A 231868-nucleotide genomic window follows, 5' to 3' on the forward strand; every position below is an offset into this window, starting at 1 on the left:
TTTTGAACTGTTTTCATTCTGATCTGAGAATGTGGTCTGTATACCAGTCCTTTGAAATTTGCTGAGGCTTTACAACTGGTCCACGTGTGTGGCTAATATTCATAAATGTTCTGTGTGCATTTCAGAAATAAGTATTTTGCATTTATGTGTAATTCCCTATATGTGCCCATTATACCAAGTTGTTAATTGTGTTTTTTGAACCAGTGCTGATATTTTTGGTCTAAGACCTCATTACTGGGTGAGATATGTTGAAGTCTTTGTGATTTGTCTAGTTCTCCTTTTGATTGTGTCCATTTTACTTTATTTTGAGATATTAGATGCCTATGAGTTTTAGAACTTTGCATTTTACTTTTTATATTATAAAGTGGGTATCTAATTTTCTAAAAGTTGACATCTAGTAGTATTTTTTTGCCTTAAGGTCTACCTTGTCACTATGTTTTAGGTGTTTACTTGTAAATAGCATACAGCTGAATTTTGTTTTTACTTTGATATTTTTTGTTCTTACCAGAGCATTTAAGTTACTTAAATTTTGTGTAATTATTATGCATTTGTTATTCACTTATTTCCATCTTATTTGTAATTATTTTTAAAATTTATTTTAATTGGGGGATAATTACAATATTGTGATGGTTTTTGCCACACATCAGCATGAATCAGCCACAGGTATCCATGTGTCCCCCCATGCTGAGTCCCCCCCCACCTTCCTCCTCACCCTGTCCCTCCAGGCCGTCCCGGAGCATTGGCTTTGGGTGCCCCGCCTCACGCATCCAGTTGTACTGGTCGTCTGTTTTACATACGGTAGTATACATGTTTCAGTGCTATTCTCTCAAATCGTCCCACCCTCACCTTCTCCCACTGTGTCCAAAAGTCTGTTCTTTACATCTGTGTCTCCTTTGCTGCCATGCATGTAGGATCATTGTTACTGTCTTTCTAAAAATTCCATATATATGTGTTAATATACAGTATTTTTCTCTTTCTGACTTACTTCACTCTGTATAATGGGCTCCAGTTTCATCCCCCTCATTAGGACTGACTCAAGTGCGTTCCTTTTTATAGCTGAGTAATATTCCATCGTGTATGTGTACCACAACTTCATTATCCATCATCTTCTGACAGACATCTAGGTTGCTTCCATGTCCTAGCTATTGTAAATAGTGCTGCAGTGAACACTGGAGTACATGTCTCTTTCATTTCTGGTTTCCTCAGGGAGGAAATAACAGTGGGTCGTATGGCAGTTCTATTTCCAGTTTTTTAAGGAATCTCCACACTGTTTTCCATAGTGGCCGTACCAGTTTGCATTCCCACCAGTACTGTGAGGGTTCCCTTTTCTCCACCCCCTCTCCAGCATTTATTGTTTATAGACTTTTTGATGATGGGCATTCTGACCAGCATGAGGTGATATCTCATTGTGGTTTTGATTTGCATTTCTCTAATAATGACTGATGTTGAGCATCTTTTCATGTGTTTATTAGTCATCTGTATGTCTTTAGAGAAATGTCTGTCCACTTTTTGATTGGGTTGTTTGTTTTTCTGGTTTTGAGCTGCATGAGCTGCTTGTATATTTTGGAGATATTATTTTCTCCCATTCTGAAGGCTGTCTTTTCACCTTATAGTTTCCTTCATTGTACAAAAGCTTTTAAGTTTAATTAGGTCTCATTTGTTTATTTCTGTTTTTATTTTCATTACTCTGAGAGGTGGGTCATAGAGGACCTTGCTGTCATTTATGTCAGAGAGTGTTCTGCCTATGTTTTCCTTTAAGAGTTTTATAGTTTCTGGGGTCTTGTATTTAGGTCTTTAATCCATTTTGAGTTTATTTTTGTGTATGGTGTTAAAAGTGTTCAATTTCATTCTTTTGAGTGTAGTTGACTGGTTTTTCTAGAACCACTTGTTGAGGAGACTGTGTTTTCTCCATTGTATACTTTTGCCTTCTTTGTCAAAGATAAGGTGTCCATAGGTGCGTGGATTTATCTGTAGACTTTCTATTTTGTTCCATTGATCTATATTTCTGTCTTTGTGCCAGTACCATACTGTCTTGATGACTGTAGCTTTGTAATATAGTCTGAAGTCAGAAAGGTTGATTCCTCCAATTCCATTCTTTTTTTTTCAAGATTACTTTGGCTACTCGAGGTCTTTTGTGTTTCCATACAAATTGTGAAATTATTTCTTCTAGTTCTGTGAAAAATGCCATTGGTAGTTTGATAGGGATTGCACTGAATAATGTATAGATTGTTTTAGGTAGTATACTCATTTTCACTATATTGATTCTTCCATTCCACAAACATGGTATATTTCTCCATATATTTGTGTCATCTTTGATTTCTTTCATCAGTGTTTTATAGTTTTCTACATATAGGTCTTTCGTTTCTTTAGGTAAATTTATTCCTGAGTGTTTTATTCTTTCCATTGCAATGGTGAATGGGATTGTTTCCTTAATTTCTCTTTCTGATTTTTTTCATTGTTAGTGTATAGGAATGCAAGGAGTTTCTGTGTATTAATTTCATATCCTGCAACTTTACCATATTCATTGTTATTCCACCTTATCTGCATTTCTTTTTCCTCTTCTTTGCTTTCGATTAACTGAAAATTTCTTCCCCACATACAATGTGCTTCCTGTATTTTAGAAATGTAATATTCCTATTTTTCTATATGTTTTACATAGTACTTAACTCATCAAAGTCTAACTCTATAAGCCATTTTATATTGTTTTAATAAGATATTTTGTTTACGTCTTTATTTTCCTTTGGTTCCTGAAATATATTTTCACTGGGAATACTAACATTTTCTCCTCTACCTTGGAGCAATCACTTCATTGTTTTCTGGCTTTCTTTGGTGGTCAGAAGAAGGAAACTCTGATCAGTGCTTGTTCAAGGTATCCCCCACCCAAATTTGGGTCCTTTTAAAATCTTGTATTAAAGGTCTTGCAATTTCACTATATTGTATTTAGCTGTGAATGTCTTTTTATTTATTCTGACTGGGATTTGTTGGAATTGACTCTCTGTATTGTATGTTGGTGTTTCTTGTTAAAAAGTTGATCTTTTTAGTCATTAACAAGAGTGCTTCTGTTCTGTTTTGATTAGACACACATGGGACGTTTTCTCTTTATCCTCCGTGTCTCATGTTTTTCACCTCTTTGTGCGTCTGTTATTTTCTGGATACTTTCCACAGATCACACTTCCCTGTCATTAATATTCTCTTCATGTGTAGTCTGCTATAAAATTATTCATTATTTTTGGCAGTTTTTTTAAACTTTTGTAAGTTCTTTAGTATTTTTGAATGCTTTTAACTTCGTTTTCAGGCCACCTGTTCCTAGAAATACATTAAACATGTTTGTTTTATATTGTGTCTTGTTAATTTCACCATACTGAGGAGTTTTGTTATGTCTGATTCTGCTGTTCCTTTTGGAGGCCGTCGCTTCTACCTATCTGTGGTTGCATTTCCTTGTGTGTTTGGAGATGTTAATACTGTGAGCTGCTCGTTTTCCTTGCAGTTTCACGTCTGGGGTTCCATAAGGCTTGGAATGAGGGAGAGAGCCTCTAGGGAGGATTTGCTTCTCTCGTGTGACTGAGGACGTTGCCAGTTTGGGACCATGCCGTATTCTCTACTAGAAGTTTTCTTCGACCATCCTGATAACATGTATTTGGGCTGTGAAGCCAAGTGAGAGTCTGCTCCTTATTATACATCCTTAGATTTTTTTTTCCTGCTCTGCTTATGACTAACCTTTAAGACAAGCAATTTTCCTTGCTTTTGTAAAAATTATTGATTCCCCATCATATTGAAGGTATAGCCCTGTGGGAGCCAAGCTTTAGGAAGAACATCTCCTACTGGATGCCTTATATCAGGCAGGTCATTTGAGGCGGTGAAATCTTAGGTGTCAGTAAATGGCTGTGAGAAGCAGGCTTCAGAGCTCTGATCTCCCCATGTTTCTACACCCACTTAATTCTTGGCCTGAGGATTCCTTATACTTCTTCCAGCTCATGGATACATTTAAGGTGTTTTAAAATTTTACCCAGCATGTCTAGTTTTCTGCAAAGGATTATCCAGGCACCTAGTCTACCATCAAGAAGGAGAAGTCCGTCTTGAACTGGGTTGGTATAATGAATGATTTACAACTAAAAACTTAACGATTTTGCCCCATTCTTGCATTTCTGTGTAAAACCAGCTTGGGCATATGCTTACCAATTTGGAGTATCAGTTTTTTGTATGTAGCTAGCTTTTATGTATGTTGGAGGAGGAGATGGCAGCCCATCCAGTATTCTTGCCTGGAGAAGCCCATGGACAGAGGAGAGCCTGGTGGGCTACAGTCCACGGGGTCTCAAGAGTCAGACACGACCAAGTGACTAAACCACCACCACCAGCTTTTCTGTGCTGTTGTCATATTTGGATATATGAAGATTCTGTTCGTAAAGTCCATTCCCTCTGCTAGCAGATCCTCCTACCCTGCCTCCTGGTCAGGCCCTCCTGGGGTTGCCTCACCCCTGCCCTTCTCTCTAGTGAGAGCTGCCGCTCCAGCAGCCTGGCCAGGACTCACTGGTGCCTGCCCCCCCCACCCCAAGATGGAAAGGAAGGTGCTGTGTGTGGTTGCCAGTCTTGGATCCTCCAGCACTGAGGTGTTGTGATAGATGGCTGGCGCCTGGTTCTGACCCCCGTGACTCCCTCCTCTCACCTGGAAGTGCTGGCAGTGGGAGGACCACCCACTGGGCCAGACCAGCCACCCTTGGGTGGGTCCCAAGAGCTAGTGATCCAAGTTGCTTGGCAGCCTGGGGCAACGAAGTGTCCCAGGTAACGGTTGTCGAGCAACCCTAGAACTCACCAGGGCCAGTGTTCCCGTGGAGAGTGGTGAGGGCCTTGCCTTGGCCCCAGGCCAAACGGTGACTCTCCGCTGGGTGCCGCGTCAGCCCTCTGCAGCCTTCCTCCCCGACCTTGTCCCACTAGGTCTTCTGCCCCCTTGCCCCGTCCAGACCAACCTCCCACTGCCTGCTTCTGGCAGCAAGCAGAATAGAGCCCCACGCTCCTCCCCGTGCCACCTCTGGGCCATCACCTGCTCTCCTGTGTCAGCCTTGTTCCACCCAGTCATGGACAGACAGACGCAGGGACAGGGCCATGGAAAACTCCAAATCCAAGGTTTCTTTATTACTGGTCAGAAGGTGCTCGCTCACAAACAGTTCTGAGAAGAGGAACATTGAACAACTCTGCCACAGTCTGTGTGGGGCTGCCTGCCCACCCTCCAGTGGGCACCCTAAGGCATTTCATACGTTGGTGTTTTCACTTTTGTATTTTTATAAAAACAGAACCAGTCCTGGAGTAGAAAGTAAAACCCTGTGATGAATTTTCAGGATCAAACCAAAGTGTGAAAGGTTGGAATAGGAGTTCTGAGGGGCTGGGGCAGTGGCCACAGTGGGCCAGTCCCATTCCCCGCCCACCCCAGTGGTTGGCAGGAGCCACTGGAAGGGGGTTTGAGGAGAGGGAGGGGCATAGCTGACAGGACGGCCAAACTCAGACAGGAGCGCCCTGTCTTCATCATTTTTTCACTTCTACATACCATAGAAATTTAAGCAAAATAGCTATTTTATATATATTTATATTTCATATATATAAATCAGGCAAATAAAGAGCTCAGGGGCGCTGAGATGGGCTCCCCCAGAGGCGGGACGCTGGGTTCTCGGGCGCCCAGGCCGCCGGCCCAGGCTGAGCCGAGCCTTGGTTCTTATTGCTGACTTGGGCGTGTTCTGTGGCGGAAGCACCTGCAGGCTTGGCCAGGCCCCTCAGGGCTGGGGAGCAGCCCGGGGGGCCGGGGCTCCACATGGTGGCCCCTCAGGGCCTCGTCCCAACCGTGGGTGGGGTTGCAGCTCCAGAGACTTGTGCTCTCCTGGTTCCTTTCTCTGGGGGTCCTGGGCTTCTGGGGGGCCGGCAGCTCAGATACAAACGGCCTTGCTATTTGAGCTGCACAGTGCTCCCGACTAAAAAGGGTCTGTCTGGCTTCCTGATGTCTTAAAGAGAAGGGGCTCTTGCCAGGACACGTGTGTGGCAAGAAAGCACACTTAGGAAGTTGTCCACCAAGTGCTGTACTAAAAAGATTTACTAAACATCTCCGCTGAGAAGAGATGGGAGATAACTTTTTCTAAAAAGGTCGAAAGTGGCTCCCTGGGAGGGGCCGGTTCCTCCCTGGGGGGCTGGTGACTGAGGCAGCCCAGGGCCTGGACCAGCCTGCCTGAGTTGTGGGAACTGGAGGTGGGGGCCCCAGGGGGGCCCGAGTCTATGACGAAGGGGGGGTGGGAGACCCAGGGCACCTGGGGGCTTGAGAGAACCCGGGTCAGCACTTCCTCCTTCCAAGATGAGAGCCCCAAAAAAGTGTTATTAAAAACAGTCGGGAAAGGTGGGATGGGAGGGCCACCGAGTACTACATTGAGTGCGTTAAACAGAAGGTGGACCAGGCCGCGCAGGCGCCTGTATTTGCAGGAGGGGGTGGTGCTCAGAAGATGTTGGGGCACATGTGCCAGTCCTGCTTTTCCTTGGCCTCCCAGTAGCCTCCCTTGTACACGCAGGCCATCTCCCCGGTCAGCGGGTCCAGCTTCTTCTCGAACCACAGTGGCACATACACTTCGGCCTCCTTCTCTGTTGGGCAGCACGGCGGGCGCGGGGGTGGGCGGCCTGCCTCCGACGCTGCACCCGGAAAGCCACTCCCTGTCCCCCTCCCCGCTGCTGGGATGCCCCCGCTTCTCCAGCACCCCTCCTGCCCCCAGCTCCTCCCGGCCCCTGGGAGACCCGTGCCTCTCCCCGCCGGCCCCGCTCTGGGCGGCCTCACCTTCATCCACCCCGCAGCCCCGGGAGCAGGCCTCCAGCCGCCGGCGCCGGTTGACGCGCTGCTTCTCCTCCAGCCGCTGCTTCTCCGTGTTGGCCTCGTCCCAGTGGCCCTTCTCCATGAGCCGCTGGTCCGGCCGCAGGCGGCTGTCTGTGGGCGCCACGCCCTCCTCGTGCTCATTGAGAGTCAGGGCCAGTTCGGAGAAGTAGTACATGTTCTCCGCGTTGTCCCTGCGGGGCCCCGTGGGGTGAGCAGTCGGGACACACTCGGCCCCCTCTGCTTCCCCCCTGCATGTCCACCCACGGAACCCCCACACCCCGCCGGCGTCCACCTCAGCCTCCCTGCATCTTGCAGGCTCCACTGACCTGCATCTGTTGGGCTGCCTTAGGCATCCCGTCTAGTTTCTCCTGTTCGCCGCCTGAAGTGTGTGATAACGTCACGGTTCCTTTAAGGTGTGTGGGGAAGCGCGTCCTCTTTCTCACCTATGACGCTGGTGCTGTGCACCTTCTTTCTGCCCAGTCATGTCAGAGGTGTGTCTGTTTTCTTCCTTGATGGAAGATGAAACTTTGGTGATCCTGTGTTAGGTTTTTCTGCTTTATTGGTTTTGCTTACATAGTCTTCCTTCTACTTTGTTGGGGCTTCTTTGCTTTTCTTTGTCTGACTTCCTGGGATGAGTGCTCAGTTCCTTCTTTTCCTGTGTCTCTTCTTTTCTAACGTGCATTTCAAGGCTCCCACATTTCACTCCGACTACTGCTTTTGCTGCATTCCACTGCTTTTGTAATGTATTATTTTCATTATCATGCAGTTATCTTTTCTAATTTTCATTACACCTTCTTTGTCCTGTGGATTAGTTGAAAGTATGTTTCTTCAGTTTGTAAATGTATGGGAATGTTTCTAGTCATCTGTATTTCTAGCACAATTATTTTGGAGTCAGTATACTTTGTATAATTTTGTCTCATTGAAATTTGTTTCATGGTCCAGTATATGGTCAGTTTTTGCAAACATTCCACATATAATCGAAGAGATTGCATTTTCCACAGTTGTTGAATCCAATGTTCTAGTCCTGAAGGTTCTTTGCAGTACTAAAAGAGGTGTGTTAAAATCTCCCACTTTGGTTATAAACTAGCCCATTTCTCTTTATATTTCTATTAGCTTTTGCTGTTTATATTTTGGGGATGTGTTACTAGGTACAGGTATATTCAAATTTAAAATCTTCCTGGCAAATTGAATCTCATTTTACCCCTCTTTTTGTTTTGATATCTGTTTTGTGATTTATTACAGCTAAAGGCAGCTTTTGTTTGGGTTAGTATTTCTATGTATACATCTTTTTCCATCCTTTTATTCCAGTCTTTATTTTCTTATTTAGATGTATTTCTTCTAAGTTCGATTTTAAAGAATTTGTCTGGAAGCTTACACCTATAACAGGAACACTTGCTGTTGTCACTGATACGTAAACCTACTGTCTTATTTTTCTCCCATACTGCTGCTTTTTTGGACCTCAGGCGCAGAGGTTTGGATTAGTCCTGAGACTTGGTACATTGGTTCTTACATGGCCTGCTTATATTAACGCAACCTTCCCACCTAAACAGAAGGTAGAATCCTGACAAAATCTACATGTAACCATAGGGAAAACTCACCAGTCCACTCCCTTCTCAGGTAGCCATTGGCAGGTCTCCTGGGTTTATCAGTCCTTTGGTTTCCTTTTAGTACAATTTCCTTTTCCTTTTAGTACAATTTTATCGCATCTTTGTGTAGTCTTAAGTGTGTATGTATGTCTCTGTGTGTATTCATATACATATACATGTATCTTAGCTACTTGTTTTTAAGTATAAAAAGAATGTCATGATACATGTAACCTTCTGGGACTTGCTTTTTTAGACTTAATGTTTTATTACTAAGGTTTATCTATATTGTATGATTTTGTATATTGCTGTTTTATGTATATTGCTGTTCATTTGTTTCACCTACTGTAAACATTGCACTATGTGAGTATACTAGTTATTCATCCTGTAAGTTTGGGTTGTTTCAGTTGTTTCCAAGTTTTTGCTTTGGAGTAATCTTATGCATGTTTCTTGTTACACATATATAGGAATTCTTTTGAGTACCTAGAAGTGGGATTTCTGGGCTGCAGTCGGTGATGTCCTTCTTTAGGAGGTAAGGTCACACTGCTTTCCACCGTGGTCCTACCAGCTCACATTCCCACCAGTGATGTATAAGAGATACTGTGGACCCATATCTTAAATACTTGATGTGACCAGACTTTTCATTTCTTCAAGTCAAATGAAGGTAAAACTGTGTATCTCATGTGGCTTTGGTTTGCATTTCCCTGATCACTAGTGATGCTGATAATGTTCACATGCTGACTGGCCATGTTTCTTTTTCTGTGAAATTCTTGTTAGTGACCCTTGCACTTTCTTTGCACATTTTTTTTGCTGTATTAGTTAGAAGTTTTTTAAAAATTGTACTTATTTATTTTTGGCTGTGCTGGGTCTTCGGTGCGGTGAGCAGGGGCCGCCCTCCGGTTGCAGTGCCTGGGCTGCTCACTGCGGTGGCTTCCCTTGCTGTGGAGCGCGGGCTCCAGGGTGTGCGGGCTTCAGGAGCTGCCGTTCCTGGCACTGGAGTGCGGGCCCGGGAGCCGTCGTGCATGGACTTAGTTGCCGCATGGCATGTGGGATCTTCCTGGACCAGGGATTGAACCCATGTCTCCTGCATTGGCAGGAGGATTCTTTACCACTGACTCACCAGGGAAGCCCTAGTTAGAAGTTCTTTATGTACTCTTTTTAAAATTATTTTTAATTGTAATAGAATACTTACGTATTCTTAATACTAATTGTCAGGTGTAAATATTGTGATTTCTTTCTCCAAGTTTATTTATTGTCTTTTTGGTTTCTTTAAATTATCTCTGAATGAGCAAAATTTCTTTTAATGAATGAAAGTTTTTTAATTGAATACATCAATGTTTTTGTCTTACTTAATATGTAGTTCCTTAAGTTTTAGAAGATGCTCACCTATATTTTCTACTTAGAGTTTAACTTATTGTTTAACAGTAAGTCAGACTTAATACTTATTCTAAGTCCTTTACTTGGAGTTGATTTTTGTTGTAATGTGAGGGAGAGAGTCACTTCATCTTTTTCTATATGGATAACCGTTTTCCCTAGATCCTTCTAGTGGATGGTGCCATCTTTCCATGAATAGGATAATGGCACCTTTGTTATGTAGCAAAGATATATACACATCCAGGGTGCTGTTTCCAGGCTCACTATTCTGTTAAACTACAGCTTCAAAATAAGTCCTGGGGTCTAGTAGGGCAAGTCCTCTTTTTTTCTGTTCTTCTTTAGAAATATCCTGGCCCTTTATTCTTTAATATAAATTTGAAAATCATAATATCAAGTTCCATGAATAGTTCAGTATTGGGATTTTGCTTGATTTATCGACTGTGTGTGTGCTAAGTCACTTAAGTTGTATCCAACTCTCTGTGATGGCGTGGACTGTAGCCCGCTAGGCTTCTCTGTCCATGGGATTCTCCAGGCAAGGATAGTGAAGTTGCCACGCCCTCCTCCAGGGTATCTCCCCAACTCAGGGATTGAACCCCTCTCTTATGTCTCCTGCATTGGCAAACCCATTGTCTCTTATGTCTCCTCTTTACCACTGAGCCACCGGGAAAATCACTATTGGAATTTTGATTTACTGATTCTTTAGATCATGGTATTTTTATAAATATTTAGTCTTTCTACCCATGAACATGGTGTCTTTCTCCAGTCATTAAGCTCTTCTTTGATATCTCAGCAGATATCAATTTTATGCTTTTCTCTGTAGAGGTCTTGCATGTATTGTAAGATTTACTAGAAGGTCCCTGGTATTCTTTGGTATGATAATTGGTGTCTTCTCTTAAACTACTGTACCTTCTGGTTGTTTTAGTGTGTAGAAATGCAGCTGACTTTTGCGTATTAATCTTATGTTGAGGCACATAAGATGCTTTTTCTATCTGTTTAGATCTGTTAATGTAACAAATTGATTTTTGGATTTTCTAGTATAAAATCATCCTTGTGTACCCAGGATAAACTCAAAATATGATTGAAGAATGTTTTTGTTTTGTTAATACTGTTGGATTTTCTGATGTGTCATTTTGGAATTGTGCTTATCCATGAGTGAAAAAGGGTTTATTATTCTGTGTTCCTACTACTCTTTTATCCTAATTTGGTACCAGTTATCTTATATTTGCCTCACAGTATAATAAAGTATTTCTTCTTTTTTCTATGGTCTGGAAGATTTTGTATAAAATTGGGATATATTTTTTTTCTTGGAAAACTTGGTAGAATTCCCCTATAAAATGACTTGGGCTTTGTGTTTTCCCTGTAGGAATTTTTAAACCACTGCATCAGTATCTTTAATTATAGGACTATTCATGCTTTTTTATTTCTAGGCTCAGTTCTATAAGAAAAATTGTATTTAGAAAAAATATATTTCTCTAAAAATTTGTCTTTCCAGTCTGAATTTTAATGATCTCTTTATACTTTAAATATCATACTAAACATAATGAAATATATACGTATTTTATATGTTGGAGTAATAAGAAATAATACGTATTTCTATATTCTCTTGATCAATCTTGCCAGTAGGTTTCTGTTTATTTTTTCCCTCAGAGATCTACTTACTTTTTAAACTTTATTATACTTCTACTTTTTAACTATATTTTCTTTTTTCTTTCAGTTTGTATGTTGAACTTTCCCTAATTTCTTAGAATGAAAGAGACTTTATAAACTTACATACCTATTTAAGGCAAAAATTTCCTCTGAAGCATTGCCTTTGGTACATCCAGCCAGTTTTGTTTTCTCAGAAGCATTTAAAACTTCCCATTCTAATTTATTATTTTCCCCATGAGTTACTTAGCAGCTTACATTTTTGTCCAAATATGTGGGGACTTTTTGACATATTGCGTGTAACTTTTGACTGGGCTCATCATAGACTGTGGTCTGTGTGTTGCCCTCTGTACATCTGTTGAGGCTTTCTCTTTAGTGCACAATTGATTTTTGTGTAAATTCCGTGTATGTTTGAGAAAAAGCATGTTGTCTGTTGTAGCCGTAACTATATGTATATCCTGTGGCTTTTCGCTCTCCATTTTGCTGGGTTGTGTTTCCGCATTTAACTCTCAACAAGTGAGAGGAGTGTACTGAAATCTGTCTTCCATTGTGGTGGTGGGTTTGCCCATCTCTCCCTTTAATGTCAGTATGTGCTTTGTGTATTTTTGAGGCCCTTTGACTACATGCGTAATGTTTGTATCATGCATACTGTTTATATCTTCTCAAAGGACTCAACCTTTTGTCATGTAGCAACTCTTCCATTCCTGACAATGCTTTTGCCTGTTTTTACCTGATGATAATATAGCTGTTATAGTTTTTTTGGTTAGTGTTTTCATGATATGTTTATCTTTTACTTTAAATCTTTGCCCATCTTTATACTTTGGATCATTCTTAGAAGGTGCATGCATCTGGATTTTTAAAAATTTAGTCAGTATTTTGCTTTGTAACTAGTGTTTCATCTATATATTATGCTTTCTGTGTTAACTATTTTTATTTGCCTTTCTTAAAAAATATTTTAAGTGATTTAAAAATCTTCTGTTGGTCTCTGCCTTCACAGCTCTCTAAACCCCATTGTATTAACATCATCTACACTCTTTAATTCTGGATTACTGTGGGAATATGTTCTCTTTTTTCCTTTGGTCTTAGTAATTACTTTAAAAAAAACCACACACACAGTCTTTTATTTCATGTAATGTACTGTAGCACCTTCTGGGTTTTTCCCTCCCCCTTTTAAAGTACTATGTCCAATACTGTTTTCTTTGTGGGTTTTTGTGTGCCAGACCTTTGGGGGCTGTTCACCTGAGAATTTTTTTTTTTTTAATCACAGCCTCATATTTGAATGATAGCTCGACTGGACAGAAACTTTTACCTTCTAATTTCATTCCCTTCATTACTTTGAAAATATTACTCCAACATTGGCTGTTAAAAAAATCTGATGTTAATTTGATTTTTCATTCTCTACTGAAATCTTCTCTGTTGGGAAGCTATTAAGAGTTTTCTCCTTGGTACTCTTAGTTTTCAGTATAGTATGATCTAGGTAGTTTTTATTTTTTGTTTCTGGAACTCTAATGGGCCCTTTAAACCCACGGTCTTTCATGTTTTCATTTTTAAATGGGGAAATTTATCTCTATTATTTAACTATTTCTCTCTCCTTTCTGTTTTTCCTTCTTTTCCTTTCCTTCTGGGATTCCAAGTAAACATTAATTTCATGGTCAGTCTAGGAATTACAATATGCATAGTTGACATAGTCAGAAGTTAGTGGGCATCTTGAACCTCCTCTTGGGTAGCAGAAAGGCCTTTGAAAATTTTCCTTCCAGGTAGTCCTTTCCTGGGCTTCCCTGGTGGCAGAGGGTAAAGAATTGGCCTGCAAAGCGGGAGACCTGGGTTTGATCCCTGGGTTGGGAAGATTCCTTGAAGGGAATGGCTACCCACTCCAGTATTCTGACCTGGAGAATTTCATGGACTGAGGAGTGCAGTTGTCTTTAATGTTTAGATTTTGAACTTCACAAGAGGTTCTTATTTCTTCACTGTTCACGTAGGTTTTGTTCATTTCACACAGCTTGGTTTGTCCATCTGGGAGCTCTGTCCTTTAGTGGAGGTCTGCTGGTGGCAAAAGTTGTTGTTTGAAAAATGCCTGTTTCAACTTCAGTCTGTAAAGATGTTCTTGCCAGGTGTGCAACTAATTCTAAGCTGGCAGTGAGTCTTTCTGCACATGGACGATTTCATTTGACTTTTTTCAAGCTTCTGTGATATTGCCAATGAGGAGATGTCTGTCTGTCTTCTGTTCCTTGGAAAGTAAAGTCTTTCAGAAATCTAGCTACTTAATATTTTCTCTGATCTAGTTTCAACATTTCATTGTATAGATTTAGATGTGGAAACTTTTCTGCTGCTTTCTCCTCTGATGGTCTCTTTCTTCTGGACTCTGACCTGCCTGCTGGACCCTTATCTCAAACTTGACATGCACTGCACATCCCCATTGCACCCTCCAGGCTCCAGGGGTGCCCATGAGGCTGCTCCGGGGACTCACTCTGGGGCCCCAAGGTGGCTAGCCTTCTCACTCTAGCTTCTTGTCTTTTTCAGGGTTTCTCTCTTCATCTGAAGATTTGGATTATTTCTTCTGACCTGTAGCCAGTCAGTGGGTTCACTCTATTAAACTTTTCTGTGGAGTTCTCAATTTAAGTTACTTTTTTTTTCTTTTGTAGAATTTCTGTTTCCTTTTCTTTGGAATCGGCTGTGCCATTTTGTATAGTTTCCTGTTTCCTGCACTTTTTTCATGCTTGTGTTCATGCCTTGGACTGTGGGGACCTGTCCGATCAGACTGTTCAGAGTCTCTGTGCAGGACCGGCTGCCACCTGATGGTATCACGCTTGACTCCAGCGGGGTGTCTGCCCCTCACAAGTGCACAGAGCCCTCCCCACACTGCTGCGTGCTTCCTGTCTGGCCGGGCGGGTTGCCTCCCCATCCATGGCCCGCCCACGGCCCACCCACCTCCTCATGCTCCCCCTCTCCTGCCCGTTCTTCGCCCTACAGCCCCACTCACGGCAGCGGGTACTTCTTCCACAGCAGCTTGGCCGGCAGCGTCTGGTACACGGTTTTCTGCTTCCCATCTAAGCTGGGGCTGCTGGGGCTGCTTTGCACAATCTTAGCGCATTCCATCTGTTCGTCCCAGGAGCCTGACAGCACGTAGTGGGCCTTGCCCTGGCTGTCACTCACCACTCCTGTCACCTGTGGGCATTGGCAGGGCCGGTGTGGGCACGTGCCGCGCTCTGGGGCCCCCCAAGACTCGGAGAGGTGGCCGTGCTTACCTTCCGGGCCACCTCTTTGGAGAAATAGCTGTAGGGCAGGAACTTCAGCTGGCACCGGTCCTTTGTCTTATGGTTCACAATCTCAATGTCCCCTGTCTGGAGAGGGAGGGGAGTGGTCAGTGACTGATACCAGCCTGGGCCAGTGGCCCCTCCCCTGGGCACCCCCTGACCTGGTCAATCCAGAGCTTGCCCACAATGATGTTATGCACAGTCGAGGTGCTTTTCCTCCACACGTAGTGGTTCCCACTGGCCTGGAATTCTAAGTGGATAGCACCTGGAAGCCAGACCCGGGGTCAGAGGTCAGAGCCTGCCATGCTGGCTCCCAGCCAACCTGCCCCACCCACCCACCCACCCACCCACCCATGATCTTGGGGTCCTGAGGACCAGAAGCAGCATTTGTATAGGCTGGGGACAGGGCGCAGGCCGGGGTGGGGGGTGGTCCAGGAGGCCTGTGGGGGGACTCGCGTTACCCTCGGAGGCCCCAAGCTGGCTTCGGGGTCAGCAGACCCTCCCCCTCCCTCAGTGCGTCTTTCTGCCCTGCTCACCTAGCGGCATGATGGAGAGGTACTTCCCCCGGAACTTGCTGGCGATGGTGATCTCCTGCCAGAGGCTCCAGCCGTGCCTGGAGAACGCGTAGTGCGCGGCGGATGGCGGGTGGTGGCTCACCTGAGACCAGGCCCACAGCCGTGAGCACCTGCGGACGTGGCCAGGCCCCACCCTAACCAGCTGGGGGACCTGGGCCCCCAGAAAGGAGAGCCACACAGCAAGGGTGTGGCTGTGTGGGCTGCCTGAGTCAGGGGCCTGGGGGTCTCCACACCTGACGTGGGCTGTGGTGCGGGGTGAATAAAGTGAGCGTGATGGGCTCCAGAGGGGCCTTCGGGCCCACTCTCTGGTCACGCTGCGCGTCGTCTGCAGAGGCCTCGTCTGCTGCGCTGTGTTGCACCGAGGAGGCCCAGGCCAGGGAGTCCCCCCAGCCAGCCCGGCTCCTCCCCCAGCCCGATGGTGGTGCCGCCTGCTCAGCCCGCCTGGCACCTCTGCCCCATCCTCTCTCACACTGGGCACCCCGACCATGTCTTGCTGAGGACACCGCATCCTCTGCATCAGCGTTCCCGCACCTGGTCCTTCTCGTCTCTGTGGCTCCCGGGCACAGGGTTGGGGTGAAGCCCCTCCTGGAGCGGTGGCCATAGGCTCAGCCCTCCCCCCAGAAGCTCCTGACACTCCCCACAGGCGGCACCCCCACTTCCTTCCACAGCCCAGACCTGCCAGCCGCTCCTGGGTGACTAGTGAGCTGCCAGGGCCCCCGCTGGAGCCCACCCCCACAAGCTGAGGACGTGACCCCCGCCCTAGAGCTCTGCTCAGCCTCCTCCTCGGGCAGATGACCCTGTCGGTCCAGCACTCACACCAAATGCCTGGCCCCTCTTCTCACGCTCCTCCTCTAATCCTTAGCAAATCCTGGCTGTTCTTCAAAACAGCATCCAGATTCTGCCCTGCCTCCAGCCCCGCTGCTCCACGCTTACACACTGCACTCTCCCCATGGCGGTGGGGGGGGCTCCCCATAAAACGGCCTCCTCTACCTCCAGTGACGCCTCCACACAGAGAAAAGCCAGAGGCCTCCTGCCGCCCGCCCCCTTCTCTCTGACCTCAGCGGCTGTCTCTCCCTCACTCTGTCAGCCAAGCTGCTCCCAGACCACCTCCCTTCCTAAAAGAGCCAGAACCATCCATTCACACAGTATCTATCCCCGCCCCAGCCCATGAGACCCCTCAGCGCAAGCAGCTCCTGGTACATTGTGGGTTCAGCTCAGGAACCCTGGTCATTGCCGCCGCCTTCCCCAGCCCCCTCCTTACAGCCACCCCTCCTGAAGATGCCTGTGCTCGACCTCCAATCTCACCTGGTCTGGCTTTTCACAGGCCCACACGGCAGGCAGAGCACGCCTTTGAGACCCACCACCGGACTGCAGACTGTAGGCTTCCTGAGCTCGTCCCTGGGCCCACGGCCGCGGCCGACAGAGCAGACGCTCCGCAGCAGCCCAGCCCAGCCTGTCCCGACCTGCCTGGGTCCCCCCAGCACGCAGTGGTGTGCCGATGGAACTGCCCTTCTGCAGACGAGGGTCCCAGGGTGGGGCCTGGGGCTCCTCACCCCCCAGCCTCTGCCATCGCTGACCGCAGCCCCATGGGGCGCAGGCTTTCAGCTCAGCAGTGACCCCAGGAGCTCTAGCCCCCCTGGCTCCCTGACGGCACGCTGCAGACACCCCTGCCCCACCGCTCCTGGCCACAAGGGGCATCCTCCCCCCAGCGCTCCTCCCACGCGGCCCCCCTGTCCCTGGAAGCCTGCTCCATGTGTACCCCAGACCTGCCCCCGATGGGAGACCCAGCTGCCTGACCGGACCTTGGCCTGACGGCCCCCAGGGTCAGAGTCCGTGTCCCGTCTGTCTGACCCTGACCCCTGGGCCGCTGGAGCGTGTGTGGGCCTCACCTGCTCGCAGAGGGAGCGCAGGCCCATGTCGTCGAGACGGTCCAGCTCGAAGGTCTCGCCCAGCATGGGGTTGAAGGGCTTGGCGATGCGGTGCACGGTGGTGGAGTAGGAGGACACGGAGAAGGCGGCCACCAGGCACATCTGCTCCACCGCGCTGCCGCAGTGCACCGCCTTGTCCAGCAGGTGGTGGTACTCCAGGTCCTCCGTCAGCCGCTGGAGCATGGACAGGGGCTCGTTGAAGTTGACCTGTGGGCAGGCGGGCGTGGGGTCAGTCCCGGGTCTGCACGGACTGTCCGCTGCTCCCAGCACAGACCTGGGAGCGTCCCCACAGCCTTGCTCTGCTCCCGTCCAGGGGCGTCACTGCTCAGACCACGTCACTGGGCGGCTCCTCTGCCAACCTGCCTTCCCACGGCCCACCTCCGTTTCCTCCAAGTCCACACCACGTTCCGACCTGCCGCACCGGCAGACCTGCCAGGTTTACCTTCAGTCTCCCCTCCCAGGATGTCAGCGCCGCAGCAGTGACGCCTAGGGGTCAGGGACCGAGTGAGTGTGAGTGAATGGACGAAGTGGGTCCACCTTGTATTCTGAGCTGTTGTGCACGCTTTCTGTCCTGGGTCACAGAGCGAAGCGAAGTCTGACCTGGAGCCCCCGCTCCCCTCTGTGGAGAGGCCACGGTGGTCGGCAGCACGGGGACAGCAGCCGCGCCTCAGCCCGTAGTGACCTCGCTGAGGTGGGGACCCGGGGCAGCCCGGCTCAGAGAGGGCAGGCCCACTGCGATCAGCAGAGCCCCTCCCCGGCTCCTTCCCCGAGTCTGAGACCTCTGCCCTGGGGGGACGTCAGCAGCGCCGAAGGACGTGACTCAATAAAGCGTTACATGCTCAAGTGTGCCATTAAGAAAATGACACCCAGGGCTGCGTGCACTTCCCACGGGCCATTGCTTCCCCTCCGGGCACAAGAGCACAGCCTCCCGGGGCCCTCTGCCTGGCCCCTACCGGCATGGGGATCTTTGAGAGCTCCCGGCCGATGCAGTTCTTCATGATGCTCCAGAGGTTAAGGCTGTAGTTGGGCTTGTCGGGGATGCGGACACGCCTCTTGACTTTGGGGGGCCCCTGGGGCACAAGCGAGGCGCCATCTAGCACCTGCCAGAGAAGCGGAGTTCGCCCATCAGCGGAAGCCAGTGCAGGGTGGTGCTGGCGGAAGGGGCAGGCTCTGCCTGGGCTCAGATGAAGGCCCCCAGGGGCCTGAGGCCAAGTGCTGGCCTCCCCACTTCACCCCGCTAGGGGTCCCCTCACTCACATTGTCTGTGGTCCATTCCACGGAGCCTGTAGTCCCTCCCTCAGCTTTTCTGTGGGAAACACAAATGAGAAAGCAAGTTATTTACAAATCCCAAGGCCTCCTGGGGACCTGACCCCCTTCTATCCACCTCCCTGGGAAGCCAAAATTTTAAAAACTTTGTTTTAAACATTATTGGGAAACGGAAGATGACTCTGAGTTGGAAATACACTGCCGATCCGACTAGAAATTCCCTAAGGGGCAAGAGGCCTTCAAACCAGGCCTTTCCCGGGAAGAAACCAGGACAGGGAGGTGGTGAGACGCCCTGGTCCACGAAGGCGAAAGAGCAGCCGCCACAGGTTTTCACGGGCCCCCTCCTGCCTGGCTGGGTTTCGAGGGGCCATGGACAGCCACATGGGGTGGGGGCAGTGGCACAGGCATGGGTCTGAGGCTGCGGGAAGCCTGACGCGCCTCGGGACAGGCAGGGAGCACGCAGCAGGGAGGGGGCCGTGTGGCTGCTGCGGGCAGTTCTGTGAGCGTCCCAGGGATTTGGAGAGGCAGCTCCCCCCAGGTTGAGGTCGGGGCCACCATGCCAAACAACGCAGCTCCCCGCCTCCTGGCCCCTTCGGTGTCAGGACCTAGGCACCCTGACGAGAGTGAGTGACCCTGCGCCCTAATCCTGTGAAGCCTGGGCTCCGGCCCCACCTGCTCCCCTCCCTCCACGTGCGTCCTGCCAGCTCGGGCCGCATGCCCGGGTGCGTCCTGAGGGCCCCGAGACTGGCAGCATGGCTGTCAGCTGTCCCGGTTACTACTAACGTGTATTTAGAAAGATCCTTTCTGAAAGAGCTGGCTTTTACGAGAAATGAAACAAAAGCTTCGAGATAGAAAATGAGAGGCTTCCTGTCTGCCGTCCGGTCTGGAATGCTGACACAACAGAGCCCGGGACCCTGTGTGGCTCTGCGGCAGGGCAGCGCCCTGTTCTCCGTTTAAAATGAAACCCCCGTACGCACGCTGCCTGGGTATTTTTGATTTAAGGAAGAACAGAACCTAGTCTAAGCAAAACCAGCATCTGGAGCACGACTTAAAGGAACCCCGAGCACAGAGAGCCGGGGGCACGTGAGAAGAGCGAGCCGGCAGGGCAGCAGCCCGCGCCCACCTGTCCTCACTGGGCTCCGTGATCACGGTGATGAAGGACGTGGAGTCTTCCATGGCATCGAAGTACTCGGTATCCTCATCTTCCTCACTGTCCTCGCCTTTGTTGGTTAAGAGGCTTCCTAGAGACACACACAGCCGCTGCCTCAGTTGGCAGCGTCAGCAGTCTCGCCTGCCCCCCGCCCCCCGGGGCAGTCCAGAGCCCCCATCACCCTTCCCTGGAATGCACTTTCCTCTCAGCCTCCTGCTCAGGGAGCCTCCCTCCTTCCGGAAGCTTCACCCAATCTCCAAATGTGCTGGTCAGTGGCCCAGCTTCCCCACGGGGCTCGTCTTTGGAGACTGTGCCTGTCACGGGGGGTGCAGGGGCACACGGGCGGGCACCAGGTGTGGACACGAAGGGTGCGTGTCCTGGGGGGCCGCGGAAGCTGAGCCTGCTGGCAGAGGGGATGGGCGCCCGCTCACCCTCGCTGAAGCTTTTGGTGGGGTTGGCGGCCCGGCCGGGGGCGCTGCGGAAGGCGCGCTCGAGGCTGTTATGCTGCTTGGCCAGCTGCTCGATGGTCTCCTCCAGGTGGACGCGCTGCTCCTGCTCATACTGCAGGGCTCGCTGCCATTTCCGGCTGTGCGTCTCCGCGAGTTCCAGGAAGTCCCTGCAGGCCTGGGGGTGGGGGGGCGGCCCGTGAGCAGAGAGGGAGGCCCTGGGGGTCCCATCCCCAAAGGGCTCAGAAACACCCAGGCTGCCTGCCTATGTGTCATGGGGTCAGAGCCAGCCTGGCGTCCGCCCTGGTTGGCAGCCTGCCCTCGAGATGCCCTTCCCCTTTGAGAGCAGCAGACCTGGTGCTGCCAGCAGCAGCCAGTGTGCTGGGTGTTTCTCAGGGCAGGGCCCCAGCTCTCAGCTGCCACAGCTTGTGTGTGTGCTGGGCCTGAGGTTTGTCACAATCCCCGTCCCCACTGGAACCAGCGCACTCCTGGCAGCTCGGGCCAGACCCTGACTTAGGTGCAGACGGTAGGAAAGCCACCTGCTTTCTGCTGCACTGACTGGACCAGAGCTAAAGGGGCTTGTCTGGCAAAGGAATAGTGAAGTCGCTCAGTTGTGTCCAACTGTCTGTGACCCCATGGACTGTAGCCCGCCAGGCTCCTCCATCCATGGGATTTTCCAGACAAGAATACTGGAGTGGGTTGCTATTTCCTTCTCCAGGGGATCTTCCCGACCCAGGGATGGAACCCGGGTCTCCCGTACGCAGGCAGACTCTTTTACCGTCTGAGCCGCCAGGGAAGCCCCCAGGTCCAGCAAAGGAACTGGGCCTCAGAACTTTCTACCGAGTTAACCACAGTCTGTCACCCATCAGCTCTGCTTCTGAGGTTCCCTTCAGACTTGTGGCCCACTATGACATCCAGATTCTGTGCAGCCTCCTGGGTCCACAGGTGGTTCCGGCACCCGCTGAGGAAGAGGGGATGGTCATGGTGCCCCCGTCACCACAGTGGAGAGGAGGGCCTGGCCCTCTGTTGTCCCTGGAGGGCAGAGAGCTCCAAGCTGGACACCTCTGGACTTGTCCTTTCTGGATCCTTCTAACGTGGTCAGAAGGGACACTGGCTCCCAGCCCAAGCTGCATTGGTGGTCTCAGGCCACCACCCCCACCAGCCACTGGGCTCCATGAACATCGCACGTGGCCCCTCCCCAAGACCTGCAGGGAGAAAGCCACAGGGACCGTGCAGCACGACCTGAAGGGCCGCTGGGAGGAGCCGGGGGGTGATGTGGCGCTCAGGGCCAGGGAGCACTTGATGGACACCCTCTTCGTCAAGGCCGGCCCCGAGCACGTGCCTGCACCCTGCTGGGGCTCAGCCGGCTCTCCCGCCCCACAGGAGCCGTGCCCTCAGCGGGGGCAGCCTGGCTGGTGGAAGGGGCCCTGGCCTGGGGCTCCCGAGGACCAGCTGCTCAGCTGGCCCTGCACATCGCCCCTTAACAAGCCCTTCCCAGGCAGCTTCCCTCCATCACCCCATCTCCTCTCACCCCCCCGCAGCACGCAGTGGGCAGGGCTCCCCTCAAGGAAACCAGAGAAGGGTGAGAGGTCAGAGTGGGAACGGCCGGTTCCTGCATGGGCCACTCAGCTTCTCCGAGCGCACGTCCTGTCCATGAACCCCAACAGGAATGCCCCGCAGACCCCGCGCTCGTGAGCCCCTGTCCCCGCTCACCCAGCAGAGTCCTCAAGGTGGGAGGAGAGGGACCGTCCCTATCTGACAAAAGAGGAAACAGGCTCAGCCCCCAGCAGCCTCCCTGCAAGGCTCTGGGGAAGGGATGTGTTCAGGGGCCCCCGCCATCCCCGGCAGGTCTGATCCCTGCCCGGCCACGCCTCAGCCACTGTAAGTCGCTCCTCCAGTGAGGCAGGGATTGTGACAGGTGTCCCTACATGGGCTGGGGGAGGGAGAGACTCGCGGGGAAGGGAAGAAAGCTGCTTATGCGCTCAGCAGGCTCTGGAGGTGAGAGGCTGCAGCCCGGCCCTTGCAGGCTTGGGGCTAGGGGGGCTCTGTGAGGCTCACCCCCTGGAGTGGAGCTGCCATCATGGACTACCACACGACCTGGGGGCCCCGAGGTGGGTCTGGGGAGGCCCTACTCCAGGCCCAACTCTCCTGCTCCTGGGTTTGTGACCTGGAGCCAAGCCTTCCCACCCTGAGTCCCACAGTGGCCCCCAGCTTCACCACTGTCCTGCCCTTCCTCACCTCGGGCTGGGGGCCCTGACAGCAGCCGCTGACCAGCCACATCAGTGGCCAGACCGGAAGGCACCTCTCTCCTGGGTCTGCCCTGGCAGGTTAAGGGGTGGGAGGGCCAAGTATCCCTCAGAAACGGCCCACACGCTTACAGGAGCCCCAGGACCCCAGCTCCTGAACCCAGAGCTCAGCCCACCCCGGCCCAGCTGCCAGCCTTCAGCGACCTGAGTGCCCATCATCCTTCCTCTGCTGACCCCAAACGCAGCCCCAGTGCCCAGTCAGGCTAGTCTGGACTCCGGCCACCTGTTTGCCACCCGAGGAGGAGCGCTGACTGCAGGCGCACTGGGCCACTCCGCTGCTGGCCTGGGCAGCTCGGGCCACTGAGCTGTGTGTGGCGGTGTCAGAAGCTCACCCCAGAGGCCTGGCGTTGGCGGAAGGGGTGTGCCCTCATCTTCTTGGGCCCACCGCTTCAGGGAGGACCCTTGCTAGGTGCTCCTGTGCCCCCAAAACTGAGGCCCAGGGAGGAGGGGCTGCCTGGGTCAGCAAGGGGAGAGCAGGACAGGATGCCAGGGCCCCTGGTCTACCCGTCTTGGGTAGGGCGTGAAGGGACCAGGGCTGAGCCATGCGTGGAGCCCTGTTACGGCTGACACACGTGATGGGTGCTCATGGTTTTCTGGTTCTTAGGGTCTGTGGGTGCCCTGCCCGGTGGCACTTTGCCTGACCCATCGGACTGGCTTGGCAGCAGCTCGAGGGCCTGTGCCCTCGCATCTGCTTAAGCACTACTCCGTGGCACCTGCTGCCATCACTCCTCAGCAACCCTGCACAGTTCCTGCAGTCACCCCTCGAGTTTTAACATAGGTGGATGCTTTGCTTTTATATAACTCACAGCATTTAAAACAAGACTTGTGAAAGAGCCACAAACAACAGTATAAAATAGCCAAAGGTCAGGCTGCATAATTCACACAGACTCACAGAAGCCCACATGGCCTCAGCTCCCTACCAGCAAAAGCAAAGAGGGGAAGGGAACTAACAAGGACTACCCACAGCACAGGGAACTATACTCAGTATCCTGTAACGACTTACAAGGGAAAAGAACCGAAGAATGAATGAACCACTGAGTCATTCTGCTGCACCCCTCGAGTTAACACAACAGTGTGAATCAGTTTTAAAAAGGGACTTCTCTGGAAGTCCAGCGGCTAAAATTTCACACTCCCAATGCAGGGGCCCCAAGTTTGATCTCTGGTCAGGGAAACAGCTCCTGCATGCTACAACTAAATATCCTTTGTGCTGCAGCTAAGACCCAGCACAGCCAAATAGATACTTCAAAAATAAAAAAAATGACAAAGGCAAGGAGGGAAAGATGATTGTGGTATGAAGATGAATTAGGCTCCCTTCCTCCTCCTCTTGATGTTCACGAGGCTCTTTCTTGACAGCTCCTCACAAACCTGGTCCCAGGCCCCTCCACACTCATCTCCTGGGCCCCGTCCTTCCCCACGCTCCCCTCCCACGTGGCCCCGTGGCTTCCCTTCAGCCCCACCACCCTCAGGCCCCCCACAAGCACCGAGGAACCATTACAAGTGTGATGCAGAGGACGTGCGGCTCAGGGAGGCCGAGGGACCTGCTCCAGACTGCAGGTTGCGCTTGTGGGGCCAAGGTCCGAGTCTCCCAGGGCGTGGAGCCAGCGCTGTCACTGCCTCGTCAAGCTGGATCCTTACGCCTGTCTGGGCGCCCCTTGGGCTGCCCTGCCCTCCAGGGCCTTCATGCAGTGGAGCTGGGCTCCTCGGGACACTGCCCTGCCTGGGCCCTGCAGCCAAGGCTGTTGCCCACACAGCCAGGGCTGCCCACCGAAAACCCGGGGGCCCCCCACCTCACTGCCTCTGAAGGACAGGCCAATGTAGAGCAGCAGAGGCACAGGGAGTCTAGGGCCGCCTCTGGACCGCGCGTGGCCGGGGTGGGCCATTCCCACCGACTCCAGGGGTCAGCGGTGGGGGTCATCTACAGGTGATGGGAGTGCACGCCATCGCTGCCCCGAGCTGCCTACCTGTGTCTGTCCCCAGAGGCAGCGGTTTCCTCTGAGGCTGCTGCCCTTCCCCAGGCCCCATCCCGGCCGGCACAGAGGGAGGCAGGTGCTGGCCTGGCCCCGCCATCCAGAATGCTGAGCTGTACTCGCTAAGCTGGATTAGGCCTGGGGCCCAGCGATGGGCAGGCAGCCGGGGGTGGCTCCCGGAAGCCCTGGCTGACCCTGGCCTTGAGCACGGTCACATCTCATATGCCTGAGGCCCCGTCCTGTCTCCCAGACCTCACGCCCCGCCCTGTACAGGAGCAGCGCCTCGGGCCGCTGCAGAGCCCCGCGCCCACACCGCCCTGGGCCCGCACCTGGGCCCCTCATGGCATCGCCTCGCCGCCCACCCGGGGGCAAGCCTGTGAAGGGGGCTGAGAGCTGCCCACCTGGGGAGCCCGTTGGGGCCCAAGGGAAGTGGCTGCCGGTCACCCCAACAGGTGTCCTGTGGGGCAGACGCCGACGGTCTGGGCTGCGTCCCTGGCCCAGCTGCACCCGGCAGGAGGAGGATGGGCACTAATCGCTTTTGTCCCCCCTAATCCTAATCCTCATCGCAACCACAGCCTCCCTGCTCCTCACACGTGGGCGGGCGAGCAGGGTGTCAAGTGCCCGCCTGGGTCTCTGTCCCCCTCTCCTCGTGGCCTAGGGAGCCTCCCAAGGCCTAGGAGGGTCTGCAGAGCTGGGACCCCTGCTCGGGTCCGGCCTTCCAAGTGGCTGCTCAGAAACCATCGGTCTCCTGCCTGGTCACAGGCATCCTGGCTGGGCCACGAGGAGGGTGCCCGGGGAGTCTGTGGGTGTCAAGTGGGTGGCCCTCGGAGCCACAGAGGAAGTGGGCTCAAGGGCCAAATGCCCAGGATCAGGCTGGGCAGGTGCCCTGGGCCACAGGGCCAGCTCGGAAATGGTCTCCAGCCCTCAACACCCAGCAGGTTCCAGTCACCCAGCTCGTAGGGAGGATGCAGGGAGACGGGCCACGCTTCCCTCTGCAGCAGCCAGGCCCCGCCCGGGGCGGATGGCCCTGTGGTTGGCGCTCAGCCTCGGGCTCCCAAGTTGGCGGGAGACCGGGGCTGCTCCACCAGCTACCTTGCCACATCGACCCTCCTGTGGCCAGCATCGCTGTGGACCCGCCCCCACTGGTCTGTGGTACTAAAGGGAGCGAATGGGGGAAAATTCTGCGGAGTCACAGGTTCCGTGGGCCCCTCTGCGTGGCCAGCAGCTCACGCCAGGTCCAGGGAGCCACCTTCCCCTCCCACCCAGGAGCGGCAGGCTGGCCTCCGCGCTCGCCTCCTGATGGTGTGAAGGGACTGCCTGGGTCACAGGTGGCCACCTGGGAAGCAGCACAGCCGTCTCGGGCTCTGAGACTGAGAACAAGGGCCCCCCGGGAGCCACAGCGGTGCCAGGCTCTCAGGGGGCCCCTCTGGCTCAGGACCAGCCATGTGGCCACACTGCACGCCCACCAGCCTCGCCACCCCTCCGGGCTGAGCGGCTCCTGGGGCCAGGCCCCCTCCTCCTGTGGGCTTGGCTCAGCCTGGCTGCCGCGCACACGGGCCAGCCCTCCCTGGACGTGGAGGGCACTTGCTCACGGCCCTGCAGGGGCGGCTTCTCACTTCTGTCCACATTTTAAAGTGGCTCCTTTCAGGCTCAATATAGTTCACCCTCGTGCGCAGGAGCCGGCCCCATCTGGACGCCAGCTCACCGACCAATTTTAGACCGTCCTGGAATCTATTTTTACTCCTCTCCCCAGGCCCTGAGTGAGCAAGCTGTTGGGAGCCAAGCAGTGGTCGGCTGAACGGGAGCCTGCCCGCGGGCCCTGGAAGCACCGGGAGGGGTGTGAGGAGCCCCCTGTGCTCTCCAGATGGGGCTCAGAGCAGCCCCAGAGGGCCTCCAGCAGGAAAGGGCCCCTTCTGACCTGGTCTGTTCCTCTGATGCCCCACACGCGAGGCCCCGGCCCAGTGCCCGGAGTTGCTGCCTCTCTCTCCACGTACCTGTCCTCACCTGTGCCCACCTGCCTGTCCTGCCGCGGCAGTTTCCCACTCTTGCCGTCCGCCTCCCCAGCACCCAGCACATCTGCTCACCCCACGTTTGCTCTCACAGCTCCCCCTGCTGGAGCTGGGGCCCCCCTCAGGTCCAGCTCTGCTGGGCTTTCGCGTCCTGTGCCCCTGCCGTCAGGGTCTGCAGCCCACCCTGCGGGCAGCAGGACGTGTCCCTTGTGGGCTGCTCCCTTCCCTGGTAAACAGAGGGGCCCAGTATACAGGTTCTGACCTACTGGGCCCTTATCGGGGGACTTGGTGGCCACCACTCTTGGTGGGCCAGCACCTGGCCCCCACCGCCCCCAGCTTCCTGCACCTCAACTGTCTTTGGTCTTTTGTGGGGCACACCCACCCCCCAGCTCTGCTCACCTGTCGGCTGCCCTCACCCTGTTCCTGCCCAGCTCGGAGGGGCCACGTCAGGAGGGGGCCCGGCACCTCCACACTGGGGCTGCCCTTGCTCTGGGCCTCGGGGTAGCGCCTGAACGATACGAAGGACAGTGACAAGGAAGCTGTAAGGACACCAACCTCATGTGGCCGTTGAGGGGAGCAAACAAGATTCCAGGAAGGAACCGAGGCGTCCCGGGCGCCTGCTGTCACCGCCACCCAGAGGCCGGCCCCAAACCAGGGCATCTGCTTCACCACAAAGACAAGCTCGTGGGAAGGAGGCGGGAGTGCGTTCTTTGACCCTGTGGAAACTAACACGCAAAGCATGCACTGGTGGCGTGTGTGAATTCTGCCCTTCTCCACCTCAGACCCCGTGATGCAGCCACCGCGTAAGACGAGGTGTGTCCTGGCCTCCACACCCAGGCCAGGATTGGGGGTGCCCTGCACACACGTTGAGGCTCAGCCTAGGAGCCACGGTCATTCACGGCGCTGTGAGGCTCCTCGTAAGTGGCAGTGATGCACAGTTACCCAGTCGGCGATGCCAGCATGGGCCTGCTGGGCTGCCTTTGATCAGTCTCATGGACTCACTCACTAGGGAATCCTGCCAGATGCTGAGCGGGTCACGCGGTCACTCCTGCTTCTTTCACAGCCCTCTGCCCCACCCCACTGTCTTTCTCTCTCGTTCACTGATGCTCCCACATGCCAGACTCTGTGCCACGCCTGGAAGTTACAGGGCTTCCGGAGCACAAGGGAGCCATGTCCAATCCCTACAGGCGCCCAGCTCAGCGGGGAGGATGGGCACGACGCTGGGGTAGAAAAGCCCGTGAGACAGCGAGGTCCTACTGCGCCAGCACCTGGATAAGCCTCAGTGGAGGAGAGGACGAAAGAAGGTGGACACGCGGGACTGAGGCGCTGTGCTGTACGGGAGAAACCAACGCCACGTTCTAAGTCAACTATACTGCAATTAAATTAAAAAAAAGCCCCAGAGACGCGTGGACCTGCCGACAGGGCAGAGCGGGGCAGGCGGGGATGTGGGGCTGCAGGTGGGGTGAGGTGGGCAGAGGAGGGGTTCCTGACCCTCCTGCCCCCTAGGAGGCCACAGGCTGGAGTAGGGGGCTCTGAAGCCACAAGACCTGGGCTCTTATCCTTAGCAGCTGCCTGTTTCCCCACCATACACTGCTGAGTGAGCCAGGGGAGGGGGCGCATGCGGAACGCCTCGTCGGCAGCGTGACCACGGGAAGTTGGCTCCGTCTGTCTGGCTCCCTGTGGCCAGTGCTCCATCCCAGCCCCTGGCACCCAGGGCTGAGCCAGCCAAGCGGACTGTGAGACGGGCCCTGGGAGGAGCTGTTGGGCTTGTGGGTGGGCTCAGCGTGACCTTCGCGTGAGAAAGACGTATCTACGATCTGACGGCATAAAGCCCTATTCCTATTTCTCCACAAGCAGGCCGGGTCTCTGCAAGGCCAGGTGACCGGGCTGGTTCTGCACCTTGCTCTGGGCCTGGCCTGGGGGCAGAGCCTGCACTTTCTTACCGACACGGCAGCTGAGGAAATGGGACTAGGATGACTTTATAGCAGGTTAGTGAGATGTGGGCCACTTGGAACCGTGCAGCGCACCCCCCTCCCTGCCCTGCCGGGAGCTCGAGATCTAAAGGCTGAGAACAGCGCTGCCTCCTCGCAGATCTGAAAGCCGCTTCTCTCCTGAAGGCTGGTCCACCCCGGACGCCTGAGGAAAAGTGAAGGTGCAGCAGCCGCCTCCCCGTGGGGTGTGCTGCCTGCCCGGGGCCCTCCCGAGGAGGTGACTGCCTGACCAGCTGGCCCCCGTTTCCTGCTCCCCTGCCACGACCCAGGCTCAACTGGAGCCTTGAGGTGGAGAACCCACAGCTGTTCACCATCCACGGGAGGTGGGAGGAGAGGTCCCCAGGTTCCCAAGGAGGAGTCCCCCTGGTCGGGGCGGGGGGGCCGGGTGGGAGTGGGTGGGAGGAGGGGGCCCCAGGTTCCCAAGGAGGGCTCCCCTCGGTCAGAGCAGGGAGCTGGGAGGGGGTAGTGGAGAGGCAGGGGCGCCCAGCGGTGGGAGATCCGGCTTCCTCCTCCTCTTGTGAGACCTGGGGGACCTAGGGGACAGCTGGGGCAGCTTCCGCCCATCCTGGGTCCTCACCATTGCAGGAAAGACCCCGGTGAGGCTGCAGCCCAAAGGTAAGAGGTACATAAGGGTCTCAGCGTCTGAGATGCGGCTTTGGCCTGGGCAGAGGCCACCTTCCCTGTGTTGACCTCAGAGTAGGAGGGACCTCTGTGGCCCTTGGGGGTCTCACCCCAATCGTCACGAGGACTGTCACTCCCCCCGCAGGCTGCATAGACCTGGGCTTGTGTCCAGCTTGGCCACTAGCAGCTGGTGGCCCCGGGCAGCTCTCCACGTGGGTATTAACGGTACTAGCGAGGCCATGGGGAGGGTAAGGGGTCCTGGGCCAGGGGTGCGGACGCTTCGCCTGTGTGGCCCTTCTGCACACGGTGGGGGTTTGGGCACTCAGTGACTGTCAGCCACGCAGACCGCCCTCCCAGAGCCAAGCCGACTCCCATCGGGTGAGGAGCAGCTGAAGGGAAGGGTCCCCGGAAGGAATGGGGCCTCTGCTCAAGCCTGGCCTCTCAGCACCTCACTTCTCTGCCCCTCACGGGAGCCAGACGGGGAGGGGCCCTCCTCAGGGTCACGTTTGTGTCGGGCAGAGCGCAGGCTCCGCCACGCGCACCGCGTCTCCTGTTGCCAGCGCCGCCCGCAGGCTTCCTCCCCACCACACAATTCATTACATGCTCAGGTGGTGAGCCGTCTTGACGGCTTCGTAAACACAGACGAGCCTCTGATGCCCGATAAGTTCTTTTGCCTAGAGACGCCAACTGAGCAGCTCATTATCTGGGAGAAACCAGAACGGCCCGTGGAGATGATGTGGCTCCAGGCTCGGCAGCCGGGGAGGCCGGGCCACGGGAGCCGCAGGGAACCGCGAGTGCGTTCTCAGTCCTTATGTGCCAGACCTGGGGCCTGTCACTGGGAGACGTGTGCTGACCCAGGCCCCTGGAGTCTGGGGGCTGGAAGAGGCCAGAGGACCAAGAGAGTGGGTGCGGGCGAAGCAGGGAGCAGACCAACCACGGGGCCAAATCGCAGGGCGGCTGCAGAGCTGCGGTCCAGCAGGCCCTTGGCACGTGGGCGCTGCCACACCGGAGACCAAGCCCATGCCCGCGGGCACCTGGGTGCATTTCCCTGGAGTCTGGGGATGGGGTGCAGGGGCCGTCCCACTGCCCTCAGCTCCCCTGGTGCTGGATGGACGGCCCAGCCTCCACTCAGGCCCCTCGCTGCAGGGCCCGAGTCCCCAGCCGGGAACTGCCTGCTACTGCTGTGGCCAGCCTGACACCTGCCCCAGCCTCATCGTCTGCACCCGCCTCCACTCCCCACACCTGGCCCCGGCTCCCAGCGCCGCCATCCCGGCCGGGGTGTACCCTCCTGGGGGGCTCACCTGGAGGGGAGGCTGTGGCCAGCAGGCCTGTGTCCAGAGCACTCATCAGGCTGAGAGAGGGAGAGCCCTGTGGCCTGGCTCCGCCTTGTCCTCCACCACCACGGAAACACCCTCCAGGTTCCTGGTCACGTTCCGTGTGGCTCCCAGGACCCGTGCAGAGGGTGACCCCTGGGGCTGAGCCCTCAGTCCACACACGGGGCCCCTCGTTCAGCCCCTTACTCTCAAGTGGGCAAGACCGCGGCGGCCTCAGCTGGCAAGCTCTGCTGGCCGAGGGACCCCCAATGCCAGCACCCCCCACCCCACATGCACGAGCCCCCCAGGTCACGGGTCCCGGACACGCTGCGTCTGGGCTGGGCACTCGAGAACGGGGTGGGGGCAACAGCTGTGGCGGGACAGTGTGGCAGCCACGTCCCTGCTGTGGGCACAGAGCTAGCCACTCCGCTCGGCCTCCCGTGCCCAGGCCCGAAGTGCCCGCCAGGCCCCACGCCCAGCTCCGGGCTCCACCCGACAGCGAGGGCCAGCAACCTGGCCCGGCCACGGGGCATGGATGGGATGACGCGGAGGAGCAGGAGAGCAGGGGGAGGGAGCGGCCCCTCCCCGGGGGCCCCAGCACTCACGTTGATCATAGCATTGGACGTGATGCGGAAGAGGGTGGCCCGCTCGTTGACCACCTTCAGCTTCTCGCCGCTCTCAGCCGGGATCCGGAGACCATCCAGCTCATTCAGGGAGCGCTGCAGCGCCGCGCCGTGCTTGGCCACGAGCTCATTGCAGGTGCTCAGGTCGTCCAGCTTCAGCGAGAGGTTCTTGATGGTGCCGTGGAGCTCGCTCTTGTCGGTTGGGGAGGGGGTCCCGCCCTCGTCGTCCCCAGAGTCATCTGTGGAGAGACGCAGTGTGGTTCTCAGGGCCCGGGCACGCCAAAGGCCCTGGGGGATGGGATGGAGAGGGGACCAGCTTGAATGACAGGGCCTGGCTGAGCTCTGCGGGGTGCAGGCAGGAGTAGGCAGCTCCTGTCCCAGATCCGCAGAGGCCACCGGATGAAGCAGAGTCCCCGAGTCACAGGCTGAGCCCGACGGACCCTGCCTCCCGCCCCCACCTCACCAAGCTGCCCGCTCCCTGCAGACACAGCACTTGTGCCTCCAGGCTTCCCCTCTGTGTCCCTGGCCCAACACCGGCCCGCCTTCAGCGCCCTCCTGAAGACCCCCCAGGCCACAGTCACAGCCCCTCCTGGCTGCCGCCCGGGGCCCCTCCCGCAGGGCTCCCCCAAGGAGCAAGGCCACGCTCGCCTGTGGGGTCTTCCGCGTGGAGACACCGGCCGTGGCCTCTCAATGGCCTTGTCAGGCAGGGACTGTACCATCCCCAGGGGACAGACAGGCGACGGGGCTCGGGGAGGCAAAGTCCTGCCCCGTGCTCCCCCCACCCCCCACCGCGGGCTCGTCTGTCTGCCTCCGGAGCACCCCACTCACACCCAGTTGCGGAGGCCCCTGCAAGGGGCCGGGCAGGCGCTCACTCCCCTCCTGCCACCCCCTCACCTCTTCCAGGGCCCCAGGTGCCCTCCCCTCAGCGCCCAATCCTGGGAGCCGGGGGTACCTTGGCGCCTGGCCCCTCGCCGGCCCAGCGTTTGTTCGAGGGGGGCTCAGCGGCGAGAGTGGCAAGGTGGACGGCTGGCCTGGGCCTGTGAGTACCAGAGCCTGTGACTGCCCAGGGTTTCTAAGATGCCTTGTTTCAGAAATAATCAGCAGGAAACTTTTATCTATTTTTTTTTGGTGATGAAAATCTGTAACCCAAGATACAGATTTTTGAAAAAAGTACAGTGTGAGGGAAGACTTCCTCCCATGGCAGGCAGGGTGCGTGGGGGCGGCCGTGGCTGAGTCACCGCTGCGCATGCCCTGAGGTGGGGGCAATGCTTGACCAGCTGTGGAGGGCACCCCCACCCCAAGCAAGGAGGCGGTGGGGGGCAGCTGGGCTGGGGACAGGGCTCACCCCACCCATCCAGCCCCGAAACAACCCGGTGTCTGGAGACTGCATGTGCCTGGCCAGGTCCTGACCCCTCGCCTGACTAACGAGAATGCTGAGCCTCAAGGTGGCCAGCAGACAGCGACTGTTTCCACTCTGCAGCTCCTGACATGGAATCGCGGGTTTAGGGCCCTGCCGGTAGGGGGCAGAGCTGGATCTGAATCCAGGTGGTCTGCATGGAGGCGATTCCTCCTGGATCACCTGAGAAAAGCTCGAATGGCTGGGGCCTATCTTGCCATCCTGGGTGCTGGGCCCTGGGCAAGGCGCTGCCTTGGTGAGTGCCCGCTGATGACCCGGTGAGGTAGGTCTGCGGGGCAGGAGATGCTCTGAGGTCACCCAGGGCCACAGTTGCAGGAATTCTGCAGCCTCCAGGCCTGCCAGCTTCAGAGCTGGGGCTCTGAGTTACAATGCAACCTCCTCTTGCTTCCCGGATTCAACATGTCTAATAACCAGAATGGCCACTGACTGGTCTGCGTGGCTGCCGCTGGGCACCGGGAGGGGCATGGGGGGGCACGCTGGCTGTGGTCAGCCTGAACATGAGCCCCTGTACTCCGAGCAAGAACTGACCACCCTAGCTCTGAGCATCTTCCTGCGGGACGGCCGGGAGTTGGGGTTGGGGGGAGGTCATTGCACCTCAGCAAGCAGCTCTCGGGGTGCAGGTCAGGTCCAGCTCCCCAGGACACGGGGAACGGCTTGCTCTGCTCCCAGGGCGCTGGCTGGGTGTTTGGGGGCGGGATGGGAAGGCACTAGGTCAGCAACTGCTGAGCAGCACAGTCTGTCCTGTGGGGAAGGGCAGCCAGTGCCTCCCAGAGAGACGGTGAGGACAGGAGGAGGCAGGGAGGGGAGTGAGCGGATGACTGATCTAGGGTGCATCCCAGGAGGCCTGCACAGAGGCGGCAGTCACACACAGGAGGGCAGGGTCCGGAGAAGGGGCACAGAGCCACAAGCTGGAGCGGGCCTCCATCCCGGGGCAAAACAGACTGTGTGGGCATTTGAGCAGAGGTCCACGGAAAAGAAGAGGCTCTGGTGGCAGAGTGCAGGGAGGAGCTGAACAAGGAAGGGGACCCTGGCCCCCAAATGGTGCACTCTGGCTGTGCCAAGTCCCAGGTCTCAGTTCAGGGGTCTCTGCAAGCAGCAAATCCACACTGGACACACAGATACAGCTCAATATCAAAGACGCAAATGAAACCACTCGATGTGACAGTGCTCAAGCTGGCAGAAAGGACGGGTGGCATTGACTCCACCCATGCTTTCTGAAAGATGGACCGGCAGATTCCTCACGTGCATGAACAGGGCGCCTTGCTCCAGCCCCCCACCGCCACCCCAACTTAGAAGGGAGTTCTGCTGGCAGGCATGTCGTCCGAGGAAGGAAGACGCTCACGTGTGCAAAGTGGTTTAGGCTGCAGTTCTCGAGTGGGTGGCCTTGGAGGTTCTCAGGCTTTTCTGACCCCACATGTCCTCTGTGTCCCCACTTCCACTGGGATTGAAACTCAGGGACAATGAGCTTGTGAGAGGAACAAAGTAACTACCCACATCTCAACAACACGGCAGACACTGAACTATCCACAGATTCAAAACCCTACAGAAATGCTGCAACTGCAAGAGCAGCAGCACCTGAATTCCGGGGCCACGTCGAAGCCATGCTCCAGGCCACAAGGGAGCCCTGGCTGGTGGCAGAGCCCATGTGAAGGCCAGGACTCGGCACAGTGCAGCCGTGGGGAGGGCCTGCCAGGCTGCCCCGGGGGCGGGAACATGAAGGGGTCGGAGAGCAGAGGCTTGATTCGAGGGGGCTGAACAGAGTGTCTGTGACGGAGGAAGGATGGGAGAGCTGGGGGGGATGGCGAGGAGGAGGCTGGGGCAGGAGGAAGCAGCTCTGCCCGCCCGTCCTCCTGCCTCCCGGCCCGGCCGCCTCCGTGCTGAACCCCTGCTGCCTGCCTGCACACTGCTGCTCCTGGAGCTTCTGACGTTCAGATCAAACCTGCACACAGGACTTCCCTGGTGGTCCAGTGGTTAAGAATCCGCCTACCGATGCAGGGGACACAGGTTCGATCCCTGGTCCAGGAAGATTCCCCGTGCTGCGGGGCAGCTAAGCCCGTGAACCACAACTGCTGAGCCTTGCTGCTTTGCGAAAAGAGAAGCCACCACAAGACTGAGCACTGCAACTGGAGAGTAGCCCCTGCTCGCTGCAACCAGAGAAAGCCCGTGTGTAGCAACGGAGACCCAGCAAGGCTAAAAATAAATTAATTAAAAAGAAATTTTTTTTTTTTTTAACTTCACAGAAAAGCAACTAAGCAGGAGCCCAGCGAGCTGCTCCACTAGCTGCAAAGGCCACGACTCCTGAGCACCGGCTCTGCCCTTCCTCCCCGGGGAATTCTGGGCCAATGCTCTGGCACCTGCTAAGAACGATGTTCCTCAGCCAGGGGTGCCCGGAGCCTCCCTGGCTCAAGTGACAACAGCAAATGGCAGCTCCAGGCTGTGGAGCATGGAAAGAACCCCCAGTCTGGCCCACGGGCCGAGGCGGGGGTGATGGGGCGTGGTCAGGGTAAGTGCCGGCGGCTCTGGGACGACAGGATCACGTGCTGCAACAGCCTGTGGAATCAAGGGCTCCAGCCTGTTCTCCCGACACCACTGTTTCTAGAAAAGCACTGGCTCCCAAAATACCCACTAGATTTCACCGGCTAAATGCAAGAACGAATCCTCCATTTTTTTGCTAGAAGAGAACAAATCCAGGACCTTCAGGTTACTGATGCATTCCCAAGGCAGCAGTCGCAGCTTCTCCATCCGCCCCGACCAGGCCAGCAGAGCGAGGCAGTCCACGGCCAGTGCAGGAGTTTCCAACCCTTGAGTGCTGCCCTGGGTTGGCTAGTGTGTCCCCCCCCCCAAATTCGTGTCCTTCCTGGAACTTCAGAATGTGACCACAGGACCTCCCTGGTGGCACAGTCGATTGGAGTCCACCTGCCCACGCAGGGGACAGGGCTTTGATCCCTGGTCCGGGCAGATCCCACGTGCCACAACCCGTGGAGCTGAGAGCCGCAACTACTGAAACCCAGGCGCCCAGAGCCTGGGCTTCTAACACGAGAAGCCACCGCGACGAGAAGCTGCACCTGGAGAACAGCCTCGCCTGCCCTAGCTAGAGAAAGCCTGCAATGAAGACCCAGCGCAGCCAAAAATGAGTAAAAATTTAAAAAGAATGTGACCTCCTTTGGGCTGCTGCAGGTGCCATAAGTTAGGATAATACTGGAGTAGGGCCGGTCCTTGACCTGCTGTGACGGATCTACGGGGAGAGAAGCAAAGACACAGAATACACGTGTGCTGAGAGAGACTGGAGTGAAGCATTTACAAGCCAAGGGTTGCCAGCGACGCCACAGCGGAGACAGGCCCAGGACACAGTCTCCCTGGGCCGTCAGAGAGCCCCGCTGACACCTTGATTTTGGACTTGTGGGCTCCAGGGCCGTGAGAAGGTAAGATTCCGTGGCGTGAAGCCGTGGGTTTGTGGAGACTTGTTACAGCAGCCCTGGGAAACGGTTCCTGCGGCTTCAAGTGACACAGACTTACTTTCCTACAGCCGTGGAGGGCGGAGGCCCTAAAGTTCAGGCTTGGGGCGAGGCTGCGCTCCGCTGAGGGCTCCGGGGGAGGATGTTTCCTCCTTTTTCCTGGTTCATAGAGGCTGCTCTCCTTCCTTGGCTCCTGCTTCCCTCTTATAAGGACTCTGTGATTATCCAAGGTTATCCAGGTGGGCCCCGCATAACCTCCCCAGCTCAGGGTCCTCAACCTCGTGGGCACAATCCCTCTGCCACGGCAGGTAACACGTTCACAGGTTCTGGGAATCAGGACGCAGACACCTTGGGGGCCGTCACCGAGGGTCGGTGGCTGAGCGGGGCCCGAGGCTGCGTTCTCACCTGTCCTGGTCAGTTCCTCTGACTTACTGCCTGGGGGAGGGGGGATGCTCTCCACTTAAGCGCTGAGAATGCTTCCCGGGCTCAGAGACCTCACAGGTCCCTCTGAGCTCCCCGCCAGCCTGGCACACACACCTCCCTGACCACTTGGGGGGTCTCCTAAAGCCTCCACTGGCCGGCTGTGACTAAGGAGCCCCCGGGCACTGCTGGGACCCTCTTTCACCTGGAACTCCTGGGAAGGAGAGGGTTGCCACCGAAACAGCCAGCAGAGCAGAGCCAGGTGGGCTATTTTTAGAAGCAGACCCCCCATCTTTGAGGAAAATGGATCAAGTTTCTGGGTGGGCAAGCCCTGTCAGGGGGCAGCTTTTTTGAAACCAAGGCTGCAAAGGCTGGTCTGGAAGGTGGGGGAGGTGACACGGTGGGGACGGGGGAGTCGGGCGCCCCCGGGGCCGCCCCATCTTGCACTGTTTCTCCCTTGCTTCTCTGGGGAACCTGGCTTTGCCCTCACCTGCCCGCGAGCTCCTCCAGGTCCAGGCACTGGGTGAAGAGGACCCTCTCCCCTCAGCCACTGTGGCTGGAGATGAGAGCTGCCCCGAACCCACCAGCTCCCTCCTCAGGGCTGGGCCGGGACCTGCCTCCATGATGGGAGGAACACCCGAAAGTGTGAAAAGAAGCTGGGGGCTTCTCAGAGCTCAAGGCTCAACACTTGCTAGCCAGGCACTAGGTCACAGACCAGGCAGGGGCCCAGAGCAGGCAGGGCCATAAGAGAAGCCTCGTCCCGCTCCCCAAGGAGGCGACCGTGTGTGGCGACCCACAGCCGTTCGGGGAGGGCAGCACCAGGCAGGAGGAGGCCAGCAGACCGTCAAGGAGAGCCACTGGCTGGCGGGGGAAGGCCAGGGGTCAGGATATGGGCCGAGTGCGCACCCCGGCCGGCCCCCTGCCACTGCACAGAAGAGAGGGTGGCAAGGACCCCTGCTCCCTGCTGCACCGCGGCAGGGGGTGCCTGGGGCCCAAGATCCAGCTCAGAGCAGCAGCTGAGGGTGCTACGGCAGGTGCTCCCAGACCCAGCAGCTCAGCTAGTGGGTCAGTGGGGGCAGGCACCCTTCCCTCTCTGCCCCCCTCCACAGGACGCGGAGGGGCCTGACCCCCAGCCCTGCAGCCTTCCAGCCGTGGCCTTGGTCCCTGAGTGGCCACTCCTCCCCGGGGCCCCTGGGACCCCTCCTGAGCACCAAGCACTTGGAGCAGGGAGGGCTTCCTACAGTCCAGCTGTGCAGAGACCCCCCCGAAGGGCCTCTGAGGAGACAAACAGCGTCACGGGGCCCTGCACTCTTGGCAGAAAACAGCCACTTCCAATCTGCAATGGGTAGCGCCTTAAAAATTCCATTACAGCAGGTTTAGCTATGGTTATTTAGCTTTCAGGAGCTGTGTTAAGCTGCCCAGATTCGATCGCAGAATCCAATTAGCCAGATGCTGACAACAGAGGCCTTGAGGCGGGCCCACAACGTCAAGCGACTTTGTGGCCCTGAGACCCCAGGGCCCCGTGGCTCAGTGACGGCCTGCCCTGCGCTTCCCCGGGCTGTGTCATCGCTTCGTGTGACACAGTTGGCTATGAGAGTCACGTGCAAGAGAGAGGAAAGGGCGGCGTGGAGAGCTAAGGATCGTGCCCAAGACCCCAGGGATCCTGGATGGTGGAGCTGGAGCTGGCAGAGCCGTGTTTACAGAGTCTGGTGGCTCCTGCCTCCCCCAGGGCCCCGAGGCTGAGAGACTGCGGCAGCTGGCCTGCACCAACCAGGGCCCTCCACCTGGCCTGGGAGGGTGGGAAGGCAAGCCCTGCCTGGGGGTGGCGCTGGTCCTCCGGTCCCCCACCCTGGAGGACCCCACCCAGGCAACAGGGAGAGGGAGGCTGGGGAGCTCCTGGTCTGCACAGAGAAGGGCTCAGACAGGAGCCCCGGGGTGGGGCCCCGAAAGGCCTTGGGAGGAGGGGGCTGCCTTACAGGTGTGCCCCGTGGGAGGGTGGCATGGTGACAGGTGACATGGAGGAGGGGCCGCCCCAGGGAGGGTAGCAGGAACACTGGGCCGCAGGTGGACGACCAGAGGCTGGAGGATGCGCACCCCTGAGGTGCGGCCCCCGAGGCAGGTCAGGGGCCTCAGCGCTGGACAGTGAGGCAGGGGGACGCCGACGGCCCCTGGGAACGGGACTGCCCTCCACCAAGACACCATCAGACCTTCCTGACTCAGGAACCCAGAAGGAAAGCAGGGCTGTCTCCCCAAGGCAGAGTCTGTGGGCCATTAGTCCTGCAGGGGGCTCTGCAGAAAAAGGAACCAGTGATTAAAAAAAAAAACCAAAAAAAACCCACTTTTGAAAACAGGATGAATGACATCCCTTCCCCCGAAGCAGGCAGGTAACGGAAAGCTCCCAGCAGCTCAGCCTTGAGGCCCCTGGAGGGCACGCTGGGATCTGGTGGAAACATCAGATAACAGTTAACGATAAACCAGGAAGCCCTGGCGGGCAGGTGGGAGACAGGCCAGAGCACCTGACTCCGCTCCGCCCTCTGTTGGTCGGGTGTGCTGAGGGCAGGTTCCTCTGCAGCGGGGTGCAGGGGGGGCCCCTGACCGAGACAGCTGTAGACGAGGCTGAGGGGGCTGCCACGGATGGGCGCCCTGGGTTTTGCTCCGCTTCCACCAGAGATGTGGAGACACAAACCGTACCCCACAAACATGAATCTGGAGGCTGTTACCCCTGTGACTCTGCTCTTCCCACAGGAAAACACCCCTGGGGAACTTGTGCTGGCTGGAGAGGCCAGCGGGAAGGCGGGGCGGAAATCTCAGAAAGCAAAGAAACACGCCCCCTCTTTCCTCTCCCTGGAGGGGCTGGGGCCCAGGGTCAGAGCCACGAGTCACGACGATGAGTGAAAGACGTATGCAGGGGGCGCCTCCCTCCTCGGCAGAGCCCGGGGCCTGGGGCCACGCAGCATCCTCGGCTCTGGCCGCAGGGCCCCCCTCCGGGGAAGCAAACACTGGTGCAGAGATGGAGCATAAAGAGAGGCGCAGTTGCAACTGCGGCATCTGCTGCGACGCTGAAGGCAACCTGCCACCCACAGCCCCCGCCCACTGGCAGAGCGCCCTGCCCAGCCAGTGCTTCCGCCCTCGCCAGGCCTCCGGACTCACTCATCTGCCTTGTCCTGGTCTGCGTCTCGCCCAGGGTCCCGAGAGGCGGAGGTGGGGCTGCCCCTCAGCCAACCTGAGGCGGGGCGTGAGGGCACGACTCCACGCCGGCCAGGTGTAGGCAGAGACACTGCAGCCCAACCCCCCCGCGGTGCGAGCCCTCGTTAAGAGGCACGGACGCCCCCCTCCCTCTGACCTGCTGATGTCGGGACACGAGCCCACCTGTGTCCCAGCACGTGGACCCGCCCCGAGGCGCCCGCCCCACCCAGACACCAGTGAGCCTCCTGATGGGGGGGAACTGCTGTGCTCCCCTGGCCTCCACCGCAGGCCCCCAAACTCCACCCCACCGACCGCTGGCCCCTGGCTCACAGAAAGCCCTGCAGGCCCACCCTCCTTGGGAAGGGCCTCAATATTTTTGGAAAAGTGTCTCCAGGAGGGTTTACACCGCAGCCGGGTGAGAACTGCGAGGCGTCCCCAGCTGTGTTGCCTCGATGCTCTCTGTCCCCCGCACCCCAGCTTGGGTGTTGCCCCCCCAGCTCTGCAAACAGACAGCAGGGCTGAGGGGCTCCCGCGGACCCCAGGCGGCTCCAGGAGGCTGCCGGGCCAGCGGGGCCTCAGCTTAGGTGTTGGTTTGGCCTCCAGTAGGCTGTGTGACTTTGAGCCGGTCTCTACCTTCTCTGGGCCCCAGAGTTTGCTCCTGAAAGGAGGGGTCTACCGGGCAGACCCACACTGCTCCAGGGGAAGAATTCACCCGCTATGGTTAATACAGACGTTATTGCAGACGTGCACTTGACCCTGGGCCGGGGGGCGCCTCTGCTAGTTGTGCTCTGGGAGGGGGAGGAAATGACCCTGTGACCAAGCAAGCCCCAGAGATATGGACCCGGGGGCTCCATATCTCTGGGGCCCTATGCTGCCTTCTGAGTAACCAAAGAAGATGAAAGAAAGTTCTATCGTCTTGGCAGCTCAGGAAATCACACAAAATTTCCATGCTGAAATCCAGCCTTTGTCCACACAACCCAAAGGCAGCTTGGGTATCGGTGTCTCACCTTTGGTCCAGGGGCCTTTTCTCCACGACGTCATCACCATTTAGCAGCCACCCGGGTCCCGCGGCGCTATGAGCTGCGGCCCCTGTGGGCCGGGGCCGTGGTGGGAACGCCAGGAGGGCTTCTTTCTGCCCCCGTCAGCCCAACGCACCTCCCGCTGCTCCCCGCCAGGCGAGGACGCCCAGCCCTCCGCTGCCTGTAGTGGGCCCAGCGCCCCGGATCAGGCAGAGCATCCTGGGATGGATAACAAGGAGCCCCACCTGTGGGAGTGGCTGCTTTTAGCTCAGCACGCACACCAGTCTCGAGTTCAGAGTGAGTGGGGCTAAAAGCGAGGTCTGCGGCCTGCACGAGAAACCGCTGCGCTGGTCACTGGAGACTGCCGGCTGATGTTTCCCCGGCCTGACGACGGCCACGCTGCTTATCCTTGGAAAAAACCGGACGTCCGCGAGATCACACGGGAGCTTTCCACGTGGGGCTGCCTCTAGGCCTCGATGACCGAGAGTGACTGAGGCGGGGGACCACCACCTCGGAGCCAAGGGGCCCTGGGCGGGCAGAGGCCGAGGCAGCCGCTTGTCTCCAATGGCAACCCCAGGAGAGGAAACCTGGCAGAGTGTGTTCAAAGTGACGTGGCTCAGAGTGAGGCTGAGAGAGAGGGGCAGGGGTAGGGGTGTTTTGGGAGGCTGTTCGGCTCCTCCAAAGGCCCTTTTATTTCTCTCCTTGTTCTGGGTCCCCGTCCACGCAGCTGGGAGCCTGGCCAGGCCGTGTGTTTGCAGGCCTCTGAACATCCCTCCCGGAGGACACGAAGGACAGTGGACAGTCCTTATCGTGACCCACAACTGACCGGGGAGGCCGGGGGTGGGGGTCAGCGCGGCCGGGGAAGGCATTCCTGTGCCTGGACGACACCGAGGCTTCCCACTGCCCAGTCCAGCCTCCGCTGTCTGTCTCCTATGTTCCCAGTCACTAGGGAGGCTGCCGGGCCAGCGGGGCCTCAGCTTAGGTGTTGGTTTGGCCTCCAGTAGGCTGTGTGACTTTGAGCCGGTCTCTACCTTCTCTGGGCCCCAGAGTTTGCTCCTGAAAGGAGGGGTCTACCGGGCAGACCCACACTGCTCCAGGGGAAGAATTCACCTGCTATGGTTAATACAGACGTTAATGCAGACGTGCACTTGACCCTGGGCCGGGGGGTGCCTCTGCTAGTTGTGCTCTGGGAGGGGGAGGAAATGACCCTGTGACCAAGCAAGCAACCCCACCGCACCCTGGTTTGCTGGCTCAGCAGAACCGGTTGTTTCTGAAGAAGCCCTGGGAGCCAGGCCAGAGGCCAGGATCCACGGAGGCCGGGCCACCGTGAGACGGAGAGGAACACCGACTGTGAGAGGAACGGCGTCCCAGCAGAGCAGGCAGAGATCTGCCACCTGGGAGTCGGGACTGGGGCTCAGACCCAGAGCTGGGAGAAGGAGGCGAGGCTGGGGGAGGCCTGCGGGGGGAGAGGCTCGAGGGAACCGGCCGCCAGCCCCCACCTCTGCACGGTTCCTTCCCCATCACCTCCCCAGCCCGTCTCCCCTGTACCCACACCTGCTGGACTGGGGGGCAGGCAGCCACCCATAGCTCAGAGGGCCCTACCAGCAGGACACGTGCAGACACCACCGCGGGCAGGGGGCTTCCAAGGCTTGGCTGGGGAAAAAGCTACTGGAGGTGTGATGGCTAAGGAGGAAAATCAATCTGAAAACAGTGAGACCTCAGAAAAGTCCACATTCGGGAAGGAAGCTGCTTTTGAGGAGCTTGGCCAAAGATGAACGAGGCAGGACTTTGCTGGCCCTTCGCTCCTGAGAAAGGGGATCAAGGCGTGTGACCCCGGAGGCCTGATGGCCCCTGGCTCTGCTCGCCCAGCCTCGGTCGGAAAACGGTTTCTACTGGGCCAGGGAGCGTCATTCTCAGGTTCTTGGCTGTTACATTTCTCACTGTAAATCAAGAGGTTGGTTTTCTGTTTTCTAGGAAGAAACGGAAATTGGAAATTCCAACGTGTGATGGTGTTTGTGAAGACACTGACTGTCCCTAAAAAACTGAAGGGGGCTGTTGGCAACCGCCAAGTCTTGGTGACCAGGAGCTGGTGCCCAGGGGGGCAATATGGCCATGGGGAACCGTGGGGGAGGGGGGCGTGGTGGAAGTGACAGCCTCCGTGAGGCCAGGGAAGGGGAAAGCCAGCAGAGACAGGGAAGAGGGGCGGGAGCGGGGAGGGAAGGACCTTGTCTCGTAGAGGAGGGCCACCCGCCCACCTGGGGCTGTGCCAGCGGGCTCCCTGCCCAGTCCTGGGGACCCCTGCTCAGCAGCTGCTCCCCGAGCCCCCAGGGAGGCTCCTCAGCCCAACCTGAGGTCCTCTGAGCCTGTCTGGGAGCTTCCCCTCAACTGCAGAGCCCAGGGGGGGTCTCACTGTGGCGGCGGGGCTGAGGGAGAAACCTGGACTTTTGGAAAGAAAGATACACACAGCACATGCATGCATTGGAAGACAGCCCAGCACGGTCTGGAACCCCACAGCCTGGCAGGCTTGATTTACAGCTCCTAGGTCTGCAGAGACCCAACATCTCTGGGCCAAGTTTCCATCCGAGACCCGTCTCCGATTGGCTCCACAGTGGCCTGGGGGGGCTCCCCTTAAATAGGTCAACTTTCTGCGGTCCTGGTCCCAGGCCCCCCTGGGCAGGAAGGGGAGGGTCTGATGGAACAGGTGGTGGGGGACCTCTGGGGGGCTGTGCTGAGGGATTTCCAAGGGCATTTAGGACTGGAGGACCTCGGGGCCGTGGGGTGGCTGTGTGCTACAAAAGGCCCCTTTCCTGGAGCTGGCAAGGCTGGGGCAGAGACGCAGGTGACGACAGAGGGTCCCTGCCTGCTGACAGCACAGTTACCCTGCGGTTCGTGGAGCACTCTGCCGCCTCCCAGCCGGGTCACCACACCCCGCTGCTGTGGGCTCCACTTCCAGCCCCCTTCAGTGCCAGGGGTGCTGCAGAGGTCCTGCCTGGTCACCCAGGGGGCAGCTTGACTCCGGGATCTGGATGCCGGGGCCCTGAAAGCGGACGTGCCTGGACGACGGGCATGTAAGCCAGAAGACAGGGAAGGAACGGCTTCCTTACAGAGCAGGGAGAAAGGACCCTGGCACTTTATAGTTCATAAAAATGTCCTTCTAAAGTAAAGGTGGAAGAAAGAGATGTTCGGATAAATAAAACCTGAGAGAATTTGTGGCTCCCTGACCTACAGTAAACGTGAAAGTTTTGTCAAGCCGAGAGGAAGTGATTCCAAATGGCAACTCAGATCCACCCAGAGGAGTGAAGAGGGCTAGAAATGGCGGCGGGCAGGACCCTGCAGGGTCTCTCGGGTACAAACGCCCCTCTGGGTCTGGTTTGTAGGATGAAGGCTTTAGTCCCCAAGGCCTCCCCTGGGTTCCAAAGAGCAGGCACAACCAGTTACTAGTCAGGGAGGAGGGGGAATGCGGGAACGAAGGAGGAGCGGTCAAGGGAGAAAGCATGAAGCAGAGTCCCGGTTCCTCCGCAGGGCATTCACACGCCAGTCGGACGTGCGTCTTTGGGCTCTGCGGGATGGTGACCCTCACGCAGGTGGAAGATGCAGACTGTACGCTGAGCACGGGCACACAGACCCCAGACTGGTCGGAACCAGAAGGCTGATGATTCTGATTCTGGAAACATCACCTGTTACCACCCACCAGTCAGAAGAAGGCCAGGCACGCTATAGACCTCACCCCAAATGTTGCCTTTAAATTCAGACCTTCCCTGAGAGCCATCAGAGTTTGGGTCCTTTGAGCAGGAGCCTTCTGCTTGCTTGGCGCCCTGCAAATAAGCAGTGAACTTCCCTTCGCCACAGACTGTCAGCAGATCGGCTTTGCTGAGAGCGCTGAGAGGACCCAAGTCCGGTTCGGTAACAGAAAAGATAAATGTGTGAGTAAACATAAAAGAGGCTGGTTTTTCTTCCTTTTAAATTTTGTTTAAAGATAACTTATATAGCAAGTTAAAAAGGTGTGCTGTATCTTCAAAAGCAAAGCAGGACACAGCAGAAAGAGGGGGAGGGACCGTGGACTGCTGGACAGTGTACTGCTGTTAGGCTCTTACATGGAGCTGAACTGGTATATGATTAGAAGGAAGGCTGTGATAAGTCAAAGATGCCTAACGTAAACCCTACAGCAACCACCGAGAAGAGAGATATACAGTAATGAGCCAATAAAGGGGGAAAAATGGATGCTAAAAATATCACAGATGGCATGAAAAGAGAAAAAAGATCAAAACAGATGAGACCAAGCAAACAGCAAAATAGTAGATATAAACCCAAACACGTCAATAACTGTTGCTGTTTAGTTGCTGAGTCGTGTCTGACTTTTGCTACCCCGTGGACTGTAGCCCGTCAGGCTCCTCTGCCCATGGAATTCTCCAGGCAAGAATACTGGAGTGGGTTGCCATTTCCTCCTCCAGGGGATCTTCCCAACCCAGGGATCAAACCCGAGTCTCTTGCATCACAGGCAGATTCTTTACCACCAAGCCACCTGGGCTTCCCGTATCAATAATTACATTAAATTAAAATGTTCTCAACACTCTAAAAGTCAGAGCCTTTATCAGACTGGATTAAAAAGCAAGACCCATTATAGGCTATCTTCAATAAAACCCCTTTAAATATTAGAGCATAGATAAAATAACCAACCGTATGCTTTCTACAAGAAACACACTTTAAATATAAAGACATTGATGGGCTTTACTTTTAAGTAAAATACTAGGAAAGGAACACCAGGCATGTGGCAATTACAAGGAAGCTGAAGGACCTTAATAACATCTCAAAAGAGGCTTCAGGACAAGATAAAGAGGGAAGTTCCATAATGACAAAAGAAGTCGGTTCATTAAGAAGACAAGCTCCGGGTTGGGCATGCACGTCCTAAGAGAGTCTGAAAGGAGATGAAGCAAAACCAGAAGTGAAACCTACAGTTACAGTCAGAGATTTCAGTACCACTCTCTTAGCAATTGCTAGAAGGTATAGACAGAAGAGAGATTTAGAAGATGTGAATCTTCAAGTATCCTCTATCCATCAACTTAAGTTAAGTGACGTTTATAGCACACCACGCCCTACAATGGTAGAATACCCATTTTTTTTCAACAATATGTGAAGTATTCACCAAGACAGAGCAGTGCTAGCCCATATATCAAATCTCAAACTTAAAGTGGTAAGACGTATGTTCTGTGGCTACTACAGAATTAAATTAGAAAACAATAACAAAAATAAACCTGGAAAATACCGTAATATATGAAAATTAAATGACACACTTCTGAATGACTAATGGGTCAGATAAAAACCACAAGGAAAATTAGAGAATATTTGTAATTGAATGATAAAGAAAGTACAACATATCAAAATTTATGGGATGCAGCCAAAGCAGTGCTTGGATGAAAATGCATGGTTTGAATAGCTTCTTCCAAAAAAGAAGAGAGGTTTAAAATGAGTGATCTAAGCTTCCACATCAAGAAACTAGAGAGACTTCCCTGGTGGTCCAGCGGCTAAGACTCCATGCTCCCAATGCAGGGGGCCCAGGTTCAATCCCTGTTCAGAGAACTAGATCCCACACGCCACAGCCAAGAGTTGGCATGCCACGAGAACGATCCCGCATCTCACAACAAGGATCGAAGATGCCCAGTGCTGCAGTTAATACCCGGCCCAGCCAAATAAATACATGTTTCTTAAAATAAAATATGATACAAATGAACTTATTCACAAAACAGAAACAGACTCGCAGACATAGAAAATAAACTTACGATTACCAAAAGGGGAAGGGGGCGGGGAGGATACACATTAGGAGTTTGAGGTTAGCAGACACACACTGCTGTACATAAAACAGAGAACGAGGCCCTACTGTGTAGCACAGGGAACTGTATTCAACCTCCTAATAAGCTACAATGGAAAAGAATTTATGTGTGTGTATAACTGAATCCCTGTGCTGTACGTGAGAAAGTAATATAACACTGTATTAATAAATCAAATGTACTGCAGTTGTTTTTGTTTTTTTTTAAAAAAGGAGCTCGGCTGTCAGATTCAACCAAACATTTAAGGAAAAAACAATACGTATTCTACACAAACTCGGTAAGAAAACTAGAGGAGGGAACACTTCCCAATTCACTTGGTGATGCCAGTATTACCTGATAACAGAACCAGACAAGGACATTACAAAAAAACAAACAACCACAGAAACTACAGCCCAGTAATATCCTTCACGAAGAGAAACATAAAAATCCACAGCAAGGTGTTAACAAACGTAATCCAGCAACACATAAGCAGGGCACTACATCTTGACTAAGGGAAGTTTGTCCCGGAAATGCAAGGTTGGCTCAGCGTTTATATATCAGTGAAAGGCAGCCCAATTAACAATGGAATTTGAATAAACATTCCTCCAAAGAGGATATACAGATGGTCAATAAACACATGAAGAAATAGGACGCAGCTGCCTTGGAAGTCGGTTCAGTAGTAATAACCCGGCAATCCCCTTCTGGGTATCCACCCAGGAAAAATGAGAACTGTGTCCACGGGGAACCTTACACACGAGTGTCCACAGCGCAGCAGCACTCCTGGCGGCCCCAACGTGAAGGCAACTCAAACGTCCATCGGCTGATGGACGGATAAAAGTGGCACATCCACGCAGTGGAATACTTATTTGATAACTTTTAAGGAATAGGTGTCAATCCTAAATGAAATCAACCCTGAATATTCACTGGAAGGATGGATGCTCAAGCTGAAGCTCCACCACTGTGGCCGCCTGACGTGCAGAGCCGATTCGTTGGAAAAGATCCCGACGCTGGGAAAGGTTGAAGGCAAAAGAAGGGGGTGGCAGAGGGTGAGATGGTCAGACAGCATCACCAACTCAATGGACATGAATTTAAGCAAACTCCGGTTGACAGTGAAGGACAGAGGAGTCTGGCGTGTTGCAGTCCATGAGGTCACAAAGAGTCGGACACGAATGAACACACACACACACACACACACACACACACACACACACACACATGCTATAACATCTGGGAACTTGTTAGAAATGCAAATCTTCAGGCCCTATCCTGGACCTTCCAAATCCGAAGAATCTGGGGTTGGCAGAAGGGCCAAAATATAAGAAGCCAATATAACTCATCATTTTTACAGACTGGAAAAAAAAAAATCCAAGAAAAGTATTCGACAAAATTCAACATCCATTCATTATAAAATCTCTCAGCAAACTAGGACTGAAAGGGAATTTCTGCAACACGATAAGAAATGGGCAGGGACTTCCTTGGTGGTCCAGTGGCTACTCTGCACTCCCAATGCAGGGGGCCCAGGTTTGACCCCTCATCAGGAAAGTAGATCGCACACGCCACAACTAATAGTCGCATGTGCCCCAACTAAAAGGAGAAGAAAAGATTTCACCGAACATCCCATGTGCCACAACTGACACCTAGCGCAGCCAAATAAGTAAATAAATACATAAATATCAGATAATTTTTTAAAAGGGCTGCAAAAACCTAATGTACATCAAAATATTTTTGTGGGTTTGTGCATTTTTACTTCCTCATGTTCTGCTGTATTTTTCAGTTATCCTACAGAGGGGAGTCAGGCCAGCTTCTTCTCCTTTACGTGGTCACATTCCCCAGGGAGCCCTGACACTGGAGCAGACGCGGGAAGAGAGAGAGGCACGTCTCGCCTTTCACACTCCTTGTGCCACAACCGAGGGCTGCTCTGAGTGCTTCGGCTCCACGGGAGGCTGTTCCAGGACCGTCTCAGCTGGCCAGCTTGGTGCCCCTGAGGGGTGCTGACAAGCTCCGGATGCTGGGAGGTGGGCTCTACCAGTCACTCCAATACGGCCCGGGAGGCCACCTCTCTAGTTTCAGCTTTCTTATATGTAAAATGGGAATAACTCAACAGCACACACCCTGAGATAAGCCGGGGACTTAAACTACAAGATGTCAAAATGTCTATAAAGTACTTAAGGCAGGGTGATACTACATGAGGGGGAAAAAAACCTGACCTAAACGTTCATGGCAGTTCAAGGCTATCATTCATAATTGCCGAAAAAGGAGAACTAACTCTGCTACAATACCAAGTGTTGCAGAGGATGATAAAGGGAATTCATCTACTGCCAGTGGAGGGTAAAAATAATACTGGGTTGGCCAAAAAGTTTGTTTGTGTTTTTCATAAGATGATACGGAAAAACCCAAATGAATTTTGGGGTCAACCCAATACAACCACTTTGGAAAATGACGTGGCCATTATTTTTCAAAGCTCATCATTCACATATTACACAACCAGAAATGGCCCTCGTGGGTATACCCTTGACAAACTTCTGTACACATGTGCCTGGAGATGTGTCCAATAATGTTGTCAGCAGCAATGTTCATTTTGCTAAGCATCAGAAACATATCCCATGTCCATCAACAGAAATAGCGTAAATGAACTGTGATGGAGTCAGCATTTCCCCTCCTGGGTATTTATCCAAGAGAAATGAAAGCAAATGTCAGCAAAAAGGCTTGCATGAAAATGTCCATAGCAGCTTTGTCTGTAACAACCTGAAAACTGAGAAGAGGTCAAGTGGCCATCAACGGGAGAATGGATCAACTGTGCTACATTCATACAGTAAAGTAAGTACTAAGCAACGAAAAAGCAAACTTTGATCGCGTGACAGCATGGATGAACCTCAAAAAACATTAAGCTGAGGACTTGCCAGGTGGTCCAGTGGCTAAGACTGAGTTCCCCAAGCAGGGGGCAGGGGTTCAACTCCTGGTTGGGGAACTAAGATCCCGCATCCCACATGCCGCATGGCATGGCCAAAAGAAAGAATAGATACGTTTTCATTTTTTAAAAAAGAATGAGATGCCATTTCTAACGCTCAGCAGGTGGTGTGTATGTGTGTGTTGTGCTCAGTCGTGTCCGATTCTGTGTGACCTCGTGGACGGTAGCCCGCCAGGCTCCTGTGTCCATGGGGTTCTCCAGGCAAGAATACTGGAGTGGATCGCATTTCCTCCCCAGGGAATCTCCCCAGCCCAGGGATCGAGCCCACAGCTCTTACATCTCCTGCAATGGTAGGTGGATTCTTTACCACCAGCGCCACCTGAGAAGCCCCAGCCGGTTTCAAAATGCTACTGAATGCGGATGCGGGTGTATGGCAAGATCAGCTCCGGGTTTGAGCATTTACTAAGGCTGTTGTTGTTGTTCAGTAGTTGAGTCGTGTCCAACTCTTTGCCACCCCATGGACTGTAGCATGCCAGGCTTCCCTGTCCTTCCCTATCTCCCAGACTTTGGTCAATTCTTGTCCTGAGTCGGTGACACTATCCAACCATCTCATCCTCCGCTGCCCTCTTCTCCTTTTGCCTTCAGTCTTTCCCAGCATCAGTGTCTTCTCCAATCAGTGGGCCCTCTGCATGAGGTGGCCAATGTATTGGAACTTCAGCTTCAGCATCAGTCCTTCCAATGAATATTCAGGGTAGATTTCCTTTAGGATGGACTGACTTGACCTCCTTGCTCTCCAAGAGACTCTCAAGCATCTTTGCCAGCACCACAGTTCAAAAGCATCAATTCTTTGGTGCTCAGCCTTCTTTATGGTCCAACTCTCACATCCATACATGACTTCTGGGAAAACCATAGCTTTGACTATGTGGACCTATGTCGGCAAAGTGATGTCTCTGCTTTTTAGTACACTGTCTAGGTTTGTCATAGCTTTCCTTCCAAGGAGCAGGCGTCTTTTAATTTCATGGCTGCAGTCACCATCCGCAGTGATTTTGGAACCCAAGAAAATAAAATCTGTGACTGTTTCCACTTTCTCCCCTTCTGTTTGCCATGAAGTGATGGACCAGATGCCATGATCTTAGTTTTTTGAATGTTGAACTTAGTTTTTTGGGTGTTTAAGCCAGCTTTTTCACTCTCCTCTTTCACCCTCATCAAGAGGCTCTTTAGCTCCTCTTCACCTTCTGTCATTAGAGTGGTATCACCTGCATATCTGAGGTTATTGATATTTCTCCCTTCAATCTTGATTATACCTTGTGATTCATCCCGGCCAGCGTTTCACATGGTGTACTTCATATAGAAGTTAAATAAGCAGGGTGAAAATATACAGTCTTGACATATTCCTTTCCCAATTTCAAACCAGTCTGTTGTTCCAGACTCCGTGTCTGGTTCTAATTGCTGCTTCTTGACCTGCATACTCTCAGGAGACAGGTAAGGTAGTCTGGTATTCCCAGCTCTAAGAATTTTCCATAGTTTTCTGTGATCCACACAAAGGCTTCTGTGTAGTCAATGAAGCAGATGTTTTTCTGGAATTCTCTTGCTTTCTCTATGATCCAGTGAGTGTTGACAATTTGATCTCTGGTTCCTCTGCCTTTTCTAAATCCAGCTTGAACATCTGGAAGTTCTCGGTTCACGTACTGTTGAAGCCTAGCTTGAAGAATTTGGAGCATTACCTTGCTAGCATGTGAATTGAGCACAACTGTACAGTAGTTTGAACATTCCTTGGCATTGCCAATTCTTTGAGACTAGAATGACCTTTTCCAGTCCTGTGGCCACTGCTGAGTTTTCCAAATTTGCTGACATATTGAGTGCAGCACTTTAACAGCAACATCTTTAAGGATTTGGAATAGCTCAGCTGGAATTCCATCACCTCCACTAGCTTTGTTCATAGTAATGCTGTTTGAAAGTGAAAGTTGCTCAGTTGTGTCCGACTCTTTACGATCCCATGGACTACACAGTTCATGGAATTCTCCAGGCCAGAATACCGGAGTGAGTAGCCTTTCCCTTCTCCAGGGGATCTTCTCAACCCAGAGATGGAACCCAGGTCTCCTGCATTACAGGCAGATTCTTTACCAGCTGAGCCACAAGGCAAGCCCAAGAATACTGGAGTGGGTAGCCTATCCCTTCTCCAGGGGATTTTCCCGACCCAGGAATCGAACTGGGGTCTCCTGCATTGCAGGCAGATTCTTTACCAACTGAGCTATCAGGGAAGCCCATATCAGGAAGTAATGCTGTTATTGGGGGTTATTTCTGTGCAATGGAATTATAGGCACTTTTAATTTTCTTCTAAATGCTTTACTAAATTTTCTACAATGAAACTGAATTATCTTTGCAATCTGGAAAAAAACGTCAAAAATTATTTTAACCACCAAATGGCAATCATCCCACTCCACTCTGACAGTCAAGGATTCTGTGGCTACTGGTTTTCCTTTGTGTGGATAACTGAACACTTCTCAGCCCAGTGTGAGAACTCTCACATTGACACCTTCCTGATTCAATCTTTGAAAAATGTGGAAAAACCCCCACAAGTATGAGGCTGCATTTCCCATGAGAGTAAGAGCTAAACCAAGCCAGAGGCCATTTAAGAAAGCTCCAAACTCTATGCAGTTCATGGGGAGAAACTCCCGGAGTGATGCTCCAGCTGCTGCAGTCAGCCTAGGTCCCGTCCCTCGAGGAATGCCACTTCCCAGATGACACACAGGGTCATCGTCCCCCTTCTTTGGAGGCCCAGAGTCCCCTGCAGAGTTAACACCTGCCGAGGAACCGCTGCTGTTTAGGAGAGAGCCTGGGGACTGAGATCTGGGGGCGAGTCTGGCATCTCTGATTAACAGCAAGTGCGACCAGCCTCCCTGATGATCTGCAGTTATCTGCAGCCACTGGGATTACCAACTTCTGGCTATGTGAGTAGCAGTTCCTCCTAGCCCCAGGCCGGCAAGGAGAAGGCTCTGGAGGGGAGGGAAGGGATAAGTGGGTGAGGCAAAAGTGAAAGCTCCAGCTGGAGAAACAGCACAACATGCTAAAATATCCTGGCTGGAGAGCTGGCCAAAGCAGGCAAAGATGAGCCAAGGGCCAGCTCTCCACCAGAAAGAGCCGCCGGGGGTCAGGGTGAGGTGACAGTGGGCACAGAAATGGCCACAGAGAAAAGGACAACTACCTCCAGGGCTGAGGAGATGGGGACGGGGGTGGGAGGGTGGGGGGTGCGCGGCTAGTGTCACTCAGGAGCAGGGGCTGCGGGCGGCCACAGGCGGCCCCACGTCACAAGCCCACCCACGCCTGGATCTGTGTCTGAAGAGACCCTTGGGAAATCAGGTGGATTCGGCCCCGAACAAGCAAGCCACTTCCAAACTCAGTCCACTCCCAGCTGCGTGAGTGCACGGCATGGGGCGGGGCGGCGGCCACAGGCGTGTGACCTGTGTGCAGTCTCACTAAGGCCCCCCCCCAATCAGAAGGCTCCCTCCCTTTGTTTAATGCTTAGCGGCCTCTGTCTTGAAACCTAATGCTTTTTGAACAAGGGGCTCCATAGGTTACACAGCAGAGCCCGCTAGAGGAAGACTAGGTCCAGGGGCCCCTGCTCTGAATCCCACCCGCTGAACAGTCGAGCAGTGCCAGCGTCTCCAGAAGTCCTGTCTGGCTTGTCCGACATAAACCAGCAAGATATTCGACACCTCCCTTTGGGTTTCTACACAAGGGCAGGAGAAGTTTCAGCTGAGGAGCCACACGGGGTAAACACAAAAAATAACCACACTTAGAGGGGTGGGAATTCATCTTTCTTTGTTTAGTCAGTTGCAAGTTAAAAGCCTAACAGCACAATTTTATGCCTAGTCAAAACACACTCTCAGAAAACTACCAATGCAGGAGAAGGAGAAGCAGACCTTCACACACAGCCCCTAGAGCATCGTGGATCAGAACCCTTTGGCCGAGGGCGATGGGGTGCCAGGCGGAAGCAGTCACTCCCCTTGACTCAGAGTCTGCACTCTTGGGAGTGTGTCCCAGGACGAGACAGCAGAGAAAAATTTCACATGCCGCAAAGACACTCAGGTGGCAGTTTGGCTCTGGAGACGATCAGGGAGGAAGGGAAATGTCTAACAGAAGGAAAAGGCATTCCGCAGCCATTCAGTGGACGCACATTAGGGCTGTGATAACATAAGAAAGTGCTTATGATGTACAGCTGTGTGACAATGGTGACGTTCTTGTATCTCAGTGATGTGAACAGGATGTTCACAGAAAAGAAAAACGTTAATACAAAGACCTAAAAACAGTGGCATGAGGGGTAATGAAGATACGGAAATACCATGACCTTGAACATCTGATACTGCTGCCTTCATGGCAAATTACCCTTAGTGAGTGAGTGAACGTCGCTCAGTCGTGTCCGACTCTTTGTGACCCCATGGACTATACAGTCCATGGAATTCTCCAGGCCAGAATACTGGAGTAGGTAGCCTTTCCCTTCTTCAGGAGATCTTCCCAACCCAGGGATGGAACCCAGGTCTCCTGCATAGTAGGTGGATTCTTCACCAGCTGAGCCCAGGGAAGCCCAAATAACCCTTAAAAATACTGAATGTACAGGGTGGGGACTGGCTCAGATGAAACTCAGAGTCGGACCATGAACAAACTGTGTGTGTGTGTGTGCGTGTGTGCGTGTGTGTGTGTGTGTACAGGGTTGGGGCGGGGATTTCATCAGGCAGGTAGAGCAGTTGCCAGATGGTTAACGTGCTGATAAGAGCCAAGCTCCGGGGGCCCATCCTGTACAAACTGCAACTGCACTGCTTCTAATGTAAAAACATCCCAGGCTGAGGGATGTACCCGGGGGCTTGGCCGGCTGTCATTTCTAGCCTCTCCGGAAAAACACGTGTCCTCTGACCAGCTCCCACAAGGACCACAAGGACGCAGAGCAGGCCAGGCCAGCACGCGGAGAGCTGCCGGGGGTGGGGTGGGTCCGTCCTTCAGCCTCGCCACACCGCCCAGGCTGAGCAGCTACTATTCCTGAAGATGTGCGTCAGGCCTGACAACACACACGTCAGAGGGAAACGGGACATAAAAGGAAATTTATCTTGGCAGCCCGAGGGCCATAACGTCATCTTTATTCACATTGCTCATCTATTTGATCAGATGCTGCTGCCGGCCGGTCTGAGCCGAGTGGTGTTTTACAGGAAGACCGGGTGTCGGGGTGGGGGTTACTGACTCGTGTCTGCAGCGGTGAGTGCTGGGAGCTGTAGAATGCCCTGGATGAGGTCAGGGGATGATGAACCCAGAGCTGACCTCTCAGTCCCGGGTAGAAGGGGCCTCCGGGCTCAAGCCTGACCGCACGCAGCCAGTATCAGGCTGCCCCTCGCTCCACAGTGACTTGAAGGCCCCTCCCCACCCAGCTTCCCGGGACCACCCCAACCCTGGCTCCCACTTTGACCTCCTCCAGACCCCATGCAGGGTCACCTGGCTTGGCCTGGCACTTGGGGAATCCATTCACTCTCTCTTTGCCTGGAGGTGATAGAGGGTACTGTGTTATCCTCAGGACCAGCCAAACGTTGCTCCTAATCCACGTTTATATAAAAAGAGCTGTTGTGTATGGTTGAGCAGGTTGTGCATTGCACAACTCCAGGAGGCACCATTCACCACAGACACTGGGAACTTGTTTCTATTATAACACACATCCAGCAAATTTAAAAAAGAGTATTGCTCTGACAAACCAGAATATGACAACAAATCAGAATATGACAACAGTCTCAGGACACGAGGAAGCAAGGAATCTTGAGGAAGGGGTGTGTTTTCCTAGAGATGGGCACCAAGTGGGCCATCTCAGCCCTGCACGTCCACCCGTGAATGAGAAATGAACCAGCTCCCCGGAAAGAGCGCATCATCCCCGTTTCCGTGAGGTCACCGATGATGACAGAACCCCAGCCGCGGCAGCCCGGGACCTGTCACGGTCTTGTCACCTCACACTGCCAGTCCCCTCCTCTGCTGTCAGCCTGCTACCCGAGGGGACGGCCCGAGTGCATGACCGGGCCCTGTTCTCTGCTGCCCCTGAGGCAGAGATCATGACCCTCTTCCCTCCAGAGCCCTCACGACCCGGCACACCCTTCCCCACCCTCCCTCTCCTCCCCTCCTCCTGCCCTTAGCTCCCTGTCAGCCTGCCCCCCAATACAGTGCCACCCGCAGGCTGTTCCCCCACCCAGGACAAGCCTGCACGCAGCCCACCCCTCAGCTTCCTGCCCACAGAGGGCCCTCCGTGCTGGTGCCCTGCCCACCTCTCTGCCCCTCGGAGACCAAGGACCCCTGTGCCCTCAGGCTGCATGAACACACTCAGACGCGGCATCCGGGCACCTCCCGTGCCCCGAGCTTGGCCAGCCAGAGCTGTTCCCCATCACCTGTCTCTTCCCAGTGGGGACACGGGTGTGGAGGGGGAGAAGGACGCTGGCTGGCCCAGCACGCCCGGCCCCTCGGGGCTCAGCTCCGCCACCCCCGGCTGTGGACACCGTGGGTCCCACACAGCTGCTGGGCCACGTTCTCACACAGCGTGCAAGACTGGCCAGATTTTCTGCTAAACGGAAAAGATACCATTCACTGCTCTTCGCTCTGACTCAAAAACATCCACATACTTTGAGGCTTCTCCTGGTATTCAGCCTCTTCCAAGAAGGAATTCCCCCAAGTCACCATGTTCTACAATCGGCAGGTTCTGCCCCAGATATTGGACCCCTGGCCCCTCTCACTGAGGCTCTGCTCAGGCCAGGCTCCCCGGGAATCCAGCGGATTCTCGGTCTGTAGTACCTGGCACTTAGCCCCGTCCCCTCTTGCTTCCCTGACACATCACCCAGTCTTTGCCAAGCTCAGTTCAACTCTCTGCAAAAAGTGTGGCCAATCAGAAGGTGAAGGCTGGCTGGTGGGCACCCAGATGAGAAAGTGGCCCCCTCAGCAGTGCCACGCACAGGGCCGCCCAAGGCCCCCTGGCCCTGACCCCTGGTAAGTCTACCTCGTCAGGGTGAGGACTCTCTATATTCTGCACTGTCATGGCTTTGTGTTCTGGCCAGAAAAGATGCAGAAATCCTCCACACGCCTGTGCGCACACACAGAAGAAAGGAGGGAGCTGCCTAGGGATGGATTCAGAGGTTACCAGTGACCCTGAAAGGGCACTTCCGCATTTGAGGCACCTGGCTCTGTCTGAAGCACAGAGAAAGACGCAGATAAACAGACAGATTGATTAGTAGGTATGCTACTGCTGCTGCTAAGTCGTGTCTGACTCTGTGTAACCCCACAGACGGCAGCCCATCTGGCTTTTCCATCCCTGGGATTCTCCTGGCAAGAATACTGGAGTGGGTTGCCATTACCTTCTCCAGATTAGTAGGTACAGACATGGATTATCTCATTTCAACCTCCTGGCCACCTTGTCAGGTAAGTCGGTGCCATCCGACTTAATGCCGCCCTTTAAACAAGGAAATTAAAAATCAAGACGGCTCAGGGGACTTCCCTGGTGGTCCAGGGGTTAAGAATTTGCCCTCCAATGCAGGGGACACAGGTTGGGTCCCTGGTTAGGGACTTGCAAAGAGTCGGACACGGCTGAGCGACTGAACTGAGACTGAAGGGAACTAGGATCCCATGTGCCTCAGAGGAACTAAGCCAGCAGGCCACACTGCTGAGCGCACAGGCCACGCTGCTGAGCGCGCACGCCACGCTGCTGAGCGCGCAGGCCACGCTGCTGAGCGCGCACGCCGCACTGCTGAGCGCGCAGGCCAGCGTGCGCGCGCACGCCACACTGCTGAGCGCGCACGCCACACTGCTGAGCGCGCAGGCCACACCGCTGAGCGCGCACGCCGCACCGCTGAGCGCACAGGCCACACCGCTGAGCGCGCACGCCACACCGCTGAGCGCGCACGCCACACCGCTGAGCGCGCACGCCACACCGCTGAGCGCGCACGCCACAACCAGAGAAAGTCTGTGTGCCACAGCGAAGACCCAGCTCAGTGAAAATTTTAAAAATTAATAATAATCTTAAAAAAAAAAAGGCTCAGAAGCTAGTTGAAGGTCAGGCAAGTGGTGGGATTTGAACACGCCACTGCCCACTGATGAGCTGCCTCCTGTGCCTGGGTCCTTGTCAACCCACTCCTGCCCTCGCTGACAGGGTTGGGGGCAACTATGGCCCACCGAGGAGCAGACACTTGCCCGTGGCCACACGGCCCAGCAGCAGAGTCAGGACGATAACTTAGGACCCCTGGCCCCCCGCCTACATTGCACGGACCCTAGAGCCCCAGCCCCTGTGAAAAGCCTCCACGAGCCCAGACGCTGTCCTGCCACTGAATCAGTCACTGCCTGAACTCAAGGCCTAGTCCCCCGGGGCAGGAGGCAAGCCCAGGTCCCCTCCAGCCTGCACAAAGCTGGGCAATTTCACTGGGACCCTGTTCTAAGGGGAAATTTGTCTGGGGCGACCTCTCGAGTCTGAAAGGAGACGTGAGGCCAGTCTTACCGGGACTGCAAGCTGGGGACTCGTCCCACAGGCCCCTGCCTGTGTCTGGCACGTCCAGGGGGTGAGGGGCCAGGAAGCTTGCACCTCCTGCCCCATGGAGCTGACAGCTATCCAGGCCTCCCACAGCCCCCAGCTCTGCCTCATGCGCCTCTCCCTTTGGCCAGCAAGGTTCATCAGGCATTATCTTGCCCGTAGACATACTGTTTGACCTTGAAGAGTGTTTTCAAAATGTTTTTTTGGCCAACCTTTAAAAACTGAGAGATCTCCAGTTTCTCCTGAAAACTCCTCCGTTCTGGCCTTCCTCAGCCCACTTGACACAGGCTGTCCTGGCGCCGTGTGGGCTCCGGGGCCTCCTCTGGACAGACACACCACGTCCTGAGTTCCTCGTTCCCAGACCCACGGTGCAGAGTGGATCCGAGAGGGGAAGGAAGGCAGGCCTGGCCTGCTGGGCTCTGCCAACCAAAGAGGCTATCATCTCTCCACTCTCCAAGTACAGCTGCCCTGGCCACCTGAGCTTCTGGACAAAGCTGGGTGTCCCTCCCACAACCAAGCAAAAAGCAAGTGCATACCAGGCCCAGCGCACACGTTAGCAGCGAATCTTCTGGCGAATGGCAACCGAGAAAATCGTCAGCTAGGCCGTAGATGAAAAACAATTTTAACGCTTAACTGATATGAACTTTACCTTTTTTTTTCCCCAGGCTCTAAAATTCATCCTCAGAATAAATCCACCCAAATTGATAACAGGAACATCATTTAAACTTCACATAAAGAACAAAGCTGCATTAGAAATGACACTACATCCAGAATAAAAACTAGAAATTAAGACCAATCTTCTAAAACCAGAGAAGGCAATATTTTGGACAAAATTCACTTGCAAATTTCTTTAAAGGATTCGCAAGACAGAGTTGTGGTTATTAGTTCCCTATGAAATAAATTTAAAATGTGTACAATTACAAACATCCTAAGACTTCAGATGGTGTTTTCAGGTGAGTTTGCAAGATTAAACATGGCTCTGGGAATGAGGCTTGGGAACTGGCTCCGGGAATGAGGTCTGTGCTAGGCCTGGGCCTTCGGAAACCGTGAGTGTGGTCAGTCAAGTAGGCGAAGTTAATTACAAGGTTTATTACAGATCAGAGGGTGTTAATTCCTAAAAGGAGCCAGTTTCTAATAAATTTGTGTTAAGTGAAATTAACTCCCTGTGTCTTTCAGGTCTACATGGTCAAAAAAATCCCAATTTTCCCCCAGTTTCAAATGATAACATAAACATTAAGGAAACATTCATTAAGGAAGACACTGCAAGTTTCACTCATGCAAAATCTCCAATAATGAAGGCTTTGAGCGTCAGAAATGGCAATAAGGAACTTAAGAAGTTTGCAAGGCTTTAACCTTAAGACAATTAGAAATTTTTACCCCCACTGCTGACAGAGGGCTCTCAGGACACTATGCCTGCACTGTCATTCAGGACCACCGTGCCTGGGGGACAGCACCCTCAGGGCTCACTCAAACCCAGGCGGCCACTTACAGTGACTCTCCTGGTCTGTAGCAGCTCGCTCAGAGGGCAAACGTGGAGGGAGAGGGTCATGCGCTGAGCACAGCCAACACGCAAGGTGGCCCTCGGGAGCCAAGAAGCCCTTCCGGGCAGAGTAGGAATTGTGCCACAGCACGCGGAGGCCCCCAAGCAGACTCTGGAGCAGGAGAGCTAAGTGGGTGGATTGAACAAGGCCGCCACTTCCCCTCTTCTTTCCAGAAAGCTCTGGACTGTATTTCAGTTCCCTTTTGCAGAGGTTAATAACGGACACATCTCTAGCCTAAGCCCCCTCTCCAAAATACCCAGTGCGGAAAGCGAGTTCGGAGCTCACGCCGGCAGGGAACCGGGACAGGGGTTCCCCGAGTCTCCCCGCGCTCCCCGCGCCGCGAGGGAGAGACATCAGAGGCTCGCCGGGGACTGATCATGCAGCAAGCCGGGCGCCCCGGCGGGCGTGCGCGGGGGGCCGGGCCTCCGGGTGGAAGCCGGGCAGCACTAACCCTTCTTAAATTTATTCAGGCAGCCGGAGCTGCAGAAGGAGCGCACAGAGGCCGCCTCCCAGCAGCCGCGTCCCTTCATCCCCGCGGCGGGGCGGCCTCCGAGCGGCCGGGCGCTACATGGCGCCGCGCCCTGGGGGGCTCGCAGGGACGCGCGCGCAGCTCGGCGGGCCGCCCGGCGGAGGCGGCGGGCACTCGCGGGTCCCGGCGCCGCGTGACCACAATGCACCACTGCCGCCCGCCGGCCGCCCGCCGCCCGGTGCACGAGCCCGCTGAGCCCGTTAACCCCGTCGGCGCCGCGGGGGCCGGGCGCAGCGCGAGCACTGCACCCCCCCCCCCGCCCCCGGAGCGTGTGCGGTGTCGGCCGGCGCGCCGCCTGCTCGCCCGCGTGGCCGTCCCAGGGCAGCTGAGACCTAGGCGCCTGGCAGGCCCCCCCATTTAAACGTCATATTCTAATATGAAAACCCGAGCGAAAGTGCCGCTCCCTGCAGCAGCCGCTAAGCGCTGCTTTATTTCAAAAGTAAAGATGCCCTTGAAAGACAAGGGGCATGTGGGAAATGGGGATTGCCCGTCCCACCCACCCCCACCGAGGGTGGAGGGTGCGGGGAGCCTGATGGTGATTCCAGGAAATCGGGGTCACTTCTGAGACTTGCTGGTGGCTCAGACAGTAAAGAATCTACTTGCAATGCAGGAGACCTGGGTTCGATCCCTGGGTCGGGAAGATCCCCTGGAGGAGGAAATGGCAACCCACTCCAGTACTCTTGCCTGGAGAATCCCATGGACAGAGGAGCCTGGTGGGCTACAGTCCGTGGGGTCTGCAAAGAGTCAGACACGACTGAGCAACTAACTCTCTGAGACTTGCTGGGGAGGCTGGTGTACCTGTGTCCCGCCACCTGCAGCCACCTGTCTACTGTCTGGGAGGAAGGCACCATGCGGGAGCCCAGGGAGCCCGCCTCCCTTGGCGCTGCCACCAAAGGGCCGTGGGCATCTGGGCATCAGCGCTGTGGGCACCCAGACCTCTCTGAACACAACGCTCCTGGCCAGCTGCCTGCAGGACCTCTCCGTGGGATGTCTGACCGGGCATCATAAACCCAACTGCCCACATCTGAGCTCCCCATGGCACCCCTAGACCCGTGCCCCCACCCTTCCCCACCTCAGCTAGTGGCAGCACCATCCTCCTCCTAGCTGCTCATGCGTAGACAGACACCGTGGAGTCGTCCTTGACTCTTCTGTCCCTTAGACCCACCTCCACGTGGTCAGCACATCCCCACAGCTGTGCCCTTGGATGGCAGCTAGGATCCGGTCCCTTGTCACCACCACCGCTGCTGCCACCTGGGCTGAACTCCCCCTCGTCTTGCCTTTGGACTCTTCCAGAGCCACCCAGCATGTCTCTGGCTTCACAACATCCCGAAAGCACCTGTTCCAACATATTCCAGATTCTATCACTTTCCCCGCTCAGAGGTCTCCAAGTCTCTGAGCAGGCCCCTCCTGTCCCCACCCCCCAGCTCCGGCCATACTGCCATCTCAGCGTGAACGCAGTCATCACAAAGCAGTCCGAGCCGGGCCAGCCCCACTCGCTGGCCTCAGCCCCCACCTCACCCCGCCCCACGTCTTGTCGTTCCCACGATCCAGCCCTGGGAATGCCTTCTGGCCTCTGCGCCCTCCCCAAACAAGACCTCCTCAACACCACCACCTCGTGGGAGCTCCGTCCATGCAATTTATTGAAGCTGAATCAATTTTCACCAATTTAAAGGTTTTCAGATAGTTCCTGTTGTAACATGTAATAGACTCAGGGAAGGTGGTGCTGGGTCAACACTTCCCTTCTGGGCCTTTGAAGCAACTGCTACTTCTCCTACCTAAAGAATGAATCTTTAGTGATCGTGTCAGGTTCACTGGTCCGGAGGGTTAAGGCATTCAGCCACTGTGGGCCTTGGTGTTGGGGTTACATAACTGTGATGCAAATGACCACCAGTGATGGAGCGCTGACCCAGTGCTGAGTGCTGGGCTGTGAGCTTTGCCTGCATTCCCTGAGTTTCCGCATTTAATCCCCAAGGGTGGATTCCTCAACACCTTTTTTACAGATGGGGAAACTAAGGCTCTGACGTACAGGATCAACGTGCTTGGAGCCGGCATGCTCTGGCTGACCTCGGAGGCCACACCCTGCACCGTGCTCTGTGGGGTTGAAGCAGACGGCTGCTCCCTGGGCCCCCAGGCGCCTCACGAGGAAAGATGAGGTGAGACGGGAGCAGGGTCCTGGATGCTCTGGGACACGTTCATGAACACACAGGAGACTTTCACAGGATGTGTGTGCGCAGTGGACCCAGGATATTGAACCAGACACTCCGAGGGTCATGGACTTGAAGCGGGAAGAATCTTCTGAATGCAGAGCCGTGCCCCCCGGCTCAGCGCTGAGAAAGGGGAGACAGAGGGGCTGAGGGCCTGGCGCTGTTGTCACAGCCAGTGAGCCCTGGGCTCGCTGACCATCCGTCCCCACCCAAAGCCACACCTGGCCAACAGAAGGCAGTGGACAGAGCACATCCAGGGAGGAAACTAAAAGAGTGAAGGTGAATTCAGAAGGAAATCATGTGGTCCTACTGAAGCAAACACAGTCGCTATTTCTTCTATTAATACATAGCTCTTTTGGGATTCCCTGGTGGCACAGCGGTAAAGAACCTGCCTGCCAAGGCAGGAGACGTGGGTTCGATCCCTGAGTGGCGAAGATCCCCCTGGAGGAGGAAGTGGCAACCCACTCCAGTATTCTTGTCTGAGAAATTCCATGGACAGAGGAGGCTGGTGGGCTGCAGTCTATGGGGTTGCAAAGAGTCGAGCACGACTGAGCACGCACACACACAGTTCTTTTACATTATAAATCATATCAACAATGATCAGATTCTGTTCATGTCAAATACTTAAAAATCTACGACCTAGCTTCTCAAGTACTCAGAAGAGTGCCAATTTGTCCTCAAAGAAGGAAATACAGGGATTTCCCTGGTTGTCCAGTGGCTTAACAGTGCAGGGGGCCCCAAGTTCCATCCCTGGTCAGGGAACTAGATCCCACAGGTCTTGACCAAGACCCAGCACAACCAAATAAATAAATTTCTTCTTTAAAGAAAGAAGGAAATACATTAGCTGAAAAGTCTTAGTTGGCCCAACAGTGAGAAGGCCAAGAGACCAAGCAAATGATGACGGGTGGCTAATGCCATCCATTCTGCCGGCCACCCATCCAAGTTTGCCTCCTAACCTCGCGTGGGTGAGGCTGAACCCCAGCCCTGCTCCCGCCCCCGTCTGCATTCCCACATCGAGGGCATCTCCTGAACAGCTCCATGGAATGGCCCCCAACACTCTAAATGTGACTTTCTAAGACCAAGGCATTAACTCTGTGCCCTTCCTGAGGGCCACTCACCCCCAAACATCCCGTGCTGGCAACCCTGGAGGCAGCTGTAACCTCCCCTCTAAGCTGTCTCCGACCTCCCATCAAGACGGGTTGATCTGCTCATCTCAGCGTCTTTGGCTTGCTCTCACCTTGACGGTGACCGATCGATCACCTTGTCGCGTCCCACTTGGGTGGCAGTGGCTTCAAGTCTCCCTAGAGGCAGGCCTCCCAGCTTCCACTTGCTACCGGAACACTGCTCATCAGATTCTGGTTCTGACATGTTCCCTGAATTTGCTCAACAATATGATACGCACACCCACACAACTAAAATCTGTACACACGTATCCGTGTGTGTCGGTGGGTGGGTGAATCTGTTGCTCATCCCAGTACTGGAGGCAACAGAGAAACAGGTGCCCGGAAACTGGTGTGAGGCGTCGCGGGGGCGGGCATGTGGTCCTGCTGTACAAAAACCATAACCACGTCCACACCCTCCCACCCAGTGTGAACAAGGGGAAAGGAGGGCAAGGCTCTGCAGCCAATGCCAGGTGTTGCAAAGCCCTAGAAGCAGCCAAGGAGCCTAACAGCAGGTGAATGCTTATTTCATCAACTTCATGGAATATCATGGAACCATTTAGAAGTGTGTATGTGATGACTCTGTAGAAATAAGAAACTGCACTGAAACACAAATTGCTGAGAGGAAAAAGGCAAATCATGCAATATAGCTATGATTGTGTGAAAGCCATGTATGCATGGAAATGTTAAAAATAATATGATCACAGGGAATTTTCTCAAGTCTGGGCTCCCAGAACGCCCGGGGGCTTCTTTCCTTCCTGGGACCTGGCATGCCCTGCTGTGGGTTCCTGCTTCCTTGTCTGTCTCCCACACCAGACTGTGAACTAAGGAGGGCAGAGACTCTGGTCTTTTCTTATTGCTCTCAGCCTCCAGCGGGGCTCAGCACATGGTAGGTGTGCACTGAATGAGTGAGCCCAGGAATAAACACATCAATCAGCTGATTAATGAATCAATGGATGAAAGCAACTTTATCACTCACAGGAGCCCTATTTGGCTCAGTCTCCACACCCACACTGCCTTTTGGCCTCACCAAGTCTTCCGCCACTGACCCCATAGCTGACTCCGCTCCCTGACCCGGCACAGGGCATTTCTAACGCACATCATCATGCAGGCCCTGCCCCTCTGCCCTTGTCTGGACCTTGACTGGACCTCGAAAAGGGGAGTGCAGGCTTGGGAGTCCCACAGGGGCAAGCTCTGACTCAAGTGGGCCACAACTTTCAACCACTGTGGGGCTCGGGGACCACTGGATCCCCTCGGGCCCCGGCCTCACTACTGCTGAGGGGCTCGGCCTGCAGAAGAGAAGTACTGATCTTCTCTGTGTTGTCCGGAGGACCAAGTTCTCTGAGAGTCTGTCTAGCACACACACTCCTTGTGGGGATGTCTTAAGAATGAAGCCCTTTAAAATAGCAGTGTTCTAACAATAGCCATGCATAGATGCTGACTGCCACCATCATTAATAAAGGATTCCACACTGAAGCCAGAGAATTAACTTGAGAGCACTTTATGACAATGTGTTGCTAGGCAATTAAAATAAACTTCCGAGGGGGAAAATTTTTCTCAATTTATCGTTGATTATTTTAGATCAGAAAAATGGAATAGGAGAAGAGCGCACCATTTAAGTCAGTTTGAAAGAAGGTAGACATGAGACAGACTCCACCAGGGACAGCGCCTGGGCCTGACTCTGCTCACACATGCCCTCCGCTTGGAGAGGCGGCCAGAGAGGGGGCCAGAGGCAGGGAGCTGAGTCCGCCAGGCTTTGCCCTGGGGTGAGCAGAGGCTACGGGAAGGGGTGGCTGGCTTGAGGGCCAGCTGGAGAATCAGGATCAGGTCCCACCAGGTCACTCTGAGACGTGGCCTCTTCTCAGCCCCTTCTGCTCCCGGGGATGACCGGCCCACTGGCCCCACTCCACTGCTTCTGTTCGTTATTGACCAAGAGGCCCTTCCTCCCAAACTCAAAGTACTACTTTTGGCAACAAATTCCTCTAGACAACCAAAGAAGAGCTGGGATTCCCAAGGGATTCATATCCATCTGTCTAGTCTCCAATTCTTCTTCTTTTTTTTTTTTTTTAAAGATAGTGACGACAGGAACTTCCCTGGTGGTCCAGTGGCTAAGACTCCACGCTCCCAATGCAGGGAGACTAGGTTCGATCTCTGGTCAGGGAACTAGATCCCACGTGCTGCAGCTAAGAGTCTGCATGCCTCAAATAAAGATGCTGCAAGCCACAATCAAGACCTGGCACAGCCAAATAAATAAATAAAAATAAATATTTTTAAAAAGAAAGTGACAACAAATAGAGTTGAAAATACAAATCTATTGCAGAATGTTCCTCCTTCTTTGTTGCCTATTAAGGGAATACAAATTAAAGCCACCTTGAGGCAGGTCCCCTTTTAAGTATATTAAAATGGTCAGAAACGTATTTAATTAACACCTAATGCCAGTGGGAATACAGTGAAGCTGGTATGCTCACTCATCGTTGGCGGCACAGAGCATTGCAGGCTCCTTCCATAAAGAGACATCCTAGCTCATCAAGGCCTATGATGATGTCGCTGCCCTTAATTCAGTAATCTGACTCCTGGGAATTTTCCCTCAGGAAACAATCCAAGAGAAGCAAAAAGTACAAAGACATCCATTACATTGTCTATAACAGTGCAAATGGGAAACTCAAATGCTCAACAACTGGAGGAAGATTCAAACCATTAGAGTACTCCCACTCAGTGGAATATTACACAGCCATTAAAGCCATTGTTATAAAGACGGGGAAACTGTTAGTGATCATGTGGCATGAGGAGGGCAGAGCATGAAGGGCCCTGTTTAAGGTGATACCGAAGCTGTGAAACATGACTGTATGTGCTGAGGGGCGAAGGGAAGGGGATGTGCAAAAATCAAGAACAGTTTTGTGAGGGTGTGAGGTTACCAGGGAGTTTCCTGTATTCCAGATGCTCTTTATCTTACTGTGCGATCTTTCCCCACAAGAACAAAAGTTGAACAAGCTACAGTCAAAAAAGTGAATTCTTATATGAAATCCTTTCTTGAGGGGACAAAGGTGATGCAGAGTCGGCTGGGAGCAGCTACCCTGCTCAGGGAGTGTGAGTTATGAGGCCGCAGGATGGCGGGGACAGAGGCCGGTGACCAGTGGGCAGGACGCCAGGGCAGAGGAGCCAAGACAGTCTTCACAGCAGTCAGGCTCCCCCGGGGAGGCACGGGCTTGGGGGGTCAGATGCACGGGTCTGAGCTGGGATCTGCAGCCCGCTCCCTGGGTGACTGGAAACAAGTGTGGGAGCCCCAGCTCCCTGATGCTCATCCAGACCCGAGGCTGTCTTCCTGTTTTGTGCTGAATTGTGCTCCCAAGTTCACTTGTTGAAATTCAAATCTGCCAGACCTCAGAATGTGAGTCTGTTTGGAGATGCGGCCTTTAAAGAGGTGATTAAGGTACAACAAGGTCATATCCTGGGCCCTGATCCAACATGACCGGTGTCCTTATAAAACGAAGAGATTGGGACACAGACCAAGGGATGACCATGTGAGGAGACGAGGAGAAGGCGGCCACCAACAAGCCAAGGAGAGAGGCCTCAGGATGAAGCCAGCCCTGCCGACACCTTGACCTTGGACTCTGGCTTCCAGAATGGTGAGGAAATTCATTTCTGCGGTTTAAGGCCCCCGGTCTGCGGTATCTGGCTATGGCAGCCTGAGCAAACGAACACAGGTCCTTTGCAGAGTCATGAGGTGACATCACCAGCATCGGGCAGGCACTCAAGAGACACCTGGGAAGGGACTCCCCTGCTCGTCCAGTGGCTAAGACTCTGTGTCCCCAGTGCAGGGGGCTCGGGTTCCAGCCCTGCTCAGGGAACTAAATGCCACGTGCCCCAGCTAAGATTCTACACGCTGCAGCTAAAAGATCCTGCATGCCACAACTAAGACCTGGCACATCTAAATAAACAAATAATAAGTGTTGAACAACAACAACAACACCTGGGAAAAGTCAGAGGCAGGGTCCTGGCACCCTGAAGACCACTGACGCAGATGAGGCCTGTATCAGAAGACTGGCTGTCAACGTCCATCAACACACCGGTTTAACTGAAGTTCAGAATGGCCGTGAAGCCCGGAGACAGCTGATCTCGTGGTCCTCATGGCAGGGGGCAGGGCCGGGGAGGCTGGGAAGGATAGACAGCGCTGTGACACGGCCGGCAAAATGGAAGTTTAGTGATGTTGGGGGTTTTGTTCAAAGTCGAAGAGCAAGCACAGACCACAGAAGGGTTGAGAATGTGACATTTTAAACCTCCAAGTTCCTTCCCCCTGCTCCCCATACTAGAAACAAGCCTCTGACTGATAGATCATACAACATAAACGGTTAGAAATTCCATAGCACCACAGCCACCATAAACAGATAAGCAAAGAAGAGAAAATACTTGCAAAATATATAACCAGCAAAGGAGAAATAACCATGACTTAAAACAAGCTCCTACATATCAGCATCAAAAAAAAAAAAAAAAAAATACACACATCGAAACAGTAAAATGGCCATGAATATGAATATACAAGTCACAAAATGCATATGACTGGTCAATAAACAGAAAAAAAAAGTGAATTCAGTCTCGCTGGTAATAATAGAAATGCAAAACAGCAAGGAAATGCCTTTTCATTCGCCCATTAGAGTAACAAAGAGTAAAAAGAAGGATGGGGTAGATTTTGTTGACAACTCACACTGTTGGGAGATATAAATCTATGCATTTTGGGGAGGCTGACTATTTAATAGTATCTGTTGATATTTATCATGGCGATGCCCTTGCAACCTAGCGATTCCACTCCTAGGAATCTATGCTTTGAAAAATTGGCATGTGTGCACAAAGATGTATGGACAAGCAGAAGGTTCACTAGTGGACTCCCTGAAATAGTACTTAAAAAAGAACACAACTGTCTGAGAGGAGGAAAAAGACTGAACAAATTATGACACATGACAGAGGATAAGATGGTTGGATAGCATCACTGACTCAACGGACATGAATTTGAGCAAACTCCGAGAGATACTGAAGGACAGGGAAGCCTGGCATGCTGCAGCTCGTGGGGTCGCAAAGGGTTGGACGTGACTTAGTGACTGAAAAACAACAACAACAAAATCCCATGCTGTTACTGTTTTATTTTTTAGCTAGAAATTATAGATTTATTTTTTTATTTTTAAAGATAATAAAAGCAAAAATAAAACAAAAAACAACCGTATATATCAATAATTGTGACATGTGACATAAAAAGTATATGTATATATATATTCATATGTGTATTATGAAATTTCATGAAGAAAAAGCTTAGTAAGATGTTTGAAACCAAGGATGATGATGCTGTTTAGTCGCTCAGTCGTGTCTGACTCTTTGCGACCCCGTGGACTGTAGCCCGCCAGGCTCCGCTGTCCATGGGATTTCTCAGGCAAGAATACTGGAGTGGGTTGCCATTTTCTCCTCCCATGCTATTATTTTAAAAATGAGATACCCCTGGTATTTCCCTGGTGGTTCGATGGTTAAGACTTCGCCTTCCAACGTGAGGGGTGCGGGTTTGATTCCTGGCTGGGGAGCTAAGATCTCACATGCCTCACAGCCAAAAAACCAAAGCATAAAAACAGAAACAGTATTGAAACAAATTCAATAAAGACTTCAAAAATGGTCCACCCACACACAAAAAATCTTTAAAAAAAGTGAGATATGCCTACTTGTATTGACATGTAGAGATCTCCAAAACATATTGGTAAGGGAAAAAGCAAGCTGCTTGTCAATATGCGTGATATGACCTCACATATATACACGCAAGTATGTCTGCGTGGGTGCCTGTGGACTCACATGGCTTTGTAAAATGCATGGGGAGAGCTGAGAAAGGACCACTGCTGAAAAAAAAAAAGATGGGTGTATCTCTTTAGCAGGGCGTGAGGCGTAGGGAGGTAATGATGGATGCCTAAATTTTGTTAAGTAGAGTTAGCCAAAAAGTTCATTCAGGTTTGCCATATGGGGAAACCCAAACAAACTTTTTGGCCAAGACAATATATTCAGGAATCATTTAAACACTTTACAGTCTTGCGTTTCCTAGCCTAAAGCAATCTCTCCGCCAGTCATCGCTGGAAAGAGAGCATCAGAATCATCTCCCGCTCGTGTTGAAACAGGAGCCTCTCTCACAGTGGAAGGTCAGGCACAGAGTGGCCACAGGAGGAGCGAGCGGGTTTGGGAGCAGGAGGGCCCGGGAGTCGCGTCAGCAAAGCCACCACACCAGTGAACACGGACCAACCTGGCAGGCAGCAATCAGAGAGGGGCTGGAGCATCTGCCGCACCCGTGGCACAATCCCCATGAGGCGGAGCGGCAGAGCCGCCCATGGCGATGGGCCCTGCAAAGAACGGACACGGCTGCAGCCGGGCGTGGGGGGCAGTGGGCTTGGGCACCTGTCATCCGGCCCGGCGGCAGGCCTCGCCACCCCCGCCCCCAGCGACCTGGCAGCCACAAGCGCCCGTGGCGGGACTCAGAGAGGAGGCCACCACGTGGGGTCCAGGCGTCCTCTGCGCTCCCCTCGCCAGGCTTGCTCTGGGAGAGCTGGTCCGGAGAGGTGCCAGAGGGGGAGGGAGGGTGTGGTCGGCAGTGCCGACAGAGATGCAGGGAAGGGAATGAGAGACGGAAACCCTGCTGCTCAGAAGAGTCCCCCCGAGCGAGCGCAGCCCTCCTGATGCCCAGTCTGATGCCCTCCTGGGGCCCTTCCTGTGGCCGGCCCCGGGTCACACCAGCCACCCCCTGCTTCCTGGCCCATTGCCACACACCAGTTGTCCTCCAGCCTCCTCTGCCCCAGCTCCCAGGCAGGAGTCAGTCCTCGCCCTGTCCTCTTCCTGCTCCATGCTGGGCCTGAGGGGTGGTGTCCACGGCCAGGGCGCCAAGTCCCATCTCCCTGTTCGTGCTTCCCCACCTGGACCTTCAGAAGAGTCCTCCCCTCCCAGCGCCAGTCCTCCACAGCCACCTGAATGTCCCCCAGCTGAGCCCAGCACCTCTCCTCCGCTCCCTCAGTGCAGACAATTCTCTCTCTGTCCTCAGGCACCAAGCTGGAGACCTGAGGGTCAGCTCCCAGGGTCTCTCCCTCGCCCTGAGCCCCTACATTTGAAGGGTCACCGGGTCCTGATGATATTAAATCCAGCACCGTTTGCAAATCTATACACCTTTTCACCAGCCCCTGGCTCACCTCCAAGGTCTCAGCTTCTTTTACCCCTTCTGATCCATCCTTCCTGCCGTGAAATCATTTACTGCAAATACCATCTGCTCCCCGTCACCTCCTTTCTGTGGTTTCCTGACACCCACAGCACCAAGTTTAAGTTCCAACTCCTTAGCCAACCTCAGCCCACCAGGATCGAAGCCCTGTGCGCCTCAGCGGCCCCCAGCTCCCCGCTCCCCACCTCACCTGGCTGCCCTTCCCTCTCAAGCCTCTGCTCACCTGGCCTGGGATGCCCTCCCTTTCCCCCGCTTGGCTGGCTCCTGTCATCTCTGGACACTGGGGTGTGGCCTCCCCGAGGGAGCCTTACTGACCGCTGTCCACCTGGAGAGGAGATGGAGCGCTGCTCGGGGGAGGGCCCTTCCTCGGGGTTCCCCTCGCAGGTGTGCCTCTCTGTGCACTCATTACACGCACTCAAAAGGATGCCATCTGTCCCCCTGCAAACAGCCAGCACCTCTCGGGCCGAGAAGGGCTGGCACTCACTGTATTCGTTTTCTACCGAGTGGCTTCAAAGAACGGAAATGTATTCTCCCACAATTCTGGAGCCTAGAAGCCCACAGCCAAGCTGTTGGTAGGGCCACGCCCCACCCCAGGGCTGCAGGGAAGGACCCCCCCACCTTGGCTCTTCGGGCCTCTGGGAGCCCCTGCCCTGCGGCAGCATAACTCCAGTCTCTGCCTCCTTCTTCACGTGGCAGTCCCCTGTGTCTGTCCGCACATGACCTTCCCCTGTGTGTGTGTGTGTGTGTGTGTGTGAGAGTCCAAATTTCCCCTTCTGTAAGGACACCAGTCATACTGTATTAGGGAACACCCTCTTGACCTCATGTTGATTATACCTGCTAAGATTCTATTTCCAAATAAAGTCACATCCACAGGTACTGGGGATCAGGACTTCAAAATATCTTTTGGTTGGGGGGCAGTGCACAGTACAACCCACGGCCCGCTTGCTTTGGCAACCCTTGTGCCCAGCACTGAATCTGACCCTAAGCGAAGCTCTGCTGATTGCTGTGATTGAACGGATGATGGAGCCAGTGTGTTCTGGGTCCAGGCACGGGAGGGAAAGTCAGAGAGGGAGGACAGCTTGGAGGAGGAAACTCTGAGGCTGGGCCTGGAGAAGGTGGGGGCGAGAAGGGAAGGGTCCAGGCGTCAGGAGGACCACTGCCCGGGAGAGGAGGAGGGCCGGGCTGCACGAGAGGCCTTGTCTCTGCGCTGTGCAGTGCAGGGAGATGGGCTGGCCTGAGGCATCGGCCCTCATGCTGGAGGCAGGAAGGGGCCAAGGAACATCTGTCGGGAGAGCGGTGGCAAGAGCAGAACCGGTGTTCCTGAAAGATGAGTCTGCCAGAAGCACACTGGGGCGTGTCTACCAGGGACTGCCCGAAGCAGGGAGGCAGCTGGTCAAAGGCTCCAGCAGAAAGTCAGCAGATAATGAGGAGTTGAATCAGAGCAGCGGCAGCATGGCCGGAGGGGACGGATCGAAGCCGGAGGAAGTGTGGTAGGAAAATGGACAGAGCGCGGCCTGAGGAGGTAAGAGAGGAGGAGTCGAGGCCCACGGGGGCTGAGGTTCAAGGCTGGAGACTTTAGAGGTCAGGAGCCAGCGACTGCCAATAATGGCAGCCCCGGAAGAGCAGTGTGCTCGCAGGGACTGCCGTGAGTTTAGCCTCATGAAATGCCATTCAATTAAAAAAGCAAGCTCATGGGTACACTCGTTAAGGCACCGTTGAGACGGGGCATGTGTGCAAAGCAGCTCTAAGAAACCCACACACTTTGTCAATAATTCGAGTTTATGGGCAACAAGCACGTCTTTCTGTATCAATGCCTAGTGCCCAGGCTGTTAGCACGCGTCTTCAGAGGAAGGCCTCAAGCCAGGAGAACTAACAAACTCAACTGAATAACCTTTAAATTACCTCATCACCCGGAAAATGGAAATCGGTGCAGTCTGCAAATGCACCCATGTGCCGGCAGAGGCCAGATGGAGCGGCTTCCTGGGCCGGGCAGCCGGGCCCGAGGGAGCTGCCCACTCAGGTCATCTCTGGGATCGTAGAGGCCCCTGGGCCTTAGGGAGCCCTTTCTGACAGAGCCACCAGCAAACCCCAGGCTCCCCAGAGAGGTCAGTTAGGAGGGCTTTTACCCTGGGAAATGGAGTCAAGACCCTCCTCCCAAGGATGAGTCAGTCCCTCTCAGCGCCTCAGGCTCTTCGTATCCTGGGAGGTCAGTCTTGCTGATTTCCAAGGACACTTCCGCTGCTGTCCCAGCCCTGCCCTGGCGTGAGGATGAGCCGATCCCACGGGCTGGGAAGGGAAGGTCTCAGACACTGACCCCTCCCCTGCTGGGCGTCTGTGGGGCCCGCCCTGACCCCTGCTCCTCCTCCCTCCTCCTGCCAGCATGGCGCTGCCAGCGCGGCGTGAGGAGGGAGCACTGACTGTGAGCCTGGTGAGGACGGCCCTTCCCGCGCCATCGGCTCCTCGTGCTGCAGAGCCGGGGGCCGCGGTCCGACCTCGGGTGCCTGTGATCGAACCTCTCCGGGCCTCAGTCTCCTCATTTGTACCCCAGGCGTGGTAACGGTTCTCACGGGGCTGTCATGAGGGTGGAGGGCGGACAGGAAAGCCTGGCCTGAAGTGAGCTCCCACCTAGGGTTAGCTGCTGTGACCACGCGGCACGTGGGACAGAGGTGGGAGGAGAAGACACAGCATTGTTGGAGAAAAACCCTGTCTCAGAGAGAAGAGAACCTCCGGGAACAGCAGCAGCCACAAACCCTCTCCTGGAAGGGGCTTCTCTGAACAGAGACCCCCTCGTAGCTTTTGGCGTTTGGGGAGAACAGTCCTTTTATCTGAGCGCCACCACCGGGCAGCCAGTGTCCCCAGACCTAGGGACAGTCGTCACCTTGAACACCACCTCCAGGGTGGGACCAGGCTACCCGAAGGCAAACTGCAGAGTCCTGTCGTGGCCCGCACGGTTCGAGACTGGACACCACCATGTGGAGATTTTGTCTCAACACACTTTCTCCTATTAACCGGTGGCAGGGACTTCTCTGGCAGTCCAGTGGTTAAGACCCCCTGCTTCCAAGGCAGAGTGCATGGGTTCGATTCATGGTCGGGGGACTAAGGTCCTACATGGTGCATGGTGCAGCCAAGACATAAAACAAACAAACAAACAAACAAACGGTGGTGGTAGACTATGGCGAGAAGTATTCAGGATAACACTGAGCACATACAGCCCTGTGCGAAGTTTACATACCAGGCAGCTGTAACTTTCTCTATTTTACAAATGGTAAAACAGAGGCTGAGAGAGGCTACATCGTGGCATACCATAAATAAAAGGTAAAAATGGGAGCTTGAACCCTGGTCTCTCAGCCTACAAAGCTGGGCCTCTTTTCATTCCCCTATATGACACAGCTGTTATGCCATCCCTGACGCCATTCCACCAGGAAACCAAGATCAACTGCTTTCATCAAGATAAAATGTCATCGTTATATCTTTACTTTCTGCCTTGGCCTTGAGAAATCCCCTCAGAAAGGTTCCTTTCCTACTTTTCATACCCATTTGACAAATGTGCATAGATGCAGGCTTGCACATGATACAACCAAGTGCAGGACTTCTGAGCAGAGACTGAGAGGTGGGTCTAAGACTGCGCACCATCAAGTCAACCCGCCAGTGTTACCTTCTTCAGTTACAGAGAACTTGAGCCCACCTTAATTATTGAGGGGGTTTTAAGTTGCTCAGACTGTGAATAAAAATAGGTAGCCTGATTGCATTACAGGTGTGGAGTATGCTAAAAATATACACACACCTCAATTTGATCTAGATATGGAAAACTTTGGGGCTATAAATGTATTTTCAAAACAAACAACACATGAAGCTCAAATACCCTGTTTCCCCAAAGCAGAAGCAATGGCCTGCTGCTTAGCTGACCTGCCATTATATACTTTCAACTTCGTATTCTAATGAAACAAGGATGTCAACAAGGATGTCAAAGCACAGTTATGTGTCAGTCATCCTTCCAGACAATTATGCTAGATCTAAAGAAGTTTATTCATCTGGCCAAAATACAAAGTGTTTATGTGATAGGAAAAAAACTTACCTACCAAAAATAAAAGTGCTTTGGGGTGGAAAAAAAACAATAAAAAATAATGTAAATTGAGTATATGCCAGAGGTGACCTTTCCTCTTACAGAATATTGGTCAGGGATAAATGGTACCTGGCTACCAGTGTTCTGCTTTATGCAAGTAACGCTAGCACATCCTTGGCATGCATTTCTGTCAACACTGCAGCTCCACTGCAGCTCACACTGACCCTAAAATTAGCACATCATTTCACACACCTTTTCCACTTCTCTGTCATCGGCACTGTCACACACCCCATGATCTAAGAAAGCTGCCCACCAGAGTTGTTTCTGATGCCCACAGCCTAGGCTAGACAGACGGAACAAAACATAGAACTCGGTCCTCCAGCGCGAGCCTGTCGAGATTTAGAAGCTTCATTTACATCCATCGGGGTAGAACGAGCACCTCACACAGCTTGGAATCTGGCACAACTAGACTTCTCCCCATGGTCCTTTCCCTTCCAGCCCTTCACCTCCCCAATACACCCAAAGTCCTCTCTTGAGGCAGGAAAGTCCCCCCCAACAGCCCGCCCAGGAGGAATCAAGAGGTCTCTCTGTCTGACCTTGCCAGGTGATGGAGATGGGAACGGAATGCTGGTGAGATCCAAGGCAGAGGTGACCCATCAAGTTTAAACACATCTCCCCCTCCAGAGGATGGCGAAGGCAGGAGGGGGGGCAGCTTTAGGGACGGAGGAAGCCCAGGGCTCCTCTGACTGGGTAGCTGACCAGCGTGACTTCAGACTGCTTACTCAGAGGCACAGGCCGGCTGGAGAAGGGCTTTTCCTGTGGCAGGCACCACCAGAGTTTAAAATCCCCTTTGCGTGCTGGGAAAATAGACACACATACACACACACACTCTCTCTAGCAGGGAGTGCCTGCCCAGTATCCACTCCAGAGCTCCTCTGCCTGAGTCCAGCCCACTGACAACGACCAGGTGCGCTGTGACCCTTGCCCCTGAAGCCGTGGTCATAGCAGCTCAGGTGTCTGAAGAGACTGGGGGAAGGCAGGGAAAGGTCTTTACCTGTCGCTTGCAGCCCCAGTGAAGGCTCAAGCCTGTTTTCCCTGCTAAAAGATGGCTGGCCTCTGTCTGGGCTGAATTCCAGTGACCAGGCTGCCCAGAGCCATCTCCCTGGGGACAGAGAGGGGAAGGTGCTGCCCTTCTGACAACAGCCTGGACAAACAGCCCTTCCCAGTGTCATGCAGTGAGCTGCACCCAGGGTTGGGAGGAGCACATGCCTTGTGACCGTCCTTAGACTTCTGGCTGAACCCTTTGTCCCCTGGCTGGTGAGGGCAGAGGGGCCTGCCCTCTATCCCAGAGCTGGGGAAGTACCAGGGCAGAGATCTGAGCCCTTAGCCCTGTAGGCTACTCAAGATCAGGGCTGGAAGAAATTTACAATGGGGAAGGGAAATTTTAAAGCCCAAGAGATCCCCGTGCTCCAAGACTCGTCCGCCCCAACCTGGCTGCGTCTGCCCCTTACTCACCCCAGGGAGGGGCTCCTGGGTGTGGAAGCGGGTCGGGCCCCGAGGCTGCGGGGGCTCCTGCAGCCGCCGCCGCCGCCGCCGCCGCCGCCGCCTTTCCGTCGCCGCGCTCTCAGTCCATCTCGGTGCAGTGCCGGCTTCCACCGCCGCGTCGAGCACGGGAGGAGGAGGGCGGTCCCCGGATTGGGTGTGTGCTGCCCGGCGGCCCCGCGCCAGCCTCCCCGCCTCGGCCGCCCCTTCAGCACCGCGGACAGCGGCCAGCCCGCGCGCTCCGAGCGCAACCGAGCCGAGAGGAGCCGCGCGCCCCGCTCCGCCCGCCGGTCGGTCAGCCTGTTGGCGGCAGGGGCGCGGCGCGGCGCGTCCTCATTCCTCCTGCTCCTCCCCACCAGCCTTATGAGGCCACCTCTGCCCCCCAGGGCCCCGCTCTCCAAGAGCGAAGGGCTCCTCGCGAGGCCACTCACCAGTCCCCGGAGGACTGGACACGCCTCTTCCAGCCCGGTCCCAAGCAGGGACTAGCTCTCCTTCAGCCCAGCAGGCTAGACAAAGGCTAGCTCTCTCCGTGGCGGGACGAGGACGGCGCGGCTCAGCCTCTTAAAAGGTGCGAGCAGGGCCGGGAACCTGACCCGGCATAAGGGTGCTACCCAGCCCCATGGAGGCCAAAGAAGGCTGGCCCTTCACCAGAAACCCAGAGAGGGAGGGGCCCTTGGGTGGCCCTTGGCTCAAGCCCTCATTTCCCCACTGTCATACACCCTGGGGATACAAGGAGTTAACCAATTAAGAGTTCCTTTCAGAACCCAGGGGAGGAGGGCTGTTGGGGGTCCCCTCCTCACCTGGAATCCAATTCCCTCCCTCATATCCTTGGTGCCAGCGTATCAATCAACCAACAGATGGGGCTGCTCGGGGCCTGGTGACGTCACGCAGAATTGCTTCCACGTTTCTTCATTTCTGCTCAAATCCCTCCCACTGCTCCTCACCCCCCGCCAGGAAAGTCCCAGACTTTGATGGGGGAGCCCTGGCTCTGACTCGGCCTCTGCCACAGACCAGAAACACGGCTACCACGTGGCCACCCTCACATCTGCCCTCAGCGAGGCTCAGCTTCCCTATGGGGCATGGAGACGGTGGGCAGGGGGTGGGGGGGCTCCCTCTGGTTGCAAGTCTGGGAAAACCAAGCCTGTCTGGCCAAGCAGAGGGGACTCCACAGACTGGACAGACACCCAGAACCCGCCTGCTTCATGACCTCCCTCAAGCCTTTCTGGAGTCCAGGACGAGGAGACCCTTCCCTTCACTGGCCTAAACTGGCCACTCCTGCCTTAACTCTCTTTAGAACAACAACTTCAATGCCTCATTAATTCAGATCCAAAGACAGCTTCATTTTTACCATTTGGTAGGGGCTCCAGTTTGAAGGGGGAAAACCAAATGGAATGACTTCAAGTCAAGGTTGATAAATGCTGTCCAAGCAGGCATGAGGGACTCTGCTCAAGCATTCATACACCGTGGCAGCTACGCAGAGGGCACAGAGCCGACCACTCACAAAGGGCGAAGGAGTGGGCATCGGCCATGCGGGAAAGAGGCAGGAAGGAAAGGGTGGGGGGAGAGGGGCTCCTTCCGTTTTCACATCAAGCAGGAAGAACCACAAGCCACACGTGGTACCTTAAAAATAAGCAAAACCACGACCTCAACAATCTTTTAACTTATCTTCTTTTTCTCCTTTGAAAACTACTTCCAAGAGCTTAAGGTAGCATAGCATCAAAACCCAAAGATAAGAAACAAGTCATTGGGCTCTCCTGGTGGTCTAGGGGTTAAGAACCCACCTCCCAACACTGGCGATGCGGGTATGATCCCTGGTGGGGGAACTAAGATCCCACAATGCCTCAGAGACCCTGCATGCCGCAACTAAGACCCAGCCAAATAAATAGATGAGTATTAATAAATAAATAAATAAATACACTATCTTACAGAAAAAGACACAAGTCAGGCTCCAGGAGCACGGGGTTGTGTGGGCTTCCTGCTTCAATGGTCACAGGCATCGGATGAGGGGGATGGGGTACCTCCCAGCTGCCTTCCAAACACCCAACGACTGCCAAGTAGACATACTGACACTTCCGAGGAGAGTTTCAAATCTTGGTCCATTTCCTCACTTGGAATGGACTTTCTTGAGCATTTTGTAACAAATGATTCCTTCGGTTTAATTTCTTTGTCTAATGGATGGCATATCCAGCAATCACCAGCATGTCTGCATCCTCACCATCCCAGAGGCCAATGAGAGACCAAGGGAAATCCATTTCTACACACACACACACACACACCACTAGCAAAAAGCCCAGAATTTCTACTGACATGACATGCCGCATTTATACTGAAGACCCCCAAATATTCAAGATTTGGAACTAACAGAAACAATCCAAGTCATACAGCAAGATTTTAAATTTCTGTTATTTTCTAGGTTCTGGAAAAGCCTAAAGAACTGGAACACAGGCCGTGGATTCTCGTCCACGAAAGCAGGAAGACACTTCTACCCCCAGGATGCCTTCCCCACTCTGCCCCGAGGCTCAGGCCTTGCGCTTTGACCTTCTCACAACACACTGTCCTCCTGGTGGGTAGACTGACTGCCACTGCTGCTGACAACTAGTAAACCCCTCCTGACCTGCCAGGAAGGCCACCTTTATTACTGGTGTGGCTGTTAAACCCCAGCCAGGCCCGCCCTCTGCTCTCCTAGCCCAGCCGTGCCCTGCTGGGCCCTGAAAGCCCAAGCACTTGCATGGTGCAGCCCCTCCTCCCCGCCCATGAGCAGCCTGCCTCAGCTCCACCAGCCCTTGGCCCATCCTTTCCTCCTGACCCTGTGGGGGACCTGGACCTAGCCCTCCTCCTCTGTGCTGGCCCGCCATGGCAGCCTGCCGCCTGGGCTCTGCCTCCTCTCTGGCCGCTTGACTCTAAGACATTGGCAGAGACTGTCATTGCCCCTGTATGAGCCTGAAATGCCATCACCCTGCTTCTGACCAAGTAGGGTTCAACTTTCAAGCCAAGGGGCTCTCAGTTAGGTGGCTCTGAACCGAGACAACTGAAGCAGATAACCTCCGTAACTCTGGAGGCTCATGCCCTCACAACTCCTGGGAAGTCCTCAGAAATTTAGTGTTCTCCCTGCATGGAGCACATGGGCAGTTAGGGAAACCAAAAATGAGGAATGTAGACTTTCAGAAATACAGATGGCTGAAATGTCAAGAGCCAGTGAGGAGAGCCACTTGGCAGGTCGAGTGGGTCCTAAGCAGCTTGACTGGCAAGAAGTTAACTTCAAAATAACGATGATTGATAAGTCAAATAAAAAAGAGGAACGGACAAGATGGGTACATAGATGGAGCATTTCAATAGAATTGGAAGTCTATAAAAATAATCAAATGGATATTCTAGGATTTAAAAATACAGTATCTGAAATTAAGAGTTTGTTGACTTGGGCTTCCTGGTGGCTCAGGTGGTAAAGAATCTAGATGTCTGCAATGTAGGAAACCTGGGTTTGATCCTTGGGTTGGGAAGATCCCCTGGAGTAGGAAATGGGAACCCACTCCAGTATTCTTGTCTGGAGAATGAGGGACAGAGGAGCCTGGTGGGCTACAGTCCATGGGGGTCACAAAAGGTTGGACACAACTGAGCAACTAACACTTTCACTTTTTCAACTTCAAAATAACAATGGTTAGTAAGTCAAATAAAAAAGAGAAAAGGAAAAGATGGGTACATAGATGGAGTATTTCAATAGAACTGAAAATTTATAAAAATAGTCACAGGGATATTCTAGGATTTAAAAATACAGGATCTGAAATTAAGAGTTCGTTGACTAAGCTCCATAGCAGAAGGGGTAAAAGCAGAAAGTAGGGTTAATGAGCTCAAAGCTTGGTTAGTCAAAAATATCCAGAGAATAAAGACGGAAAAGACAGAACGAAGCACAGAAGACACGTGGCAGATGGTCAAAGGGTCTGAAATACGTGTATTTCGCGTCCCACAAAAGGACGAGCAGGGAGGACAGCTCAGAAGCAATCAGAGAAGAAATAATGGCCGTGAAATTTCCCGAATTGGGTGAAAGATTTTTAATCACTTTTTCAAATCATCCTTGTAGCTGAAATACAACCTCAGTCACTCTTACCCTCAGCTTTCAGATAACACGGTAGGCTGAACAGAGCAGAGAACTTGCAGACAGCCAGACCTGGGTCCAAAAGCCCGGCTCGGCCACGTACTCGCTCAGTGACTGTGGGCAAGTTACTTGAAGGATGACGCATAAAGCATGTAGAAATGCCAGGCACATGGCAGGCGCGCATGGCCGTGATTATTAATGGTACTCTCACGAGCTCCAGGCGCCTCTCTGATGTCAGGTGGGCTGGGGAGTGTTAGAGACTCTGGGTTCTCAACGTGCCGTGAGGAACATAATTGAGGGGACTTCCCTGGTGGTCAGGTAGCTAAGACTCCTTGCTCCCAATGCAGGGGGCCTGGGTTCAACCCCTGGTCAGGAAACTAGATCCCACTTGTGGCAACAGAGATCAAAGATCCCGAGTGCCACAACTAAGACCCAGTGCAGCCAAAATAAACAAATTCTTTTAAAAAGAGAAACAAGATACTTGAGGCTTGTGTGTTGTTTTTTTCCCCACAGACAAGAACCCAAACCAAAACTTGCAACAGCTGCCAATAATCAACTTTTATCTCTATAAGACATGTTGTCAACCAATGATATTGGCCAAAGAGCATTTCACATTCTGCTGGAAAATACTGTTTCTATTCATCTGAGTTTAACTGCCATGCGCTAGTGGAAAACCCAGATTATGAATGATTCATACACAGCCACAATGACTAATTAAACCCTGGAGAGATGATTCATTAAAAAATACAAATGCAAACTTTTGTCCGTGGGCTTGCAAGTAGATGTCTGCAGGAAGCAACTGCAGGAAGGTTTATAACCTCAGTTTCTTCAGTAAACGAGACTGCAGATGGTGGATGAAAAAATACTTGTATTCATAAATGATTTCTTATCATGCAAACCCTGGTGATTGAAGCTTCTGTGCATGGTTCTTAAATACTGAGTTTCTTGCTGCTTTGATAAATGCTTACAGATTTTTTTTTTTTAAATCATCAGCCCTCTGACTATTGCTGACTTTGGTGATACGTACCCACTAGGGACAGAGAGGGAGGCCAGCTGGGTTCTGAAACAAGTCATCCACTGCAAAGTCTTCTATAACCCCCACTGGCCTGTGCCCAGCCCTGGGAGACGACCGTGACCATCTCTGTCTTGCCAATCTGAGTTAGCTAAGGCACTCTGCCATTCCATACACTTTCCTCTATCCACAAAGTATAATTAAGATCGACAAATATTTCACAAGACAGGACTGGGGCACAGATATCATAAAGAAGCAGGATTGACTGTGTCTAGGATCTCCCAGTATATGTAAGATCTCACAACAGGGTAAGGGCAGTGTTTGGATCAGTGATCATATTGGCCCTGACTGTCAAAGTTCTTTCAAGCAACTGACTTTAAAAACCAATTATCAGGCACTTCCCTGTGGTCCGTAGGCTGAGGCTCCGCACTCCCAAAAAAGGGAGCCCAGGCTGGACCCCTGGTCAGGGAACTAGATTCCACATGCCACAACTAAGACTCGGCACAGCCAAATCAATTAATTTAAAAAATATATATAATAGGAAAATGATTCAAGAGGAATATTTCTCTGATATGAGCTGAGTCTCTCAAACATGTGTAGAGAAAAGAAAATAATCTATTTTAATGAACAGCAGCTCATTTACCAGCAAAGATCAAAGTCCTGCATGCCACACTAAGACCGGCCGCAGCCAAATAATTAATTTTAAAACTCTGATTATCAGCTCTTAGTCCCCTTAGTTTCAGGGCAGCCATCTTATGCATCGAGGCAAGCACAGAGATAACAGAAGAAAAACCCCTTAACTGATTTTTGGCCACCAGGAAGCCCAAGTCAACGAACTCTTAATTTCAGATACTGTATTTTTAAATCCTAGAATATCCATTTGATTATTTTTATAGACTTCCAATTCTATTGAAATGCTCCATCTATGTACCCATCTTGTCCGTTCCTCTTTTTTATTTGACTTATCAATCATCGTTATTTTGAAGTTAACTTCTTGCCAGTCAAGCTGCTTAGGACCCACTCGACGTGCCAAGTGGCTCTCCTCACCGGCTCTTGACCCAAAAGCTTGCTGGTCTCGAAAAGACCCTTAACCTCATTTGCCAGTGGAGCCTCAGAAAGTTACATCTCAAACCAAAAAACAAACAAATGACCAACAGCCTATCAAGTCTTCCCCCAGTTCTCTCCCTCTCTCTTTAGTAAAGTGCACTCGCCGCATTCCTTTAGGGTTGGACTTTGCGTTTTGCTGACAGTCTTGCTATTTTATATGACCTGAAAGCTACCAGCACATAAGCTACAAGAGTAAGCAGCTGTGGAAACGGGAGGGAACCCTCACACACACACACACATGCTCCAGATCCAGCTCCCTAAGGCGGACTATGAAGCCTCAGGACTAACGAGGGCACTCCGGCTTTCTTGCCTGCCTCCCCCAGATCCATCATAGATCACGTATGTGTGCAAACTAGACAAGCAGCTTAAACTTCTACAGAATGGGTGATGCCGTTTCAGGCTGTCCAGTCTTTCCCATCCCTTCTTTCTCTCTCTCCCTAAAAACTGGGGCTCAACAGCAGCGTCATGTGGGGCTACATATCCAGCGTCTTTCCTGACCTGGGAATGCCCGCAGGCTGAGGCTCAAACCACAATAAGCCCTGTGTGTCATCCAGCCAGCTTCGCCTCCAGCCCACGGAGCCCACCACGTATGGACACCTACAACCAAACGTTCTGCGTCTGAAACCCTAGGAGCCCACGTCGTTTTCCTGCAGCCCATCCGCCTTGGGCCAGGGGCATGGAGTCACCCTCACCACCTCTGTTTCTTTTGGACGGCTGCCAATGTTGCGTGTGTGGAGAAGGGCACAAGATTCACATCCCTCCCACCCTCAAACAACATGCACAAAATCAAATTAAGCTACACTCTAAAACGGGAACAGAGTTTCCACTGGAGGAGGAGGCAAAGCTGTTACAGAGAAAGAATCTCAAGTAAAGGAAATCTTGCTGTACGCTGTATTCTTGGGGTTAGTACTGAGGTCTGTCCATCAGAATTCCAGTCCCTGGGGCTGCCTTCCGGAAGGGCTACACCCAAACCACCTCCAACCAAATGTTTCTCTCCCCTTAGGGTTCTCCAGGGGACTGCGGAGCGCAAGCAAATGCCTGTTCTAAGTGTTGAACCCCTCAGAATGGCACCAGCTTGTCCCAGGGGCTCTTCTGTGCTCCGTTTTTTTCCTGATACTGGCGGGCTCTGTAGGTTGATCTTTTCTCTCTGCAGCATCTGACCTGAGTTGGTGGGGTCAATGGGAAGGAAACCTGGCCCATGTGTGCTGGCTACCGGCCCCCGGAAAAAGCAGGAGATGTGCAGTCTGGAAAGAAGTGGGCCAGGTCGCTTCTAAGAGAGGGCTGATCGCACAGCCCAGAAATCCTGGCTTTTGCATCTGCCGAGGACGCGGTCCCCACGTGCTTGGCAGACTCAGGGCCTCCCCTCTGGTCAGCGCTGGGCTTCCTTTCAGAACCTCTCCCTGAGGCCTCCAGGGTGCACCTCAGAGATGACGCAGTGAACCCTCCAGGAGCCTCCCTTCAGGCTGCCGCTCGCTCAAGAGGCTGCCACGGTGCGAAGCTGACGCACTCCCAGCCAACCCCCGGGCACACCTTCGCATTCACCCTTCCCTCATGGTGTGGACTCCGAGGCAGCCGGCAGAGTTCGATAACCGCAGCCAGCAGAGTTCGATAACCGTAAACGAGCTGGTGTCGAGGCATTTTTTTTTTCACCCTTTTATGATATTTCATGTAAATTTGTACAAAGCTATTAAAATTAATTACTCACCCCCTCCCCAAGAAGCCTTGAATCAAAAGTCAACGTTTACAACTTATTAATTACCACGGTCCCCGGCATTAGAGACTCATTATGCTGGAGCCACGGGGCTAATCTAATTTTACATGAAAAGGGATGTGTCATTGCATGAGCTCTGCAAGCCTGAGCCTGCAGACTCGTTTTATGCTCCTCTTGGAGTCTGTCAGAGTCAATCACACCAAAGGCCTTGGCTGGTCTGTCAGCCCCCCGAGAGCACATTCGGCCTTTGGAAAGAGGACGCTGAGCGCCTACAGCTCGGGGCCCGCTCTGAGCACACGACCACCACTTGCTCGCCAGGCGGCAGAGGCCCGGGGGCTCCCTGCTGAAGGTTATCCTTGCAGGACGAGGACCCCTGGGAACCACGTGGGATTCTGCATCCTGTGCCCCGGCAGCGATTCCAGAGGGACTGACGGGACATCAGGGCAACGGGAGACCCCAGGGGCCAGCAGGACGCCTTCCCCTCCGCTTTCCTGACCCGCAGGACACTCTGCAGCCGATCAAACTGTCCCCACCACCATCGCCACCACTGACACCTGTACTGGTACCACGTGGGCCAAGCAGTGCTGACACTTTACACGTCCTCACAAGAGCCTGATTCTTCAAACAAAGGAAAGGGCTGAGCGGGGACGGAGTGCTGCTGCTTAGTCTCTCAGTGTCCTCCTCTCTGCGGCCTCAGAGACTATAGCCCGCCAGGCTCCTCCGTCCGTGCAGTTTTCCAGGCAAGAGTACTGGAGCGGGGTGCCATCTCCTCCTCTGGGGGGGATGGGTTATGACACAGCCAGGATCCCAGTTCAGTTGGGTTCTGGCACTTCAGACACCGTGAGACAGGACATGAGCCCGGCTCTGCCCCCGGGCTCTCTGCTCCTTCCCCACGGCCACCACCCCCGGCTGGCACCACCTGCCACCTGGATCCACTGGCCCCTCTGCCACCCGCCGTCCAGCCTCACTCTGACGCATTCTCCACCTGCCGCCGGAGGAGCAGAGCTGAGAGCGCCAGGCTCCGGCCGGCAGCCCTTGGGGTCCAGAGGGGAATCTGGCTGGGAAGGCCTTTCACAACCCAGGATCTGGTCTGGGCTGGTCTCTCCAGCCCCATCTTGGGATGTCCTCACGTCCTCACTCCTCCCTTCTCCTGCCGGCCCCCACCCCCCACACACCGAGAACTGTCTTCAGCTCAGGACAGCCATGCTCTCTGCCCCCTCTGAGTCTCACTTTCACTGCGCTCCACTCACCATCAGCCCTCTGGGTCTTGGCTTATGCATCACCTCCTCTAGGGAGCCTTCCCTGACCATCCAGACTGGGTTAGGTGCCTTTCACTGTGTTTGCTTTGCCCTGGCCAAGCGTCAGACACAATCCACCGTGACTGTGGCTCTGTCTGCCTGCTCCCAGCAGGCACTGAGGTCTCTGGCTGCACAGGCTGGTTTTGTTTTCCACTCAATCTTTATCTCCTAACACTGTCTGGCACAGAGAGATGTGCAGTAAGCATTTGTTGTGTAATAACTTAAAATATACTGATCTCCATAAAATTTAGCAAGAAAGCAAGTTTTCTAACTCAGAAGGCACTGCCTGCTCCAGATCTATGATTAAAACTTGTCAAAGGACAAACATAGTCTGCAAAAACTGCTGTTTCTGAGGCCTCTTCGTAGGAGGAAGCAGTCATTCTGCAGCTCTCACGTCCTAGGGATCACTTTCCCTTGGCACAGTCCTGAGTGACCACCCTCATTTCTCAGACAGAGCGGCCCACTCCAGCACTGCCTGGCTAACCTAAGTCGCAGGGCTCTGGGAAGCTTCTGGGTCCCAGGGAGAGAGAGGGTCGGCAAGGAACATCAGGTTGAGAAAAGGCATGTTTTGCATCAAGGTGCCATTGTTTTTCTATTTCCAAAAATAATGAATCTCCATGAATCGCATTCTCGCTCAAACATTCCCTAAGGCAAAGATTTTACACCATCAGTCATCTTTCGGGAGCGACAGTATTAGCGGTATTGCAGAGCTATTTGTTTACTTTAGATGGAAATATGATCTCTGAACAAGCCTCGCTGCCACTGAGATGTGGTGTTTCAGGCCCCAGGGGAAAGAAAAGAGGCACAGTCTGTATCTACAATGACCTTCCTGATCCTCCTCCACACTAGGGGTCCCAATGAATGTGACCTGTGCACAGGCCCCTTGTTCTCTGAAGCAAAGAGGACATATAAAATGCTGTAATGCCTGAGAAAATGTCCAATCATTTTTAAAAGGCAAAATGAAGGCTTCCCTGGTGATCCAGTGGTTAAGAATCCGCCTGCCAATGAAGGGGACATGGGTCTGATCCCTGGTGCAGGAAGATTCCACCACATGCCGCAGAGCAACTAAGCTCTTGTGCCCCAATTACGGAGCCCAAATGCCTAGAGCATGCGCTCCACAACCAGAGAAGCCCCCGCACTGCAGTGAAGGGTAGCCCCATTCACTGCACTAGAGAAAGACTGTACGTAGCAACGAAGACCCAGGACAGCCAAAAATAAATACATAAATCTTTTAAAAATAACTTTAAAAAATGGTGAAATGAGTGTGTTCATCAAGAAAATCTGACTTCAACACTTCCTCAGGTTTTCCTGGGTAGGCTGACTGGGTCTCCCCGAGCCTGGACTCCCCTACACTGCTGGTGGGGGTGTAAAATCGCAGAACCACTTTAGAAGACAATTTGGCAACTGCTTAGAGAGTTAAACATCTATCTACCCTCTGACCCAGGCATGCCACCCCTGGGTATTTACTCAAGAGAAAGGAAGGCACATGTCCACGCAAATGCTTGGTCATAGCGGCTCCACCTGCCAAAACCTGGCAACACCCTGAGGCAGGAGGCAATGGATAAGCCATGGCACATCCCCAGTAGAATCCACGAAAGGGAAAAATCAGTGACACATGCACAGCGTAACTGGATTTCAAAACAGTTATACTGGGTGGAAGAGGCCAAATGGAGAGAAAGAGGAGACTTACTGTACAAGTCCACTTGCGCACAATTCCAGAAAATGCAAACGTTACTGTGCCTGGAAGCAGGTCAGTGTGGCCTGGGGAGGTGGGAGGGGCTGGACACAGGGTGATTTGGGGGTGGTGGACATGTCCCTAATCTTGACTGTGGTGGTGGTTTCATAGGTATGTACTTACATCAAACTTACCAAATTGTACAGTTTAAATATAGGCAGTTATGCTCAGAGCCTCAGTCATGTCTGATTCTCTTCAATTCCATGGACTGTGGCCCACCAGGTTCCCCTGTCCATGGAATTCTCCAGGCAAGAATACTGGAGTGGGTTGCCATTTCCTTCTCCAGGGGATCTTCCTGATCCAGGAATTGAACCTGGATCTTTTATGTCTCCTGCATTGGCAGGCAGATTCTTTACCACTAGCGTGACCTGGGAAGCCCATAGGTAGTTATGGTATGCCTATGTTTCCAGCAGTCATGTACAGATGTGAGAGTTGAACTATAAAGAAAGCTGAGCACCAAAGAATTGATGCTTTTGAACTGTGGTGTTGGAGAAGACTCTTTGAGAACCCCTTGGACTGCAAGGAGATCCAACCAGTCCATCCTAATGGAAATCAGTCCTGAATATTCATTGGAAGGACTGATGTTGAAGCTGAAACTCCAATACTTTGGCCACCTGATGCAAAGAACTGACTCATTTGAAAAGACCCTGATGCTGGGAAAGATTGAAGGCAGGAGGAGAAGAGAACAACAGAGGATGAGATGGTTGAATGGCATCACCGACTCGATGGACAGGAGTGTGAGCAAGCTCCGGGAGTTGGTGATGGACAGGGAGGCCTGGCGTGCTGCAGTCCATGGGGTCGAGTTGGACACGACTGAGCGACTGAACTGAACTGATTATGCTCAGTAACAGCATTAAACACGTATTGAAGACCAAAGAGAATGGCTGTCCATCAAATCGTGATGCTGTACACCTTAAACTTACACAGTGCTGGATGTCAAAGATATCAATGAAACTGGAAGAAGAAAATGAAATACACAAATGTGTCAAATCAACGCACTGTACCGCTTAAACTTACACGAGGTTGTACGTCAATTATATCTCAATTTTGGGGACTTCCCTGGTGCTCCAGCGGCTAAGAATTTGTGGGACTTGGGTTCAATCCCTGGTCAGAGAATTGGGATCCCATATCCTGGCCTGCGCGCAAGACCATTGAGCCTGCACGCCACAACTAGAGAGTCCGTGCGCCACAACAAAAGATCCTGCGTGCAGCAACCGAGACCAGATGCAGACAAATAAAAATTAATAAATATTTTTTAAAAAATAGTACCTCAATTTTAAAAAAGGAAAACTAACTTTTAAAAAAGAGAGAGAGGAAAAAAAAAAGAAAAAAAAAATAGAAAAAAAAAAAAAGAGAGAGAGAAAGGCTGTCCACTGAGAAACCCTGTGCTCCACACCCTCCAGCTGGGGCAGCTGCTGCAAGCCACCAAGGCCACAAGGCCCAGCACCTTCGTGTGGTCAGACCTCCCATGTGGCCCTGCTGAAGGCCCAAGTGTCCCCTGGGAAGGCCCCACTTTCCCTCACTGAGAAGACCCTACCCGCGCCCCCACCATCAGCCCACATGAGGCCACCAAACCGGCCATGATGCTTGGGACCACCATTCAGGTGCCCCGGGGCATCCCCGCCCTAACCGGCCAGGACTGACTGTTGCATGAGGCAGAGGTGTTCTTCAGACAGAATTCAATTTGTGATTACAGATTATCTTCTTTAGCTGCTTTTAGGCAAAAGGACACCAGCACAACGGCCAATGAAAATCCCACTCCATGTCCTGTTTCCCTCTCCTCGAGGCTCAATGCAATGGAACAGAGGTGATCCCAAGAAAGCGGGAGCGTGCCTGGGCTCTGGGGAGGCCGTAGTGACTCCTTCAAGCTCCAGGGCCAGCGTCTAAGCAGAGCTCCCTGTTTCCGGGCTCCCCCACCAGGCAGCAAGCAAAATGACGTTTTCTGCTCCTGCTCTTCGCTGGGTCCTCATCTAGTCCTCATCTAGGGAATGCAGCCAAGCACAGCTTCTACATCGGGATTTCAGCACCGCTGCTCACACATTCATTCAAATCCTGGGCACCTACTATGTGGCAGGCGCTGTGCACTGCACGCTCCTGGGAGCCAGCAGTCTAGCTGAGTGGACAGATGTTGGTCAAAGCATCCCCACTTCCTAACAGAGATCTCGGGCAAGGCGCTGAGGTCGCTCCTGTGAACAGGGATAAAGCACTTTCCTCTCAGCAGACCGTTCATGACTCACTGAGCCGCTGCCCCAGCCCTGCCTGCACCAGACCCAGCACTGCCCGGGGTCAGCCCCGGCGGCAGGGTGCAGGGAGAAGAAACGGGCCGTGCTCCTTAATGGGTCTCTCTCCCTCCAATCGGCCCCAGGACAGAATGCTCCGGCCCACCTGCAGTCAGCTTACACACAGAGACACCAAGAGGCAGCGCGTGTCTGAGGAGCGCAGGCTCCCGTGGAGAGGTGGGTAGCCCGGCCAGGAGACCCCCAAGACCGGCCTCTCCACACCCACAACTCAAGTTGGGGTCTGAGCCCAAGGACAAATGATTCAGTGTGTGGTGGGGACCATGACGCAGGAATGATGGAAGGCTGGGGGCAGGGGCCGCTGCTTTCCACTGTGAACGCGACTTTCACTACTCCTTCCCCGTGTGTGTGTATTAGTGGGACAAGAAAGGTCCATTTTTAATATTAAAATAAAACTGGTACACGGCATTTACTTTTGGGTTGCTTGAACGCAGTGGTGTGACAGAAGTCAGATCCACAAATGCCAAGGGGATTAAATCAAAAGGGTTTAACGGTATTTCAGTGGCCTGAGTGCACTGCAGCGGGGCTGGAAAACGGCAGAGTCACAAACTTGTGGCGTTTGTCCCCACGTCACAAGTGACGAGCCGTGACTCCGTAGGGGCTGAGCCGAGGACAACGCACTGCTCAGAGTTTTAGCCGCTCCGCCGCTCACTGGTGACCGAATGTGCCCTGGGACCCGCTCTGGACAATCGCTTGGCCGTTTTCTGAGAGGAGACGGATCACTGTGGCACATTTACTGCAAAAGGACTGGCGCTGGAAACGAGGAAAACGACACTGGACGACTCGCAGTTTCTAAAATAACACTAAATAACCGTGCCTTTCTGCTGGCTGGGGCCTGGAGCCCCACGAGGACCGAGCGCCCAGCCCGAGCGATCGTGCAGTTCAGGCACCTTCACTTGGTTTTAGATAGACTACGGACAGGTTAAGGGTTTACGCTTCGTATTAAATGAGAATCTGACTGGCACACATGAAATACGTATGTAAGAGGGGAAATAATGAGCCGAGGAAAACTGAAGCGCGGGAAGAGCGTCTGAAGCAAAGGGAACGGGCTGGTTTCTGTGTAACAGAAGAGCTGGATGGGGTGTGAGGGGAGGAGGAGCAAAGGGCAGGGCTGGGCAGGGGGCGTCGGGCGGGGCACCCATCACCAAAGGTGCCCCATCACCCAAGCTCGAGCCTGAGCCCTCCTCTGTCCCTTTGGCTCTATGCTACTTCATTCTGGAAAGAAACTGGACATGCTTTTCTTTTTTTTAAAAAAAGTGCTTCTTGGGACTTCTGAGATGATCCAGTGGTTAAGACTTCACCTTCCAATGCAGGGACTACAGGTTTGATCATGGATCAGGGATGGAAGATCCTACATGCCTCGCAACCAAGAAGCCAAAAAAAAGAAGTGTTGTAACAAATTCAATAAAGATTTTTAAAATGGTCCACCTTAAAAAAAAAAAAGCTTAGAAAGTGCTTCCTGGACTTCCCTGGTGGTCCAGTGGATAAGAATCCGTCTGCCAATACATGGGACACGGGTTCAAACCTTGGTCCAGGAAGATCCCACACGCCTTGGGGCAACTAAGCCCGTGCACCACAACTATTGAGCCTGTGTGCTCTGGAGCCCGGGAGCCACACAAGAGAAGCCACTGCGGTGAGGCGCCCGAGCACCGCAGCAGAGAGTAGCCCTCACTCACCGCAACTCCAGAAAGCCCACTCGTAGCAACAAAGACCCAGCGCCACCAAAAATAATTAATTAACTAATTTTATCATTTTTTAAAGTGCTTCCTGTTTTTTCTGGATCTCTTTCAGGGAAGGGCAGGTGTGGTCCCTGTTACTCAAGAGTCTCATCTGTGCAGCTCCCAAAGCTGCAAGAGCAGCCCTGGAGGCGCAGGGAGGCACAGACGGCAGAGGCTGGAAGGGGGCAGAGCTGCCTGGGGCCCCCTTTCGGAAGCCCCTGTCAAACGTCTGTAGGATGCGCTGACTGCAGGCACAGAGAGGGAGTAGAAGGTCGTGTGTGCCCAGTCACATCAGTCGTGTCCGACTCTTTGCTACCCCATGAACTGCAGCCCACCAGGCTCCTCTGTCCACAGGACTATCCAGGCAAGAATACTGGAGTGAGTTGCCATTCCCTCCCTCCAGGGGATCTTCCTGACCCAGGAATCGAACCCATATCTCCTGCGTCTCCTGTATTGCAGGCAGGTTCTTTACCCACTGAGCCACCTGGGAAGCCCCACAGAAGGTCGTACTGGTCCTCAAAGAACCCACAGGCCACACCGCCAAGCTGTTAGGGTCATGTATTCCATGCGAGAAAAGGTGTGATCACGCGGCCACAATACATAGGCATTTCTAGATGATACATACGCACGTCATGCTACTCGACTTACGCTTGACGACCCTGTGCTCTCTGGGTCAGCAGAACTCATATCCTTCTTGGAAATTAGGCCAGAGGAAAGTGGAGTCAAGACCCAAAACACCATCACAGCCCTACCCAGCACAACGTTTCCTAGGGAGGCATCAGCAAAGAGAGGGAGCGACAGGGTGCGTGCAGCTGGAGCTGTAAGATGCCCGAGCGTCCAGCCAAAGGACGGCAGGGTGAGGAAACTAGGGACCGGGCTCTGCACAGAACAGAAGCCCGGCATGAAAAGGGACAGGCGAGGCTGCGGAACACTGGCCCGGAACAAGGATGCTGCAACGCTGAATGGAGGAGAGCTCTCGGCTCGTCGTGCGGGGAGCCGGGAGGGAGCGGCGATGGCTGGATCATGGCAGTGTTTTCATTGCTTCTTTCAAATTGCCTTTCCTGTCATGGTTTAATGGCACAGAGAGCCAAGTTTAAGCAACAGCGGAGGATGATTTTTCTTGCTGGTTCCCCCCTTCCTTCCTCTTCTCCACAGGAGAGTGTGGATTTCCTCCCAGTGTCCCCGGCTTCCAGACCGACGGGCGTGTTTGCGAACCAGCCTGTCTCTGCCCCCCGGGCCTCCTGAATTCATCCCTCTCCGGGACAGCCCCTGCCTCCCTCTGCGGACGGGCTGCGTGGGCTGTTGCCGCAGGTGCGCCGTGGCAGTTTTCTCCTGAGTGTGGTTATCAGCTGATGGTCATGAGCTGTGATCACATCTGGGAGACCCTGAGCCTGGTGCAACGGGGGCGTTTCCATACAAATGGATGAGCACGGGCACTTCTGGATAAGTTATGATGGCCAAGGCTCACGGGAGGGTATTTGTGGGTTTACCTTCCCTTAGCCACGCTGCGCACTTTCTGCTGAGGCTGTGTTCGCTGGAACAACCTTTATAACTTGCCAAGTATCAAAATGGAAAGTGTGCACTCAACCCAGTAATCCTTTCTCTAAGAATTTACCCTTAGGAAATAATCACACCACAGCCAAAGAAAAGAGAAAGTGAGCACAGAAATGCTTGTCCCGGTGCTTTTTTGGATAATAAGGAAACACAGCAAGCAACTCGAATGGCTAAGAAAATGTTTGGTTAAATTGTGCTATATCCACCCAATGGATATCATGCATTAATCAAAAATGACATCACAGGGACTTCCCTGGTGGCCCAGTGGTTATGACTCCGCCTTCCAATGCAGGGGCGCAGGTTCGATCCCTGGTCAGGGAACTAAGACCCCACGTGTCACAGGGTGCAGCCAAAGAAAGAAAAAAGACATTATAATTAGATACCTAAACAGGTGATAACATTAAAGAACTGTTTCAGGTGTGACAGTGGTCTCGAATTGATGCTTTTAAGAGTCCTTGTATTTTTATTATTCATTTACTTGTTGGCCACACTGCGAAGCATGTGGGGATCTTAGTTCCCCGACCAGGGATTGAACCTTCGTCCCCTGCAGTGGAAGTTCGGAGTCTTAACCACTGGATTGCCAGGGAAGCCCTGAGTCCTTAGATTTTAGAGATACATGTAAAATATTTGCAGATGGGGTTTGGTTTAAAATAATAGTGGGAAAGCAGATTACTGGTTCCCAGGAGCAGAGGGGAGGGGGGAAACGGGGTGAGTGCTAATGGGCATGGGGCTTCCCCTTGGGGATGATGAAAGTGTTCTGGAATTAGAGGTGACGGCTGCACGATGCTGTGAGTGGGCTAAATGTCACTAATGGTGAATTTTATGTCATGTGTATCTATCACAATAAAAAATAATAATAATGGAGGGTGACCAGAAGATGGGATGAGGTGAAATACGACTAGCCATGAATTGATAATTGTTGGAAGGTGAGTGATAAGAACATGGGACTATGTATGGTATAAGTGTGTTAGATATACGTGCATGAAACATATTGGATAGCTTCCATAATAAAAAGTGATGCATATTTTTTTGGCCCAGAACTTCTGCAACGTGTTGAATTTAATGAACCAGTTACAATATTGAATATTGTGAATTTTCCCAGTGGTGTGAAATTACATATAAAAATGCATCTGTATGCATAAATTAATGTTTGTGATGCTATTCAGTAAAGATTTAACTGTGATCATTTCTAGGTTAGCAGACTTGAGATTTTTCTCCCGTTTGTTCATTTCCCAGTATGGTCTGCACTCTTCTTTTTTCCATTCAATCTTTTTACAAAACCATAAAGGTTTTCATCTTAAAAAGCAGAAATGTTTAGGAACACCCTTTTTATCTCGGGCAGACTCACAGAATGGTCCTGGGAAAATGGCAGATTCCCAACAAGTGCCCCCTGGCTAGCTCGACACCTGGGCGCCTGGTGGCACCGGCCTCCGCAGTGGCTGTCTTCACTGCTGGATGCCCCTGCCAATGATCATTCCTTACCCTCACAACTACCTGAAGACACAGGCAATGATCCTTTCTTTGAGGAGCAAAGAAATGAAGGCTTAGTGAGGTTAAGGGCCTCGTCAAAAGTGACTCGATGGAAGGGACTTCCCTGGTGGTCCATTGGTTAAGAATTAGCCTTGCAGTGCAAGGGACACGGGTTCAAACCCTGGTCAGGGAACTGAAATCCCACAGGCCGCGGAGCCCGAGTGCCATAACCTGGGCGTCTGTGTACCTCAACAAACGATCACACAACTTAAGAGCCCGTGCACCTCAACAAAAGATCACACACGATGCCATGGAGGTCCCACGGGCGGCAACTAAGACCCTGTGCGGTCAAGTAAGTGTTTTAAAAAAGTTACACAACGGAAAAGACAAAAACTAATTCAAAAAGGTACGTGCACCCCAATGTTCACAGCAGTACTAGTTACAACATCCAAGACATAGAAGCAACCTAAGTGTCCATCAACAGAGGAATGGGTAAAGAAGATAAGGAATATATATATGTAGTGGAGTATGACTCAGCCACAAAAAAGAGTGAATGAAGCCATTTGCAACACATGCGTGGACCTAGAGATTATCATACTAAGTGAAGTAAGACAAAGACAAATAAAAAGTGACATCACTTATTGGTGGAATCTAAAAAAAATGAACTTATTTACAAAACAGAAACAGCCTCACAACCAATATAGAAAATAGTATTATGGTTAGCAAAGGGGAAAGTGTGTGTGGGGGAACAGGGATAAATTAGGAGTTTAGGATTAGCGAATACACACTACTATTACTAGGTAAGTAATAAGTTTCCTGTACAGGACAGGGAACTACATTCAATATCTGTAATATCTATAATGGAGAGGAATCTGGAAAAGAATACATATACATACATATATATATATAACTGAATTACTTTGCTGTACTCCTGAAACTAACATAACATTGTAAATCAACTTTCAAAATTTGTTTTTAAGTTACACAATGACTCAAAGCAAAACTAGGATCCCAAATCTTGTGCCCCCTTTACTAAGCCACACCCCTGCACGCCGTCATGCAAATGAGACTCAGCTATGCCCCCTGGTGGGGTGAGGAAGACGCCCGCCTGCTGGTTCCACAGCCCCGAATACCTAGCCTTGAGCTTTGTAAGTTTCTCTCCAAAGCAAAGCTCAAGCTGGCAAAGTCGAGTGCAGAAGGAACCCAGGAAGATGTCCCATCCCAGCTCACCTTGGGTTCAGGTCATGTATTTTGCCACTAGCGACGAAACAAGCTGTCAACCCCACCCAGGTCAGAGACTGGCGCTCATGCCCACAGATCCACGAGTAGGTTACCATCTAAACGGCAACAAAGCCTCAATCTGATAATTTCAAAGGTAACTGCTATTATGCCCTTTAGTTACAAAGGAAGCAATTAATATCAGGATAATTGCCCTGGTGGGAAAATGAGCTTAAAGCATCTTAATGGTGAGAATGCAGACAAGTGACTCTTTAGTTTACCTTTCTGGTCAAACGACTCTGACCTACTATCCTCTTACGAAGTCCACCTCCAATACAAACATTTCAGAATGCTTCTTTTTCTACTGAAATAAGGGGGACACCTCTGGGCCGTGGGCTCTTGGGCTGCGCCAGCTGGCAGAAGGTCTGTGGAAGAGTCGGAACAAACACTACCCTCACTTTTTCTCCCTGAGAACTGAGCTGTCAACCTGCTTGCATTCTGCGCGTACATTCCAACTCGCTGGTGAGTGACCCAGTTACCCTGAGCCTCTTCCGCCAGCACCGACTTACGTGAGTCCCTCGGGGGTAAGCGGCTGCCATCTGTATGGGCACAGGGTCACATCTGAATCCAAACTGTCGACACCTCTTACACAACAGAACACTATCGCTCTGCTGAGTTCCCTCCTGGTGGCTCTCGCCTTTGCTAATGAGGATGCTTGAGAACTGACTCCAACTCACATCCCTTCCCCACCCTGCAGGCCCCCTGGCGAGGCCGAGCCCTCAGAGGTCTCTGTCCTTCCAGGAAGCCCTGCCCTGTGCCAAGTCCAGCTTCTTCCGGAAGGGCCAGAATTCTCTCCCAGAGACACTAACTTTCCCCTTGGTTTCTTCAGACTCTGAAGAAAGCCCAGCCTTCTCTGCTGGAAGCACATGTGTGTCCCGCTTTCTCAGGCCCTGACCCCCTTTTCTAGTTCCCTCCCAACCTCTGAATCACCAGGGAGAGTAAAGTTCCTTTAAAAAAAACGCCTCAGTGCACTGCATTGGTAACTTTTCAGATATGACAACGATACCTTGAAAATATTAAACTTTTTTAAAAAGCATCCTTATCTTTTAGAGACACACCCTGAAATATTGACAAATATTCAAAATGATGCAGGATTAGGGAAGAGGGCAGAGGCGCAGAAATAAGATCAAGTTGATAACTGGTAACAAGTATGGGCTGGTTCCTGAGACTTCTGTCTGCTTCTGTTTGCCATAAGTTTTCCATAACAACAACAAAACTTTTGAAAAGTCCCATCGCCTGGGTTCTGCAGCATCCTTGAGTCCACCTGCACCCTCCTGAGGCTTTTATGCCTCTTTCAATTGATGTGTTTACTGAGCAACGACTCCACACAAGGTGCTGCTGCAGATGCAAAGTAAGAGCGCCTGGCCTCCTGCAACGAGCCCTCAGGATGAGGAGGCTGGTCCTCAATTTTGACAAAACCCCCAGGCCCTCATTTCTCAAACAGGGCACAGATTTTTCTTTCCCCAGACACCAGGGCGGGCATGTGGAGGGGAGTGGTGTGAGCTCAGCTTCCTGTCCTGGCATCGTTGAGGGGAAATCTTAACTGCACCCACCCCGCACCTCCCTTGGTCTTACTGGATGAAGTGGCCCAGATGTGAGTCAGGGCAGAGACGAGTTTGAGGGAGAGAGAGGCTGGCTCATCCATGTTTCAGAGGGTTTGGGGGGGGCTCAGCCCCTCTGTCCTGCAACCTGCGAGCCAAGGACTCCAGGCCAGGACACGGCCTGCCTCTCACCTGGGCTGCAAGCTTGGAGGGAAGTGCTGAGACCACAAGGGGCTTCGAGGCCTGAACACCTGAACGCTGGACACCGCCCAATCCAAAGGGCTAGAAACCAGAAACAGACTTCACCCTCCCCAAACTAGACACAGACCTGTTTATCTGCGCAGAGGGCCATGTGGCATTCTGGGGGCCCTGGATCCACAGCCAGAGCAACCAGAGAATTCCCACCTCGAGCCGCTGACCTACCGATGGGCGGTGGCTGCCCACGCCCCTGCCCCCGGTACAAATGAACGTTCATCCTGGGGCCACCGGAGAAATGCAAGCCGAACCCTCTGGTCAGCACCGCCTTTCTTGCTGCTATCAGCTTCAGTGGCCAACAGTTGACACCCACGTCCCACCCTCTCGGTCCAGGTGAGGACCGTGGAGCAAGAGTCTTCACGGCAAAGGGTGTAGCATTCCCAGTACAGACACAGGCCCCCTTCACAGGTGGAGAGAAGGCCATGCTTACACCTGGAGGACAGCAGCCAAGGGAACTCCCCACACCACCCCTGCCGTCTCTCGGCAGCCCGTTCATTAAAAGAAACAAAACATGGTAGCAAAACAGAATTAAACCCTCATTCCACGGAAACTGCAATTTGGAAACGGGGGAAGCAAGACGGCTGCAGCAAGCCATCCAGGAAGCCTGAGTAGACCGTGTTTCTCAAGACGAGATCCATGGGGGCTGACAGGAGCACTGCAATGAGGAGCCCGCGTGCAGCAATGAAGACTCGGGGCAACCAAAAATTTAGGGAAAAAAAAAAAAGAGTTCACACGCTGAAACTAAAGACCCCACATGCCACAACGAAGCTTGAAGACCCCAGTCACCACAACTAAGGCCTGGAGCAGCCAAGATAAATTTAAAAAAGTATTTTTTAAAACAGAAATATACCCATTTAAAATGGGAGCTCCTGAGCACCTCGTCGGAATCTCGGTGGGCCTCCGCGAAGGATTTAATGTGTTCGCCCCAGTGGCCTTTGTGTCCCGCTAAGTTACAGAGGTTTTCAGGGTGTGTGTGTGTGTATGTGTGTGTGTGTGTGTGTGTGTGTTGTTGCAGTTGTTTCATCCATGCCAGTCAATATTTTACTACCTTAGTGAGCTCACAAAAGACTTCATTAAACCTTCTGCCCACCTCAGCGGATGAGGCTTCTCCTTCTCGGGACCGAGGAATCTGAGGGTTAACAGCTTGAATGTGGCCATGTTTTCCGTCTGTCCTGAGACGAGCGCACCCTGTCCCCGCTCAGCCTCTGGGGGGTGGCCCCGGTTGAAGCCATGGCTCAGTACTTGCAGGCATTCGCCCAGCACTAAGGAACAGCTCCTCCCACCCACTCAACAAGTCAGAAACCCCACATTTCAGGAAGCCATTCCTTCGAATGGGAAGAGTGCTGAGTGGACCAGGGCGAGACCACCATCTCTCCAGGCCACGTGCAAGCCGAGGCACAAAGGCAGCAGGCTTTCCAGGGGCTCCTTCCAGAGCCCAGACACCCCCCTCCGCACTCCCCAGGATTTATGTTCACCTCGAGGGATCACGGCCAACAGGGACAGCAGGAAAGCCTTCCAGGTCCTACCTTTAGAGGATGCTCATCTTGAAGCACTAGGACGGCAGGCTGCCCAGGTGTTCTTTAGGCTCAGCCCCCCAGGGCCACCGGCCAGCCACTCCCCTGGAGCCCCTGCCCAAACGCCCACCTTGGTTGCTCTAAGGGCAGAATCTGGGCTGCCCGGGGTAATTCCAAGTGCTGGGCTGTGATATCAGAATAGGGCTATGACATCAATGTGGGGGCAGGTCAGCCTGGGGGAGCAGGGCAGGAGAGAGGGAGCCCTCAAGGGGCCAGATTAGCCACCCCCGACCCCGCAGTGGGAGCAAGGCGAGAGAGAGAGACAGAGAGAGAGAGAGGTGTCCGGCTGTGGCTTCACTTCTCACAGCCTCCTGGGGCACCCACTGGGAGGCGGGCCTGAAGATCTGAAAATGATTCACACGTCTGGAAAGGTAGGTGGCAAGCCAGCCAAGCGGCTGGCGCTTCGGGAACTGATTCAGGCACTGATTCAGGAACAAGGAAAGCAAATGAACCGTCTTCTAGCGCCCCCCTGTGTCAAGTGAAAGGACACGCTCGAGAAGCTCCCAAGTGGGCTGAGCCTCACCGTCCCCTCTAGATGCAGCTAAATGCAGGCAGATGAAAGGCAAAAGACGCTTTACATCTGAATAACAATAAATCAACTGCAGTATAAGTATGTCCCAACCATTGTATGGGACACATTTACACTAAAACATTATTTGTTGTGTGTTTGAAGTTCAAATGAAACTCGGTGGCCTGTATTTGTATTTACGAAAACCTGGCTATCTTATCCAGGGAGATTTTTTTTAATGCAAGTGCCCTCTGCCCACCCCATTCCCAACACTGCCCCATTCATTCAGATTTATCACTGCCCAGTGACCTGGGAATCTGTGTTACTTTAAAGCTGCCAAGGTGACTATTATCAGTAACTACAGCTGATTTCCCTTGAGCATTTGCCAAGCCATGTGCCAGGTTCATTTCACTCACTATGTCAGCCCTCACCGCACCTCCAAGGGGTGGTTCTATGATTAACCCCACTTCACAGAGGAGAGAATGAGGCAACAGAACGCAGTACCTTGACCAAGGTCATACAGCTACAAAGGGAGCCACAGTTTGAACCCAGGTGGACTGGATCCCTTTGACTTAGAAATCTCTGAATTGGAAGGATGCTGGGAGGCACACAATTGGGTCGAGGGGGAACCCCTTGCCAAGTTCAGCATCACTGCTGACACAGTCAAACACCAGAGTGTGGACCCCAAGGGAAAGTGTCATCATGGGGCGGGGAGACTAAAAGAGAAGGTCAGACCAATAGTCAGTGACCTTCCACGTGCACTGAGAGGCTAGTGCTGGGGAGACCCCTGTGCACTGTTGTAAAAACAAGGAAGAAGCTTTTCGTGTGCTCACAGGAAAAAGTTCCAAGATCTACTATCGCTAAATAGAAAAAGAAAAGAAAAGAAAACAGCAAAGTAGGGGACTGCAGTTTTTCAAAATAAGTACTTATTTGTGGGACTTCCCCTGTAGTCCAGTAGTTAAGACTGCCTTCCAATGCAGGGGGTATGGGTTCAATCTCCAGTCAGGGAATTAAGATCCCCCAGGTTGCACAGTGCAGCCAAAAAAATGTACTTATTTGAATATACACATGTAAAGACATAAGATCCCAGAAGCTCAGTGGCCCCTGCGTGGGAGAACAGGGTGGGCAGCGGGCAGAAGAGTCAAAGGCAGACTTCATGGCATGTGCTTTTGAAACCATTGGTTTATGAATCTTATAAAGATATTACATGTTAAAAAAAGTGTATGAAAGTAAAAAATGTCTTGCTTAGGACCTCTGAGCCGACCTTCCACCTGGGCGAAGGCAGCAGCTCTGGCTAAATGGTTTTCAGTCTCCGAAGTGGGCCTCGGAGAAAGTCTGGCCTGAGGCCCAAGCCCACCACCCTGGTCTCCCGCCCCGCCTCCTGCCTCTGGAGCTGACCCACCAAAGCATCCGAAGGCTCTGCCGAAGCCCAGGAACCAGGGTTGACCCAAGAAAGGCACACCGAGCCCCGCCCACCACGAGCATGCCCACCCCGAGAACAGCCAGCCGCGCCTGCCACCTGGCCGCTGAGGGCGCGCAGAGCTGAGCGGGCAGGGCGAGGTGGGTCTGCCGGTCACCACCATCCCCCAACACTCCCAGCTCCCACAGTCTCCAGGGCCTCGACCCTGCACGCGCTCCCGCCACGCCGAGCCCACACTACCTGACTGGTTGCTCATCATGCGCACGGCCTTGGCCTTGGCCAGCTCCAGGGCGGTGATCCACTGCTGCCGCTCCACCTCCGAGCCGGCCTTGAGGTGGTAGGTCCTGCCTCCGCTGGTCAGCACGATACCACAAGAGTCCTCGGTGTCAAAGTGCGCGGTGAACAGGTTGATGGTGCCACGGCAGGTGTGGGCCATCTCCCCCTGATTTCTGCGGGATGCGAGAGGAGGGATGGGGTGAGGCTCCCAGACTCGGTGGTTCTAGACCAAGGGTCCTCAACCTCCGGGATCTAATGCCTGACGATCCGAGGTGGAGCTGATGTAACAATAATGCCGATAAAGTGCATATAAATGTAACGCACTTGAATCATCCCAAACCATCCCCCGCCCCCGGGTCTGTGGAAAAGCCGTCTTCCACGAAACCGGTCCCTGCTGCTGAAGAGGTTGGGAACCTCTGTTCTAGACTAAAAAAGAGACCTTAAGGCCCACCCCTGGAATCTCAGACCCTTGGAGCTGGCAGAGGCCCTGACATCAGTGCTAAGAGATAACGTCTCTCAGGACTGACTGGTAGAGGCTCGGCGTTGGGGACCGGGGGCTGTCAGTGGGGAGAGGGGCAGAGGGAGCAGGGCCCACGTCAGTGAAGGGCACGCTGGCTGTGCTCTGAGCCCTTGCAGACACCAGGAAATGGAGAGGGGAGACTGCCAGGGCCCTGCCAGGCAGCGTAGACTTCTGACTCCACCCCAGGCTCTTTCCACTGAGTTTCAGAACCACAGAGGTGGAGCAGGGTGGGAACCCTCTGCTAAAACTGTGATTAGAAACCCAGAACCCCAGGGGGTGGACTTGGAGGCCCCACCTCCAACCCCTCCCTTTGCCGGGAATGACCTGGGAACTGAGATCTGAACAGCAAGGAAATCACCGTTCTCTTCTGGCCCCAGGAGATGAGGGCAATGGCTGGGCTGACCCAGTACCCCCGGAGACAAGGGACTGACTCTGTGCTGGTTACAAGATCACGGAGCTAATGGTACCAAAGTATGGAGAACACGTATATGTATCACTGAGACCCTTTGCTGTCCCCCTGAAATATCACAGCATTGTTAATTGGCTACACTCCAATATAAAATAAAAAGCTGAAAAAAAAAATAAGTAAGGAGAAGCAGAGGTGACTAAAGCCTGGGCCATTTCCAACTGTGATCAATGTCGGAAAAAAGATCCAACTACCTTGACTAGATCTAGTTAACTCACTCCTTCAGAGACACTCCCTGGAAATTCAGACACCAGTCCTCCTCCCCACGACAAACCAAAGCTCTGTCCACAGAGGCGGTGGGGAAAAGGAAGGGCAACCAGTCAGCACGCAGCCCTGCGGGTGCCAGAGTCCCTGTGGCAATTCTGCGGCTCCTCAGTACTCACTGACTTTCCCTGGCTGTTCATCACCTGTTACTTTCTCGACTCTTCTACCAGCTCTAGAGTCAAATGACAACAAGACGTTCATCTTTCACTGCAACAGCTGCTGCCGTTTCTGATTCTCTCCTGCCTTGGTTACATTCCTTACAGAAGATGATGTGTGGTTGACCTTGAACGACATTGGGGGTGAGAAGCACCCAACCCCCTGTGCAGCTGAAGTCTGCTGTGTGCTGGCGGAGGGTGCAGAGGACCGAGAATGGCCAGGGCGGGGAAGAGGGTGAACGCCGACGACAGCGTGGGGACCGGCCCCAGCAGCACCAGACAGAGGAGCCTGCCCCACAGCCTTCTTGCGTCAGTCTCCCAGGCGAACCCAGCAGGCCACCAGGACGAGGACCCTGTCACTGACCGGACTTGCTATGTTCCCTCCCAGGGAATGGGTCGAGGTGTCTTTGGAGGATGGTGTTCCCCCTATCGCAGTTCAGTTCAGTCTCTCAGTCGTGTGCAACTCTTTGCGACCCCATGAACCGCAGCACGCCAGGCCTCTGTCCATCACCAACTCCCGGAGTTTACCCAAACTCATGTCCATTGAGTTGGTGATGCCAACCAGCCATCTCATCCTCTGTGGTCCCCTTCTCCTCGTGCCCTCAATCTTTCCCAGAATCAGGGTCTTTTCCAATGAGTCAGCTCTTCGCATGAGGTGGCCAAAGTATTGGAGTTTCAGCTTCAACATCAGTCCTTCCAATGAACACCCAGGACTGATCTCCTTTAGGAGGGACTGGTTGGATCTCCTTGCAGTCCAAGGGGCTCTCAAGAGTCTTCTCCAACACCACAGTTCAAAAGCATCGATTCTTCGGCACTCAGCTTTCTTCACCGTCCAACTCTCACATCCATACGTGACCACTGGAAAAACCATAGCCTTGACTAAACGGACCTTTGTTGGCAAAGTAATGTCTCTGCTTTTTAATATGCTGTCTAGGTTGGTCATAACTTTCCTTTCAAGGAGTAAGCATCTTTTAATTTCATGGCTGCAATCACCGTCTGCAGTGATTTTGGAGCCCCCAAAAATAGTCAGCCACTGTTTCCACTGTTTCCCCATCTATTTGCCATGAAGTGATGGGACTGGATGCCATGATCTTAGTTTTCTGAATGTTGAGCTTTAAGCCAACTTTTTCACTCTCTTCTTTCACTTTCATCAAGAGACTCTTTAGCTCTTCTTCACTTTCTGCCATAAGGGTGGTGTCATCTGCATATCTGAGGTGATTGATATTTCTCCCGGCAATCTTGATTCCAGCTTGTGTTTCATCCAGCCCAGCATTTCTCAAGATGTACTCTGCATATAAGTTAAATAAGCAGGGTGACAATATACAGCCTTGACGTACTCCTTTTCCTATGTGGAACCAGTCTGTTGTTCCATGTCCAGTTCTAACTGTTGCTTCCTGACCTGCATACAGGTTTCTCAAGAGGCAGGTCAGGTGGTCTGGTATTCCTATCTCTTGAAGAATTTTCCACAGTTTATTGTGATCCACACAGTGAAAGGCTTTGGCACAGTCAATGAAGCAGAAATAGATGTTCTTCTGGAACTCTCTTGCTTTTTCGATGACTCAGTGGATGTTGGCAACTTGATCCCTATGGCAGAGGGAGGGCTCATACCATTGGAAGCATGAGTGGACCAGGGTAGTGGAAGGTATGGAGCGTCCTGGACACAGACCTTGTGCATTTTCTCCAGTTCCCCTGACCACCTCCTCCTCTGTCTCTGGGTTGGTGCTTGCTTCCTGTCCAGCTGTCCCTCTGCTTATGGACTTTCATAAAATGACAACGGGAATGGGGAAATAGGGGCGAATGGGGCAGATACAACCCCCCTCCACTTGTCCCTCTGCAGACTGCTTGGTGGCGTATTTTCTCCTCACATATATTCTGGAGAGTCCGTGCGCCAGGCCCACTGTATCTCTGCCACTCAAGGTGAAGCGACATCCAGCAACGGAAGCATCACTTCTGTCCTTCCACGCCCCGATTCTGTTTCACTGCCCTGTGATCGCACCTCTCAAAGTGTTGACTCTTTAGTCTTTCTTGCCTTGGACTATGCTTTCTGGGGGATTTTCACAAAAAAATGTCCACAGGCACCAAAAAAAAAAAAAAGGACAGGCAGCAAGTTTCAACCCAGACATATAGAAAGACAAAAACTGGGACATCCCTGGTGGTCCAGTGGTTAAGAATCCACCTTGCAATGCATGGGACATGGGTTCCAGCCCCGGTCAGGAAACTAAGATCCCACATGTCTCAGAGCTACTAAGCCTGGGTGCCACAATTACTGAGCCCATGTGCCACAACTAGAGAGTCTGCGTGCCACTAGGAAAGATCCCCCATGATGCAATAAGGATCCCAGGTGCTGTAACTAAGACCCAACGCAGCCAAATAAATAAATACATATTTTTTAAAATAAATAAAAAGTAGGTAAGATAAAAAGATTCCTCTTACCCAAAGCCAGGACAACTTGAGCATCAAAATAAATGATAATGGTAGATATTAACCCATTGGATAAGCTAGAAATCCATGAGTTCACTCTGACATAAATAAGTGAATAGGTAAAAGCTCTTTTTAAAGAGCAACCATCAAAGTTATAACTGATTCAAGCAAGAATCGCCAAAGGGTGTTTAACACCAGTGGGGAGACTGGGTGAGGAACAGTTATAGATAGCCTCAAGGTGTCTCTCCATAAAAATATTTTCTAATTCATTAATTAATATTATAAAAGTAACTTCACAGTTGGAAAAACCTGGCAAACACCACCTTAATGAAATGATGGACACCACGTCATTAGCAGTAGGACAAATCAACATGGCGTGCCTCCTGGGACTTCCCTGGTGGTCCAGTGGTTAAGATTCTGAGCTTCCCATGCAGGGGGTACGGGTCTGATTCCTCGTTGAGGAACTAAGATTCCACATGCCAGAAACAAACAAAAAAAACATCGTATGCCTCCTGATATGGAGCACGGTGGAGGACACAGTATGCATCCTATGGTGTTCCTGCCTCAAACGCAGGACCTGCATCTAAACATAAGGGAACTCCAGGCAATCCCATACGAGGCATACTGCACAAAGTAACTAGCCTAGATTTATCAAAAACACTCAAGCCATGAAAGACAAGGAAAAATGGAAAATTGTTCTAGACTGAAACTAAAGTGACAAGACAGGACAACCAAATGCAATCTATGGTCCTGGAGTGGATCTTCTTCCCTGAAAGGACATGATTGGAACAACTGGCAAAATACAAACGGGGTCCACATGTTGGATGTTAGCACAGTATCAGTGTTTACACTGTGCACATGTCAGAGAATGTTCTGGTTTAAGGAATGCACGCCGATGTATTATGTGATCACAGGCATCGTGTCTGATACTTATTCTTAAAGAGTCAAAAAAATAATAATACAAATATATTGCCATGCTAAGTTGCTTCAGTCGTGCCCAATTATGTGACCCCATGGACTATATAGCCCAGCAGGCTCCTCTGTCCACGGGATTTTCCAGGCAAGAATCCTGGTGTGGGCTGTAAACGCAGTACATAACAGTTAGGGGAGGGACTTCCCTCGTGTTCCAGTGGCTGGGACGCTGTGCTCCCAACGCAGGGGGCCCGGGTTTGATCCCTGGTCAGGGAGCTGGAGCCCTCGTGCCATAACTAAGATCAAAGACCCTGTGTGCTGCTACTGGGACTGAAAGTCAAAGTGTTAGCTGCTCAGTCGTGCCCAGCTCTTTATTAGCCCGTGGCCTGTAGCCCCGTCGGGTTCCTCTGTCCATGGGACTCTCCCTGGAGTGGGCTGCCATTCCCTTCTCCAGGGGATCTTCCCAACCCAGGGATCCAATCCAAGCCTCCCACACTGCAGGTGGATTCTTTACCATCTGAAGCATGCTTGCTCCTGGGACTAGGGGCAGCCAAATAAATGAATATAAACATTAAGAAAAATAATTGAGGGATCTGAGGGGTGGGCATTCTTGGTACTATTCTTGTAATTTTGAAATTATTTTGAAACAAAAAGTTTATTTTAAAAAATCTGAGAAGTAGCAACAATTATACTGAATGGCCTCTATTTGGATCCTGATTTCTGGAAACTGTAAAAAAATAATTTGTAATCAATGGGGAAAATTTATTATAGGATTATATGAAATCACGTGTGTGAACCTTGTGAAAATTGTAAAGAACCATAGAATTTAAAGAAACTTTCATTCAATAAATATCCATTGAGTGCTTATAACGTTTTTAATTAAAAAAAAAATCAATGGGGAAATTTTAATATTGGATATTTGATAATATTAAGGAATTATTGTTAAATTTTTAGGCATTTTAATGCCATTTAGATGAATTTTTAAGAAACCTTCATCTCTAAAGAGATACATAATATTTACAAATATTCACTATTATTAAAATTATTTTTTAACTTAATTCCTGTAATTAGTAAAAGATGTCTGGGATTTACTTCAAATTAAAAAAATTTTTTATGTGGACCATTTTTAAAAGTCTTCACTGAATTTGTTACAATACTGCTTCTGTTGTTTATGTTCTGGTTTTGGGCAGAGAGGCATGAGAGATCTTAGCTGCCCCATGAGGGGTCGACTGTGCTGGAAGGTGAAGCCCCACCCACTGGACCACCAGGGAAGCCTCCATGGGACTTACTTCAAATCAAGCGAGGGCGGGGAGGCCTTATGGTGAGACTCAATGACACTAGCTGATGGGGTGTCATCTACTTTTATGTGTCTGAAAATTTCCATAGTAAATAAAATCCACTTAAAATCTATCACATTTTAAGTTTGTCCCTCCTGTGTATACTGATGGCCAACAGCACCGTTGAAGGACTTTGGGGAAGGGTCCCTGTGAGCCAGCACAGGATGCGGCTGTGCGCTCACGTGTCTCTGGAGCGAGATGACGGGTCCCTAGGGCACAGGACAGGATCTATTTTGAGCTCAGTCATGATCCTACACAGAACAATTCAGGGTACTTGAACAGATTTAATTTTTTAAATCATCACACAATCCATGTAGCTGCAGTCACGATCTACAGGATGTCCCAGCAACCTAGATTCTTCCTTTAACAAGCAATCTCTGAGCTTAAGAATTCAGCAGCACTAAAGCATACTCCCCCAAATGCCACATCAAGTGAAAGTGAAAGTCACGTCTGACTCTTTGCGACCCCATGGACTATACAGTCCAGGGAATTCTCCAGGTCGGAATACTGGAGTGGGTAGCCGTTCCCTTCTCCAGGGGATCTTCCCAACCCAGGGATCAAACCCAGGTCTGCAACATTGCAGGCAGATTCTTTACCAGCTGAGCCACAAGGGAAGCCCACAGCAAGCAAAGGAAGCTCTAGAAAAGAAAACCAGTTACCAAGACATGAGGAAGACTATAACGTCAGGATTAAGAGGTCACTTAAGGAGAAATCGGAATTTAACACACTATGACAAATCTTGACAGTGTATTAAAAAGCAGAGATATCATTTTGCCAACAAAGGTCCGTATAGTCAAAGCTATAGTTTTTCCAGGAGTCATGTATGGATATGAGAGTTGGACCTTAAAGGGGGCTAAGTGCCGAAGAATTGATGCTTTTGAACTCTGATGTTGAAGAAGATTCTTGAGAGTCCCTTGGACTGCAAAGAGATCAAACCAGTCAAACCTAATGGAAATCAGTCCTGAATATTCACTGGAAGGACTGACGATGAAGCTGAAGCTCCAATACTTTGGCCACCTGATTGGAAGAGCGGACTCATTGGAAAAGAACCTGATGCTGGGAAAGACTGAGGGCAGGAGAAGGGGGTGAAAGGATGAGTTGGTTGGACGGCATCACTGACTCAGTGGTCATAAGTCTGAGCAAACTCCAGGAGATAGTGAAGAACAGGGAAGCCTGGCGTGCTGCAGTCTATGGGGTCAAAAGTCGGACGTGACTGAGCAACTGAACAACAACAACAAAGGACACTTACAAATTTAAGTGTAGATTATGAGTTTACTGATGGTGAGACATGTAATTTATTCAAGAATTCTACTTCTTCCCCTCATGGCCTCTGTATTATAGGCACTGACATTAATAGTACATGAAATAATCTTACATAAAAGTTGACTCCCACCCAACTTCAACGGAAGCAGAAACAGCAGCCCAATTCCTGTCAAACCATGACAGCAGCCTGCAAAATCGAAGCTCCTGCACCATGGTCATGGACTCCCACACAGAGGCTGAGTTCAAAACAACCATCACCGCTGTGCACGGCCATTCTTTCCTTCAGTCAACACGGCAGGCCAGGCCCCGGGGTCCGGTCGGTGAGTAAGACAGATGCAGTTAGGGTCTCTGCAGGACAGTCTCTCTCTCCTGGGCCCCCACAGCATCCAGCAAGAGCGTGGGGCCTTCTGGGACTTCCTGGGTGGTCCAGCAGCTAAGACCTCGCACTCCCAATGCAGAGGGCCCGGATCTGATCCTTGGTCAGGGAACTAGATCCTTCCCACAGGCCACAACTAAGAGCTCAAATGTCACAGCTAAAGGTCCCACAGGCCGCAATGAAGATGAAAGGTCCTGTGTGCCACAACTGAGACCTGGAATGGCCAAATCAATCAAGAGTCAAAGGAAAAAAAAGAGCATGTGGCCTTCTGTCTCTCCCCCGACATCTGGACTGAGCGAGGGAAGGAAGGGTCCTGCCAGCAGAGAGGGGTCTCTCCACGACAGTTCTTCGGCCCCAGAAGGATAGTCCACAGCGTGGCTACCCCCAAGAGAGACCTCAGGTACGTCTTCTTCATCCTCTGGCAAATCCAGCCCGCCTTCCTCGACCGGACCAGTTAAACAGGAGTGTGGGGTTACAAGGAGGCTCTCACTCGTGAAGCATTCACCGCTCGCAAAACTCTTCCATTCAGAACGTCCCCTTCACTATGAAAGAGCTTACCAAGTGCTTCCTCCTGCGTGCTCACTCCTGGATCACACCCCCTGGGGAAAGCCAGCAGCCGTGCTGTGAGGACACTTCGGATGGGTCCGTGGAGCTAGGAGCGCAGGCCTCCTGTCCACAGCCAGCACCGCTCGGCCAGGCGGGTGGAGGGAGTGGCCTTGGGAGCGCATCCTCCAGCCCCGGCTTCAGGTGACTGTCGCCCTCTGGAGACCATCCCCGGCCAGAGCTCCTCCAGCCAACCGCCTGCTCCTGACCCTCCACGGAAACAGTGAGGTGTTTATTATTGTTTTATGCCACTGAATGTTGTGTGACTGTCGTGAAACAACAGAGAAAACACAGGACACTAAGTCAGTCTCTCTGAAGATGAACAGTGGGGCCACATGGAAGGGGTAAGTCCAGCCATACAGGACAGAGAAACACCCCCAGCAAGGAGAGATGCTGTCTGCAAACCCATCTCAGATCAATGGAGGAAGGATGCTCTAACAGAGTTATCTTGGGAGGTGGTTTATTCTCTGTCACCTGAGAGATTTGCTCAAGGCTGGTGCTGAGGGGGCAGAAATGCTACCGGAAGAAGTCAGTGTATACATGCGACCAAGTGTAAAACAGACAGCTAGTGGGAAGTTGCCGTACGGCACAGGGAGCTCAACTCGGTGCTCTGTGATGACCTAGAGGGTGGGATGGGCGTTGGAGTTCAAGAGGGAGGCGATATACGCATACTTAAGAGCTGATTCACTTTGTTGTACAGCAGAAACTAACACAACATTGTAAAGCAACTGTACACTAATAAAAAATGATACATGAAAAATAAAGAAGTCAACGAACAGACAGATGGTTGGACAAGATGACCTTCACCTTCCTTTTCTACCTAGACATTCTCCCTCCACCAGCTTCCCAGGCCCCGATGGCAGGTCTGTGCAACGCGTGGCCAGCTAAGTTACTGAACACTGATCTAACGTGTGATGGGCCTTCTGGGAGGAAACAGAGGAAATATGATCTACGGTCCTGGCCTTGAGCAGGTGCATGTGCACACAGATGACACGCCGCCACTGTGTACAAACTAGGACCGAAGTGGGAGGGGGAGCAGGTGTGCTGCAGGCTTGCTGGGCTAGAAGGCCCCAACGGCAGGTCGTGAAGCTGACTCGGCTGGGAGAGGAGGCACCATGGGAGTCTGCTCAGAGGCTGAGAATGTTGTAATCCCATGTCCAGGAGGCACGGACTCGGTAAACTGACAGGCCAAATAAGTTCAAGTTTAGGACAACTGTGGAACTCAGATGAAGAAAATCGCTCTGTGCCTGCATCTGGCAAAATAATTTAATTTTTCTAAAAGCGGAAAATTCAGGGGCAGTGCCTTCCTTGTCCCCACCCAGCCTGCTCACAAGTCTCCCCAGACTAGGGCCTGGAAATGCCATTAGCCCTATTCCCATGCTCCCCTGGGCTCAGGGCAGGGGCCTCCGCTGCCCCCGGACCAAATCCAGTATCAACAGTAGGAATAAAAGGAGACGAGCACCTGGATGCTGCTGCTGCAGCCCCAGAGAGCTCGCACGGGTCCGAGCCGGAGCAGGGGGGCCAGGGAACACGGGGGGCCCAGCAGAAGCATCTCTCTGTCCTCCTCTGCCAGCTCAGCCACCAGCTCCCGGCTGCCTGGACTCGGACCCCCAAGCCACTGAGTCAACAGACCTGCACCCCTCGATGTGCCAAGCTCAGCGCCAGGCATAAATCATTTCTGATAGCTCATCTCCCTTTCTTCCAGTTGGTTGACCCATCAAATTCTCAGGAGGCTGGGGCTGGAAGGAACCCCGGAGCTCACGTTACAAATGAAGAGCGTGATAGCTGAAAGGAAGGTTGGAGGTTGGGATAAACTGTTGGTTGACCCATCAAATTCTCAGGAGGCTGGGGCTGGAAGGAACCCCGGAGCTCACGTTACAAATGAAGAGCGTGATAGCTGAAAGGAAGGTTGGAGGTTGGGATAAACTGAAGCGTTTTTTTTTTTTTCTCAATTCTTAAAATCCTCCTTGAATTACACTTACATGCCCACGTCCTTTGCCACGGGGCTTTGCACGATCACCCACTGGAGTGGGAAGTGGGTAAGTTCCCATACCACCGATACTGGGTGGGGTTATGTGCTTGGACTCGGCCAGTGAAGTGTGGACAGGAAGGAGGGCAGAGGAGGGAGCAGGGTGTCACTGTCAGAGGCAGAGCTGGGGCAGATACGCAAACAAAAATAACTGCCTCCCTTGCTTTATATATTTTAATATTTTTTAAACTGATTTTTATTTATTTGGCTGCACCAGGTCTTAGTTGTAGCATGTGAACTCTTAGTTGCAGCACGTGGGAGCTAGTTCCCTGACCAGGGATGGAACCCAGGCCCCTTGTATTGGGAGTGCCCAGTCTTAGCCACTGGACCACCAGGGAAGTCCCAATCCCCTCCTCGCTTTAAGCCTCTGGGTTTGGGGCTGGTCTGCTTTGGGGATGCCTGATCCAGGAGGAAAGTGAGCTGAGGACCCAGCTCTAACTCCCTCTCCTGTCAGGATGGTCAGAGCCGGTTGTTACTAGAGTGTGACCGTGGAGGACGAGGTCAGATGACCCTGGAGAGGCAGAGCTAAGGCTGGTCCTGAGGGTGAACAGGCTGCACAGGTACAGGAGGAAGGGAAGGTGGAGAAGGAGTCTCCAGCGTGGAAAAGCAGGCGCCTGTCAGCAGCCTCTGTGGGCAACCTCGGGGTCTGCTCCTGATCTCCGCCCACCTCCTCTTAGGCTTCCGCAAGCACTCTGTGTGAGGAGAGGGCTCTGCAGCTCGTCACAGTGGTCTCAAGAAGGGAGATGCAACTGCAGAGGTCCGTCTTCTTGGACTTCACTCCCCACGGCCCCTGAGGACAGAGCCGCAGCTGGACCTTGAGGATGACAGGTCGTCCTGTTCAGTGAGTGTCCGCATTTTCCAAAAGGCTTTGGTTTCCACCTTCACATATGTGGTCAAATGATCTTTGACAGGGGTGCCAAGACCACTCAACGGGGAAAGGACAGTTCTCTTCAACAAATTTGTTGTCGTGTGCGTGCTTAGTCATGTCCAACTCTTTGTGTGACCCCATGGACGGCAGCCCGCCAGGTTCCTCTGTCCATGGGCTTTTCCAGGCAAGAATACTGGAGTGGGTTGCCATTTCCTCCTCCAGGAGATCTTCCCGACTTAGGGATCGAACCTGCATCTCCTGCATCGAGGGGTGGATTCGTTACCACCGAGCACCTGGGAAGCCCCCTTCAACAAATGGTGCTGGGAAAACTGGATACTGTATCCACATGCAAATAAATGAAATTGGACTCTCAACTTACACCATATACAAAAATTAACTCAGACTGGATTAAGGATCTAAGACAACTCTGGGTCCAGTGATCAAAGCAGTACTGCTGAAAATGCAGTCTCCTGATCAGGTCTGGCCTGTGCCTGTCTGCCCCGCTCTCTTGGGACGCTCCATCTGAGGGAAGCAGCCCCGAGGGAAGCAGCCTGTCTGTCCTGAAGCCACTTGTGCAGTAGCCCAAACCAGCCGTGTGAACAGAGCACAAGGAGAAGCTCTGAGACCCTGTGGATTGAGAGAGATGCTCAGCCAGCCTCCAGATGCTCCAGAACCTGCCATCCCAACCCCAGCCACCAGCTGACTGCAGTCCCACTCGAGGGCCTGAGCCAGAACTGTCCAGCCAAGCCCTTTCTGAATTCCCACCCAACAGAAAACTGTGGGCAATAATAAAACCATTGTTGTTGTTTTAAGCCTCAGAGGTCCGTGGCAGTGGATAACGGGTAAGCCTAGTGCACGTAGGCAGCTGACCTTGCCAATGGTTTCGGTGTATAGCAAAGACCTGATGACAAAAGGTCCTGCTAAAAAAAAGGGGGGCGGCTGCTGTGGGGTCTCATGCGGGGACTGACCCTGAAGACAGGCAAGCCAGGGTATCTCCTGAACAAAAGGAACTGGTGGGAACTGAGAGGAGACAAAGGACCCTGACCATCTCTTCATGGGGGAGGCTGCCCACCTGCGGTCTCCCAAGTGGGACCCGAAAGTATCTACACCAGCGAGATCTGGAGGGACAGCTTGTTTGAGTGGGAAGACAGAGCTTCCAACGCTAAGAGGACAGGCTCCGGTGGTGGAATTCCAGAAAGTGCTGGGTTTAGATCAGCCACCCACTAAGCAATGCCAATGCAGTGGGACAAACCCTGACTTTCTCAGTTGTTACCAGGACATAATGACAACCTTTCTCCCTGGGTTTGTCATCAGATGGGATGACATATGCATAAGCACCTTATACACCACTAGTGACAGTTGCTCAGGCGTGTCCAACTCTTTGCGACCCCACGGACTATACAGTCCATGGAGTTCTCCAGACCAAAATACTGGAGTGGGTAGCCTTTCCCTTCTCCAGGGGATCTTCCCAACCCAGGGCTCAAACCCAGGTCTTCTGCATTGCACGCAGATTCTTCACCAACTGAGCCACCACGGAAGCCCTATACAGCACTAATCACTGTTCAAATACAGTCATTAGTGGAATCTAAGATAGAACAGGGTAAAAATACAGGGTACTGTCTCCATCACAATTTTTGTGTCATGCGTTGAAGTTTTCTTTGATGACTCAAAAACCTTAAATACAGCTAGAACAGCCTCTGCCCAGCTCATGAAGACATTGGGCAAACAGAACATTGAGGTTTGTACCTCTGCCTCAGTTCCTTTTAAAGATTCCTGCAAGTCAAAGCAGCCTGGTGTCAAGGCCGTTTCCTGTTTTCACATGACTCATCCTAGCACCTGCCAGCCTCCCAGATGGAGTATAGTCAGAAACGGCTGACTCCAGGGCTGGGCCAAGAAAAGGACAAGAAGAGCCTGGAATATCTTTTCAAGCCGGACATGGGACGCTATCAACACCATTAGGGTCCTTTCCAGAGGACTCCAGAACCAACCGAACAGGCTGCACTAGGCAAAGAGAAGGCTGGATGATATGAGTATCAGTAAGGACTATGCGGCAGTGGGTTGACACAGCATTTATTCTGCCTTTCCTGTGTGAACTGTATCCTTGAGTAACCCAAGCTGCTGCTGCTAAGTCGCTTCAGTCGTGTCCGACTCTGTGCGACCCCATAGACGGCAGCCCACCAGGCTCCACCGTCCCTGGGATTCTCCAGGCAAGAATACTGGAATGGGTTGCCATTTCCTTCTCCAGCGCATGAAAGGGAAAAGTGAAAGTGAAGTCGCTCAGTCGTATCCGACTCTTAGCGACCCCATGGACTGTAGCCTACCAGGCTCCTCCGTCCGTGGGATTTTCCAGGCAAGAGTACTGGAGTGGGATGCCATTGCTTTCTCCGGTAACCCGAGCAGATGAGGGTAAATTACTCTTTATAGAAGTATTCCTGCTAATAGGTGAGGAAGAATGATAGAATTGGGTTAATCTAAGACTGACTGCTACCACCTGCTAACGTCAAACACCGAGAAGTCACCAGACATCATGAGCTCCTGATGGAAGAACACGTCACCAGCTGATCAAGTTTCTAGCTCCATCTACCAAGTTGGGGAACTACAGAGGACATAGGAACATGTTAACCTACAGCAAGAGGAGGCAATCAGCAAAACCGGAGGGACTTTCTCTTTTTTAACTTTTAAGAAACTAATTAATATAGTTGGCTGTGTCGGGTCTTAGTCACAAGCACTCTGGATATTCACTGTGGCACGTAGGCTTCTCTCTAGCTTTGGTGAGCGGGCTTCAGAGCACATGGCCTCAGTTTCCCCGTGGCTTGTGGGATCTCAGTTCCCCGAACAGGGATCAAACCCACATCCCCTGCATTGGAAGGCAGATTCTTAACCACTGGACCACCGGGGAAGTCCCACAGACTGTGGGACATCCTATAGGCAGACCTTATTTGGGTCCTGATACAAACAAATGTATCCAAAAACCACTTATGAAAAAAACATTTATGGCATTTGACACCACTGAAACTTTGCACACTGACTTGATATTTGATGATAATAAGGAATTATTATTGCTAATTTTAGCTGTAACAATGGTGCTGTGGATATGTTTTTTAAAAATCCTTATCCTTTAAAGATACTTACTGAAATATTTACAGGTGATGTATGATATTTGAAGTTCACTTCAAAATGGTGTGGGGTAAGAGCGCTGAGATGAAATAAGATTGGCCAGGAAGTTAATAATTGTTGAAACATCTACTCTTTTAGATGTTTTAAATTCTTTATAAGAAAGAGTTTTAAATGTAAGTGAATATAGTGAGCTCTCAATATCATCACATAGCCTTGTCTTAGGATAAGCCTCCGAACTGAGAAGCTGAGAAGCTGGGCCATGTGCAGCTTCTGCGGGGAAAAAAAAAAATTTCACCGGCATTCGGGAATTGACAAGTACAAGGCACTATGCCCAGCACCCGGGAGGCACCACAGAGACACAGCCCCACGGTCCCGCGGGGAGGAGACGGGCCCGCGGTCCGCTGACGGGAGTGCACGGCCAACGACACAGCACAAAGGGCCATCAGAGAAAGGGTGGTTCCGCCAGCCCAGTCACTGCAGGGGAATCCAGGCAGGTTCAGGCTGAGATGACCTGGAATTCGACTGCCCGGCTAGGCTGCCTGCAGCGGTGGGGAGGGTTGTACTTGCTGGGAGGTGGTAGGTGCCGAGCTCTGAAAGGAAGAGTGAAAGGCATGTGGCTGGCAGAAGGGCAGTAAGGTCAGCTGGGCAGAAGAAGAGCTGAAGACAGAGGAAGGAGGGTGGGGGGGCCTGACTGGGAAGGGCAGTGAGAGGCGAGTCCAGGGAAGCCACGAACTGTAAGTTATATTTAGGAGGACAACACCGACTGCCGCTTCAGAGGATAACACGATCTGGTTCCGAGCAAGCTCAGCAAGGCCATCTGCCCTCTTCTTGGTTTAGGCGATGGCCCAGCAACGCGGATCAAATGGTGTGAGTCAAGATCGTTAAACTGGCATTCGAGGCACACAGCTGTGGCTGAGAACGTGACAAGGGGCCAAGAGGAGTGAAGCCGAGTGATCAGAACACTGAGAACTTTTAAAAGCGGAAACACACAGGAAAAGAGTCGCTCGTAAAAGAAGAAAAGCGCACAGTACCCAGTGTGACCCTAAAACTCGCTGACAGTTTGCTTCGTGTGTGCAATTACCACGGGAACCTCTTAAAGCCACATCTGTGTGGTGACACCTGCTACGTGACTCAACACACAGCAAGCCGCCAATGTCAGTTTAGTTCAGGGGCACCTCTCCTTATCTCCTCTCCGCATGTCAGCATCCAGAGTAGTTGTCCAGGAAACAGGCCCATTTCCTCCGTATTTTGTTCCCTCCTGTGATAAACAGATATTGATCTTGGTTTAAGGAACCTCACATCCTTTTCACAAGCCTGTCTTTCTTTATTGGCATCTTTTGCCAACTGCATCCCAGAAGACTACAGGAGGTGTGAAAGCCATATAGGCTTGAATATCCAGCCCCCCGGGAAGCCCCACAGCACTTTGCCTGAACCCGCCGGCCTCTTACTGACTGGCCAGGGTAGATGCAGAGATTGGCCATGAAGTTGGTTACTGCTGAAACTGGAGAATGGGTCCCTCCCCCGCCACCCTGTGGTTTCACGATGTACGTCTGCTTGTCTCCCACGCTGCCTTGTACATTGTTGGCCCTCAATAAGAGATACACCCAAAGCTGCTGTACGTTCGCTGTCACCATGTTCCAGACTGTGTGCTGGCTCTGATCTTAGATTAACAGACCCTCCCTGAAGAAGGTACAAGGGTCTGCAGCAGCTGAAGAACTCACACCAGACACCTCACCACAGGTGCAATAGGGAAGGTCCTGTGGAGGAAGGAGGTCCACGTGGTGAATGTACCCTCATCCTGGGCAAACCCAAGTCACCAAAGGGCTTCGGGGAAGGTCTAGGTCAGAAAAGTGCCTGAGATGAGACTTCCCTGGTGGTCCAGTGGCTAGGATTCTGCACTCCCAATGCAGGGAGTCCAGGTTCGATTCCTGGTTGGGGAACTAAGATCCCACGTGACACATGCAGCCTCCCCCCCAAAATTTTTTCATTAAAAAAAAAGGAAGATGCCAGACTTGGTCACAGTGTCCCTTTGGCACAAAGCTGTCTGCAGAGCTGCCCATACAGCAACTGTATAAACTCCCAAAGGAGAAAGATGTGGTCCTTAGGTCAGTCTGGGGCCATTATGGATATTTCAAATGCGAAAAACCCACAGTAAGCAACTGCTAACACAGGGGATGGAACTGCTGAAAGAAATTCCTGGAGAAGACAGGCAAATATAGGGCCGTTGGGGTGGGCAGGTGGCGCCACACCAGCCCCCCCCCACCCCGGGCCCAGTCCAGGGCAGAAGCTTGAGGCTGGGACACCAGCTCAGCAGAAGGCAGACCTGAGCCATGATGTGGCACCAGCAGCGGGGAGGAGGGGTGGACGAGGGGAAGGAGACAGGCAGGGCTTGGCAGTTCCATCTGATGTAGGGTGAGGGCGAGCAGGAAGCAGCAAGCGTGACTCAGGTTTTCAGCTATTTATAGGAAGAGGAAGGTCAGGAGGAGGAGCGGGTTGTGTGGGGAAATTATAATTTGTGTCACTACACCTCGGGAAAAGATGCCTTCTCCTTGGAAGGAAAGCTATGACAAACCTAGACAACAAATTGGAAAGCAGAGACATCACTTTGCCCACAAAGGTCTGTATAGTCACAGCTATGGTTTTCCCAGTAGTCATGTATGGATGTGAGTGTCAGATCATAAAGAAGGCTGCGCGCCGAAGAATTGATGTTTTCAAATTGTGACGCTGGAGAAGACTCTTGAGAGTCCCATGGATGCAAGGAGATCCAACCAGTCAATCCCAAAGGAAATCAACTCTGAATATTCATCGGAAGGACTGTAGCTGAAGCTGAAAATCCAATACTTTGGCTACCTGATGTGAAGAGCCGACTTGCTAGAAAAGATCCTGGTGCTGGGAAAGATTGAAGGCAACAGGGGAAGGAAGCGGGAGAGAATGAGATGGTTAGACAGCGTCACCAACTCAGTGGACATGAATGTGAGCAAACTCCAGGAGGTAGTGGAGGACGGAGGAGCCTGGTATGCTGAAGTCCACGGGGTCCCAAAGAGTCGGACACGACTTAGCAACTGAACAACAACAACACCTTGCTAAGAACACTGACGTGCACTGTCTCTTCCCAAACATACTGCCAGTCCTCTGTAGGCTCTTTGCAACACCTTCGTGCTAAACATTAAAGAAATGTGTACACATTCTCAACCTGCGCATTCCTTCCCAGCTTCCTTGTGGTCTCATAATATTAAACACTGGATGATATTTCAAATTAAAGCTGAATCCAATATAATAAGGCCACCATCTGGGGTGAACTGAAGTGGCTTAACCCGAAGACTTACACTTTCAACTTCACGTTTTTGGGGACATTTTGCCACTGGATGGTCTTTTCCAGTTCCATCCTTTAAGCATCACCTAAACTGACATCAAAAAGACTGTCTCAGGGGATTAAGATAAGACTGCCCTTTCACTGTGCAGTCATGTATAAGACTCTGCTTTCACTGGTGAGCACAAGAGTTCAATCCCTGGTCAGGGAACTAAGAGCCCACAAAACTTGCAGTGCTGCCAAAAAAAAAAAAAAGAAGAAGAAGCCATAGCCAAAATGAATGGGCATGATTGTGTCCCAATAAAACTTTATTTAAAAAAAAAATACTAGGCTTCCCTGATGGCTCAGTGGTAAAGAATCTGCCTGGCAATGCAAGAGACGCGGGTTAGATCTCTGATGCCGGGAGATCCCACACGTCGATGAACGACTAAGCCCGTGCACCACAGCCACTGAGCCTGTGCCCTAGAGCCCGTGCTCTGCCACGAGAGGAGCCACCACAGTGAGAGGCCTGCGCACTGCGGCTGCGGAGCAGCACTGCTCACAGCTAGAGGGAAAGCCCGAGCAGAGGCCCAGCGCAGCCGAAACACTGAATAGACAATACAACCATATGCATATAAAAACTACTGTCTTTTGCTTCTGAGATCTGGCCTCACTGGAGGAGTACTCAGTCTGTCCTACAGGCAAAAATGTCGTGGCCGGCACCCTAAAGTGGGCCCAGCCCACCGTGTGTTCAGTGGGCTTCCTCAGCCGGAGGACTTTCAAAACTTGCATCCAGTTGACTGGAGCCGTCTTTCTTATAGATCCAGACTAATTTCGTTGGTCCCTTTCTTGATAACTGGCTTCGCCATTCCTACCCACAGATTAGTCTGAACAATAATAAGTTAAAACATTTTGGGTGGACTTCCCTGGTGGTCCAGTCGTTAAGAACTGGCCTTGCAATGCCAGGAATGCGGGGTCGATCCCTGGCTGAGCAGCTAAGTCCACTCGGCACAACAACTGAGTCCACGTGCTCTGGAGACCATGTGCTACAACTAGGAAGTCTGTGCACCAGTGAAACACCCCACACGATGCAACGAAGATCCCAAGTGCCACAACCAAGACCTGATGCAGCCGAACAAATATTTTTAAAAAGTTTTTGTTTCATGATTTGCTTGAAATCATTTCCTGGGAAGCAAATTTCATTTCTAATGTTGCCAAGCAGGCAACTTGTATAGAACAAAAGAGAATTTTGTTTAAGCAAATCAATTGTGTCATTAATGTGGATAAAGCTTATGTTTGAAACACTCTCGCTGTAAGGACTTGTTGGGGCTAATACCTTTGAAAAGTGAAAGTTGCTCAGTCATGTTCGACTCTTTACGACCCGACTCCAAGTCCAAGGAATTCTCCAGACCAGACTACTGGAGTGGGTAGCCGTTCCCTTCTCCAGGGGATCTTCCCAACCCAGGGATAGAACCCAGGTCTCCCGAATTGCATGCAGATTCTTAACCAGCTGAGCCACCAGGGAAGCCCATACCTTTGAAAATTCTGTATTATTTATGAATTCTTCCCTAATTTCAGGTAGTTACACATTCCCTGTGAGACGAGAACTGGGGATGAAATTTTTTAAATGGAAACTAACAGCCAAAAAAAGAGCACAAAACCACATTTCCTTCACTGGTATTCAAATATTCAAACAGATACGTGATTAAGTGTACCGGGCAATAGAATAACCTTGCCTCCTGTATTTATATTCCTAGCACATTGTTGGAAAGAAGTAAAAACCTGCCAACAAGTACCCAGACCTCCCAGAAATGCTTTCAGTATGTGACAATATTTACAAAGAGCATCTTATTATTCCCAATAATATGAATGTTACTAAGCCCAGCTGTTGGCACTGTGTACTTTCTCCCTTGGAACAAACTTGACACTGAATGAGCTTTTCCAGCAAAATCTAGGACAGAAGCACTCGAGGAAGCCACACTTAATGAAGAAATTCTAATCCAATCCCCCGCTGATTTTCTATCAAAGTGAAAATAACAGGGACTGAAATGCAGGTCAAGACTACAATGCAATACTCATTTAATTGGCAAAATCAACGTTAACAATACCAAGAGCTGCAAAGGACAGAGATCCACAAAAAGCTCTTCTTTGTTCCCAGTGGGACTATAAACTGGCACAATTGCTCTGGAAAAGAGCTTGGCGTTCACATTCTCCACAACCCCGTGATTTCACCTTCGAGGACTCCCTCACGCATTCAAGTGTTTCTGTAGTCACTCATCAAGAGGAGAGGGCTTCCCAGGTGATTCAGTGGTAACGAATCCACCTGCAATGCAGGAGACACAAGAGATGCGGGAACCCACTCCAGTATTCTTGCCTGGGAAATTCCACAGACAGACGAGCCTGGCAGGCTACAGTCCATGGGGCTGCAGAGAGTCAGATACTACTGAGCATGCAGGCACTAACAAGAGGAGCACACACAGGTAAGAGGTACACTTTCAACCCGGCTGTCACAAAGCACCCAAAACTAGTCCCCCCAAATCATATGTTGTACAAGATTCCTTTTCACAAAGTTAAAAATGGTTGAGGGACTTCCCTGCTGGTCCAGTGGCTAAGACTCCACGCTCCCAATTGCAGAGGGCCCGGATTTGATCCCTGGTCAAGGAACTAGATCCCACATGCCGAAAGTAATACCTGGTGCAACCAAATAAATAAATATTTTAAAATAAAATAAAACAAGATTTTTAAAAATAAAATAAAAATGGTAGAAATGAAAAACTTTTCTTTTTAATTGCATGTAGATGTTCGAGTGCTTAGTCACTCAGTCATGACCAACTCTTTGTGACCCCACGGACTGCAGCCCATCAGGCTCCTCTGTCCATGGGATTTTCCCAGGCAAGAATACTGGAGTGGGTTGCCATTTCCTCCTCCAGCATATAGATGAGATAAAACTAAATCAAAAAAAAGAAAGTGGATGTTGATCAGGATTTGGAATGATAGTTATCCTGGAGAGAGGCAGGCTGGAGCATAGGATCAGGCAAGGAACACAAGAAATGTCCAAACCAGGCTTTGCTGAGTTTCAAAACAAACAAACAAACAAAATTTAGTTTTTCCAAAAGGGAAGCTACCAAGAGAAGCGGCTCCGGTTCCTTCCCCAGCAGCCATGTCACCCAGCACTAACGCTGACTCTACCAGGCCGCTAAGGGAAAGATCATGAAGAAACGGTAACTTTGGGGATTCCCCTGGTGGTCCAGCGTCTAAGACTCCATGCTCCCAATGCAGGGGGCCTGGGTTCGAACCCTGGTCAGGGAACTTAGATCCCACACGCTGCAACTAAGAGTTCGCATGCTGAAACTAAAAAGAAAGAAAGGAGATCATGAAAAAAGCATTCTCTCGATCTGTTTGCAACTCACAAGCACCAGAATTTGCCTCTATTCCAGCCACACACACTTAGAGAACCAAGGACCTGGGACACTCGGTGCAGACAGAGGCCTGGATAACCCACCCTGAGCTGTCAAGGCTGTGAGCGGCAGGCCTGGAGGGTGCTCAGCCCTTGAGCCCAGCAGGCAGGACGGCCAGGCCTGGTCTGGAAGGAAGGATTCAGACCACAAGCAGGGACAGCAGACTGGTGTCAAACACCTGAAGCGCTGGGAGGCCTGAAGAGAAGCACAGTGTCTTCCAGAAGGCAGAACTGGAGTGCAAGGGAGAAGTGAGGTGTGACTCCACTGCAGAAGGGCCTTTTCTGCACTCAGAGACTAACTCAGCTTCTGTGGCACTGGAGACACTGCCTACAGGCCGGGCACCTCGGGATACACCCCTGAAGCTCACTATTCAGCCTCAGTTTCCCTTCCTGTAAAATGGGACTGAGAACATCTTTGAGGCGGGCTCATATGGGGCTAAAGGAGGGAGAAAGCTGTATAAACGTCAAGGATCGTTCATCCCACCCAAGCGACTGGAGCAACAACTTGGCCCACCTTGAAATCTAGAAGCATCCACAAATCAAACTACAGAGCTGGACTGTGCAAACACACATACAAGAAAACTTGTTCCCACCCCTTTCTCTCCCCTAAACCAGTATTTGTCCCCACAACCTAATCAGCAAGCAAGAAGAATTTTTCTTCACTACCCAGATTATCTAGACATTTTAAGTTACCTGGAAAGGCCAACTGTCTATACATAGTTATTAATATCCTAAAAAAAAAGGGACATTTTTGCTCTACTGATTAAAACAAAACAAAAACACATGAGGTCAGGTTTTCCACTACAGCTAGGCCTTCCTGCCACGGTGGGACCCTAGAGTCATAAACATTACCTTGACCCCAACTACCGACCTGGGAAGATACAGATAACTCAGAAATGCTGAACTCAAGTTTGAACTGGCATCAGCCCTCACATCTGGGACAGGCACAGATTTTGGAGCGCAAAGGGCCCAGGTCAGACTCTCTCTCCACTGCCTACCTGGTCCGGTGGCTCTGGACAAGACACGTTCCTCTGGTAAACCTCAGAACTCCTCATTTGTACAAGAAGACAATCCCGGAACCCACCTCACAGTGTGATTTCAGGTATGAAATAAATGAACAGAAGACAGAGAGTGTGGTCCACAGTCAACGTACCCTATGTGTTACGTCCCTTGCCTGTAAGAAGACAGGGTGACACTTCTTTATAGCGAATCATTGATGACCTCTATCACTGCACGTGTAGGTGAATGCTTACACACCAGACAGGGCAGGGATAAAAACATCATTTGGAAAAGGATCTCGTTTTGCTCAGCTGCCTATCTCTGAGAACACTCTGTCCTGTGATGTGTATGGTGTAGCCGAGTGGGCCGAGGGGCATCACAACACCGCATGAGACGGTCGCGTGAGAAACACAGGTCAGTTTTCCCCCCTGCCGGGAAGTAAAGACAGCGATCCTCACTTTGAGGAGGAACCATTGCTTAAGGTCAGTGGAGGTCCCAAATAATCGAGGGCATCCCAGATTCAACTATCCTCTAGAAGTTGTGTTCCAAAAAGCCTAGGAAGGACCACATGAATGCTCCAGCGGGTAACCTGAAGAGACTGCCCAGCTGAGTAAAGCAAGCAAAGCGACCTGAGTTTCAGAAAGGCAGGGCCCTCCTGTTTGCAATGACAATGAAGCCCTGCTTCTCAGACTGTGGTCCTGAGCAACATCACCTGGAAACTTGTTAGAGAAGCTGACTCTCGGGGTCCCTCCTAGATGCGCTGCAGCAGAACCTCAGCAGGATGGAGGAGCAATGTTTCAACAAGCCCTTCAGCGAATTTCAACACTTGCTCAGGTTTGAGAATCTATTATGGTAGAGAGTGATCTAAGATCTCAAAGTTTAAATCGTCCATCCCCAGGAAACATACCAAGGCAGCCTTTAGGATCTTTCTCCCTTTCAACACGTTTCAGTGGAATACAGTGTTCACTATCTCACCACTAGACTTCAGTTCTGAACCCCACGCTGCTTCAAGAATAAGAAAGGCCACGGTGGGATGCTTCTTGATTCTCTATTGAATGTCAAGATGGGCTCCTGAAGTGTCTGATGCGGCTGAGTCTGTTGTTCCCCCAGGCCAAGGCCCCCAAACAGCAGACACTAGGGAAGGTGGGAAACAGTCTGACTCACTGAGGAGGGACGAAGAGCCTTGCGCACATGTGGGTCCTAATGGACGAACAAGGCTACTGTTCAAGGCTACGAACATGTCCCCCTCAGCCCCTAACACGGTGATTTTAGCTTCTGAACCAGAAAGCTCTTGATTCAAAGACGTTGGGGGTTCCGACTCTGGATAGCTGCCTCAGGTCCCACAACCACCAGGGCCAGGGGTTGCCCTGGCCCCAAATCACTCCCTCACTCCAACCTCCCTGCTCACTCCCCAGACCCAAGCTTGCCAGAGGTCATGTCCACAGGTCCTCTGCCAGAGATGAAGGTTGGCCAGAGGCATTATTTCTCCTGCTGGAGTGCCTGCTCCCAAACATCCTGGGCCAGTGGTCACACCCTCCAACCCTGGATGCCCTCCGTCACCATGATGGCAGCATCACCACCCTTCAAACTCAGCCCCCACCCTGACACCTTCATACCTGTAGTAAGACAGGAGGCCATTGCTGAGCACGAACCAGCGGCGCTGGTAGCCCTTCAGGTAGTTGGTCCACTTGAGAAGCCAGCCCTTGAAGCTGTCCAGAGGAAGTGAGACCACGGGGACAACGCCCGGCAAGCCGCTCCCGGGCACTGCCATCCCAAGGTGTGTCTTCACCTGCCCCGGGCGCGGGGCCTTTGATGCCGGCAACAACCCTGACTCCGGTTTGATCAGGGGCACTGCTGGCCCCAGCGCCGGCACCTGCTCGAAAGGGGCCTTGGTGGGGGGCCCAGGCCCCGCCGGGTTTGAGCCCCACTCTTCCCGGGGCCCCGACCCGGTCCCCAGCGCCGGCAGCAGTTCCAGTTCCTGTCTGAACTCTGGCCTGGGCTCAGACATCTTCTTGGGCTCAGGCTCCGATCCTGGCGCCCGCTCAGAAACTGGCTCCGACACCTGTTCCGACACCAGCTCCCGCTGAGGCTGGGGCACCGGCTGCGGCTGAGGCTTGGGCTCCGGTCCGGAGCCGGGCGTGGGAGCGTTCATGCTCGGCGCCGCCGTGTGGCAGGACAGGCAGGGGACAACCGTGAAGAGCGACGACAGCCCGCGGGAGCGGCCGCCGCAGCCGCCGCCTCGGCACAGAGCGGCCGCTTTCCCCATGGAGCCCGCGGACCCGAGCGCGGCCGAGCCGGGGGGAGGGGGGACGCGGGAGGCGGAGGCCTGGGGCGGGGCCGGGGGCGCCGTCACGAGCGCGCGGCGGGGGCGCGCGCGGGTCCCTCCGCGGCACGTGCGCCTCGCGCCACCCTCACCGGCCCTCCGTGGTCCTCGCGGCGCGCAACCGGCTGGACTTGAACCCCCGTCCTTTCCTTGAGTCGCCAGCTCCCGGCTCCCGGACTGGCCCTCGGAAGGCGCCCAGGAAACACCTGTGGGGCGAGAGCTCGGCGAACGGGCGACACAGAAGGGCCGGCACGCTTTGGGTCACCAACCCGTGCCAGGCGCTAGGGGAACAATGATGAATGCGGAGCCCGCCGGCTCCCAGCGCAGCTCTGGCCGCGGCCCCGCGCCGGCTCTCCCCGCCTCCGACCCGGGGTGGGGTCGGGGGCGGGGCGGGGGTTCGCTCCACAAAACCCAGAAAATGCGCGCACAGCACAGGAGGGGCCCAGCCGGATGACGCTAAAAGCTGAGGAGGACGCCCACCGCCGCCCCCCCCACCCCGGGGCGGCTGTTACCTGTCTAGGGGTCCCTCTCCCTGCGACCAGGCTCGGGGCCAAAGCCACCGCGCCCCCACCTTCTGGGCCAGCTAGCCTCGACTTCATCCACGGCACTTCGCTGCAAGTGGCAACAAAGTTCAGACTCTAAAGGAACAGACAGAATTTAGTGAGCCGAGCGGTGTAGTACAACAAGGACCACCTCCAGAAGAGAAGTTCCGGACTCAGAGCTCCTGGACACCCTGGGGAATCTCGGCTGGCCTCTGTGAAGCTTAGCCTGTGGAGTTTAACGTGTCTGTGCATTTCTCTAGAGAGAAGGTCCCTAGTTTTCATGGGCTTCCCAAAGGAGTCTGTGATCCCAGAAAGGTTAAGGACAACTGATTTTAAAGAATCTGTCCCAAAGGGAAGATCATGGTTGCCACAAACAAGGGGAAATACAGCTTGAAAGGTTGGGTATTGGCTTCTGTGCAGGCTCCCCTCTGCTGGTCCTTATGCACCCCTCACTCACTGTACATTTCTGATCTTGTGATAAAACCACCTGTGCAGGGACCAGCCCCCTACTCAAAGTGATGGCAGAAGCTGAGCAGACTGGAAGGTCCTAGAAACAGAAGATGCCGACATGCACCCAAGCATAGGTCCTACCATCTGTACTGGTGACTCTGAGACCCCTTCCTGGGGCACCTGCCCCTGAAGGACTGATGGCCTTGCTGCAGCTTCTTGTGAGCTCTAGGGTACAGAAACCTGCCCATCTTGGTATGTCCCACAAATACTAAGATGGGCCTCAAACCTCAATGTGCCGAGTCAAGGAAAAGTGATTGCCTCTTGGGGACAGCGGGTAGAGGAGAAGTGTGCAAGCAGGGAAGGCAGTGGGGGGCTCTCTTTGCATTTACACCATTTTGAACCTCTTGAATATTTTAACCGAGTGTCTATTTCACCTGTTCAAAAATAATGTTTCAAATCTCTCCAGGGAAGCTTACTATAAATTCAGTTTTCCATCCCCATCTCCCTGGGACTCTGAATCAGTAGGTCTGAGGTGGAATTCAGGAGCATGAATTTTAGTTTTTAGTTATTTATTTTTGACCTCACCATGCGGTATGCAGGATCTTAGGTCCCCAACCAGGGATTGAACCCATGCCCCTGGCAGTCGAAGTGGGAGTCTTAACCATTGGACCACAGGGGAAGTGCCTGGGAGCATGCATTTTAGAGTTCCCCAGAGGTTTCTGAGTGGGTGAATCTTGGACCACAGTTGTTTTAAAGGTTTTTTTTGAATGTGGCCCATTTTTAAAGTCTTTATTGAATTTGTTACAATATTGCTTCTGTTTTATGTTTTGGTTTTTTTGGCCACCAGGCATGTGGGGTCTTAGCTGCTCGATCAGGGATCAAATCCACACCTGCATTGGAAGGTGAAGTCTTAACCACTGGACCACCAGGGAAGTTCCCATCATGGACCACATCTTGATGGACAGTGATGTGGAGGGGAAATCTTGGGCTTTGGGAGTCAGAGCCACTGAAGAAATCCCAGCCCAACCACTCTCATAGCTGTGGGACCTTCAGCCACCTCACTGAGCTTCCTCTTACTCATCGGTGAAATGAAAATGAGGAAAATAATCCCTACCTCACAGGCTGACAGTAATAGAATCATGTATGTAAAGCTCATTTAACATAGTAGTTCAGTTCAGTCGCTCAGTCATGTCCAACTCTTTGTGACCCCATAGACCGCAGCATGCCAGGCATGCCTGTCCATCACCAGCTCCCGGAGTTTACTCAAACTCTTGTCCATTGAGTCGGTGATGCCATCCAACCATCCCATCCTCTGTCGTCCCCTTCTCCTCCTGCCTTCAATCTTTCCCAGCATCAGGGTCTTTTCAAATGAGTCAGCTCTTCGCATCAGGTGGCCAAAAGTATTGGAGTTGCAGCTTCAACATCAGCCTTTCCAATGAATATTCAGGACTGATTTCTTTTAGGATGGACTGGTTGGATCTCCTTGCAGTCCAAGGGACTCTCAAGAGTCTTCCCCAACACCAGGTGCTCAGTAAATATTCTCTATTTAACTAAAGAGGGTTCTGTGAAATGTTTAGTGAAATAAATAAAACAGGCCAGTGAAGTTTGATGAACATCATGCTTTTCGTGCCACTAAGCATCTTGGGGTGGAGTGTGCAAGCTCCAAGCCACCACAGCTCCCACCGCTGCCTATGGTCCTAAAGCCACGTGCACTGACCTCCCTGGCCCCTAGAGATATGTAAGTTTGTGATTGCCCCAAGGGATTAGAACATAAGTTCCTTTAAAATATTTAACTAATTTCTTCAACTTTGAAATCGTAATGCTTGCATGATACAGAACTGAAGTATACACATTATACTGTGAAAGAAGAACTCCCTTCTTCCTCCTCTCTGGGGCTACCATATTGATAGTTTCTTTTTTTTTTTTAATATATATGTTTAGTCATTTGCACTTTTATTTGTTTGGATACATCCTTCATCTAGTTTTTGATTGAGGTGTTTCTCTTTTTCTTTTTTTGGCTGTGCCACATGGCATGTGGGATCTTTAGTTCCCAGACCAGGGATCGAACTCATGCTCCCTGCAGTGGAAGTGTGGAGTCTTAACCACTGAACCTTGGGAAGTTCCAAGTGTTTCTACACATCTCTCCAGAAGAGAACAGGTCCTTAAGATAAAATGTAGAGTTTTCGTAAATTACATGTAAATTTTAAATGTAAGTTCCAATTTGTGGTAGGTTTCATCATGATCTTAAAGGGGTCCATGATCCCTTCACATTGAGAACCACTGACACAGACTTTTAGCTCAGGGTATTTAATAAGAACCCATGGCACCCCACTCCAGTACTCTTGCCTGGAAAATCCCATGGACAGAGGATTTTCCGTCCATGGGGTCACTAAGAGTCGGACACGACTGAGCAACTTCACTTTCACTTTTCCCTTTCATGCACTGGAGAAGGAAATGGCAACCCACTCCAGTGTTCTTGCCTGGAGAATCCCAGGGACGGGGGAGCCTGGTGGGCTTCCATCTATGGGGTCGCACAGAGTTGGACACGACTGAAGTGACTTAGCAGCAGCAGCAGCAGCATGTTTGCCTCTCATCTTTACTGAGATCCAAAGAGACCCCACTGAAACAAAAGTGGGAAAGATTGCCAAAGTACTAAGCGTTTACCAACAAACAGAACTAGAAAGAAGACTTTATTTAACAAACGTTCATTGAATTCATATCATAGCCAAGTCTTCTAGGCCCTGATGATGGAGCATTGAAAGAAACTTGACAGGGACTTCCCTGGTGGTCTAGTGGTTAAGAGTCTGACCTTCCAATGCAAGGGCACAGGTTCGATCCCTGGTCAGGGAACCAAGATCCTACATGCCATGCGGGAGGGCCAAAAACCAAAAATAAATAAAATAAGAGTAATAAAATATAAAAAAAAAAAAACTCTGACAAAAATCCCTGTCATTCTGGAGCTTACATTCTAATAAAAGGAGACAGAAATACGCCAATTAAATCATTTAGAAGGTGACAGATGCCATGTGGCAAAAGAAAACAGTTAAGAAGGCTTGGGAAGGCCATGTTACAATTTCAAAGATGGATCACTAAGGAAATTCCCTGGGGGTCCAGTAGTTAGGACTCAGCGTTTCCACTGCTGGGGGCTATGAGTTCGACTCCTGGTCAGGGAACTAAGATCTCACGTGGCATGGCCAGAAAGAAAGAAAGGTCACTGATGAATGAGAGATTTCAACAAATGCTTGGAATATGGAAAGAGGATGCGAGCTCTTATGAGGGCAACAGGTGGAAGCAGCAGCTGAGAACATTCTCTCAGCCAGAAAGGGGCGGGGGGAGGCAGCTGACTTGAGAGAACCCAGGGAGGCTTCAGGCTCAAAGTCAACAGGTTATGGTGGAGCGTAGGAGCAAGAACAGGGGAGTGAAATGGGGGATTTTATTCCCAACTCGGTGGATATGAGTTTGAGCAAACTCCGGGAGACAGTGAAGAATAGGGAAGCCTGGCATGCTACAGTCCATGGGGTCACAAAGAGTTGGACACAACTGAATGACCGAACAACAAATTCCTCAAACTAGTTTGTGAGCTCACAGGCATTTTGTGTTGATATTATTTGTATGCCGTACACATATTTTCTAGTATCCTTTTGTATCTGCTCAGTTTATAATAAACATAGACTCACATACGACCTTGAGCAGGGGTTGGGGAATAACTGCTCCACTGCCCTACCCCTCTCTATACTGAAGGTTGCAAAGTGAAGGCAACACTTCTCCCAGGCAGAAAACAATATGTCTCTTCTCTAAAGAAACTGAATGAAACATCTGAGGTCAGCAAGGGCTGGTGGACTGGATGTCGGCATCACAGAACAGAGCCCTCCTGACTCTGCTATTTCTGACTCTGCCCTACGCAAATCTTCCAGTCAGATATTCTCATTCGGCAAAGAGACCAGAGGTAAGCCAGACCTAACTGCATAATGGCAGAGGAAATGTACACTGGCTTGATTATACAGGGCACTTGCTAAGGGACATAAAGCTGGGAAAGCAGCTGACTTAGGATTTGAACTGAGGCCTTCCTTCCAAATGTGTGCTCCTAGCCACATGCTGTCCTGCCTCCCTCTTAGCCTGTACATCTCTTTTCCTGGGTAAATGGGACACAAACCAGCATATATACCTTTGTGTCTGTGGCCACAAGCTGACCTGGATTTTTCTGGCTCTGCTCAGGGCAGGAGTTGCTCAGCAGATATTTATGGAGCATCATGTGTGCAAAGCTCTGTGCCACATCTCAGGCTTGAGAACGGAAGTGAAGAGATCAGCCACCTGCACCAGCCCCCCTCGGAACAGTTGCAGGCGAGAGAGCTGAAGCCCAGATGAAGGTTACTGGGGACACCGGGGGTCCCAGCCAAAGCCTGCTCCCAGCTTGGCCCCTCAGCCCTCAGAGCCCTGCAGAGCCAGCAGCTGGACCAGGCTCTGAATTGTAATACCCAAGTAATACTTCCCGCTTCAACAGCGGGCTGGGCTGGGATGCGGCCATCGTCTTGTTTGTGCTAGGGGTCCCCAGGAATGAAATGAACCAGACCCTGGCTCACAGGTTAAGTGCCTTCCAGCAGATCCCAGCTGAGTGCACGAGCCTCTGCTGACCCCTTGTGGTCACCATGGGATCTGCACTGGCCCGGCAGCAGGGGCCTTGCTTGCACCTCTGGGACTTTCTGCCCTGGTGACCTCATTTCTCACGTCACTTTCCTACCACTTATCTTGTGGGGTCCCCCCTACAATCCCGGGAGGTGAGAGAAGCCAGGATTCCCATTCCCACTTTACAAACGAGTGGCAGCCCCCTGGGATATAGTCCCAGATCCACCAGTAGTTCCTTATCTGACCTTGGCAAGTCAATTCCCCACGCTGCCTCAGTTACCTGTTGATGAAATAAGAGAAGTGGCCTGTTCAAGGCAGCTCTGACGTTTTTCCAGTTCCCCAGACTCTCGGCACAGAGAAGTGGCTTGCTCAAGGTCAGAGTGAATCAGGCGGAGGCACTCCCAGCGGGCAGGTCACCCCAAATCCCCACAGCGGTGGGGAGCAGTGAGTGTCACGGCAAACAAGACAATCAGCTTCTCCACATTCGTGTTCTGACTGTGGGCTGAAGCGCCACATGGACAGATGGATAAGTGAGTGATGGGTGGATGGATGGGAGGATAGACGGATGGGACGGATATGTAAGAACTGTGGGATCACTCTTAGCTGCGGCTGCCTCCCCTGCTCCCCAGCTAGCTGCCCCTACAGTTATCTGCTGAGGCCCCTGGAAGGCTGCCCCACACCCCCTTGCTGGTATCTGATGCCACTGCCCTTGCCTGACACCCTGGAGCTGGGACCTGCCATGACGTCCCAGCATCCTCACCCAAGACTTCCTCCCTGCTGTGTTGCCCACCACATGGGTGGTAGCCTCGGAGGAAAGTCTAGGGCCAGGGCTATGTATGGGCATCCATCACAGAGCAGTTCCTGCACTGACAATGACTAAAATTGAGGATGGTGCTGGAAATGAAGCTGAGCATCACTGGGGCAGCCGGGTGGCAAAGAAAGAGCACGCCTTATGCATCTCACAGCCTGGTTCAAACCGAGGGACTCTGAGCAAGTTTCTTAGCTTCTCTGTGCTTCAATTTCCTCATCTTAAAAGTGGACATGGGTCTTCCCAGGTGGTCCAGTGGTTAAGAATCCACCTTCCAATGTAGAGGGCACCAGTTTGATCCCTCGTCTGGGAGGATCCTACATGTCCTGGGAGAGCTAAAGCCCACGTGCCCACAACTACTTAAGCCTGTGTGCCCTAGAGCCCATGCTCCACAGCAGGAGCCACCACAATGAGAAGCCCGTGCACCACAACTAGAGAGGAGCCCCCACTCTCCGCAACTAGAGAAAGCCCGGGCCCAGCAATGAAGACCCAGAGCAGCCAAAAATAATTTTTTTTTAAAGTGGGCGTGATATCTGAAGAGTACTCTTGTGAATACTGAGTGAGGTAGGATATAAGATGTCTTGCGTGTAACAAGTGCTTGGTAAACAGAAGTTCCCTCCTTTTGTCCCAGGTCATGGAGAAAATCTAGAGAAGGAACCCACTGTGCACCCAGCAAGATTTTTGAACTGGGAAGGTTTTTCCAAGTGCCCTAAAGCAGTGATGTGTATCTGGTGAAAGGGGAGGAGGGAAGGAAACGCCCTCAGCGAGAACTAGAGTACACCCAAAACACTCGATCCCGCTTAAAGACTATCATTCATCTGTCCCCTGCCATCAGCATGGTTCACCAGACACAAAGGATGTTCCACAAAGGTTTCCTGAGGACCAAACTGAAGACATCTTTTCGTAGCTAATGGGCAATGGTCAGGACTCCCGTGTCCTGTTCTTCCACTTCCTGGGTGGGCATGTGCCTCATCCATAACTCTCCCTCACAGCCTGTCCAGCCCAGAATGGGTGACAAGTTCCCCTTAGCCACCTGGTAGAAGGGAGACCTAGAGTTCAGTCCAGTTCTCTGTGAAACAGCCAGTCTCAGGTAACTAACCTCACAGCTGAGGTCCCACAACATCATCTGTGAACTCACGCTGCCGAGGTCCCCGCCTCCATTTCTGACTACAGTGATGAAGACTGGGGCTTATCACATGCCATTTAGGAGATGCTCTTCACATGAGACAGGCTGAAGGTAGACTGTCACTAGCTGCCCTGCCGGAGTCCCGCTCCAGCTGGTCCAGGGGTCCCCAAGGGATGAACGGCGTCGGCGAAAGGAAAAGAAAGGAGACAGAGAGTTTTTGCTTTAGTCTCTATTTATATAGCACATGATCTTCTATGTAATGATTCTTACAGTATTTTTCCATTCAGATCAACATCCCCTGATTCTAAGATGTGTTAAAAGTTTTTTCTTAGTCTATTGTCACATTTTGGTTACATATTTACCCCGAAACCTATTTTTATTTTACTAAAACATAATCTATAAATCATATTATTCCATCTGCTTATTTTGTACAGCCTGCTACTACAGCGAGTACAGCATCTTGCTTCAATGACTAAAAACTATAGCGGTGGCTAAGGGCAAAGTTTTTTCTAGTACAGCCATTGTCAGTGGTGGCTTGTTTACCATCTACCCACATACCACAAAACTATTTCTGGCAGGGGGAAGTCTTTTGCAGTTTACCTAGAAACTATTGACAATACAATTTATATATATCTTTTCCGTTTATACTAAGATTCTGAGGGGAAAAGACAATTGGCTTAGTTTCTGTAACTTTCCCTGATATATGACCCAAGTTTTCCAGTCATCAATAACAATTTCCTCATGAGGCCAGGTCACAGTAGGCTTAGGGCTTGTTTTCCAAATGATCATGGCCTTATTCCCTGGCTGAATGTTAGGGACCCACCAGTCAGGGGCCTCAGTAGGTTTTTGGAATGTTTCTCTGGGGCAAGGGATCATTTTTCTTTTTACTGGACTCTCATGACCTCATCACGGAAGCCCCTACAACTGCAGCCATCAAAGAATGAAACAGAGTTAGCCACAACAAAAGCATAGAAACAGGAAGGAGGGAAGGTCCCGATCCTGGAGAGAAACTGCTTTGCAGTTTCTTCTTGAGTGGTGCCGTGACTTTGTCACCCGGCAGTAGTTCCAGAACGGCTCCCAACACTGCCCAAACTTAGGCAGGATTCTGGCTCTCTGAGCCTCAACATCTCATCTATAAAGCAGGCTGATAAAATTACCTACTTTGTTGTTGGGAGGATTCAATGACTCATGTTTGAAAAGAGCTGAGCTCTGTGCCTGAAATATGAATGCTCAATAAATGTGAATATGTCAAAGATTTTAGTTACTGGAATGGGATGCCAAGGGAGACTTCATTTAAACTAGGAGTTCCACTTGTGTATGTGTGTCCACTGGACTAAAGAATCCCTAAGGCCCTCCTTAGCTTCAGGATTCTATTCCTCGAATATCTTCCTATCCAATACTCCTCCATTTCTCTCATTGATTTTCCTTCGCTTTCCTTTTTTCCTCTCTCCACAATTTGGCCGTCTCACGCCCACAGGTTCGGCTGGTTTTCTGGGTGACCCCACCCACCCTCTGCACCCACCAGGCTTGGGGATGCCATCTTGTTCTTGCTTTAAGTCAGGAGTCACAAACGACGCTTTTTTTTTAATTAAGAAAAAAAAAAAACCCACAGCTCCACCCTCACACCCACCAGGAGCATCTGCATTGCTGTTCCCTTCTCTCCTTCACTGCTGCTAATGACAATATGATGACTTTCTCTACTACTTGAAAACTATTTTTATGTAGTTAATGTATGCTTGCTTGCTTATAAATGCCTAATTTAAAACGAAAAAAGAGCTTGGCATATTTCTCTTATTAAAAAAAATTAGGGGTCTCTGCAGAATTTCATTACTTCTTTTCCTTACTTAAATGCAAAATCCTCTGATTTTTAATGCAAATATGGGAAGACTAAGTCCACCTGTGAGTTAGTGGTTTATAAAGTGACTTACTAGGTAGACATCCCAACTCTCCCACCCATCCCACTCCCAGGGTTCCCCCAGTCTGCTGGGCCACAGCCTAAGACTGCAAAGACCCTCTGCCAAGGCCAGCCATCCAGAGGAGAGGAGAAGGGTGGGTGTGGCTGAAAGCTAGATAGGGGTGAGGCTTAGAGAGGCTATGTTAGGGAAGATTTAGGAGGGGCAGAGTTCTCTGGAGAAAAGAGGAGCTTGGGTGGCTTGGTGGGCCCTCTGAAGACACCAGGATCCTTGAAGCCTTTTTTTCCGCTTTCTAGGTACAGTGCCAGGGAAAAAGACTGTTGTTGAAATCAAACGAATACTCAAAATATAAGAAACACATCAAAATGCTAGCAGTGGTTGATCTAATGGACGAGTTTTTGTTTTTGGCAGATGTGGTCATATTGCTTGTATAATAAAACTTTAAGTTTTAAAGTCAATTATTCCAATCAGTTGTGCTTAGCCAAGAAAACAGACAAAAACCTAGAAAAATAAGGTTTTGGCTCCCACTGAAAAGTAGCGTATTCTCAAAGGAAGACCATTAAAAGGGAAAACAGAAGCATCGTGGACATCTGGCTCCCCATCCCTGGATGAGGACACATGAAGAGGACTTCCAAAAGGCTCCATGAGGACTGAGGTCCTTACCTAGCAGGTGCGGTGATGTAGAACGACCACTCCCCAGCAGTCAGGAAACCTGCTTCTAGTTCTCTGCCACTAACTTGCTGTGTGACCTTGGGCAAGTCAAGCCACCTCTCTGGGCCTGTTTCCTCATCTGTAAAGTGAGGGGACCTGGTTAACTTTAAAAAATATGGACCGTGCCCTTACTCTGGGCACTGTGCTGAAGCTGTAACTAAACAAAAGAATAATCACTTAGAAAGCACTGAGTGACTGCTCAGTGTTACTGGGCATTGTGGTTACAGAGATGAACAAACGAGTAACACAGCCATCGACACATTCCCAATATGGTCAGGAAGACAGAGCAAACAAGAGATGGCCAACCGCATGCTCAGGGCAACCAGACGTGTCAGCACACGAAGGGGAGGCCTTTTCTGGTGGGGGGGAGTGGCACGGAAGAGGCCTGAACTGAACCTTGGGGATCCCTGGCTCCTACTTTCAAAGGCTGTATAGTCTGATCTAAGGCTGGGACAAATATCCAAACATCTACCACGAAAGGTGGAGTGAAACCACCACAGGTAAGCCAAGTTCGGAGAGAGGGGAACCCATGCGGCTTGGGCTGGGTTGTGGAGGGGCAGGCAGGAAGCAGATCAGAGAAGCTTGTGAGGGGTTGGTGGGGAAATGGCACTGAGATAAGCCTTGGAGGGTGAAGAGAGCTTCCTCAGAGCCCTGAAGAATCATTCTAGATGAGGAGCTTGCAGGTGTGGTTGGGGCAGCGGGCAGGCCAGGGTGGCAGGACTGGCAAGGCTGGAAGCTAGCTGAAGGCACTGTCGTGAGAGCTGATGAAAATGATGGGCCCTGGGCCAAGTGTTCCATATCCTCATGCCAGTTCTTGGAGGTAGGTTCCCTCACTGCTATCTCGTTTTTTCACATAAGCAGAGGCTCAGAAAGGTTATAAAGACTCACAGCTGATGGCTGGCAGAAACAGCCCTTAACCCAGGTCTGCCTGATGCCCCCACCTTGACTCACCACTGGAATGCCAGGCAGTGGCATTACCAAGCCCTTCCCATCCAAGGTACCACTGTCCCAGCGCACCTGCCTGGCATTGCACCAGACACTTGGGTACCAGAGGTCAATCTCTGCCTTAACCTTGGAGGCCGGCTTGATTCAGTCCTTTCCACTTGTGCAGCTACAGAACTATCAGGATTGCCTTCACCAGAAAATGGGGGATGGGACTGGGCAAGAAATAGTAGCATTGCCGAGGGGCTTTGTGCTCCACTGTCCACTGGTCTCATTTATTGCTGTTCTACAATGATGTAGGCTGGCTCACTTCCAGCTTGTCTCCGGTCAGCCTAGCATCCCCATGGCCGCAGGTTGGACCACTCTGCCTTGACTAGGGTGGCTGATCTTTCTTGTTAGGCTGAGCTTTTAATGGGACCTTGTTCCCTCGGATGCTATCCAGGTACTGCCGGATGTTCGTGGATTCCCGTTGCCAGCGCCCCAACTTTCTGAGCTGGTCTGTCATGAATTTCTTTTTCAGGTGATCATACAAGTGGCCCATCTTTTTCTTGGTCTTGTCTGAAGCTCTTATCTTACAAAAAGCAGAGGTGAAGTTACTTCACAGTAAGAGAGGCATCTGTGCTGCTGCTACGAGGTGGAAAAAGAGCCAGATGAACTCAATATTCCATCAATAACTTGGCTCACAGGGAGCTCTATTTCCCCGTTTGTAAAATGAGGGCCTCGATCTAGCTCACTCCTGTGGTACCTTCTGACAGTCTGCAGCCTCAGAGCCTAACATCTCTGTTTGGAGAGTGGTCAGGAGAGAAGAGAAAAGGTGCATCTTATAACCTCCCTTCCTTCACTCTTTATCACTCAGTCCCTATCACTCACTTGGTGCCCCCTGCATATTGTCGGTGACACCCCCTATGTCACATTGAACTGGACTTGATTCTTTTTGGCCACACCACACAGCTTGTGGGATTCTAGCTCCTGGATGTGAATTGAACCTGCACCCTCAACAGTGAAAGCACAGAGACCTAACCACTGGACCACCAGGGAATTCCCTACTTATTTCTTCTATTACAATATATTGCCAAAGTCCCCACAGGGCATAGCCATCCCAGCTGAGAACCACGGCCACATGTGCAGGGATATCAGCCATTATCCACTGTTCTCAGAGCATTGTTCAGAAGTTTCTCAACACACTGGATATTCACTGCCCTCCTGGAGGCCCTGAGAAATCAATGGCTGGCCAAAGCCGTCTCCTCCCCTAATGGGAGAACTTTGTGGGGGAGAAACACTGCTCTAATTCCACTACACCGTGCCACTGGAAGTTTAGCAGAAACACTCACACCTCTATTCTTCTTCTGGTCTCGGTGACACTTAAGATCTGCCACCATCTCTTAAACCTTTCCCACTGTTTTCAATGTCAGAATCTCACGGGTCCTTCCAGATTTAGTCCTGGAACATGGAGAGGGGCTCAAAAAAGTCAAGAAGGGTAGAGTAGCTTAACTCTGGCCTGCCTGCTCTGGTGGAAGAAACGAGCATGTTCTGAGAGTCCATTGTGTTCACTAGTCTCTTCCTTTGGAGAAGGCAATGGCACCCCACTCCGGTACTCTTGCCTGGAAAATCCCACGGACGGAGGAGCCTGGTAGGCTACAGTCCATGGGGTCGCTAAGAGTCGGACACGACTGAGCGACTTCACTTTCACTTTTCCCTTTCATGCACCTGAGAAGGAAATGGCAATCCACTCCAGTATTCTTGCCTGGAGAATCCCAGGGACGGCGGAACCTGGTGGGCTGCTGTCTATGGGGTCGCATAGAGTCGGACACGACTGAAGTGATTTAGCAGCAGTCTCTTCCTCATGCCCCAAACACTGCCTGTCCCAAGTGAGCCCTGAAGATGCATTTAATGAATTAATCAGTCAGGGTCTGTGGGATGATGACACTGTGGTTTCCCGCTTCTTCTGAGGGTTTTTGGGTAAGCAGGTCAAACCTTTCTTGTCCATAAGCAAAAAGTAGAAAAGTCTCAGTTCTCACGTGATAAAGTGGGAGATAACCCCTGAAGGAAAAAAAAAATGACCAAATGGTGTCAATGCCACTTCAAGCTCTAGAAGCCACGACTTCTTTTTATAGGAGATTGTGGGAATCCACTCAGGGGCTCCCTAAATATAAAGGGATTGTGTTTTGAGGGAAAAAATGCCACAGGAACCAAGAGATGTGGAATCTTCCTTGGCTCCTTCAAAAAAGGAATACCTATGACAGTTTGGGTAAATCAGTAACCCGGAGCCTCAACTGTCTCGTCTGTAAAAGAGGCTTGCATTAGAGCACCTTGATGGCCTCCTACACCTCAAGATCTGAGAGCTCCCTCCAAGGTTTCCCGGAGAGTGAAATGAACCTAGATCAAGCCACTAACGCCCTCTAGTGGAAAAGCTTGTGATGACTTTACCTCCATCTCATAGATTCGCTGTGCACTGAGGTTGTCACGTATTATCACCCGAGATAAGTGGCTCTTGGGTAAAAAATTTTTCACTGCTGCTTCACTGGAATTCATTAAGCTGGAGAGGGAGGAGAAGGTGGTACAGGCTTGATGGCTGGGGTCAGGACTAGAACACAACCTGATCTGATGGGATCCTGGGGTAGTGGCTGAGCCTTCCTGAAGTTTCTTGGGAGAGGCACTGCCCTGTCATAACTGTCAGAGCAGCAAGGGAGTAGGCTTAGGTTTCTTTCTGTGGAATATGTGTGCCTAAGGGGTGTTTCTTGGATGCTGAGAGGAAAAAAAAATCCTGAGTAGGATGTACAAAGGTCAGAGTAATCCACAAGAGAAGTGTCAACAGGGACTTACAAGTGTCCAAAGGAGCAGTCATCTGAAGAAAATGCAGGATGAAATGGGAGGCAAAGGTCTTAGAGGAAAGAAGCAGTCAGAGAGACAAATTTGAGGGGGGTTGGGGGGGAGGGCACTGCTTGAGCCTAGGTCTAAGGGAGATCCGGGTGGGGAAGGTCAAAGGAATCAGGAAAAAAGAGAATAAAATGCTTGGACACAGGTTATGTTGGTTAATTGGGAAATTCTAAGGGAAAAGGGTTTGAAAAAGTCTAGAAAAGTAAAGAAAGTCTGAAGTGGACAAACACTTGATGAGACTCTGGAGGGTGAGAAGCAGAAGTTGGGATGGGATGGGGTGTGGTAGAATGAAGCCAGGTGCTCCGGGCCAAACTAGAGATAACAATTTGGTTAAAATGAGGAACTGGTCAAAAATGGGTAATACCAGGCATTGAGTTTTCACTTTTGATAATTTGGTGACACCATGAAGTGGTTTTGCATATATATATATATATATATTGCCTACTTAAAAATAATTATTCGTAATATTTTCTTTTGAAAATTTGGAAATTATCTAAATATACAATAAGGAAGCAACTGAATAAACTGTGATTAGGGCATACAATAAAATACTAAGCAGCTATGGATAAAACAGACATCCACAGTGTATGGAGGGACAAGTTTACAAAATAGCAAACTTTTTTGTGACATATTCCCTCCCTACCACTAAAAAAAAAAAAAAGTATAAGCATGTTGCAGTACATATTTATGAATAGATCTAAAACAATATACACCAAAATGGTAACAGTGATTGTCTCTAGCCATTCATTATGCTTGTCTGATTTTTCTATAATAAGTGTATATTATTTTGACAGGACAATAGGACACTTTTTAAAGGATAAAACATTTTGAAGGATTAAAAAATTTTTCCCCTAATTCATTTTCGGCCAGTTTGGAACTGTGCTTTTCTGAATGTTTTTACATCTACAAACAAGTAGAAACAAACACCCTTTATCTCCCATTTACAATTTTTTTCTGACAGAAAAGACATGAAGGGATAGAAAAGACTCCTTTAGAGGTCAAGAGGCTCACAATTAAAAGTCCCCCGAATTCTGCCGGGGGAAAAAAAGCGTAAAATACCTAAAGATACACCAAACAGTTCACCCACTCAGTGGTGCACCAAATTACCAATACTTCCTGGGAAGAGAGGGAAAAGGCCATGACTGGAAATAACTCCCTTTCAAGTCATAATGATCATTTTGAACCATAATGCTGCCAGAGCAAGGCCTCTGTGGGAGCCTGGGCAGGGGTGAGGGGTGCGGGGGGGGGGGTCGTACTCTGAGGGAGTGTGAAATGGAGGAGGCGAAGGGAAGCTGAGGTCTGTGGGGACGGGGCCACGGCTGAGGAAACTAAGGGCTTTGCCTGGGTCGCTGCGGAAAGGAGACTGAGGGAAGCGTCAGGCCTGAGGAAGTTCGGCTCGCCCCATGGGGCGCTAGGAAACTTCTGGACAGACGACGTCAAGCCTGGGAGACTAGAGGCCGGGCGTTCGGAGGATACATGGGTTGAGGTGGGAATCTCAGCCTCCTTCAGAGTCCGGGCTGAGGGCGTTCGGGCTCCGGAGAGGGTGAAGACCTGGATTGGGACATGCAGACTCTCCTGGGGTCTAAGAAAAGTCCGGGCTCTGAGGCGCCCAAGGTTCTCGAGAGCCAGGACCAAGATCCCCCCGGCTGCCTGAGGGAGCAGAAGTCTGAGGGAGTTCGGCTTCCCCGGGGGTCCGGGCTCTGACGAACGCTCTGGGCACCCGGGCCGCACCTGAAGAGAACCAGCGGCTGCGCGGCCCGCGGCCGCAGGAAGCAAATCTTCGGCTGGCTCCCTAAGCGAATGTCCGGGCGGTTACCGAGCCTACTGTGCCGGAAGAAGGCCGACGCCGGGTAGGCGCCAGAACTGGTGGTCGCCTGAGGGGCGACTGCACCGGCAATGGACGAGCCTAGGTTCCATGTGACCGAGGGTCGGGGCTGCTGGCCAACCGCTAAGTTTTCGTCTTCCGCTTTGGCGAGCACCTCGGGAACCGGAGCCTGGTCGAGGTCCATGCTCTTATGAGCGCGCGCAGACGCGGAGTGAGCGCCTGCGCAGACGCGGTGCGCGAGCAAGGCCCGTTGCCCGGGAGACGCGCAACGAAGGCGGGACCAGGGCGTGGGGTGGGGTGGGGTGGGGTGGGGCGGGCCGTGTGGGCGAAGCCCGGAAGCCTGCGGATGAGGCCGGATTGTCCCTTGGCGACTGCCGTGGCGCCGCCCGGCGCGTTGCCATGGAGATGGGCTGGGCGAGAACTAGTGGGCTGCGGCGGGCGGAGCCCGGACCCTACTTCTCGACTAGGACTGCTGGGGTTCCCGTGTGATCGCAGGGCGGTGGCCGGTGAGTCCGGGCCCGGCAGCTCCAGGACGGGGAAAACGAGGCCGGGGTTTCTCCGGAGACCCGGCACGGCCCATCCCTTTCCGCGACAAGGGACCATTGCTATGGAAACCGGAGCCCCGGGCCGGCGGGGACGGTGGCTCCTGGGTCGTAACCGATCTTCTCTCACCCGGAGACGCTCGCCCAAGGTTGCTTCCTGAATGCACTTGCCCTCCCGCCCGCGAGAGAGAGGTAAGACCCCGAGGTCTTGACACAGAGGGCGAATAAGCCCATTCCAACCCCAACTCCCCGGGAAATCTACCTGACTCACCCCTGGAAGTGGCGCCTTTCTCCCGTCAACCCCTGGACTATGTTTCACGTTTTATAACCCACTATTAACGAAAGCCGCATGGTGTTTGCCCACTTTTCCCTCTAGAAAGATCGGCTGTTTTGAGCCTTGCTTTGTGACCCTCAGTTCAGTTCGGTCGCTCAGTCGTGTCTGACTCTTTGCAACCCCATGAATCGCAGCACGCCAGGCCTCCCTGTCCATCACCAACTCCCAGAGTCTACCCAAACTCATGTCCATCGAGTCGGTGATGCCATCCAGCCATCTCATCCTCTGTCGTCCCCTTCTCCTCCTGCCCCCAATCCTTCCCAGCATTAGGGTCTTTTCCAATCAGTCAGCTCTTCGCATGAGGTGGCCAAAGTATTGGAGTTTGAGCTTCAACATCAGTCCTTCCAATGAACACCCAGGACTGATCTCCTTTAGGATGGACTGGTTGGATCTCCTTGCAGCCCAGGGGACTCTCAAGAGTCTTCTCCAACACCACAGTTCAAAAGCATCAATTCTGTGGCTCTCAGCTTTCTTCACAGTCCAACTCTCACATCCGTACGTGACTACTGGAAAAACCATAGCCTTGACTAGATGGACCTTTGTTGGCAAAGTAATGTCTCTGCTTTTAAATATGCTGTCTAGGTTGGTCATAACTTTCCTTCCAAGGAGTAAGCGTCTTTTAATTTCATGGCTGCAATCACCATCTGCAGTGATTTTGGAGCCCAAAAAAATAAAGTCTGACACTGTTTCCACTGTTTCCCCATCTATTTCCCATGAAGTGATGGGACCAGATGCCATGATCTTAGTTTTCTGAATGTTGAGCTTTAAGCCAACTTTTTCACTCTCCTCTCGCACTTTCATCAAGAGGCTCTTTAGTTCTTCTTCATTTTCTGCCATAAGGGTGGTGTCATCTGCATATCTGAGGTTATTGATATTTCTCCCGGCAATCTTGATTCCAGGTTGTACTTCCTCCAGCCCAGCGTTTCTCATGATGTACTCTACATATAAGTTAAATAAGCAGGGTGACAATATGCAGACTTGACGTACTCCTTTTCCTATTTGGAACCAGTCTGTTGTTCCATGTCCAGTTCTAACTGTTGCTTCCTGACCTGCAAACAGGTTTCTCAAGAGGCAGGTCAGGTGGTCTGGTATTCGCATCTCTTTCAGAATTTTCCACAGTTTATTGTGATCCACACAGTCAAAGGCTTTGGCATAGTCAATAAAGCAGAAATAGATGTTCTTCTGGAACTCTCTTGCTTTTTCAATGATCCAGTGGATGTTGGCGATTTGATCTCTGGTTCCTCTGCCTTTTCTAAAACCAGCTTCAACATCTGGAAGTTCACAGTTCATGTATTGCTGAACCTAGGATCTTTGTGACCCTAGACAGGTCCTTTTCCCCCACTCTGCCTCACTTTCCCCATGTGTAAAATGGAGACATTAACTCCAGACACTGGCTTGCTATGCTGTTTTGGAGATCAAACCAGAGGCTTTGTAGGCTGTAAAATGATGACATTGAGAGGCCGCCGAGTCGCTCTTTCTCCCGCTCTCTCCCCCTCAAATTAAAAGTTCTTCGGATCTTTGGGTCATTTCTTAAGGCGATCTTTGCAACTCTGTCGCCCCAGCCTGAAGTAATTCTGTTTACTCTTCGTTCTCATAATGCCCTAGATTTTAACTTCCCTAACAACAGCAACAGTAGTTAATTATGTGCCAGGCCCTGTGTTAAACACTTTACATGGATTACCTCATTTAATCCTCACATGATTCTTTTTTTTTTTGTTTTTGAAATGTCACATTTAATGTTTTCACCACTGTACTTCAGATCTACATTGTACAAAGTGACCAGTAAGTATGCCACAGTAATTGACCAGCCTCTGAGATTGTACTTTCACACCAGTGTCTCGGGCTCTTTTGATACTAAACATGTTTCTTATTCAATTGAATTGAAATGCTGCAGTTGGGTTCTCAGGAGCCTTGTGAAAAAAAAAAACAAAAAACCCAAGCATACCGCACCATCTTTGTTTAGTAAAAGTCAGTATTTGTTTCTTCCACAACAAACATTTACTTCATTGAAGTGAAACTTCCAAACATAACTTTTTAATAGTCCTCAGGTTCAGCTCAGATCACTCAAGATGCAAATTCTCTGCTAAATCCAGATAACTTAACAATAATTTTAGCAGTTAATTGTCCATAACACACACCAAGGTTTTTCCTAGACCAGTTTTAGGTATTCCTTGTACAGGTGAAAAATGATCTTCAATTTTCTTTCTTTAATCTAAGAGTTGGAAGGTAAAAGATTTTTTAGGATAGGCACTATTATCCCTATTTCTCAACTCTGTTGCACCCCTAATTGCCTATTTAATGTCTGTCTTTCCTGTGAGACTTTGAGTTCTGTGAGGGAGGGGGCCATGGCTGTCTTGTACGTTTCAGTATCCCCAGTACCTACCACAGTGCCTGATAAGTATTTCTTGATTAGCATGAAAATGACTTTCCTCTCATCACTGCCCTCACCTCCCAGAGCAGTGTCTTCTCACCACACTTTTTGTCCCTGTAATGAACGGCAGTCTCCCCTAATTCCTGTTGCCCAGTAGGCACTAGTTTTGGGGGCCCTCTGTCCGCTTCTGAGTTTTCAGGTGATGAGGATCCAGAACAGCCCTTAGCATTTGGGCTTCCAGCTGGTTGAGGGTGGGGCTTTTTCCCTGCTCCTGGTAGCTCAGACAGTAAAGAATCTGCTTTCAGTGCAGGAGATCCAGTTCGATCCCTGGGTAGGGAAGATCCCCTAGAGAAGGGAATGGCTACCCACTCCAGTAATCTTGCCTGGGCTCATAGACAGGGGTGCCTGGTGGGCTACAGTCCATGGGGGTCTCAAAGACTGAGTGACTTTCACTTTCACTTCACGTAAGACTTTTAGAACAAACCAGTCCCATCTGCCCTACTTACCTGGGGTGAGCCTACTGCACTGGACTCTGAGGGTACTGGCAGGTAGGATTTGTCTAGGCAGCCTTTGACCTTCCTCTCCAGCAGCCTAAGAACCACCGTCACCTCCAGCCAGCTCCTCCCCCGAATTCTAGAGAAACATGGCCAGAGATCCCATCTTTTCCTGAAAACCTCTCGGGAGACAGACTCCTGGTTGTTGGAGTCATTTCTTCATTCAGCAAATATTTTCAAGCACCTGCTTGTGGGAACATGCAGCGTGGCACTGGCAATATAGTAGGAACGAAGGCAGAAACAGTGATAAACCAAGAGAACTCACAGCCAGGGCATGGCACAAGCACATCTTCAGGAAATGTTAGGAAGGAGGGCACCTGGGGCCTGCCTAGAGCTGCTACTTGATCACGTGTAGGGGAGGGGTATAGTCCCAGAAAGTTTCCCTCCGAAAGCGGCCCTTGGCCAAGATCCCAGTGCTCAACAGTTCTCTGCTGAATGGGACAGACTAGGACTTGACAGGCTTGTAAGGAAAGGGGGTTCTGGACTGAGAGCAGGAAGGGCCCTGGGCCAGAGAGGACCAGTGTCCATGCGGAACAGAACATGACTCAGCCCAGCCCAGGCCCTTCAGGACATGAGAAAGGTTAAAAGCGGGGTGGAGAGATGGGCAGGGGCCAGGCCACAAGTGACCTTGACAGCCAAGCTGAGGGGCCCCGCTGAGTTATGTGAAGCAGGGGGCCCTGAACTGTGGCTCCTCATTTGTCTCCTCTCCCTCCTTGCAGTTTTCCATGGACACAGCCTAGCAGGAAGAGGCCGCCTTTATGTCTTGCGGGCCGCTGACCCACCGGCCCGATGACAGCATCCCCGTGTGCCTTCCCCGTTCAGTTCCGGCAGCCTGGGGTCAGTGGCCTCTCGCAGATCACCAGCAGCCTGTATCTCAGCAGCGGGGCGGCCGCCAACAACAGGCTCATGCTCTCCAGCAGCCACATCAGCACGGTCATCAACGTCTCCGTGGAGGTGGTGAACACCGTGTACGAGGACATCCACTACATGCAGGTGCCTGTGGCCGACACGCCCAGCTCGCGGCTCTGTGACTTCTTCGACCCCGTTGCAGACCACATCCACAGCGTGGAGATGAAGCAGGGCCGCACCCTGCTGCACTGTGCCGCCGGCGTGAGCCGCTCGGCTGCCCTCTGCCTCGCCTATCTCATGAAGTACCACACCATGTCCCTGCTGGACGCCCACACATGGACCAAGTCCTGCCGGCCCATCATCCGGCCCAACAACGGCTTCTGGGAGCAGCTCATCCACTATGAGTTCCAGCTATTTGGCAGGAACACCGTGCGCATGGTCAGCTCCCCCGTGGGCATGATCCCTGACATCTACGAGGAGGAGGTCCGTCTGATGATTCCACTCTGAGTCATTCCGCCAGCACGTGCCCCAGGGTCACTGACATTCCACCAAGATCTGTGCTCAGATACCCTCCTTTTGTCAATACAGGAAAACCAGGTGACGCCTTTTCAAGGGCAAGGAAAAAGGAAGGGTGCTGTAAGCTCTTAATCTTATCATTCACATCTTTAAAGAGTCAGCTTTCTACATGTAAGATGGTGAAGATAAGTTTTCTCCCCAGTGAGTGACAGGTCATGGCTGCTGACCAGAGGGGAGGGTGAACCAGGCGGTGCCCAGGTCCGGTGGACCAGCGCCCAACGCACGTGGCAAGCCTGGAATCCTGCAGTCTTCCCCATGACTGACTAACCTAGGAATGAGTCTTTCACAATCCCACCTCATTCTTTCAAACCCAAAGCCAGCCTTAAGCATCATGGCACCTCCTGTGCTTCTCACAGTTTAAGTGCCAACCTACTGGATGAGTAGCCTTCAAGCAGTGTTTCAGAAACGCTGAGAGCCCCAAGGCAAGCCTGCTTTCACCTTCAGCCACCGTTGCCCAACTCTGGTTTTCTGCATTGATTGGACTTACCCATAAGATAGTTTTCAAAGTAAGCATTCTGTTGTATAAAATTTTTTTAAAACTTTTTTTTTTTTTGAGCACTGCTCTACATGGCAAGTGCTTCTCCAGCTTTTGATGAAAGGTGGCATTGGTCTCTATCTCGGGGCACGTGTGGAGAGCAGGCCTGACATCGGGCCTCAGAGGTTCTTTGCACAGTCCTCAGCCCAGAAGGCTGGAGCTGTGAACCGAAACACAGCCTCGTCACCTCCTGCTCGTGTGACCTGTGGCCTCTTGGAGCCTGAGTTTCCTCATCCCGGTGATGACAGCCCTTGCTTCCTAGGGTTGTCGTGAGGATCAACGCTTCTAACGCAGTGCCTCAGCACGTGGTAGGTGCTTGGGGTGACCAGCCACTCTCCGCACGAATGATGCCCTGGCCCCGCTGGCCCGGGTCTGAGAGTCACCCTCACAACAGCGGCTCCCTCTGTCTGCGCACAGCCCCTTATTGCTCAGAAAGTGCTCTTTCCAAAAGTTGTCCTGCATGGGGGGAAAAAAGGTTTCAGTCTTGGCGCACTCCTGCCTTGCAGGAAGCCTAGATCTCAGAGCCTTTTCGGGTTTCCCACTGTGTTTACCCCCTGTGTCACCTGGGAGTCCTACAGCAAGGAGCACACAGCCAGCTCCCCCAGAGGGCCGTGTTTAGATCACCGACCACGAGGGCCAGCCCTGGCCTACTGGCCGCTGGGGTCCCCTGGGGCGTGTGCCAAAGCAGTGGATGAGTGAGCCCCACCCAAAGGCCCTGAAATCCAGGATTGTTCCAAGGTGTGCAAGGGTCTGGGTCCAGACCAGCTGTTCCAACCCAGAGGTTTTCAGACCAAAGGACAACTACTCCATGTGGGTCCAGAGCCCAGTGGAGGCCAAACACACCTTCTCTCCACACCCACCCCTCCCCTGCTTTCACAAAGAGCCTGCCCACGGGTGTCAATTTAGGGTCAGGGAGACTGGTCTCATTTTCTCGATGAATAAACAGACCTACAAACACCAGGGCTGGTGTGGCAAGGCCCCCAAAAAGCAGAAGAAACCCATCTGAAAGAAACCCAGGTGGAAAATTTCTTTGAAAGCATTTTTTTTTTTTTTAAGAGAAGTTTATTTGGATATATTTTGTTTCAGGTTCTAAAATGTTTAAATTAACATACCATAAAAGTAACTGTCTCCCATGTAAGGTTCTATGTGTTTTAACACATTTGTGTAACTACCTCCACGATCAGGACACAGCGCAGTTCCGTCCCCTCAAAATTCCCTTATACTGCCCCTTTGCCCCACCCCAGCCTCTGGCAGACTCGTCTCTGTTCTCCATCCGTATAGATTCGCCTTTTCCAGAAGGTTGCATGCATAGATCTTAGCGGGTGTAGCCTCTGGAGACTGGCTTCCCTCAGTGTGTCTGAGGTTCACACGTGATGATTTTCACGGCCATGTGCTAGTCCGTTGTGTGGATGTGCCACACTTTGTTTTACTTTCACTCACTGAAGGATATTTGGGTTGTTTCCAGTTTTTGGCAGTTTTGAATAAAACTGCTACAAATATTTGTGTTTAGGTTTCTATATGAACAGAGAATTATCTAAGGTATGTACCTAGGAGTAAGATTGCTCAGTCATATAGTAAAGGTTTAACTTTAAAAAAAAAAACACCAAATTTCCAGAATGTCTCTACTTTTTTGCCTTCCACTACAAGAGATGCAGTTTCTCTCCAGTATTTGGAACTGCCAATATTTTTTATTTTAGCCATTCTGATAGGTGTGTGGTGTTAGCTCTTTGTGATTTTGATTTGTACTTCCCATATGCTTAATGATGTTAAGCCTGTTTTTGTGTGTTTAATTGCCTTCCATGTTCCCTCTTTGGTGAAGTGTCTATTCAATGATTTTACCCATTTTTAAATTGAGTTGCTTTCTCACCATTGAATGTTGAGAAATTCTTTGCATATTCTTGATTGTTATTGTTCAGTCACTAAGTTGAGGCTGACTCTTTGCGACCCCATGGACTGCAGCACGCCAGGCTTCCTCCTGAAGTTTGCTCAAATTCATATCCATTGAGTTGGTGATGCCATCCAGCCATCTCATCCTCTGTCACCCTCTTCTCCTCCTGCCCTCAGTCTTTCCCAGCATCGGGGTCTTTTCCAAGAGAGTCGTCTGTTCACATCAGGTGACCAAAGCATTGAAGCTTCAGCTTCAGCATCAGCCCTTTCAGTGAATATTCAGGGTTGATTTCCTTTAGGATTGACTGGTTTGATCTTGCAGTCCAAGGGGCTCTCAAGAGTCTTCTGGATATAAGCCCCTTATCAGATATGGATCTGTAAGTATTTACCCCCCAATCTAGCCTGTCTTTTCATGCTCTTTAAAGTGTCTCCTGCAGAGCAGAAGTGTTATATTTGGATGAAGTGCTACTTTCCAGGTTTTCCTTTTATGGATTGTTGTTTTGGTGCGACATCTAAGAACTCTGCCTAACCTCCGATGACAAAGATTCTCTCTAGTGTTGGAGAGTTTGAATTTTCTCCTTATTTCCATGATCCTTGTGTATAAAGTGTGAGGTTTAGTTTGAGGTCGTATTTTCTCATACGGACGTTTGATGGTTTCAGCTCTGTTTGTTGAAGGCTGTCCTTTCTCCGCTGAGCTGCCTCTACCCCTTCGCACGGGTCTGTTTTTATGCTCTTCATTCAGTCTGATATATGTGTCTCTCTCTCGTTACCAATACCACATCATCTTGATGATTGTAACTTTTAGAGTAAGTCCTACGGTATTCCTACTCTTAGAGAAGTGTTCATTCTTTTGCCATTAACTATGATGTTAGTTTAGCTATAGGCATTTTTGTAGTTGCCCTTTATTAGATCAAAGAACAGTTGCAAAGTATTCTCTTCTGTTTTCTGGAAGAGATATATGGATTGGTGTTTCTCCTTCTTTAAATGTGTGGTAGGCTTCTGCAGTGAAACTGTTTGGGCCTATAGATTTTTTTTTTTTTTTTCAAAAGGATTAACAATGAATTCAATTCCATTATAGTTAAAGGATTAATCAAATTGTCTGTTTCATCTTTGGTGAGTTTTGGTAGTTTGTGATTTTCAAGGAATAGATCCATTTCATCTAATGGATCCAGTTTATGCGCGTGGAGTTGTTTACAGTATTCCCTTAATATCCTTAGTGTCTGCAGGGTGACATCACATTTTCATTCTCCAAACTGATAATTTGTCTTCTCTATTTCTTTGTTAGTCTAGCTCGATGTTTATCAATTTAAAGAATCTTTTTAAAGAATAACCTACCTTGTGTCTAATTTTCTCTATTGTTTTTCCCTTTTCTATTTCACTGATTTCTGTTATTTGTTATTTTCATAGTTCTTCTTACTTTGAGTTTATTTTTCTCTTTTTCCTAATTTCCTAAGGTGGAAAATTATATTATGGATTCGAGAGCTGCATCCCACAGTTTTATATGCTGCATTTTCATTTTTGCTCATTTCAAAACATTACTTAGTTTTCCTTGCAGTGTCCTCCTTAACCTGGGTATTATTTAGACGTGTGTAGTTTAACTTGTACGTATTTGGAAATTTTACCACCATCTCTTTGTTGTTGGTTTCTAATTTTAAATCCCATCTAGGTCAGCGAACATAATGTTGTATGCTTTCCTTCCTTCTAAATTTGTTAAATTTACTCAACAGTGTGGGATGTGGTCTGTCTTGGTGAATGTCTCCTATGCCCTTGGAGCGGGGGAGATGGTTGTTTGGGATTGAGGACCCACTGGTGGATGGTGGTTTTCTGTTTACTCGTTGTATTGATTACTGAGAGAGGAATGTTGACATATCCAACTAAGATCGTGGGTTTGTGCACATCTCCTTTCAATTCTATTAGTTTCTGTTTCATGTATTTGAAGTTTTGTTGTCAGGTGCACACACACTTAGGTTTGTTACATCTTCATGGTGAACTGACCCTTGTATCAACATGCAGTGTCTCTTTTCCTTCTTAATTTTCTCAAGTCTATTGTCTGACATTAATATAACTGTTGCAGGAAGGGGAGCCCCTTCCAGGGTCCCACAGTGGGCTCTTGTCTAACACTTGGAAATGAGTTGTCTGAGGAGACACGTGGGCTGACAAAGCAAGGGATTTTATTGGGCAAGGGCACCCGAGTGGAGAGCAGCAGGGTAAGGAGCCCAGGAGAACAGCTCTGCCGCATGGCTCACAGTCTCGGGTTTTATGGTGATGGGATTCGTTTCCAGGTTGTCTTTGGCCAATCATTCTAATTCAGAGTCTTTCCTGGTGGCGGCCGCATGGCTCAGCCAAGATGGATGCTAGCAAGAGGGATTCTGGGAAGTGGACGGACATGCGGTGTCTCCTTTTGACCTTTCCCGAACTCTTCTGGTTGGTGGTGGCTTATTGGTTCTGTATTCCTTAACAGGATCTCCTGTCATAAAACATCTCATGCGAATGGTTACTATGGTGCCTGGCCAGGGTGGGCGGTTTCAATCAGTGTGCTTCCCTAACATAAGCACTCCAGCTTTAAGTGGTATTTGCATTATATCTTCTCATGTCCTTTTACTTTTAACCTGAAGTGTATTTCCTTTTTTTTTTTTTTTTTAACCTCTGCCCATCCCCCTGAAGTGTATTTCCTGTAGACAGCATTTGGCTGGGTCTTTTTTTAAATTTTTATCTTCAATTTGTCTCTTAATTGGTGTGTTTAGGCTCAAATTATTGATATTTGGATTTAGGTCTACCATTTTATTGTTTTCTGTTTATCCTTTCTGTTTTTTTATTCCTCTATTTCCCTTTTCATGCTTTCTTTTGGATTACTAGTATTTTTAAATTATTCCACTTTAATTTTGTATAGTTTTTTCCAGAGGTTGCACTAGAGATTTTAACATACATACTTCACTTTTTGTAATCTACCTAAATTAGTGTCTTACTGCTTCTCACTGGTATTCACATTGGATAGTGTATTAGTTTTCTCTTGCCACCATAACAAATTACCACAAATTTCGTGGCTAAAAACGATACCTATTTATTACTTCACAATTGGTGTAGGTCACAAGCCTGGTTGGGCTTCACTGAGTCTCCTGCGTGCGCGTGTGCTCAGCCGTGCCACCCCAATGGTCTGCAGCCCTCCATGCTCCTCTGTCCATGGGACTTCCGAGGCAAGAATACGGAAAGGTTGTTACTGAAACACAAAAGACGCCAGGATGCTTGGCCTCCGGAGGAGAAGAATTCAATCCAGGGCCAGAGAGGAGGCTTGATTGCTCAGAGCTTTTGTGTTACAAAGTTTTATTAAAGTATAAAAGAAATAGAGAAAGCTTCTGACATAGACATCAGAAGGGGGCAGAAAGAATACCCCCCTGCTAGTCTTTAGCTGGATGTTATATAGCTACTAGCCGTCTGCTGATTAAAAACAGGAAGTGTCTCCAAGCTCAGAGAATGGCACCAGGCCCCTCACCCACAAGATGCATTTTGAGATGATCTTGGCACCAGGTGAGTCATCCCGGCCATAAAACGATTGACATGATTCTTGAAGAAAGGCAGATTCCCATACAAACATACAGTTTTATTAGCAGATTAGGAGAACAATGTATGAGTATAACATACTGGTTTGTCAAGTCCGTTCTGAGCCTTTAGGCGGAACGACTTGAAGACAGAGTCTGGGGTAAATGCATAGCACATTAACACAGCTTAAGACAAACATTTCCGTAAGAAAAATGCATTGGTTAGCTCGAGGTTTGAGAAAAGTTAAGTCCAGGTGGAGCCAGGTGTCATTATGGCAACACAGAATTTTAAGAGAAACCTCTTTTTAAATTTGTATAGAGTAGGGGGAAAAATGTAACACTAGTTTGTTTCCTCCTGCCGCTTGAGAGAGAAATGTCTGGCACTTGCAGCCTATTTCCTCCGTTTGGAGACCCCTGGCCTTCCTTCCTGTTACCCTCTCAATACTAGAGTGGGTTGCCGTTTCTTCCTCTAGGAGATCTTCCCAACCCAGGGACTGAATCTGCGCCTCCTGCCCTACAGGTAGATTCTTTACCCTGAGCCACTGGGGAAGCTGGAGTCTTCTGCTTCGGGTCTCACAAGGCCAAAATCAAGGTGTTTTGTCAGGCTGAAACCACGTGTTTTGTTTTTTTAACTGGAGGCTCTGGGGAAAGATTCTGCTTCCCAGCTTATTGAGACTGTTGACTGAATTCAGTTCCTTGTGGTTGAAAACGACCCCATTTCCTTACTATCAGCTGGGAGCTGCTCTGCTGGAAGCTGCCCGCATTCCTTTCAGCCCTTTCCTCACGGCCCCCTCCAACAGTAGGAGGATTGTTGAATCCCCCTCAGGCTTTGAACACCTATGACTTGTCCTCCTGCCCATCTCCAAATCCAGTCAGACAAAAATCTCTGCTTTTAAGGATTCATGTGATTAGGCTAGGCCCACTCAATAATCCAGACAGTCCTGATTTTAAAGTCTATAACCTTAATTACATCTGCAGAATCTCCTCTATCATGTAACGTTCACATTTTCCAGGCAACAGGTCGTTTGGCAGAGGTGGATATCCTGTTTATTGTAGCTCATTTTCTACTGACCTGTCTTCAAGTTCACAGATTTTCCTCTGTTGTTCTGCTACTAGGACCATCTAGTATATTTTCAAATTTTGATTGATATATTGTCTTAGTTGAAAATTTTTTAATTGGTGATTTTCTATATCTCCTATTTCTCTGCTGAGACTTTCTGTCTTTTTATTTCTAAGGCCCTTTTCTGGTAAGTCCAACATTGGGGTCATCTCAGTGTTTAGACTCTCTTGGTTCTTCGTATGTAGAGTAACTTTGGTTTGTGTCCTGGGCATTTTGAATATTACACATTATGAGACTCTAGGTCTTTGTTAAATCCTATGGAAAATGTTGATTGTTTTAGGAGGCAGTTGATCCATTTAGGATCAGTTCCAGTCTGCCTCGTGTGGGCCATTAAAAACAAGAGAACAGGCCCCAAGTGGGGTCACTTAATGCTAAAACCCACGTCACCAAACCGAGACTTAGCTACAGTTTCAGCTCTTCCAGAAATGGAATATTAAACCAGTCAATCAGGAATCACCTGATCAGCACGACTTAGGTCATCGGCCTGATAGACTCTGGCCATCCCCTAAGAAAAGTAGACTTGCGATAACCAAAGCCATTTTCTGCCTGGAATAGCTTCCTTGTGCCTGCTCCCTCCTGCCCCTAAAAGTCCCTCAGAAAGGGCCTTGGGACCCCTTCTGTTTGCTAGATGGATGCTTCTCAATTCATCAATCATTGAATAAAGCCAACAAGATTTTAAAAACTTACTCAGCTGAATTTTTTTTTTTAACAGTGGCTGACCTGAGTTCAATGGTCGGTTTTCTGAACTTCTGCAACGTTAGGTCAAATCTGTCCTAAGCTAGTGCTGCCCAGGGGCCAGCCTGAAATCTGACTGGTCTGCCCCGTAGTGTCACTGGAATACTGTTTGGGGTCAGATCCACACACGTGAGCCTGTGGGATCCATTTCTCAAGCTTCCCGCTCTCCGTGATTTCTTCCATGCTCTCCAGTTTTCAAGGCCGCCCTTTCCCTGGTCCTCCAGCTAGAAACTGGGGTTTTTAGTCTCCCTGCCCTGCTGCATGCATCCTGTGACCGCGTCTCTGCTCTGGGGCCAGGTGACAGGATGAAGAGAGGGGAAAAAGCAAGGGAACTCCTCCCCACCACACATACCTTTCAGACCACAGTTCTCTGGGTCAGAAGGAGTTCCTCTGAGCTTGAAGTGTTTTCCTGGCTTCCACTACTACTGCTGCCGCCCGGTTTCCACTTCATATGAGGCTTGCCCCGGGGACGGGACTATACAAGGACAAAAAAAAGGACAAAAAAGGGGATTTCTGCCCTGAAGAGTCCTCCCTCCCTACTCCTCAGACCAGGAAGACAAGGCTGCTCTTGGAGGCCTTTCTTTCCATGTCCACTGCACAGTCCCAGGATTCATGCTGTCTTAGAGACCAGGCCAGCAGATACCAGGGCAAAAAGCAAAACAGGAGACTCGTCATCAGATCTTTATACCCCAAACTCTGGTTTCCTCTCCTAGTCCACCTGCTACCACTTCTTTCTCAGAGTCCTCAGAGAGCTGCTTCCTGCATTCCGTCCTGGGTTGTTAGTTGCATTCGGGGGAAAGACAGACTATATTTACTCAGTCTTAGAACTGGAACCCTCAGAAATGTGTTTTTAAACATAAAGGCTCATTTGTGGAAAAAGGAAAATAAATATAGTGCATCTACAATATGATCTTCAAGTCAGCACTTTGGTATTGTGGTGTATTTCCTTCTTTCTATATAATTTTGTTCATCATTGAGAAGATACGATTTTGGAACCTCCTTTTTAAGTTATTCTTTTAATATTCAGGATGGGATATGGCAGGAGGGATTTCACATCCTAAGTGGGAGACGTTGGGGTTGAGAGGTCCTGAGAGGGTCCAAGCCCACAAATCTTTCTAGACTTCCTTTGGCAAAATATCGGTAATGCCTTTTCCCCGAAGAAAAAAATGTTTTGCTGACGGACTTGGGGAACAACCAGCAGACACCCCATGTGAATTGGGCAGACCCCACACACCCCTATAACCTCACGCCCTGGCTCTGTGGTTCACAGCAGAGTGGGGAGCAAGGAGTGGCAGAACCCTAAGAATTAGGAGGCGAAGACCTCACCCTGCTCTTCCATCTTTGTGCAAGACGGTTGCTATAACCTGAATGTGTCTTCCTAAAATTCACATGTTGACGATGGGAGGTGGGGCCTTTGGGGGGTAATTAAGCAATGAGGTCATGAGAGTGGAGCCCTGGTGAATGGGATTATTACCTTTATAAATGAAGTCTGTGACCCAGAAGCAGGCCCTCACCCAACCATGCTGACACCCTGGTCTCAGACTTCCAGCCTCCAAAACTGGGAGCAATACATTTCTGTTGTTCACAAGCCACTTGTCTATGGCATTTTGTTACAGCAGCTGGACAGACTACGGCCATCTCTTTGGGCTTCCGTTTTCTGTATGTGTAAGGGTTGAACTAGATCACCTGGGAAAGTTGGCAGAGGTGTGAGGGTTCCTGGTTCATCTACTGGCAAGCTTGCTTCAGCTGATTGGATGTTGGGCTACAGCGTAAGAAGCACGGAAAAGGGTCCTTCCGCCAAAGAAAGTTTCAGCGTGTAAAGAGAGGTGCCCAGCCCAGGCAACAAGAACTGCCTGGTGGTGTCCAGAGGAGGCAGGAGGCCCATGGTGGCCGTGGCGGTCAGGAGGACGCAGATGGAACCTGAGATACCGGGAGGCCATTATCAGAAGTGTTCGCTGTTCCGTCGTGGGCCTTGCCCGATGGAAACCTCCCATGGCGTGCCGCATGTTCTGTGTCATCCTGGCAGCATTTGGCACTGAGCAGGAGCACTGTGATGATGGTCGGTTCCTGGCATCCCTGAGCTGATTCGGGAGCAGAGTAGGGAGCAAGAGTCCTCGTTTGCCCTGGCCCCCTGGAACGACGATCCGAGGCCCCCCTGGGGAGGATGGGCGGGGGCCGCCTGGCAGCTGGGGCTGAGACAAGGCAGCAGCTTTGTTCTGAATCCACAATGGCAGGATGCCCAGCACAGAGCCAGCTTCCTCCGAGGCAGGGCAAGGGGGTGGGCCGAGGGCATGCCCTGGGGCCCTGGGTGAGCAGGGGACGCCTGCGGGGCGGGAGCACAGCTCGAGAAGCCTTGGGAGAGAAACTGGGAGCATCTGGAGTGAGCTAGTCTGCTCACATGGCTCAAGGACCTAGTAGGTTTGTGAAATAAAATTCACGCCTATGGCAAGACAGGAAGCGGCTAAACACGGTAAACTCTTCTCTGCCTTTTTGACCTCCCCTCTCCCCGCACTGTGCATTGTGCATCTGCATGTACGCATCAACCAGAACACCCCATCGGCAGGAATATCTGCTCAGCCGCATAGAGCAGCATTTCTCCCAGCATCAAGACAACTCCTCAAAAGATAACGCTCCTTCCTGAAACTTGTAAGGGGTCACATGATCCACCACGGCGACTCTTAGACCCAGATTATGTAAACTGTCCATAATATGTCATTTGGTGTACAGCCCTCCGTCTCAAAAATACTTACATAACTGTTCCCTGACTTCTAACGGGCAGAACAGTTCTCAGCTTTCTGAGATTCTCTTCCCAAGTTACAGTCTTCAAACTCAGTGCAAATAAAATTTTTCATTTCTCTCTTAGATCGACTGGTTCATTTTTCATCCAGTCTCAGGCACTATCGCTAAGCTGCTGCTGCTGCTGCTGCTAAGTCGCTTCAGTCATGTCCGACTCTGTGCGACCCCATAGACGGCAGCTAAGCACTCGCCCCATATTAGCCCCTGCAGCCTCCCAGAGCCAGACAGGCTCGTGAGGCTCTGCCCCCGCCCCACCCCCCCACCCTTAACACACAAGAGACACAGGAGGGGAAAATCCCTGCCCAGGGTCACACAGCTCAGACATGCCAGGGCTGGGGTTCGAACCCAGGTCCGACCCCTGCTTTTGGCTGGTGTTATCTCCTTCCTACTCCATCCACGCCAGGTTATGTGCTGGTGCTGGGGAGACGGCGGTGAGCAGACAGCTCGGTGACAAGCCAGTTCTGAGAGCAGGATGTGCTGGGGGCCCCTGCCTGGAGAGGTGCAGGGAGCTGGGGTGACCTTCAACTGTGGCTGTCAACCCAGACTGGCGTGGGGTGGGGAGGGGTGGGGTAGGGAACCGCCCCCAAGGAAGGTGGCATCTGTCATCCCGAGAAGGCTTCTCAGCCAGACTAGGTACAAAGAGGGAGGCTGGGGAGGCCAAGTGACTCACCAGAGGCAACAGGACAAGCGAGAAGCGGAGCCCAGAGGGCTGTCCATGGAAATCACCTCCTAAGCCCCTCACTGTGAGGTCCTCTGTGAAGCCAGGGGAAACCAAACAGGTCAGACAGCGAGAAGGGAGACCAGGACACCCCCCCCGGCCAGCGTTCACGGTGCCCACTCCAGCAGGGAGTGATTAGGAGGGGTGTACCTCTGACTTGGAGGGAAACACCTCAATGCTGGGTGGTCCCCAGGTCAAGCACGGCTCCAACTCCCCCCTGCCCCACCCCCACCCCCACCAGGGGCTGGCTTTGATCAGACAGGAGGCTCACTCTGAAGCCAAGCATTCCCTGGGGCCCAGGGCGCTGCAGGAGGCGCCTTGAAAGGGGAAGGGTCCTGAGGACCAGGGGGGCCCACCCACTGGAAACCATCCATCCTCTGTCCCGTCCTCTGTCCCATCTGACCAAGCCTCATGGTGGAGCCTGAAGGTATCCAGGCTGCACCAGGACAGGGCTGGGCTGGTGGCTTCTCTGACTCACACAGGGTGGGTGTTGAGTGACTCAGCCTAGGCCCACTTCCCCTCCGAAAGACCCGCCTGCATAGAGGCCAGGGCAGGCAACCCTGCACCAGTTCTGCCTGTGCCAGGTGCTCCCCAGGCCCTCGCTGCCCCCACCCCAGCCTGGGGCCAACCCTCTGCGTAGCCCTGACCACGAATTGCGGCCACTTGAAGGAAGGAGTGAGTCTTCTCTGAGTCCCAGACACCCTAGACCCCAGCCCCAGCCTGGCCAAGCTCCCATCCTCCCATTTTCTAGATGAGCCTAGAGCCTCAGAGAGAAAGTGGGTGACTAGCTCACGCTAGGGACCAAGCCCACTGGCCCCATCGTCCCCTCTCCACCCCTGGCCCTGCCCACCCGGTCCTCACTGGAAATCTCTCCCTGGGGATCATCAGCCCATTTTGCAGATCTGGAAACTGAGGCTCAGAGAGGGGCGGTACCTGCCCAGGCAGTGAGGCAGGCAGAGCAGGATTATGTCCCCAGTCTCTCTAACTCAGGCAGGGACCTTATGGTTTTTAACAGGCAGACTGCAGTGGAGACAGGTGGGTGGCTGGAGTTAAATGCCTACAGCCAGGGGAAGGATGGGAAGTGAGGCAACTGGGTCAGGCCAGCTCCCTAGATGCTCCACCCCCGCCCCAGTGCTCCTCCTTCCATGGAACCACCCCATTCCTTGCCCTCTGCGCCCACAGCCCTGGGCACAGCCCCTCACCCAGGCCTTTCCTTTCTCAGGCTTCTTTTCTGGTTTTTCTTTTAGAGGAGAGTTGTACAGTTTGGGTTTTCACCCCCAGGCAAGGGTTTAGCCATGAGAAGGGAGAAGCTGATGTAGGAAGAGGACCACAGACCGGGGACCAGCATGTGCGGAGACGCCAGTGGGTGGCTGGGCGTCACGGGGGACCTGATGGAAGCAGGTGTGGATTGAAGGTGGTGCTGATGCTGGGAAAGATTGAGGGCAGGAGGAGAAGGGGTCAACAGAGGATGAGATGGTTGGATGGCATCATCAACACAATGGGCATTAAGTTTGAGCAAGCTCCGGGAGATGGTGGAGGTCAGAGGAGCCTGGCTTGCTGCAGTCCACGGGGTCGCAAAGAGTCAGACTCGACCTAGCAACTGAACAATGACAACAAAAGAGAGGAGAGGCCACAGGGCCATGCCTGACCTTGTCCCACGAGCAGCGAGGAGCCACAGAAACCACGTGTTTTAAGAGATCCCCCTTGAGACTGTGGGAAGATGGTGTGAGGGGTCAGAGCAGAGGTCTGGGCAGATGGCGGGGCTGGCCAGGCCCCCATGAGGGAGGGAGGAAGTCCTTGTTCCTGGGTGGGCGGCTGGTGTGCCTGTGTTTCCTTGGCCGCTACCCTGAGGAATGACACAGGGGTACAAGCAAAAATAGTTTATTTGAGGACGGAGACCCGATGTTGGGGGGCCCAGGGCTGAGGCCACAGCAGCTGCCTGGAGTTGGCACAGACAACCCCAGCTCCCTAGGGAAGCCCAGTAGCAAAGATGCCCTTCCCTGGGCCCCCTAGCTGCCTCCCCCACTTCCTGGAGGAAGGATTGTGCGACCGCCAAGAATCATCACCATCATCGCCATCATCACCACCATCACCGTCAGAACGTGGTGAGGTTTTCCAAGCTTAGCCAGCAATTTTCAGTGCAGTACTTGACCCTAATTGTCATAATTACTCTGACAAGCACAGTGACTGTGCCTGGACCCACCATCCAGTGGTGAGTGGGGTCTGTGATGAGGAGAGGCAGGCAGGGACAGGAGCCGGGGCTCTCTAGGAGACCCCATTCCAGCCTCCATGGTGACCCCGCAGGAAGACCCGTCTTCCCCACAGGAAGACCCCAACGGCCCAAGTGGCTGCCCGCTCTCCTGTGGCCAAGGGCCAAGGCTGGATTCGGGCCAGGGCGGTCCTGGATGGTCCCTGTGCTCCCTCAGGTCTCAGAGACCCTTGCCAGGCTGGTCCCTCCACCGGAAGCCCCGGCGGGTAGCCCAGGAGGCCACGAACTCGCAGTTGTGGTAAAGGAACATTCCTGAAAGGGTGAGCGCCACGCCCACGTAGCTGAGGGTGCTGAGGCGGCTGCCGAACAGCAGCCGGGACAGGACGAGGTTGCCCACGACGGTGAGGTTGCCCAGGACGTGCACCGTGAGGGCCGAGGTGAGGGCCAGCAGGGAGAAGCTGGCCAGGTTGTAGAGCACGGACAGGAGGCAGCTGAGCAGGACACAGACCCAGAGGCGGGAGTCGGTGGGGGCAGGCGGCGGCGCCACGCCGGCCTCCAGCACCAGGGCAGCGCCGGCCAGTAGGCAGAAGCTGGGCAGCGAGGTGGCGTACAGCAGGGTCACTGCGTCCAGCCTCTCTTCCTGCAGCAGGGCACCTGCAACCAGGGCAATAGCTGTCAGCACCGGGTGCCAGACAACCCCTCGCGAGGCCAGCCTACCACGACCTCCAAGAAGCCTGCCCCAGCCCCTCCGGCAGAACGAGGGGCTCCCGCTCTGTAACGGAAAGTCAGGCCACCTGGATGGTGACCCAGTCCGCTCCTGGCCAGCTGTGACCTGGCCCTTAACCTCTGGAGGCCTAGGTTTCCTCACCTGCAGAGTCAGAGGATAATAAAACCTTGTGCATGATATGTCGCTTCAGTCGTGTCCGACTCTGCAACCCCATGGACTGTAGCCCACCGGGCTCCTCTGTCCATGGGATTCTCCAGGCAAGAAGACTGGAGTGGGTCACCGTGCCCTTCTCCAGGGGATTCTCCCGACCCAGGGAACAAACCCAAGTCTCCCGTGTCTCCTGCATCGGCAGTCGGGTTCTTTACCACTAGCGCCACCTGGGAAGCCCCCATAAAACCTTAAATATGCAGATTAAAATAATGAACATAAAGCCCTTATCAGGTAAGCCAAGGTCAGTAAATGTAAAAAGACAAGAGAAATAAGCCCGTTATCACTGACTCCTCCCACAAGCTGAAACAATCATCTGTGATATCCCACTGATCAATAAACATGAAAAATCTTCAGGGGCTCCCCAGGCCCTGGAGAAAAACATCCTGGACTCGCAACCAGCTCTGAAGTTGCTAAGCCACGGGGCTCAGCTTTCTGGGCTTCGGCCATTCTCGCACCCCCGGCCCTACAGTGTGGCTCCCACCTTGCTCCCTCCAGCGCTCCCAGCTCTGCCGCGGACTAGCTGTGTGGGCCTTTACGTTACAAGAGAGGGCGTTTGAAAATAATCGAAGCCGTTTGAGTGACACGTTCAATCACTTGTGACCACTGGGATGACGGACACAACAAGGAACTCATTGTGCTCAGTTGTCACTCACTGTGTGTTGTGTGTGTGTTGTTTTTTTAAGATTTTTTTTTTTAATGTGGACCATTTTAAAAGTCTTTATTGAATTTGCTACAATATTGCTTCTGTTTTATGTTTCGATTTTTTGGCCAAGAGGCACCTGGGATCATAGTTCCCTGACCAGGGATCGAACCTGCGCTCCCTGCATTGGAAGGTGAAGTCTTAACCGCGGGACCACCAGGGAAAGTCCCTGTCATTCACGGTTTACTGCAGAGAGTTAGCACCTTTAGCTACGGATGCTGGAGCTTGTCAAGACAAATCCAGGACACAGAGAAACCCGGGGCTTTGCAAGGAAAGAGGGCACCCTAGCATCTCGCACATGCGTGCCTGTGTGTGTGTGTACACAGGTTACCACCCAGTTGGTTCACAAAGGAAGCAAGGCCCGTCATAAAATCTCACATGGCTGAGCTGAAATGACAGTACTTGCAAAGAGGCAACGGCGGTTTTGTGCCTTCTCCAAGTTTTCGTGGAGAGAGATGAGTAAGGTCTCCCCGCGCCCTCCCAGGGCTCTCTCAGCCTCTTTGCGTTTTCTGACACACACTTTCCAAAGAACCACAGAGGCGCTTACTCATAGGCTATGCTTAGAATAGGAAATCTTGTTTCTCTCTCGATTTCATTTTGATGTTTTGGCTTTGTTCTCTAGGCAACAGTCCTTCTGTCAAGCATTTCTAGAAACGGGCAGATAACTGGAATGCCTCCTGTTCGGCTGCTCCAAATTTAGCACCATTACGAGCTGCCTGTGGCCTGAGTGTTCAAGGTGCCATCGCTGGAAGGTGATTAGGATTGCAGGTGAACTTGAAGTTCACCTTTGGCAAATTTCACTCTCTGAGAGGCAGGCAGGCAGGTCCTAACTTCCCTGCTCTGCCCCGTGCACCTGTTCTGTAATCCGTCCAGCCCTCCTCCTCCCCCGGCCCCTACACTGCCCCCTCCAGCCCAGGAAAAGAACCAGTTACCCCACCAACCTGTCATCCACCCTCCTCAGCGACCCCTCCCTTGCCTGCTTACCCCAAACCCTGCATTTCAACCTCTCCTCCTCCAAAGGCATCTCCATTTCAGCATCTGAACACACCACACTTCAGCCACATGCAGACTATCACCCTCTGGACGCCGTTCTGCTGGCTTCTGGCTTACCCCACCTCTGCTCCATCACGAGCTGTTTGATATCACACAGGTCACCCTCTCTCTATGCCTGTCCCCTTGCGGGAGCACAGGCAAAATGACAACATGCCTTCATGGAGGTGTGTGAGGTGCTAAGCGCAGGATCTGTGCCCAGGGGCAACTGCTGCCCATGGCGGCTGTCATGACCCCCTACGTGCAACCCCGCTGGCTGACACCTGCGCCCTGGCAGGGCTTGCATCCTGCTCCCAGAATGCCCTTTTCTGCTCTGGCCATGTGAAGAGCTGGGCACGGCATGGGCCCACAGTCAGGGCTTGGCCGTCACCATCACTGCCTGCCTCCTCCCCCAGGCAGCCTTCTCTTGTCTCCCCAAGAAGTAGCCATCCCAATCACAGATGTGCCCACCTTGGCTCTCACACCTCTTCCCTGCTTTGTGATCGCTCCTTCTGAGGGCGTCTCCCCACCAGCCTGAGAGCTCAGCGGCTGGGAATGGGGTCAGCCTGATGCAGGTGGGTGTAGCTGAGGACAAGTCTCAGCATGCTGGCACCCCATCTCCCAGCCTTTCTGTGAGTGGAGAGGTAGCATCACTCCTCTCCACGTATGGTCCCCTCAGGCCGGCAACTGGCCCAGGAAGGAGGGAAGCTGCTGGGCACTCCTCTTCCTGGACTTTCATCCTCTGCTCCTTTGGAGTCTGCCATCAGGAAAGGAGCTGGTGTCAGTCACTCACATTCTAGTCTAAATTTGGCCCTGGTGACTTTCCTGGAAAGTTTGTAAGTTGTGACCTCCTCTTGTCCAAAACCCACCTCATCCCTTGCCTCCAGTCTGTTCCAACCCACCTCTGTGCTGGGCTCCCATCTCTGTTGGTGGGGCCTCAGCCTCCTAAGCTCTCTCCTTAGCATCCTGAGCCAAGTAGCTTAAGCAGCCTGCCAATTCTTCCATCACACCATTAATAAATTCACCACTTAAGTGGTACCTTACCTGCACCAGGCCCCAAGTCAAGTGCTGGGGACATGGAGCTGCCCCAAAGCTAGGCCATGCCCTCTTGGAGCTCCTGCCTGGTGGAAGGCAGACACGTAACCAGGTGACTATAATATCAATACAAGGCATGTGGAGTCCTGATGGGGGATGCAGAGGGCCCTGTGGGAGCCTGGAGCAAACATCCAATCTGCCTCAGGGGCAGGCAGGAGACAAGGAAGGAGCTGGCAGAGCCAAAGAGCAGCCTGATGCCAGGCACCTGCCAGCCCCTGTCCGTGTGCCCGAGGCCTGGCTGGCCACAGTCTGTCCTGCTAGCTGGGGCTCCTCTGGGGTGAGGAGGCTGTGCCTCAGCAGGTGTGGTGTGGGTCTTGAGGTTGAGGCCTTCCCAGCCTTCTGGCTCTGCCCAGGGCGGGGCACAAGGTCAAGTTTCCCACTGACTCACACCCAGAGCTCAGGCCCCAGCTCTCAAGTAACCCGAAGGCAAAAATAGAACTGGGCTTTGGCCCTGCCTCAGGGCCCTGGAAGATGGGGACAGGGCCTCTGGGTCCTGATTCCAGGGCAGATCTGAGCTCTGACTTCAACCTTTCCTGGCTGCAGGCTGCCCTAACCCCAACCCAGTGCCCTTGGAGCAACCCCTTCCCTCTTCCAGGCCTGGGTCATAGGATCTCAGAGCCGCAAGGGAGGGAGAGCAAGAAAGCCCTGGGACTCTATCAACTCTGACCTCCTCCACCGAACAGATGGGGAGATTGAGGCCCAGACAAGATCCAGATCCGCCCCAGGTCGCCCAGGAAGTACGAGCCCACACGTGGCTGGAACGCAGGCCTCCCTACCCTGAGCAGGCGCAGAGACGGGGTGAGGGCTGTAACTCCAAGAACCCTCAGTAGGACAGACAGGAAAGTGATCTCTACCCTCTAGCCGAGTGACTCCGTAGGGTCTGCGTTTGGAGTCTCCGCCCTACTCTCTGCCCAGAGCCCCCAACCCCCTTCCATCAGAGCTGAGGTACAGAGTCACATGGACCAGGATTCCGGTCCTTTGGAGCTGTGTGACTGTGGGCAAATCATGAATTTCTCTGGGTTCCACCATCTGTAAAGTGGGGATGAAAGTAGTGGTTGCCATGACAACTCAAAGTCAACAGCTAGCATAGGGCCTGTTTCACTGCAGCTCCCAGGAGATACCCCCCCTTCCCAGACAGCATCCCCACCCTCCGCCCCATTTCCGAATCCTGGTTTACCATCTTGCCCTCTTTCTCTCCCGCCAGTTCCCACTGTCAAGCCTTCCTCTGGGTCCACAGTCTTGTGCCACATCACTAGGACAGCCTGGACTCTGCCTGAGTGAAGTGAAAGGCGCTCAGCTGTGCCCGACTCTTTGGAATCCCCATGGACTGTAGCCTGCCAGGCTCCTCTGTCCATGGGATTCTCCAAGCAAGAATACTAGAGTGGGTTGCCATGCCCTTCTCCAGGGGATCTTCCTGACTCAGGGATCAGACCTGGGTCTCCTGCTTTGGAGGCAGAGTCTTTACAGTTTGACTGGGTTCAAATCTCGCCTCCACTGCTTTCATGGCCCAGAGCAAGCCCCTCTACATGTCAAATGGGGATAAAGCCGGTTGGGCCTCCAGAGCCTAAGTTTGGGGCCTGGAAATCACTGAGCAGTTGGCCCTTTCTGAGCCTCAGTTTCTGACTCTTCCAAAGCCATGTGCCTCAGTTTGGTCATCAGTAAAATGGGATAGCGGCCATACCCCCTCACAGGGTTCCCCAGCCCACACTCCCACACTCCCACCCGGGTTCCCACCTCCTCAACCAGTGACTTAGGTTACTCACTCTGCTGAATGGACTTGAGGCCACGGAGGCAAGTGGCCGCCAGCAGGAAACCGCAGCCAGCCGGGGGCGTCCGGAGCTCTCCAGCCAGGCTGCAGGCGGCCCCCAGGCAGAGCGGGCCCATGGCCGCAAACTGCAGCGGGTGGTGGCGGCGGCCAAGCAGCAGCGCGGACAGGGCCAGCGTGATGAGCGGCGTGGTGGTGGTAGCCAGCTGTGCCAGGTCGAGGGGTACGGCGCTCAGCCCCACGTTGCCGCAAGCCATCGAGACGCCGAAGGTGAGGCTGAGCAGCAGCACCTGACGGCGGGTCTGGCCCGGCAAGGCGCGCCGCGCCCCCCGGTGGCAGGCCAGCGCGGCCGCCAGCATGTGCAGCGCCGACAGCAGCAGGGGCCGCCCGAAGCCGTGCACCGTGAAAATCCACTTGTTGAGGCTCGACATGCTGGCTCCCGCCAGCAGCCACACCAGTGCGGCCAGGGCCACCCGGGCCCGGCCAGGCCTGCGAAGGGCCTGCGGGGTGTCAGGGGGCCACTCGGCGGACCCGGCCCACCGAGCGCCGCCAGCCACCACCTCTGCCTCGGCAGAGGTCATCCTGCCGTCATGGTGCTCCGGCGGGCAGCGGCACATGGGTATCAGTGAGGCCGCGGCAGGAGGCCGGCTCCCCGGTGACCAGCTCTGGGCCACCAGAGAGCCCCACCTGGGACCAGCCCCGTCTCAGGCAGGTGCGGGCACAGCCTCTGGCGCCCAGCCTGCGGCAGCGGAGGTCCAGGAGCTATGCGGTGTCCTCGGCTCAGGGAGGCCAGAGCCCAGGTCGCTTCAGCTGGGATGCCAGGCTCTCTGGTGCTCGAGCCTGGCCTAGTAAGCGCCGGGCACCTCTGCCCGTGCCAGGCGAGGTCTCCACTCTCCTCCCGCCCGAGTGCCCACGCTACGCCTAGACGGAATCCTCCATCCCTTTTCTCTTCGGTCCTGTCCCCGGGTCCTCCGGCTTGTTCACGCCAGGCCTGGTGGGGGGCGATCCGGGCTCCCGCGCCGGGTTGGGGCCGGTGGGTCCGGCTCGCTGCGTCCGACCCTGCCCAGGCCCAGCAGCGGGCAGACGCGCGGGCCCCGCGCTCCGGCCAGTGTCAGGCGGCGAGTTCGGCTCAGCTCGGCTCCGGCAGGGCCTGCGCTGTGGCTCCGGCTCCCGGCGGCTCCGGCAGCGGCGGCGGCTCCCGCCAGGCTCGGGCGGGGAGCGAGGCTCCGCACTCTAGGCCCCGCCTCCGCGGCCGCCCCACGCGCCCCACCCGGAAAACTGGGCCGAGCCCGGGGGCGCCACCTCGGGTCAGGCCCCGCCCCCGGAGCCGGGAGGGCCGTCTCGCCCCGCCCCCGCGCCGCCCGCTCGGGGCTCCTCCTCTGTCCGCAGACCACCCCCCAGCCGGAGTGGTCAGCCTGTCTGTCCTCCTCCCCGCATCAGTGGGGGATCAGGCCCCGCCCCCCCAGCGCCAAGGCAAGCCCCCCCATAGAGACGAACACAGAGCGGGAAGACCCTGAGGTACCTTCCTGATGAAAAACCTAACCTCTCAGAAGATTCCATCTTCAAGGACAGCCCCCCCCACCCCAGAAGACTTCAGCCTAGGCCCAGTCTCAGGACCACCTAATCTCTGGCCACAGTTATCCCGTGGGACCTCAGCATCCAGAAGAATTGGCCCACAGGGCCTCTTAATGCCCCTCCCTCGCCCCTCCCTAACGCCAACCCCTCCTCCGTCTCCCAGCCCAGGGGGTGGGGTGGGGGGCCCTCCAGGCAGGCAGAGGGAAGCTGAATCACCACGGCCACCCGCAGCTGCGGAAGCAGGGTCCCGCCGGCAGCTCTATCCCTCGCCAGCAGCCCCGGTCCCATCCCCTGGGCACTCAGAGCTGACTCATAGCTGAACCTTCCTGGGGTCCACCCTCTGCCCCCGCTGGCAGGACAGAGAGCTCTAGGTGGGCCGGGAGCCAGAGCAGCTGCCACTAAACTTTTGCCCCTGCCTGGGTCTTGGCTTTCCCATCGGAGCAGGGCCGGGTAAACAGCAGACCCCAGAAGCAGGACAGACTGATCGGAATTCCAAGCTGGGAACTCCTCTCTGAGCTCTGGAGTCCAAGTGTGCAAGGATCACAGGTGCCCATGGCCCGCTGTGAGTGAGCCCCTTTGCTGACAGCTTCCTCCTCTGTGGAAGCTCTGCCCGCTGGGGCACGGTTCACCCCTAGCCTTGTTTGACCAGCAAGCCCTTGATGACAGCAACCTGTCTGGAGGAACGAGACCGCCAAGGGGGAGCGCTTAGCTCGGTCCATGGCGCCCTCTGGTGGTCAGAGTGCAGAATGGCTGCAGGTGTCCCCTAATCCCCATAGCAACCCTTGGACTGGAGTTAAAAACCCCCAGACCCCGGGTTGATTCATACCAGCTGAATCAGATACCCTCTGCTGTGTCCAGGAATGTGTTTTTTTCATTTGCCTTTGGTGATTCTGAGACTCGCAAGAGCCTGCAAATAGTCCAAATTGTAGGGCAGGAGATTTCCAGAGAAAGGACCAAAATATACAGGAATTAATATTTAGACAGGGTTTCTCCAGGAGAGGTTATGAGAGGGAAACTGAGGCAGCCAAGGGGGCAGCTCCCCTCCCCTCACATTTCCTGAAGAGGAGGAATCAGGGCCCCTATGGGTTAGATTATTTTTGAGATTTTGTCAGTTTTCCATTAAGCTTCCTTTAATTTAAAAAAAACCAAAACAGCAATGAATTAAATGCAGGAGACGCGGTTTCGGTCCCTGGGTCGGGAAGATCCCCTGGAGAAGGATATGACTGAGCAACTTTCACTTTAGTACTTTTTAATTCATTCCACCCATTCATCCAATTGCTCAGTTGTGTCTGACTCTTTGCGACCCCATAGACTGTAGCCCGCCAGGCTCCTCTGTCCATGGGGATTCTCCTGGCAAGAATACTAGAGTGGGTAGCCTTTCCCTTCTCCGGGGGATCTCCCCAACCCAGGGATGGAACCCAGATCTCCCGCATTGCAGGTGGATTCTTTACCAGCTGAGCCACAAGGAAAGCCCAAGAATGCTGGAGTGGGTAGCCTATCCCTTCTCGAGCGGATCTTCCTGACCCAGGAATCAAACTGGGGTCTCCTGAATTGCAGAAGGATTCTTTACCAACTGAGCTATCAGGGAAGCCCTCAAAAATACTAACCCTCGCCCCCCATCTTCTCAGAGCTGAGCCAGTGGAGAGTGGTAGGCAGTGACACTCTCCAAGACTGCCACAAAGCCCTTTGACCTGCCCTGCCTGGTGAGAGGTGAGCTCTGAGGAAAGAGGGTTGGCCAAGACACGGCCTGGGTAGGCCTTGGTGGGAGGGAGAGAGCGGTACACCCTGGGGTGGGGTGGGGGCAGGGGGAGGGGCTCGTGCGGCTGGGGTGGTGGGGGTGGATTCAGCCCAGGTCTGTTCCGCTCCTGAGCCCTAGTTTTTAACCTGCTTTGACCTGCAGGCAGCAAGGCTCTCTACAGGATATTCCCCTTGTGGAAGAAGGAGGGGGTGTGCCTAGCTTCACAGAGCGCAGCAGGGGCTCCTTTGCACTCCTTGGCCCCCCCAAAACCCAGACCAGCCCTGAGGAGCCTGCCCCACCCACAGGCTCCCAGATCCCTCAGGTCTGAGTACTGCCCTTGGGGTGCCCACCCCCTAACCCCCATCTCTTAACCTCCCACCCCCTCTCAGGGTCCCTGCGGATGGAGCCAGAGTAGACACTTGACCCAGTGCCCAGAGGTCGGCTGTGCCGGTCGGACCCCTCCCCAAGCTTTGGGACACAGGCTGAGAAAATAAAAGGGGCTGGCAAACTGACCACGCTCAGAGGAAGCTGACCAAGGGGGAGGCCGAGGAAAGGGCCTGAGCGGGTGCGGGGCAAGGAGCCAAGCTTCCCAACTTCCATTGCCCTGCCCCCACGTCTGCAGCCCTCGACTAGGTGGGCTGAGCCTTTTCAGCAAACATCCTTTGATTTGAACAGGATTCAATAGCTTCCTGCTTCTTAGAGCCAAACACACCCAGACTAAGACAGTCCCTCGGGAGGGAGGACCACACCCAGACCGTGGACCACTGAGGGGCCAGGGCGAGGGTCCTTCCTTTACATCAACCCCTCAGCCCATAGCCTGGCCTGGGACCTGCCCCAGCTGGTACCCCCCAGATGGGAGGGGCCCTGGCTTCCTGGGGTGGGGTGGGGGGCAGCGAGGCGGTGCAGGGGCAAGGGCTGGGGTCAGTGGGTGAGGATCTTGGCTCTGACACCCCCAGGCTGTGTGACCTGAGGCAAGCTGCAGACCTCTCTGAGCCTTCACCTTTCTGTGAAGGGGTCACAGGGCTGGTCCGGAATCCTTCCCTGGAGCACCCTTGGCCTAGATCAAGGCAGGACAGGGGAACCAGCACTCTGGGGGGCTGGGCGTGGACATTTCACCTTAAACACAGAGGTCCTGTTTTCATTTGGCTTTCAGATCCTTTGACGTTTGTCTCAATATCAAAGCAGTTTCTATTTTTTAAAGATATTTTTCTGATATGGACTATTTTTAAGTCTTTATTGCATCTGTTACAATGTTGCTTCTCTTTTATGATTTGGTTTTTTGGCTACAAGGCATGTGGGATCTTAGTTACCCGGTCAGGGATCAAACCTGTACCCCCTGCATTGGAAGGCGAAGTCCTAACCATTGGACCACCAGGGACGTCTCTTCAGAGCAGTTTTTAAATTGCCTACTTCCCTCACCTGCCCAGAGCCTAGATACTGGAGGAAGAGGCACGTGTTCAATCTGTGGTGTTGCCGACTCCATAAGAGTCACGGTAAAACCTGCCGTGCTGTCAGAGGGCCCCTCCCAGGGCAGACCTCCTTCCTAACTTTGGTGTGAGGGGGCTGGTGGGGTGCCTCCCTGGCCTGAATCCCACTTTCCAGAGAGGAACCCAGAACCCAGCCCCTCCCACTGACAGGCAGGGTCGCCACCCCACTGGCAGCTGAGGCCCAGAGGGGCGCACTGACCGTCTTCTGAGGAAATGCTCGGGGGTCCTGGGCCTCCAGTTGAATTTGGACTCTGCCATGTAACCCCAGCCGTTGCCAACTAAAAAGTGTCACTTATCATCTGCCTCCACAAGGATTAAGTCACCACCCACTGCAGGCACCAACCTTCAACACACCCTGAAAGGAGTTCAAGGTGGAGATTGGGAATGAGGTACTCTGTGCTCTGGGAAAAACTGGAAGAACTGGCCACCAGGTAGATGCTTTCAGGAGATTCTAGGAGCCTCATGTTGCGTCTTCTCGTATCTAGAAAAGCGCTAAGATCATTAATGGAGCCATCTGCTCCTTGTGGCTAGCAGTAACCTTCATGAGATGAGCAGGAAGCTTCTCCCAAAATGTGTGCTTGACTGCACGTACCCCCTTCAATAAAATTATACACACACACACACACACACACACACACACACACACACACACACACACACATATACACACACACATATATACACACACACACATATACACACACATATACACACACACACACATATATACACACACACATATATATATACGCATACATATATATATACGCACATATATATGGCCCCCTACTCTTCAGAGCAGTTTCTCAGAGCTATCTAAAATTCTGCCTCCCAGGCCATAGTCTTCATTTTGCTGCAAATAAAACTTAACTCCCTACTCTCCTGTTACACTTTTTTTTTAAGTCAACACAATCATTGAGGGCCCCGGTTTTCAGTGTTTGAGTGGAACAGCCTAGAGGCCTCCCCAGATCTGTCTGTCTCCTAAACCATCACCCCACACCCCAGCCCTGGGCCACTTCGGGCAAGTCATTCTCCCTCTCTGAGCACCGGTTTCCTCATCTGAAAGCAGAGAGGAAAAGGGAAACATCCAACCTCAGAGTTGTGCAAGAAAGCATCTAGCAAGTACGCAGCCCTAAACAGTAATCAGCATCACCACCGCCGCCTCCGTCCCCCAGGACCCAGAAGGACGCTCACTGCCCCTCCTCTGCTGCCCAGGGGGCTGTCTCCCCTCCTCTGCACTAACTCCGAGCTCAAGGCATCAGGACGCTGGGCCACATGCACAATCAACTCTTTAATCATTTTCGAGGTGGGCTGAGAGCTCTGCAGAGACTCTCACCAGCCGCCACAACGCGGCCGGCTCTGGGGCGGCAGCCTCGACGCCAGAGTGGAGAGCTGGGGTCAGGGCCGCAGGGCTGTCCTCGAGGGACCCCCATCCCAGAGTGAGTGGTACTCACGAGGCCAGTGGCCGGGGAGGAGTCTGAGATGTTTACGCCTCCGGCCTGTGAGTGACCTTCACAGACACCCGCGGGGCCAGATGGGATCGGACCCAGGCAGACAGACCTCCTGGGGGAGGTGCTGGACTCCCTGCTCCAGGTGGGCGGTGGTTTAGGACCCCCACAAGGCTGGTGGCTGTGGGACCCAGGGACAAGTGTGCAAGAGAAGGCAGCAGGATCAGGCGTGTGCCCATTACCGAGGTGTCTGGAGGGAGGGCGGAAGACAGGAAGTGTGGGAGGCAGCGGGGTGGGTGAGCCCCGGGGGGCTACCAGCCAACCAGCCTCAGCTCGATGGTCTCTCCATCCTTGGGTCTGTAGTCAGCAATACCTGCAGAAATAGGTTCGGGGGGAGGGGTGGTTAACAGGGCGGAGTGTATCCCATCCCGACCTCACCTTCTAGACCCCTGCCCTGTAAAATGGGCTCAGGGCTCAGTGGTGGGAAACCCAGGTTCTGTGCAGAGCCAGTCTGGAAACTCTGAACTCAGTGTGACTTCGGGGTCGCTGAGACCCACAGGCTCACTTTGCAATGGGAAACCCCCTCCAGGGGGGTGGGAGGGCATGAGATGGCACCCTAATAGCCACCACGGGGCCAAAGGAACCAGAGACCCTGACAACACTGATGGGCGGGGTCACTGTCTTCACGGTCTCCCTGAGGGGACACCTGGAAGAGGGACCTGCTCGGGGAGGTCAGGGGAGAAGCAGGACCACGAGTGAAGTCAGCCTTCACTCACGGGGCACCATCCAGGCCCCCGCACGACTCCCGGGTTCAAGCCCCAGCTCTGCACTCAGGGCTGTGAGTCTGCGCAGGTTATGTAACCTCTCCGAGCACTGGTGCTCCCATTTCTAAAATGGGGGTAGTAATGATACCAACAACCCGGCCCTCCTTTTTTCCCCAGGGGAGTGAGCTTTGGTGGACGGGGGGCCGGGTGGGGGAGGTAGAGGACACCACCGCCCACATCTGCCTCGTGGCTGAGTCCATCAGGCTCTCCCCTTCGGCTACCTCCTCCGTCCAGCCTTTATCAGTAATAGAGGCCAGATCCCCTCTCTCCATCTGTAGCCTCTTGGTTTTATTTCTCAATTTGTCCAGAAGCCAGGCAGGGAAAAAGATTGCTTTTTACTGGGCTCCCTCAGTAAGTCCCACCTTCTGTAAAGCACTTGGCCCAATCCCCTGGCACATGGCAAGCGCCCACTAGAAGGCCGAGATAGCAGGAGCGGGGACAGATGATCCTTAAGAGTTTGTCCAGAGATGGGGCTGATGCTCAGGGATGCTATGACAGCATGGGGCATAAGAGTTAAAACTGGAGACCCGCTAAAGGCCCAACGGGAGTTGATAAGCTGTGGTCCACCCATCCCACTCCACACTGGGGCTGGGCCCTGACTGGCCTAAGCCAGGCTTGTGATGGTCCCTTCTTTTTAGCCAGTGATGGGCGCAGAGGGGCATCTCCTAGTAACAGGGATGGGTCCAGGAACGTGCCTGTACCCCAAGTCCGCCTTCAAGATGCCAGGAGACGTGTGCTGGGCAATTCACAGACAAGTTTCCTGACTCATAAAAGGGAGCAGCCCCGGGAAGACACAGAGCAGCCTCTCTGGAGGAGGAAGCCAGCAAAGAGAGGAGCAGGGTCACGGGGAGGTGGGGCTGGGGCTGAAATCCTTACTCCCACTGGAATCTGCTCACAGGAGCCAAGAGATGAGCCAATGAAAGTTGCATCATGGAAGCTAGTTTGTGTTACATTACTGTTGCTTGCAGTCCAAACAACCCTGCTGGATGATATATTCTATGTGGCTATTACAAAGAAGAGGGAAGATCTACATATACCCACGTAGAAAGATGGCTGCCATATGTTAAGGATGAAAAAGATAAACTGCAAACCCGTATATAGAGTTGTGCCATGCAATATGCCAGCCATTAGCCACACGTGTCTATTGAGCACTTGAAAGGTACCAAAAAAAGATGCAAAATATGTCATCAATAATTTTGCATTGATTACATCTTGGAATGATATTTTGGATGTACTGGATTAAATAAGATATATCATTAATGCTAGTTTCATCAACTGCAGAATTTAGGATTACATGTGATGAGGCTCACATTTTATTTCTATGGGACAGCGCTGCTATAGAGTATGGCTTCATTTATATGAAAAAATAAGCATACATATTTTTTAAATTACCTGGAAGAAAATACACCAGAAGTTAAAAAGAAAATTTAATCTCTGGGTAATGGATTGTGGGCAATTTTAAGTTTCTTCTTTTTTGCCTATCTGCTTTCCCAGAGTTGCCACAGTGACATACACAAAAATTCTTAAGAATACAGTTAAACGTATTATATGTAAACTTGAGCGTCAGCGGTGACCTGAGGCTGAGCCCCAGGAAGGTTCTGGGAGAAAGCTGGGGTGAGCTGACGAAGCCTGGGTGCTGGGGACACGTCCGCAGAGGGCTGGGCTGGGGCCGCGTCCGCAGAGGGCTGGGCTGGGGCCGCGTCCGCAGAGGGCTGGGCTGGGGCCGCGTCCGCAGAGGGCTGGGCTGGGGCCGCGTCCGCAGAGGGCTGGGCTGGGGCCGCGTCCGCAGAGGGCTGGGCTGGGGCCGCGTCCGCAGAGGGCTGGGCTGGGGCCGCGTCCGCAGAGGGCTGGGCTGGGGGCGCGTCCGCAGAGGGCTGGGCTGGGGCCGCGTCCGCAGAGGGCTGGGCTGGGGCCGCGTCCGCAGAGGGCTGGGCTGGGGCCGCGTCCGCAGAGGGCTGGGCTGGGGCCGCGTCCGCAGAGGGCTGGGCTGGGGCCGCGTCCGCAGAGGGCTGGGCTGGGGCCGCGTCCGCAGAGGGCTGGGCTGGGGCCGCGTCCGCAGAGGGCTGGGCTGGGGGCGCGTCCGCAGAGGGCTGGGCTGGGGCCGCGTCCGCAGAGGGCTGGGCTGGGGCCGCGTCCGCAGAGGGCTGGGCTGGGGGCGCGTCCGCCAGACTCACCTTGCTGCAAGGGGGTGTCAGGAGCTTGGAGAACCTGCCAGAACTCACGTTCCCCCGCCTTTTTCCCCAGCACGGAGGTCAGGAAGGGGCCTGACAGGGAGGCCTGTGTTCTATACCTACCAAAGGGACAGACGAAGAGGAAGAAAAGGTGACTTTTGCTCCCGTTGACCCAAGGGCAGAAGTAGAACCACTCACACAAAGCAAATCCCGCCCTCACTTTCAGGGCAGCGCTAGCCAAGCCCTTCCTGGGCCGCCTCACCAGGGGCCCTTCCTCCATGCCTCCTCTCCAGCCCCCCAGACACCTCCCACTCTGGGGGCTGACCTGGCAGCGGGGTGAGAATCAGAAGCTGCCGACGCCCCGAGTGAGGCTAGCATGAGGAAGGAGAACAGGTGAGACAGAGGCAGAGACACCTGGTGCTGTTTCTGTGGCTCAGTCGTTGTTTAGTCACTAGGTCGTGTCCGGCTCTTTTGGGACTCCATGGACTGTAACTCGCAAGGCCCCTCTGTCCATGGGATTTCCCAGGCAAGAATACCGGAGTGGGTGGCCATTTCCTCCTCCAGGGGATCTTCCCGACCCAGAGATCAAACCTGAGTCTCCTGCATTGGCAGGCGGGTTCTTTACCACTGAGCCCACCAGGGAAGCCCCTCTGTGACTCAGGGGCACCCCCCTTCTCTCAGCTGAGTTGCTCAGTCTTCCCTGCGAGTCTACACACCCCGCGCTGCCTGCTACCAGAAAGGCTTGCATTAGATTCCTGGCCTTTGCAACCAAGACACTCCTTCACACCACCCCTCCCTGAGCACTGGACACGGCTGCCAAAAATGACTCTCTTAAAACGCCGTGGCCGTGTCAATCCTCTCTCCTGATCAGTGGCATTGGTCTTGGAGAGGGAGGGTTTTCATAGTTTTTGGAAACAGAAATGCCCTCAGGGTGACCTGGTCAGAGAGAAGGTTTTAGGGAGCAGCCCATCCCCAGTCCTCAGGGGCCACGTGGCTGCCCGGAGCGCTGCTGGCCTGTCTCTCTCCATTGCTCTCTCCCCTCTTTCTGTCTCTTTTTCACCATCTGTCTCTCTTCCTCTCTCTCCTTCCAGGGTCCAGCTTTCTCTGCCGTGCACTCACGTGCCTCAAACATGCCTCCCTTCTGGCCCCTGAACCTGGCTCAGGCACCCTCTCCACCACCAAGAGAATCATTTCTCAGATTGGTACCCCTGACATTTTCTCAGAGGTGCTGGAGTTCTGAATAAAACTGCCCAAATTGGGACTTCCCTGGTGGTCCGTGGTTAAGACTCTGCGCTTATACTGCAAGGGAGTGTGGGTTCGACTCTGCTATGGAAACTAAGATCCAACATGCTGTGGTGTGGCCAAAAAAAAAAGTTCAAATTTTTTTTTCCATTTTGATGACAATGTCCAAACATGACGTTGGTAATCCCAGGTGGCTCAGTGATAAGGAATCTGCCTGTCTATTGCAGGAGATGTAAGAGATTCGGGTTCGATCCTTGTGTTGGGAAGATCCCCTGGAGAAGGAAATGGCAACCCACTCCAGTGTTCTTGCCTGGGAAATCCCATGGACAGAGGAGCCTGGCGGGCTACAGTCCACCGGGTCGCAAAAGAGTCGGACACAACTGAGCGACTGAGTATGCACGTCTGCTAGGCAATCCCAGTGCCTGCCAAGGGCACCGGGTGCGTGGGGGCCCAGCGGTGCGGCCATCAACGCACTGCAGGCCGTGGGGTCCTCTGGGAGGTCCTCGTCCTCTGGGCCGGATCCCCACTGGGGACCCCTCCCATCCTATTCAGGTGCGGACACGGCAGGGCCCAGAGCAGTGCTCTGGAAATGCTCATCCTCAGATCCATCACATCTCAGGGTGAGAAGCAAGTTAAAGGCCATTGTCCCACTGTGCTGTGCACAAGGCTTGGCCAGGTGACTCCTTCGTCACAGGGATCGGACCAGGATCGTTCGATACTAAAAATTCTCATCCTTCTGAAAGCTAACCTGTATTGAGCGCTTACTAAGTGCGTGACCCTGTGCACAAAAAGCATGTCTTAATACCATGTCCTGTCTGTGCCCTCATGCCCTAGCTCCTGAACGGGCCCTGGCGGGTGAGGGGGTGAGGGGGCACAATGCCGTCCTCATGAGCTGCAGGGAAGGTATCTGGCCTGGTCCCCAGCTGGAGAGCGCGGAGCTGGGATTCCAGGGTCTGCCTTGAGAGCCTGCTCTCCCAACCCTGATGCCTGTTCCCACCACACTATGGGGGAAGTCGGGGCAGAGCAGGTGGAAGAAAGCCTGGGCCTCTCCCTAGGGAACCCTCTCTCCATCCCCTGCCTCATCCGCGTCCTGTTTTGGGAGATGCCGGGTCGGGTCAGATGAGGGAGGTGGGGAGGTCTCACCTGAATCTTCCACGCTCCTGGGCGTTCTTCAGGACGTCTTCCAGGGAGGAGCCGGCGGGGACAGAGACAGAGTGTCTGTATGAAGGGAAGATGCCGGAGACTTTCAGCATGACGTTAATGAACTCTGGGACTTCGGTCTGTGGCAGGATCTCCATAGCTGGTTCCAACAGGGCTATGCCAGGGAGAGGGGAAGGGGCAGCCGGTCTGAGGGTAGGGGGCCAGGCCTTAGTCCTCCTTTCTTCCCAGGAAGACACTGCAGCCCATTGGGACCTCCTCCTTCCCCTGGGTCCCCTCCCGGTCAATACCACCACTGCCACCACCTAGCTGCTCTCCCAGCCTCCCCAGTCCCTCAGCTCCCACATCCCCCACCACCCGAGCTCAGGCCCCTCACTGGTTTCTCTGCTCCAGTGTCCTCCGCCCACCATCTGCCCCCACGGCAGCCCAGAGGGGTCTTACTAGAACATACATTTGTTCATGTCGTCCTCCGTTACCTCTGAGGGAGCCCCTCCTTCTCACCCTCCTGCCTTCCTGCCACTCCAGCTCAGCCTCCCAGACCCCACGCTGCAGTGAGACCCTCCCCCCAATTCCAGACGGTACGCCCCTGAGCCGTTGCCCTTGACGCCCCCTCCCCACTCTGCCTTGGCCCTCTCTTCTCCGCTGGCAAAACCCACCCACCGACTCCAGTCCCTCCCCCAGATGAAGTCCTGATTCAGGCAGCTAACTTCATAATTCAGGGAGTCATTACGAGGTATGGGAGCTAACCAAAAAGTGTCTCTCCCCATTCATTCATCCATCCATCCATCCATCCATCCTTCCATACAGTCATTCATCCATCCATTCATTCATTCAAACATTTCTGTACTGGGCATCACACAAGGGGCTGGAGAGTCACAGCAAGCCCAGAGCTCACCGTTTAGGGTCTCCCTCCTCATACTGAGCTGCTAGAATCTGTGAAGGCATCTTAGCTGCAGGTGTGTTCCACGCACACCTGTAACCCCCCGCTGATTCAGCAAATCAAGATGGAGCAAGATCCCCATCCGCCCACTGGGACAAGGCGACTTCAATGCAGATTGAAAAGAGGGGGGCTTCTGTGAAAAGCCGGCTACCTCTTGGCGCCTGGCAGTCTGGGGAGATGAGATCCACATAGCTCTTCTGGTTCAGGACGGGCAGCAGCTGAGAGATCATGAGAGGGTTCTGAAAGGTCTTGTGCTGTAGGCTGGCCTGAAGAGCAGCCTTGGCCTTGAGGCAGGCCGTGCCCAGCTCCACCGTGGGCCTGAGGGAGCCCATCAGCAACTGGGGACAGAATGGGAACGAGAAGGAGGGGCCGGGTCAGCCAGCAGGGAGGGGCCGGGTCTGCCAGTCCCGGGCTGGTCCACTTCCCCCAGCCACTAGGGCAGAGCATGGCCCCGGCATCTCTTCCCCACCTGCAAAGCCAGAGGGGTGCTGTAGACATTCCCGAAGTAGCCCTCTGGGGTCTGGGCCTTCAGGATCTTCTCTTGCACTCTCCTGAGGGCCAGGCTGATCCGGTTTCTCTGATTGGGGTTGAGGTTGGACAGCTCCAGACAGGAGAAGGCCATGCCTGCCATGGCCATGGTGTCTGCAGGGGACAAAGTGATGTCTTTGCTTTTTCATACACTGCCTAGGTTGGTCATAGTTTTTCTTCCAAGCAGCAAGCATCTTTTAATTTGGTGGTTGGGGAAACTAAGATTCCAAAAGCTGTGCGGTATGGCCCCCTCACTCCCAAAACACAAAAAACAACAAATGAACAAATAAAAAAACTCCCCTGGTGATTCTAAAGTGCAGGCAGGTTTGCAAATGAGTGGTGTACAATCAAGTCCTCTTGCCCCTCCCTCCTCCAATCTCTCTCATTAACTTCTATACGGTGACCGACCATCCCAGTTTGCCATCCTGGAAACTGGGCAGACTGGGCTGAGTTGCTCCCCCTAGCTGGCGGAAACTTTCTAAAATGCTGCTCTGACACAGTTGCTCCCCTTCCTCCAGCCCTCCCGTGGCTGCTCATCGCCCCGAGGTCCTTCCCTGGGCTGACCCTGCTTAGCTCTGCCCCCTGTTAGTGGGAGATGCACCAGGACAAGCGAGGGCCCTGGAGACGCACGTCACACAAGAAGGAAGCAGATCCAGAATCCAGGTCTCAGGCCTCCTGGTTCATTTTTGGGTTTGTTTGTTGTTGCTGTTTTTTGGCCCCGCCTCAGGGCATGTGGATCAAATGCCGATCCGTGCTGCCGTGCTGTTTGCCTGGCCAGGGATCAAACCTCTGCATTGGAAGCACAGAGTCTTAACCACTGGACCGCCAGGGGAGTCCCTCCCCAGCTTGTTGGATGAGAACGTCTTAGCTGTGTATCCAGCACTTTCTCCACGCCGGGCACCATGCTATGTCCTTTATTTACAAGACATCTCCTTGCCTGAGACAGGGCACTCAGGGCCGGTGCACTGGGACGACCCTGAGGGATGGGTTGGGGAGGGAGGTGGGAGGGGGGTTCAGGATGCCGGACACATACACACCCATGGCGGATTCGTGTCAATGTATGGCAAAAACCACTACAATGTTGTAAAGTAATTACCCTCTAATTAAAATAAATAAATTAATTTAAAAAAAAAGACATCTCTTACTGCGATGCTGCTGGGGGGGTTATTTCACCAGAGAAGCTGAGCTCGAAAGGCCAGCTGACCTGTCCGGGGTGAACTACAGTAAGAGTGTGGTGGACGGGGAGGAGCGTTGACTCACAGCCCCTGCACCACAATGAGCCCTCACCGTTCCGCCTCCTAATGAACCCGAGAGGAGGGTTCCCAAGGAAAGGTGAGCCTGGGACCAGGGGCTGCCGGGGCGCCAGTCTGACCTTCAGGGTGCGGCCCACTCACCCACAGAGACGTGGTCCCGCAGGACATGCTGCTCGTGTTCCACGGCGTACAGGAGCTTGCCCACCACACTGTCATGGACTCGCTTCTGGTGGACACACAGGGCCAGGATGCCCAGGCCATACTGGTAGTAGCTGGTGCGGGGGTGGCCCTGGTGGTTGTGCCCTGGGAGGGAGAGAACCACGGGGTGAGGGTGTCACGCTTGCCGCCTCCCAGCACCCAATGCACCGCCAGCACCAGACCCGTTGCCTACCCTTCCCGACAACCTCCTTTGGGTGGTGAAAGTGAAAGTCGCTCAGTCGTGTCTGACTCTTTGCGACCCCATGGATTATACCGTCTATGGAATTCTCCAGGCCAGAATACTGGAATGAGTAGCCTTTCCCTTCTCCAGGGGATCCTCCCAACCCAGGAATCGAACCAGGGTTTCCTGCATTGCAGGCACATTCTTTATCAACTGAGCTATCAGGGACCCTTCTTTTATTCATCCCCTTGACTCATACTTGCTGAGACCCCGCTGAGTGTCAGGCGCTGTGTCCGGAGGTATGAACAGCAATGACAGGCCAGGCACAGCGCAGCCAAAGACAGCTGAGGACTCGATCAAACCCAGCCCAGGCAGCGACATGTCAGGATGCGGCTGGCTGTTCTCACTTTTTTTTTGAACAAAAGTTTGCCTTCTCCCTGGGCCCCCAGAGGCAGAGGAATAACAAGTCTGGGTGAGATCGACTGCTGCTTCCTTAGGGAAGAAACCAGCCTGTGCTGTTTATCAAGCCACTTTAACCTTTTTGGGTGTCCAAGTGGAAATCTGGTGTGGCGGTTTTTCTTAGAAGCCACAGGAAAGCAGATTTCCCTGGGGGTTGTGGTGGTTTCTTTAAAGAAAGCTGAGCGCCGAAGAATTAATGCTTTTGAACTGTGGTGTTGGAGAAGACCCTTGGACTGCAAGGAGATCCGATCACTCCTTCCTAAAGGAGATCAGTCCTGAATATTCACTGGAAGGACTGATGCTGAACTGAAACTCCAATACTTTGGCCACCTGATGCGAAGAACTGACTCATTTGAAAAGACCCTGATGCTGGGAAAGCTTGAAGGCGGGAGGAGAAGGGGAGGACAGAGGATGAGATGGCTGGATGGCATCACCGACTCAGTGGACATGAGTTTGGGTGGACTCCGGGAGTTGGTGATGGACAGGGAGGCCTGGCGTGCTGCAGTCCATGGGGTCGCAGAGAGGCGGACCCCACTGAGCGACTGAGCTGAGCTGAACTGCGGTGGGGCGGGGCCTGCGGGGGGAGGGGAATGCCGAGTGCTGCCCTCTGCTGGTGGTGTGTGGGCACAGCCGCGCCTCTGCCTCGGCCGGGCAGTTGCTCTCCCACCTGAATTCTCTCTGTGAATTCGGAGCTCCTGAGAGGGCTGGCGGCCACGCTCGCGAGACCATGATTACAGCTGAATTGCGGACCAAGGTCCCAGGGCCGAATAACAGAGGTCTCTGACTCGCTGGGGAGTCGGGGCAGGGTTCTCTGAGGCTGTGACCCAGAGGATGGAGGGAGGAAAGGTGGAGTCCTTTTTATTCCTGGGATAAACCCCTTGGCATAATTTATTATGATTTTTATAATTCCTGTATTTAGCTTCATAATGATTTGCTATGATTTCTACATCTATGTTTAAGAATGAGATAAGTCTATAGTCTTCCTCTTTTGTGCTATCACTGCTAGGTTTGGTATCATGATTATACTGTTGCGTAAAGTGAGCTAAAAAGGCTTTCTTTGTCTTCTTTAGGTTATTGTCATCATCATTATTTTTATTCTACTGTGTCTATGTAACATTAAAATTATTTTTTTCTTGACTGTTTCATAGAATTTACTGTTCAAACCATCCAAAATTTTTCTGTCTGATGGTATTTATTTACTAATTTTAGTTCTTTTATGGTCATATGACTAATCAGGTAGTTTATTTTTGTACATCTTCTAAATTTTTAAGTTAATGTCATGTATTTATTTATATATACTTTTATTACCTCTTCCAATATATGTATTTTTGATTTTCAAACACATTCTTTAACTATGTCTCAGTAAAATGAACTTAATGAGTACCTGCTTCATATGATTATCATTAAAAATGAATAATTTAGTATGTGCCTAAAATGCAGGAGACCTAGGTTTGATCCCTGGGTAGGGAAGATCCCCTGGAGAAGGAAATGGCAACCCATTCCAGCATTCTTGCCTGGAAAATTCCAAGGACAGAGTAGCCTGGCAGCCTGGCAGTCCATGGGGTCGCAAAGAGTCAGACATGACTGAGCGACTAACACAGACAAGACAGAATAGGAGTGAGCTAGAAGCGGAAGGAAACCTTCCAGATAGGGGCTTCCCTGGATCTGGCAAGACCCTGGTTTGTGAGGTGAGACATGGCCAGGGTGACCGGAGCCCACGGAGGGGCCCACGGAGGGGCTGACGGGTGGATGGGCAGGGTCTGCAGAGGAGAAATGGTCAGACAGACTGGGCCTGAGGGCTGCAAGCACAGCAGTGAGCAGCTCCTGCAGGGTTTAAGCAGCGTTAACAGGATCAAATGTATATTTATTTTATTAAAACAATTTTTTTTTTGGCTGCACCTCATGGTATGTGAGACCTTAGCTCCTCAACCAGGGATCAAATTCATGCCTCCTTTATTGAAAAGTGGCGTTTTAACCGCTGGGCTGCTGGGGCAGTCCCTAGCTTTATACTTTAAATGCTCACTCTGTGTGGGCCAGGAGGCAGGAGGCAGGAAAGGAAGCAGAGGGAGGCGAAGGAGTAAGGAGACTGGGCAGTTGTCCAGAGGAGGATAATCAGACCAAGCTTGATGGCTGAGCAGCAGGAGTTGCCAACAGAATGCATGCGGGATGCAAGAAAGGCTTGATTCAGGATGCCTCCTGGAGCAGGCCCAAGCCTTCTCGATGAATATCAAGACAGGCAGGGCGGAGGGCAGGAAAGAGGCATGAGGAGAAAACCCAAAGCTCTGATGTGGACGTTCCACGATGCTGTCCGATGCGCCCTCCCCGCCCCGGCAGCCCGCGCCTCCTCACCGATGGCCCCCTTCTCGTCCTCCAGGAACCGCTTCAGCTGGGAGACCAGCCTGTCCCCCTTGCGGCCTCCGACGAACTCGCAGTTGGCCCGCAGAGCCAGCAGGTAGAGGGCTAGCTGGCCCATGGAGGGCTTGGCCTCGGAGTCATTGCTGTCCTTTCTGGAGGCGGGCCTAGGACAAAGCCAGGTAACAACACTTTCGTGAGAAAGGGCCTTCCTGGTAAGCCTGCTTCGGGGCGCTCTCCCTGCCAATATGACAAACTGGAAAAAAATCCTAGCAGTTGGAAAGTTTCTGAAACCTGCCAGAAGCAGATGTAGTCAACGATGTAAGTTGTGAGGTGTACACCACACATATTTCATAAAGATGACAAGTCGAACTCAGGGACAAACTCTGAGAGTTCTTGAGTCCAAATGACCTGTTTGCCCCGCCTTTGTGGTCATGCTTCACCCCACATCCTCCTCCTTTCCTTCCTCTGCCCGCCCTGCATCCACTTCCCAAGAGGGAGTCCAAGCAGGAGATGCTCTCTGGTGGTCCTGACCCTTTGCCCCTCATTCAAACTCCCAGGCTGGACCTAGGACAAGCCCCCCCCGCCCCCGTTCAATAACCTCCAGAAAGGGAGCACAGATAGTCCGATGCTGCCGCTGGGCTCAGTGTGAAAGAGTGCAGCCATGGATTAGTGATGTCTGCCTCAGTCAGGCAGAGGCCGCACAAGGGCCCTGGATTGGCATCTCCAATCCGGTCAGACCAACCCCACTCCACAGATGGAGAGAGGCCCAGAGGAGGTGAAACTCGCCCTAAGGTCTCCCAACAAAGCAGCGACAGGCCCAAACCAGAGCGCAGGTCTCCCGCCTCCTAGGATGAGGGGCTGCCCCGGAGAAAGGAGGAGAGAGCATGGCGGACCTCAGGAGGCTCTGCTGGTAGCTGAGCTTGAGGCTGTGCAGGTAGTGGGCCTCCTTGGCCCCAGCCTGCAGGCTCGAGAGGCGCAGGCCCACGTAGATACTGGGGTTCAGCTGCTCCGGGGAGAGCCGGTCCATCCAGGGCAAGAGGCGCTGGCCCAGCCTCTCCACCAGCGTGCTGTCCAGCTCGGTTATCTCTTAGGAAAGAGAAGAGGCCAAGTGAGGGGGCAGGGCCAGGCCACCTGCAGCACCTCATCAAGGTCTTTTCCAGGGAATAAACATCCCCACCCTTATGGCCACCGGCCACACACCCGACTCGTATGGGGAAATCTGGTTGTAACGAGAGGCAGCCAGTATCCTGAAAGAGTGGCTGGCGTGGGCCAGGAAAGAGGTGGTGGGCCCAGGGCAGACAAAGCGGGTACCAGGCAGCCACTCTGCCCATCAGAGACTGGCCAAGCAACGAGTGGTGCCCCAGGCACCGCGCCCCACCCCCCTTGGTCCTCACGCCAGCCCTGCCTGCAATGTAGGTGCTGGGAGCATCGCTTGGCACAAAAGAGGAAACAGAAGTTCAAAGCTGCGGGCGTGTTCCACCCATTTACAAAAGCTTCAGCCCACGTGGGAACAGGTTACAGATCCAGCTTTAAAATATAAATAGACTCACAGATGTAGAAAACAAAACTACGGTTACCGTGGCAGTAAAGGGTAGAGAGGGATAAACTGGAAGATTGGGACTGACATGTACACACTGAAAAAGTGAAAATGTTAGTCACTCGGTCGTATCCGATTCTTTGCGACCCCACGGACTGTAGCCCGCCAGGCTCCTCTGTCCCTGGGATTCTCCAGGCAAGAATACTGGAGTGGGTTGCCACTCCCTTCTCTAGGGGATCTTCCGACCCAGGGATCTCACCCAGGTCTTGTGCTTTGCAGGCAGATTCTTTACCATCTAAGCCACCAGGGAAGCCCATGTACATACTACGCTCTCTATATATACAAAGTGAAAAGAAAGTGAAGTCGCTCAGTCGTGTCCGACTCTTTGCGACCCCATGGGCTGTAGCCTACCAAGCTCCTCCGTCCATGGGATTTTCCAGGCAGAAGTACTGGAGTGGGTTGCCATTTCCTTCTCCAGAGGATCTTTCCGACCCAGGGATCAAACCTCGGTCTCCTGCATTGTAGGCAGACGCTTTACCGTCTGAGCCACCAGGGAAATTATAAAATAGATAACTAAATAAAGACTTCCTGTATGGAACAGGGAACTTAACTCAATGCTCTGTAATGATCTATATGGGAAAAAAAATCTTTTTAAAAAGTGGACATATGGGGATTCCAGCTGCTGGGCAGCTACCCCCCCACCCACCCCCGAGAATGGAGCAAAGGAACTTGGGGGAAAGGTGCTTCTCTTTCCCCTTCTCTTTCTCTGGGGCTGTCTGTGTGTCCACCTCCATTTCTACAGGAATTTCTCTCTCTCTCTCTGGATCTGTCTCATTCTTTCCGTTTCTCAGCCAGTCTCTCTGCTTATCCGTCCTTCCACAGTTCTCTTTTCCTCTCGCTCTTCTTCAAACCAGAGAGGGAGCCCCTGCTCCCACCCAGGGCTCCGACCTCCAGCGGGTGAGTCAGCTCTGGGATAGGAGAGATGGGAAGAGGAGCTGGTGCTCTAAAGAGAGGCAGATAAACCCGATTCAGTCTCAGCAGGAAGGAGCCGGGCAGATTCCCCCGGGGTAATAAAAGTGAGCCTGGGCCAGCACGCTGCCCTCTGGGCCAGCTCTGCCAGCCGAGGACTGGCTCTGACAATGGGAGTGCCGTGCAGGAGCTGGTGCGGGCATCCTTGTCATGTTCACAACCACACGGGGCTTGCAGCTGGCAGAGCAGAAGTGCTTGCGTCACACCAAGAGGAAGGCCGGGGAGCATTCTCAACCCCTTTTACAAGTGAGGGAATAAGACTAAATGGCCCGGCAGCAGTGGGCTGTACCCCCAGACCCAGCCCAGAACTGTTAAGAAGTCAAGCCTGTGGACTAATTGTTGAAAGGCTCACACCCAACGGAGGGTCCTAGGTCGACCCTGGGGACTGTCTGGACGGGAACCAAGAGCCAAGGGCTTGAGGGGTCAGAGACTCCTGGTGCCCGGGGAAGACCCTGACGTGGACTTCCGAGAACCGAGTTCCAGCAAAGTCCTGGAAAGCCATGGTGCCTTGGGCAGGCAGGTTACCCGGTCCCTTTGACCCTTGACTGCTTCATCTGTCACCTGGACACAATTGAGCCTGCCTCTTGGTTTCTCCAGGGGTCACATGAGATCCTGCTGGTGGGTGCCTCCCTTCCTGCCTCTGTTTCCTGTGGGGCTCCAGGGCGTCGGCGGCCCTGAGCCTGTGTGCTTCGACTCCCAGGCAGGCCCCCGGGGAACAGGCAGGCCCTTGGATGCGGAGTGCAAAGCTAATGCCTTGCCATCCTCACACCCCGGGTCTCCATCCGCTCACTTTCCCTCTGTCTGGGATGCCCATCCCCCCCACCCCGCCCCCTCCCCCACTCCTCTCCTCACCACCAGTGCCTTTTCCTCCTTTGGGTCTCAGTTCCTGCATTGCCTCCTGGTCCTCGGAAATCCCACCCTTTCTCCGTGAACTGGCAGCCCCCAGCTCTCTCCCTCCAGGCCGGGGGCTTCCTTTGGCCACAGCCCCCAAGCCCAGCACTGACTTGCCTCTTGACCACTGTCCCTTTCACTAGAACGGAAGCTTTATCTAGCTGGGGCAGGGCTGGGACCCGTTTCTTACTCCCTGTTTTTTCCCCAAAGCCTAGTCCCGCACCTGGCATAGCAAAGGCTCGGTCAACATGTCCTGAATGAATAAATCAACAAATGACAGATTGCATGGAGGTGATCTTGTCTGGTCGCAAGTCAGACATACGCGTCATCTCAACACAGCGCGATAAATGCACTGAGGTTCAGGGAAGTCGAAACCGCTGTGGGAGCCCCGAGGGGCAGCTAAGTCACCCCCCGACACACATCCAAGCCTCGGTTTCCCCCGTTGTATAAGGAGGGGCTGGGACAAGATGGTCCACTCTCCAGGTTAGATCCAGTTACTCACCGCAGATATGGGCGAGCGCTCCCAGGCCACCCAGCAGGAAGAGGAGGGCCCCGAGGCCACCCATGGCAGGAGCAGGGGTGGACAGCAGGCAGGGAGTGGGACAGACTCCTAGCGCTGGCCTGGTAGAGGCTCTCCTGACCACAGCGGTCACTGCGCCGAAAGAGGCAGCTTCCTGTCACTGATTAATCCCTCCACTGCTAAGTCAGCGGAGGGAAAAGGGAAAAGGTCTGTAGCTGAGGGGAAAGGGAGGCCAAAGAACAGGGGAAGGAAGGGCAGAGCAGCACAGGCCTTCCTGGAGGCGGGGGCGGGGAGCGCGCGGCCAGCCGCACTTTCCCCGCCGCCCGAAGAGCCGGTGCAGGACGTCTGACTGCGGATCTGCTCAAGTCTGTCCAGCCACACCTGTCTGTATGCCCCCGGCCGTTCGCGTGGTAGACAGGTGCGGCTGGAGTGCCTACCTGGTACCCCTCCCAGAAGGAGCCCCTGAAACTGCCCACCCTGGCCTGGGACAGGGGGACGGGACTGGGAGCTGGGACAGTCACGTGAGCAGTCAGCTGTTCTCTGCCCGCCTGCTCAGAGGGGGCGCGGCCGCTGGACCCGGACCAGACCGCCCAGTTTTCTCAACCAACCGGAAAGATGGGAGCCTCCTGGGAGACAACACAAAGCAATGTAAGGAGCGAGATTTAATCATTAGACACGTGAAGCCATGGTTAGCAGGGCCACTTGCAAGAACTAGGAAAGTCACCTAGAAACAATCTCTGCAAGAAGAGAGAAGAAAGGCTTTTTCCCCATCCACCAAGCCCCACAGAAGAAGCGGTGTCCAAGAGTTAGCTCCGGAGGTGCTGTGTTACCTTGGCCTCTCTGAGTCTGAAACAGTTTCTCTTGTGTGAGCCAAAAGGGTTGGAGAAGATCATTCTAATTAAGCTCCCTTCCAGCTCAACTTGTGAAGATGTTTAGACCTTAAAACATCTTTAATCACTTACAAATAACAATTTTTTCTGCAATCATTTTATTAATTGCCACGGTTCATCCTTTCAAGATAATCTGGTTTTGTGCCTCACTTCTCACAAGCCGATAAATACAAAAATAAATACAGAGCTGTGCATCTGTTTACGGAAGTACTTTACAAATATAGAATTAGATTGTCTAGTGCAAGGAGGCTGGGTGTGGCCCATCAGGGTGAAGTCCTTCTGCAGATCCTTGGGTTCAGACTTCCAGGGGGACCTTGGAACTCTGTGGGCAATGGAGCCGTCATGGTCTGGGACAGGGCTGCCCGGCTCCCCAACCCGCGGCAGTGATTCTGTGTCCTGACGTCTCCAGGACAGCAGCCTCCGTGAGAAGCAGCTTCCTGGGGAGAGTCACCACCTCCCATCCCTGAGGACTTGAAGGTGCCGTGGTGACTAGTGGGGGAGGAGGTGCATCACTGTAGATATTAGAAGTAGACTGACTCACTGGGGGTGGAATGTTTTAGGTAATGTGGTCAGGAGAAGTGAAAGAGAAAATGATAATCATTTGGTTCGGGACTTCCGTTTGGGGGTCTGGAGCTGGGAAAGTGGCTTCCCAGGGGGCTCAAGGGTAAATAATCCACCTGCCAATGCAGGAGACATGAGTTCGATCCCTGGGTAAGGAAGATCCCCTGGAGAAGGGCATGGCAACCCAGTCCAGTATTCTTGCCTGGAGAATCCCACGGACAAAAGGAGCCTGGCGGGCTACGTGCCATGAGGTTGCAAAAGAGTTGGATGCAACCGAGTGACTAAAAACAGCAACAAGCCGGGAAGGTAAACGCTGGCTTGGAATGGGCAGGTAAAACTCTGCGTGTCTGGGCATCAGGGCAGGCACAGACAAAGCCAGCTGCGACGTAAACAAGAAACATGATTTCTCCCAAGGTCACATTACAGCTGTAAAGTGTCCCAACAACCATGCCGTTTGTGTGTTGTGTGTGTGTTAGTCACTCAGTTGTGTTCAACTCTTTGAGACCCCACGGACTGTAGCCTGCGGACTGTAGCTTTGTCCGTGGAATTCTCCAGGCAAGAACACTGGAGTGGATTGCCATTCCCTTCTCCAGAGGAACTTCCCAACCCAGGGATCGAGCCCTGGTCTCCTGCATCGCAGGCAGACTCTTTACCATTTGAGCTACAGGGAAATCTTCATTTATCAATATACTTTTTATGAAAAATGAAATTCAACATATTGATACAATGCATAATGTAGTCAAAGATCTGAAATGCTGTTTGAGTGACTATTACTATTTTTACTGGGGTTTCTTTTTTCCGCTAAAATCACAAACCATCAGTAATTTGCTGTTTGAAATTGTTAGTAAGAAAGAAACTGTCTTGGAAGCGCCAAGTCACTTTGACGAGGGAAGCCGCTCCAGTATGTATTTTCCGGACTCAACGTTCCCTGCCTGTCCTGACTTTGTAGTTTCCAGGTAAACAGGATACTTTGCTGTCCAGACCTCAAGCTGACCCTTCTCATGCAGCCCTGCGCTGTGTTAAGCCCACCTACTTGGTTGGGACTTCCCTGGCAGTCCAGTGGTTAAGACTCCTCGTTTGGGGTGCGGGTTCCATCCGTGGTTAGGCAACTAAGATCCCTCATGTGGTGTGGCCAAAACAATGAAAAATAAAGATACTGTTTGGTTTACATTTTACCTAACCCAACCCTTCACCCAAATCCTATAATAACCTTTCTCTTTGTGTGGTCAGACCCCCACAGTTCCCCCCGCCTCATTTCAGTGCATCAACTGAGCTGATTCTGTTAGGCTAAAGGTTTGTTCTTAGTGGTCTCAGAATGACTGAGGGAGGACACAGCCTAAGAAGGAATCCAACAGGGAAAGAAAATTAAATTGCATATATGAACCAGGATATATTGCTCAGCACAGGGAATATAGCCAATATTTTATCAGAACTAAACATGGAGTATAACCTTTAAAACGTTTGAATCACTGTGTTGTACACCTGAAACTGATACAACATTGTGCATCAACTATACTTCAATTTTAAAAAAAAATGGTGAAAAAATGTATGCATGAAGGTGGAATAAACTGAATGAATATAACAAATGCATGGCTGTATGGTTACATACAGGATATCCATTCTCTTAATTAAAAATGGGTTGGGAAGATCCCCTGGAGAAGGGACTGGCTACCCACTCCAGTACTCTTGCCTAGAGACTCTATGGACAGAGGAGCCTGGTGGGCTACAGTCCATGGGTCGCAGAATCAGACACAACTGAGCAACTAACACCCTCACCTTCACATTAAAATCTTAGTTCCCATTTAATGTAGAAAGATGTTCATAATTAATCTTAAATTATAAAAATGATGTAAGTAACACATGTGGGTTGCACAAAAATTAGAAAACATATTAAGGGAGAAGAAGGAGATAGAGGAGGCAGTCCAGTGGCTAAGACCCTGCTCCCAATGCAGGAGGCACAGGTCTCATTCTTGGTCAGGGAACTAGATCCCACATGTCACAACTAGGAGTTTCCATGCTGCAACTAAAAATCCTGATCACCACAATGAAGATCAAAGACGCCCTGTGCCCCAACTAAGACCTGGCACGGCCAAATAAATTAGTAAATATTTAAAAAAGAGTGGGGGAAGGGTGCTGACTTCAGAAACTTCTATAATGAGTGAGGTCTGTAAGAATAAAGGTAAAAGGACATGCACATAGGCACTACATCATGAGGGTAAGAGTTGATAATTCTGATGCTAATAAACATTGTTGTTGCTGTTGTTCAGTAAGTAGCTCAGCCGTGTCCGACTCTTTGCGACCCTGTGGACTGAGGCACCCAGGCTTCCCTGTCCTTCACCATCTCCCAGAGTTTGCTCAAACTCATGTCCATCAAGTCGCTGATGCCATTCAACCATCTCATCCTCTGTCGTCCCCTTCTCCTCCTGCTTTCAATCTTTCCCAGCATCAGGGTCTTTTCCAATGAGTCAGTTCTTCGCATCAGGTGGCCAAAGGATTGGAGTTTCAGCTTCAGCATCAGTCCTTCCAACGAATATTCAGGATCGATTTCCATTAGGATTGACTGGTTTGATCTCCTTGCAGTCCAAGGGGCTCTTGAGAGTCTTCTCCAACACCACAGTTCAAAAGCATCAGTTCTTTGCCGCTCAGCTTTCTTTATGGTCCAAATCTCACATCCATTCATGACTGCTGGAAAAACCATAGGTTTGACTAGATGGACCTTTGTTGGCAAAGTAATGTCTCTGCTTTTTAATATGCTGTCTAGGTTGGTCCTAACTTTTCTTCCAAGGAGCAAGCGTCTTTTAGTTTCGGGGCTGCATCACCATCTGCAGTGATTTTGGAGCCCAAGAAAATAAAGTCTCTCACAGTTTCCATTGTTTCCCCATCTATTTGCCATGAAGTGATGGGATGGGATGCTGTGATCTTTGTTTTTTGAATGTTGAGTTTTAAGCCAGCTTTTTCACTCTCCTCTTTCACTTTCATTGAGAGACTCTTTAGTTCCTCTTCACTTTCTGCCATAAGGGTGATGTCATCTGGATATCTGAGGTTATTGATGTTTCTCCCAGCAATCTTGATTTCACCTTGTGCTTCTTCCAGCCCAGTATTTTGCATGATGTGCTCTGCATATAAGTTAGATAAGTAGGGTGACAATATATAGCCTTGATGTACTCCTTTCCCAATTTGGAGCCAGTCCGTTGTTCCATGTCCAGTTCGAACTGTTGCTTCTTGACCTGCATACAGGTTTCTCAGGAGGCTAGTAGACATATGTACTAGAATTGAACAATTAAATGGATGGCAGAAAAAAAAAAAAAAAAAAGAAATAAATGGATGGCAGACTGCAGACAGAGGGCAGGTTTTTCACTGTTGGAGAGGGGTTTACAGAAAGCACAGGGAGGAGGCTGGAATGATCTGTGTGGTGATGGGTTAGAGGTGGATACATCAAAATAAGTTCAAGGTTAGCTTAATACAGACATAGATGGTTGCATCCAGAACTAGTGACAAGTATGTGTGTACACAGCAGAATAGTATACACAAACATACGTTTTGCTCTGTCAGCTGAGAGGGTCTGGCAGCAAAGATACCACAGTAGCAATAAGATTACCAAGTTCCTAGGTTTTGGTTTATAATAACCATTCTCCAATTAAAGGAACCAGGTTCCCCTAGTATATAAAAGGAACCAGGCTGATTCCCTGATAGCTCAGCTGGTAAAGAATCCACCTGCAATGAGGGAGACCTGGGTTCGATCCCTGGGTTGGGAAGAACCCCTGGAGAAGGGAAAGGCTACCCACTCCGGTATTCTGGCCTGGAGAATTCCATGGACTGTATAGTCCCTAGAGTCGCAAAGAGTTGGAACGACTGAGCGACTTTCACTCACTTTAACTTTCACTTCCCCTAGTATGGCTGACACCAGGACTAGGACAAGGAATATGCAAGATGAGTCTGGTGCATCTTATAAGGCCACAAGGTAAGGAAGTGCACACACACACACATACACACACGGACACGGAGAGAGTATGTGAAAAAGATGCAAAAGCAAACTGAAAGGGCCCCCTAGTGGCCAAAGAATATTGGACTATTTTGAGCAATAAAATAAAGTGGTGTTAGACTATAACCTGGAGAAGGGAATGGCAACCCACTCCAGTATTCTTACCTAGAGAATCCTGTGGACAGAGGACCCTCGTGAGCTGCCGTCCATAGAGTCGCACAGAATCGGACACGACTGAAGAGACTTAGCATGCGTGCATGCATTGGAGAAGGAAATGGCGGCCTACTCCAGTATTCTTGCCTGGAGAATCCCAGGGAGGGAGGAGCCTGGTGGGCTGCCGTCTATGGGGTCGCACAGAGTCAGACACAACTGAAGCGACTTAGCAGCAGTAGCAGCAGACTATAACCAGGTCTTCCCTGATAGCTCAGTTGGTAAAGAATCCGCCTGCAATGCAGGAGACCTCGGTTGGATTCCTGGGTAGGGAAGATCCCCCAGAGAAGGGATGGGCTACCCACTCCAGTATTCTTGGGCTTCCCTTGTGGCTCAACTGGTAAAGAATCTACCTGCAATGTGGGAGATCTGGGTTCGATCCCTGGGTTGGGAAGATCCCCTGGAGAAGGGAAAGGCTACCCACTCTAGTATTCTGGCCCGGAGAATTTCATGGATTGTATAGTTCATGGGGTCCCAAAGAGTTGGACATGACTGAGCGATTTTCACTTTCAGACTATAACTTGAGCTTCTCAGGTGGCACCAGTAGTAAAGAAACCGCCCGCCAATGCAGAAGACATAAAGAGACGCAGTTTCTATCCTTGGATGGGGAAGATCCCCTGGAGGAGGAAATGACAACCCTTTCCAGTATTCTTGCCTGGGGAAGCCCATGGACAGAGGAGACTTGCGGGCTACAGTCCATAGGGTTGCAAAGAGTCAGACACGACTGAAGCAACTTAGCAGACACGCATGCAGACTATAACCCAAAGTAAAAAATAAATAGCCATGAGTACATACCGATATAAATAAATGATTCAGTAAATAAATACTGACATACACTGAATGTTTGCATGTCCCCCACCCCCTGCAATTCATGTGTTGAAAATTAATCATGGGTTTTGGAGGTGGGGCCTTTGGGAGGTAATCAGGAACCATCATGAAAGGGATTAGAGCCCTTATAAAAGAGATCCCAGTAAATAAACAACAAGGACCCATTGTATAGCACAGGGAACTATACTCAATATCTTGTAATAACCTACAATGGAAGAGGATGTTAAAAAGAATATATTAAAAAAGAATGCATAAATATAATAACTATATATATATTTTACATATATATGTAAAGCAACTAGGGTCTTCCCGCAGGTGGCTCAGTGGGAAAGAATCTGCCTGCAAATGCAAGAGCCACAGGAGACAAGGGTTTGATCTCTGGGTCAGGAAGATCCCCAAGAGGAGGAAACAGCAACCCACTCTAGTCTTCTTGCCTGGAGAATCTCACGGACAGAGGAGCCTGGTGGGCTACAGTCTATGGGGTCGCAGAAAGTCAGACATGACTGAGCACATGCGTAAGATATAACTGAATCACTTTATTACACACCTGAAACTAAATACATTGTAAAACAACTATATTTCGATTAGATTTTTTTTTTTAAAAAAAGAGACAGCCCTCATTCCTTTAGCCCTGTGAGGACACGGTGAAAAGATGGCTATCTATAAACCAGAAAGCTGGCCTTCTCCAGACACCAAATCTGTCCGCCCCTTGGTCGTGGACTTTCTAGCCTCCAGAATTGTGAAAAGTAAACTTTTGTTGTCTATAAGCTACTTATGGGATTTTGTTATACCCGTTGGACAGACTAAGACAAATGGATGAGAGACAAATCTCTCACGCAGAACAATTTCCAGTAATGAACATAGATACTCTGCCTTCAAGGAGGGGAAGCGTAACTCGCAGTTCTTAAGTGTGGGCTGTTCCGAGTGACTACCTTCCAAAAATTACAGTATGAAAAAGGGGTGGGAGGAAGAGCATCTTTACAGAGGAGAAACTTGACAAGCACTGCCTTGACCAAATGACCAAAGCCAACATGAACAGCGATAAGTCATGTTGACAGCATACACCGTTGACAGGATGTAATGAAAACAGCACTTAGCCTCTGTGGTCCTCCTCCAACCCACAGTTTAACCATGAGTTTAAAAACAAAACAAAACAAATTCCAAAGAAGGCACATTCTACAAAATACCTGACCAGGACTCCTTAAAACTGTCAAGGTCATAACAAACAAAGATCTTAGAAATTGTCACAGCCAAGAGGAGCCTAAGGAGATATGACAACTAAATGTAACATGATGTCTTGGAATAGAAGGGAAAAAAAAGATAATAGGTTAGAAAATAAGGAAATCTGAATAATGTATGTTAATAATAAAGTATTGATATTGGTTCATTAATTGTAACAAATATACCATACTGTTAGATGTTAACATTAAGAGATTCTATGCTCTCGCTGCTGCTGCCGTCAAGGACCCAGGTTCAGTTCCTGGTCAGGGAACTAACATCCCACAAGTTTATAAAAATAATAATAACAATAAGAGAAACTGACTGTGGGGTACATGGGAACTCTTTGTACTATCTACTCAATTTTTATCAAAAGCTAAAGCTGTTCTAGGTCTTCACTGGTGGTTCAGTGGTACAAGAATCCACCTGCCAATGCAGGAGACGCAGTTTCGATCCCTGGGTCTGGAAGATCCCCTGGAGAAGGAAATGGCAACCCACTTCAGTATTCTTGCTGGGGAAATCCCATGGACAGAAGAGCCTGGCAGGCTACAGTCCAAGGGGTCACAAAGGAGTCAGACACGACTTAGTGACTAGACAACAACAAAGTTGTTCTAAAAAAATAAAGTCTATTTTTTTAAAGGAGGAATTTCTTTAAAATGATCATCTCATCACTTTTGTGGACTTTGCAGGTACTTTTGCTGCTGCTAAGTCACCTCAGTCATGTCCGACTCTGTGCGACCCCACAGACGGCAGCCCACCAGGCTCCCCCGTCCCTGGGATTCTCCAGGCAAGAACACTGGAGTGGGTTGCCATTTCCTTCTCCAATGCATGAAAGTGAAAAGTGAAAGTGAAGTCGCTCAGTCGTGTCCGACTTGTAGCGACCCCATGGACTGCAGCCTACGAGGCTCCTCCGTCCATGGGATTCTCCAGGCAAGGGTACCGGAGTGGGTGCCACTGCCTTCTCCTAGTGCTCTTAAATAAGTCATTCCATGCTCTGGAGGGTCTACTGATTTTAAGCCACTTGGGGGTCTTCTGGGAGACCAGGTTAAAAGTGAAGCTATTTAACCGTTGCTCAAAGACTCTCATATCTTAATTTTAATTGTTCTTAGTAGAAACCAAAATCTTAGTATCATCTTTTTGAAAGTTTATCAGATATCATAGTTGATTGGTTTCAATTTTGTCTCAACCAGCCCTTTCACACTAATTTTATGCTTCATTTTGCAAGTTTAAGTTGGCCTCTGCTGGATCCGTTTACTTTTATTCCTTGGTCCAAAATAACCAAACTCATATTTGGCAGTTCTGCACTTGGTCCCCAAAACCCAACTGTTCTCTACCAGGGCCCAGTGACAAGCCAGGAGGGCTTTCTTCAACGGTGTATGCGTCTCTGCAGCAGATGGCATGACCTGCCTGAGAATTCCAGAGTTCTGCCTTGTGATTCACGCACTGGGGCTTGCCATACGCTCCATACTGCATCTTTCCCTCCACTGACTCCACCAACATCACAGTGTCAGCTGGATCGGATGGTCCAAGTGGGGCACTGTTTGCTCTGCAGGCAGGACCTGTTTCAGAGCCCTATCTTTACTTACCCTGCCTGATCAGCATGATATCAATATAACAGATCAGTGTAACGTCTGTGGGCTGTTCCCATGGTCCAGATCTTTTCAGACTAATATTATGACAGAAAGCAGGACAGTTAACATAGCCCCAACATAAAACTAGATGAATATTACTGTCAGTTCCATGAGAATGAGAACTGTTTCTGATCCTCTTTTTTTTTTTTTTTTAGCCTCGAGGCATGCAGGGTCTTAGTTCCCCAACCTGGGATCAACCTGCCTCCTGCAGTGGAAGCATGGAGTCTTAACCCCTGGACTGCCAGGGAAGTCTCTGATCCTCTTTTCTAAGTGGATAGAAAAGAATGCACTTGCTTAATCAATTTCAGGAAACCATATACCTAGGACTTCCTGGTGGCTCAGTCAGTAAAGAATCCACCTGCCAATGCAGGAGACCCAGGTTTGATCCCTGTATTGGGGAAGATCCCCTGGAGAAGGGAATGGCAACCCGCTCCAGTATTCTTGCTAATTTGCTCTAGCAATGAAACAATTTCAAGCACAGCAATTGTGATCAGGGCTATTACTTGGTTGTGTACACAGTAATCTACAGTCATTCTCTGTAATCAATTCAGTTTCTGCAAATATCAGACTGATGAATTAAACAGAGATGTGATAGAGACCGGGCTTCCCTGATAGCTCAGTGGATAAAGAATCCGCTTGCAATGCAGGAGACAGGTTTAATTCCTGGGTAGGGAAGATCCCTTGGAGGAGGGCATGGCAATCCACTCCAGTAGTCTTACCTGGAGAATCCCATGGACAGAGGAGCCTGGTGGGCTATAATCTAAAGGGTCGAAAAGGGTTGGACATGACTGAGCAACTAACACACGCTTGTGCTAGAGACCACCACCTCTGCACCCTTTAGATCCTTCATGGTGGTACCAATCTCTGCCATTCTTCCCTCTCTCTTGCCCCCTTTCTGAAACATTCCTCAGTCTGCTGTGAGCACCACATCACTCTGGTTTTCCTCACACCTGTCTGGCAAGTTCCTGCAAAGTCTTTGAGTCACCTTCCCCTATCCGGTTTTCATTCATTTTTTGTTGTTTGTAGAATAACTAGATTTTTACTTTATTTTAGTTTTAATTAAAAGTATATATTAGGGTTTCCCTGGTGGCTTAGTGGTAAGGAACCACCTGCCAACGCAGGAGACATGGGTTCTATCCCTGATCCTGGAAGATCCCACATGCTGCAAAACAACTAAGCCCATGCACCACAACTATTGAGCCTGTGCTCTAGAGCCTGGAGACACAACTATGGACGCCCAGGAGGCCCTAGGGCCCATGCTCCACAAGAGAAGCCATGGAAATGAGAAGCCCATGCACCACAATGAGGGAGTAGCCCCCACTCACCACAACTAGAGAAAAGCCCATGCAGCAATGAAGATAGAGCACAACCAAAAATAAATAAATAAAATTATATTTTTAAAAAGGTACATGATAGAGGATTTCCCTGGTGGCCCAGTAGTTAAGACTCCAGGCTCCTAATGCAGGGGACACAGGTTCGAATCCTGGTCTGGAACTAATATCCCATGTGCCTCGAGGCAACTAAATCTATGGCACCACAACTAGAGAGAGATTACAAGCGACAGCTAAGACCCAATGCAGCCCAAAGTAAATAAATATATACTAATAAAAAAGAAAAAAAGTACATAATAAAACACACAATTTTCAAAACAAGCACTGGCCCATGCTTAATGTCTGTATTTACCTTTAAAGGGTGAGTTCTACCACCACGATGGTGCAGTGATAAAGAATCCGCCTGCCAGTGCAGGAGATGCACGAGATGTGGGTTGGACCCCTGGGTCAGGAAGATCCCCTGAAGGAGGAAATGGCAAGCCACTCCAGTATTGCCTGGAAAATTCCATGGGCAGAGGAGCCTGGTGGGCTACAGTCTATGGGGTTGCAAACAGTTGGACCGATTGAGCATCTATAACCACGACCTTGGGCCACGTCACATTCACAGGGCCTCAAATTTAAAATTTTCAGGCAAAATCCAAATGGAGTTTAGAGGCTTGAAGGAAGAAAACATCAAATTTTACAAATTTTATTTCCCAGATCACACCACTTGGTGTATTTGTATAAATCTTGTAAGTATCCTGTGAGAACACAATACGAAATTTGTGTATATATATTAAAACTTCAAACGTGTTAAATGTGCGTTTTATTTTTATTTTATTTTTTGGTGGCACCCCGTGGCATACGGGATCTTAGCTCCTCGACCAGGGATCGAACCCGCGTCCGGTGCTGAGGAATTGTGGAGTCTTAACAACTGGACCGCCAGGGAAGTCCCTAAATGGACATTTAAAATATACAGAACACGAGTTCTGTAACTCTGCTTGGTATTTCGTTACTTTTCAAGGCTAAGGCTCAGAAAGTATAAGCGGCTTCTCCGATCTCTCCCCCTCTGTGAGGAAAAAAGCCGGCTTGGGTTAACAGCCAATGGACACAAGGCAAAGCCAATGGCCAATAGCGAAGAGAGAGCAGCCTCACTTACCGCCCAGACGGCCTCTCAGGCGACCGAGACTAGTTCCGACGACGCCCAGCAACCGTTACCGTAACAACGCAACCCGCTCCCGCCCCACGGAAAGCGGTTCCCCTCCGCATCCCAGAAGGCGCTGCGCCGCCTCTAAGCCTTCCGCCCCCTTCCATCCCAACGTGCAACGGGGCCCTAAGCGGCAAGCGCGCGTCATCAGGATGATTATAAAAATGCCCGAATATCCGCCTTTGCTTAAACGTTAAAAATGCCTGTAAGAGGCTCATAGATGGGAAAGAGCCCGAAAGAGGAGTCTTAGCGATTTCGTCAGGCGGTTTAATTGTAAATCTCAGGAGAAATGTCCCATCATTCCCTAGATTCGCTCAGGCACCTCGTTGGGCAGCCCGCGCAGGCCGGCGGCGTGGGGGCCTCGGGGCCCTACTCCGGGCACGTGTGGAAGGAAGTGGCGGTGTGTGTCCGCGCGGCGCCTGTAGACCAGCCAGCGTGGAGCCATGGGAGGCCTGGAGAAGAAGAAGGTGATGGGCGAGAGGCAGGGGCAGGGGGCTGGGACTGCCCCAGGAGGTGGGAGACGGGAGCGATGGAGCCTGGGGATTCCCCGGCCTTGGACCTTCGTGGGTGCAGAAGCGGCTGGGATGAACACGACAGGAGATAGCAGCCAGAAGGGATCTAATGATGGGCCAGGACGGCAGTACTCGCTGTGAAATCTGAAAAAGAAACCTGGGGTAGAGCTGTGAAAGGGAATTGAGGTTACCAGGCAAAGCTCCACCCCAAAACAGGCCGAGCTGGAGGACAACTCATTACTGAAAGTGATGAGCTTTATGTAGAGCTCACCATTTTGTCGAGTTCATCGTCTCTAAGACTAGTGACTCCCTTTTCTGTTGAATTAGACCTTGTTGTAGACATCGGGGATGGAGACATAAACAACCAGATGTGGTCCCTGCATTCCCAGAGCTCAGTTTCTTGTGGAGAAGTTGGACACTAAAGTAAACAACCAAATAAGATGGTCACAAACAAGCCTGGCAGGGGAAATCTTAAGTGCCAAGGTCCTTAGGTGGAAAGGGCTTATTGTGTGCAAGAAATCAAATTATATCAGGATGGCCGAGGAATAAGTTAAACCAAAGGAAGAGTGGCATCTGGTAAAGTTGGGGTTGGACAGGGACTGGGTCATGCAAGGTTGTCAGGCACAGTGAGAAAACTGGATTTTATTTCAAAGTGCAGTAAGAATCAACTTAAGGGAGAGAATGTGATTCATTTTTCAAGGAGTTGTTTTGTTGCTGTATGGAGAATCGTCTTGGTGGTAGGAAGAAATTAGAGAGGGGATGTGGAAGATATAGTTGCCTCAATTGTTTCTTTCAGCTGGAAAGTTTCTACTGCTGATTTGTTGTTTGTTTGTTTGACTGCACCTGGTCTCAGTCGCAGCTTGAGGAATCTTCTTTATGGGAGGTGGTATCTTTAGTTGCAGCATGTGAACTCTTGGTTGCATGTGAAATCTCATCCCCTGACCAGGGATTGAAACTGGAGCCCCTGCATTGGAAGCGTGGAGCCTTAACCACTGGACCACCCAGGCAGGTCCTGACTGCCAATTTGTTTTTAACCCAGCAGGCTATTGAGCACCCAGAAAGTGCTTGTAATTGGAGCTATAAAGATACTAGATAGCAAACCTGAGCTTGAGACACAGATGCAGACTTGTCAGTGGATCGTGACAGTTTTTAAAGCTGGGTTTCACAACCATTTTGAGCCAGATAACTGTTGTGGGGAGGGTTATGCTGTGTGTGTGGGATGTTTAGCAGCGCTCCCGATCTCTCACCCACTGGGTGCCAGTAGCACGTAACTGCCTCAAGTGCAGAATCCATTCCCTGGACGCCTGGGGAGCAAAGTCACCCCAGTTATCTTTGATTATCTCCTTAAGATTTGAAAGGAGAAGAATTGTGACAGTGTGGCATAGGGCAGTGGAAACAATTTTAACACAAGCAGAAAGTCATCTTGTGTCCCCAGGATTTGGCATGGGCCTGATCCCCAGTAGACAGGTAATAAATGTCTGAAGGTTATGAATGAAGGCGGGGCATGTTTTGCGACTATCGGGTTGTTCATAACATACTCCTCAGGAGGCTACCTGGGCCTGCCCATGGAGGCCTGTGGGAAGGATGTGCTTGGTTACATTGCAGGCAGCTGGTACAGTGTTCTGCTGCTCTATCGGGATTCAGAGCTGTGATTGTGAGGCAACATCTAGCACTGCACGCATCCAGGTGGTTGCACAAGACCATATGGTCCTTGGGGGCAGGTAGAGACCAGGTCTTTTGTCTTTTATTACCCTCCTAGCATCTAGCTAAACTCTTGAAACATAATAGAGGTTTTGTGATTGTTTGCTGAATGAATGAATGATTGGGGAAGCAGAGAGGCTGTGTGGCGTAGAGTGCATTTTCAACCAGACGGTGTCATCTCCAAGGGAACAGAAATTGATTGGGGGACATCTTAGACACTACAGTGATGTGTGCCCCTCTAAAGGACCACGTCACAGAAAGAGAGCTGTCAGACGCCTGTGGTGTTAACATTTTGGGAGGCTGTGAGAGAGGGTGATGAAAAGGGAGAAAAGGCCTATCAAGGCCTCCAGTGGTGGAAAGGGTGGTTATAATGAAGAAGAAGTTGAGAACCCTGGCTTAGTGGATGAGGCACTCAGGCTCTGGACTTGGACCTAGATCTGAATGCAGCCCAGCTCTTAGAAAGCTGTGTGACCCGGGCGGGTTATTTTTCTGAGCCTGTTTTCCTCCTCCTTGTGAAATGAGAACTTTAATGGCATCCACCTCACAGTGTGGTGGGGATTAAATGAAGTAATGTGTGCAAGTCAGTAATCATCGTGGTTGATACTTAGAGCTACTGCTAAGGGCTTGGCATAGCACCTGATCCACAGCAACCTCACGATGCCCGCATCACACAGATGTGTGTGCCCTCCATGCTGACCGCTGTAAAGACCGTGCAGGCACGCTCCCTCCCCACGGCCTCTTGGCCACGAATCCAGAGCAGTCATTGCCTTGTGCGTGAGGAATGTCCAGAAGTGGCTGTCTGTCACTGCAGCCATTGCTAATGGAGAATTGATTTTCCTCCCCAAGTATGAACGAGGTTCTGCCACCAACTACATTACCCGAAACAAAGCCCGGAAGAAGCTGCAGCTGAGCCTGGCCGACTTCAGGTGAGCAGTGAGACTGCTTTGCTTTCTTATCGTTCCAGCGTTCACTGGAGTAGCTCTTCGAATTTCCCTCAAGGGCTTTTCTTTTGCATTCACAACTTGAGTGACTGTGGTGTAAGAAGCCTAGCTTTCCACCTGTTTCAGGTTTCAACACCCCTTTCTCCCTCAGCTTAGTCATTTCTAGCTTTTGATTTAAAGTGAGAGATGTGGGACTCTTCCTTCTAAACACTTAGAGGCCATTGTAGGATTATTTATTGACCTGATATCAATGTTGTGTCCCAGGGAGTAGGGAGGTCTGGGCAGTAGCCGGTCGGGTGGAGCAGTCAGAGCACACAGCGTTTATTGATTAAGTTAATCATCTTAGACCAGTGTGATGTGTGGTGCCCTAAAATTGATTGTAATAGCATCATCAAAGATTACTAACCACAGATCACCATAGCAAATACAGTAATGAGGAAAAGGTTTGAAATATTGTGAGAATTAGCAAAATGTTTCCGAGGCACAAAGTGAGCAGATGTCGGCCCCGATAGACTTGCTGAATGCAGGGCGCTCGAACCTCCAGTCTGTAAAAGAGAAAAAGGCAAAGCTATGTATGTGAAGTGCAGTAAACGAAACACGGTACAAGGTATACCTGTATGTGGCTGAAACACTGACTTCTCAGCAAGGCCTTTCCCGAGTCCTTTGCTAAAAGAGGTGCCTACAGTTGGTGCCTGTCGATATTCCTGCTTGTCTCCTTTCTGGTGCTTGGGACATTCTGCACGTGTTTCTCAGGAACTCGGGATGGTCAGGCTCCTACCTGAGGATGTGAGCTTTCCCAAGGGCAGGGTTCCCGTGTTCTCTGTTCACTGCGGTTTTCCAGGCCCAGCATGGCCAGTGCTCAGCACATTTGCTGATTGAAGGAATGGCATTTGTCTTCCAGGCGGCTGTGCATCCTGAAAGGCATTTATCCCCATGAACCCAAACACAAGAAGAAGGTTAACAAGGGCTCCACTGCGGCCCGAACCTTTTACCTCATCAAAGATATCAAGTTCCTCCTCCACGAACCCATCGTCAACAAGTTCCGGGAGTACAAGGTGAGTCTGGGCTCCGGGGCCTGCAGGGGGCCCTACCCAGCTCTATGGAGACCTGCTAACACTGAACTCAGGCAGGTTGTTTGACCTCTGTGAGCAAGTCTCTACAAAGGGAGAGGTAATTCTACCTCAAAATTGTGTCGGGCGAATTGACTGAGCTCTTTCTGTGTGGAAATCATTTACACAGAACCTGGCCAATGATTAACACTTTACTTGTCATAGCTTTCCCCTAGTTCTTTTGGGAAAAAGTAAATTAATTGCCTGATTAATTGTAGTCTTTCAGGGTCTCTCTGGTCTATTTGCTGCCCAAAGAACCCCATCTGTTTCGGGTTCTTTCTGAAATTGCTCCCAGGAGATCAGGCTTTTCATTCCACAAATAGAAACCATTAAATGCTTAAATACCATAGGGAAAGTAGAGATCTAATTATACCAAGTGCAAACAATTGAAAGTGGACTGCTGGCACTGTGGCCTTTGCTGAGCGACGGGGCCAGGCTGAGGGGTGCAGCTGCTGGTGGCCCTCTCCCCAGAGCCTCCCAAGGTGCTGCTGGGGTTTGCGGCCTCCTGAGTTCACGACAGTGGGCCCCTCGTGGGGCTGGTCCCCGCTCACGACCACAGTGGAGGGGGCCTCCGAGCATCTGGGAGCACAGAGGACAGGCCCGCCCCGAAGTGCTCGGAGGGCGGCAGCTGGTCAGTTAAGAGGACTTTCGGGGCCACCATTGGTCTCCACTGTGTTTTCTCCTGTGGCCCCGCCCCACACGTGGGCCCATGGCTTGTGTTCACGGACACACAGGCTGGTGTTTCTGGCCTAACCTCCTGGCCCTGACCTGCCTCTCTTCTCCATTGGAAAATAGGGCTGAAACTGTTAAACTTTTGTGTAAACACATGGAGTCAGCACGTCTGAGTGCTTATCCCTGTTCACCCATCAACAGTGTGGTGGGCTGGGTTGGGTTCACTGCTCCGTGGAGGTGGCCGAGGGGGCAGATGGTGCCGGCAGACAGCTGTGGTCGGCCTCTGGAAGCCTCGGGAGTCCCCCCAAAGCCGAGCATCCCTCCCGCACAGAAGGGGTGCCCAGGAACCGCTGGCCCCGCATCCGCGGTCTCCTCCTCCTCCCCCAGGTGTTCGTCCGGAAGCTGCGGAAGGCCTATGGGAAGAGTGAGTGGAACACGGTGGAGCGTCTGAAGGACAACAAGCCCAACTACAAGCTCGACCACATCGTCAAGGAGCGGTGAGCTGGGGGCTGTGACCCGGCGCTGGGGGTGCAGTGGGGAACGCGGCCGAGACCCCACCCACAGAGCTGGCCTCCTCTTGGAGGAAGCAGACCAGGAAACAACTGGCTCATTGTTCTGATGGTTTCAACTCCGCACGAGTGCCGCGAGGGATGCTCTCCGTGAAGGGAACCAGAGGGGACACGTGAGCTACAGGCTGGTCAGAGGAGGTGTCTGGGGGCAGACCTTTGAGACAGCCAGGGGCAGTGTGGTTCAGGAACAGCAAGCAGCGAAGGCAAAGGCCCCGTGGTGAGCGAGAGCCAGGGTCCTGGGGGTGCACAGGTGTGCACGGAAGTCCTGGAAGCGTGGCTCGACACCTCTGACGTCAGCCGTTTCTTGCCCATGCTTCTCCAGTGTCCCCCCTCCGTCACTGACTAAATCGAGGGGACGCTTGGTAGTGTCTGGAGACACTTCCGGTTCTCATGACTAGGATGGCAGGGGGGTCTCCTAGTATTTAGGGGCCACAGATGCTGCCCAGCCCCCTGTGGCACGGGACAGCCCCCACCGCCCAGAACAACCTGGCCCAAAGTGGCAGCAGTGGTGAGATGCAGAAACCCGGGGCTCCCTGAACATCTGTCTTTCTCTTGGGGGCTGTTGGTCCAGGAGCACTCAGCTCCGGGCCGGATGGACTTGGTCTCGTTAGTCGGGCCACCCCCGCCCTGCGGCTGCACGCTGGGCGGCCCAGGAAGAGCTCCTGCGTGTGGGTCCTCTGCTGACAGAGAGCCGGTGAGTGTGGCGTGGCTGTCCTGCGGGAGGAATGGAAGAAAAGGTGCAGAGAAAGAAGCCGGCATCTGGGTTCGCACACCAGGCGGCAGTGTGACGGCACCCCGGTCCGCGTCTCCCTCCTCAGCCGTTGCCCAGGAATGAATGGCCGGTGGTGTTTCTAGGAGGGGCTCAGTCGTTGGGTTGGTCTGTGGGTGGAGAGCGAGGAGACTTGGAAACATCCGAGGGGCCTGACTGAGGCTCCGGCCTCTGAACCAGGAAGCCGAGCGCCTCTCCTGTGGTCTCATGAGAGGCCCCTGCAGGCCTTTCCTCTGTCTCGCGCTGTGTCTGAAGACCCGGCCGCTCCTCCTGACCCTCGGGGCTCAGCGGGCTCGTCCTGGTGCCGCAATTCCTCTCAAGGCCACGGGGAAGCCGGGTGCCTGCCCCCAGGGCGTTGCCCGGCTCCCTGCCCAGGAGATGGTGGTGGCCTGGCTGGGCCCGGTGTGGGCAACGGGGCCTCTGGGGTGGCTGGCGGGTGGGGGCAGAGGAGTTGGAGGCCCCCGGGAGCCCGGGCGGAGTGGACTCGTGAGCGCCGCCCCCCTGGCCGCGCAGGTACCCCACGTTCATCGACGCGCTGCGGGACCTGGATGACGCCCTGTCCATGTGCTTCCTCTTCTCCACCTTCCCACGGACGGGCAAGTGCCACGTGGACACCATCCAGCTGTGCCGCCGGCTGGCCGTGGAGTTCATGCACTACGTCATCGCCGCCCGCGCCCTGCGCAAGGTGAGCCCGGGGCCGCCCACAGGGCCCTGCCCCCCCCCGCCCGCCCCCCGCCACTGCCCCGGGTCCTCACCGCGCTGTCCCTGCTCCTCCGCAGGTCTTCCTGTCCATCAAAGGCATCTACTACCAGGCCGAGGTGCTGGGCCAGCCGATCGTGTGGATCACGCCCTACACTTTCTCGCATGACGTGAGTGTGCCCCCGGGGAGGGGTTGGGCAGGGTTGGCCCCCGCTCCGGTTCCTAGATGGAGATGAGGGGATCGTCCCGTCCTGCAAAACCAGCTGGGGTTCTGAGTGCCAGCCCGGTGGGGTGGCGAGGGTTGGGGGAGTGTGTGGTAACAGGAGCCTGAGCCAGCCTGGCTGCTGTACCTGCTGGCTGGTTGGCCTTGGACACGTTCCCCTACCTCTCTGTGCCGCATTTAATAAGGGGCCTGCACGTCTAAGCCTTTGTCGTGAGGATTTGAGGGAGAAGAGCTTTCACAGTGCCTGGTCCTCGGGTCGCAGAAAGAAGAGTGAGCAGCGGCCAGGCCGAGTGCGTCTGTGTGCACGGCCTTACGCAGAGGCCAGCCTGCCTCCGACCCGCTGGGTCCTCAGCCTGCTTTCTCTGTCTTTAGACTGTGGGGGTAGGGGGTGGGATCCATGAAGAGAAATGCTGACTTGGCCTCCAGATGGGGCCTGTCACCCCCACAGGGTCACAGCTGCTTTCTTGTGCGGTGGGCCTGCGTCGGGCCCCGCTTCTTGCTCACCCTGAGCGGAAACTGCGGCCTTCAGCAGAGACCTAGCTAGATGGCAGGTTTGCTGGCCGGGGAGCGGGCGCTCCAGCCTGAGCTCATAGTCTGGGTCCGCTGGGCCCCTCCCTGCTCCTTACTCTGGGCTGGGCTGGGGGGCTGTGGGCCGGAACCCCTCTGAGGCCTAGCAGTGGGGATGGGCAGCAGCCTCCGTGGCTGAAGGTGCTTGGCCCGCAGCAGCCCCTGTGCCTGCTCCGGGGCCCGCGTGGGCGCATCCGTGCTCGTCCCTGTTTGTTCCCTGCCCCGTCCCTCCTCTCCGCCGTCCTTCCTGCCCGCCCTCCTTCCTTCTCCAGCCCTCCCTCTCCTTCCTGTTCTCTGATGTCCCACCCACGCGCTGCTCAGACTGGCCTTTGTCTGTCCTGCGGCGGTGAATAGGGCCCTATGGTGGCTGGCCTCCACATGGCTGGCGCAGGAGGCACGGAGGAGGGTACGGGCCGCCCCTTCCTCCTTCCTCTGGCCAGCTCACCGCCGCCGCCTCCTCCCAGCAGGAGGATGGGGGACCCGGGCTGGGTCAGGGCTGGGGCCTTCATGTGCCCCCCTCCCGCCCCTGCACAGCCAGTGCTGGCTCCCGGCAGCAGGACCCAGGCAGGTAGTGGGATTCGGGGGGCCGCTGGGCCGTGGGGGAGTCGCTGCTCACGTGCTCCCAGGCCTCTGGAAGGACCGAGGCGGGGACAGGTGGGACTGTGCTCTGTTTCTGCCCAGGCGGGCAGCATTTCTCAAGAGCGCCCTGAGGCTGGGCCAGGCGGCCGCCCGGCCTGTCCTGGGTCCTCGGGCTGTGCCTTTGTCTCTGGTTTGGGCCTGAGGCAGGGTCGTCAGATTCTGAGTATTGGTCCCAAGGGTCCCACCAGGGCTTGTGGGTACAGTGTGCCATCCACCCGCTGTCCCAACTTCCCCCACCGAGGCAGGTGGGCTGTTCCCAGGGCCGGCTCGCCCAACCAGGCCCCCAGGTGCTCACGGGCCAGCCTCAGAGAAGACAGTAAATGAAAATTGTGAGCTGAGCGGTGGAGCAGGCGTGGGCAGCCTCTGCAGGGACCGTGTAGAGTGAAGGGGCGGGGGGCACCAGCCAGTCCTGGGCACCTCGTGACAAAAGCTTCCCTTTTCTCACCACTAGCGGGGATCTGGCTCTGGCCTCCAGGACAACCCTTGGGACCCTTGTCCAGAGCCTCACTGGTACCCAGGATGCTCCTGGACTCTGCCCAAGGGACCGAGCTCTGAAGGCAGGGCGGCCCCGAGAGCCCTTCTGGTCCTTGGGCAGCCGGGTCCCCCGCCCCAGGTGCTGTCAGTGTGCTTCTTGCCCTGACCCTGCCTCCACGCCTGCTGTGTCCACAGCACCCAACAGATGTGGACTACAGGGTCATGGCCACGTTCACCGAGTTCTACACCACCCTGCTGGGCTTCGTCAACTTCCGCCTCTACCAGTCTCTCAACCTGCACTACCCACCCAAGGTAGGCCCTGCCCACACCTTCTCCCTGCCGGGCGGCGGACACAGCCTCTCTGCCCGCAGGGAGGTGGGGGCTGGGGCCTCCCCTTCCTCTGACCGTTCCCCCCCACCTCCCAGCTCGAGAGTCAGGTCCACACGGAAGTGAAGACCAGCGAGGACACCTACGCGCTGGACTCTGAGAGCTCTCTGGAGGTGAGAGGGGCTTCCAGCGCTAGCCCTGCGTCCCCCAGAACCCAAACCCACTGACAGCCGCCCCAGAGCCAGCAGTGCTCTCCCTCCCCCACGCTGCCCCCACCCCCTCCTGCAAGCAGCATCTCTGCAGTCCTGCTTCTTTCCACAGAAACTGGCTGCCCTCAGTGCCAGTCTGGCCCGCGTGGTGGTGCCCACGGAGGAGGAGGAAGCTGAAGTGGACGAGTTTCCTGCTGATGGGGTGAGCACTGTGCGGCCTTCTGGAGGTGGGCCGGGGGGCCTGAGGGGCTTAGGAGGAAGCTGAGGAGGGGCTCGTCTCCAGCCTCTGCCTCCCGGCAGGGTGCGGGCGGGCCCGACACGTGAGCAGTCCCTCTTCCCGGCAGGAGATGGTGGCGCAGGAGGAGGACCGCAGGAAGGAGCTGGAGGCACAGGAAAAGCACAAGAAGCTCTTCGAGGGCCTGAAGTTCTTCCTGAACCGTGAGGTGCCCCGCGAGGCCCTGGCCTTCATCATCAGGTGGGGGGCCTGACGCGCCAGCTCTGCTGGATGGGGGACCCTGGGGGAGGGAACAGGTGTGTCCTGGGAGGGTGAGCTTGTGTCTGAGGACCCTCGTGGGCTCCCTCTGTGCCTGTAGGAGTTTCGGGGGGATCGTGTCCTGGGACAAATCTCTGTGCATCGGGGCCACCTATGACGTCACAGACCCTGGCATCACCCACCAGATTGTCGACCGGCCTGGGCAGCAGACCCCGGTCATCGGCAGGTAGGCCCCCAAGGCCCTCTTCTTCCTCCACGTGTTTGGGTTTCTGGGCACGGAGGTCTGTGTCCAGGGCCCTGCAGATGCAGCCGGGTCCTCGGGGGGCCCCGTGACTCTCCGCTGTCGCCCTGCACCAGGTACTACGTGCAGCCTCAGTGGGTGTTTGACTCAGTGAATGCCCAGCTCCTCCTCCCAGTGGCAGACTACTTCCCCGGGGTGCAGCTGCCCCCACACCTCTCGCCCTTCGTGACAGAGAAGGAAGGCGACTATGTGCCCCCGGAGAAACTGAAGCTACTGGCCCTGCAGCGGGGCGAGCACCCAGGTGCGTGGAGGAGGCTGGACCAGGCCGGGTGGGCAGGCTCCTCCGGGCTGGCCTCGGCTCCCGGGGCTCAGCTGGCCGTTTCCCTGGTTGGCTATGGAGGTGGCACATTGCAGAGAGCTGGGCAGTCAGTGGGGACACAAAACCCTGTAAGCCCTCCTTGGGGCAACACAGCTTAGGAGGAGATGTTTGTGTCCTGGGGTCTCGTGTCACTTGATGTCCAGGGTAACTGAGCAGAGTGGTCTGGAAGTTTCCATGGAGGCAGCAGAGCTGAGGGGTGGGGGGCCTGGAGTTTGCTCTGAAGGCAGCCGGGCCGGGGGGAGGTGCTGGGGGGCTGTGGCTGAGCCAGCCCTGCTCTGCCCTTGGAATGTCTGCATGGGCACAGAGGGTGGCGCCCGGCACCGGTTCTCACACCACAAAGGGAAGAGCAGGCCCCCGGGGTGCAGAATTCTCGGTTCTTTGTAGGAAACTTGAATGAATCTGAGGAGGAGGACGAGGAGGAAGATGACGAAGGTGATGGTGAGGAAGAGGGAGAAAAAGAAGAGGAGGAGGAGGAAGATGTGGAGGCTGATTCAGAGAAGGAGGAGGAGGCCCGGCTGACCGCCCTGGAGGAGCAGAGGCTGGAGGGGAAGACGGAGGCCCGACTGACCGCCCCGGAGGAGCCGAGGCTGGAGGGGAAGGTACCGGGGCGTGGACCAGGGTCGCAGCCCGCCCTCCCCGCAGCCATCTTGGTGCCAGAAGGGCAGGAGCCAGACGAGCCTGGACGTGGAGGGTGGTGTCAGCCTGTCCCCACCAGCGTCCTCCCTGTGTCCCCAGAAGCCCAGGGTGATGGCTGGCACGGTGAAGCTGGAGGACAAGCAGCGGCTGGCCCAGGAGGAGGAGAGCGAGGCCAAGCGCCTGGCCATCATGATGATGAAGAAGCGGGAGAAGTACCTCTACAACAAGATCATGTTTGGCAAGAGGCGCAAAATCCGCGAGGTGAGTCTCCCTGCACCGCCCCCCCGCCACCTGGGGCTCCAGATGGGGCCTCACAGCTGAGCTTCCAGGCCTGTCGGCCCTCCTGGGCAGACTCCGGGCCAAAAAAAAGTTAAGAGGGCACTGTATACACCAGAACTTGAATGGATGGGAAGGTGGCTCACACCTCATTGCCACTGAGGTGATCTGTAGTAACAGCCCCCCAGTTTTGTGCATGTAATAACACGAGTGTTATTTGGGGGGACGTATTCTTGCCTGGAGAATCCCAGGGACAGCGGAGCCTGGTGGGCTGCCATCTATGGGGTCGCACAGAGTCAGACACGACCGAAGCAACTTAGCAGCAGCATGCTGTACAACCTGGAGGAGGGCATGGAAACCCACTCCAGTAATCTTGCCTGGAGAATCCCATGGACAGAGGAGCCTAGCAGGCTACAGTCCATGGGGTCACTAAGTCGGACACAACTGAAGCGACTTCGCGCACACACACGTGCTATACATACAGCACTTTGCTTTATCACGCTTCACAGATGCAGTGTTTGTTAAAAAGGAAGGTTTGTGGCAGCTCTATGTGGAGCAGGTCTGTTTAGCACCATTTTCCCAGCATTTTCTCGTTTCATGTCTCTCCATCACCAGTGACCTTGGTAATTCTCACAATATTTCAGACTTTTTCATTATTATTTGTTGTTGTAGTAATGTGTGATCAGTGTTCTTTGATGTTACCATCGCTAAGAAAAGACTACCGTTCATTGAAGGCTCAGATGGTGGTTAGTATTTTTTTAGCAATGAAGTCTTTTTTAATGAATGCGTATGGATGGTGTTTGTGGACATGATGCTACTACACACTATTTAATAGACAACAGCATGGCGTAAACAGAACTTTTTTGTGCACTGGGAAACCAAAAAGCTCTTGGGACTCTCTTTATTGTAATGCTTACTTTTTGGGGATGGTGGGTGGACTCAAACCCACAGTATCTCCAGGGTCTGCCTGAAGGTCATTCTGTTACGTTTGTCATTTAGCGTGAGCTGTCCATGGCATCATACAGTGCCTGCTGACAGGATTAGACTGTCTCCCTTTTCTAGTCATTCTCAGAAAACACTCTTAAGCACCTCTCTGCCTTACTTCCAAGTATCTGTCTGCAGGGTAAATTCTTAGGTGTGTAATTGCCAGGTGGAAAGGCCTACCTGTTTTGGAAAGAGATCATGCCAAGTGGTTCCAGGCTGACCCCTCCAGCAGCTCCTGGTGAAGGTTTGAAAGGCCCCAGCTTTGCCAGGCGAAGTGGGTCAATGGGGCAGTGGCCTCCAGCCCTGGGAGCCTGCGGTCCTCCTGACTTGCTGACGGCCCATGAAATAATAAGAGTCATAAAGGCAGAGTGAAGACCCAGTTCCTCACCTGAGGCTCTTTGGATCGTTTGCTTTTTCCCCATGGCAATTTGCCCGTTAGATATTCTGGAAGCTCTGCTTTTAAGGGGTGGCCTTGAGTAGGAGAAGGGGGAGTCCCCTTCCTGCCCTCCTCCCGCCCATCACAGTTTAATCATCCCCTTCCTCCTCACAGGCCAACAAACTGGCGGAGAAGCGGAAAGCCCACGACGAGGCTGTGAGATCGGAGAAGAAGGCCAAGAAGGTGCGGGCGTTATGAGCGGCAGCAGCTTCTCATCAGGCGAGGCCAGCTCACAGCAGCGGGACTGGCCACAGGCGCCGGAGGGCCTGGGCTTGGTGAACTTGGACCCCTTGTTGTCGCCCCCTCTCCCCCCTCTGCCGGCCCTGGCCTCTGCTCACACTCTCCGGCTGGGCCCATGGGCAGCCCCGGCCTCCCTTGGATGGAGCTCCCTGCGGGTGGCTGTGCAGAGGAGAGGCCTCTGTGCCTGGCCAGACATCAGGCTCCCAGGAGTCAAGTGACACGGGATGGTGGGGAGGGGGCCCGAGCTGCCCCTCCCTGACGGCTCCCATTTACCCTGGCTTTTTGCACCTCCTCCCCCACACTCAGACCCATGTGTGATGGGCAGAGGGTGGGGAAACATTTGTTAATAAACAGCTGAAGTTTTGCAGCCAATTGAATCCTGTGTTCACGAGCTTTCCTGGGGTTGGAGAAGGGCCACCTTGTACCCTGTGCTCCAGGGTACACTGTGCTGAGGGCTGTGCTCCAGCCCTCAGTCACTGCCCAGAGCCCTCTGGATGTCCGTGGACCCCACATTCCAGCCTGGAGACCTTTCCTCTGTGAAATGCTTCCTCACATGTCAGCTGAGAGTAGAAATTCTGGTGCCTTCGTCCCAGGCATGTGTGGTGGGTTCAGCGACAACGTTTCAGAGACTCACTAGTGTCGGGTGTCTGGTAGGCAAAACGCTCAGCAAACACCCAGTGTGATTGTCATTTCCTGCTGGCGTCTGCCCAGGAGGTGAAAGCCAGTGTCTTAAGCATCTGTGGGGCCTGAGTGGAGGGACCACGGCTTTACCTGGTGGGCTTGTGGGCAGAGCTGCCGGGGACCCCTGGCGAGGCTCTGCCAGCAGCCTGGCTTATAACCTGGGCCGGGCCATCCGTACGGCTTCCACGGTGCCTCATGGCAGAGCCAGGGTCAGAATCGGGGGGCATGGGATGGTCACTCAATCCCTCCCAGGTCAGGCAGGGAGATTCTGAACCACTGCCTGCCCCAGGCCCGCTCTGTCCACTATGGGCTGTGTGCTGTCAGGAGCAGGGCCAGGGTGGGGAAGTGGGGGTTTGGAACTGGGCTGCTTGCCCAAATCCAGGTGCCTGAGGGCCTTGGCCTTCTGCCCTTCACTCTGTAGAACCGCCCGGGCTCTACAGAAGTCTTCAGGACAGTGTCTTCAGACCCAGCCCGTGCAGGGGGAGGCAGGAGCTTGGGCAGGCTCTCTGGCTGAGGCCTCGCTGGGCCTCGCTGTGGGTGTCCAAAGAGAGCCATTCCACTGACATGTTTCAAGGGGCGGGGGGAGGTCTTCTGCGGTCAGGGCCTCTGGAACCAGTCTGCAGCCCAAGGGAATACCTTGGGCGTGCTTGGATGAGTGTGCACCCCAGCGCCGTGGAGGCTGGAGAGCGAGCGGGCCCATCAGATACGGAAAAGTTCCTGGCAGTCATGCTGATGTGGAATTTTCCCCATTCCAGAGTCGCCCAGTAATGGCGGGGGCAGTGGGGCTCTGACGCGGCTTATGCCCCACGGGGTGACCGGCTGGTTTCGCACTGCCCACAGCTGGAGCTGAGCCTTCCCAGCTCCAGGCGGGCAGTAGTCCCCTTCCTTGGGCCTGAGCCTCCGGGGTGAAGGAGGGAAGCCTAGGACTGGGAAATGTCAGATCCTGAATGGGGTGCCCGCATCCTGATGCACTGTGCCCTGCTGGGCACCTGGGGGAGGTGGGGTCAGCCCCGACTCCTCTCATCCACGTTTCAGATGCCAAAAAAAAATGTGTCCCCAGTTTGCTCTGACTCTGGAGCCAGAGGCCATACCTTCCATTGAAGATAAGTTAAGCAACTAGAGTAGCCGCCTCCTTCCTCCTCCCCGGAGCTGGGCTGCCCTCACCATCACCACTCCACCCCGTTCCCCAGGCACCCTCGAATCCCCTCCGGGGCCGGGAGCTCGGCCGAGCCTCAGGGTCCGGCGGCGGGACAATGGCTCCGTTGGCGCATCCGAGACAAACGCGCCTTGTTGGGCCCGCGGCGGGGGCGCGACGCTGCGCCCCGGCGCGCTGAATGCGGCTTCTGTGCGCCTGGGGCGGGCGCGGAGGGCCGGGGAGGGGGCTGGGGCCCGGGGCACCCATTGGCCGCGGCGCCGGGGGGGCCGGGCCAGGCTGGCGGCCGCACCTGGCCGGAGCGGGTGCGGCGGCGGCGGCGGCGGCGGCGGCGGGGGCGGGAGCATGGTCCAGGCCCGGCCGAGCGGGGGGACCCGGCGGGTACGCCCCGCCGCCTTAGTAAGCGCCCGGGCGGCGCGGCCCGTGGCCGAACCTGCTCGCCAAGCCCGAGAAGGACCGGGACAAGGTATGTCCTGGGGGCCCGGCACCCACCACCAGCTTGCGACCTGCCTCAGTCTACCCCCTGGGGCCCCGGCCCGCGCTGCTCCACGCCCCGGAACTGGGGCAGCGCGCGCCGGACTCTAGACGCGAGAGGTACTCGACCGCTCCAGGGTCCGTGCGCCCTTCCCGGCTGACAGAGGGTGGAAAGAGTGGAGCCTGATGGGGAGCAGGTTGGTGCTCACCCGGCCCTTGATTCTTCCCCGGCTCCTGTTTCCAGGGTTTACCCAGTTCCTGACTTGGGGTGGGTGGGGCGGGAGCTGGGCTGGAGCTGGGTGTTCATTAATCATTAATCCTGGACCCGGTGCCAGAGCCCTGGGGGAGGAGAGGCCGGGATGTTCCCTCTTCCCACCAGCCCTCCCCAGAAGAGGGGCGGTCAGAGCAGGGGCTGGGCCTCAGGATAAAGCCTGGATCCCCCCTGCCTCCTCTACCACTTAGCGGGCAAGGCCACCCAGGAAAGACTCGGGGGACTGGGACAATCTCTGGTGTCCGGGAAGCGTCCCCTAGCTAACCCAGCAATTCCCGTGTTTCCTGGACCAATGCTCAGAAAGGGGTCCAGCTTGGTCTGCCCGCCTTGGTACCAAGCCAGTGCTTTGGTAACAGCACAGAGAAAGGCTGCAGTCCCTTCCCAACGGGGGCCCCCTTCCCACCCGCACAGAGCAGGAGAGGTGATGGGCACACATCTGACTGCAGTAACCAGGGCAGTGGGAGGGAAGGTGAAAGGGCAACTGGCCCGACACCTGATCACCTGGGTTGCCCAGGTGACAGGTGCCATGGAAATCCTCAGGAGGACGGTCCAGATGGTAGAATCCAACCTCTCCCTTTACGAAGAGGGTGACTGACCTAAGGCCCAGAGGGCAAGGCCATGGGCAGGGCTGAGCCCAAGCAGCCGCTGTGCAGCTGCACTGTACCTTACCCCTCGGAGGAGCCATCATTACTAACCCCGTGATCCCAGTGGGGACACTGAACTTCAGGGAGATTCGGGGACTTGCTCAGGGTCACAGAGTTCAGATGTGGCTAAACGGACTCCAAATTCAGAGACGTGCCCGAGCTCCCGTTTCAGGACCCCAGACTTGCTCAAGATCTCTCTCTCCTCTGCCCTTTTTTGGGGCCCTAGCCTCTTCGAGCTGCCATGGCTGCCCCCAGCCCCCAGCTCAGGACCCCTCCCCCGCGTGTCCCCCTAGCTCCCAGCTCTGCCTGACACTCGGGGGGTGGGCAGGCTGCTACCCCGGGAGCACAGACAACAGAGCCCTGTCCCCAGCTGCCACCTTGGGCCGCTTCCTCCCTGCTTCTCAATCGGGCAGAGCCCAGCCTGAAGGAAGCGCCCTGCGGACAAAGAAGGTGCACGCCTCTGGTGCATCCCTCGTCTGATGGGCGGGGTCTGATACTGGACGGCGTGGGTCCAATCCAGCAGGGGAGGGGTGTGTCCCTCCCTCTGGGCTCCAAGGGACTTGATGGTGTCACCCCGGTGAAAGCGGCAATGATTAACCTGGGAGAAGGATATACAGATGTCGGGATTCCAGGCACGGCAGCAGGCTTGTGAAGGGTTTTATGTACCCCTCGGACTGAGCGAGGAAGACAGACCATCCCCGTTTAGGAGCCGTACCCCACTCCAGGCAGGGGAGGGCATGAGGGAGCAGAGCGCCCACAGGGGTCAGCGGGCTGGGATCGGGGGATCGCCCGGTGAGGAATGATGGTTCAGAGGAAGTGGGGGTCCAGAGGAAACCTCTCTCCTGCCCTCCAGCCCCAGGGCAGCGATGAGGTATGGCTTGGGCACCCCTAGTAATACTGATCCCAGTAATGCCCAGACTTGCCATGGGACCCCAGGCAAGTCCTTCCTTCTCTGTGCCTTGGTTTTCTCAGATGTGAAATCTGGGACTTGGGGACCTTGGCTCTGGAGCACGGGAGGTGTGTGGGTGCTGGGGTGGGGAGGGCGGCCCTCCAGGAGACCACACTGGCGGGTGCTGCCTCTCCTGCCTGGTAGGTCTAGAAGAGTCACGATGATAATCCGAGGTGTGTGCGAAGGGCTCCGCATGCCCCATCCCGTTTGAGCCTCACGGAAGGTCGTGATATCCTCATTTGGTAGAAAACCTAGGTTCAGAGAGGGGAGGTCACCTGCCCAAGGTTGCCCAGCTGGGGAGTGGTGGAGCCAGATTTCTAGCCAAACCTCTCCAGGATTAGTGAGGCAGGCGGGCAGATCCAGGGCACTGTGCCTAGCAACTGCTCAGCTCCTTTTGAAAAACCTTTTATTTTACATATTGTTATGCAAATAAGTGCACGACATCCCTATTTAAAAAAAAAAAAACGTTTCAGTCACGCTAGTAGGTACAGAGGATGATGGTACTACCAATGCCTACATACTCACCTCCGGAGTTCTCAGGAGTTCTGAAGCTGATATAGAAGGGACTGACCGCTGGGTTAACCTGTGTTTTCCCACTCTTCAGTTAGGGCTGTTTTGGGGTGATTCAAATCTGTCATCAGGAGGGCTGGTGATCTTGTTTGGACAACGTAGGAAGACCTGTGGGCGGAGCCTCGCGTCCCCGATGTCACAAAGCTAGCAGGTGACACCAAAGGTTATCTGTTGAGGTTGCAGGTGTGGTTGCCTTTAGGAGTCATGGAAACAGGTGACTGACTCTGCAAGATAAGAAAATCTTCTGAGTCATCAAAGTACACTGACCTCTTCTTAATCAGCTACCAGACCCCATACCTAGCTGCAGCCATCCCCCCAGCCAGGCGGGGGCGGTAGGAGCAAGACGTCAGGGCTCCTTGACTCGTTCGGAGCTGGTTCTGCAAGTTGAAGTGTCTCTCTGGCAATCTTCCCCTTCTCTACTCCAGCACTCCACTGCAGAGGGTCTCAGAGAGGAAGCTTCCAGATTCTTGCAAGTCAGTCCCCTAGCGCTCCTGGATGGAGAGCCAACCTCTCCATCTGGCCCTTCAACTATGTGGCTTACACTTTCCAGCTTCTTCTCTGCCCCACACCCTTGCTGCCTCTCCCCTGCTTTTGGACACTGAAGTTCAGAGAGGGCGGCCTGCCTACCAAGGTCACACAGCGAGGTGGGGCATGGTTCAGACCAGCCACGGTTCCCTCCTCCTCCAGCCAGACGGCAGTTTTTCAAAATGGAAATATCGTTATTTTTAATTTTTTTCCAGAGTAATACAGGCTCTTTATAAAAACAAAATAATATGTGTATGAATATGTTTGTGTGTGGGGATGTGTACATATACGTGTGTAGATAAGTATTTTTTTCCCACTTCATTATATGTTACAGACATCATTTTCATGAATACATATTGGATCATTGGATGCATGTCACATAATACATTCTGTAAAATATTTATTCATTTAGGTGGTGGCGAGTCTTAGTTGTGACACGCAGGATCTTTGCTGCAGTGTGTGGGCTTCTCTCGACTTGTGGCACACAGGCTCTGGAGCACGAGGGCTCAGAGCCTGTGTGCTTAACTTCCCTGCGGCATGTGGGATCTTAGTTCCCCGGCCAGGGATCAAACCCGCATTCCCTGTATTGTAAGGCAGGCTCTTAACCAGTAGACCACCAGGGAAGTCCCTGTCACACAGTATTTTCAACCATCCCCACTTGTTGGAGACTTAGGTTGTTTCTGTTTTGCTCCTTCGCTAAATACTACTACAAGGGCCATCTTTGTGCTCTGTCTCAGATCTCTCGTTTTTCCTCTTTGAACAAACCCCCATAGGTAGAAGTATTACAGAATATGGAATATAGTTCCCTGTGCTATATAGCAGGATGTTCATCCATTCTATACATAACAGCTCTCATCTTCTAATCCCAAACATCTCTCACTTTAGAAAATGCTTTTATTCATGTCTTTTCTTCACACTTCCCCAAACTGCTTACCAGTTCAGTTCAGTTGCTCAGTCGTGTCCGACTCTTTGCGACCCCATGGACTGCAGCACACCAGGCCTCCCTGTCCATCACCAACTCCCGGAGTTTACTCAAACTCATGTCCATTTGAGTCAGTGATGCCATCCAACCATCTCATCCTCTGTCATCCCCTTCTCCTCCCGCCTTCAATCTTTCCCAGCATCAGGGTCTTTTCAAATGAGTCAGTTCTTCACATCAGGTGGCCAAAGTATTGGCATTTCAGCTTCAACATCAGTCCTTCCAATGAATATTCAGGACTGATTTCCTTTAGGATAGGCTGGTTGGATCTCCTTGCAGTCCAAGGGACTCTCCAGAGTCTTCTCCAACACCACAGTTCAAAAGCATCAATTCTTCGGTGCTCAGCTTTCTTCACTGTCCAATTCTCACATCCATACATGACTACTGGAAAAACCATAGCCTGGACTAGATGGACCTTTGCTGGCAAAGTAATGTCTCTGCTTTTTAATATGCTGTCTAGCATATCTGCTTATCTAGCATATCTGCTTATCTAGCATATCTGATTTTTAATATGTTAACTGCTTACCAAATATATCACAAATCAGAGTAATGTTTTATATCGTAGTTTTTGATAAAAGCAATAACAAGATCCAAAGTGCTTGAGATATCTTTCAAACCACAGCCATGGAGACATATTTCTTAATTACTACATCAAGATGCTATTGTTTTATTGAGTTGCCCTTGTCTCAAATGTTAAACTCTCTTGACCTGTTATTGTGTTGTAATTTAAAGAGGAATTTGCTTTGAATCAGCACTCATTGGTTTTTCGATATCCTATACCATGGCTCAGTGGGTAAAGAATCTGCCTGCAATGCAGCAGAAACAAAAGATGTGGGTTTGATCCCTGGGTTGGGAAGATCCCCTAGAGAAGGAAATGGCAACCCACTGCAGTATTCTTGCCTGAAAAGTCCCATGGACAGAGGAGCCTGGCAGGCTAAAGTCTGGAGGGTCGCAAAGAGTCGGACACAACTGAGTGACTAAAAATGTCCACACATACCATTTACACTTTACGAAGCCTTAATAAAACCAGTAGCATATAGGAAGCTGTTCAGACTGTTATGTCTCTATTGTAGTGAGTTTTAAGTTATGGGTCACTCATCAACTGAAAAACTGGTTACTAGTAACTTGTTTTCATGTCCAGCCTCTAGACTAATTTTATGGGAGAGGAAAATGTACATTTCTGGGACCAAAACTGCATACAAACTGAATTGGTGTTGACAACAGGATTAGAGTATTAGCATGCGTTTGCATCTTCAGAATTTCATCTGTTTTTCTGGATATAAATGAATATATAATAAAAAAGTAAAAGTCTAGGTTATACTACACTGAAATTTCCCTCTATCTTTGCCAATTTATTTTATGTTCTGTTCCCTTGAGCATCACTGGATCAAAAGGTTCCTTAGGCATCTTCTATCATTCCTCAAATAATTCCTAACAAAATTCTTATTGGGTGATCACTCACCATTCTAAAATGAAGTTTTTGTATGGTCAGTGCTTGTGGACGTCAAACCCCAGCTAAAGGCCAGCTAATAAAGAACAGTATGAAAATTAGTTGAATCAAATTAATTGAATAAAATTATACAATGCACTGTATACACTGGCTACTAGAGCAGGGTTGTTGTCAAACAGAAAATGAAGTGATCAAATTCCAAGTAGAAATATTAAGAGCAGAAGCAATGAATAGATTTTCCCTTTATGGTTGGCCTCAATCCACTATGACAAGAACGATATTTAGAAATATGAAAATTTCAGGTTTAAAAAAAAAGTTTATTTGGCTGCACCAGGTCTTCATTGTGGCATATGGGATCTTCGGTTGCAGCATGTGGGATCTAGTTCCCTGACCAGGGGTCGAACCTGGGCCCCCTGCACTGGGAGTATAACCTCTTTGCCGCTGGACCACCAGGGAAGTTCCCAAACTTTCAGCGTTTAATTTTTCCAAAACTCTTATGTTACTGATACATGTGTGTGTAAATGAAATATTTACGTGGCTCTTCTTCCTGGGTTCCCACTCCTCTCAATTTCACTTCTTGCTCAAAAGCTTGTGCCTCCACTCCCACCTGGACGAGGATCTTACATCTTCCCCTGCCACCCCCCAACTCTGGGCTTGTCACTTCCTCTCCTTGCACCTCAGCTTTCTCGTCTACAATGAAGTGGGGGATAAAGAGGGCTCCCTGCAAAGGTTATGAGGGTGCATGATGCATGGCAAATCCTGAGCACAGGACTAGACTCTGGTCCAGAGTCCACGCTCATAAATCTCTGTGTCTGCTATTTGATGCCAGCCCTGGACCTGGCTCAGCCCCCAGGGAGAGGAGGACTCGGGGCTTCCCTGTGCTCCGTGGATGCTGGGTGGGGCCCTGGGGGAAAGAACGTCAAGAGCGCAGGGTCAGATGCCTGCTGCTCCTTCGGGGGCACTGGCAGCTGCTCGGTTTATGCAAGTGCTCGCTGTGGCATCACTGACTATCACAGTAGTGATTACTATCAATTGATGGTGATACTTGGGTCCCTAGAGCCCCATGCATGGGCCATGGTGGGGGCTCTGGGCATCAGTGCTGAAGGAAGGATTTGGCGTGGTGTTGGGGGACCCTCTGTCCATGAGCAACGATGAGCAAGGACGAGAGAGTCCAGTGCCTGGGCTGAGCCTGAGGACCCCTAGACCTACCTCTTCCTACAGAGACTTTGGGAAGGATCAGCATCTCTGATCAGCCCAAATCCCTGGAGGCTGATCCAGGGGTGTCCCGTGCCACCACCTCACCTGGGTTGGAGGCAGGAGAGGCAGCATTTCTGTATCTTTCTGATGAAGAACCTGGAGCTCAGAGAGGTGAAGTCTCATCAGACTCGTCCTCCCAGCCCTGCTCAAGTACTTTGCCTCCAGAGGACCGTCCAGGTTGAGGTTCTGGCTCTCTCGGCTCTCCCAGCTTTTAGACAAACCTTGGTCTCAGGTTGTGCCTTGGGCATCTTTAAGCCCTAGAGTTTGGTTAAGTCCGTGTTTTGACCCTGGTTCTGTCTGCTCATGGCTAATTGTGTGACCTTGGACAGGTGAATTTACCTCTCTGAGCCTGGGTATCTTTACCTGGGGAGTGGCTAACGATTGTACCTGACTCAGAGGGCAGCTATGAGATTTACATGAGATGTGATTGGGGAAGCAATTAGCTTCCCTACTCACCTGCCTTCGTGTCCCTCCCATGGCCTTCAAGCCAGTCCCAGGCTCTCTGCAGGGCTCTGCGGCTACTTGTGTCCTTGGGCCAAGGACGCTGGGGACCTTGCTGAGCCCTTGGATAGAGGAGCTGCCCAGCTGCTGAGGTCCAGAGAGGGTCGGGGACCACCCAGGGGGCAGAGGGCCAGGGCAGCACCCGCAGTGTACAGGGACATGCCACCTGCTCTCCCCAGGGAGGGAACTCATGAATATTCACAGCCGCTGGAGCAAGAGGGAACCAGCCAGCACACTCCTGGGTGTCATTGGAGCGTTCCCGTTTCCCAGTGACCGCAGAGGCAGCCTGGGACTCAGACGTGGCTCAGGCAGGGAGAGGGAAGGGGCAGCCAGACCTGGCCCCAGGTGAGTGCATGTTCCTCTGCCCTGTGCACGGCCCCTGGGGGAGCAGGACGCCCTGGGATGGAGGCCTGCCTGGTGGTGACGCCCTAGGCTGGAAGGCTCACCATCCTGGGCTTGGCGTCCCTGTGTGGACGCTGCAGAGGATGAGCCCCGTTTCCCTTCGTTCCCTGGAGTGTGCTGGTCCAGCTGAACAGGAGGACTGCTGGGTCTGTCTGGGAGCCAGCTGTCGGCACAGATGGAGGACGATCTGGCCGGGGTAACCCAGAAGGACAGGAATCAAGGGGGCAGGGTGGGGAGGGGGACGGTCTGCCCTGAGTGCCCAGGACTGTCCCACCATAGCTGAGAAGGGAGACTCGCGTTCTAGTCTTGTCTTTGCTACTGCTGTGCCGTGTGGCCTTGATGGGGGCTCTGCCCTCTCTGAGCCTCAGCCTTCTGGAGGCACCGTTTTCCAGGCTGAAGGCCAGGAGGCTTGGGCCACGCTGCGATTGTCCTTGGTACACCGTGGCCTTAGGCTTCCCTGATGGTTCAGTGGTAAAGAATCTACCTGCCAGGAAACACGGGTTCAATCCCTGGGTGGTGAAGATGCCCTAGAGGAGGAAATGGCAACCCACTCCAGTATTCTTGCCTGGAAAATGCCACGGACAGAGGAGCCTGGCGGGCTACAGTCCACGGAGTCGCAAAGAGCTGACACGACTTAGCAACTAAACCACCACTACCTCATGGCCTCAGACTTGGGACCATTGGCTGCCTGCAAGCCTTGGCCTTCTGTGATGTCCAGCTGTGCACACCCTCTCCCCACGGGCTGGGGCTGGGCCTGCGGCACGCCGGGCAATGGCTGCCATGGACAGCCGGGAAGATGCACATTGCAAGCCAACAGATCAGAGCTCGAATCCCAGTTCTGCCCCCTGCTTTGCAACCCAGAGCCTCAGCTTCCCCATCTGCAAGATAGGGGTGACAGTAGGGTCTGCCTCCGAGGGTAGCTGGGTGGAGTCAGTAAGACGCTCTGGAGAAGCCCCCATCCCAGGGTCTGGCTCCTAGAGGGGCTCAGAAGTGAAGCCAGAGGGTGGCAAGGGCCCCAGGGCCCAGCATCTGGCAGGGCAGGGCCCGGCTGGTTTTGAGGAAGCCAGAGTGGGAAATGAAGAAATGAATGAGGGAAGCCCTGATAGGGGTCAGGGGGCGGGCCTTGGCAGGGCCAGGCAGAGCCTGATTGGTGGTCCTGGGAGGCTGGTCTGCCCCCTGCTGCCTGACCTCACCCAGAGCCTCACCAGCAGCCTCCCTGAGTTCTGGAAGGTACCCTGGTGAGTGGGCTCCTGAGACAGGGGTGGGCCCTGGGGGGAGTGGTTCAGAGGGCAGCAATCCGAACCCCTCCATATTTTAAAGTCATAGAAACTGGGGCCCAGGGCCCCACTCAGGGCTTGGGCTTGAGTCTGAGGTTCTGGCCCAGCCCAGGACTGCCCTGTGGGACACCGAGGAACAGGAGGCCAGTGGGGGCGCTTGAGGTGGGGGGCAGATTTGCGCTTGGTTGGCAGGGGGTAGCCTTTGTCCAGGGGGACCCACCCCGAGGATGATGAGGACAGGACTTTGGAGCAGGTTCCCGCACTCTTTGAGCGATAACTATGTGCTAGTCACTTTGCCTGCCCCATCTCTGGGGGGTGGGGGTGGGAGAGAGCTAGCACGGCCAGCTTTCTCATTTTACAGATGAGAAAGTGAGGCTCCAAGGGGTTCCTGTGATTGAAACCCGGGCCCAGGGCTTCTGGGTCAGCACCTCCCTCTCCTGAGGCCTCTCTGTGACCAGACCATCGCGAGCTGACTTTCCCCACCTTGCAAGCTTTATCTATTCTTTAAATATAGTAAATACATGTTATTGCCTTTTTCTGATTAAAAAGCAATATATGCTCTTTAATAAAGAAATGCAACCCTTACAGAAATGCAAAATATAGAAGAGTATTTCCTCATATACCCCTTCCCTAGCTATGCAGAGGATACTACTGTTAAAACCTAGACTACGCCCCTCCAGGGGTTTCTTTCTGGGCCTGCGTATATTTACTATCACCCATATGGATTTGGGGGTACAGTGTCCCAGAACTTTCTTTTTCCACGTTAGTAGGTCATGGTGTTTTTGAGCCAGTCCATTCAGCGCTACCTTTTCTTTTTTTTCTGTTAAAGTGGGTACAGATGCCTCCATCTGGGAATGGGCTTTGGTGTGTGCAGTGAATTCCCTGATGGACAATGAGGTGGTTTCTTTTTTCTGTCCAAACTGCCATGAACACCTTTACTTGGGTGACTTTGCCCAAGTCTTTCTGAAGAAGAGTTAGAACTGGGAGGGTTTCTACAGTCTTCCTTTGAAAGGAAAACCCTCCAGAAACACTCTCCTTCCCTCGCGACCCTGTCCACTTTGCCCACCTAACAGTGGACAGAGATATGTCCTTGTCACCAGGGAAGCCAGGTTCCCTCTGGCTAGTTTTTTTCCTCTGCAAATTGCTTCTTCATGTCCTTTCCTGTGAGAGAATTTTCTAGATGATCAGCGGGGGACTCAGGGACTGGTCAGGTAGGCCTGGAGTGCCCCTTCTCTGGAAAAGTCTGTGGGTGCCTCCGGTCACTCTCCCAGGGGTTCTCCTCCAGGCTGGCTGGCTGGCCTCTGGCCCCAGGGTCAGTGGTGACGTGCCAGGTGTGTGATCATGGGCAGCATGGGTGACCTCTCACGGCCTCCAGCTCCCGGGGCCCAGTGCAGCACAGAATGGAAAGTTTGGGACCTTGGCTTTGCAGCTAAGAGGCCGTGAGAAGGTCCCTGAGTCCCAGCTCTGTCCTGGACCCCACGGCTCGGCCTGAAAAGCCCCCATTTCAGCTCAGGCCTCAGCCCCCTGCTGACGGGGTCGGACACAGTCAGACCTAAAACCTAGCCCCCAAACGAAAATCCAGGAAAATGAAAAGTGAAAGTGAAGTCTCTCAGTCGTATCCGACTCTTTGCGACCCCATGGACTGTATGTTGCCTACCAGGCTCCTTCGTCCATGGGATTTTCCAGGCAAGGGTACTGGAGTGGGTTGCCATTTCCTTCTCCAAGGGATCTTCCCAACCCAGGGATCAAACCCGGGTCTCCCGCATTGCAGGCAGACACTTTACCATCTGAGCCACCAGAGACTGAAAAGTAAGACCAGGCTGCTGCTGAAAAAGGCTGTGACCGAGGGAGAATTTCAGGGTGAATGGACCGCTCCAGCTCCTGGGCTGACTGCTACTCAGCCTGAGGTCACAGACTGGTCTCAAGGCGCACAGGTGTCCCTGTAGACACAGTCCAGCAGTTCCCTGCTGAGGACTGGAGCACTCATCCGGCCACTGGACATCTAGTTAAATCTGATACTCAGAGCAATACTGAATAATTTTTAGTATAGGTATATCCTAGGCATTATTTGGGACACACAGATAACTAAAAAAAATTGTATTTGTTGTTCATCTGCAATTCAGACTTAACTTGGTTGACTCAGCCTGCCAGCAGCTGGACAAGAGGCAGAAATGTAGGCAGAGGCCTGTGTGATCTGAGTCCTCTCCTTCCTCACTCTGAGCCTCAGTTTCTCCATCTGGCTCCCCGACAGACCCCATGGGCACGGGGACCAGTGTGGAGAGATGAGGAGCTCAGCCGCTCACTGGATGGCTGGGAAGGGTGGCCGGGAGGCCAGGCAGGCTGGCTGAGCCCTCAGAAAGGTGAGGGCCCCAGGCCCCAGGGCCCTCTCTGTAGACACCCCTGGCCCAGACCTGGGGATACAGGGCGCCAGGAAAGGGTCTTCTTTCCCTTGTTTTATTTAGATGATTTCATTATGAAGCCCAGAAAGGTATACAAAAAAATAAACTAATAACACCCATATACCCACCGCTCAGCTCACAAATGGAAACTGACCCGGGCAGCAGAACCTCCCCCCTGCCACTCACCCCCATCTTTCTTGGCACTGGCTTTGTCCACCACGTCCATCTGCAGCCCAGTGTCTTTCTGTCCTTATCTGGACTGCTGGGGGGGCCACAGAGCTGGCAAAGGCAGGTCCCAATGTTGAAAGGCCAGCCAGGCCTGGGATGGTGCTGAGGGCTCCCTGGGGCCAGCCTCCTGACACATGCCCTATTCTGCAACCCCCACCCACCCCCTGCAGGTGTCTGAGATGCCGCTGCCGCAGAAGAAGCGCTGGGAGTCCATGGCTAAGGGGCTGGTGCTGGGAGCACTCTTCACCAGCTTCCTGCTACTGCTGTACTCCTATGCCGTCCCCCCGCTGTACACTGGCCTGGCTTCCACGTGAGTGGCTCTGCTGGGTGGCCGAGGGCTGGGGGTAGCGGAGGGTTGGCTCCCACTCCAATGACCAGGGCTACCTCCTGGGTGGCCACCCTGTGCTCTGCATCATGCTATGTGGGGCAGAAGTCCTACTGAAGGCAGGGGAACTCACTGTGGAATCCTGAGCCTCAGTGTCCTCATCTGTGAAGTGGGTGTGCTAACAGAGCCGGATATGGAGCATAAGAATCAAATATCACCATCTGCATGGTGGGCTCCAGGGGGGCCAGGAGGTGGGGATGACCAGTCCAAGAGCACTCGCCTGGCACAGGCCTGGATTCAAATGGGTCTGCCTGCCTCCAAGCCTGGCTCCTAACCATGAGGTCATCCTGCCTCCCCACAGGGCTGATCACCTACCCAAGCCTGTGCCCTTAGTTGGAGGTATTAAGTCAGACTAGAGGAAATGCCCATTTTTGCATACAGGGTTTCATGTGGTCCAGCCTAATACGAATTCATGATAAATGTACATCACAGTGGCCACGAATGAGACTTGTTCTTGTCCTCACACCAACACCACAAAGAGGGTTACTGTCCCCATTTCACAGATGAGGAAAGTAAAGCCAGACAGGCCAAACCACTGACCTAAGCCTTGCAGCCTGGAACGCAGGTCCATCTGGTCCCCGGGCTCCCCGACCATGGGGAGTCCCCAGGGAAGCCCCCCACCCCCAGCCATCTGCTCTGTAGACTCGGGGTGGAGGGGCCGGCAGGCCGAATCCTGAGGCTCTGCCACCCTTCCATCCCCAGCAGGACCCCCGAGGGCGCGGCACCTTGCTCCCCGGCCCCGAGTGAGCCAGAGGCGCCCACCCCGGCCAACGGCTCGGCGGGAGGCTGCCAGCCGCGGCGGGACATCGTGTTCATGAAGACGCACAAGACAGCCAGCAGCACGCTGCTCAACATCCTGTTCCGCTTCGGCCAGAAGCACGGGCTCAAGTTCGCCTTCCCCAACGGCCGCAACGACTTCGACTACCCCGCCTTCTTCGCGCGCAGCCTGGTGCAGGACTACCGGCCCGGGGCCTGCTTCAACATCATCTGCAACCACATGCGCTTCCACTACGACGAGGTGCGGGGCCTGGTGGCGCCCAACGCCACCTTCATCACCGTGCTCCGCGACCCTGCCCGCCTCTTCGAGTCCTCCTTCCACTACTTCGGCTCCGTGGTGCCCTTCACGTGGAAGCTCTCGGGCCGCGACAAGCTGGCCGAGTTCCTGCAGGACCCCGACCGCTACTACGACCCCCGCGGCTACAACGCCCACTACCTCCGCAACCTGCTTTTCTTCGACCTGGGCTACGACAGCGACCTGGACCCCGGCAGCCCGCAGGTGCAGGAGCACATCCTGGAGGTCGAGCGCCGCTTCCACCTGGTGCTGCTGCAGGAGTACTTCGACGAGTCGCTCGTGCTGCTCAAGGACCTGCTGTGCTGGGAGCTGGAGGACGTACTCTACTTCAAGCTCAACGCCCGCCGCGCCTCGGCTGTGCCGCGCCTCTCGGGCGAGCTGTACCGGCGCGCCACGGCCTGGAACGTGCTGGACGCGCGCCTCTACCGCCACTTCAACGCCAGCTTCTGGCGTAAAGTGGAGGCCTTCGGGCGCGAGCGCATGGCCCGCGAGGTGGCCGCCCTGCGGCGCGCCAACGAGCGCATGCGCCGCATCTGCATTGACGGCGGCCACGCGGTGGACGCCGCGGCCATTCAGGACTCGGCCATGCAGCCCTGGCAGCCGCTGGGCGCCAAGTCCATCCTGGGCTACAACCTCAAGAAGAGCATCGGGCAGCGGCACGCGCAGCTCTGCCGGCGCATGCTCACGCCGGAGATCCAGTACCTGATGGACCTGGGCGTCAACCTGTGGATCACCAAGCTCTGGAAGTTCATCCGAGACTTCCTGCGGTGGTGACGCCGGCCCCCCGCCGGCCTTCCCCCTGCGGCCCCTCCTGGTGCCACCCCAGTCCCTGGGGTGAGGTGGGGCCGTGCGCAGGGGTGCGACCAGCCAAGGACTGGGCCCACCGCACACAGGGCCTAACTGAGATCAGTATTTGACTAATTAGAGTTTTTTTTTTTAATTAAATCCCCCTACCCTCCCCTCCAAAAAGAATGTTCTATTTTCTGGCTCCCCTTAAGGGGGAGACTTCAGAAGTAAAAGAATTTGATGCGTTTTTGTTAATCAGCCTCAGTGGTGCTGACTGGCGCGGCCCTGGTGTGTGTGTCGGGGGTGGGTGACTGGTGGGGACTGGGGGATCCCAAGGGAGCGCAGTGGGACCCTGTGGACAGAGCCCAGGGGTTCAGAGCCCAGGCGTGGGGCAGAGTTTGGTGTGTATCTGTCACATGCTGAAGCCCTTTGTGGTTGAAGGACTCCCATGAGGTCCCGAGACCTAGAAGATCGAGTGTGAGTATGTGTGTGTGCGCATGAGAGTGACAGGGAGGTGGCGAGCACTTAGCAGGCCCTGGATCCAGGCTAAGGGTTCCTCGTGCAATCCCATTGGTCTTCACAGTAACCCTTTGAGATAGGCACAGTCGCCATCCCATATACACATGTGGGACTGACATTCTGAGAACAGAAGGGAATTGCTTGAGATTTACATTGCAGGATGAACCAGACCGGGTACTAAACCATCTCCCCAGGACCGAACCCTTTCCGCAGCCAATGTCTGTTCACCCTGTCCCTGCCAGCTCCCTCTCCCCCACTGACCTCTCCAGGCTGCCTCATCCTCTGCTTATGCTCCAGCCCTCCCTCAGTCCTGGATTTCCCCCTCCCATCCTAGGGTTCAGTTTAATTATCCAAAAAAATGGTATTTATTAGCTGTCGGTTGTGCACCCCAGCCTTGAGCTGGTCCTGAGCAGACAGCAGTCAGCAAGATGGCCCAGGCCCTGCTGGAGCTCACGTCCAGAGAGCAGCCATGCACGTCAAGTATGACCAATCAGGGTGGGGATGTGTCAGCTCCAACCACCTGCCTCCCTCAGCCTCCCCAGGGGGACAAAGGCCCTTCCTTAGGTCTCTAACCAGGAGCCAGCAGCCAGATGTGAAAGGCAGAAATTGCAGCCAGGAGACTCTTGGAGACCTGTTTGTGCCAGGCTCCAAACCAAGTGCTTATATATTTTATCAGAATATGTACAGCATCCTAGCTTTAGAGACCAAAGTTCAGAGAGGTTAAGTGACCTACCCAAGGTCACACAACTAATTAGTGCCAGGGTCAGAATTCAAAGCCAGATAAGTCAGCCCAATCGATCAGTCAGCCTCCCTGGGCTTGAGTCAATCTTCCTCCCGGAGTGAGCTTCTGGTCCAAGCAGGGTAGGAAGGAGTGAGGGTGACCGACTATTTCTGTTTCCTGGCATCAACCGGGTTTTAGCTCTGAAAGCTCCCATACTGCAAGAAACTCCTCAATCCTAGGCAACCAGGACTTCTCGTCAGTATGGGACTGGTTTGACCAAACCAACCCTCTGGGGCTACTGCCTGCCCCCTCAGAGTCTTCCTTGTAGCAATAAATTAGCACACCCTCAGAGTCTTTATTTTATTCATAGGGAGAGAAATAAGCGAAAATAAATAAAACTGACAATAGCTAAGTCTATTTGCAAGAAATGCTGTAACTGACTCCACACTTATTAGAGAATTTTCCCTCCTTTTATTAATCAGAGAGAGATGTGACTTAGTGCAATATTGTAACTTTCTGGTTCGTAGAACCCCGTTATTCTATTTTCTTGGAACCCTAAGGGCCTAGAAATGCCAATAATAATCTGATATATTATTTCAGTATTTATTATTATGAATATTGGCACTTTTAGGCCCTTTAGGGGATCCAAGGAGAACAAATCTGGCTGTTAGCAGATGCTAAGAACACAAATTACTTTATTAGCATTTATCATCTGCCTGGTTTGTTTTAAAATCAGTATAGTTATTAACTCACATAGTAACATAATTAACATTTTGATGATGAGCAGTTTCCAGATACTGAGCAAGCCCTCTGTGCCCAGCACTGTACAGTGTGGGAACACGCACAGTACCCTTTGCTGCCCCCAGAATGTGATGGAGACACGGAGAAGCAGAGCAACCAGCCCAGGGTCACCCAGTCAGCCACCCATAGAGGCAGGACGCAAACCCAGGTCAGTCAGCTGCCACAAACCCAGGTCAGTCAGCTGCCAAGCTGGTGCTCGCAGCCTCCAGGCGCTCAGCCGCATTCCAGGTGGCCACCTCAGCCTCAGCACTGAGGGCTCTTCCGTGGCTGAACAAGTAGGAGGTCCCCAAGAGGCTCTGCGGGAGTGGCCTTCAGGAACCAGACTGCTCTTGCCACTCCTGGACAGCAGAGGACGCCATGGTACCAAGTTTAGTCTTGGCCGGCTCTGCCATTCCTGGCCAGTGGGGGCTGGGGTCGCCCAGGGTGACCAGGCCTCTGGAGGCCGGGCACGTGAAAGGCAGGGCAGGGATCAAGGCTGCCCCCAGGGGGAAATTCAGTGAAACTACTTGTTCCTCTCTGTTATGGGTTGAACTGTATCCCCAGAAGAGATATGCTGAAGTCCTACCTCTCAGTTCCCTATGACTGGCATCTGGAAACAGGGTCTTTGTACACATAATCAAGCGAAGACGACGTCCTTGGTGTGGACCCTAACCCAATATGGCTGGTGTCCTGATAAGACGTGGAAGTGTCGTGTGAACACACATGGAACGCACAGGGACCACGCCACGCGAAGACGGGCAGAGGTTGGCATGATGCAGCTACCAACCTAGGAACGCCAAGGGTGACGCCCACCCCCGGAAGCTAAGAGGCAATGAAGGATTCTCCCGAAGTTTCAGAGGGAACATGGCACCTGGATTTCAGACTTCTAGCCTCCAGATCTGTGAAAGAATAAACTCCTGTTGTTTGAAGCCACCCAGTCTGTTGGGACTTTGTTAAGGCCGCTCCAGGACACTAACACACTCTCCCGGGTCAGGACTCTGCCCCTCACCTGGGCCCCTCCTTTGGTCCCTCCCTCAGGCTCACCCCTAAGAGCCACCCTCCACCTGTAGCCAGAGGCCATCCTCTGCTCCCAGTCCCACCCCCACCATGGTCCCTGCATCCCCTTCAAGAGAAACCAGGCAGCTGCATGCCTCTGGGGCTTCGCACATGCTGTTCCTATGGTGTAAAGCCCCCTTCCCTTTGCAGTCCTCACATCATGTTTTCAAAGCACGCTCTGCCTTCTCTCTCTGGGAACCCTTCCCTGACAACCCAGCCCCTGGGCTGGTTCAGGGCCTCCAGGCTGCACATCTCAGCTCTGCTAGCCCAGGGCCAGAGCCGTGGAGCTGCTTGTCTGCGAGGCCCCTCCAGGCCAGGGCCTGGGTCTTATGGACACAGTCAGCCTCCAGTGGCCAGGCCAGAGCCTGCCACACAGTCAGCACTTAATAAATGAAAGACAGAGGAAAGGGTCCAGTGGTTAGGATTCCACGCTTCCATGGCAGGGGTGTGGGTGCAATTTCTGGCTGGGGAACTAAGATCCTACAGGCTGCATGGTCGAGAAACAGGAAAATGGGAAGGCAGAGAAGAAAGAAGAAAGGAGGGAGGGAGAGAGAAGGTGAAAAAGAGGGAGTGAAACTAGGCCGCGGGAAGAGAGGGAGCCATTTCACCCTTGAGGGCCTACTTCACACCTGTCCTAACTGACCTGGTCCCTTAGCCCTGGGGAGGGTCACATCACACACTGGCCAAGGCACACAAGTGCAGGGGTGGTTTCATTAGCAAACTCACATGACCCTGGGCCGGGGCCCAGTCAGGGGGCAAGGTGAGGCAGGGAGGCTGAAGAGGGGGTGTCCCTCAGCACCCACAGGCGCCAGAGACCCATATAAGAACCGAAAAGGGAGCGGTGGCCCCTTCCAGCTTCCCTTGCCATCACTTCTTTGACAAGCTCTTATTGAGCACCGACTGTGTACACCGTGGGAGTGCTTGTCTCAGACAAGTACCTACTGTCTGTAGGTCCCGTGCACACATGAGCCCCGCCATGTCCTGGTTTTGGGCTCTGGCTTTCTTCTTGTCCGGAGCTGGGGTAGCTGACTAGCCAGGAGTCCCCTGTCACCCCTCACCTGAGACCAGGTGTGACCC

At 52.8% G+C, this 231868-nt stretch overlaps 7 protein-coding genes, 5 long non-coding RNA genes and 1 other non-coding gene across 30 annotated transcripts; 7 read left to right on the plus strand and 6 right to left on the minus strand.

The window, feature by feature from the left end:
* Positions 1-6332: 6332 nt before the first annotated feature.
* On the minus strand, positions 6333-125493 carry OSBP2 (oxysterol binding protein 2). Of its 8 annotated transcripts, none has more exons than XM_081542519.1 (15): positions 124434-125493; positions 100706-100914; positions 30871-31127; positions 20044-20236; positions 19586-19703; positions 18454-18502; positions 18150-18296; positions 17158-17403; positions 16574-16735; positions 15230-15350; positions 14855-14958; positions 14685-14780; positions 14420-14604; positions 6803-7029; positions 6333-6612 (listed from the first exon to the last, which is right to left on the minus strand). In XM_081542519.1, the coding sequence occupies exons 1-15, from the start codon at positions 125081-125083 to the stop codon at positions 6470-6472; spliced, it is 2907 nt and encodes a 968-aa protein (XP_081398645.1). In that variant the 5' UTR covers positions 125084-125493; the 3' UTR covers positions 6333-6469. The 8 variants fall into 8 exon arrangements, with proteins under 8 accessions (XP_081398645.1, XP_081398644.1, XP_081398647.1 ...); XM_081542518.1 differs by having other exon boundaries at positions 16574-16780; XM_081542521.1 differs by lacking the exon at positions 16574-16735 and adding an exon at positions 19135-19137.
* Positions 76180-79200, plus strand: LOC145526560 (uncharacterized). Its single transcript, XR_014068988.1, has 2 exons — positions 76180-76465; positions 78311-79200. It is a non-coding gene; the product is annotated as an uncharacterized LOC145526560 (long non-coding RNA).
* On the plus strand, positions 98090-106889 carry LOC145526559 (uncharacterized). Its single transcript, XR_014068987.1, has 2 exons — positions 98090-98908; positions 106670-106889. It is a non-coding gene; the product is annotated as an uncharacterized LOC145526559 (long non-coding RNA).
* Positions 116940-117012, plus strand: TRNAG-CCC (transfer RNA glycine (anticodon CCC)). The gene has a single exon. It is a non-coding gene; the product is annotated as a tRNA-Gly (tRNA).
* On the plus strand, positions 125234-127735 carry LOC145526561 (uncharacterized). The gene is made up of 2 exons (XR_014068989.1): positions 125234-126384; positions 126980-127735. It is a non-coding gene; the product is annotated as an uncharacterized LOC145526561 (long non-coding RNA).
* Positions 127736-136502: 8767 nt separating this feature from the next.
* C11H5orf52 (chromosome 11 C5orf52 homolog) lies at positions 136503-141170 on the minus strand. Of its 2 annotated transcripts, none has more exons than XM_081542529.1 (3): positions 140864-141170; positions 138683-138791; positions 136503-136826 (listed from the first exon to the last, which is right to left on the minus strand). In XM_081542529.1, the coding sequence occupies exons 1-3, from the start codon at positions 141139-141141 to the stop codon at positions 136629-136631; spliced, it is 585 nt and encodes a 194-aa protein (XP_081398655.1). In that variant the 5' UTR covers positions 141142-141170; the 3' UTR covers positions 136503-136628. The 2 variants fall into 2 exon arrangements, with proteins under 2 accessions (XP_081398655.1, XP_081398656.1); XM_081542530.1 differs by having other exon boundaries at positions 136503-136821; positions 138678-138791.
* A 178-nt stretch (positions 141171-141348) lies between these two features.
* DUSP18 (dual specificity phosphatase 18) lies at positions 141349-147851 on the plus strand. The gene is made up of 2 exons (XM_081542531.1): positions 141349-141691; positions 145478-147851. Exon 2 carries the CDS (start codon positions 145548-145550, stop codon positions 146112-146114), a length of 567 nt encoding a protein of 188 aa, XP_081398657.1. The 5' UTR covers positions 141349-141691; positions 145478-145547; the 3' UTR covers positions 146115-147851.
* A 10543-nt stretch (positions 147852-158394) lies between these two features.
* SLC35E4 (solute carrier family 35 member E4) lies at positions 158395-166458 on the minus strand. Of its 2 annotated transcripts, none has more exons than XM_081542528.1 (2): positions 165240-166458; positions 158395-158425 (listed from the first exon to the last, which is right to left on the minus strand). In XM_081542528.1, exons 1-2 carry the CDS (start codon positions 165860-165862, stop codon positions 158395-158397), a joined length of 654 nt encoding a protein of 217 aa, XP_081398654.1. In that variant the 5' UTR covers positions 165863-166458. The 2 variants fall into 2 exon arrangements, with proteins under 2 accessions (XP_081398654.1, XP_081398653.1); XM_081542527.1 differs by lacking the exon at positions 158395-158425 and adding an exon at positions 159376-160373 and having other exon boundaries at positions 165244-166458.
* Positions 166459-171317: 4859 nt separating this feature from the next.
* On the minus strand, positions 171318-198599 carry TCN2 (transcobalamin 2). 4 transcript variants are annotated; one of them, XM_081542541.1, is made up of 10 exons: positions 198569-198599; positions 197783-197890; positions 183696-183888; positions 182797-182966; positions 179751-179912; positions 178298-178470; positions 177980-178166; positions 176874-177045; positions 174492-174607; positions 171318-171866 (listed from the first exon to the last, which is right to left on the minus strand). In XM_081542541.1, exons 3-10 carry the CDS (start codon positions 183827-183829, stop codon positions 171805-171807), a joined length of 1176 nt encoding a protein of 391 aa, XP_081398667.1. In that variant the 5' UTR covers positions 183830-183888; positions 197783-197890; positions 198569-198599; the 3' UTR covers positions 171318-171804. The 4 variants fall into 4 exon arrangements, with proteins under 4 accessions (XP_081398667.1, XP_081398666.1, XP_081398665.1 ...); XM_081542540.1 differs by lacking the exons at positions 197783-197890; positions 198569-198599 and adding an exon at positions 186762-186960 and having other exon boundaries at positions 182878-182966; XM_081542539.1 differs by lacking the exons at positions 197783-197890; positions 198569-198599 and adding an exon at positions 186762-186960.
* A 393-nt stretch (positions 198600-198992) lies between these two features.
* PES1 (pescadillo ribosomal biogenesis factor 1) lies at positions 198993-212089 on the plus strand. Of its 5 annotated transcripts, none has more exons than XM_081542533.1 (15): positions 198993-199083; positions 201676-201755; positions 202672-202825; positions 203939-204048; positions 205403-205574; positions 205669-205758; positions 207687-207803; positions 207917-207991; positions 208140-208229; positions 208372-208502; positions 208621-208746; positions 208878-209062; positions 209525-209739; positions 209831-210037; positions 211587-212089. In XM_081542533.1, exons 1-15 carry the CDS (start codon positions 199060-199062, stop codon positions 211668-211670), a joined length of 1860 nt encoding a protein of 619 aa, XP_081398659.1. In that variant the 5' UTR covers positions 198993-199059; the 3' UTR covers positions 211671-212089. The 5 variants fall into 5 exon arrangements, with proteins under 5 accessions (XP_081398659.1, XP_081398660.1, XP_081398662.1 ...); XM_081542534.1 differs by having other exon boundaries at positions 209876-210037; XM_081542536.1 differs by having other exon boundaries at positions 209525-209697; positions 209876-210037.
* LOC145526566 (uncharacterized) lies at positions 202080-207681 on the minus strand. Its single transcript, XR_014068991.1, has 3 exons — positions 205974-207681; positions 202549-205810; positions 202080-202315 (listed from the first exon to the last, which is right to left on the minus strand). It is a non-coding gene; the product is annotated as an uncharacterized LOC145526566 (long non-coding RNA).
* A 3488-nt stretch (positions 212090-215577) lies between the features above and the next one.
* Positions 215578-227324, minus strand: LOC145526565 (uncharacterized). Its single transcript, XR_014068990.1, has 3 exons — positions 227071-227324; positions 216410-216678; positions 215578-216135 (listed from the first exon to the last, which is right to left on the minus strand). It is a non-coding gene; the product is annotated as an uncharacterized LOC145526565 (long non-coding RNA).
* On the plus strand, positions 222772-227970 carry GAL3ST1 (galactose-3-O-sulfotransferase 1). Of its 2 annotated transcripts, none has more exons than XM_081542543.1 (3): positions 222772-222806; positions 225643-225782; positions 226560-227970. In XM_081542543.1, exons 2-3 carry the CDS (start codon positions 225652-225654, stop codon positions 227701-227703), a joined length of 1275 nt encoding a protein of 424 aa, XP_081398669.1. In that variant the 5' UTR covers positions 222772-222806; positions 225643-225651; the 3' UTR covers positions 227704-227970. The 2 variants fall into 2 exon arrangements, with proteins under 2 accessions (XP_081398669.1, XP_081398670.1); XM_081542544.1 differs by having other exon boundaries at positions 226563-227970.
* The last annotated feature ends 3898 nt before the right edge of the window (positions 227971-231868 follow it).

The sequence above is a fragment of the Giraffa tippelskirchi genome, chromosome 11 (assembly GCF_054371585.1).
Source record: "Giraffa tippelskirchi isolate mGirTip1 chromosome 11, T2T-mGirTip1v1.2.pri, whole genome shotgun sequence".
In the NCBI taxonomy this organism is placed as follows: domain Eukaryota; kingdom Metazoa; phylum Chordata; class Mammalia; order Artiodactyla; family Giraffidae; genus Giraffa; species Giraffa tippelskirchi.

Coding starts and splice junctions, on each gene's coding strand:
- OSBP2 (XM_081542518.1), bottom strand. CDS start 125,083: ATGGGGAAAGCGGCCGCTCTGTGCCGAGGCGGCGGCTGCGGCGGCCGC. Junction 20,237..30,870: donor CGTCCAATGCTATGATCAAC/GTGAGTGCTGGG, acceptor CCCCACCCCCAG/GCCTGCAGGGACTTCCTGGA. Junction 17,404..18,149: donor TCTCAAAGATCCCCATGCCG/GTAGGGGCCAGG, acceptor GCCTGCCCACAG/GTCAACTTCAACGAGCCCCT.
- C11H5orf52 (XM_081542529.1), bottom strand. CDS start 141,141: ATGGACCTCGACCAGGCTCCGGTTCCCGAGGTGCTCGCCAAAGCGGAA. Junction 138,792..140,863: donor CAGCCGCTGGTTCTCTTCAG/GTGCGGCCCGGG, acceptor CTCCCTCTCCAG/CTTAATGAATTCCAGTGAAG. Junction 136,827..138,682: donor AGCGAATCTATGAGATGGAG/GTAAAGTCATCA, acceptor GCTTTTTGTAAG/ATAAGAGCTTCAGACAAGAC.
- DUSP18 (XM_081542531.1), top strand. CDS start 145,548: ATGACAGCATCCCCGTGTGCCTTCCCCGTTCAGTTCCGGCAGCCTGGG.
- SLC35E4 (XM_081542527.1), bottom strand. CDS start 165,862: ATGTGCCGCTGCCCGCCGGAGCACCATGACGGCAGGATGACCTCTGCC. Junction 160,374..165,243: donor CCTCAAGTCCATTCAGCAGA/GTGAGTAACCTA, acceptor CCCTGGTTGCAG/GTGCCCTGCTGCAGGAAGAG.
- TCN2 (XM_081542539.1), bottom strand. CDS start 186,825: ATGGGTGGCCTCGGGGCCCTCCTCTTCCTGCTGGGTGGCCTGGGAGCG. Junction 179,913..182,796: donor GGACGAGAAGGGGGCCATCG/GTGAGGAGGCGC, acceptor TCTCCCTCCCAG/GGCACAACCACCAGGGCCAC. Junction 177,046..177,979: donor AGACTGCCAGGCGCCAAGAG/GTAGCCGGCTTT, acceptor TCCCTGGCATAG/CCCTGTTGGAACCAGCTATG.
- PES1 (XM_081542533.1), top strand. CDS start 199,060: ATGGGAGGCCTGGAGAAGAAGAAG. Junction 205,575..205,668: donor CCGCCCGCGCCCTGCGCAAG/GTGAGCCCGGGG, acceptor GCTCCTCCGCAG/GTCTTCCTGTCCATCAAAGG. Junction 208,503..208,620: donor GCCCTGGCCTTCATCATCAG/GTGGGGGGCCTG, acceptor CTGTGCCTGTAG/GAGTTTCGGGGGGATCGTGT.
- GAL3ST1 (XM_081542543.1), top strand. CDS start 225,652: ATGCCGCTGCCGCAGAAGAAGCGCTGGGAGTCCATGGCTAAGGGGCTG. Junction 225,783..226,559: donor TACACTGGCCTGGCTTCCAC/GTGAGTGGCTCT, acceptor TTCCATCCCCAG/CAGGACCCCCGAGGGCGCGG.